This window comes from Mustela lutreola, chromosome 16 (genome assembly GCF_030435805.1).
Source record: "Mustela lutreola isolate mMusLut2 chromosome 16, mMusLut2.pri, whole genome shotgun sequence".
NCBI classification, from domain to species: Eukaryota; Metazoa; Chordata; class Mammalia; order Carnivora; family Mustelidae; genus Mustela; species Mustela lutreola.
The window spans coordinates 11,391,858-11,622,033 of record NC_081305.1 but is presented as its reverse complement, the minus strand read 5'-3'; the positions used below and the strand labels follow the sequence as shown (position 1 = coordinate 11,622,033).

General features: G+C 45.4%; 4 protein-coding genes across 18 annotated transcripts; all 4 read right to left on the bottom strand.

Moving 5' to 3' along the window:
- Nucleotides 1–30,369: 30,369 nt before the first annotated feature.
- CFDP1 (craniofacial development protein 1) lies at nt 30,370–155,915 on the bottom strand. Its single transcript, XM_059151872.1, has 7 exons — nt 155,700–155,915; nt 145,711–145,828; nt 144,006–144,225; nt 143,558–143,685; nt 131,894–132,013; nt 40,099–40,257; nt 30,370–30,679 (listed from the first exon to the last, which is right to left on the bottom strand). Exons 1-7 carry the CDS (start codon nt 155,761–155,763, stop codon nt 30,589–30,591), a joined length of 900 nt encoding a protein of 299 aa, XP_059007855.1. The 5' UTR covers nt 155,764–155,915; the 3' UTR covers nt 30,370–30,588.
- Nucleotides 155,916–160,946: 5,031 nt separating this feature from the next.
- Nucleotides 160,947–182,173, bottom strand: TMEM170A (transmembrane protein 170A). Of its 9 annotated transcripts, XM_059151876.1 has the most exons (4): nt 182,100–182,173; nt 181,877–182,023; nt 168,631–168,801; nt 160,947–164,812 (listed from the first exon to the last, which is right to left on the bottom strand). In XM_059151876.1, the coding sequence occupies exons 2-4, from the start codon at nt 182,007–182,009 to the stop codon at nt 164,682–164,684; spliced, it is 435 nt and encodes a 144-aa protein (XP_059007859.1). In that variant the 5' UTR covers nt 182,010–182,023; nt 182,100–182,173; the 3' UTR covers nt 160,947–164,681. The 9 variants fall into 9 exon arrangements, with proteins under 9 accessions (XP_059007859.1, XP_059007858.1, XP_059007860.1 ...); XM_059151875.1 differs by having other exon boundaries at nt 181,877–182,164; XM_059151877.1 differs by having other exon boundaries at nt 168,700–168,801; nt 181,877–182,164.
- Nucleotides 182,174–185,123: 2,950 nt separating this feature from the next.
- Nucleotides 185,124–201,186, bottom strand: CHST6 (carbohydrate sulfotransferase 6). 3 transcript variants are annotated; one of them, XM_059151871.1, is made up of 5 exons: nt 200,417–201,186; nt 192,165–192,310; nt 191,932–192,005; nt 191,425–191,573; nt 185,124–191,086 (listed from the first exon to the last, which is right to left on the bottom strand). In XM_059151871.1, exon 5 carries the CDS (start codon nt 191,068–191,070, stop codon nt 189,889–189,891), a length of 1,182 nt encoding a protein of 393 aa, XP_059007854.1. In that variant the 5' UTR covers nt 191,071–191,086; nt 191,425–191,573; nt 191,932–192,005; nt 192,165–192,310; nt 200,417–201,186; the 3' UTR covers nt 185,124–189,888. The 3 variants fall into 3 exon arrangements, with proteins under 3 accessions (XP_059007854.1, XP_059007853.1, XP_059007852.1); XM_059151870.1 differs by lacking the exon at nt 192,165–192,310; XM_059151869.1 differs by lacking the exons at nt 191,425–191,573; nt 192,165–192,310 and having other exon boundaries at nt 200,417–201,184.
- Nucleotides 201,187–203,317: 2,131 nt separating this feature from the next.
- Nucleotides 203,318–225,351, bottom strand: TMEM231 (transmembrane protein 231). Of its 5 annotated transcripts, none has more exons than XM_059152621.1 (7): nt 225,071–225,350; nt 224,799–224,968; nt 211,785–211,913; nt 211,313–211,456; nt 208,045–208,126; nt 205,623–205,728; nt 204,463–205,249 (listed from the first exon to the last, which is right to left on the bottom strand). In XM_059152621.1, the coding sequence occupies exons 1-7, from the start codon at nt 225,207–225,209 to the stop codon at nt 205,069–205,071; spliced, it is 951 nt and encodes a 316-aa protein (XP_059008604.1). In that variant the 5' UTR covers nt 225,210–225,350; the 3' UTR covers nt 204,463–205,068. The 5 variants fall into 5 exon arrangements, 4 of the variants coding, with proteins under 4 accessions (XP_059008600.1, XP_059008604.1, XP_059008602.1 ...); XM_059152620.1 differs by having other exon boundaries at nt 205,113–205,238; nt 205,612–205,728; nt 225,071–225,344; XR_009348769.1 differs by lacking the exons at nt 205,623–205,728; nt 208,045–208,126 and adding an exon at nt 203,318–203,866 and having other exon boundaries at nt 204,010–204,606; nt 225,071–225,343.
- Between the last annotated feature and the right edge of the window lie 4,825 nt (nt 225,352–230,176).

The window sequence follows — 230,176 nt, the reverse complement described above, 5'->3', positions numbered from 1 at the left end:
GGCTGCAGAATAGTGACCGTCACCCCACACAACACAATCAGGGTATGCCAGAGTCTCTGAGCACCTCCAGGGTTGCACAATGGCCTGCAGCAAGGTCTAGGGTAGAACCAGTGCAGTGCCTTATCTCCAGGATCCTCAGCTGTCCCCCTAGACCATTGGCTGAGCTTACAGACACCATTGGGCAGCTCACAATGCCAGAGAAGCAGGGGGTCAAACCTGGCTTTGCCCTGCAGGGAACCCTCTGGCATGGCCTAGAAAATACATACAAGCCCAAGATGGACCCACAGCTGCCCCTACACCTGAAGCACCTATCTGACACCCAGGGCTCGACTGACCCAGCCCCTGGCCAGGTGTGCCGCCTCAGCCCTCTCCCATCTGTAAAAGGAAGGCATTGGGCTAAAGGCCCCTGGACAGCTTGTTCAAAATCACATTCCTTAGGGCACCTGGCTGGCTCAGTTGGTAGAGAGCATGTAACTTTTTTTTTTTTTTTAAGATTTTATTTATTTATTTGACAGAGATCACAAGTAGGTGGAGAGGCAGGCAGAGAGAGAGGGGGAAGCAGGCTCCCTGCTGAGCAGAAAGCCCGATGCGGGGCTTGAGGTTCTCCTGGGTCTCCCCTCTTGTGGACAGAGGAGGTGAGACCAGTCCTCATGGCCTGGCAGAGAACCCAGCCTGCAGGGCTCCAGGCGGGTCTCTGCAGGAGTGGGCGGGGACACAAAGGGCCTGGCCCTCAGCGGGCTGGCCCTACTCCATCCTAGCTGGCCTTGGGAGAGAGAGGAGATGGCTGGTTGGGACCAAGGGAACTGGAGACCCTCCCGACTCTGGCTCTGAATTAAAGCAGCGCTGGAGGCGGGGTCGCTGGTGTGGGCCGGCAGGCGGGGGAGGGGAACCCTGCTCAGGCAGAGGCATTTCAAAAATTTGCTCCTTTTCCACTTAAACTCCCTCCCACTCCCCAAGCCTGTGCCTCCCAGAATGGCATTTCCGCTTTGTAATCAAGGCCCTGGAATCTGTGCCCCACTGTGATGGAAGGGAGGTAACTGGAAGGGGAAAGGGATGCCCACTCCCAGGTCTGCAGGTAGATGGGAGGGGGAGGGGCATCAACTGAGCAGACTCCGGTTGGGGTGTTTGGGGAACCCTCAGTGCCAAGAAGCTCTGACAGGGATTACAACCCCCAGGACAGCCTCCATGCTGGCTCCAGACAAGGGCTCTATGACCATGTGCTCATTTCATGCCCACAGCAATTCTGCAAAACAGGCTTCATGATTAGCCCCATTTCCCTGATGAAGAGGTTGAGACCAAGTTTACGGCCCCTAGCCTCATACTATCGGCTCCCAGCCACAAAGGGATCAGAGCTGGTGACCAGAGAAGGGATGATGAGGCTGCTAAACAGGTGGAGCTCTGGGACAGGGCAGGAAGGGAACGAAAGAGGCACTAGGGCTCAGAAAGCCAAAGAAGCTGTCACACTAAGAGACCCCAAAGGACAAGCAGCACTCCCCCAAACATGGCTGAGTTCAGAACCAGAGCCCCATGCCCTCACTCCGACACGAAGGGCAGGGCACTGTGGGGGCGATGAGGTGGGGAAGGGACTGCTGGCTGGAGGCAGCCCGGCATCTCCTGCCTGCTGGCAGACTCCCAGCCCACAGGCTGGAGGGCGGATGTCACCAACCCCTCCCCAGGGGCCCAGAGCAGTGGGAAACATAGTGGGACCAGCACATGGGGGCAATGGCTCCCATGTGTCCATTAAAGTGCCCACAGGGGTGGGCGCTGCTGATGATCCCGGACCCTAAAGGGAGAGGAGAGCTCGGAACCCTGCTCCCGCTCTCTGGGCTTTTGGGGTCCTCTTCTTTGGTCAGATCCGCCGCAGGAAGAACTCTTCTTGCTTTAGGGCCAACAATGTCTGCTGCAGTGTTCGTAAGCGCAAACAAAAGGGGGGGCCTAACCTAAAGGTCCAACTGCTGGGGACTGCCTAGATGACCACGGCCTCTCCATGGAATACCGTGCGGCTAAGACGGTGGCCACATTCAAAGACCGAAATCACGCGAGAAGATGCCCGTGACGATGGGAAGTGGAAAGAGCAGGCTGAGAGGGCTTGCGCCGTGTGACTGCAAGCGGCCCCTTTCCCAGCAGCGCACAGGGTGGCTGGACGCGTCAGCTGATGGCCAGCTCCGGGAGCGGCAGCAGGAAAGGATTTCCTGAGGCCGGAGGTGAGTCCTGCCAGCCCTGGGGACAGGAAGAAATGATGTATCTGGGGGCCACAGGGCGCTGACGCCGTCCCCCTGCGCTGGGCGCTCGCACCGGCAAGCTCACAACCAGCCAGTGCGCGGAAGCCAGCTGCCCTCGGCCCCGGAAAGCCGCGCGTCCAGCTGCGTCCAGAACCCCTGCCGCACACAGGCTGGACCCCCGCACATGGGCCGGCGGAACTGCCACTCCCCAGAGCCCCAGACAGGGGACGTGCTGGGCCCAGGTCCCAGCACCAGAACTGAGCTATGACTACAGCCCGCCCACCCAGCGACTCAGGTGTGTCCCCGTGGAAAAGCACCCCAGGGGACCCCAAACAGGGCAGAGCACGTACTCCTAGGGTGAGGTGGCAGATATCTGACATGAAAGGCTTTCCCATTCTCCTGTTCTCTGAGGACAGAGTGACCAGTGGCCAGTGAGGCAGTTCATTCCTGGTGATGAGTGGGACTGGGGGAAGGTGGGTGGGGACACCAGCCTGGAGCCGAATGGCAGCCTGCCATCCTCTTCCACATCCCTGCAGGCTAGCACCCGGACACCTGGGTTCCAGGGTGAGGGCAGGGTGCCACTGCCAGGTGCAGGGACACAGCCAGTGTGAGCCGGGGGCTGACTAGCCTCCCAGCTCCGAGCTCCAGGCCTGGCTCCCAGCCACTGCAATGCCCCCGCTTCTCACAGCTGCCTCCCCTCCTGCTCTGGCTCCTTCAAGGAGGGAACTGGAAGGAACGCAATACTCCTCTAATTCTTTTACCAATGCTTTTCTAATTTGAAAATTAAAGAGCAGCAGAGGCACCTGCAGGGCAGTACCTGCTTGGGAGAGGGGCTCTGTTCACAGCAGGCCCCAGGCTGGAGCTGCTGAACGTGGCTAGGCCCCGGAGCACTTCCCAGAGGCTTCCTGCCACACCCAGAGCACGGACTCCCAATGGCCTAAGTCCCCTTTCTCCTCTGCACCCCTTCTCTCTCATCTTCCTCTGAGACCACCTCTCCCGACAGGATCCCCCTGGGTGCAGGCAAGCAGGTGGAGGCTTGGACCAAGAACCAGGCCCCCCAGGTGAGTAAGGAGATTAGGGCCTGGGTGCACCTGCCCTCTCTGCTGGGGCCAGAACACTACTGCCTGCACCCGCACTGCCCCCCCCCAAACACTACCTGGGAGAGGAATGCGGAAGAGTCTGCAGGAGAAATGGGGGCAGCGGAGAGAGGAGCAAGGTCCTGGCTGGAAGTGGGGGACGAAGACAAGTCCCTGTCCCCAGCGAAAAAGCCTAGCTGCTGGTGGCTGCCCAGGCTTGGCTGACAGCCTGAGCCGGCGGGGACAAGGGTGCGGTCAAGAAGCCACCCCAGCTAGCCATCTGCTCTCGCCTCTCCCCATAGCAACCAGCTCCAGCACATCAGGGCAGTTGGAGGGGGATGACTTCTAATGCCATCTGCCAACCCCCCCAGGCCTACTTCCGCAGGAACACAGGTGCCCACACCCACAGGGACCCAGGAGGGGCAGAACAATGTGGCCCAGCCACTTGGCTGGTGGGCAGGGGAAGACGCGAGGGGGCAGTGGAGTGACAGAAGGGGACTCTGGGGGCAGCTCCGGCAGGCAGGCACCGGGAAGGTGCTGCTGCTGCTCCCTCCCTGGACAGTACTGTTGGGGCATTCCCACCCACCCTGCTCCACTCCAGTCCACAGAGAAAGGCTCCGTGGACCCCAGGACATGCACCCACAAGGGCAGGGGCCAAGACTGTAAACGGCTCCAGCTGGCGTGGGATTCGCAGCCATTCCTTCACCTTTCCGAGCCTTGGCTGGTGCCTGTGTTCAGAGTAACGACACCAGCCCATCACCAGGCTAGGAGACTGCCGTGGATCAAGGCACCCTGGTGTCAGCAGCCCAGACAGGCACCTGCCCGTCACACAGCAGCCCCTCTGTGGCTGGCACAGGGCGGTGGGCGGGGGCTCCCTGCGCCACTCCGCTAAGCCCTCCCAACTCTCCCAGCCTCCGCTCAGGTGCCCTGAGCTTCCCTAAGTCCCTGAACCACAAGTGGAATAAAATTTCCTCGGACACCCTTGGACAAAACCTTCCTGTGATGCCCCACTGCCCCCACCTGGACCAGCCAAGGCTGGGGGCGTTGGCCGTCCGGGGAGGGGCCGGTTACGGGGTCTCTCACTGCCCACGTGAGAGTGTGCCGGGGATGCCTTCAGCACCCGTCACTATCAGCATAGAGCTGCAGTGAAATAGGGTCCCTGGCCTGGGGGAGGCAGGGGTCGGGGGAGACAGACAGACACACACACACACACACACACACACACACGGGAATGCCTATGGGGACAGAGCCCTGGAGGGGACTGCAGCGGACCCCAGGGGCTAGGTTATACAAGGTGCTGGGGAAGGGTCCTCTTTGAGAAGGTGGCATTTAACAGATGTGCGAATCTTCTACCAGGCTCATTATGCAGAAAAAATAACAGTAAAGATTAGTAAAAATAGCACAGGCTCATCAACGCCCTCTGTGTGAAGTGCTCTGGACGCAGGGAGCAGTTCTCAAGCAGCCCCTCCCCCATTCCTTGAGTAGGGGGGTGTCCGCCACCCTGGGGCTCCCCAGAGTTGAAGCAGAGCAGCCCTGAGTGTCTGCCCAGTGCGGTGTCTCGGAACGAAGAGCAACGAGCCCAGGAATCTGTCTGGACCTGAGAGGGTGGAGGGACAGGGCAGCTCAGGTAAGGCTCCAACCTTTCCCCCTCCTGCTCTCCTAGAGGCGTCTCCCTGCCCGGACCACTGGAATGGACTGGATGAACACAGGGGGCTCCAAAACCTAAGACACTTCACCTCCGGGACAACCTAGGAAGAGGGAACACAAACCCCAGATACCTGGACAGGGCTGAACAAAAAGGTGTGGGGTCACACCACTTCCTGAACCAGATGGAACTTTGGGGGACACAGGATCTGGAAGTGCAGACAACTCTCTAGGCACACGTGCTTGGATATCGGGTTTTATAAAATACTGAAATGGAGTATTACGCCAACGGCCATGCCAGTGTCCCAGTACCTAAAAATACCCAGCATACAAAAACCAGAGGCAGATATCCATCAGCAAGAGGAGGGCTAAGTACATAATTTCATATTCATAAATGGAACACTACTCAACACAGCAGAGAGGAAAGAGCTCCCGGTACACACTGCACGGATCAAAACAAGCAGACCTCAAAGAGCACATTGCTATATGCTTCCGCTTACAGAAAATTCGAGAACAGGGGTGCCTGGGTGGCTCCACTGGTGGAGCGTCTGACTCTAGGTTTCCAGCTCAGGTCATGATTTCAGGCTCTGTGTTCAGCAGAGGGTCTGCTTGGGATTCTCTACCATGCATGTGCTAGTATGTTCTAAGATAAATAAATAAATCTTTAAAAAAAAAAAAAGAAAGAAAAAAGAAAGCTCAAGAACAAGCTAAACTAAGCCACAGTATACAAAATCAGAACACAGGTCACCTTACAGAGGGCTGGGGACAAGTGACTATAAAAGGGACACTTTCAAACTTTCTGAGATGATGGAGATGTTCATTACCCTGATTTGACTGACGGTTACATGGGATCTGCATTAGTCAAAACTCATCTAACATCTGTCCATTTCAATATACATAAAATATTCTTTAATAAAAAGAGTCTCACTGGTAAAAATTAAACAAAACACAGAGGAAAAAATACATGGAATCAGGAATACCAAAAATAGGTATTGCAATTCTAAACCCACCGTGTTACCCTTTTTGCCCTGTTAGGGAACTTAAAGTTATGTATGTCTATCTTCCCCATACATTACATAGTTCTGGATCTTTTGACCATCCCAGACTATTTGTGTCTTTCACTATAATCTACTTCAAATCCTTCTTGGAACTTGGAGAGTTTTAAATAATAAATTTAGATTACTGAAAAGCCCCTTCAGGCTCTAATCTCCTTTAGAGAAGGGATTAATTTTAGAGCTGCAACTTGTGACCATCCATCCGACCAGAGCAGGCATCCAACACCACCTCTACCACAGTCCCCAACCTATCTCAGCCATTTTTCTTTCTCTTGAAGGGGCGGAGAAAATGGCCCAGCAAATAGTGACGGAGAGTAAACCAAAGAAAACAATGGGGTTGGACCAGGATGCAATCAGAGCAGGCAGCTGTGACAAAGCCCGAGTCAAAGGCTGGGGAGGTGACAGTGACCCAGTGGTGAAGGTGACACAGTGGCATGCTGGGGGGTGGGGGGAGGGGCAGGAGCCCAGGCACCCCTGATCAGGGAGCACAGCCTCATGCCTCAATGTGGGAAGTGGGGGCTCGGTGAGTGTTGCTCTTATGGCCCACTTGGCTCACTCCCAGGCTTAAGCCCCCCGAATGTGCCTCCTTCCTGAGCAAGTCCCTTCCTGAGCAGGCGGCCCCAGATCACACCTGAGGACAGACTGCAGGGCCCCAGGCTTCTACTGCCTGCTGGTCTGTACCCACTCCTGGTGGCATCCAGCACAGGGCGTGCCCACCTGGCCTGGGGCCCGGCGGGCCAGCTGGTGGCCATAACAGGGGTCACTGTGTGTCAGTGGGATGAAGACAAGTACCTGGCTACCCAAAGCCCAAGAGGCAGGGGTCCTGTAGGTAAGGGAAGCAGGTGAGGGTCTAGGGTCACCCCATGCCAAGGCCTTGGCAGGAAACACACCAAGCAGCCAGCAGCGCAGAACAAAGATCATAACCTCAACCAAAGGAATTGCTATGACTTATTAGCCTCTTACTAAAAGCTTTCTGCAACCCTTGCCAAGTTCTCACCAAACTCCATGAGTTAGTGTGGTTAAGCTCCCCATAATACAGACGTGGAGACAGGCTCAGAGGGCTTCAGTAAGAGCTCAAGGTGTAGACAAGCCAGCACGATTCATTCTGGAGCCCTTGCCCTCCACCCACCCTAAGTACCCCCCGTCCTGAAGCAGCTTCTCTGGGAACCCTCATTCGGTCCCCAGCCAGGCCTCCAGGACAGCAGCAGAGGCGCCCGGCTCTCTGTACAGGGCCGGGCTGAATGCCCGCGGGGCTCCCCGTACCCCACTGCCTGCTCTGCAGGTAGTCAGGGCCCGCTAGGGCAACGGGGCAGACATAGGCGAGCCAAGCAGGCCTGAGTCTGACCTCGAGGAAGCCTGCAGCCTGGGGAGGGAGCCTGACAGCAACCAGATAACTCCAACAATAAACACGAAATCACAGGTGTGAGTCCCAGAGGGCTTTGCAGAATGCTGCCCTCTGCCTGAGCACTTCAGGGTGAGCAGAAGATCAGGAGTGACCTGGTGAGCAAGGCAGTGGCCGGAGATCACTTCCTACAGAGGGAGAGCCAGGCAGAACCATAGTCAGGTAGGAGGAGGGGCAAGCCAGGTGCTCTGGAGACTGACCAGAGGACTTTGGTCTAAGACCTGGCCTCCTCCTCTGTCCTCTTCTAAGCCCAGTCCATCAGGCCTCAGCTGTCCACAGCCTGGAGCAGTGAACCCAGCGCAGAGCCTCCCAGCTTCCTGGCCAGCTCTCCCATCACGGCGCCGGCAGGCATGGAACCAGCGACCCCTGGTTCCTGGGATCGATGGTGGATCAACCAGGTGCCACACCTGGTCCATTGATCTCCACCAACTGCAGCAGGGACCTCACGGGGCTAGATCCACCCTGCCGCAGAACTCGCACTGCTTGGGGCCAGCTGCCTGGCCTCTCCGAGTCTCAGCTGCCTTTTCTCCCCAGGGTACCGAAGGGGTTACACAAACTCATACTTGAAAAGCCACAAGCAGAGGGTCAGGCTCTTAGCAGTCTTGGCCTCTGCGGACAGCTCACCAGGCCGCAGCCCCCACAATTAGAGAGGCCATGCAGGGCGATGCTCACTTTCCGACTCTGCGTCCTGGCAGACCCGGCTCCCACCCCGACGTCGTCTCTCAGTGGCCACAAAACCCTGGCGAGACACAGGTCCTCCTCGACCCTGTGAGGCCTAGAGCCCAGCTCCTGGCACGCACATCAATGCCTTCACTTCTTGAAAGGACCCGTTGGCAACCAGTAAAGGAGCAGAAGGAAAGATAGTATTAATTTAAAAAAAAGAAAAGAAAAAGTAATAAGATTAAGTTAAATGAATAAATAAAATATAAAGGAGCAGAGAGGTTAGCATGGTCGTGTCCATTTCACAGACGGGAAAGGAGCGGCAGGAACAGACATCAGGGGACTTATCCACAAGCTGGAAGCTGGGCTCTTGCCTCACAGTGCCAGGGCAGGCAGCACCTTGTCGCTCCTACACATAAATCATGCCAATGCCCACCAGGGTTCTCGGGGGGTGGCACAGCAGTTTGCCTTTCAAATGCTTCCTGCCTGATCAGAGGGAAGAGACAGGCCTGGGGTGCCAGATGGCCAAGCCCAAGAAGAAGGCCAATGTCAGGGAGCAGCGAGGAAGTAAATCTCCAGGTGCTATGTGGGCACTTCCCTCAGCTCAGGGAAGAGGAAGGAGCAACTGAGCAGGGATGCAGGGTGCCCCCGTGTGCCCTCCCACCTCTGGGCTCCAGAACCCATGTGGGTCAAATATCAGAGTGAGACCAGCTAATCCCTGCCCAAGTCCCTGCTCTAAGAGGAAGTCACTCCTGGCTCAACCTGGCCCATCCCAACCTTTTCTCTCCCTGCCACCACCTCCCATTCCATTCTGAAGCATCTCATAATTTATATGGGCCAAAGTGCCTACGTCAGCCCCATCCAGGAAAAGACTGCCCAAATGAATGGGTGTGCTTAAAACCCAAACACATCCGTGAGGACCACACGGGCAGTCACCATTCTGGCTTAAGGAGGCGGCTTCGCCTGGAAGCCTCCAAGGGGCCGCCAAGCACATGAAAGCCAAGCACAAGCACATGAAAGCAATTTTCAGAACATTTCACGGCAGGTCCAAAAATGAATCTCTCCTCCCGCCCCACCAGCTTATACCCTGTCCAAGGTCCCAGGAGAGGGCCAGGGTACTCTGACAGCCCAGCCACTAGGGGCAGATGGTGAGACCCCCATCCGCCCCCTGCAGAACCACCAGGGGCTGCGGCACTAGGCGGGAATGAGCCGAGTGACTTAGAGCTGCCAGTGGTGGGGATGGACTGGGCAGACCACAGCTTCAGGTCTATACAGCAGGTGTCCACAGCAGAGGGCCTAAGTCAGACCCCACCCCCTGCCACACCTCTCCCTCTACAGAGGGGGCCACTGAGGTACAGAGCCCAGGACGGTTGCCCAGAGTCCTGTAAAGCAAGGGGTCTGGCTGCCATCCTGGACTCTGCGTCCAGATTATGACTGTGGACGCAGACCTCCCAAATGAAACCATTCCAGCTTGTGATGTGGCCTGAGTCACATCCCCTGTTCACTATTGCCCTAGAGCCCCAGGCCCTCAAGCAGGCTCAGATGGTCCAGTTCCCCTCCAGCCAGTGCCCACAGGGTCACAGCCGGGCCAGAAAAGATCCAGAGCTTTGCAGGACAGCGGAGCAGGAAGGAAAGGGGCCTGACAGGCATTTTCTGTCTTCTTTCTTTCTTTTTAAAGATGAGGCAGTTATACTCTGAACCAGAGCAGGTGTTGGGGGATTCGGGGGCGGGGCAGGAGGTGGCGTTCACCTCAGCACAGTCTGGGAGACTTACTTTTTTCATCTGTAACTCTGCATTAGCGCTCTGGGGGCGGCAGGAGCTGGGGGTCTCTGGTTCCATAATACCAGTGCTTTGCACTTACACAGCTCCTCCGCTCTCTACGTCCTGCAGGATGGTTGGCTAAGAGGCCACTACCCTGCCAGGAAGCCGCTCCTGTCTGCCTCACTCTAAAAGTGGGGTCCACAGTGAGGAGCAGTCTCAAAAAGGAGGTCAGGTGGGCAGGCGCAACGGACCACTGCGCCTTCCTGTCAGAGGGAAGAGATCTGAAGTCAGCAGAAACAATGGCTGAAAGCCACCGCTCTCCAGCCTGCAGGTGGCGCCCCTTCCGGGGAGGATCCAGGACTTGGGCCCCTACCTCAGTCTGTCCATCTGTAAAGCGGGCGGGGGTCTGCACCTGAGGCCTGCTGACTGTGGGTGGCCACGACCACTTGACACCCTCAGGAGGCGGCACCAAAGCCTCCAGATGCAGGCCTATGCCCGGAGCCATGATGGCCTGGGAACCGGCCAAGCCCGCCTGGCTGGGCCAGAAAGAGGGGGTGACAGGGGAGAGGAGAAGCCCCCTTGGCTAGGAGGAAGGTCTGGTCCCAGCACCCAGAGAAAAATTTCTTGGGAAAGTGAGTGCATCAGCCTTTCTGGGGGCAGGCACAGATCCGCACTCCGACCACAGTCCTGGGGGGCGGGCTGTCCCGGGAGAGATAAAGAGCCGGCCCCAGGCCTGACCATCCCGGGGGACGTCCCTGGAGCACACCAGGGCAGCTATCCCGGGTGGTTTCCTGTGGGCAGCACAGACCTCCCCCCCTTCACCCGGCCCAGTCGTCCTGGAGGGGAGTTCCCGGCGAGAGACACAGACCTCTCCCCACTAGGCCTGGCCATCCTGGTGGGGGAAGGGGTTCTGCGGGACAGCACGAACTCCGGCCTGGCCCAGCCGTCCCAGGGGTTTCACCGGGCCAACAAAGGACCCCGCGAAGCCGGCCGTCCTGGGGGGGCTCCCGGAGGGAACAGCACGGAGCCCAGACGGAGCCGGCACCTGGGAGATGGAAAGAAAGGCAGAGGCAGAGAGACCGGCTTGGGGGAAACGCCCCCACGCTAACTCCCATGCCCGGCCCGGGAAGGCCCCAGGTGGGGTGACCCCCGCCCTAATGCCCGGAGCCCCCGCGGCATTAGGCCTGCAGCGGGCGGCGCGAGGTCTCAGGCCCGGCCGGGAGCAGCAGACCCGGGGTCCCGGCCGGCGGTCGGTACTCACCGGCACGGACATCTTGGCCGCCGCTCCCGGGGCCCGGGCGGGCAGCGGCGCCGGCAGGCTGGGGGCTCCGGTCCGCCGCGCCGCTCAGAGCCCCCCGCGCGGGGTCCCGCTGCTCTCGGGGTTCCCCGCGGGCTCCTGCGCGCTCCCGGCGGCCGGACTGTCCGGCGGCTTCGGCCCGCCCCGCGCATGCGCCGTCTCGCGCCGCCCCTCCCCCTCCCGTCTCCTCCCTGGGGGCCGCGTTAAAGGCGAGGACCCCGGACCGCGGCATTTTTCTGTCGGCCCAACGCGGCGAGGAGGCTCGGTCTCCGCCCCTCACCCAACCTTCATGGACCACCTCGAGTCGCGCCGTCTCCTGCTCTCCCACCCGGTTCTGGAGACCAGAGCCCCCACCCCCCACGTTGGCCAACCCAGGATGCTGGGCGCCTGCCCTGCGGTCTGGCGGGGCTCCCAGTCCCTGTGCCTGAAGGCGATTGCAGGTCAGCCTCGCAGGGCTCCTAGAAACCGTCCCCGCTGCTCCCGCTGAGAGCCCAGAGACCCGGGCACCCCCACGCCGCGCTGCCCAGACCTCCTCCGCCCGCTGTGTCCTCCCCCTCTGCCCCTCCCTCGGTGGTGGGGAGCTCCTGACTGCCTGGGAACAGCCTAGCGCATTGTCGGGTCATCTGACAAATAGAGCTGACGGATAGAGCTGGACTGGCTTTTAGGGAGGATCCTGCCTCCCCATAACCCCCACTCAAGGGCCACCCACCGTCAGGCCACCCAGGGCCAAGGGCTAGCCCTCAGACGCTGGAAGACGGGCCTTAGCGGCCCCAGCCTTTCCTCTCCAAGGTTAAGCATCCCCAATTTCTTCAGCTGTTCCACATCTGCCATGGTGTGCACTGATAGTGGCTGTAACTGTGCGCCCTGATTTCCCACGCCCTGCCAGGTGGGCCTTGCTGTTCTCATGTTACATCTAATAAACGGAGGCTCTGAAATCCCTCAGCTACCAGAAGGCAGAACCAGGAGTCTGACCACTTGGGTCCACTACTTAAGGTATACAGCCCATCCCTGTTCCCTGGTGACCCTTCCTGGGCAAAGCTGCACCCAGAGAAAGGGCTGTTACCGCCCAGAAAGAATGAGTGAGCGTGTACACCAAGGAGGAAAGGTAGAGCGGGCTCCATGAGGCGGGCTGGCCACAGATGTACTTCATGGTAGGACCTGGGGGACAGTGCTCAAGCTCTCAAAGAGGTCTGTGGGAGCAAGTGCCCAGGACTACAGGCTCTTCTGTCCACCAGGTGTGCAGTGCCAAGAGTCATTGAACAGAGGGACAAAGTCCGGGGGAGAAGAGCTTCCTCAGATCGGGCCCCAGGTCCCCAGGCCTCAAAACCCCCCAATGGCAGATCATCTGTTGGGGTTTAGGAGGCTTTCCAGCCTTCTTCCCCCAAGAGGTGGGGCTGCCTTCATCTTTCTCTAGGATGCTCCTAGGAAAGTCCTAACAGCAGGCCCCAGCAATGAGAGGGGTACTAGATGTGCAAGAACGGAGGGAAATCGAAGCCTGCTATGAAGCCCAAGTCCCGATTCTAGGACTGATGAGCTGGGGTCCCTTCCTGCTCCACCTAAGCAGGGTTGTCCGCCCCTTGAAGCAGGCGTTGTCAAGTATGTGCCTCAGTTTCCCCAGCCCTGGTACTTGGTAAGACATTGCTGGAGGGAGCAGGCAGGGCCACTGCAAACAGAGGGGATTCTGGGCCGACAGCTGCCACCTCCTCAAAGGGCGCTCTGTGTGTGTGTCTGGCAGGCAGCCCTGCCCGTGCCCACCCGACCGCATCCAGCTGGCACTGGGGCTCCTGAGCTGGGAGCAGCAGCTCAGCCTGGCGCCTGGGCTCCCAGCCACATGCGCTCGCTGTCTCAGAGGCCCCCACTGCCACCCTGGCCCCTCCCTCCCTGAGCCCAGGCTGCTCCTTCCTTCTCTCCAGCTTTGGCTGGCTTCTTTTCACCCACTGTTTCTGTGTTCTTTCCCATCAGCCCCTTCTCTAGGAGCCCAGGCCAGAACGGGGTGCACAGTGGGGAAAGACCCTCTCCACACCTCTGAGTATAGGGAAATGGAAATCCGGGGGAGGGGTGGAGCAGGGGTCATGACCTCCAAACTGTCTAGCCCCTGCCTCAATCTGGTCCCCGCCAATGGCTTACAGCTGCTTGTTCGGGGACGGTGTCACTAACTCATCCCTTAGCACGGGAAGAGGGATCTCTGGCCAGAGCCGCACTTATTCCAAGGCAGGGATCCAGCACTCTGGGAAGGGGGTTGACCCCTCCCACCCCGACTGCATTCGCCCATTCCCCAGCAGGCAAATGATCCCAGCATGACTCAGTCCCACGGAAGGCAGGCTCTGGAGGCCTCACAACTAGCAATTCACACCAGAAGGAACAGCTGGAGTGCCTGACCAGTTGCCAGCACCCCAAGAGGATCCTTGAGGGCCAACCAGGGCCCCAGGGAGACAACGGTTACTGTTGTTCCTGGCGCTGGGAGGGAAGGGAATTTGGACCCGGCCACAGAGTAAATCTGGACAGCGGAAAGCTTCATACTCAGGTGACTGGACACCAAGGCCCCGCGTCTAGAAGGCCGAGGCCTGGGAGGTGGCTCCTTCTCCCCACCCCCACGCAGGTAACCAGGGACTTCTCTAACAGAGGGACTCCAGGCCCAGGAGAGCACAGTGAGCCTTTTGGGGCACTTGTGGTTCCCCTGTGATAGTCCTACATTAGCACTGTGCTTTTTGTCTTCATTTATGAACTGACATCAATACACCCTCATTAGCTAATATTTAATGTAATAGTTTACACTGTTCAGACTGCCTTAGCTCCGCCCACCCCGTCCTTGTCCGTTTCCTGTTCCCAGATCCCATCAGGAATCCCACATTACATTCAGCTGTCATGTCGCCTTAGGCTCCAATGGGCTGTGGCCATTTCTCAGACTTTCCTTGCTTTGGATGACCCTGCCAGTCTTGATGAGTACTGGTCAGGGATTTTGTGGAATGTCCCTCGACTGGGATTTTCCTGGTGTTTTTTTCTTATGGTTAGACTGGGGTTACGGATTTTTGGGAAGACCTCTGAAGTAAAAAATCATTCTCGCCACGTCATATCAAGGATGGATACTGTCAACGGGACAACTTCCTATGGTTAGTCGGCCTTGATCATGCGGCTGACACAGCATCTGTCCGGTTTTCTAGTCTGTTCTCTTTGGAAGGAATGAGGATTTATGCTCCATCTCCTGAGCACAGAGTATCTACATAAAAACGTTGGGAAGTCTTCCGTGGGAAATGTCTCTTTTCTTCTTCTTCTTCTTTTTTTAAAGATTTTATTTATTTATTTGACAGACGGAGACCACAAGTAGGCAGAGAGGCAGGCAGAGAGAGAGGAGGAAGCAGGCTTCCCACCGAGCAGAGAGCCAGATGCGGGGCTTGATTCCAGAACCCTGGGATCATGACCTGAGCTAAAGGCAGAGGCTTTAACCCACTGAGCCACCCAGGCGCCCCGGAAATGTCTCTCTTCATTTATTTATTTGCTTTTATCAGTATGAACTCATGGATATTCATTTTATACCTTGGGTTATAATCCAATACTACCTTATTTTCTTTGCATGTATTGATCTTGCTTGGGCAATATGGAGTTTTTTCAGTTGGTGCATCAGATTTTCTCAGGAGAATCTAGAAACCCATTTTGTTTTTTTAAAATCGTTGGATTTTGAAACGTTGACTGAGTGAGCCAAACAGAATGCTTTCATAGGCCAACCCTAGGCAGCTGGTGGCTCTGGTGTTAGAGTACCTGCCTGGTTTGAGTCCAGCTCTCCTGCTTGCTCCTGAATCATTTTGGGCAGGTGCATGAGTTCATCTGTCTGGGGCTCTGTTTTCCTCATCTGTGAAATGGGAGGATGATACTTCCTGGGTGGTTGAGAGGATTCAGTTGAATGACTCAGGGAAAGTTTGGGGCTCTGGAGCTGGCACAGAGCCCTTGCTTTATAAACGGCAGGGACCATCATTGCCACATGCACGAGCCAGGCAGCTTCCTATGGAGAGCAAGATCTGGGCTTGTTTGAAGGAGACCTAGAAGAAGCCTTTAGGGTTGGGGGTGGCCAAGGGGACCCCGTGAGCTCTGGAGTGGATGAGAACAGGGACTACCACCCAAGCCTGGTTTTCAACTTAAAAGTTGATTTCTACTACTCTGTATTAACACCACATTGATGGGGGGGGGGGTGTACCCAGACTAGATGTCCTTACTTACTCTAAAGTGTGAATGATTACCTCTCCCAGGGATGGCAAGTCAGCCTGGCACAGAAAGTGATGCTCAGCTTAGTGAAGTGTGTGGGGAACCCACCGGTCCACCAGGTGAGACCTTGGCGGTCTGTCTTGGCATCACTTCAGACTTATCCTGTGACCTTAAACAAGTGCAGTTTCCAGTATCCTTGAGGGTAATTCCACAGTCTCCTAGAGGGTGGGCCCTAAGGGCTAGGGAAGGGCACTTCCTTGTGTCTCCCCCATCATAGAACCTTCGGTATGCTCTGCCTGAGAAGCTTCTAGTTAGGAGAGGGCATTAATGTTTAGGTCACCAGATGGCTGCATACACAGGGAGACCATTGTGCCCCTGACAAGGTGTCTTTGGGACCTGATGGCAGGAGGGAGATAGACGTATTAGTTTCTTATTGATGCTGCAACAAGTTCCTACACACTCAGTGGCTTAACAGTATGAACTTAGTATCCTATAGTTCTGGAGGTTGAAAGTCCAAAATGGCTGGCGGGGCTACCTTTCTTCTGGAGGCTCTAGGAGAGGACAGCTTCTCTTGACTTTTTCAGCTTCTAGAGACTGCCTGCATCCCTTGGCTTGGGGCACCTCATCACTCCAACCTCTGCATCTCTCCTCCCACCTTCTCGGCCTTTGGCCCTCCTGACTTCTTATAAGAACCTTGTGACTTCCGTGGGGCCCATTCAAGTAATCCAGGACAACCTCTCCATCTCCAGATCCTTAATTGAATCAGAGCTCCAAAGCACCCTTTGCCTTGTAATGTAACCTAACATAGTCTCCAGGGTTTCAGATGTGTACGGGAGGACCCCTGACCCCCCCAAAATGCTCCCCATCTGAGCCCCATAGCTTGAATCCTGGTGATGGCTGAGTGTGGCCAGAGCAGGAACCTTCTTATTCAGCTCAAGTGGCATCTCTTGCTGGAGGTAGGAAAAGCGATAAATGACCTATGGCTTCCGCATACCATCTGGCAAGACAAGGCAAAGAAGCCCAACAGGCAGGGACCCTTTGACCCTGAAATTCCAGAAATTTATCTTTAAAAATGCACTCATGAGTAGCCAAAGATATACATGACAAGGCTGTCACTGGCAGCTCTCCTTATTAGCAGGAAAACATGGGAACAACTTACATAGTCAATACTGGGCTCTACTTAAATAAATTGTGTAATATTTACGTGATAGAATTCCATCCTGGCCATCACCACCAATGACAGAGAGTGACATGGAAATATGTTTACTATAGACTCTTAAGTGAAGAAAAATAGAATTCCAAATAAGTATGGTCAGATCCTATTTTCATAAAAATTCACATATTAATATTTATGTCATATATTTGCATTGGGGAAAATGGTAGGATAGATAACATAGTTATCAGCCGTGGTTATCTTGGGGTGGGGTCAGATTTTGGTCACTATGTGTAATATTTAGAGAGGGCCTATTGGGAGCTCAGACTATGCTGGTTAATAAGCAGGGTTTTGTCTGTCTTCGTGGATTAGAATTTCACAGGAGACTGTTTTCAGAGAAGGGAATGGGGTTTTGTTGAAACTAAAATTATTTTCTCTGTTTTCCAATTTTTTTTTTTAAGATTTTATTTATTTATTTGACAGACGGAGATCACAAGTAGGCAGAGAAGCAGGCAGAGAGAGAGGAGGAAGCAGGCTCCCTGCTGAGCAGAGAGCCCAATGAGGGGCTGGATCCCAGGACCCTGGGATCATGACCCGAGCCGATGGCAGAGGCTTTAACCCACTGAGCCACCCAGGCACCCCTCAGCTTTTTTTTTTTTTTTTTAAAGTTTATTTATTTAAGTAAACTCTACAACCAACGTCATGCTCGAACTCATGGCCCTGAGATCAAGAGTCACATGCTCTTCTCACTGAGCCAGCTGGGTGCGCCCCATTTTAACTATTTTTAAGTGTACGATTCATGTCTAGAACTTTCTCATCATCCCACACAGAAAATGTCTCATCAAACCAAAACTCCCCTTCTCCCCCTTCCCAGCCCCTGGCAGCCACCATTCCACCTTCTGTCTCTAAGAAATTGCCTGTTCTTGGGTGATTTTTTTTTTTTTAAAGACAGGTTTGTGAGGGGGAAACGCAACTGCCAAGTCCTAGGAAAGGCAAGCCACCGTGGACGGGTTCCCATAGACACTTTGGGGCCTGACACCCAGGAGATCCAAGCGAACAGCCAACAGAGTGGAGGCCCTGCGGTCAGTCCCCTGCGGATCCCACTGCCCAATCGCTTCCCCCTCCCCAGCCCCCAGCAGGCAGGAGGCCAAGGGAAAGGGACTGGCCAGGGCTCCGAGAACCAGACAGCTGAGCTGGGTGGAACCACAGGCTCCCACCTCGGCTAGCTCCGAGGGCCCTGGCCGTTGGCCTCCTGGTTTTCTAGGATGTTTGTAAACACCAGAGACCAGAGCCCCTTCCAGGAACAGGCCTGCGTTCTCAGTGACTGTGACAAGTGGAATTTCACTGTCCGCTGGAAACAATCCCCAGGGCATTGTGTTTCTGAATCCAGGGATGAAGCCACCCGCCTGAATAGAATGCATTCTCTAAATCAGTAAGGATCCCCAAAGAGCTGTCGCCACATTGAGGTCACGGCGTGAGTCCCCAGAGCAGCCGTTCGGTTCTCAGTGAGGCAGCCATGCCGGCCCTCACACCCCCATCAGCTGTTCTGCTGCCTGGAGACCAAGGGTCTGCCACAGGGGCGCTGGGAAAGTCTCCCTGCTCCCTGGGACTGAGTGGACCCTTGTGGAAACAGGACGGAACTCACGGTAGGGAGTGAGATCTGCACTTTGGCAAGAAGCTGGCCTCCCTGTCACCTTTGGCCTCTGGGGGCAGGACAGGACCCGGGTTCTGGCCCTGCCTTATGAACTTCAGCATGGTACTTACGCTCTAAGCATGTTTTCATCCCCTCTGTCCAATGGGGCTTAATAAAGCAGCAAAGCGGCCCCCAGCTCCAGGGAGCCCCCTCCCTATTCCATTCTATGTGAAAACTCCCCCCCCACCCCCCCGCCGCCAAGAACTGCACAGTTCATGGCCCTGGCTCACACGTCCTGGAAGGACTGGGTCTACGGCAGACAAGGGCTGCGGTGGTACCCAATGGGGAGATACCCATTAGCTGCTGCGTGGGATTCGGAATCAGTGACTTGCCTCTCCACCCACCAGCTGGCCTCTCCTGGCCAGGAGCTTTCTACTTCTGCTCCCCCGAGGCGGGAGGGGCCCCGCCCATCCTGATGGGGCTAAAAGGGGAGGCTAATAAAGTGGTGGAGGCTGGCCCAAGTCCTGGCCTCGAGGGTAACCTCTGGCAAGTTCTTTGCACAAGGCCTTGGGCTCAGTGTATGATGGGAACAATGTCTGGTGGAATGTTCTAGAAAGAAAAGGCTGCATATCACTAGGATGACAGACCTTCCCAGTGGAACGGAGTGATGCTTACTGCGGGGCATCCCAACAATGCCAGGCTAAGACCTGGAGACCCAGATAGAGGAGTGGAATTGGGCTCTGCCCTCCTGGCCTGCCAGAGATGGTAGGGGCTTCCTGGAGGAGGCAGCTCTCAAACAGGACCATGAAGGATGAGCAAGAGTTCAGGGGGCCTGTGTGGACAGCAAAACCGGTGTGGAAAGGGGCTCCCCTCCAGGGTCCAAAAGCCTGAGACCCACCTCTTCCTGGGGAGAGACAACCAAGGTTTCCAAAAGCAGACCCTTAGTGGGGAGGCCTGCATTCAAAGCACCACGGAGCTAGGTCCTAACCCAGATTTACTAAGAAAGCCCATGTAAGGAGGACCAGAGTCTTCCTTTCATCAGGGTAAGAGAGGGAAAACCTCCCTTGGTGAGCCCAGGCAGGATCCCCTCTTACTCTCTGGCCTCTGGGCACATGGATTTATGCTGCTGAATAACCCAGGCCGCAGGGAGACGAGGGAACAAGAGCACAGCAACCCCTGGGCCAGCTGGCAGCCGGAGGGCACCTCATGGCCATGACTCAGCTTGGAGAGAAGCCAGGGCAGCTGCCCGAGAGCTCTGTGCGTTGTGGGGTATTGTTTTTGCTGCCAGCATCTCAGGCTCTTGAAAAGGATCTGCCTTTGGGTTGATTTAATTTAACTTAATAAATATATTTTAGAGACAGCGAGAGAGAGTGGGGGGGGGTGGGGGCAGAGAGAGAGGGAGAGAGAGAATCTCAAGAAGATTCCCCGTGGTGCAGGGAGCCTGACGTGGGGCTCGATCCTATGACCCTGAGATCGCGATCTGAACCAAAACCGAGAGCCAGATGTCCAATTAAATGAGACATCCAGGTGCTTCGTGGGTTGGTTTTAAATGGTTTCCTTCCAGATAATCCGTGTAGCCAATCTCCAAGGAAGGAGCCTTCAGCAGCCCTGAGGCCTGGGGTAGCCTAAGCCCAGCTCCTCCCAGGGAGCCTGGAGCCTTGCCGTAGTTGGCAATGAACCAGTTTGCCATCAGCATGCACAGAAGCCCAGGCGTGCTCTGGGTATCCTGCTGCCCCAGCCTCGCGGGCTGCCTCTTGTCCCACTGAGTGGGACAATTGCCATAGCCCCAGTCTGTACTGCTTTATACTTGCCAGGAAGCACCCCCATCTCACAGAGCAAAAGTGAGGCTGCATGAGGCAGCCAAAGCTAAATAAGAAACAATGGTGCCAGGACTGATGGCTGGGGTGTGGTCCCAACTCAAGGTCAACGTCAAGGTGGTAGACCTGGAGAGCACAATAAAGAGGCTGAGACGAGAAAGGGCAAGCCATTGGAAGGAGGGGGAGGGACACCTGGCTGGTTCCATCAGTAGAGCGCCAGACTCTCGATCTCAGGTTTGTGGGTTCGAGCCCCACATTGGGTATGGACATTACTTAAAAATAAAATCTTAAAAAAATCAAAGAGGAGAAGGCTTAGTTTGGGAAGATAAAGACAGAGAGGGATTGAGAATGGAGATTGAGCAGTTGGGAATAATACTTTAAGGCAAATTCAGACTTGCTCACTAGACCTCAGAACCACCGGGCAAGTGTGAAAGAAGGGTAGTGAAGCCCCCCTCTTTTTTTTTTTTTCTTCTTTTTTTTTTTTAAAGCAAGGTCTACACCCAACATAGGGCTTGAACTCATGACCCTGAGATCAAGAGGCACACATTCTATGGACTGCACCAGCCAGGCACCCCTTGAAGGCCTATCTCTTAACTGCATAAAACTCATCTGCTCCGGAGCACCTGGGTGGCTCAGTCATTTAAGCCTCTGCCTTCAGCTCAGGTCATGATCTCAGGATCCTGGGATCGAGCCCAGGTCAGGTTCCCTGCTCAGTGCGGAGTCTGCTTTTCCTTCTTCCTACTTGTGTTCTCTCTCTCATGTTCTAATATGTAAAATTAAAGAAAAAAAAAAAAAAACTCATCTGCCCTGAGAGGTAAAGCTAACTGGATTCAAAAAACGTTGAGAGCAACTCACAGATGAACGCACCACAAAACTAGGTTTGTGATGAATCAGGTCCTGGGGCATATTCCTGCTGCATTTGTCGGGTTCTTCAGAGAAGCAGAAGCAACAGGAGACAGGGAGGCTGCCAAGTCCCATGGCTGGCCATTCGTGGGCTAGAGACCCCAGGGAGCCAGCGCTGGGGGAGCTGATGGTGTATGTCCAGGCCAAGCTGGAGGCTCCTGGAACCAGGAGCACTGGTGGATGGGAGAAAGATGTCTGAGCTCAGGGAGAGAGCAAATTTGCCTTTCTCCACCTTTTGTTCTATCCAGACCCTCAATGGATTTGATGATGTCCACCCACACTGGTGACAAGGGTCTTTACTGAGTCTACCTATTCAAATGCTAATCTCTTCCAGAAAAAGTCCTTACAGACATGTTCTACCACTTATCTTGGCATCCCTTAGCCCAGTCAAGTTGGTACATAAAATTAACCATCATGCCTGCCTCGTTCAAGTGCCCCTTCCAGAGATGGGGTTGGTACAAAAGAACATTGGGCACTTAGGCGTGGTCTAGTTCAGTCTCCTCCATGGACGGCCATTCTCCTCCTAGTTCTGGCCACATCTTACCCAGAGCACTGAGCTCCATGCTCAGAGACAGGCAAACAGAACTACTTGGCTGAATCTTGTCTTCTCAGTTGGCTGAGCGTCGGAATCTCGAGTTTGGCTCAGGTCATGATCTCGGGGTCCTGAGATAAGAGCCCCTCACTGGGCCCCATGCTTAGTGCATAGTCTGCGTGTTCCTCTCCCTCTGCTCCTCCCCCAACTCGCACCGCACTGTCTCTCTCTCTCCCAAATAAATAAATAAAATCTTAAAAAAAAAAAGGTTTGACTCAATGGGGAAATGCTCATGGCATTTACTATAGGATACACAACGGCACCAGTGCAGTCCAATATAGTTTTATGATGATGGAAGCGTTGGGTGCCCGCACTATCAACAATTGTAGCCACTAGTCACGATTGATTACTGAGCACTTGACATCTTTGGTCTGTGTGAGAAACTGAATTTTGAGTTCTTTTCTTTTTCCTTTTGGATTTTGAAGGCTAATGAATTTAAAATTTAAATTGAGGGGCACCTGGCTGGCTCAGTCGGTAGACCATGTGACTCCTGATCTCGGGGTTGTGAGTTCAAGCCCTACTTTGGGCATGGAGTCTACTAAAAAATAATTTTTTTTTTTTCTGAAATATGCACACGTGGTCAGTAGCTTCTGTGTTGAGCTGCCTGGGGATGTGTACAATTCCAACTGCCTTAAGAAAAGTTCTGTAAAAATATGGGGAAAAGCCTGAAAGTATCCCAAAATGTAGCAGTTTTCTTTGTTGATAAGATGATGAAAGATTTTAAATCCTGTTTGATTTTTCTGCTTCCAAATTTTCCAACAGTGAGTGGTTTCTTTCTGTGATCAGAGGAAGGGAGAAGAGGGAGAGAAGCCTGGAGCAGGCCAAGCCCACGCTGGCAGGAAGGCTGCAGTGCGGGCTGGGCTGGCGGGAGCCGGCCCATCCTCCTCGCACGGGGCTTGTTTTGACAGGAGCGTTGTGCCTCCGGTGGCTTGGGGCTTCTCCAAGCTGCAAGGCAACCTAGCTGACACACTGTAAAGCCCATTTAGAGGGTGTGAGCACGTGTGTGTGTATGTGTATGGGGGCCCCCAATCTGTTGCCAGCTTGCAGCGCGGTGTTCCCTCTTCAGCTGTTTGCTGGGATTTGGGTGGATTTTGTCGTCTGCTTTGCTCGCTTGCTTTCCCTGGAGACTTCCTTCAGCTGCTTTTCCCAGTGACGGCTAACTTTAAGGGGCTTCCTGCTAAGCTCTCTATGGGGGCCTCCGAAGACTGCTCGAAGTCGGAGAAAGTTCCTGCGGGTGCCGGGCGTACTCATTACGGTTTGCTGATGCATCAGGAATTTAGGAGGCTGAATTATTTGAAGTGGCAAGACTAAAGGAAGATGGAATTTTCCTAAACACATAGCTGGAGGCTTTATTATTTTTAATAAGCAGGGAGGCGATGCACAGGGGTTCTCCAACTTGAGCGGGTCAGCGTCACCCAGCTGCCTGTGGGAGATGAGATTCCTAGTGTTCGCTGCCCACTCTTGGATTGTTTAATCCTTCCCCTTTGCTTTACAGATACAGAAATGCGAGGAAGGGGAGGCAAGAGGCCAAGCCATGTATGGAAGCAGGTCACTCTGCGATGAGGGTGTCTCCCTAGACCGCGCCTGGGGTAGATGACTGGGAATGGGTAGAATCCCCTCCATGTCTCAGGACTCCAACCTCAAATTCAAAGGTCCCATAATGGAGCTCAACAGCAGAGCGTAACGGAATCGTGGGGTCTGGCTTGAGACAGGAGTAAAGACAGGGTAATCTTGATGAGGCAACTGAGACCCAGAGGGTCGCCCCTGCCCCAGATGGCCGTTCTCTGGGCCCCAGAGCTTGCAGACTTAAAATGTCTTCTGACTGTCAGTCCTGGGGCCTCCAACACAGATGGGCTTGGGTTATACTGCGAAGCTGTTGGGTGGGAGAGGGAGGGCTGACGAGAGCAGAGCAGCTGGGCAGCGACCCTCCACACTCTGAAGACTGGCCACCGCTCCCTCTGAGGGGGCACCCACCGCAGCCCCATGTCACAGCTGTGGCCCAAGGGCTGGGAACAGCTCAGAACACTGGGCCGAATTTGAAGACGGGCAGCTCCATAACTTCTACTAGAAAACCCACATACTGTGATTCATTTTGGTGCCTTCAAATTTGAAGCTCGTTTTTCTGGGTCAGGGACCATTTATCTGCATCTAACATGTCGAGGCTCGCCGCATCTTTCCAACATATGGCCTGTGTGTGTCCTGTCTCTCCGCGTCTGTCAAGGCCATGTGGGCAAGGGGAAGGCTGACTCGGCAGTGCTGGAACCATGGGCTATGCTGGGAGGGGGCACTTGGCCTCGCATGGGCTCATCAGCTTCCCAGCCTCCCATCCTGGTTTTCAAAGAAAGAGAAGTTGGGGGGCACCTGGTAGTTTACCTGAGGGAGTCCCTCATCTCCTAGGGAAACGTTCCAGGGGCCGTTTGGAAGATCATTCTGGAATGCCTGCTAGCCCAGGATGGGACACAGTGAAAACCCCCTGACACCTAGCAAGCTCATCGCCACGGCAACCCCGCATCCCTGTGCTGCCCACCCCTCGGACACCTCTCTGTGGGATGGATAGGGGAAGTCTAAACGGGAGGTTGTCTTTCTTTTTTAAAAAATTATCTTGAAATACTTCAGAAAATAAAGGCATAATGAATAACGTAAGAAAAATCCATGTCCTCACCTCCCAATTTAAAATATAAAACCACATCTGTTAACAAAGCTCCTTTTCTTTCTCTGATCATAGAACCTTCCCTATCCCGTGAGAGGTAATGGCTATACTGAGTTTAGTGTCGATCACCCATTCATTATATATAATTACACTTATATACATGTTATATATATGTAATTATATACACTTCTTATATTCTGAACCAAGGTATATTATCTTTTGCAAGTTAAAACATTTTTTTTTTTTGAGGTGGGAGTCACATAACATAAAATCAACCATCTCAAAGTGTAAAATTCAGTGGTATTTAGTGCACTGGCAGTGTGAGGCAACCATCACCTCCATGTTCGTGTTTTTGAACTTGAATAACGGGCGTCACACGTTAGGACTGATGCCGCCGGCTTTTCGCCGCGGTGCTGCTTCCGAGGCTCATCTGTGCTGACGTGCGGCCCTCCTCACTCGACCCACTGCTGTCCTGTGTCGCCGCGCCATGTGACTGCTTCCCGACCGATCCCTTCTCCTGATGGCTACTGGGTAGACTCCAGGTTGTAATGATCACCACGGGGCCTGCCTCCTTGTGCTGCTTCTCCAGGATGTCAACCCAGGAGTAAAGCGGCGCTGTCAGGGGCTGACAGCAGTCCCAGATTAGACATCGCTGAAGTGCTCCTCAAAGTGCTAATTTATGTTCACAGAAGCCTGGCTGTCTTGGGGAGCTGGGGGCCGGGTGCACAATGTAATTAGAGTAACCTAACACTTGGAGAGTGTGCTGCGTTTAATAAGACGCCGTGAGGGAGGCTCTCAGCAGCCTCCTGAACAAGGTGTCTGAGACTCAGAGGGACTCGGCCCCAGATCCCAGCACAGGGTTAGGACTGAAGGTCAGAGGCAGGACAACCTGGGACGGTGCTGTCTCCCCCCCGCCCCCTTGTACCTTACTTCAGCATGGGTCACAGTGGACCCCGTCAGCTTTCTGAGGTGACAACACAACGAACGCCGGCTGGCAGTCCACAGAGAGGAGACCCTCAAAGGATCTCGGTAGTGTGGGCCATTCCAGGCTGCAGGGAAGCAGGCCGGACTCTCCTGGACTCGCACATTCCGTTTTCCTTGTGGTGGTCGACGTGCTTGTGCCCGAAGGTCGCAGCTGATAGTATTTTGGGGTCTAAGTTGCCCTAGGAGGGCACAAAAAAAAGACAAGACTTTACAGAGAAGTCGGAGGGAGGAAGCGTGAGCACACCCAGGGAAGGAGGTACAGTGGGAGAGGCAGTTAGGATTCCTGGACTGTCCAAGGAACTGTCAACAGGGCACGGGCCCGTCCTGCCCGCACTCCCTGAAACCAGGCGGCCTCCCAGGAGAGCAACCCTGTGTACCTCGCTTAGCACAGAAACCTGGTTCTGGAGCAGAGCTTAAGCCTGAAGTGACACTTGAGCAGAGGCCTGTCTGGACAAGGCTTCGGGGTGTCTCCGTTGCAGAGAGTGGCTGGGCCGCTGCCCCAGGGCGGGGGCAGAGTTGGAAGCTGAAGGGGTATGCCCACACCTCTGGGGTCCTTCTGCCACGAACTTTCGGCACTGGGAGCGCCAGCGGCCACTCCCCCAGTGCAAGCACCTCCCCGTCTTTGGTTCTTCCGGCCCCTGCACTCAGGTCTGTGGGTCTGGAGCCAGAAGGCGGTGAAAGGCAGTTTCGCTTGGCCTGCCCGGCCCCCATCTGACCCTCCAGTCACGAGATGTAGGTGTGATCACCGGTGGTTTCGCAGTCTGACCTCAGGCAAGTTTCCTCTTGTGAAAAATGAGGAGGATCTGACAGATGGCCTGCACGGAAGCAGCTGGTGGTGGGACCTCTCTACCACTTGTCCGCCAGGGCTCCCAGCCCAGGTCCCCCGCATCCGCTCCCACGGCGCTCAGCTCACGCACGATTCAGCTCGCCACGCCGTCTCTTCTTCCCTAGAGACCTTAGGGCGCACTCCTAATTGGAGCACCATGTTTCTTAGGAAATAGGTGAGCAGAAAAGCATAAGGAAGCTTATTCTTTGACCTTATGCTGTTCTGGAGCAGTTTTTTCACCATTGGGAAGGCATCATCAGATGCCCTAGAAACCTGACACACCCATCTGAGGCAAGGAGAAGACAAAGACTGAAGGCAGAGCAGGGCCAGGAAACAACCTTCAGGGATTCTCCACAGGCCACGGCACAGCCAGGAGGTGTCCTTGGGCCGTCCCCCTGCCGTTCACACCAGGCCATGGTCCCAAGGCCCATGGTGCCCTGCCCAACTGCCTCTTAGCGCTGACTCGGTCTTTCCACTTCCCTACCCCAGGGCAGAGGGAAATTGTTTCCTTCGGAGTAAGGCAGAAGACTTTTCCCTAAATATGGATGTGAAGAGCTAGATACAACATTATCCACTTGTTCTTAAAAGCTGTGGGCCAGGTAGTGCCTGGGTGGCTCGGTCGTTAAGCATCTGCCTTTGGCTCAGGTCATATCCCAGGGTGCTGGGATCGAGCCCCCTGTCGGGCTCCCCGCTCAGCCGGCAGGCTGCTTCTCCCTCTCCTTCTGCCTATCCCCACCCCCACCCCGTCCCCTGCTCGTGCTCTCTCTCTCAAGTAAATAAATAAAATCTTTTAAAAATTAAAAAAAACCCAACAACAAAAAATAAAAAATACTGTGGGCTAGATGATGTCTGCCACGGTTCAATCAGGACAGATAGAAAAGAGGATTCTGGATTGAACATGGTTAACACCTCTGTCAGCCCCACTACCCCGCTGGTCTCAGGGGGCCCACCAGAAAAGGTCAGGCATTCACTGAGGCAGCTCTCAGGCCTTGGCTAGCAAGGTAGGTAGAGGCAGGGACAGGTAGCCACGCTGGCCATGAAGGCAGGTGCCACAAGGGCATGGACGGGGCTTAGGCAGGAGCAGAGCCGACGAAGAGGAAGGCCCAAGGGTGGTCACAGGAGACCTGAGGCCACTCCACTCTGCAGCCAGAGTGCCCGGCATGCTGTGCGAGGTCAGGCAGGGCTGGGAAGACTCCCGTCTCCTGGGGCCTGGTTTCCACTTAGGAGAAACAGCCATTCATGCCCCCGCCCCAGCACCAGTCTCGCCGGCCGGGTTCTGTCGCTGGGGACTGAGCCCCAACAGCAAGCAAACATAGGGCGCAGAGGGGTCCAGGAGATGGGACAACATGTAATCTGCAAAGACCAGGCTCCGAGTTGTTAAAACAAGCCCAGGATCTGGGCAGGCGGGGAGTGTTCCCGCCACTACATTCCTGGCCACGGTCAGACCCGCAGGGTGGGAGCGGGGCTCTGGAAGGCCGCCCATCCTGCCCTGGAACAGCTGGGCACTTCTTAGTCCTTTCCTATACACAGCTCCGTTCTCTCTCTGGCACAATTGAAAAACAAAACCAGAAACAGTTCATTATTAAAAACTCAAATCCAAAGAGAAGTACAGAGAATAGTGTAGGACGGGCTGTCTTCCTCACTCAGATTCAACCACCACCAACACATGGCCCATCACTTCTCATCTCTGAGCCCACCCACTCCTTGGTGACAATTTTAAGGACTAAATGGAGAAATGCCTGTTGGTTTATTATGAAGAATTGAGTGTTCTGGGTACCACTGTTTGGCTGACTTATCACCGATCACCTAATTCCACCCCCATCTTCCACAACAGGCTCCAGCCTCTGCTCCTGCTGGGGCAGGGGGCAGTCGGATGATCCAGCGTCGGCCGGTGAGACACATACCACAGCCGGCTTCGAAGCTGCTTTTAAAAGTCTCATTGCAGGCTGACACACGTGGGCACACACAGACACACCTGCGCCTGTATCAGCCACAGGAAGCGATTTCATCAATACGATGAACTTAGCTCAACACAAGTGACTTTTTTTTTTTTTTTAAGATTTTATTTTTAAGCCATCTCTACACCCAGCCTGGGGCTTGAACTTAGAACCCCGAGATCAAGAGTCACACCCTCTACCAACTGAGCCACCCAGACGCCCCAATGCAGGTGGCTTTTCAGGAGGCTCTATGGAGATGAAGAGAGAAGCAGCTTGAGTCAAGGCAAATGCAACTGTTTTAACTGAGAATGTCTGGGAACACGGAAGCAAGGTGCACAAAGCTCGCAGAAAGGGCATCTGTGACAAGAATGGGGTAAGAAAGGCGCCTGGGTGGCTCAGTGGGTTGAGCCTCTGCCTTAGGCTGAGGTCATGATCTCAAGGTCCTAGGATAGAGCTCTGCATCGGGCTCTCTGCTCAGCAAGGAGCCTGCTTCCCTCCACCCCCGCCTGCCTCTCCGTGTACTTGTGATCTCTCTCTCTCTCTCCATCAAATAAATAAATAAATTCTTAAAAAAAAAAAAAAAGAAGAATGGAGTAAATAGCTGCATATTCCTTGACAAGCGGCTGGATTCTGCCAAAAGGGGTGAGGCTGGAGGGGCTTTCTGCTTCACTGGCCACTTGGAGTTTATTTTCCACTTAGTGGAAGACACATGGTTCCAGGGTGTCAGGAAGGCCTGCACGTGGCTTTGGAGAATAAAGAGTGGGCTTCTCTCAACTTGCTTACGGTGCTTGCTGTTTTGTTATACAAGAACCCCACTGCTTCTGCTTGCGGCAGCCTGCCCAGTCTACAGGGAGGGGTCAGTGGGGCCCTGATGAGCCCAGAGCCTCCCGCAGTCTGATGGCTGGTGGTGGCCACGCAGGACTGGGGAGTGGGGGGGCTTTCTAAAAGACGCGGATGTGTAAAAAGTCACCGAGCGGAGATCAGATGTGTGCAGCAAACCTGCTGGGAAAAGACCCACTAAGTCGAGCCGGCAGAAAGGAACAAACATTGTGCGGCTGTCAACTTCATCTAATGCAGGGCCCAGCAGGGACGCCTGTGTGAGGGTCAGCTCGCGGACAGAAACTTAGGAGCAAACACTTTACTGTGCTCCCTGACTCGTCCGCCTTCTCGCTCCGCACCTTGGAGCACAGCAAGAATAGCAAACCCACCGCGCCAAGAACCCAGGGTGCTCTTGCAGCTGCTCTCCTAATCTCGGTGGCTTCAAAGGCGTGAAGATTTGCTAAGGAACTAAAACCCTAACTTGCGATGGGCTCAGCGCCGTTTATTTGTGGAGATTCCAGATCATTTCTCAACCCCGACAAGGCACGAGCTCTCGCACTGCTGCTGCGGCCTGGCAGCTGAGATGAAGAATTGCGGGAGGGAGCGCGGGCTGGAGGCCTCAGGACCCGGAAGGTGAGGGGCAGTGAGCAGAGGACGATGCCTGGAGGAGGCCACGCGGCCGGACTGGCGTCTCAGTCTGGGCTGTGGCTTCTGCGGGTCTGGATGTCCCTGCCCTGACCAGAGTGCTGCCTTGTCTTCCCTTGCAGGACTTCCCCGTTACTCCTGTATCCGGCACAGGACTGTAACCGAGGCCTCACAGCCACCTGTTCTGATGCTGGCCTGAAGGGCTCTCTGGCCACTTCAAAAATCCTTCATTGGAGTGGATGTAAACAGACAATGTGTTCCACTGCAGCCAGTAAACTACCTTGCTGAGTAGTAAGGTCCATGGCCCCCTAACTAAGTAGTGTTGAGGATGAGGGCTTGGTTGCCATGAGCTTCTGACCATGTATCCAAGGACTGGATGGGGGAACCCCAGGTATCTCATTAGCTCATCTCAACCTTACTATGAGGTAGTGGTGTTCCTCGTACCATGTGCAGACTAGAAAACACAGGCTCAGAAAGCCCAGCTGGGTCAAGGTCACAAGGCTGGTACGTGTGCAGGCAGGGACTCGCTCCCAGTCTTCGGAACACTACCTTCCCCTAAACCTGTCCATGTTACTCAGGACACCCTGATAAACATACCCCAAAAGCAAACTGTGGGGGTTACTACTTTATTACTATTAAGTTTGGAATTTAAATTTTCCTAAGGAGTATACAAAAGTCTTCTGCAGTCTTCTTTGACAAAAGAATTATTGAGGTGGGGGCACATCTTAAACTGACTTGAAACTTTGGGAAGAGGAAACAAATGTCTCTAATTCAGCAATAATACATGCTTATTTTCAGCCTAACCTTACACTTGTAGGTGGGAATCCCGTTCAGAGAGGGGAAGAGGGCAGAAGAGAAGCAGCCGCGGATCAAGAACAAACTGCCAGGGACTTGGTATTCCTCCCACCCTCGGGAGCCTCCCTCCCTTGGTCTCTGGGGCAAGGCTGACTCCAGAACAGGCCCCAGAAATCCACCTAGGGTGACCGGCTCTCCTCCCGGGGGCCAGAGCAGGCAGGCTGGGCCGTGTAGGCCTGGCTGGTGGCCTTCGCGGGAGAACGAAGGGAAGGCCGGTGCTGTCCTCATCTTCACCAGCCTATCGCAGGACCAAATTTATTTTTATTTTTTTCAAGGACAAACTTTTAAAAGTAAAATGGATGAAACCACATGAGGTCAAGATACAAAGACAGAAATTCAACGTAGAAAAAAGACCTTGCTGGGAAACAGTTGGATGAGAAACACCGGAAACATTTCACAGACGCACCAGAAGCTCACATTGTAAACAGGATTAAGCTGCTATTGGTTTCCCGCATTAACATCAGGGTTTCATTTTGCTCAGCCGGAGATCTCGCTCGATTTCAAACTGCCTGTGGTCCACTCGGTCTAGAAAAGCCTTCCGTTCAATGTACCTAAAGAAAATATAAGAAGTTTGTGAGCAGACTTCTGTAGGAGAAAACAGTCTCCCCTTCACTGTCCGGCCCCCAGGTATCCCCTTGACCGGTGGGCTCCCCAAGTTAGAGCAAATGCAAACAGATGACCACAGCTGGTGCCCGGAATGACCACCCACAACTCGCCCAGGAACATCCAAACCACTCGCATTTGGTCTAAACAACGATGCTTCTGGCTCCGAGGTCACTGCAAGTAAAATGGGAAAGAGAAAGCAACCACCTGTCTGGGGGTTCGGCGGCAGGAACACGCGGTAGTTTTGTAACAAGGTTTTAGGTACAGAAGAACACAGGCTGAGTCAAGCGTGGACTCCGTGGGGGCCTCTGTTACCCATCAGCTGGGCCACGCTGGTCAAGGGCTCAACATCTCTCAGCCTCATTTTTCTCAAGAGTAGAAGAGCGAGGCCGTGTTTCTTGGTCCCGGTGGTGGGCTGAGATGGTCGGGGAGAGGAAATACACATCCTGCCTATCTACGGTAGGCAGGAGCCAAACCGAGAAACGGAGCATCTGACAATGGAAGAAACAGGGCTTTGTAGGAACGGCTTTCTGGGGCTGTCTTGACGCTCTGGTGGGCACATAAAGCGCTCACTTTAAAGGGATTCCACTGCCTTCAGTGCTCTCCTTCCTTCCCCTGCTCCTCTCCAGTGTCCTCTGCCCACTTGGGTCCAGAAGAGGCCTCCGCTAAGTTTCTCTAGGGGAATGAGAGCCAGAGCGGCCACCCAGAGTCCACCTACAGGGGCCCCTTAAAAGGCCTGTGCTCGGCATCCGGGGCCAGGTTCAGCAGACACGGCTTCCTCAGGTCCTCCCCGGCGGGATGGGAAGGAAGGAGGCGCAGGGCAGAAGCGGGCAGAGGAGCAGCGGCTGGCAGCTTAATGAGACACAGCTGCATTTTAATGTACCTTCTTGCCACAAAGTGGGCCGTGCTCTGCCCGGCGCGGCGGTTGGGGGGTCTCTTCTGCTAATTAATCTATTGAGAGAGCAAAACTGCCATTGAAAATAGCAGACATAATTGAATCTCTGCACTCATTTTTCTTTTGTTACACTGTGTAAAATGTGCATCTGTCATTACAAGGTCATTATGTTTACGGCGAGAATGTTAGCAGGCTCAGGAGCCTGTATTCCTTGGCTGGGTTCGGGGCCTGCTTGCCCTCCTGGGCTGCCCTGCGAGCTGTGGCCCATCCCCACAACTTCCCGCAGAGGCGGAGGTGGCTCTGAGTTCAAACCCTGACTGCCACTGGCCAGCTGTGGGACACTGCAAAAACCACATAACTCTGCCAATTCTGTTTCCTAATCTGCCAAGAGAAGAAAAGAAAACGAATCACCATCCACACACCGGAGGGCTGCTGTGTGCACTGAATGACACTGTCCACTGTCGGGAGCAGATGCTCCAGAAAACGGCAGCTAATGCTGTCACTGTCGTTTGGGAAGCCAGCTTCTGCCAGGGTCCTGAGGACAACAGATCCCCGAGGGGAGCAGCCAGGTCTCTTGATGGGTATTATCAGCGACCAGGTCAGGGATCAGGAATAAGCTGGTGTGTCCACACCGCCAATCAGAGGCCAGAATGGCTGGAAACAAACAGTAGGACCTGCTCCTGGCTTTGATGTAAGCCCTCAGATGTATGTCATTGATTTAGCCATCAGATTTAGCCACTGAAACACAGGACGCCTGGCTAAATGGAAATTTCAAGTTCCCCAGCAGACAGGAAAGCCACAGACACCATGGACCCCCTTTTGATAAAGAGAGAAGGCAAGGCGGGCTGCGGCGGGGAAGCAGACAGCTGACAACTCGCTTGCCTTCCACGCATCACCAAGGGGGCCGTGATTCTCCAGAGGGGGCTGTTAACCAAAATGGACCGAAGGGCTCGGCCACACTATAACCACCGTCCTCCCCCACCGTGGTTCCCCAGCCCTGGGTGAAGGTCGAGATGGGAATCAGTACTTTGATAGCCCTAACTGCCCCTTGAAGTTCAGCAGGAAAGAAAGGGGTGCACCCTGGCTAGAGAGGAATTTAGGACGTGTTTTAAGAGAATCACTACCCAGCGCTATTTGTCAGAGTGCGTGGAGGGAAGAAAGAGGAAGTATGCGGCTTTGAGCATTTATGGTCCTTCTTCTTGATTGTCCTCGAAGGAGGAAGTGAGACTTCAATGGGGATCTCACCGAGTATGAATGACGGCCTGGCCGGTTCCTGGAGCGGTGCCAGGTCCAGCCGACTTGGGAGACTCTCAAGACTGAAGCCAGGCTGGGGGCTACGCAGGCAGGTGCAGGCAGAGCTCAGGTTAAGGGGAGGATTCAGGCAGCCAGGAGGGGCACGTGTGCAGAACACAAGTGAATTCTCGAGGGCGACCCAGACAAAGGCCATCAAGGCGGGCCTGGCGACTTCATCTCCCCATTCAGAGCCATGTGCAGCTGCTAACAGCAATCGGCCAAGAGCTGCCCAGGAACCAAACTTCTATCGGACATGGACCACCCTCTTCCCTGTCTCCCCCTACCACCGGCCGAGACAGGAAAGGTGCTGAGGATGAGAGCGGCTCTGATATTTACTATTTGTTTGCATTGGGCAAGATACATAATTTCCGTGCCTTATTTTTCTTCTCTGTCAAACAGGAATAAAAATGATAGTACCCCGAGGACAGTGCAGTGAGCCTGTGGGAAGGGCTCTGTAAACAATAAAGAACAGCTGAGACTGAGGGTTCTCGCTTCCCATTTCTGACCTGACAGCATCACTACCAAGCCTCACACCGCGGGACAGCTGCAACAGGGGCCAGGAGACAAAGGGTTTGTGGGACAGGCCGCCTCCTCCAAGGTGGCCCAGGTAGATGGCCTACTTAAATCGTGCTTCAGGAGGTTTTCAGGCACCCTAGTGGGTTACAGAGCCAGAACACAAGCATCAGCTGATGAGAGCAGGGGTACCTTTCTGGCCTGGGCCTGGCACTCCTGGGGACCCAGCCTGATTGGGCCCAGTACACTGGGGAGCTGGGGGCTGTGTGTGGGGGACATCATCCCTTCCTGCCACTACTGCTCTATGTGGCCCATTTACGAGGAAGTGGCTCTTTACTTTCATTAATCAAACATGCTAATAGCACCAAAACCTAAGGGACTTTCTAACTTTTCCTTTCAGAACCAGGTTAGATACAACAGGTTCTGGCATCTTTTGATCTTCCGACCCAAATTACTTTTCTGATACCAACTGTTTGAGATCCAGGCCAACAAGGAGGGAGAGTATGTGACCTGGAAACCTCTTGAGGCCCAAAGTAGAAGAATGGTGACTTTAACGAAGTTTCTCCCCTGCTTTCCTCCCATTTCACCAGACGCTGGTGCTGAGAGCATGACTCCTGGGGTCATGGAGGGAGACTGGAGAAAAAACGATTTTCTCTGGGCTCTCCTTCATGCCTCTCCACATCACAAACACACCTGGTTTCCAAACATCTTGCTCCCTGACCTTCAGCTGACCTTCCCTGACCTTCAATTTGCTTGCCAGCGGCAGCCAAGCCCAGGCCTGCATTCCGCTTAGGCACTGTGCCACGCAGGCCTGCTGGCCTCTGGCTCAGCTGGCCGTGCCCGCTGCGGGGAAGCTGTGTGGTCAGGGATGGGGCTGGAGGCAGCAAGTGCTAAACGCTGCTCCCGAAATGCTGGGCTGGCCGGAGGGGCTGGGGCTCAGGGCAAGAGCAGCGGCTCTTTGCTGGGTAGATGACTGACCGTCTTGGGTACGGGTATTTTAAACAACTCTCCTGCCTGGAAAGGATGCCTGGGCAGAGACACTCTGATGGAGCGATTGTACCCCCCTCTCTGGAGGGGCTGATTCTTATCTCACTGGGTTCCATAACAAAGTCATGACCGTCTGGGGGCCACTGGGTCAGCATCTAGACAGTGAGATGGCTCAGTACCTGCTCTGTGCGGGGTCCTCCTCTGGGTGCTGGTGGAGGCTCACTGCATACGAAATAGGAGATGACGACACACTCCAACACAGTGATATGACTGACGGCTCCTGCGGGGGGGTGGTATTCCAGAGTGGTATCCAAGTCAAACCCTGAGTGACAAGAGTGTGCCACCATGGAGAAGGAGCTGGAGGAGCCCTAGAGAGGCTGAGCCATCATAAGCAGGGCAGAACGGGGCATGAGGTGGGTGGGGAAAGCTCTGGAAGGGCCTAGGATGCTAGGGGAAGGAGCTGAACACTGACTGCTAGGGCTGCTGGGGGCCTCCAGCAGGGAACAGAGGAAAAGTAGTTTGCATTAAAAAAATCCTACTAGCTACTGTGGGGGAGCAGGAAGGGAAGGGGATGGACAGACAGAAGGAGGGAGCACGACAGATGTCTATGGCCTGTACTAGAGTCATGGCAGTGGGGCTGGTTGGAGAGCATGGACTAAAGTATTTTACGATACAACTGTCTACTGGCTTTGCAGCATGTGAACTGAAAGAGGAAAGCAAGCATGACTCTTAGGTTTTTAACAGCTGGGGGATGGTAATGGTGTCATTTTCTGAGAAGTCTGAGGAAAGAGAGTTCATGGAAAGAAGGGCAAGTATTTGGTTTTGCAGGCTAAGTTTGCTGTGTGTCTCGGACATCGAATGGAGATGTCAACCCAACAGTTGGTATGAGAGTCTGGAGCTCAGTGGAACGACTGCGCAGGGGAGAGCTTTTCTGGGACTCATCAGCAGAATGCAGCACCTAAGCCACGGAACTAGTGAGCTCTGCAGGGCGGGGGTGGTCTGCAGGGAATGCAAGGACAGACGGCTGCCCAGAGCTCAGCCCTGGGACTTCCCAAGTTTAAAAGCCCAGGGAAGGAAGAGGGACTAGCCAGGGAGGCTGGAAGGACATGCCCCCAAGCCATATTTGTCACCTCTGTGGAAAGCATTCCTGAAGGGTTGACAGGAAGGCATCGTGAGGGAATTTAAAGGAATAAGGCACCAGCTTCCCATCTGCAGTGACGCCCCGACAGTGTGGTCAGGAAGGGCAGATGGGAGAGAGAAGAGTGAGCAGAGGACTCCTGGTATTTATACACACACCAGACAACTCCTGTTCTCATTTAATTCTCCTCATAAACTTGAGAGGTGTAGCCTACTGAAGAGCTTCTGCTTTACAGACGAAGACATGGGCTACAGCACACGGCAGATTGGTAGCAGAGCCAGGATTTAAATTCCACTGCAGTTTTCTTTTTTTTAGATTAATCTGAGAGAGACAGAGAGAGAGATGGAGCACACGAGCGAGTTGGGGTGGGGAGGGGCAGAAGGAGAGAAAGTCTCTAGCAGACTCCCCACGGAGTGAAGAGCCCAATACAGGGCTTGATCTCACACCCTGAGATTGTGACCTGAGCTGAAATCAAGAGTCGGACACCTGACCAACTGCACCACCCAGGCGCCCCAGTGTCAATTCAGTTTTGCCATAAAATGTACCACACAGGGGCGCCTGGGTGGCTCAGTGGGTTAAGGCCTCTGCCTTCAGCCCAGGTCATGATCTCAGGGTCCGGGGATTGAGCCCCACATCGGGCTCTCTGCTCAGTGCAGAGCCTGCTTCTCTCTCTCTCTGCCTACTTGTGTTCTCTGTCAAATAAATAAATAAAATCTTTTTTTTTTTTTTTTTTTAAAGATTTTATTTATTTATTTGACAGAAAGAGATTACAAGCAGGGAGAGAGAGGGGAGGAAGCAGGCTCCCTGCTGAGCAGAGAGCCCGATGCGGGCCTCGATCCCAGGACCCTGAGATCATGACCTGAGCCGAAGGCAGCGGCTTAACCCACTGAGCCACCCAGGCGCCCTAAAATCTTAAAAAAAAAAAAAAAAAAATGGGGACGCCTGGGTGGCTCAGTTGGTTAAGCAGCTGCCTTCGGCTCAGGTCATGATCCCAGCGTCCTGGGATCGAGTCCCACATCGGGCTCCTTGCTCAGCAGGGAGCCTGCTTCTCCCTCTGCCTGCCACTCTGTCTGCCTGTGCTCGCTCTCTCTCCCTCTCTCTCTCTGATAAATAAATAAAATCTTAAAAAAAAAATGTAACACACAGATTAAAGTGAATAAAATGGGGAAGGCAAACGCCCCGTCACAAAGCAAGTGCTCACGTGGCCATCGGCAGATGAAGAAACGGAATGCAGGAAGCCCGGAGGAGGCCCCTGCCTAACTCTCCCACCGATGCCAGCCCTGCCAGGTGCGAACTTGCTTGCATTTGAAGGCTCTGTGCTCTCAACGTCATGGCCTAGCTGTGCCTGATTCTGAACTTGACATAAATAGACTTATACTGTGAATTCTTCTGTGACTTTCTTTCACAAAGTGAGTCAACAGATGCACTACTTTTGCCTGTTTTAGACCTTTCTATAAATGAGATCATGCTGTGTGAACTCGGCGTTACCCTGTTATTGAAATTTATTTGTCGTTCCAATTGCTAAAGAGTATCCCCATCTATAAACTGTTAAAAACCTGAGGCCCAAAATGGTGTCACGTAGGTTAAAATCCCGTCAGTCGACCCAGACTTAATACCTAACTTCACTGCAACTTCAACCCTCCAGGAATGTAACCTTTCACCGGTCAGTCAGGAATTTTCTGGTCAGCACCGATAAGGTTATATGTCACATGGGCCTTCCTCCTCCAAAGAAAGGTGAGGTAATCTGCCTACTAAAACCCTTTTGTCCCCAGATGGAGGTGACCACACCTGAAATAATCCTTCTTTCTATTTATGACTTCCTTGTCCTGCCTTCAACAGCCTTTCCCTTTCTGCAGCCCTCTGGCACTCCCCTCTACCTGGTAGATGCTTGTGTGTGTATTTCAAGATGGCAAAACTGCCTTTAAAATACCTGGATGATGATAACCCAACACTGACCAACACGCTTCAAATTCTATCCGGTCCTTACAAAGGGAAAGATGTGTTAGCACTGACTGAATTGGAGTTAGTACCAAAACATAAAAAGCATGATACAAGCTTTTACTCTCAATCCAAACTTATTTTACTCAGGACTGTGTAACAGGAATATTTTTACCACCCTTTATGACTTGAATTCTTGTATAAGAGATCAATTTAATTTGGGTACTTGTGAAAAGGTCTTATAGACAGCAGAATTCAATCAACACTCATAGGGAGTTCTGCTGAGATGGTACCAAGTATGACTTCCCCACTTCTTGGTTTCTTGGCTTCAGCAAAGAGGACTTTTACTCTAGGGGATGCCCTTGGGACTCTCTACATACTCTCTCAGAGTATCCCCTCTCTGGTAGTGCCTTTGCTGTGGCTGCCATTTGTGTAAGAGAATTCGGGGGCCTGACTTGCCTCTGCCCAGACAGACCTTACAGGTTTGGTTTTTGTCCTTCCTTTCCTTCAACACTGTGGCACTCACTGGGCACACTTCTCCGGAGAAATCTTCTTGCCTTCTTGACATTCCGGGTTTGGAACTTGGCTCTCTAGTTATGTATGTGTTGGAAAGGCTCAGCCGGCAGCTCTTGCTCTCATCGCTAGAATTTCGAAGCTACAGTCTAGTGATTCTCAGCCCTGGCTGTGCATCAGAAGCACCCGAGGAGTGAGTTAAAGATACAAGTCTCTGTGACTCTCAATTCAGCAGCTCTAGGTAGGAGTGGCCTTGTCACCCCAACTCTGAAACCAGCCCCCCAGGACGATTCTCCTGCTAAGCCGAGGTAAGAGCCCGAGCTACACCCTGTTCCCTGGAGGGTTGGACCCCTTTAATCTTCTTGCAAAAGCCAGGAAAGGCAAGTGAGTGGAGGTGTGGGGGTGGGCACTAGAGGGAAGGTGAGAAGAGCCCAAGGCAGAGCAAAGAAGTCATCAGATCTACACTGGAAAAACACAATCAGATGGGTCGAATCGTCTGGTGCGGGTAAGAATCTCAGAAAAGGTGGGGAAAGCAGGGCACTTAAAAGCTGTTAGTAGTTCCTGAACCCAGTTACGTGATTTTCCATTGCCTGAAAAGTCCTCATCATTGGGCAGATGTCCTTTTAATCTTGTTTTCTCTTCCAGTCTACGTATTATAGCTCTGCTTATCTTCAACAGCACCACTCCCTACTTTTATAAGACCTCTATCAACCTGAGCAGAAAGAACATTGTCCGACCCATATAATCAATACTCAGAGGACCAATAAAGCGTCATACACACTAAGGTCCCTGCTGCCTAAGATCATCGGGCAAACGTGGAGAAGAGGAACGAGCTGTGAGCAACCAGAGCAGAGTCAAAGATGAAGAGGTCTGGGGTAGACCTCAGAGCCCTTCTCTAGTAACAGCAGCTCCTGTCTGTGTTTTGTCCTAGGCCTTCGTCAGAGGACTCTGGCACTTCTGCCTCTGCCCTGTGGCATTCCATCTTTGACACACTGATTCAGAAGTCTGATGGTGAACCAAGTCCATAAAGTCATTTAACAGAAAAAATTTTTAAACATACTGATCAGCTTCTAAGTTCATTCAAATAACCTCGAAGCCAAAGTTAGAAACATGAGCCAGAAAATAAACCCTCACCTGTCTGCATTATAACTTAGCTGACATAGAGCCAAATGACTACCACTTAATGTAGGCAAAGCATGTTATGTGCTCCATGTGCATTACAAGTATGCGTCATACACGTGCTACACACGTTATCAGGAGAGCCTCACACTCACCCCCAGTGCAGTATCATTACCCCAATTCGCAGGCAAAGGAGCTGAGCTTCAGAAATGCTCTGTGTGCTGCAGGGAGAGCCCGTCCCGGCGAGGGGCTGGGGCAGGGAGGACCCAGACTGACAGCCACATGACACTTTCCACTGTTAGCAGAAGGGAGTGATGACCTCAAGCCACAGACCCTGTTCTGCAGTAACTTTGCTTCTTAGCTCCTCCTGAGGTTCCTAAGTGCTCACTAAACACTGCCTCTCTCGATATTCTGGACTACAGAGAGTATCGACAGCCTCTTCGTATTCCGAAGTGAAGAGGAGGGGTGCAATCGACAGCCAGGGGCCGTGGGAGGGCTGGCAGGTCATGCAGGTTGGAGCCCCAGCCTGGGCCACAATGACACGGACAGGAACAACCTGCAGTAAGACGACAACATCCAGGCACTCTGTTGGCTCTGCTCTGGAAGCCCGGGGCCGGTCTGGCTTCTCAGAAGACCGAATCACTCTGATCAGGCCAAGGCTGATAGGGCGAGCCAGATGTGAACATGTGACAAACGAGGTGACTGACAGTGCATGGGAGCTGCCCGTCATTCGGCGAGCTCGGCTCGGCAAATATGATCGGCCCGAGAGCGAGGCTGTTCCCATACCGCAGCCGCAGGGCTCTTTCCTCACCCAGAGCACGGCCCCACGTTAAAACAGAGCTTTGCCGACAAACTGACAAAATTCGCTTCGCCACGAGGAGTGCATGCTTATTTAAACTGGGTGGCCTGTCTACAATCGACTACTTCAGATTTTTTGAGTGTTTAGAGCAGTAGAATCTACTAGTTCTTACCCCTCCTTCCCTCGATTGTGGATGGCTAGCTCCTCGCCAATGCCCTCTTCCTCCTTGAAGCTCTCCCAGTCCAGTTTGGACTTCTCTAGGGTGCTCATCTTCTGCTTCTTGGCTCCGATTTTCCCCAAAAGGCTGCTCATGCCACTTGATCTTTTTAACCTGGAGAAAGTGAAGAAAATGAAATGTGTACCACGTTAGAACTATCAAACTCTTAATTCACGTCTTTTACTGGTTGGCACGGGGTCCCCTAGATTCGGGCTATTTATCTTAATGGAAACCATTTCTGTATGTAGGGCACTTCCTGTCTGCTGTGGAGAACACTCTAGGTAGACCGGAATTCGGATGCACTTTTCCTGCCCACCAACTCTGACCGCTCCAAGGACCCAGGGAAAGGAAACCCTGCAGCCCTCTGTATGCTCTGCAGGACAGGTCTGTGCTCGCAGGCAGGGAGAAGCACAGCATGAGTCAGACACGACTGTGGAATCACATGCCTACGTTCATATTCCAGCTCTAACTGTGTGACTTCAGGCTACTGAACCGCATCTCCTCTGGCTTCCTATCACCTACCAAGTGAACAGTGACTCAGAGGGCTGCAGTGTATTTTCTTTCTTTCTTTCTTTTTTTTTTTTTTTTTTTTTTAAGATTTTATTTATTTATTTGACAGAGATCACAAGCAGGCAGAGAGGCAGGCAGAGAGAGAGAGGGGGAAGCAGGCTCTCCGCTGAGCAGAGAGCCCGATGTGGGGCTCAATCCCAGGACCCTGAGATCACGACCTGAGCCAAAGGCAGAAGCTTAACCCACTGAGCCACCCAGGCGCGCCTGCAGTGTATTTTCTATGTCAAGTGCTTTACGACAGCACCTGGCACGGAGTAAAGGTGTAATAAGTGCCAGCCACCCTGAGTCAGTCATCATCCCTGCCCTCAAACCCCAGGGAATGCTTGTAAGAGAAAGAGAAACAGATCCCAACACTGATGGGCAAAAAGTCACAGTATCTCAAAAGGACTGTTAAGGTCAGTTTCCTTTCCACTCCTGTGAGTCAGAACCCTGGGTTTTCCCAGGAGGTGGAGAACATTCCTCACCCTGAAACGAGGGAATATACAGCCTGTTTTCCCCTTGTTAGTGACACGATCATTGACTATGGGAGAAACTCCACATGCCCAAGTTCAAATCTTGGCAGGTCACATGTTTCCAGTCATTGTTAAATGCAGGAAGAAAATAAGGAAAACAGAATGTACCTAGTTAGTAAGAAGGTGGTATTAGGGGAAAGAACTATGGAAGGGACATGGTCCTTGGTTTCTTTAGGAAACTAAAATTTGTCGTATGCCACTATGCAGGAAAGTTTGGAAGTGACTTCCTGTTTTCCTGGGAAGTAAGAGAATCAAACGTGTACAACTGTGAGCTTAGCATCACAAGGCCTTCTGATAACATCAATAGTAATACATTTCACTAGCCTACGATGCTAATTCTCCAGGTGCTTTATTCACGATTTTCTCATCGTCCTCTCACAATGGCCTATGAAGGAGGACCGCTGAGCTCTGGACAGCGGGAAGAGCCTTTGAGGGGATCTAGTGTCCCGCTACCCCTTCTGGACCCCACCTCCCTGCAGCACAGGGCCAGTGAAGGACGCCCCATTCCTGCCTCTGAGTGAGCCAACAGGCCAGTGTCCACACTGAATACACGACTCTTGGGACTGAACCATGACCCTCCACACCCTCGTCCTAATCATGCTGGTCAGGAGGATGTCTGCTCCTGTTGTGGGCATTTCCCACCACAGGTTGATAGATTCACGCCGACTCAGAACAGGCTGGGCACAACAAAGGTCAAGCCAATAGAAAACGCGGAACCAGGACAAAGCAAGGTCTTTCTGACTCCCAGCCCGGTGCCCTGTGCCGTCTCACGACGAAGCTAGAACTCCTCGGAGATATTTGCTCACAGCTATTTTACCTTCCGGTTTGCTTAACAATCTTCCACACGGCTCTCTATGAGCTTTCAGTTCACATCTTCTAAAAATTCGTTTCTAGATAACTCACTCCCCACACCAATCTCTCATCTAAGCATACGCGCACATGCACACACGCACATGCACACAGGCTGTATTTACCAGGAGCAGAGCACGAGAGCTGACAGGGAAACTCATGATGTGTCCCCTGCTCTCCCTGCTACAGCCTCTCGCCCGGAGAACTGCAGTCTCCCCACTGGTCTTCCTGACTTCTCTTCTGTCCCACACTCACTCACCTGCTCACCCTCACATCCCTTCCACATACTGTCATTAGGGTGATTTTTCTAGAACAGAAACCTTATCGTGTCTTTCTGCTTCAACGTGTCTTCCCTGACTCCTTATTTGCTCTTACAATGAAGACTACGCCCCTTCCCTTGTGAAGTTCTTCCTGATCTTCCCTCGCCACATCTACGCTCGCCATCTAAGCGTCAACCGTACAGTCCTGAACCTACAGTTCATCTCCCATTCATCTCGTCTTATCTCAGCATAGAGGCCATGTCCTCCAGGAAGCCTCCTGGGATCCTGCCCCAATCTCTGGATGAGATGCCCCGCGGTGGTGTTGCTAGTGCACTCAGTCCTTCTCCCATTATGGCACCAATCCCTCCCTTAGCAGAAGCTCAAGGACTCAGATTCCAGCTGCCGCCATACTGGCCAATTCTGTGCAAGTTCAGAGTCAGTGCCAACAAGATGCACCAAAAGCACACACCTTGAGGCTTTCCTCTGCTGCCTGCAGGGGCTCCTCTGACCCTGCCTAACGTCAGAAGCACTGCCTGGGCAGGTGATGGGAATTCATGGCACTGGAGGACCCTCATGGAGAACAGGGGCTGTGGCTACAGAGCCCAGCCTCCTGTCCTCACTCAGGCAATTCTAAGGGGACCTCTGAATGCTTCTCAGAAGTTCTGGTTGCAAGGAACCCTTGCAGTCCTGGAAACACACTCTCATATTGGCTTTCCCTCCTTCCCAAACTCACTCCCTCTACACCTCCTCATGCCTACTTCCCAAGGACAGTTCCCAGTGAAAGACCTACACTAACAGGCTTACCTAAGATTCTGCTCTGAAGGGAATCGAACAAGATGCTTTAGGAGCAACACTGTTTTCCTGTGCGTGCCCTCTCTCTCTGAGGGCACATAAGCTCTGGGTCCCCAAATCTCTCTACAGCACATGGACTGAGTTGCACAACAGCAGGAACTCAATAATGTCACTCAGATCACGTAAACAAGCAGAGGCAGAGAATCAGATTTCTGTAGTTTAAATGAAAGGTGTTCAGAACACTTTTAAATTGGGGGATCCTAAGGGGTATAATTTCTATTTCCATTCATTCACCAATCAGCTCATAACAATCTAGAATTTCTGCTTTTACCTGGGCAAGCCTTGGGCTCTGTACACCATTGCCGAATCTTAGCCTATAGCTCTGATGGTATTCCCAAATTACACCACCTTTCTGACAAAGCACTTCGAGAAGCCTAAGAAAATGATCTTTTGCTGCAAAGCAGTGAAGACAGCTCCAGAAAAGTAAAAAGCCATACACCCCCATTGCCTTGTTCACCGCTAAACATCAGCAAATTGTCACCAGTGCTCAGATGCTTTAAGGGAAGGCTTCCAGGTCTGCCTTCACTGGCTCAAGAACGTGGTTTGTGATTTCCTAATCTGACAGTCTCAAAAGCAAAATTACCTGTCTTGTTTGTATTTGAGGCTAAATCAAAGTGAATGACACATTCACAGCAGTAGCCAAAACATGTACAGGCTCATCATGACTGAGAGCCCATTTTTCCTGGAACCTGGCACGTGGGGTCCCTGCAGGCTTTCACTCAGCACCCCCTTCACATGGGGCTCCCGTGGCACAATCCTGGCATCACTCCATCACAGCTTTCTGGACAGCACATTTATCATGACTTCGGCCCTATCTCTGCCGTGAAGGTTCATCTATCGGGCATACAGGAAAGCTGGGGCAGGCAAGAAAGCCTCAGCTTCTGGGCAAGGGCTGCCAGCTCTCTTGGCTGGAAAACAGCACGGCCGAGAGCACTGCAGTGCTGCCCAGAGCTGCCAGAGAGGAGGGAGGCCATCAGCACCAGCCTCCCCCAGGCCTCTGGCAGCTGTGGAGACGGGGAGGTCAGAATTCCAGGGGAGACCGTTCTGCTGTCAGCAGGAACTGGTGCATTTTGAGGCACCACCACAGCAGAAGCCCAGTTTTCTCTATTTTCTGGATCCTAAGCTACGAGGGCAAAGTACGACCGGAGTGTAGGCTTTGATAGACCATTCCCAGCCCCCAGTCAAGGATTTTCTGGTCTTGGGTCTAAAGTGTGGTGTGCTGTGCCACAGAAGCTCACAGTATCTCATTCAGGAGACTCTTCATCCACCTGTTACAAGGCAAAGTACAAAGAAACGTACCATCCACTTGCCCACTGGCAGATTCCACCCATAATGTTATACTCAGACATGGCCAGCACTTTGCTGCCTAGTTTCCAATGTAACAGTGACATTTCAACCACCTCTTCCTGAAGGTCACAGTCCTCTACTGACCCAAGACTATGCCTGTCCAAGCAGCATGGGCTCTGCCCGCCTCTGCTCTAAGCAGCAGGCTTTCATGCCACAAGAGCATGGCTGAGGGCAGTCGGCACGCTGGTGAAAAGAGGCTCCAACTAACACTTCTGCTTCTTTTTTTTTTTTTTTTTTAAGATTTTATTTATTTGAAAGAGAGAGAGAGAGAAGGAGCAGGTGGAAGGACAGAAGGTGAAGCAGGCTCTCTGCTGAACAAGGAGCCCGATGCGGGACTGGATCCCAGGATCATGGCCTGAGCCTGGGATCATGGCTTGAGCCGAAGGCAGACACTTAACCGACTGAGCTACCTGGGTGCGCCAAGCCCTTCTTTCTAACGCATTGTGTCTAGTCATCCCTTAATAAGCAATTATCGTCAGTTCCCTTTCCACAGCACCCAGCCCAATGTTCTATGCTGATGCTAGACATGAATGAAGACCTCACACATGAAGATTCAGGACTCAAAAAAGTGAAGGGACAGAAAAAGGCAAAATAAAGTCATCTTTTTCCTTTCTGAATTCAAGGTTTACGGTGATAGTTTGTTAAAACTTCTCCTACTCCTCTTTAGCACCAGAAATGTAAGTTTAACAAAACTCACTGCAACCAAGTGATAAACTCTATCCTGTGGAGTCTGCCAGAAAGATATTATAGTAACTTGCTGTCTTTGTTCCAGCCCCATAAGCGTGGACTTAGATTCACTCAACCGATTTGTTGTGTAGCCACCATCAAGACGCTCTGGACCCTGCTGTTCATTTACAAGAGGGGCTGGGGGCACCTGGGTGGCTCAGTCCTTGATCGTCTGCCTTAAGCTCAGGTCATGATCCCAGGATCCTGGGATCAAGCCCCGCATTGGGCTCCCTGCTCAGTGGGAAGCCTGCTTCTCCCTCTCCCATTCCCCCTGTTTGTGTTCCCTCTCTCACTGTGTCTCTCTCTGTCAAATAAATAATAAAAATAAAATCTTAAAAAAAAAAAAAGGTGCTGGAAAGGAGCCGGGAAAAGTACGTAAGTGGAAAAAGAGGAGGAAGACAGGACACTGCAATTGTCTACCAAGGAAAAGGGGCGCATCTTTCCCCAAGGTCTTTAAAAAATTGGCCTCAGGCACCCAGCCGGCCACAGAACAGAATTTTAGGTTTGGGAGTGAGTTTAGAGTCCGTCATTCATTGTACTCCTCCAACAGATTACTGAGAAATGACTGTATCCCAGACATTGTGCTTGGAACTGGGGACACACACATATATAAGGCATGATCTCCGGCTTGGAGGCGACGATGTAGTAGAGGAGACTGTCATATGGACAAATTATAACCGCAGACTGTGAGGGCACAAAAGAGGGACCACCTGAGAGGCTGTTTAATTCAACCTCCATATATCAGAGATGAGTCAACTAAGATCCAAGAAGGTTAAGAAACCTGCCCGAGTTCCCACGGGGAGATGTGGGATTAGTACTCAGTGCTTTTGACCTCCAGCCTGTCCTTTCCACTTGGCTGATGCTGGAGCTGGGGACAACCAGCCTCTGGGGGCCGTTCCGCACTAGAATGTCTATGATTGCTAATTTGGCGGGGGCGGCATTCTCACTTCCCGTTGTGCTGCTCCCTGTACACAGCGCCCGTGTCTTACTCATTGCCGCCTGACTCACAGTGTGGCACGAAGCCTTGCTATACTACATGTTCAGTGAACTGAATCGCTGTGATTTGACAATGGGCTTATCCAAATGAGTTCTTTTTTTTTTTCGTAACAAAGAGTCAATGCTGCACTTAAACAGACAAGCCAGAAAAGGTAGTGCAGAAGTGGACCAGCAAGGATAGGGTCAACACACGTACAAGGAAGCGCTACTGACCTTTACTTAGAACTTCAGCACACAGAGCCTGGCTCCACTATGCCTTCTGTCTCGTAACTTGCATAACCACTAAAATGCAAATTATTTGGAACAAAGATTCTTTGGCACAGATACTCAGTTTCCTTAGTATTTGTCATCTGTTTACAAGGCAGGAGTGGATTTTTTTGGTAACTCACACATGGACTATTTTCCAGAGCTGTACAATGGGTCTGGAACTGGCATGCTACTCCCTGAGAAACGGGAAGAAAGTTTGCATTGATGATTCTTCGGTCGAGTGGTCTGCTTGGAACCACTGTTCTCTCTTAGACCTTCTTTGGACTTAGCTGAAATCTGTAGGAATGAAAAGCAAAGCCCGATTCCCTGGGCCAGTTTCATGCCTCACCTGTGCAAATCTCTAAGCAGTCGCCCCAAAGCCCAAGACCAGAGCACTCAGGGAAACGGCCTGGAAGCCAGCAGTACAACAGCGAGAACGTTTAAAGTTGCGTTCACTTCCCAATACTGTGCTGGCAGTATTCTATGGGACACTGAGCTCAGGAAAGTAGAAAATACTAACTTGGACAAGAAGTTACAAAAGATTTTAAACATTTTGTGGCTAGAAAATTGTCAGTACTCTTGAATCTATTATTAACGTTGATACAGTACCAGCCCTTCCTTCCCCACCGAAGTGGCATCTCTCAGCAAAAGGGGACATAAAGGCCAGCAAATGGTAGCAGCTTCAGTGTTTACACAAATAGCAAGGATCTGACACTCAATTCTATTGCTCTTAACACCAGTCCAAGAATGAAGTATATTTAAGTCTGTCTGATTTTTTTTTTCTTAATTTTACTTATTTGACAGAGAGAGCGAGAGATATAAGCAGGCAGAGCAGCAGAGGGAGAGGGAGAAGCAGGGTCCCCACTCAGCAGGGAGCCTGATGTGGGGCTCGATCCCAGGGCCCTGGGATCATGACCCGAGCCAAAGGCAGTTGCCTAACCAACTGAGTCACCCAGGTGCCCCAAGTCTGTCCGATTTGATTTCAGCTGTGCCACATCTTTAAAACAGGTCTCTGAAACAAACCCGGTTATTTTGGTGGCAAAGTCCTGGATTTTCATCTCTTCTGAAACAATGTATTATAGAAAGTGCTTTCCAGCTCCTGTTTCCTTGTCTGTGGAGCACAGAGGCGGCTTGTGCCCTGCTCTGGCCTCTCAGCTAATGCTGGAAGGCCAATCACTCCAGCTGACGTGGTTCTCCTGACATGGACAGCTCTTCCTGGAGAGGACGCACCATCCCTTCAGTCAGCCATGAAGTGTTCTCCTCTACCTGCACCGTCTCCTGCTCGCTCTTGTAATCAAGGCCATTCACCTTGAGACAAGTAACTGGGGTTAGGGGCTCTGTAGTGACAATGAAAAGGACTTTTTTTCTGGGGCAAGCTTTTTTCTTCCTGGGATCTGCTGGGCACTGTTTATTAGTATCACACGCCAAGAGAAAGTTAATGTTCCTTTTCTCTGTGAAGAACAGTCCTCTACTGGTCTATTGTGCCACTGAAACCAGCCAGCTCGGTGAGCTTGGGACTCTTGCCACGAAGGGCCATTTTTTTTTTTAAATTGTTGTTTGTTTTTATTAATCTGCCTAGTGCAGACCTTTCAAAGAAGGTCAAGGTTAGACGACTGTTCAGGAGGAACAGGTCCTTCCCTCCCGGCCACCCTTCCTTGATGCCCAGTTCCTTGGAGAACTGCAGTGCTCAGTTCACAGGTAAGACGCAGAGAGAAACCTATTGGGAAACCCACAAGGTCTTGTACTGCAGCTGGGTGACGGGAGCTTGAGTGTGAGCGACCATCCCACCATGGCTTCTGAGGGGTGGGCGATGGCAGTTCTCAGCACAACTCTGGTGTGGTCTGGCGGAAACTCCCAACTTTCCAGTCTGAAAAATGTCACACTGACAGAAAACTTGAAAGCAGAGAACAACTATTATCTGAATGCCCTTTGCTTAGATTCGCTCATTATCAACATTTTGTCACATTTGCTTTCTCTCTCCCCCTCCCCTGCTTTCTCAATTTAAATGTTCTTTTTTGGAGGTGTGAGACCACTTTTAAGTTGCAGACATCATGCCACTTCAACACGACACCTCACACTGCATGCAAGGCTGTGACACCAATACAAAGGTGCCGTCCAAAGTCCCTGCTCACATTCCCCTCACTGCCTCTCCAGATGGCCTTGACAGTCATCCCGTGCCTCCTTCCAGGCACTACATCTGATGTCTCCTTAGCCCCCTTTACATTTTAATCTAGCACAGTCTCCTGCCTTGTCTTCTGTTTGATTTCTGGTCTTTGATGCCACTGCCAGTTTCTGGAGTCCAAGTTGGCAGTCTTTTTTTTTTTTTTTTTAAAGATTTTATTTATTTGACAGACGGAGATCACAAGTAGGCAGAGAGGCAGTCAGAGAGAGAGAGAGGAAGGGAAGCAGGTGCCCCACTGAGCAGAGAGATCCATGTGGGGCTCGATCCCAGGACCCTGGGATCATGACCTGAGCCGAAGACAGAGGCTTTAACCCACTGAGCCACCCAGGCGCCCCCAGGTTGGCAGTCTTATGGAATATTGCTCTGTTAGGGTTTGTCTGTTTCTTATGCCAAGTAGGCAGGAAGGGGAGGCTGGGGACTGCTTACTGCACCACCACCCAGTGATGGGTGCAGTGGGTCCACCCTGGAATCTGATGTTCCCTGTGGTCCACTGGGACAGGTGGGGACTGCCGGAGCCCTCACTTGTAAAGAATTCTCTCCCTTCTGCAACAAATCTGTAATTAACATGTAACACATAGGATAGTATTCTCAGGATGTTCAGGAAGTTCTGACTGCTACTTAATTCTGGTACCTCACTCTATAAACGCCCTGGCAATGTCTCAGGACAGACTGAGGTGGAAAAAGTGAAGGATCCTATCTGAAGGAGAAATATTTGGGAAATCTCAAAGGGATCGGGAAAGTCTCTGAAAAGTGGAAGAGCAGTAGCTAGAGAAAAGGCCAAGGGTTACAGGATCGTCAGCAGAGTCCTAAACTGGACAGGCCAATGGTGAGTACAGAGATCTCTGGCCAATATGGAGGCATTCACTTAGGTACCCGGATACTCTTCGTAAGGGTCTGGGGACCTGCTATGCCTAAGGGTTAAGTGGCAGAGTCAGTGGCAAACAACAACAACAACAAAACCCAATACCTTCTGGCTGGCCCACCAGACCTCTAGGAAACGATACTCCTGAATTTCCTTTCTCCTTTGTTCCACCCCCTGTGGTCTCATCTCACTCCCCATGGAGGAGATAACGCCACACCCCTTCCTGCCTCTGCTCCGGCAACTTCCTTCCTTACACTATTCCCGTGGTGGGGGTCACGGCAGAGCCAGGAAGGGCCTCCATCATTTTTAGCAGCTGGGGAGTGAAGAAGGCCTGCCTTTCCAAGGTGGAAACCTTTAGTTTAATGGGAATGGGGACGATGCCGGGGAGGGGGATGTTCTCCCCTGAGGTGCAAACTGCTGTTGCTTTCATTTGTATGATTGGGCACAGCTGGGAAGAATAATTTATTGACCAACACAAATAGACCAGTTACAGTTCTGAGGCAGGATTTTAAAGGAATTATTAAATACAGCTTCTAAGGGAGCCCATAGTGACATTTTTCTTTAGGCAGTTGAGCCTGGGAGCTCAAGTGAGGAGGGCACAGGTGTTTTCCAGATCCTGGCTCTACACGGGCTCCCAGCCAACAGCAGCCAGAGGCAAAGAAAAGAAGCAGAAGCAGGACCTGGCTGCTAGCAGTCAATGCCCTCTCCGAAGGACAGCCTTGGTGGCTTTCTCTTGTGACAGTGCTAAGCCACTGTGGGTCTGCGGACCACCTGCCTGGTCTGAGGGCAGGAGCCACACTCAGCCGGATCGCTCCCATCAGGAAACATAGTTGAGCAAACGCCACATCTCTCAAACCAGCCACCGTGAGAAGCAAAGCACAGGGCATCGAAGATAAATGTTGCCTCAATAATGGCTTGTTTGGCTAATTGCTGATTAGGGACTTGGCATGCTTTCCCAAACCGCAGCATTCTGCCACTGCTTTGACTTTCAGCTTTTTTTCCCTCCCCGGCAGGTCTCTATCTCCTCAGGAAAATGGCAGGATGTCAACATAAAAGAAATGTTAAATTCCTGGGCACCTCCCAGATGGAGATCAGGTTAAAGACTCAGGATGTGGGGGTGTCCTCAGAGCAGAAATATTCCTTTTGTTTTACATCACGGGGACTTCATGGAATATGAGTCACGCCTGCGCTCCTCTCACAGACATAGCTAGGCACACGACCACATGGCTTTCAATGAAACTCGTACGCGCTGGCTACCATACGTCTTGCGAAATGACTCCCCCTCCATTCCAAACTTCCCACGGCTCCTGAAGAAGTCTGCTACATTCCAAATGTGAAGATATGGAAGTTGGACACAGCTGGGATTCCTGACACCTCAAAGTTCTGTCTGGAGGGGAGTACGCTTTATGGTCCTTTCACTTGCTGAGGCTGAAGTGATAAGAAAGGTCATTTCTCAGCGTTTGCACTCCTGCTTGGGGCCCTGACTCCAGATTTCTCTCACAGTGGTGTCTGCAACATTCCTGGCTCACTCTGTAGCCAGGGTACCTTCTGGAGCCTCCCAGAAGCTGCAATCCTGTGAACCTCAATGGGCAACTCCAAGAGGCTTAGACTCCAACCTCCCCACCTCCCTGGGGCTGCTCCCACCGGTCCTCAAAAAGCATCAGCAACCAGCATCAGCAGCTTCCCTGTCACGGCACGCTCTCAGTCTAGGGCTTAGAGGAGTCCTTGGGAAGCAATTACCTGCACACGGCGATCAAAAGAATGGGGCTGTTTCAGCCCGAGCCCAGGATGTCACTTTGCTAAGGCAGAGCAGCGGATTTCAACAAAGAGAAACGTCTGTTCCCACGGAGTTTGGTAGAGAAAGCAGAAAACTTTCTTTATACTGTACGCAGGAAATGGTTTTCATAGAAGCAAACCACAGCTGGGCAATCTGTACAACCACAACATAGTTTCTCTTTAATAAATGGAAGATTTTACCCATTGCATCACTAACCACCAAAAAGAATTCCCACCCTCCATCTCTCAGGCAAGAGAAAGCATAAGTCATCTCTCTTTCCTTTATCTGCCAGCCAAGGGTTGCTAGAGCAGCTTTTTCATTCAGAAATGAGGCTTGTTCTACAAGGTTCTGTGACCCAACCCTACTGATGAGTGATACATGAACCCTGAACAAATTCAGTTTCTTCGTGTTCTGGGGTCCCCTCACAGCATGTGCCAAATGACCATGATCCACCATGGGTCAATGGCCAACAGGTCTGAAAAAGGCGATTTAGCAACTGCTGGCTGAGAGATGAGGGTCTGCTAAAACAGGGCTGGCCAACCTGCATTAAGAGATTTCTGAGGAAATCAGAACAAGACTACAGCTCTGACCTGTAGCTCCTTGCCCCCAAGTCAGCAGAGCAGTCTGTGAGAGTCTGCACCCCTCTCCTGGGATGACGGGTGGAGGGGTGTGGGGATGGACAGGGGCTTCATGATGCCCTTTCTGTCCCTGTGAGGCTCGGCTGCTCGTTCAGCAGACTGCGTGCGTTCTCACCGCCTAGATGAAGAAAGGAGGCTTGGCCCTAGGAAACACGGACACTCTCATCTGAAGGCTACAGCTCAAACAAAAACAAGCAAGGACACCGAAACGGAACCCCAAAACTACCCAGCCGTACTGGGGAAGAGGTCTCCTTGAAGAGTGAAGATAATGGAGCCAATAAGCCAAATACAGAAGCTACTAAATTTACTAGGATTTTCAGAGTGCTGGAAAATCTGATGACCAATCACTTCTCATTCTCAGCTAATACTTTTAAAAACCACTTTACTGAGATATAATTCACGTACTAAAGAATTTACCCGTTTAAGTAAGAAAGTTGGTGGGCCTTAGTATATTCAGTTATGCAGCCATTACCACAACCTAATTTTAGAACATTCTGTCATGCCCTTAAAAAAAACCCTCATACCCATCAGCAGTCATCCCCATGTCCCCAGGCTTAGGCAACCACGAATCTACTTTCTCTATCGATTTGCCTATTCTTTCAACTAATACTTTTTTTTTTTTTTTAGGATTTTTATTTATCTTATTTGATAGAGACTACAAGTAGGCAGAGAGGCAGGCAGAGAGAGAGAGAGGAGGAAGCAGGCTCCCCGCTGAGCAGAGAGCCCGATGCGGGGCTCGATCCCAGGACCCTGAGATCATGACCTGAGCTGAAGGCAGAGGCTTTAACCCACTGAGCCACCCAGGCGCCCCTCAACTAATACTCTTTAAAACAAGATTTATTGGGGCGCCTGGGTGGCTCAGTGGGTTGGGCCGCTGCCTTCGGCTCAGGTCGTGATCTCGGGGTCCTGGGGTCGAGTCCCGCGTCGGGCTCTCTGCTCAGCAGGGAGCCTGCTTCCCCTCTCTCTCTCTGTCTGCCTCTCCGTCTACTTGTGATTTCTCTCTATCAAATAAATAAAATCTTTAAAAAAAAAAAAAAAAAAAAAAAAAAAAAAAAAAAAAAAAACAAGATTTATTTATTTATTCGAGGGTGGGGAGGGGTGGGGGGAGAGGGAGAGAGAGAATCTCAAGCAGGCCCTGAGCTGAGTACACAGCCTGATGTAGGACTCTATCTCGCGACCCTGAGATCATGACCTGAGCCGAAACCAGGAGTCAGACGCTCAACTGATGGCACCATCCAGGCGCCCCTCCTCAACTCTTACTTCTAAATTCTAGGTTTAAGACTATCTTAAAGCATTCAGGAGCAACATGTTTCTCAGTCTGTACTTACTACATCTTCCTACAGGAAATGCACTGAAACTCCCAATCCGTCCCTTATGTTGACGGTCACACAGAAATTCTATGGCGGCGGGGGGGTGGGCAGGAAAATCAGAAATCTAGACTTGAGATGAGAACACCGGCGTATCTGAGCACTGCCTGGATGGCCAAGGCCCACACATCACCAGCGCCAGTCTGGATCTGTTTATAAAATGGTGGGGCATGTTGGCTTGGCACTTGGTGCAGAAACCTGCCTTTACCACTTAATTTTTGTTGTTTTTAAATCCCAGGCGAGTTAATTTCTCTGAGCCGTAACTAACCAATTAGTAAAATGAGGATAATAATAACTGCCTTGATGCATGACGATTACATGAGATCGTCATCAAGTCACCCCTTGTTCACTGGGCGCCTTGCGTGTGCCAGACTGCTGGCCGCTGGAGAGAGAGACATAGGCTTCTTGGGTTTATTTGATTCTCTCACGCAAGACAGATATATAAGCAGCTAATTACATTAGGAGAAAACTGCTGCTTAGTGCACTAGGAGCGTGAAGGCTGTGGAGGGGAGATGGGGGTGTCTGAAAGACGAGATGGAATCTGCCAGGGGGACAAGCTGGGACAGAGAAATCCAGCAGATTTAAAGAACGCCTGCAGTGCACGTGAAAGCGCTTAGCACAGCACCTGGCACAGAGCAGATAATCAGGATTTCCTGTTATCCCCACTCTTAACTCTCGTAAGTCCTGGAAAAGATGCTCTAAAATCCAGAAAGAAATTATAATCTTGCTGCTGCTAGAGAAAAATCAGTGGGTCTGGTGCTTGAGTTGCTTGCTCTTTTTCTGAGGCTAATTCATCTGCGGCAGCAAGGAGATTTCAAATTTTGGTTTCTTCCCCCACCCCCAAACTTTTCATCTTGAAAAATCTCACACCAAAGAAAAGCTGATCTTCTTAATCTAGAGCTGTCCCCCGGCCTGTAGAACAGTCTCCAGTTTGGACCTGCCTGGTTGGTAACCTCCGCTTCTTCGAAGGCACCTGGGAGTTCTCGGGCACTGAAGCCCAGACGGCTCTTCTCCGTCTACACCCACTTCCTTAGCGACCTCATCCAGGCCCAAGGCTTACATACCGGTTCTAGGCCTCTACCCGTGGTGTCTTTCTTACCCTCGGCCCAGCCCTCTGTCCCGAACTCCCACCTGCTACACCCTCCCGCGCGGGGGACCTCGCCTGCAGCAGCCTGTCACATCCTGGTGGCCGTGCTTACCTGTCAGCCCTCCTCCTCTCCTGGGACTACCCCCACCATCCCACCTCAGGCACGGGCCACCGTGTAAGGCCTTCGAACCCCGCCGCCTCCAGCAGCCCTCAATACCCCCTTTCCAGACAGTGTCTTGGTTACTTCCTCACCGCTGTCCAGTCTCGGCTCACCCGACTGTCCTAGCCCACTCTTCAGCCTCACCCCACACTCCTGGATCCTCTCCCTGCCTCAGATTTCCCTTCCCGCCCTAACACTTAGCATTTTCTGACACAGCGTGTCGTTTGTTGTCATGTGTACTGTCTAGCTCCGTGCTGGAACGGAGTCTCCACAAAGCTGGAACCAACGTGTGTTTTGTTCACTGAGAGAACCCGAGCACCCGGCACAGCGCCAACGCACACGGCAGGCACCTGATATTTGTTAAAAGAACGTATGAATATTAAGAAAACATAGCAACTTCACACATTACAAATAGTTTCCAATAATGATACCTACTACAGTAACAGTTCTCTGTGCTGGCTAACCTCAGAGCTGCTGCCCGCCCTTGGCTAGGTTTTCTATGGAACCTAGGACTTCAGAGGCAGCCCAGGAAAAGCATTTGTTCACTGCGACAGATGGCAGACCCTGAATGGCTGTCAGGAGCTTGGAATTTGTCCTAGGCTGGCCTCAGCGCCACCCGAGAGCCTGTAGAATGTTCAATGATCTCGTCATCAACTGCAATCTGGGCTACCGGGGCTGAGATGCCTCTTTTTTTTTTTTTTTTTTTTAAAGATTTTACTAATTTATCTGGTAGAGAGACAGAGAGGGAGATTGAGCAGGGGGAGGGGCAGAGAGAGAAGCAGGCTCCCCCGCTGAGCAAAGAGTCTGACTAGGGTCTTGATCCCAGAATCCCAGGATCATGAACTGAGCTTAACTAACTGAGCCACTAGGGTGACCCTAGGATACCTTAACTGAAACACAAATAGGGGCAGAATTAAGGGAAATGCTGACGAATCTTTTGCCTCCCCCTTTTTTGATCTCCATGATAACAGAATTTACAAAGAAAACAAAAGAACACAAAAGTGGTATTTGGGGGCGCCTGGGTGGCACAGTGGGTTAAGCCTCTGCCTTCAGCTCAGGTCATGATCTCAGGGTCCTGAGATTGAGCTGCGCATCTGGGAGGGGGGGGGGTGTCTCTGCTCAGCGGGGAGCCTGCTTCCCCCCCCCTCTCTGCCTACTTGCGATCTCTCTCTCTGTCAAATAAATAAGTAAAATGTAAAAAAGTGGTATTTGGATTTATTTTCTATGAAAATGCAGTTCTGGAACAATGAGGTCAGGAGACCTGATCTGTTGTGTGTGGCAAATGAGTTTTTCCCTTTGCCATTGGCTACCTTGAACAGGGGGCTTTTGTTTGGTTGGTTTTAGAGGACTAGTTTTAAAGTCATTCACAGCACTATGTTATGAGCCAGAAGCAATGTCTGAGTCCAGCTTTGAAGCTAAAACCAACTCTGAATAGAATTGCAGCAACAAGCTAACTCAATACTCAGCCAACTGAACTTCTTGTCAGAATCTGCCAGAAAGAATTAGCCAGGTGTACAGAGTTGCTACAGGCAGCAAACTGAGTTGCAGAAAAGATGAGCACTCCCTCCAGCTGTCACACCAACCATGTCAAGGTAAGAGAATTACGCAGATACTAATTTTCTCTCTTGCTCAGTGAGAATCTGAGCTGGTAGACAGAATGTAAGAGGTAAGACTGTGACAAGAAGCTAGAAAATGATGCAAAAAGGAATTGGTTCTTCTCACTGCTGGGGGTCTTGGTACTTGGCCAGAATCCCAGGGATAAAAAGATTTCTAAAAACTTCCAAAGGGACCAGGGTGGTGGGGGTGGGGGTGGGGGTGGGGAGTGGCAGGGGGCGGGAAATTAGGTCATAGACAAATATTCAAGAAGTCCAAATGGCTTCAGACTTCTAGAAGCCTAGCAGAGCACTGTCTTCACAATTTTATTTATTTATTTATCTATTTATTTTTAGAGATTTTATTTATTTATTTGACAGAGAGAGACACAGAGAGAAAGGGAACACAAGCTAAGGGGAGTGGGAGACAGAGAAGCAGGCTTCCCGCTTAGCAGGGAGCCTGATGCAGTGGGGCTTGATCCCAGGACCCTGGGATCCTGACCTGAGCCAAAGATAGACGCTTAATGACTGAGCCACCCAGGCACCATATCCTCACAATTTTAAAGACAAATGATTTTCCACCTGCAACATTATACCTAGGAAAACCAGTAATAAAATGTGAAGTTAGCACAAAGTCATTTTCAGAAATGCAAAGTCTCAAAAATATATCCCCCATAAACCAATTCCTCAGGATGTTACTGGACGATGAGCTCTATCAAAATGGGAGAATAAACGTAGAAAGGACAAGGGATCTGAGAAACAGAGCAGCTATGCAAAGAGGGAAAAAACAGCTGGACAGAAAGCCAAGAGAACAAAGAGCCCTGACTTGAGAGAAGGGTGGAAGGATCCAGAAGGGATGGGGGGGGGGGTGCGGAAATGCCAAATTTTCTGACATAGTCAAAAACAGTACTGAGAGGGATTTTATAGCCCCTTTGAAAGAGTTTGAAAAAAAACTGTGACAGGGACATAGAAAGCAAATATATATATATATGAAGGGAAATATAACGTTAGTCCACATCCAGCTCAGCAGTTAACAACACTACAGTGACAACAGTGTCGTTCACCTGGGAGAGCGGAAGGAGGACTTGTGTTGAGGGGCAGAGTGGTACAAGAGGTTATTCCTCTTCTTCCCAAAAAGGGGCTGCTGCTTCTTAAAAACCAGTTAATAAATAATGTCTAAAATTGATATACCAAGAAATAATAGTGCACTAAACACATTAGTTTAAAATATGAGCCAAAAAACAGCAGAACTAGCTGTAGGAGTTTAAAGCAGTTGCCTCTGGAAAGCAGGACCCAGGACTGTCAGGAGACTGAACAGTGTATCTGACTTTGCAAACTGTGCACCTGTATGACCTTGACTGGATACCTTATCTGGGTTCATACATCTTCGTGTTCCTTGGGCAGAAGAGGAGAGAGAGGGATTTTTCTGTGCAGCCATCAGTCTGGCAGGATTAGGCTCGCAGCCCTCCTGATTGGCAATGTGTCCTCTCTGACCTCCGCTGCTCTTGTCATTTAACACGTTGCTTACTGTTTATCCTTAATAAAGATTTTCTACATGTACAATCCTTCCCATAACACTGAAGTACCTGAATTGAGCTGTATTTGACAGTGTTCTCTGCATGGGTCACTTGTTCCTTTAATTAATGTATTTACTCATTCAAAATGTCTTAACACTCCTGCCATATGCTAGAAGACACAGTGATGGCAGCCACACAAAGACAAGGACAGCCTCATTAGGGTTCTGATGGAGCTACAGCCCCTGAGGACACCTGACACTTTTCAGGGACAAAATCCTCTCCCTATTCCTCCCTGAAACACGGTGTAACAGTATAACATTTTTCAGTGTTTCTCAGTACCGTCTGAGAATCCCCTGTGGGTATTTTAAAAACACAAACTCCAGGGTCCACCCTCCTGAATCACCACCTCTAGGCACAGGGCCCTGGAAGCTGTATTATACACGGAGCATACGATGATTTGAGAGCCATTATTTTAGAGAAAGTTCCTGATGCCTCCCACTGAAGCCCATTACCATTTAAGTAACTATCCAAACATTATAGTTTGAAGAGAAACTGAATGGGCTGTCTAAAAATTTGGGTAAGGCTGTGTACTCAATTTGGGTCAGCCAGACCATGTCACTGAGCAGTCACAAGGCTAGTTTTCCAAAATAATGATAGATATGTAGATTGAGGATTTTTTTAAATCTTTTTTTTTTTTTAAGATTTTATTTATTTATCTGACAGACATAGATCACAAGTAGGCAGAAAGGCAGGCAGAGAGAGAGAAAGGAAAGCAAGCTCCCTGCTGAGCAGAGAGCCCGATGTGGGGCTCCATCCCAGGACTCTGGGATCATGACCTGAGCTGAAGGCAGAGGCTTTAACCCACTGAGCCACCCAGGCGCCTAAGGACTTTTTTTTTTTTTTTTTTTAAGATTTTATTTGCCAGAGAGAGAGAGAGAGAGAGAACACACAAGCAGGCAGAGAGGCAGGCAGAGGCAGCGAGAGAAGCAGTCTCCCTGACGAGCAAAAAGCCCGATGCGGGACTCGATCCCAGGACCCTTGGGATCATGACCTGAGCCAAAGGCAGCGGCTCAACCAATTGAGCCACCCAGGCATCCCAGGATTTTTTTTTTTTAAGAAAAGATTTTTATTAATTTGAAAGAGTGCACACAAGCTGGGGGAGGAGCAGAGGGAGAGGAAAGGCAGAGAATCCCAAGCATACTCTGCACTCAGCTCGATACAGGGCTCAATCCCATGACCCTAAGATCATGACCTGAACCGAAACCAAGAGCTGGACACTTGACCGACTGAGCCACCCAGGTGCCCCTAGATTTAGGATTAAGGTGAGGCCAGGAAGAGGGTCTTTCTGTCTTCTACATCTGGTTCTGAACTCACTGGGCAGAATCAGACCACTGAAACGACCTGTTGTCCAAGGAGTTCCCTGCTGAAATGATGAAAGAGATGAAAGTTAGAACATTTTTCCAACACTTAACAGAAAAGGTTTTCTAGAATCACATTTATTTCTCAGTAGATTCTGTATACTGTTAACTAGAACATGAAGAAAATAAAACTGTTTATAGCTCTCATAAGATGAGAATACCCCCCATTTTATTAACAGTCAAGCTTCACTGTCCATCCCCAAGTACACGGAGTCCGAGTAGTACAATTTTGCTATTATTCTGAAGACTGTTTCTCAGGCAGACAAGCCAGCCCTTATGATGACAAAATGAAGCACATTCCAGTTATTGAAAGCTGGAAAAAAACACACAAAGTGGCCTTATTCACCAGGGCTACTTCAAGGGGGCAATGGCACTCATTCCACAGCTACTAGGGATGGGCTCCTCTGCCGTCAGGCACTGTCCCACCTGCTATGTGGGCAATCGGACACGGAGGGCCACAGACTTAGAAGAAGAAAATCAAACTCCACAGTGCCTCAAACTTGCCCCCCGACACCACAAAGGCGACCAAATGCAGTCAGTGCCTCCACCTGCCCCCACCCTGTGCTCAAGCATTCCTGCACTGACCGCAAGGGAGAAGGAAGAGAGGCCCCTCTGGCTGTCACTTCGCTCTTTCCCAGCAGCACTCACCTGCCCCATTTCTTGGCACTGAAATTTACTACAGTGAAATGCACAGATTAAGAGTACATTTTGTCCTCCAGTTTAGTAAATGTATACCTCTGCATAACTCATGCCCCTAGTCAAAATACAGAATATTTCTATCATTCCAGAAAGCTCCTTCTCAGTCAATTCCCATCCCCCATTTTGACTTCTATCTTCATAGATCAGTTTTGCCTTGTTTTGACCTTATTCTTTATTTTTTTGCGTCTGGCACTTTCACAGAGCACGTTTCTGAGGTGCAGCCACGCCGTGGGTATCAGTCCTCTCTGTCGGTGCCAGTGGTTCCTTGGTTTGCCGGCACTTGGTTTAGCCATTCCCCTGTCAAGAGGCACCAGTTTCCAGTTTTGTGCTACCATGAATAAAACATTCTTGTACAGGATTTTTTGTAGACATGACGTTTTAATTTTCGGATGAATACCTCAAAGTAGAACGGTGTGTCACAGAGTAGGTATATGTTAAACTTAACGAACCTCTAACTACATGGCCAAAATGATTAACCCCCACGGTTTAGGTTCCCACTGGCAACGCGTCAACAGTCAACACTTCCGGGTGCTCCATATCCTCACCAGCACACACTGATCTCGGTCCTTTTCATTTTAGCCATTTCAGGGGGTCTGAGCGGAGCTCTACTATGGTCTGAATTTGCAGTCGCCTGATCCTGATGACTAATGCTGACGAACATTTTTTTTCATGTTCTTATATCTGTAATCTTTTGTGAAATGTCTGTTAATTTTTTCCCATTAAAAAACTGGTCTTTTTTATTGTCATAGTTATTTTAAGTATATGTATATCAGATCTATAATGTGCAAATATTTTCTTTCATTCTGCAACTTGCCAGTCCACTTAATGGTATCTCTAGATGATCAGGGGGTGGGGGGAGCGCTATTGGGTCAACATAAAAGGGAAAAAAGCGGTGATGTCCCAGATTTAAAGAAACAAGGTGATCAGCATTTCTTCTTTAGGAAATGCAAACTCATATTCATCCCTTGGTCTAAGATCAAGCTAAGTTTCAGAAGAGACAATCTCTGACGGCCGCCTTTCAGAAAGATGCTGGGGCTGCGGAGCCAAGGTAAATTACAGGAAATGGCTAAGAGGGAACGTGCCTCTATCAAATGAGAATTAGAGAGGGAAGTCCTGAAATGCCACCAAGACAGTCATCAAACCAGAAAGTTTTTGTTTTTGTTTTAAATATGGGGAGGGAAGTGAAAAAAGCAAGGCGAGGAAGTCTTGAAAGCCTTCATACCACATTCTGGTTATAATACGGCCCATTCCTTTTTTTTGCTCTCTCCACAAGCTGATTAAAAAATAAGGAAGGAAGTTGTGGTGGTGGGAGCAAGGCCGTACAACCGCGCAGCTTCTGGACTGCACTCAAATTCATCTGCTGTGTGGGCCGCCCCCACCCTGGAGCAGTCACTCCTTCACATTTTCTACTTCAGTGACCGAGACACAGAGAGACCAATTTAACCGTGAGAAGCCGTGAGCATTATTAATCATTAATGCTCTGCACGAGCCTCCAGGGCACAGAGGTGTTCCAGTATTAGTTACTCCTGATCATCCGGAAAGACCAGCAAGCATCACCACCCCGCCCCACGGCCTCCCACTGATCCCCGACTTGCTGCCTCCTTACAGCACCTGACCTACTTGCAGCTGCTGCAAACTTTGCTTTCCCCCCCTCCTGTAATTAATCAATCCAAACAAAACTCTTTGAAACAAATGAAACAGGTGAAAAGGAACAGGAAAGAGGATAATAATAAGGATAAATTGCTGCAGCAATCCCATCTGTCTAGACCATTCTGCCAGCCTGGAAAGCTCTGGAGAACACCGCAGAACACCGCAGCCGGGTCCGGTGCTGCAGAAGCCTAGAGCGGGAGGCGGTGCAGGGGGTGGCGGAGGTTCCCATCAGAAGGGGGGAAAGGGTGGGATCTTTTGGACTCTGCCTGGGAGATAATCAAAACAAGGCGACGAAAGAAATGAAAGGTGGGACACTCCCCACACAGTGTAAATCTTACCAAACTGAAAGAAGTCTGGAGATCAAGAAAAAAGCCTCTTCTCCAAGTCGATTGATGGGCTAACATACATACATACATTGAGAAATGGCTCAGGTGCCCCTAAAATTAGTCTCCTAGTGGGGACAGATCATGGATTCGACTAATTCAGTGATCCTTCTGAAGCCAGTCATCTATTGTGTTGGCCTTGCCATCTTATAAATGCTGTAATCTTCCCTCTGGTCAGGTTTCAAAGACCCCGGATCTCTTGATTCACAATGAAATGTTTGCACTACTAGAACATGAAGTTCCTATTTACCAGAAGTCTTGATAGGGACTCTTTGCCACTGGTGGGGGAGGTGGGTAGACTTAGCCCTTTGCTCGGATCATGCAGGTGGTCAAAATCCAAAATGATCAAAAAGGGACCCAGTGAATAGAACATCTTATCAGTCCCCTAGCCATCAATTCTTTTTTCTGAGGCAACCATGGTTACTGGTTTCTTGTGTCCTTCCAGAGCTGTCCTCTGCATATGCGAACACAGACAATTCACAGACGACTCCTCAGTAGTAGCTGTAGTAGAAGCTGCTTTTGTAGCTTTGTAGATAGAACTTAACTTCCTACCTGATCTTTTGTGGCAAATCTCCATATATTTAGTTTCTGGCTCTGGAAATAAAGCTCTGCAAATTAGATTTTAAAAATCCTGTTTCCTCCTTCCAGAGCCATTTCATGCGTTTCCAAACCACACAGGTAGTTGTATGTATTTTCTCTCCCTTCTTAATACAACGCCTGTATGCTCCCTACACTATTCCACTCCTTGCTTTTTTCACTTACTTATATATTTCAGAGATTATGACCTTTAAGTACATAAAGCACATCCTCATTCCTTTGTTCTACTGTCTGGAAGTACCGTAACTCACCTGGCAGTCACTCCTGACAGACAGTCAATGACTATCTTTTGCCACTACAAACACAGAGAGCCACATGTCTTAGTTAAAACAGACTTCCCCATTAAGGTGGGGGATATGCGTTTTTTTTTTTTAAAGATTTATTTATTTAGAGAGAGAGCAATGGTCACCAGGTTTTCCTGCTCCTTGTCCCTCCTTACCATTAACGCCTACTAATCTGGCCAGCTACTTCCCTGCGACTGCTTGCTTACACGCACGCGTCCTCCCTCTCTGTCAGGTAACTTTAATAACCACAGATGATCCAAACCTGGCCTCCCAATTTTTAACTTTCTCAGAGACAAGTAACTTTCTTCTTCTTCTTCTTCTTCTTCTTCTTCTTCTTCTTTAAATATTGATTTATTTGGGGCACCTGGGTGACTCAGTCGTTAAGCGTCTGCCTTTGGCTCGGGTTCAGATCCCAGGGTCCTGGGATTGAGCCCCACATCAGGCTCCGTGCTAGGCGGGAAGCCTGCTTCTCCCTCTCCCACTCCCCCTGCTTGTGTTCCCTCTCTCAGTGTGTCTCTCTCTGTCAAATAAATAAATAAAATCTAAAAGAAAAAAAGACTGATTTATTTGGTGGGGAGGGGCAGAGGGAGAAACAGAATCCCAAGCAGAGGCTCTGCTGTGCTAGGCTAGGAGTCAGACATGGGGCTCAATCCCACAACCCTTAGACCACGGCCTGAGCCAAAAACCAAGAAGAGTCAGATGCTCAACCAAGTGAGCCACTCAGACACCCACCACCCCCAAGTAACTTTTTCTTTAGCTCAACTCAGCCACCTATCTCCATGGACATTCTCTGGTACCAATAAACTCCCCACAAACTTATTTCAAAGGTTCTACTCTCTGATTATTTCCTCTTAACGTTTGTAGTTTGAATACATTTGTACTTCCACTAACCTCAATGGCAAATCCAGGAAGGAAGAGGAAAGGGAATTTGGAAGCAGTGACAGGGTGTAGGGAAGACATGAATTTCACCTTCAGGTCTTGGGGAATGTGAAGTGCAGGAGAAAAAACCCAGCTTCTGCCTGGAGACAAAAACAGCCTTCTGTAGAGGCTGCTCTACAGGACCACTGGGCCCAGTTTCCCATGAAGGCAGAAGATCAGGGAATCATTCATCAAAGAAATTTGAAACTACAGGGGTTTGGAGTGTGTAACCCCAAGACACGCCACTCTGGCATTGATTATTTTGAATTAAGGGAACTTGAGAAACAGCCAATGCAAGAAGGACACTCTGACCCTTCTCCACCCTCCTAAAAGCAGAAGATAAATTTCCCACGTGAAAGGGACCTTCACTGTGTCAGAAGGGTAGAGGGCATCCTTATCACCAGAGATGGGAGAATTCAGGGCTAAGAAGGTCATAAATATAAACCTTTACTTTACCAGCTTACTACCCCCAGCCCAAACTCTTTGTCTTGTCAATGCTTTACAAATTTGTTTCTTTGTTTAAAGAGTATAAAAGCTTCCTGCTTTGGTCACTTTGTTGAGTCTCATATTTTTATGGGGTTCCCAAACATACAAACTAAAAATTTTCTCCTGTTAATCTTTGTGTCACTTTAATTATTTGTTCTGCTGGAAAAAATTTTCCACTCCTATAAAACTAAAGAGACATCACTCAATCCTAAAGTGCACAGGGGTATCAGAAGACAGGGAGGGGAGGCATGGGGACCGGTACCTCCAGATTGTGTGTAATCTGGAGGGCTGGACTTCTGGTGACAACCACAAAGGATGTCAAAGCACTCGACAGTAGGGGACCTCTGGTGTCTGCTTTTGTCTCTCTATAGATACCACTACCGTCAAGGGCATGGAGCTGCTCGAGTTCTAGGTTATTCTAGATGACTGTCTTAACGTGTTCTCTGGGGTTTCCTCCCCCTCCACATCAATGCTTCTTCGGTTTCCCTTTTTCATTTTTCTGGATAGTATCTCTCTTGCAATTCTATAAAACAGGCATCATAAGTGGGACACTGAGTTTCTGGGGCGCCTGGTGGCTCAGTCAGTTAAGCATCTGACTTCAGCTCAGGTCATGATCCCGGAGTCCTGGGATTGAGCCTCATGTCCGGCTCCCTGCTCAATGGGGAGTTTGCTTTCCCACTCCCTCTGCTGCTATCCCCCCACCTGTGCTCTTTGTCAAATAAATAAAATCTTTAAAAAAATAAAAGAAAAGAAATTCATGTTCTGTATACCTGAAAAAGCTCATTTGCCTGTAATTCCCAAGGGATAGCTTTCCTGGGTATGGACTCTTGGGCTCTACATTATTTTCTCAGAACCATGAATACATTTTTTTTTAAGAAAAAAAAAATTGTTTTTTAAATATTTTATTTGTTTATTTGACAGCTAGAGAGAGAGCACAAGTAAGCAGAGTGGCAGGGAGAGGGGCAGAGAGAGAAGCAGGCTCTCTGCTGAGAGCCTGACGCGGGGCTCGATCCCAGGAACCCCAGAATCATGACCCGAGCCGAAGGCCACCTCTTAACCAACTGAGCCACCCGGGCGCCCCAAGAAAAAAATTTTTTTAAAGATTGATTTATTTATTTTATTTTATTTTTTTTATTTTTAAAGATTTTATTTATTTATTTGACAGAGAGAGATCACAAGTAGGCAGAGAAGCAGGAAGAGAGAGAGAGAGGAGGAAGCCGACTCCCTGCAGAGCAGAGAGCCCGATGCGGGACTCGATCCCAGAACCCTGAGATCATGACCTGAGCCGAAGGCAGCGGCTCAACCCACCGAGCCACCCAGGTGCCCGATTTATTTATTTTAGAGACAGCACAAAAGTGGGGAGAGGAGCAAAGGAAGAGAGGGAGAGAGAAGCAAAGGTTCTCTGCCAAGCTCAATCCCAATACCCTGAGATAATGACTGGAGCCAAAGCCAAGAGCCAAGCGCTTCATGGACTGAGTGAGCCACCCAGGCACCCCAGAACCATGACTATGTTTGTTGGGTCATCATTTTCTTGCACCAAATGTTGCCAATAAGACACTGATGCCAACTTGATTCTTGCTTCTTTTTAGACTGGGCTGTTTGCTCTCTCTCTGGGATTTTTCCTTATCTTTCCTGTTCTGAGACATCTGTTACATGTGTTTTTAAAAAACAAAACTCAACAGATTAAATTTTAAAGATCTAATCTGCTTTATTAATCAATTCATGAATCAGCATCCATTCTAGCAAGGGGAGGGGAGCTCCCAGAAGTTGCACAAAATGGGCGCTATTTATAAGGAAGCGGGGCAGCAACTGACTGGCAAAATAAAAGGACTGTTGAGGGTGGATTCCCTTCTCTGAGGTTTTACGAGATCAGCTTACCTTCCTTTGAGGGATGGAGAGTGAGAACATGCAGACTACTTCGCAGGTGCCAACCAGAAAATTCCAGATTAATTGTGGTAAAATTCCACTCCAAGTGAGGCTGAGTCTGCACTTCAGTCTGCAGGGGACTTACCTTGAGCCTGGAGTTTTGTTTTAAGATTTTATTTATTTATTTGACAGAGATCACAAGTAGGCAGAGAGAGAGGAAGGGAAGCAGGCTCCCCAGTGATCAGGGAGCCCCATGCGGGCTCGATCCCAGGACCCTGAGATCATGACCTGAGCCAAAGGCAGAGGCTTTAACCCACTGAGCCTGCCAGGCGCCCCTGGAGTTCCTTTGTTAACAGTGTAAAATGTGTCTTCTCACACTGATAAATTCAAAGTGGGCACTCTGGTGAACCCTTCCATTCTAAGGATTCTTGCTTTTCTTCTGTTTGGGAAATTTTTTTTCATTATTTCTTTGCTTGTGTTCCCCTCCATTTTCTCTTCTCTCAGAACTCTCTGGATAAATCCTGGAACCTCTGAAAGGACCCATTATTGTACTTGCTATTCTTGTCACTCTCTTTTTGTTATTTTGTATTCTAGGAGAATTCTTTGGCTCCTTCCTCTTGTTCTCGAATTTCCTTTAGTTGTATACCCATTCTACTATGCAGCCCCTTTAAGAAGGTTCTAGCCAAACAACAACATTTTATTTCCAAGATCAAGGAAATAAACTTCATTCTCTCCCATAAGAGCTTGTTCTTATTTCACGAATGCAATATTCTCTTTTTATCCTCTTCAGGGTATAAACATACTATCCTGAAAGTCTCCTTCTTTATATGGTGTCTAGTTGGCTCAGTCAGTTAAGCATCTGACTCTTGGTTTCAGCTCAGGTCATGATCTCAGGTGGTGAGAATGAACCCTGAGGCAGGCTCTGTGCTTAGTGTGGAGTCGGCTTGGGATTCCCTGTCTCTCTCTCTCTCTAGCTGCCCTTCCCTTGCTCTCTCTCAAATAAATAAATATTTTTAAAAGTCTCCTTAATGTTCTATTTACTTGGACCCTCCCCTGTTAGCTTCTCAATTCCTTGAGCTTGGAGCTTCTCTTTTATGACTGATGTTGGTTTTCCTCTGATGTTGGGTGACTCTGAGCTATGCACTTGCTCTGATGTCTCAGATCCCCAGTAGGTAAACCTATTCACCACGGCCCATATCCGGTAATCACAGGGAGGGATGGGACACACAGTGCTTTTAGACTCGGATTTCTAGGGGCACCTGGGTGGCTCAGTCATTTAAGCATCTGCCTTTAGCCCAGGTCATGATCCCAGGGTCCTGGGATGGAGTTCCACATCAGGCTCCTTGCTCAGTGGGGAGCCTGCTTCTCCCTGTCTCTGCCACTGCTCCCCTTACTTATGCCCTCTCTGTCTCAAATAAGTAAATAAAATCTTTTTTTTTTTTTTTAGATTTTATTTATTTATTTACTTGACAGAGATCACAAGTAGCAGAGAGCAGGCAGAGAGAGAGAGAGAGAGAGAGAGAGGGAAACAGGCTCCTTGCTGAGCAGAGCCAGATGCGGGGCTCGATCCCAGGACCCTGAGATCATGACCTGAGCCAAAGGCAGAGGCTTAACCCAATGAGTCACCCAGGTGTCCCTAAGTAAATAAAATCTTTAAAAAAAAAAAAAAAAAGACTGATTTCTACTTTACTATGACTCCATCTGCCTTCTATCCTTCAGGAGTTCCTCAAATTTCTAGACTACTCAGGACATTCTTTTTTCCAGCACCGTCAAAGACTATCTTTCTGATATATTTAGGGATTTGGGGTACATGTATGGTGGCATGTATTCAGTTTATCATCTTGAGACATTTTAGCAGTGGCCATATAATACTCACCTGTTCTAAATACAAGCCATTAATACTAGGTACAGGTCTTATAGCAGAATACTATAAGATTACTATAATACTGTAAGATTCTACTAGTCTCAAAATGGGCATATGTCTGAGGTGTCTTTAAGATAACGGACCCCCCCTTTTTTTTCAGTGTCCACCAAACAAAGCCTCTTGTTACTTTTTATGATTTTCCAGTTACTGGTTTTGAGATGCCTCAACAGACAAACTCTTCTGGTTAATGAAATAGGAATTAGAAGTTAATAAACATTTTTTTTTCTCCTTCTATTTTTTAAATAAACATTTTCTAAACCAAATGTAACATCAGCTTTAGGAGCAGGGCTGTCATGAATCATTTCCCCTGTATCTAATCAACTGATAAAATCACATTTCTAGAATTGCAAAGCTGAGAAATGACCCTGGGACAGAGATATCCACAACAACCCTGGGGCCCCCTGGGGCTCCCTCTGAATCATGGAACATTACCAACAACCAATCACTAAAAGAAAAAACAATTTGGGAGAAGAAGTAATTTCTAGGACTTGTCCAAGATAACCCCGATTTAAAGGAGACTGTTCTTTCTCTAGTAAACTGAAGAGAGGATATGCCTCCCGAAATAAATGCCAGGTTAGTCATGTTTGCTTAGAGAAGTTAAAATTTCTCTTTCCTACACTGAAATAGTCACATAAAACTCAAATACCTATCTCACTCAATTCAAAGCTGTTTCTCATCAGAGTAACGCGTAGGGAAATTCTTCAATAAAATGTCATTGCCTTGGGGGTAAAAAGCAACATAACAGATAGAAGATTGTTTTTTTTAAGGTTCTGCAAAAAAAGAAAATATTTTTAAAATGAGATTCCTGCCTGCAAGTGAAGTTAATGATGAAATATAGAAACGAAGCAACAGAAGCCATAGGTAGGCTCCCAGCTTCTCTACCACAGGGGTTCTCTAATCCCCAACTGCTCCTCATTTGCTAAATAAGAAAGAGTTAACTCATAAATTAGAGGAATGTTGTTTCAGCTCCACAGAAAGCTTTTAAGAACAGGGTCAATGCAAGGACTAGATTCTTCATTAACTCATTAACAAGACAGGTCACCCGGCCTCAGGGTTCATTTATCAGCAGGAAGACCTCAGCTGGTAATGGCTAGTTGTTTCCTGCACATCTCAAAATTCAGAATGGAGAAGCAGACTCCATTGTGAGTCCGCTTCCTGACTTGGAAGGAAGGAAAATATTTTCATGAGGACTATTCTTTTCTCAGGCTGGTGTTACACTTGACCAAAGGCCCAATGGGCAATCGTGGGGCTTCTACTCCTGGGGCCGTTCTAATGCTTTCTGTTCCTAGTTAATTATGGTCTAATGATATAATGTGTAACCTCAATGGGTTTTACTGACAAGGCACTACTTTTTAAATGAATTTTTAATGTAAATGGTAATAGCTGTAAATGAGGCAGGTTTCACTAGTGACTGCCCTTCTGCCTGTACCACATACTAGCAGCTTCCATTCTCCTTGATGGCCACTGTTCTTGACTGTGACCTACTGTTCAGAGTCCAGAATGGATTCAAAGCTATCAACAACCCTATGGTTTTTTTTTTTAAGAGGGGACTTTTTTTTTTTTTTAAGATTTTATTTATTTATTTGACAGACAGAGATCACAAGTAGGCAGAGAGAAAGGCAGAGAGAGGAGGAAGCAGGATCCCCACCGAGCAGAGAGCCCAATGCAGGGCTCGATCCCAGACCCCGAGATCATGACCTGAGCCGAAGGCAGAGGCTTAACCCACTGAGCCACCTAGGTGCCCCAACCCTATGGTTTTGCTATAATATTCAGAAAGGCTTTGTTTTGGGGCACCTGGGTGGCTCAGTGGGTTAAATCCTCTCCCTTCAGCTCGGGTCATGATCCTGGATCGAGCCCACATCAGGCTCTCTGCTCAGTGGGGCGCCTGCTTCTTCCTCTCTCTCTGCCTGCCTCTCTGCCTACTTGTGATCTCTGTCTGTCAAATAAATAAATAAAATCTTAAAAAAAAAAAAAAAAAAAAAAAAAAAGAAAGGCTTTGTTTTGTACTGCTGAGCCTGGCATCTACCTTGAGGAGGAAAACCCATGAAAGATCATGCAATCGTCACACAGGCAAAAGACTGGCAATTTCTTTTCAAAATAAGCAACTGGCTGGATTAGCAGAGAGCTTAAAGCAAAACTCCAAAGTAAAACCTCTCAGTGGGGGAATTATAAATTGCACTCCTATGTATTTGACACCACTCCAGCTGTTAAACCCTGGGAAGGCTTCTGGCCTTACTGCTAACAGCAGGTTTCAGCATGGTAAGAGGAAAAAAGACCTGATGTCCCCCCTTCACAGCCCTGAACCAGCGATGCTGACACAGCTTCCATCGCGCCAAGAAAAGGAAAGGCAGCCACAGCATTTCTGAGGAGGTAGAGAGTCTGTGTTTTCTTGCCACTTCTCACTTTTGCAACCATTTCTAAGACTCCCTTTCTGTGCTCAATTTAGGCAGTGTGCTGTCAGTGGAGCGAGCGGGCTGCGAGATGGAGAGGCCTGGCTTTGGACTCTGCTCTGGTCCTCAGCCTCTCCGTGCTCCTTGCCCGTGCTCTCTTTCACTTCTAAAACCCTAGTGGCACTTTCTTAATTCCCCATACATGTATAGAGCACGTTTTCCAAGCTAAACACTTCTAATCTGCACCTCTGGTGCCTGAATGTCACAGGGAAACACCAAGGATGTTTCCAAATGCTCTCAAGCAAGGGGCTTTAGAATCCTCTGATGACACCATAGTTTACTTTTTACTGTAAGATGGAGAGACCAGTGCTACTTTTCTAATTATTTCATTGGGGAAAATGTCCGATTTATTGCTTAGAACAACTGCTACTCACATGCTGGCACTTCTATTTTCACTGGTCCCCCAGCTCCAGGAAGAACAAGTCAGCAGGACGACAAGCACGTACGAGCACAAAACTCTGCTGTCTCTACTTCACAGCAGCTTTGGTGAAAGAGGAGTGTTTTCTTTACCAGCTGACTCATTAACAGAAATATCATAAAAATGTGTTTAATTAGAATAAGAGGGGCAGGTAGTAAGACCACACTGTTGACTCATCACTTCCCATCCTCAGTGGACGCCAGAGTCCAACCCAGGGACAGTTCAGACCGACTCATACAGCAGCAAACCTGCTGGCTAGCTGCACACAAGAGCAGTATAAGAATCCTTTCTCTAGGCTCTTACTTGGGAGAGAAAAAAAAAAAAAAAACACTTTGAGGTTAGTGGCTGGGTTAGGAGTCAGGAATCCTTACCCTGCGTTTGCGAGAACTCTTAGCTCAGTAATTCTCAATCTTAGGCAATTTTGTCTCCAGGAACATTTGGCAACAACTGGAGGCATTTTTGGTTGTCCCAACTTGGAGAAGAAAGAGGTATGATGGGCAGCATCCCCAGGTTTGTCCACTGGGTGCGCATCATACCTCTTTCTTCTCCAAGTTGGGACAACCAAAAATGCCTCCTGTTGTTGCCAAATGTTCCTGGGGACAAAATCGCCCAAGACTGAGAATTACTGAGCTCCTCACAAGAAGGCAGGATCCGGGCCAAACATCCAGGGTGCAGTCCTTGAGGAGCCCCGCCCTTGGTGAACCGGCACCCTGCGTCCAATGGCAGCAACCCTGCAGAGCGGCTACAATGAGCATAGCAGCCTACTCCATTTAGCACTCTGAGCTCCTTGGAAGAAAAGCAGATTTAAGGTCAGATTCAAGAGTGAACAGGCTCCCTGAGCACCAACTTCTGGTTGCTCTTGGGTAAGACGGAGACGAGCCTGTTTCTTGGGAAAATGGAAAAAAAAAAAAAAAATCTCTGGGCTAAATGTAAAGATTTTATTGCACGACACTAAGCATTTCTAAATAGCATCAGCAAAAACCCTCCACATTTCAGCTGGTTAGAGAACAAAATGCTGGAGGCACGCAACACCCGGGTTTCTTGGCACACGCACGGCTTCTCTCTGGCCTCATGGCAGCTCCTTGGTTGAGGAATCCACCTGTGAGCAACTCTCCAGAGGCCTGGGAAGAGCCTGGCTAGGACTCCCTCACATTAATGTGCTGACTCCATTTTTCTCCAGCAAAAAGGGTGCGGGTCCATACCATGGCGATGAGAAACAATCACTAATGGAACCCGTTCCAAGATGGAAAGGAATTTGAGAGAAAATATACGTCTATGACAAAACAGTTGGGAATTCCCACAGTCCTAAGGGGAGCATGAGGCCCCAGAGCACGAGACGGAAGCCTGGGAGGGATTTCATGACCTTATCACTAACCCAACTATTTTAAGAGCTTCTAAACAGACACCAAGCACAGGATGCCTGGGTGGCTCATTCAGTTAAGCATCAGCCTTTGGCTCAGGTCGTGACCCCAGGGTCCTGGGATCCAGTCCCGCATCAGGCTCCCTGCTCAGGGGGGAGCCTGCTTCCCCCTTTGCCTGCCGCCTTCCCTGCTTGTGCTCCCTCTCTCTCTCACTGTGACAAATAAATAAAATCGTAAAAATACAAAACAAAACAAAAACAAGCACTAAGTTTTGGAATTACCTTCGTTAGTAAACTAAGTAGAAAGAACCCTCAAAGGTGGCCTGATGAGCTAAAAATGATCAATCTCCTAATACTGACGAACCCTACTCCTTCCTGTCATACCACTGTACATCAGTCAATGCAAGATTAGCTCCTGCAAGGCTGATCTCCTAAGGAGTCAAAGGAAAGGGAATAATTCAGCAGATGACTGGATAGCTGAGTGGACTGCGTAATGAGCATGCGATTTTTATGCAGAATTTTAAAAAGGCATTTGTTTAATTACGAGAACATTTTAAGAATCCCTAGTAAGAAGCAGTTTCTCCCTTATCTCCAAATTAGATTTTAGAGCTCTTACTGGGTGCAATTATGGTAAGACAATGGGCTTTAATAAGCAACAGTTACTTAAAACCCAATGGATCAATTGCTTGGCTGCTGGAAGCAACTAACCAACCTCTAGAAGCCACACGCAAACTCTGAACCCAATGGGAAGCTTGCCCTGTCAGCACACACGAAGCTCTAGGGGCCCATACATACTTCTTTCATCGCTACATACAAACGTAAGAAGGAATCGGGGTAATAACTGCACAACAGTATGAATGTACTAAATATCACTGAACGTATGCTGTAAATTAATTTTATGTTTTGTGAATTGCACCTAAGTAAGAAAACAAAGGAATCAGGAGTTGAATCAGTTTAAGTGCTTCAGAAAACAAAGTCACCAGGGCACCTGGGCAGCTCAGTTAACATCTGCCTTTGGTTCAGTCTGCCTTCAGCTCAGGTCATGATCTCAGGGTTCTAGGACTGAGCACCCCATGAAGCTCCCTGCTCAGCAGGCGGTCTGCTTCTCCCTCTTCTTCTGTCTCCTTCCCCCTGCTCATGCTCCTGCTTTCTCTCTCTCTCTCAAATAAATAAATAAATAAATATAATTTTTTAAAAAACCTTGCTTTAAAAAAAAAAAGAAAGAAAACAAAATCATGAGAAGTAGGCCCATTCAACAAGAACCTATAAAATAATGGTAAAATTCATGACCAAACAATTCTATTATAAAAGCTCATGTTCAGATGTTCTATAGAAGTGTATTCACAGGGCCTCTAGGTGGCTCAGTCCATTAAGCCTCTCCCTTTGGCTGAGGTCATGATCCCAGGGTCCCAGGAGCCCTGCTCAGTGGAGTCTGCATCTCCTTCTGCCTCCTCCCCGCACTGCTCATGCTCTTTCTCTCAAATAAACAAAATTAAAAGAAAAAGAAGGCGTATTCATGTAAGAAAAGAAAAAAAAAATGGAAAGCTGAATGAAAGACTACTAAAAAAATTTTTTTAGAATGAGAATAATAACCTTTAAGAACAACACAGAAGTGATACCTTTTAGGAAAAATTTCCCCAGAACATGTGCGAGAATGTGGTTAAAAGGAGTTTAAGATCATTTGTTTTCCTGTCATGACTGGTTTGAGGTATGCAACGTGGAAGTTGGAATATAAGGAATGTAACTGAGTAAACCTTAATATCTTGAGAAATGTTGATTCTTCTTCTTCTTCTTTTTTTAAGATTTTATTTATTTATTTGACAGAGAGAGATCACAAGTAGGCAGAGAGGCAGGCAGAGAGAGAGGAGGAAGCAGGCTCCCCAGGGAGCAGAGAGCCCAATGTGGGGCTCGATCCCAGGACCCTGGGATCATGACCTGAGCCGAAGGCAGAGGCTTTAACCCACTGAGCCACCCAGGCGCCCCTGATTAATTAATTTTTAAAATCTTTAAAGAAGAATAATTGGCAGAAAGCCACACAAACAGGGAGAGGGGCAGAGGGAGAAGGAGAGAGATAATCTCAAGCAGACTTTGCGCTAAGGGCAGAGCCTAACGTGGAGCTCAATCTAACGACTGAGATTATCACCTGAAATCAAGAGTTGGATGCTTAACCAACTGAGCTACTCCCGAGTGCCCCAAGAAATGCTGATCTTTCTAAGACCTGTGTTAATTTGGTCCTAAGTTAGTCCCAGCTGCCACAAAGCCGCCCTGGTCTTGGGGTAGTATCTGTATTTTCAGGCTGCACTAGGGAATAATCAAGGTCTTCTTTAGATGAGGTCTGGAAGCTTCCAGAGTTCTAATGAAGGAGAAATCTGCATGTTCATTAAGAGAAAAATAAAAGAGGGACACCCAAGTAGCTCAGTCAGTTGAGTCTGCCTTTGGCTTGGGTCATTATCCCAGGGTCCTGGGATCGAGTTCTGCCTCCTGCTCCAACTCAGCAGGGAGCCTGTGTCTATCTCGCCTGGCTCCCCTGTTCCTGTTCTCTCTCTCCCTGTGTCAAATGAATAAATACAATCTTAAAACAAAACAAAACACATAAAAGAGAAAATGAAAGAACTGGATGGTAGTGTGAACAGCATGAAGTGAAGGTTCAAATGTAAACATATAGTGTCCAACTACACTGCCCATGAGGACGCTCCTTGCTTACACTCTGCGGGGCACAGAGCATGCTTACTCGTCTAGTGTGAACAGAAAGGAGGTGAGACTATGTCCTAGATTCCCACATAAAAGCTCCTGGTGAAATGGAAATGAAATAGCCCAAGGGCCAGGAATGTTAATTTGCCGAAGTTCTACTTGTGATGTCTCTCTCAAATAAACGTATAAATAATCTTAAAAAAAAAAAAGGTGGAATCTGAGCTTGGATCTTGAACACAGAAAGGACATTAGTAAGGAAACTGGTGAAATTTTAAATATCAAGTCTACATTTTAGTGAACAGTGCTGTAGCAATGTTTATTTCTTCGTTTTGATAAAAGTACCAGGGTTACGAAGATGTTTTAACACCAGAGAAAGTTGGATGAAGGGCTCATGCAACTCTTTGTACTATCTTTACAACTCTTCAGTAAATTCAAAATTATTTCAAAATAAATTAAAAAATAATAACAAAAATAAATGAATTTAAGTCCAAAGTCTAAAATTTCTTGGCGTCTGCATTGACAGTCATTGTCTTGTCTTGAATGGGAAAGAAATGCTGATTTAGCATGAAAAAATGGAAAACCCCAGTAAACTGTGTTTCTTTTTGGTTTACCTTGAACCAAACTAAGAGGTAGTAATTTATTACAAGCTCTTTTTTTGATGGAGACCTGTTTGCGCATCATAAAATGCACTCCATTTTAAGGTGCACACCTCAGTGGTTATTAGTATAGTAACAAACTTGTATAACCATCACTAGAACATTTCCGTCCGGCTTCCTCTTGCCAACCCCTCCCCCAATAACTATCAGCAGCCAGCTGCCCTATTCCTTACCTTCTCAGCCCCCGACAACTATTAATCTACTTTCTCTGTATGGATTTGCTTACTCTGGATACTCCACGTAAATGGAATCACAATATATGTGGCCTTCTGGCTTCTTTCACTGAGCGTAAGGTTTCCGAGGTTAACCTATGGTGTAGCATGAAATCAGTACCTCATTTTTTGTGGCCAAATGACATTCCACCATATGGATTTTATACCACATTTTATTTTTCCATTCACCAACTGACAGACATCTGGATTGCTTCTACCCTTGGGCTATTGCAAATAATGCTACTAACGTACATTGTGTGGACAAGAGATATCCACTTGTCCCAGTACTGTCTGTTGAAAAGATGACACCACGCCAACTCCATTTAATCGTCTCGGCATCACGGTCAAAAGTTAACTGACCAGGGCATGTGGCTGGCTTAGCTGGCTAAGTGTCTGCCTTCAGTTGGGATCAAGCTCCACATCAGGCTCTCTACTCAGCGGGGGAGCCTACTTTTCCCTCTGCCTGCCGCTCCCTCTGCTTGTGCTCTTTCTGGAAAATAAATAAAACCTTAAAAAAAAATTAACTGACCACAGGGGTTCTTGGGTGGCTCAGTGGGTTGAGCATCAGATTCTTGGTTTTGGCTCAGGTTATAATCTCATCAGCCTGCATCAGGCTCCATACTCAGCAGGGAGTCTGCTTTGATTCTCTCTCCTTCTCCCTTTGTTCCACGCTCCACTCACGGTCCCCCAATCAAATAAATCACCTTAAAAAAAATTCAGAAAAAATTAACTGACCATAAATGTGAGGGTATGTATGTATAGTAGCCCCCCTTATCTGTGGAGGGTGCCTGAAAGCAAAGATAGTCTAGAACCCTATATATATTATAGTAACTAATAACAGTCATAGGAGTGTGGTGTCTCTCTCTCTCTCAAAATACCTTATTATACTGTATTTCTTTACTCTTCTCGTGATGACGTAGATGACAAAACACCTACATGATGGGAAGAAGTGAGGTGAATGATAGAGGCATCATGACAACACCAGACTACTACTGACCTTCTGACCGCACATCAGAAAGATCATCTACTTCTTGACCACGACTGACCACAGGAAATCAAAACCCTGGAAAGTGAAACCATGAATAAGAAGGCACTACCATATTTCTGAACTCTCAATTCAACTCCACTGGCTCTGTGTTTTCTTATGCTGTACCACACTGTCCTCATTGTAGCTTTGCAGTAAGTTCTGAAGTCTGAAAATGTGAATCCTCCAACTTTGCTCTTCTTTTTCAAAACTGTTTTGGCTATTCTGAGTCCCTTAAGTTCCCATACGATTTTTTTTAAAAAAAGATTTTATTTATTTTTCAGAAAGAGAGAGACAGAGAGAGCACACAAGCAGAAGGACTGGCAGGCAAAAGGAAAAGCAGGCTCCCCACTGAGCAAGGAGCCGGATGTGGGACCCAATCCCAAGACCCTGGGACCATGGCCTCAGCCAAAGGTAGAAACTTAAATGACTGAGCCACCCATGTGTCCTTGATTTTATTTTATTTTTTATTTTTTTTTTAAAGATTTTATTTATTTATTTGACAGAGAGAGATCACAAGTAGGCAGAGAGGCAGGCAGAGAGAGAGGAGGAAGCAGGCTCCCTGCTGAGCAGAGAGCCCGATGCGGGACTCGATCCCAGGACCCTGAGATCATGACCTGAGCCGAAGGCAGCGGCTTAATCCACTGAGCCACCCAGGCGCCCCCTTTGATTTTATTTTTTAAAGAACATACATATAGGGGCGCCTGGGTGGTTCAGTGGGTTAAAGCCTCTGCCTTTGGCTCAGGTCATGATCCCAGGGTCCTGGGACTGAGTCCCGCATTGGGCTCTCTGCTCAGCGGGGAGCCTGTATCCCCCCTGCCCCGCCCCCGCCTGCCTTTCTGCCTACTTGTGATCTCTGTCAAATAAATAGATGAAATATTTTTTTTAAAAAAAGTATGTATATAATCTCTATACCCAACATGGGGCTCAAACTCACAACCCAGAGATCAACAGTCATGTTTCCAACTGGACCAGGCAGGTGCCCCTCCGTATGATTTTAGAATCAGCTTATCAATTTCTACAAAGAAACCAGCTGGGATTCTGATAGGAACTGCACTGAATCTGTACATCAATTTTGGGAGTAATGCCGTTTACCACATTAAGTCTTCCAACCCATGAACATGGATGCCTTTCCATTTATTTCCATTTCTTTCTTTTTTCTTTTTTTAAGATTTTATTTATTTATTTGACAGAGATCACAAGTAGGCAGAGAGGCAGACAGAGAGAGGAGGAAGCAGGCTCCACGCTGAGCAGAGAGCCCGATGCAGGGCTCGATCCCAGGACCCTGGGATCATGACCTGAGCCGAAGGCAGAGGCTTTAACCCACTGAGCCACCCAGGCGCCCCCATTTATTTACATTTCTAATATCTTTTGCAGTACATTAGAGATTTCAATGTACAAGTCTTAAAGATCTTCTATTGAATTTATTCCCAAGTATATTATTCTTAATGCTTCTAGAGTAGAATTATCTTAATTTCATCTTTGGATTGTTCATTACTACTTTATAAAAACACAACTGATTTTTGTATAATCGATGAGGAGAACAAAAGCGAAAGAAATGTAGAAAAAAATTCAGTCTCTTTACAACTTCCAGCCCACTGACAAGCTCTTGAGACAGGCAGGGTGACCTTCCTCTACAAGCTTAACTGCCTCAATGTTAATACTTTGCTGGAGGTGAAGGCAACCTTAGCTTGACATTAGCCTGACCTCCAGGATGCTCTAAGTCTTCTTTAACATCTAAAACTCCCTTTGGAAACTTCCTTTATCTCCCTCCCCCACCTCAAGATATATGTTAGCAATCATCCTTCAAACATATGGCCTGGTGATATTCATCTGAAAGGTCTCATGAATCAATCCTAACAGCAGCTAGCTCCTCCTCAAGGTCCTGAAAGCCTTGCTTCCAAATTCCTTAGAGACACATGCTCTCTCCCTAACTCCCTTGCAACTTAAAAGTATATGATTAGTCACTCCTCAAAATCCCAGCTCTTTCTGCTTAATAAAACCACTTTTTGTACTGAAAACATCTCAAGAATCCTTTCTTGATAGTTTGCTGCCGGACCTCAACATTCCCCATCATAACAATCTTGTATCCTGCCTTGCTGAACTTATCAATTCTCAGTTGTGGTTTTTGTTTTGTTTTTTTTTTTCGGAGGATTACTTAGACATTTCTATATGTAAGAGCAGGTCATCTGTGAACAGAGTTTAACTTCTCCCTTTCCAATTTTGGTGACTGTTATTTCGTTTTCTTATGTAATTGCTATGACTAAAACCTCTAGCACAATGCTGAATAGGAAGGTGTGAGGGGACGTCCTTGCCTTGTTCCTATCTTGGGAAAGCATTCAGTGTTTCATGATTAAGTAAGATGCTAGCTGTGAGTTGGTTTTTCAAAAACTGACCTGATCAGTCTGAGGAAGTTCTCTTCTATTCCCAGCATGCTGAGTGTACTTCATTCTTTTTTTTTTTTTAAACAACTGTATAATATTCGACTTCCAGTGTATGGATGTGGTATAATGAGAAATAAATTTGGTCTTTGTCCTCAGTTCCTGGCCAGAGCTCTTAAAAACCTCAGAATTTCCTGCTCATAGGAGTGTCTTTTGTTCTTCATACTAAAAGCCCCTTTTGATCACACAGGGAGTTTAATGCTAATGAAGTGACTTAAGGTGGAGCCCCTAGACAGAGCCCTCAGGATGGAGCTGGGCACCAGAAAGACCAAATGACTAGAGCGTTGAAACTTTTAGTCCAACCACTGGCCTTAGGAAAGGGGAATGGAGCTGAGATTAGGCTCCATAAAAACCCAAAAGTGCAGATGTGATGTGATGCACTTCTAGGTTAGTAAACACATCCAGGTGTTGGGAGGGTGGGGTCTGTGCAGACAGCCTGAAAGCTCTGTATGCACACTCCCTAACACCTACGCATATCTTTCATCTAGCTGTTCTGGACTTGTATCCTTTATGATAAACTGATAGTGAAGTGCCTTCCTGAGTTCTGTGAGCCATTCTAGTTGATGATAAAATCTTAGGAGGGGATTGTGATTGTTAATTTACAGATAACTGGTCAAAAGTAGGGATGGCCCAGGACTTGTGACTGGTGTCTCAAGTGGGGAGTAAGCAGTCTTGCGGGGCTAAGCTCTTGTAGACTTAGTGGGTAGATGCCATCTCCAAGTAGTATCAGAATTGAATTGTTGAACCTTCAGTTGATGTCTGGAGAATCAGAGAAATAGCTATTCGTATTGGAAAACCCTCCAGAAAGAAATGGACATTTTTATCCATTCTTCAGTGGACAGACATTGGGCTGTTTCTAGTTTTTGACTACTGTGAATAATGTTGTTATGAACATTTGTGTAAAAGTTTTTGTGTGGACATATGTTTTCATTTTTCTTAGATATGTACCTAGGAGTAGAGTTTTTGGATCATATGGAAAATCCATGTTTAACTATTTGAGGAATGGCCAAATTTTTTCTAAAGCAGTTACACTATTTTACACCCTACCAGCAATTTTTCTATACCCTCATCAACACTTGCTATTTCCATTTTTTTCTTATTTTTTAATTTTTTTAAGTAGGCTCCATGCCTAGAATGGAGCCCAGTGCAGTGCCCTGAACCATGACACTGAGATCAAAACCTGAGCTGAGATCAAGAGTAGGGGGCTTAATCAAGTGAGCTACCCAGGTGTCCCACCATCTTCTTGATTATAACCATCCTAGTGGGTATAAAGTGGTACCTCACTGTGGTTTGATTTGCATTTCCCTAATGAATAATTATTTATTGCAATCTCCTTTTAATTACATATTATTTAAAATTATTGCAGACATTTAATTGGATACAATCTAAGTAAGGATAGCTTTAAATCACATTGAAATTCTAGCCAGAAACCACAAAAACACATCAGCATAAGATTATTCATTTCAGGACTCTTTATAATAGCCAAAGATTAGAAACAACCCACATGTTTACCAAAGAAAGCTAACTGAATCAACTCTGGTACATTTATACAATGAAATAGTTTGCATGTTAAAAGAAATGAATGCAGAAACTCGAAGTATTACTATCAAGTGATCTGTAGAATATATTACTAAGTAGAAAAAAGCAAGGCAAAGAAAACTATATATAGTATACCATTGTTAATCTAAGAGGGGATAAATGTAACTTTTTTTTAAAAGGTTAAAACCATGAAGAAAAGGTTACATATGGTCTAGAGAATAGGTAGAGGGAACACAGAAGCTAAACTAATTTGAAAATGTGTCTATAAACTTTGCATAAGTACAAAATAAAATTTACGTAAAAACAAAAGCAATCCCTAAAAATAAAAAATAAAAGAATGAGGGTGCCTAAGTGGCTCAGTCGGTTAAGCGTCCGACTCTGGTTTTGGCTGAGCTCATGATACCAGCGTTGTGAGATTGAGTCCCACATGGGCTCCGAGCTCAGTGTGGAGTCGGCTTGGGATTCTCTCTCCCTCTGCACCTCCCCCACTTAAAAAAAGAAAACAAAACAAATGAACCTAATATGCATCTAGTTGGTGGCATTACTGTAAAAAGAAAAAGCATTCCAAGAGAGCTTAGAATTTTACTCTGCATTTCTAGTGACATATACCCTGAGGACAAGAGGAACTGCAAAAACAGAACAACTCAACTCAATCCATTTGTACCAAGCATGCTCTGTGATGGTAGTGTTGGTAAAGTCGTTCTGAGACTTTCACTGCCTATTGAAATAAAGCAAATAGTATTTATGTGATATCCTATCATCCCTCTTGTTTGATCTCGGTTTAAGAAGGTAGAAGTTTTAGATGTTAAGGTAACTCAGGAGTCCTAAATTTGAGGAACCAACATACTGTTTTCCAGAATTGCTGAATCACTATACTGTACATCTGAAACTAACATAATACTATACATTATACCAGAATAAAAAGAAAAAGACCTAAATTTGACTTGGAAGTAGTAGCATTGTTAGTGTAGGGAAATCAAAATAAAATTCTTTGCTTTGTGTATTGAAAAGTCCTTTTGTCAATGACCTCCTTCCTCAGCAGCAAACAGCAACCCCTTATCCCTAGTGTGTTGAAATAATGTTTCACACTAAAAGGCACCAGGACTCCTATGCTAGTAGCAGACACCAGGTCTTGGGCAGGACATGTACAAAATGGGCCTGGGATATTCTGACACACCAGATAACATGGAAGCGAGGGTCACTATCAACAGGACTTATGAACTTACTTGAAGATGTACTTACTGACCAAATGAAATGACGTGAGGATCAGTAATAAGGACTGCAGTGGACTGAACCAGCATCAAATGTTTAACTTTCTGAGTTCAAAATAAGAAACACTACTTGGCTACTACTGAAGTGTGTGAGTGAACCAACTCATTTCGAAAACAGGTAAATAAAAACAAAGAATCAAGCATTTATCCTGTCTTTCCTACATGAATTGGGAACCAAATAGAGGTTTATACTTATGGAATTATTACAGCTAATAATCGAAGAAGAAATGACAGAATTAGACTGTCCCTGACACAGACTGAATGTTTGTGTCTCCCCAAAATTCACACCCAAATCTAATCACAATGTGATGATGGTATCCGGAAGTGGGGCCTTTGGGTGGTGTATAGGATATGAGGGTTGAATTACTATGCTGAAAAAAGAAATCCTAGAAAACGGCCTAGCTCCGTCTGCCATGTAAGGACAGTGAAAGGCCAAGGACCAGGAAGCAGGCTCTCACCAGACATCCATCTTCATCCTGAGCTTTCTAGCCCCCAGAACTGTGTGAAATAAATCTCTGTTATTTATAAACCACTCAGTCTCTAGTAATCTATTACTTCAGCTTGAAGAGACTAAGATAGTCACCATTTTGTACCACAGAGGGGTACAAAAGGATCAAGGATCAATAGCTACGAACATCACAAAAAGAGAAAAATAGGAATTATGTTTCCTATATAGCACTTGGATACAGTTTTGAAAATAAAAATTATATATGTAATTGGAGCTTAATCAAATCTTTAGATATACATATCAACTTATAGGAAACAGACCAAAGGAACATGGTAAACTCTATTATGGGGATGTAACCAGCAAAATCCAGGATGTAGGAAACTCTACAGGACAAACAACCTACTTTCTTCATCAAATACATTTCAAGGGGCGCCTGGGTGGCTCAGTGGGTTAAACCTCTGCCTTCGGCTCAGGTCATGATCTCAGGGTCCTGGGATCAAGCTCCGCATGGGGCTCTCTGCTCAGCAGGGAGCCTGCTTCCCCGCTCTCTCTCTGCCTGCCTCTCTGCCTACTTGTGATCTCTCTCTCTGTCAAATAAATAAATAGATAGATAAATTTCAAATAAAAATAAAGGAGATGGAACAGAAATTTTAAGATTAAAAGGAACCAATAAGATATACCAACCAACTGGGGTACCTGGGTGGCTCAGTGGGTTAAGCCTCTGCTTTTGGCTCAGGTCATGATCTCAGGGTCCTGGGATCGAGCCCCAAGCTGGGCTCTCTGCTCACTGGGGAGCCTGCTTCCCCCTCTCTCTCTGCCTGCCTCTCTGCCTACTTGTGATTTCTCTCATCAAATAAATAAATAAAATCTTAAAAAAAAAAAAAAAAAAAAGATATACCAACCAACTGCCAAGCCTGGGTCTTACTGAATCCTGATTCAAAGGAACTAGAGAAAAATCACCAAATCCAAGACAAATCAGACAATTAAACAATGACTGGATATTTGACAATATCAAAAAACCATGCTTTTTCAAGCGTGATATGGTAACTGTGGTTATGTTTACAAAGAAGAAATTATAGGTAAATATTTTTCTTTTAGAGATAAGTATTAAAATATTTATAAGTAAAATTATGCCCTGGGATTTGGTTCAAAATAATATGGTGGGGTTAGGTAGAAGTATAGATGAAATAAGACTGGGCACTAATGCTTAATTACTGGTGGGAAAAAAAAGAAAAAAATGAGTAGGTCATGGCACTAGAGAAATAACAGTAATAAAAGAATCCTTATCAAAGTTTTTAAACCACTTTTTTTCTATTTTAAAGCTTTTAATCATTTTACTGAATCATAATTCTATGCCTCTCTCTGGGAACAGAAGAGACTATTAGTAATTGAAGTAGAATGCTTATACTCTCTGCTGTAATTACTTTTTGTGTTTAAAAGAAGAATTTCCACAGAAACTACCATAAAATCCATTCTAAGAACCTTAAGTATACAATCATGTCTCCAATGAAATAGTTGTTTATGTGATACCAATATTATAAAAGATTTTTTAAAAAGATTTTATTTGACAGAGATCATAGGCAGAGAGGCAGGCGGGGGGGGGGGTGGGGACACAGGCTCCCCGCAGAGCAGAGAGCCCAAAATGGGGCTTGAAAAAAAAAAAAAAGATATACCAACCAACTGCCAAGCCTGGGTCAACCCCGAGACCATGACCTGAGCCAAAGGCAGAGGCCTTAACCCACTGAGCCACCCACGCACCCCATAAAAGATTTTTTTTTTAAGATTTATTTATTTATTTATTTGACAGAGAGATCACAAGTAGGCAGAGAGAGAGAGAGAGAGAAGCAGGCTCCCTGCTGAGCAGAGAGCCCGACGCGGGACTCGATCCCAGGACCCTGAGATCATGACCTGAGCCGAAGGCAGCGGCTCAACCCACTGAGCCACCCAGGCACCCAAGATTTTTTTTACTGTAAGATAAAGCAAAGGTTAACAGAAAAATAAGCTTGCTTGCTTTAATGAGCTAACTGGTTTTCACTGGGAGTATACTTAAGTACAAGAAAAGTTAAATGTGAATCACAACCTTCATGTAATTCCTGTTTCTCAAGGAATATTTAAAGTCCAGACAGCATGAAAGCCATTCATTTAGAAAACTGATGGGGTAAATGTCCAAAGGGAAAATTATCACTTACAGCAGGGATGACAAATATCTAGCAACCATATCTTTGCTTCCTGGCTTCCCTTTCCTTTGGAATAGCATCATAAGGGGTATCTGGGTGGTTCAGCTGGTTAAACATCCAACTCTTGATTTTGGCTCAGGTCATGATCTCAGGATCCTGAAATTGAGTCCTGAGTCAGGCTCTGTGCTGGTTGTGGAGCTGGCTTAGGATTATCTCTCTCTCTCTCTGGTCCCTACCCCAGCTCTTTCTCTCAAAAGAATTAAATTAAATTAAATTTAAAAATTTTTTTAAAATGAAGAAGGAAAGAAAGAAAGATAAAGCATCATAAGACAGTGGAAGGATTTTGAGCTTTGTAGTCAGACAAACCTGGGTGTGAGTCTGGATTCTGTCTCTTACTACTTTGAGAAAATGAACAAATATATCTAAAACTGTTATCTATAAAATTTAGTAACTATTACCATCATTCTCTCCTGAGACTGGCTGAAGAACAGAGGGCCAAGCCATTACTGCCACCACTACCTGAAGGGTAGGAGAATATCCAGCAGGGCTGGGGGAAAGAAGATACTGGCCCACAAAGAAATATTGGACTACCTGCCTTCAGGATCCACGCCTATGTGGGAAGTCTTATGTGAAAGCCCGCAGTGTCTGTGAGGAAGGAGCATACAGGGATGTGCACGAGCCAAGTGATTATTCTTTTTTTTAAATGAGCTTTCTATTTTATTTTTATTATTATTTAAGTTAGCTTTACACCCAGTGTGGGGCTTGAACTCACAACCCTGCGATCAAGTCACATGCCCTACTGACTGAGCCAGCCAGGCACCTCTAGTCAAAAAATTCTTTTTTTCATTTATTTATTTATTTGAGAGACAGAAAGCACAAGCAAGCGAGACAAGCAAGGGGAGGGGCAGAGGAAGAGGGAGAAGCAGACGCCCTGCTGAGCAGGAAGCCCGATGCAGTGCGATGTGGGGTTTGATCGCAGGACGCTGGGATCATGACCTGAGCCGAAATCAAGAGTTGGACGCCTAACCAACTGAGCCACCCAATGTCCCCAAGTGATTCTTTATGTGGGCCAGGGATGACTGCTTCACATCAACAATTAAGAATGATTTGTGTTAGCTGTAGAGATATTTCCCTTTCCACTAGAATTTGAGTCCTTTTGAGGACAGAGACTTTTTTCTTTCTTCTCTGTATCCCTAGCACAACACTTTGCCAAAGAACTCTTTACTGCCAGGCAAAGGAAGAAGGAAGAGAAGGAGGGAGGGAGGGAGGAAGACAATTTTTACTTAAGAACGAAGCAGCGGGGCACCTGGGTGGCTCACTTGATTAAGCATCTGCCTTCAGCTCAGGTCATGATCTCAATGTCCTGGGATCCAGCCCCACATGGGGCTCTCTGCTCAGCGGGGAGCTTCTCCCTCTGCCCATCCCCCTGCTTTCTCTGTCAAATAAATAAATAAAATCTTAAAAAGAAAGGAAGAAGCAGCAGTTTGCTGGGAGCTTGCCACCAGCACTGCATTTGCCAACCTGGGAGGAGGAAGCGGAGGTTCAGGGAGGTCACACAGGAGGACATGGCCAGGTGATGCAAAACCCTGGTCTGCCTAGCTGTAAGCCTCACAGATGCGAAGATGCTGAAAAATCTATGACACATCTCCAGGGAAGGTGTCCTCAAGAGGAGATAAAAAATCATGGTGGGAGGCGCCGGGGTGGCTCAGTGGGTTAAGCCGCTGCCTTCGGCTCAGGTCATGATCTCAGGGTCCTGGGATTGAGTCCCGCATCGGGCTCTCTGCTCAGCAGGGAGCCTGCTTCCTCCTCTCTCTCTCTGCCTGCCTCTCTGCCTACTTGTGATCTCTCTGTGTCAAATAAATAAATAAAATCTTAAAAAAAAAAATCATGGTGGCCTCGGAGGTTTATTAGTTCGGAAAAATGCACTGTGGTTAGGCAAGACATTCACATCTAGGGAAAATGGGTGAAGGGTATACGGCACACTGTTTTATCTTTGCAACTCTTTTATAAATCTAAAATTATTTATGTTCTTAAATATGGTAGGGCAAAGGCAGAAAGTGCAGTTTAAAAATTAGCTGCCTGGGATGCCTGGATGGCTCAGTCATTAAGTGTCTGCCTTCAGCTCAGGTCAGGATTCCAGGGTCCTGGGACTGAACCCCACATCCGGCTTCCTGCTCAGCAGGGAGCCTTTTTCTCCTTCTCCCCCTGCTTGTGCTCTTTCTGTCAAGTAAATAAATAAATAAATAAATAAAATCTTAAAAAATAAGTAAATACAAATTTGCTACCTAAATGCGAGGGCGTATTCTGGATTGGATCTTGGAACAGCAAAAGGTCACTCGGGGAAAAACTGGAATGAAGTCTAGAGTTTGGTTAACAGTTCTGTCTCACTGTCAATCTCTTAATTTTAGCAAATGTTCCTGGTCATGTAAGATGTTAACTTTAGGAGAAGCTGGGTGAAAAGTATATGGGAACTCCAATCATTTTAACAACTTTTCTGAAATAACATTCTATTCAGATTATTCAATAAAAAATAATTCTAGGGGCGCCTGGGTTAAGCCTCTGCCTTCAGCTCAGGTCATGATCCCAGGGTCCTGGGATCAAGCCCCACATCGTAGCATCGTCAGGCTCTCTGCTCAGCAGGGAGCCTGCTTCCCTTCCTCTCTCTCTGCCTGCCTCTCTGTCTACTTGTGATACCTGTCTGTCAAATAAACAAAAAAAAATCTTTAAAAAAAAAATTCTAAAATAACTTTTTCTTCAAAGTAAGCTCCAAGCCCAATGTGGGGCTTGAACTCATGTCCCTGAGATCAAGAGTCTCATGTTCTACCAAATCAGCCAGCCTAGGTACTCCTAAAAAAACTTTATTTTTATAAAAAAGAACAAAGAGTAAAAATTAAGTAAAATAAATATTTTGTATACCATATTTAAAATACAATTACATTTGTAATTAAATAAATATAATTTTATTTTAAAATGAGGTTAATTTATTAACCCTTAATTCTTAAATAGGTGTCTAATACTGTTTTACAAAATGGGAAGTAAGCCACCCCTCTGCTCAGTGTGATGATCTCTAGGAAAAGCATCTGTGCAACTGAGTTGCAAGCTAAATAACCTGCTTTTCCCAGATAAACTACGGTTATTGATACTTGGGCATTTGGGAGACATTTCCTCATTTCTGAAAAATGAACAAAGTCTGTCACTTCAAGGAGAAGAACGACTGCAGCCAATGATAAATTCTGAGCTTTTAAATTTTGGAAACCTTCAATCTACCACTGTGAGCTGGACAGCTCCTCAGTCCTTAAAGACTTTCTGATGAGACTGGCAGTATATTAACAAATGTGGCTTATTAATGAAATTAGCCAATATTAGATCTATATAACCCAGTAAGCTAGCATTTTCCAAATGACTAATGCATGGTGTTATAAATCATGTATACTGATACAAAAAAAATTCATTCAAAGTACAATTGCTAAAGACTTTGATGTAATAATTCAAAAACTTTATGATGTGGTCCCAGATCCTGTTTTGCACCAAACTTTAAGAAACTATCAGCATTAGGGACACCTGGGTGACATAGTTGGTTAGGAGTCTAACTCTTGGTTTCGGCTCAGGTTGTGATCTCAGGGTCGTGAGATCGAGCCCTACACTGAGCTCCGCACTCAGTGTGGGGTAGGCTTGAGAGTCTCTCTCCCTCTGCCCCTCCCCCTCCCCCTGCACATGCTCTCTCAAACAAATAAATCAATCTTTAAAAAGAAAGAAAGAAAGAAAGAAAGAAAGAAAGAAAACAAGAGAAAAGAAAAGAAAGAAACTACTACCATTCATATTTTGGTGTAGTATCACAGAGTGATGTCCAAAATTATATAAACAACTACTAGGATACTCCTTCCTCTCCAACTCCATAAATGTGTGAGGCTAGATTTTTTTCATATAATTCAATCAAAATAATGTATCAAAATAGACTGAACAGAGAAGCCGACCTGAGATCCAGCTATCTTAAGCTTGACACTACAAAGATAAAATCACAATATGGCAACCCCTCTTAACTAGTTTTGCTTCCCATGGTTTCAGTTACCGGCAGCTAATCACAGTCCAGCAGCAGATTACCCTCCTCCTGCCCCACAGCGAGGCCAACAGCAGTCTGACACCACATCACAACGCCTACATCATTCCACTCACTTCCTCTCATCGCATAGGCATTTTATCATCTCACATCATCACAGGAAGAAGGGAGGAACAGTACAGTAAGATATTCTGGGAGAGAAACCACATTCACATAACTTTCACTATAGTGTATTGTAGTAATTGTTCTATTACTAGTTATTGTTGTTAATCTCTTACTGGGCCTAATTAATAAACTAAACTTCACCACAGGGATGTATGTATAGGACAAAACACAGTATGTAGAAGGTTTGGTACTATTATCTGGGGCTTCAGGTATCACTGGCTGTCTTGGAATGTAACCTCCACAGATAAATGGGATTACTGTACTACTCTCCCCACTAATTTTTTCTGGGAGGAAAATACAGTTATTTACATTATATTAACATGTAATAGGCTTATTATTATTATTTCAAAGTGAATTAATAAATATTTTAAACTGCTCTGTTTTAGATCCCACATCATCTGTTTTGACTCTTATTGCAGGTAAGTGAAAGATTCTGTTTAATTTCTAGATTCTATCTTGCAATAATTATATCTTTGTTATCCAAAAAAAAAGTTCTCAGTTTTAATTTCTTACACTATAACCAACAGTTATGACCCACTCAATAATTGAACAGGGTTGCAAAGAGGTCCTGGTAACAAAATGTTTAAGGATAGTTGATGTAGGGTCATGTGCACACAAGCTTCATTTCTGCAACAGGGGAAAAAAAAGGTCAGATTCTTACTAACAGTGGCTCCAAAATAGCAAAGCTCTGCAGAGGCTGATATGCAGTGAAGTGGATTAAGTTCTGACTTTAGTTAGTTTGTACCCTGATTTTTTTACTCTTAGAGAGAGAGAAAAAAAAAAAGATGAAACCACAAAATCACTGAAACCTTACGCCCTGGGTTTGGCAAACCATTAAGCCAGCCCTCCGAGACTCCTGCCTCTGTGGCCTATAGGCAGCTTCCCAGACTATCGCCACCTCCACCCATTGCTAATGTTGGCTCACTTTCTATCTGATTTTCCCATTTCCTTCTCCAGGGATAAGAGCCCAAAACAAAAATGGAGACGCAGGACCATGAAAAATAACTGGTTTTGGGGCGCACCTGGCTGGCTCATGTGACACTTAATCTCGGGGTCCCGAGTTCAAGCCCCACATTGGGCATGGAGCCTACTTAAACACAAAAACAAAACACCTGGTTTGAATTCAGAACAACTAACCATCTCTGGCCCCAAATGGATGTGCTTTGCTGTCGACTGGACCAAAATCAGTTTCTCTGAGTGCTAGTGTTTCTTCCATAAGTACCATCTAAAGTTTTCCATGTTTTGTTTACTGTGCTAGCAAACCAACATCACATACGCATTGCTAATGGCTACTCTCCAAAGAAAACTGAAAACAATCTCCTGAGAGACAACTAGTTTCTACTTGGCTAAATCTTGTATACTTTCTACCTTTTCAAACGTTCATCTCCCAACACAGCTTGGAATACCTGTTTTGTGACTTACCCACACATGCCTTCTTATCACATCAGATGAAGGATGGCTTCTGGAAGGTTGTCGTTTCAGAAACTAAACACACAGGTCCCTATACCACAATACAGCTTTATTTCATAGACTTGGGGACTGTGGGGTGTAAGGCAGGGAAGAGCCAGAGGCGTCTCTGAAGAGAATAATGCATGTTATCAGTCTCAACCCCTGACTGTGTGTTAAGTCAGACAAGCTGGATGGTGAATAAAGTTCCTTGGAGCCAGAGTGGTGGGATAAATTCTAAATCCTGGCATTAGATGAATAAGAGAAGCCTGAGGGAAAACAGAACTAAAAAACTTTCTATGGTACTGGCAGATAAAGTAGAAATCATTTTTCTTTTAAGATCAATTTACACATTTAGAATTATATCCACCTACTAATTCTACCAGAAATGTGAGCAAATTAGGTTGTGTGTAAGTGGGGCCCATGTAATTCTTATCAGTTACCATGGTGTCACCAAGGCCTCAAGGCTACTGGATTATCCTGTCTATTAAGGTTTAAATTGGTTTGATCTGTCATCTTGTATCTAGGGAAAACATGCATCCTCCCACTCTCTTCGGATATTCTTAGGATCTTTCATTTATTAGTTGCTTCTCTCTTCAATTCTTTTGGTTGTATGGATTTCATAACCTGCACTGTCACTCATCTTTAGCACACACTGTCCATAAACATGGCATTCTATCTGCTGGGGCCCCATGATGGATACCAACTCAGATTCTGCCACCGATGCAAAGGTGCAGGCCATTTCAAACCTTTACAGAAGGTTTCGGGATGGGGAGGTACCAGGAGAGTTTGGGTGTGAAGGAAGGGTGTGAAATCTCAACACAGCACAGTAAATGACTTCTGTAATAGATAATCAGCCATCTATCTTTTCTGGAGTCTGTGGGAACTTCATCAGCTATCTGTTCCCCTGAAGGTCCTGAATGGTTAAGAACTCTCTGAAGTTTTATGTCAAATTTATGTATGTGCATATATGTAATTTTTCTAGGAGGCAGGTCCATAATTTTTATCTGATTTTCAAAGGCCTCGGAGAAGCAAGAAAGGTTAAGACCTACTTTATATTTAGATGAACACCAAAGCACACTCTAATAACAAGATGAAATCACTGTCTCTCTACCAGATAATCTAATCAGTAATAGGGAAGAGGGATATGCAAATTAAAATTATAAGACATATCATTTCACACCTCTGAGACTGGCAACACTGAGTCTGCCAAGGACTAGAGAAACAGAACTCTCACTTGCTGCTAGACTGAGTAACCATGTTGAAAAACAAATCGTAGGGATGCCTGGGTAGCTCAGTCAGTTAAGCTTCTGCCATTGCTCAGGCTGTGTTCTACGGTCCTAGGATCGAGTCCTGTATCAGCTCCTTGCTCAGTGGGAAGCTTGCTTCTCCCTCTGCCTGTTGCTCCCATTGCTTGTACTCGCTCTCTCTCTGACAAATAAATAAATAATATCTTTAGAAAAGGAAAACAAATTTCCCTAATCTTTTTTTAAGTAGATTTTATTTTTAAGTAATCTATCCACCCACTGTGAGCCTCAAACCTACAACTCAGAGATCAAAAGTCGCTTGCTCTACCAACTGAGCCAGCCAGGCACCCCTAAATCACCATAATCTTCCTCGGTTAACATTTAAATATATTCTATCCTTAGCAAATTCATTCTTAGAGAAATTTTTCAAACTGATTTTTGTATTCCAATGGACCCCTAGTCAATTTAGTGGGTCACAAAACCAGTATTTTATTTTAATGAAAGAGAAGAGAATAGAATGTTATATTTTTACCTCACTACAAACAAGTATTGCATTTTACCTTATTATACATTAATAAAATTTTTTCTCTAAATAGCATGTGCATGTGCACTGGGGTCATAATGAAAATGATTTCTTAATATGGGCTCACTTTCCAGAACAGTGACCTGGGCAAGCTTTTATGTAGGTACAGGAGGAAACATGTATGGGAATATTCACAAAAATATTTTTCCAAAAGCAAAAAACTGGAAACAATGTAAAAAAAAAAAAAAAAAAAAGTAAGACTGTGGCATACTCATACAATGGAACATAATAAAGCAGCAAATATGAATGAACCAATGCTAATGTGTCAACACCAATCTCTCAAAATAATGTTGAATGAAAAAAGTGAGGGAAAAATATATATCATAAGACAGCATTTATTTCAAGTTTAAAGACAAGGAAAACTAAATAATGATTGTCTAGGGGTACTCATACAAGTGATAAAAATTATAAGGAAAAGTAAGAGAATAACAAAAACATAAATTAAGATGGTGGTTACTCACCTCTCTAGGATGGAAAGGGGATGCAATACAGGAGGGTTCACAGGGAACTTTCTGGTTGAGTAATGGACTCTTTTTTAAGCTGGGAGGAAGTGTGAGGGTGTGTGTTCTGTGTGTATCTCTTATATGTACGTTACACATATTTTTTTTTTTGTAAGTAGAAGTATCTTGTAATGAACAGGAAAACAAAGCTGTCACTAAAATCAGTTTAATGACAACAGCTTTCAAGCACTTTTGCTGATCACCAACACTCATGAGCTCCCTTGAGTCCAGATTTGACCTCTAATATTACTCCCCACTAAAAGGAATAAGGACTCCTAGACTTGGAGGTGACACCAAGGCTTGGGGCAAGAAAACAATTAAGACTGTTCTGGCACCTTCTAGCACTGCCAGAAAGCAAGAATACCTAAGTCAGTCTGACTTGGACAAAGGGAAAGGACAGAACAAAGTGGTCAGCTTAAAGACAAAGCCATTAGACTACGACAACTACAGCATAAAAAAAACAACAACAAACAAAACAAAACAAAACAACAACAACAAAAAACCCATGGCTAAGTGAAACAAACTAACTTTGTAAAAATAATTTAGCATCACAAATGGGATGTCCGGAGGTTCTAAAATGGGTTTTTGATTATGACAAGAAAATAGCAGCTCTCTTTTCCTCCAACTCAGTGATGCCAAAAGGGAGCATAAGATAAAGACAAAAACAGCAGATACAGTAACAACTTTTCTCTAGCAGATTAAAATCCCCTCCCTCCTACTTTTCTATTAGCTGCAAAAAATCAAGATGATTGGAAATTAGCACCAGTTTACCCCCAAGCCAGAGCGTAATAAGTTGTATATTTTATCTGTTAAGTGTTTATCTTGTTTAGTGTTTAGAAGAACAAGCCACATTAAATTTTAATTAATGTTTAATATTTAAACATTAATTTTCAGTAAACAAATTAAATATTAAACCACAGAAATGATATAGGCAAAATGTTTAAAAGTTGGATATAAGGGGCGCCTGGGTGGCGCAGTTAGTTAGGCATCCGACTCGTGGTTTCAGCTCACGTCACGATTGCAGGGTCGTGAGATCGAGCCCCTTGTCGGGCTCTGCATTGAGTGGGGAGTCTGCTTGGGATTGTCTCTCTCCCTCTGCCTCTCCCCACTCATGTGCGATCTCTCTCTCAAATAATTAAACCTTTAAAAAAAGTTGTATATAAAACTTTTTAAAAAGCAATAATAAACAGCAGTTCATTGTCTACATGGTCTCTAGTCTCTAGTCTCAATTCAATTTCTTGAATGTTAAGAGAAATTTCTGACTTTCAAACACACCCCCCATTCCCCAATTGTCTTCCTATAATCAACCATTTGTTAATTCAACAACTATTTATTGAGTGCCTATTTTTTAACATACCCTGTTCTAAGTGCTGCTGCTACAGAGGTAAGTAAACAAAGGCTGGCTTCCACGGCCTTGGGGCTTATGAGCTCATCATATAAATATGGCCCTGTATACATTAATATTACCCAACCACAGCAGTGAAATTCTGGGTTTCAGTCACAGATTCAAGTCCCCATAAATGCCTCCTAGAATGATAATGGCTGTCAGTGTTATACAGGTTGCTGCTTTGGGACGAGAGGTATAGCAGGAACTATAATTCTCATTTCAAAACACGATCTTAGGTCTGATATTACAAAAAACTTAGGAAAAGAATAATGATATGAAAAGCTCAAAGAATGAAAATAACATTTACAATACACAACAGAACTGCCAAGGCACCTGTACCCTCCATAAATACGCTGCAGAAAATAACTGAACACACGGCCACGTTCTCTACTTGTCTGGTTTCTTTCTGAATTTCTCATGTTTGTTCCTTTTTGGTTCCCTTGGTTTCCTTGTATTTGTTTTCAGAACTTTTGTTATTTCTTTGCTCTCTTCCTTCTCCTATTCTGCAGCGTGTCGCTTACAGCAGAGGCTGGAAGTGTGGCCTAAGAAAAACAAGTCAAAGAGCCTGTCTTGACCAAAAATTCCCATACTTTCAGGAAGTTATTTTGTAAGATGAAGAAAGCTCAGAAAAAACCAAAGTATTCAATGAAGTTCTTCTTTCCCAGAGGGCTTTTCCTAGCATCGGACACTCGCATGTTCCTACAGTGCCTGACCTCTACAGATTAGGGGATGACAGGCACACAGGACAGTCCTGGTCACTACTGGCTTGTCCTGTTCCCACTTGTCTGCCCTGCAGGCCTCAAGGCGTAAGTGGCCTTCATGCCAGAAGCCACATCTACCCGCAGACCGAGGTGGAGCAGCTGGGCCAGGGTGCAGCCCCGGCAGTGCTGATGTCAACACTGTGTTGAAAGACCAGCAAAGGAGAACTTAAAATACAGCACACCGCTCTTTTAAAGACTCAAACTCCTGTCTTGCTTCCAGACAAGGCAATCCTATTGGCTGGATTCTCCGGGACAGTCCCAACTTGTTAACTTTATACTCTTTAAGTATTAACTTATTTAATATTAACATTTATTAACATTCAACTTATTTCTTATACCACTGTAATACCCACCTGGTATATAAAGCTGCAAATTAAAAAATCAGGTGGCACCATAATGGAGCTCATCTCCATCTACAGCACACACTGGGAGCTGCAGTACCTTCCACAAGAGCCCTCTGGGCTCTTCACAGCTATGCTTACAAGCAAACATATAGTTCAGTTTACAAGAAGGGAAAGAAGTACTTCACTGTAAGACTATAGTTCACCGTGGGCCCCACTAACGGCTGTAAACCTTCCACTCTGTGGGATGTTTTAAAGAGAGAAGACACTAACTCTTTTTTTTAAACCATGGTGTTACATGGCACCAGAGGCAAGGGCAGGGGCAGATCTTGTGGCAATGGAGGGTCTTGGAACCATACAAGCAAACGGCTGGCTCCACGATCCGGCTGTTTGCCTCTAATGACCTCTTGGTGAATGAGCGGAAAAACCTGAATGCACAAACCACCACAATGAAACCGATGAAACATCTGGCCAGCTTCATCCAGACCCAAAATGTTGTTGCTGTTCTTTAAGTAGACTCCCATCCAGCAAAGAGCCCAATGTGGGGACTGAACTCACGACCCCAAGGGTAAGACCTGCGCTGAGATCAAGAGCTGGACCTTTAACCAAGTGAGACACCTGGGCATCCCAGGCACAAAATGTTTTGTCTAATGCTCTTTACCCTGACACTAGAGTCAGGTTTGGTACAAATCCAAATGGGATTTTTTTTTCCTTCTTTCTTTTTAAAGATTTTTAAAAATTTATTTGACAGACAGAGATCACAAGTAGACAGAGAGCCTGATACGGGGCTCAATCCCAGGACCCTGGGATCACGACCTGAGCTGAAGACAGAGGCCACCCAGGTGCCCTGGTTTTTTTTTTTTTTTTTTTTTTTCAAGTTTATTTAGAGAACAGTATAACAAAAGGATGAGAAGGAAATCTTTAAAACAGCGAGATGACTTCATGTACAAAAGTCTGAACACAAATGAACCATTTTGTGGCTCCCTCTTCTGACATATGTCCTGCCTTATAACCTGCTTATTAATACTTATTGTTCATCTCGCACAACTGGGAAACTGGAAAATGCAGGAAGCTTTTCACCCATGCAAAGCTGGTGTTTGGGCAGGATATCTTCTTCTGGCAACTGCCCAGAACTGCTCAGCACTGACACATGGGGAACTCATGTGAGCTCCCCAAAGATCCCCACTCATGCATTTAATAACTATGCCCAGATGAACTATTATGAGCCAAGTGCAAGACTGAGAATGGTATGCCAATTCAGGGAGCTCACGGTCTAGCAGGGCAGAACAGAGGTGAAAAAATAAAGTTGACCTGAGTGCCACAGAAGACTCAGAGAGGACGACAGGTGGAGCCAAGGAGACTGGAGAGGTCATCTCCTGAGGCTCTTTCGTATATGTTTTAAGTTTTCCATAACAAAAATATTTTTTTTAAAAAAAGGACTCTGAGATGGGACGTCTGGGTGGCTCAGTGGGTTAAGCCTTTTCCTTCGGCTAAGGTCATGGTCTCAGGGTCCTGGGATCGAGCCCCACAACAGGCTCCCTGCTTAGCAGGGAGCCTGCTTCTCTCTCCCTCTCTTTCTGCCTGCCTCTCTACCTACTTGTGATCTCTCTCTGTCAAATAAATAAAATTTAAAAAATAAATAAATAAAAAAGGACTCTGAGATCTCGATGTTTCACTGGCATCAGCACTTTCATTTTTCAATAATTTAAACAAAGTAAGAGTTAAATGTAACAAAATATCCCAGTACTTCCACTATCCCGTCTTGCTTTATGAAGACCAAGACACTTACGTAGCCAATGAGCTAATGTATCACATTTAAGGTTTGGATAAAAATAGGTAGATCAGAAACAGAAGTTTTATATATATATATATATATATATATATATATATATATATGTAATGCAAATAAACATGTGTTGCTCAAAAGTCAAAAGTAAATATAGTTCTCCTTTATAAAGTAAAATGAGACTGATTTCATTAGACACAGAGAACTTTTTTTTAATTGGAATAATAATAACAATAATAAAAGAAGCTTAAGGCACATACGGCTATTACAGGCTTGGGCGGAGGTGGGCTTGTGCTTTACTCTATACATTTAGACTCACAGCTTTGCAGTGAATAGCCTACTTTTCTGCGATAATCCAAACACATACTATTGCTAGAGACATATGACCCCATGCTTGTTTCCCTGATTTCATTAGGCACAGAGAACTTTTTTAAAATTGGAATAATAATAATAATAAAAGAAGCTTAAGGCCCATACGGCTATTACAGGCTTAGGCAGAGGTGGGCTTGTGCTTTACTCTATACATTTAGACTCACAGCTTTGCAGTGAGTAGCCTACTTTTCTGCGATAATCCAAACACATACTATTGCTAGAGACATATGACCCCATGGCTTGTTTCCCCTAATGAAACTGGAAAAGCAATGACTGCAAACTGTCCATCAGACACAAAGGGGATTAGGAGGGGGAAATAGAACCAGTCTGTTCTCTAGGCAAAGGCAATCTATTCTCTATTATTCAGTCTCAAGAACTGGTTAAGGAGCCAGATCAGAATTTCGAAACTGGCCTGCTTTTGTTTGACCCCCACAATGTTTTTTTAAAAACAGGGGAAAAAATTCACACACAAACTCACATAAAATCCAGATCCCCAACATCTCTCGAGAAACGGTAAGATCTGGTAACATTTCATGAGGCAACAACTGATTGGTAGATATTGGGAGTTTGAGACTTCTGTCCTAGACTGATAAAAAGACAGACACATTGTTCTTGTGTCAATCAGGCAGAATTAATGCAACGGTAATAAAGGTGGTGATGGTGGGACTGTGTGTATGTGTGTGGGGGGGGTGTTCCTCTTAAAATTTTATTATTATTTTTTTAATTTTAAGTACAATCTACTCCCTAATGTGGGCTCAAAGTCATGACCCCAAGTTCAAGAGTCACTTGCTTTACTGACTGAGCCAGCCAGGTGTCCCCCCTTACAATTTTTAAAACTCTCTTTTTAATGCTATATATCCTGGCACTCAGACATGGCCATCATATATTTTGGGAGGCTTCATATATCATATATATCTTTAATATAAGGGTTATAGCCAACACTTCCTTAGGAGTCTTTAATTGGCATTAGACTCAAAAGAAACAGTCCATAAATCTTACTAGACAACATTAAAGATCAGTCTGCAGAAATCAACTCATTTGCAAAAGTACCTGCCCACAACAGAATTCAAGACAGGACCTGCTTTAGTTTATTTGTTTGTTCATTTATTAAGTATGTCCTATATATGAGCAAATACTGTGGCAAGTATAGAAAAAGGCACATTTTAGGACGGTAAAAACAAAGAGCTAAATATTCACATGGGCTTCACTGTAGTGCTACACAAGGTTTTTCAACCTGGGAACTGTCATTTCAAACTGGACAATTCTTTCTGGGGCGGGGGACTCTGTCCTGTTTAATACCGCAGGAAGTTTAGCAGCATCTCTGGCTTCTAGTCCCTGGATGCCAGTACTGGCCTTGCTTTTCCTGCACCCAGTCCTGCTTATGATATCTGCAGACACTGCCAATGTTCCCTGGGACATGCTACAAATTCAAACATTTTAAATAGTGTCACCAGAAACACATACAACTTCATAATTAGTGACATCTTTCACTGTATATATACACATATATAAACATATATATGTAAAATGACCAAATATTAGCTAATTAATGATCTAAGTAAATGAAAATGAGGACCTAAAAAAATAGTGATACCAAAGCAAACTAAGAAACTTAAAGATTTCTAGAAACTCAAATGAATTTTCTAAAGGTTAACATCTTCCTAAATCCTATGGTTAAGCTTCCTCTATAGCTGAGAAGTTCTTATTCTGCTAACTCGGGCTCTTTTCTGGATACACGTTTATATATTCCAATACATTCAAACATTAATATAGCCTAACATTCACGGGAAGAACCAGTTTCTGAGTCTCCCCACTCAGAAGTTTCTTTATACATTAGGATAAGCAGAGGAAAGCACAGTCAGTGAAGTTCCAGCCGGAGAGCATTGTCCTCTAATTCAAAGATTTCACTAGAGCATTCTCTTCCAATTCAAAGAGTTCACTGGAAGGAAAAGGTTGTAAATACAGGTTAGAACTAAACAGGTTTTTCATCAGTTTTAAGTTTCACCTCTTTGTTAACTCTGCCTCCTATTTTTCCAGATCATTTTATAATGTCCTTGTCCAAATATTCACTAGTAAATGAAGATCAACCTTTTTATTTAAGAAAGGGTCAAAGGGACCAAAAACTAATATTTATTGAGTCCTTCCGTGCCAGCGACTGTATCTCATTTCATCTCAAAACAGCTCTATGAGGTAGGAATTATGATCCCTATTTTACAGCTTAAAGAACTATGTAAAGCTAGGGTCTGAACCAGGCAGGACCGTCCAAGTCAAAAGCACATATAATTATACTCTACCTACTTCCAAAGAAGGAGCCAAGAGTAACATTAGTGAGAGCATTCTCTTCCCTTTACTATAAAATCCCAGAGGCTCAAAATAATGGTTATAATAAGAAGGGTCTTAATCCAAGGAGTCTAATGAAGAGCCAAGAATCTCTACAGAAATACAAATAATGTGTAAGGTTTCCATATCTGTTCACAAGTAACAATACCAGGCAGAAGGAACACACCCACGATTTCAAGACTCCAGCTGGAAGTGCTGAGTCAATAAAATTTCAGCTTCTGTCGAAGGGTCCAGATCAGTGGGACTTTCCCAGTTCTCTAGGAAGCAATATATAGTCGCCTGCAAAAATGGTTCCAAATCCCAATCAGGACTACACAGTGTTTAAAAACTCAAGACCAGGCACAGAGTACCAGTATCTTCCTCATGAAAGAATCAACACAAAACCCAAGAGAGGTTAAGGTATGCCTTAACCCAAGGGTTTCATGTCTAGAAGTCAGTCTACTTTTTCAATTTCTCGCAAAGTTCATTCAACTTTTTCTTCCAGGTTTTGTTTCATGAAAAAAGTTAAAGCCACCACTTTAATTTTTTTTAGAGTTTTTATTTATTTATTTGACAGAGAGAGAGAGAGAGCAAGCAAGAGAGGGAATACAAGCAGGGGGAGTGGCAGAGGAAGAAGCAGGCTTCCCACTGAGCAGGGAGCCCAATGTGGGGCTTGATCCCAGGACCCTGGGACCACGACCTGAGCCGAAGCCAGACACTTAACTACTGAGCCACCCAGGTGCCCCAAGCCACCACTTTTTTTTTTTTTTTACACGAGAGTGTTAACTTTTCCTTCTTGCCCCTGTCTCCCACATTTTTAAAAGCGGGCGCGCACACACACGTGTGCATACATACACTCACATACACACTTCCAATGCCTGGATGAATCCTAAATAAACCAGAACACATTCGTCAGGGAGAGGAAAATAAAAGCCTCACCAAGAAAACATTTTAGGTCCAAAATTCTAAAGGCAAACTGTTAACTAATTGTAAAGGGGAATTCATTTTATCAACTGTAACATAAAGAAAAAAGTTCATGACTCATTGTTTTAAAGGAATTCCCAGGCATGGAATCGGATCACAGGCTGAATTTACAGTTTAGGAACTGAAACAACTCTAGTCTGGGGATAAAACAGGGATGATGCACCGGACACAGTTCTGCTGGAGCAGCTGCTTCCATCTGTCCACTTTCCTCCCTTCCTCTCAAAACTACTTCAAGGTCTGGATTTATCAGCTCCATGTGCTAACTGAAAAGAAGGCATATTTCCCAGGCCATCTAATTTATGGAAATTAGATGATGACCCATTTCAGCACTCACAAACAGATGTTAAATTGGCCAAAGTACATTTAAATAATCTCATCCCATTCATTCCTGCTAATGCTCACAGATTTTTCTTTTTTGGATCTTTCTTCCCACAAAATGACTGGTCATACATTGTTTTATAAATATTAGGAAGGTTGCTTTACTCTGAAAAAAAAAAAAAAGAAAGAAAGAAAGAAAAGAATTGGAAAAGAAGGAAGCTTTCCGAAAGAATTTCCATATGGCAGGCATTAAAAACTCCCCTAGGTGGGGCACCCTGGTGGCTCAGTCTGTTGAATGTCTAAGTCTTGGTCTTGGCTTGGGTCATGGTCTTATGGGTCACAGGACTAAGCCCAGAGTTGGACTCCACACTCAGTGGGGAGTCTGCCCAAGATCCTCTTCCTCTGCCACTCCCCCCCACTTCTTCTTGTGCTCCCTCTCTCTCTTTCTCAAATAAATAATCTCAAAAATGAAATAAAACAAACAAACAGAAAAAAACCCACACTCCCCTAAGCTGTTGGCTGAGCTTCCACTCTTGGTGGAAGACCAAGAGTGGAAGGTCAGGTCATGATCTCAGGGTCAGGAGATCGAGCCCCACACTAGGCTCCAATCTTGGCATGGAGTCTGCATGGGATTCTCTCTCTCTCTCTCCCTCTGCCCCTCTCACTTGTGCACTCTCTCTAAAATAAATAAATAAATATTTAAAACAACAACACACACACACTCACACACACACACACAAACAAACAACAACAACCACCCAAAAAATTCCCCTAAGCTGGGAACGCTGGGTTCTTTTCCTTTGTGACCCTCTAAACTCACAGAACAAGAGAGGCACAGTCTGAACTCCAGCAGGAGAAATACACTATATTGTATTTTTCCCCTTAAGATTGTTCAAAACAGAGAGAGAGATTCTTTAGAGAGAACAATCTTTAGCTACGAAGTTATTCTGTCCTTTACAAGGGAAGCCCTGACCTCCCCTCTACAATTCACCCACCCTAGCAGGAACCACCATTTCTATTTAGGAAGAAAATTCTATTAAGTTTTATCACCTTTCTAAATACGAAGCTGTCTCTACAAACATATTTTTTATCAGAGAGCAAAAAGGTAAATAATCTAAATGTCTTTATAGGGAACTGGCTCTATAAGATATAGAACATTCAAAACAGAACACTATGCAGCCATTAATGAGAGTATCAGATAAATCTACACACACTAACATGAAATGGTGTAGTGAATGCATGCATTTTATATTTTTAAGCAGAAATGACAAATTTCAGGAAAATAGGCTTAGAGGATACTATTTATGTAAATAAAAACAATTTTATATGTGGGAGAAAATATCCCATACACAGATACCTATACACAGATACTAAATACTCAGGGAAAGGTCTAGAACAGAGCTGTCCAACCGAAATATAATGAGAACCACAAATGGGAGTCACATACAGAATTTAAAACTAGAAAAAGCACATTAAAGATTGTAAGGTAAAATGAATTTTAATCATCGATTCTATTTAACCAACATGTTACCACCTTACTAGAGTAAACAGACATAAAAACTACTGAGCTAGTCTGCTTATGATTTTCTTACTAAGTCTTTAAAACTTAGTGTATTTTACACTCAGAAGGCATGGGAACCTGGACCCCCCACATCTCAGGTGCTCAGCAGCTACACGTGGCTGTGGATACTGTACTGGACAAAGAAGCCCAAGAGAGAGAAATGTCGCACTATTAACGTCCATTTCATCTTCTTCATCTTTTAGCATTATTTGATTTTCTTAAATAGCCAGGTATTACACCTTCATGACACTTTAAAAAAAAAATACTTTATTTATTTATTTGACAGAGAGAGAGATCACAAGCAGGCAGAACAACAGGCAGAGAGAGAAAGGGGGAAGCAGGCTCCCTGCTGAGCAGAGAGCCTGATGTGGGGCTCGATCCCAGGGCCCTGAGATCATGACCCGAGCCAAAGGCAGATGCTTACCCCACTGAGCCACCCAGGCACCCCACTTCATGACACTTCTAAAAAACCCTGAAGTGTCCATATATAAAAATTAATCCAACATAGCACAAATCTAAACTTTAGCCATGAACCATAAGGGTTTTTTTAAAAAAAAAGAGACAAAGTTTCTCAGCCTTAAGATAGGCAGATTTCTTATGACACAAAAAGCACAAACCATAAAAGGAAAAAACATAAACTGAACTTCACCAAAATTTTAAATTTCTGCTCATCAAAACACACCAGAAAAAGGTAAACAGGCAAGACAAAGACTGGGAAAAATACTCATAACATTTATATCTGACAATGTACCTATATCTAGAATATATAAAGAACTTCTACAAATCAACAACAGAATGATGACCAACCCAATACAAAGTGAGCCTGGAAGAGACACTTCACAGAAGAAGAGAGAAAAATGGTCTATCAGCACACAAAAGGATGTCATCAGCGTTAGTCTTCAGAACAATGCAATCTAAAACCACAAGAGATAGCATTTCACATCCACTAAAATAACAACACCAAATGTGGGCAAGGAAATGGACCAAGTGGAATCCTCATACACTGGCTGCAGGGACATAAAATCGTACAATCATCCAGGAGAACTGTCTGGCAGTTTGTTATAATATTAAAAAACACATTTGGGGCGCCTGGGTGGCTTAGCTGGTTGAGAGATTATCTTCAGCTCAGGTCATGATCCTAGAGTCCTAGGATCGAGTCCCGCATCAGGCTCCCTGCTCAGCAGGGAGTCTGCTTCTCCAGCTGATCTCTCTCTCTCTCATTCTCTCTCTCTCTCAAATGAATAAATAAAACCTTAAAAAAATATTAGAAACACATATACCCTGTGCTGTAAAAATCCCATTCCTAGTATCTACTTACCCAAGAGAAATAAAAACATATTAAAAGACCCGGAAACAACCCAAACGTCCATCACTAGGATGGATGGATAAACTGGTATATTCTCATACTATGGAAATAAAAATGAATGAACTACTGATAGACACAACAACACAGATGAGTCCCAGAATCACTATGCTGAGTGCAAGAAGATAGGCACAAAAGAGTTATACAACAGATGATTTGATTTATATTAAGTTCTGGTACAAGCAAACCTAATCCATCATAATAAAAATGAGCGGCTGCCTGAGGCCGAGGGTGTTGAGGGGGTGGGGAAAAAGAATCAACTGGAAGGCACATGATGGAACTTTCTGGGGTGATGGACTCACACTAGGTCTTATTCTGGGTAGTGGCTACATGGATGTATACAACTGTCAGAATTCACTGACCTGAACATTGAAGGCCGCTGTGAAAACTAAGCTATCTCCTGCCACGAGGGTCACGTGCTACCAGGAACACAAAGGGACTACCTAATGGACACTATTTGAGACATCTTTTGAATAGATGAAGACAGAAAATAATGAAGCAGGGAATATGGAGAACTACCACTAAAATGCTCTCCATCATTTTTTCCACTATACTGATGTGAGTCATCACAAATGTCTTCAACGTACTTTCCTATAGTTTTGTAATTTATAAGTGAGTTGAAGGAATACTAATTGCAACTAAAATGAACTTTATCTTTCTGAAATTTTGCTTTATTTATATCTCACCCCTTCTTGAATATTTTTAGTGAATGTCCGTTTAACAAGGCATCTAGCTGAAATTACAGCAACAACAAAGAAAGGGGGGGTTAGGGAGGAGAGGAAGGAAGGAAGCGGGGGAGGGAAGAAAGAAAGAAGGAAAGAGTGGCAGAGAAGATAAGAAATGAAGTATGAGAGAAGATCTAGAAGGGACTTCCCATGTTCAAGTGCAACCTAGTCAATTTAGTTTCAAAGGAGGAAAAACATGAAGCCACTAACTGTGTTCATAAAGGAAAGTCAGGGAAGTCACTTAAAAAATCCAACAGTTTATTTCTCCACTGCCCCTCCCCACAGGTTCACTCAGTTCTATTTTTTTTTTTTTACAGTAAAAGCCATAAGAAAATCCCCCAAAGCAACAAAGAGACAGCACCCCAAATTGCCTTAGCAATAGGAAAACATGCCAAGTAGCAGAATATTTAGCTCACATCCCCGCCACATCTCCTACATCTATCGCATCTACTCCACACAGGAAAATTTTACTAATAGTCACCGGTCACAGCTTGAACACTTTGATAACAGGACACCTTCTAGTTCAGAATCCCTCAGACACATTTTAACCTGGTACCTATGCTAAATGGGAGAAAACAACTGAAAAGGTTATCCGTAAGGAAACCCAAAGTTAAGTGCAGGAAAGGCTGAGAGAATGCCATGTGCTTCCTGACTGGGAAACAAGGCTTCCAGGCACACATCAAAGCTTTTGCTCACTCCGACAGGAATGTGCACTGCGAAATGCACTGCTGTAACAACAGTTCTACCAAAGGACAAGTCAACCTGAAATAAAGGAAATAGTAGGAGTTGCAAAATAAGTCTTCTGGAATGAGTAAGGAACTTCCCACATGTCTGTGCTTGAACTACAGTATGATTAAGCTGAAATAAAATGTCATTCCAATCATAAAATAGATATTACAGTCTGTTTCCGAGGTCAATTACTTGCCGAACAGCTGCGGAACCAAAAGCACTCCCCTTTTAAGATGAAGACTGGTAGAACAGATATAACCAAAAAGGTAAGAATGAACTCTCCATAGATCAAAAGTCTACCCAAGGCTTTTAAAAACTGGTGATCATTAATAAAAGCTATTCATTTATTCATTCGACAAATGCCTATTAATTATTTACCATGTATCAGATTGGACATATAAAAGAAAAGATACAAGGTCTATGCCCTCAAGTTCTCAGCTCAGTGGTAGAGACTAATATGTAAACTGAATGAGTACAGTAACTGCTAAAATAAAGACTTTTAACAAATGCAGCTCAAGAGGGGTACTGAGATTTTTAGATGAAGACACAGAAACTGACTCTCACTAACTTAGACAGAAAAGGAGTTTATTTAAAAGACACTGAGGGGGGGCGCCTAGGTGGCATAGTCAGTTGAGCATCTGACTCTTGGTTTCAGCTCAGGTCATGATCTCAGGGTCATGAGATCAAGGCCCACACTGGGGTCTGTGCTTTGTACTTAATCTGCTTGGGTTTCTCTCTCCTTCTCCCTTTGGCCTCTCCTCTCCTCTTTCTCTCTTCCCCTTCACCCTAAATAATAAAAGCTTTATTTATTTATTTTAGATTTTGTTTATTTATTTGATGGAGAAAGATCACAAGTAGGCAGAGAGGCAGGCAGAGAGAAAGGAGGAAGCAGACTCCCAACTTGAGCAGAGGGCCCAATGTGGGACTCAATTCCAGGACCCCGAGATCATGACCTGAGCTGAAGGCAGAGGCCCAACCCACTGAGCCAGCCAGGTGCCCATAATAAAAGCTTTTAAAAAATATATTGATGGGCGGCTCAGTGGGTTAAGCCACTGCCTTCAGCTCAGGTCATGATCTCAGGGTCATGGGATCGAGCCCCGCATTGGGCTCTTTGCTTAGCGAGGAGCCTGCTTCTCTCTCTCTGCTTGCCTCTCTACCTACTTGTGATCTCTCTCTGTCAATAAAATAAATAAAATATTTAAAAAAAAAAGATATTGAGAGGAAAAGAAGGAATATTGGGCCTTACAGGTGTCCTCAGAATATATACCAAGACAGATCATAAAACTAATGTCAACAAATTTAAAAGTTTGAAATCATGAAGAGTATGCTCTCCAACCAATGCAAATATATGCAAATGCAATACATAAAGCAAGCAGAAGGAAATAATAATGAGCAGAAGTCAATGAAATCAGAGAAAAGCCAATATATACAAAAACTAACTCAAAATGAAACTGAGCTAGTTCTTTAAAAAGCAGTAAAACTGAAAATTTTCTAGCAAGACTGACACAAAAAGAGAAGACACAAATTACTGATATCAGGAATGAAATGAGTCATCACTACAAACCTTACAGACATCAAAAGGATCATAAGAGAATGCTATAGAATCTTACTCACATAAATAATACAGATAAAACGGGCCAATTCCTCAAAAACACAAACTACCATAACACATCCATTCTGAAATAGATTATCTGATGAGCCCTGTAACTATTAAGGAAAGAGAATTTATAATTAAAAAAACTATCAAAAAGGAAATATCCAGGTGGTTTCCAGATGGTTTCATTGGAGAATCTATTAATTTATACAATCTCTTCCAGAAAACTGAAGAGAAGGGATACCAAAATGATACAAAGATAGTACAGAAACAAAACAAAGGAAGAAAGAAAACTAATACCAACATCTCTCATAAAAAAATATACACTTGGGACGCCTGGGTGGCTCAATTGGTTGAGCAGCTGCCTTCAGCTCAGGTCATGATCCCAGCGTCCTGGGATCGAGTCCCACATCGGGCTCCTTGCTGAGCAGGGAGCCTGCTTCTCCCTCTGCCTCTGCCTGCCATTCTGTCTGCCTGTGCTCGCTCTCTCCCCCTCTCTCTCTCTCTCTGATAAATAAATAAAATCTTAAAAAATATATATAGGGGTGCCTGGGTGGCTCGGTGGGTTAAAGCCTCTGCCTTGGGCTCAGGTCATGATCCCAGGGTCCTGGGATCAAGCCCTGCATCGGGCTCTCTGCTCAGCGGGGAGCCTGCTTCTCCCTCTCTCTCTGCCTGCTTCTCTGCCTACTTGTGATCTCTGTCAAATTAATAAAAATAAAAATCTTTAAAAAATATATATATATATATACACTTAAAATATTCACAAACAGAACTCAACAATAATAAAAAGAATTACACAACATGACCAAGTGGGTTTTACTCCAGGGATAAAAGGCTAGTTCACTATTTGAAAATTAATCAATGTTTACTGGTTTGAGAATAGACATAGAGATCAAAGGATAGAGCTGAGAGTCAAAAAATAAGCCTAATTAAAATCAAATGATTTTTAACAAAGTTATCAAATTCAATGGGGGAAATAATATACTCTTTTTCAAATATGGCACTGGGACAACTGGATATCCACATGCAAAGAAGGAAGGTAAACCTTCTATATCACACTATATACAAAAATTAACTAAAAATGATCAAAGACCTAAATGTAAGCACTTAAAATAAAAAATTCTTGAAACAAAACATAAAGGTTAAATGGATCATAGGTTAGACAATAATTTCTTAGATATGCCACCAAAATCACAAGTGACCAAAAAAAAAAGATCCACTAGATTTCATCAAAATAAAAAATGTGTCCTGCAAAGGACATGATCAAGTCAAAAGATAACCCACATGAGAATATTTACAAATCATCTATGTGATAAGAATCTGTATTTAGAATATACAAAGAACTCTTATGACTCAGTAATAAAAAGACAAATAACCCAATTAAAAATGGGGAAAGGATGTGAAAATAGATACTTCTCCAAAGATGATATACAAAAGGCTAATAAGCACACAAAAAGATCATCAACATCATAAGCCACCAGGGGTATGCAAATCAAAACCATAGTGAGATAGCACTTCATACCTCCTAAAATGGCTATGATCAAAAAGAGGGATAATGACAAATGTTGATGAGAATGTGGAGAAACTATAACCCTAATACACTGCTTGTAGGACTGTAACAGTACAGCCACTGTCTGTCACTTCCTCAGTTGAAAAGTTACCATATGATCAAGCAATCCTACTTCTACCCATCCAAAAGAAATGAAAAAGGTTTCACAGTAAAACTTATATAGAAATGTTCACAGCATAACAGCCAAAAAGTGGAAACAACTTGAATCCCCATCAACTGAAAAATGGATATCCATAGAATGGACTATTATTTGACAATAAAAAGAAATCAAGTACAGAGGCACTTGGGTGCTACAGTAGGTTAAGCATCTGACTCCTGGTCTCCCTTCAGGACATGATCTCAGGGTCGTGAGATTGAGCCCAGCATCAGGCTATGCTTAGTGCGGAGTCCATTTGAGATTCTCTCTCTCTCTGCCCCTCCCCTCTATATGCATGCGCTCTCTTTCTCTAAAATAAATAAATTAAAAAAAGAAAAAAGAAAAAATAGTGAAATATACTACGACATGGATGAACCTCGTAAATATTATGTTAACTGAAAGAAGAGACACACAAAGCCACACACTGTATAGTCCATTTACATGAAATATCCAGAGAGAAAGACTAGAAGTTGCCTAGGCTGGGAGTGGGAGGAGTGGAAAGAAATGAAAGCGAGACACCTAAATGGGAGAGTGATAGCTAACAGGTGCAGTATTTCTTTTTAGGGTGATGAAAATGATCTGAAATTAACTATGGTAATGTTTGCCAAACTCTGTGAATATATAAAAACCAATGAATTGTACATTTTAAATGGGTGAATTGTAGAATCATCTCAACCAAGCTTATAAAAAAGATTGTAACAGGAGCTCCAGTAGCGCAATCGGTTAGCGTGCGGTACTTATTAAAAAGATCATTAAAAAGTTATAAAAAATAAATCAATGTAATTCATCATATTAATAGGCTAAAGGGAAAAAAATCACATGACTATCAATCTACACAGAAAAAGCACTTGACAAAATTTAATACCTATTCACAATAAAAACTCTTGAAATTAAGAACAGAGGAGAATTTACTCAACTTGATTAAAAAGCACCTACAAAAAACCTGAAGCTGATCAAGAGACTGAATGCTTCTCCCTAAGTTGGGAACAGGGCAACGATGTCCACTCTCACTGTTTTTATTCACAACGGTGCCAGAAGTCTGGCAAAAGTAAAAAGCAATAATGATTACCTATGTAGAAAATCCCAAAGAATGTATTAAAAGCTCTTAGTAAAAATATGTAAGTTCAGCAAGGATGCAAGATAAAAATCAATTATATTTCTATATACTAGCAGTGAACCAGCAGCCACTGAAATTTTACAGTACTACTTATAATCACTGAAAAGAAAAATAGTACATAGATGTCTAACAAAACATGTACAGGACTTGTAGGCTGAAAACTACAAAATGCTGATAAATGAAAGAAAATATAAATGAATGGAAGGATACGGACATACCATGTTTATGGGCTGGAAGACTCAACATAGCAGAGATATCATTTCCCCTCTGATTGATACATAGGTCTGTATTAGTCGGCTTGGGCTGTCATGACACAGTACCATACCCTAGGTAGCTTAAACAACAGAAATTTATTTTCTCACAACTCTGAAAGCTAGAAGTCCAAGATCCAGGTGTCTGGTGAGACCTCTCTTTCTGGCTTACAGATAGCTGTATTCTTGCTTTGTTTTCACATAGCCTCTTTTCTACGCTCACTTATGAGAGATCTCTGATGTCTCTTTCTTTTCTTTTCTTTTCTTTTTTTTAAAAGATTTTATTATTTATTTGAGAGAGAGAAAGCGCGCGCGCACATGAGCAGGAAGGGCAGAGAGAAAGGGAGAATCTCAAGCAGACTCCACACCAAGCACAGAGCATGACGCGGGGCTTGATCTCATGACCCTGAGGATCACAACCTGAGATGAAACTAAGAGTCAGACACTTTACCAACTGTGCCACTCAGGTGCCCCTCTTCCTCTTTTCATTCAGACACCAGTCCTAATAAATTAAGACCTTACCCTTACGACCTCATTTAATGCTAAGTACCTCCTTAAGGCCCTATCTCAAAATATACTCACATTTGGAGATTAAAGCTTCAACCCATGAATCTGGGAAAGGACAGGCATTTCACACTTGATCTCAGCCAAAAGGCCGAGAAGCATGGGACAGGCAATTCAGTCCATGACAAAGCTTAACTCAATTCCTACCAAATTCGCAGGATTTCTTTTTTTTTTTTTAAAGATTTTATTTATTTATTTGATAGAGAGAGATCACAAGTAGGCAGAAAGGCAGGCAGAGAGGAAGAGAGGAGGAAGCAGGCTCGCCGCTGAGCAGAAAGCCCGATGCAGGGCTCAATCCCAGGACCCTGAGATCATGACCAGAGCTGAAGGCAGAGGCTTTAACCCACTGACCCACCCAGGCGCCCCAAATTCGCAGGATTTCTGAAGATAGAGACAAAATTATTCTAAAATATATATATATGAAAAGGCAGGGGTGCCTAAGTGGCTCAGTCGGTTGAGTGTGCAACTCTTGGTTTCAGCTCAGGTCATGGTCTCAGGGTCGTGAGATCAGGCCCCATGACAGGCTCTGCACTCAAAGCAGGGTCTACTTGTCCCTCTCCGTTCCTCTCTCCACCTCCCCTAACTTTCATGCCGTATGTGTGCTCTCTCAAATAAAATCTGAAAAAAAATTAAAATATATATGGAAAGGCAAAGGAAATAGAATATTAATTTTGAAAAGAATAAAGTGGGAGGAATCAGTCCACCAGATTTTAAGACTTATTATATAGGTTAGTAATCATGGCTGTGTCGTACTGGCAGAAGGATAAATACATGTAAAGAACAGAGTACAGAAATGAGCCACATAAATATGCCAAACGTTTTTTTATAAAAGTGCAAAAGCAATTCAATGACAAAGGTGCAAAAACAATTCAAAGATGGTCTTTTCAACAAATGGTGCTGGAAAATGGACAGACAGCATAGGCAAAAAAAAAGATTGATCTTGACCTAAACATCCTAACTTATGTAAAAATTAACCCCAAAACACATCATGGGTTTAAATGTTAAACATGAAATTATAAAATTTTACAATTTATAAAAATATTTACATTATATATATGTATATATACACATTTATATAATTTGTAAAATTAACTATATATTATTTATAAAATAATATGTACAATTATTATAAATATAATTTGTAAAATTATAAAAAATTTTAAAATTTGCTTTTACAAAAAAGCAAAGGAGAAAATCTGGGATCTAGGACTAGGGAAAGAATTCTTAGACTTGACACCAAAAGTGCAATTCATAAGTGGAAAAAATGAAAAACTGGACTTCATCAAAATTAAAAATATTTGCTCTGTAAAGAAGACAAGCTGCACACTGGACAAAAGTATTTGCAAACAATATATCTAATAAAGGACTAATATCTAGAATACATAGAGAACTCTTAAAATTCAAGAGTAAAGGGGCGCCTGGGTGGCTCAGTAGGTTAAAGCCTTTGTCTTCTGCTCAGGTCATGATCCCAGGGTCCTGGGAACGAGCCCCGCATCGGGCTCTCTGCTCAGCAGGGAGCCCCTTCCCGCCCCTCTCTCTCTGCTTGTGATCTCTCTCTGTCAAATAAATAAATAAAATCTTAAAAAAAAAATTCAAAAATAAAAACCTAAATAATACAATTAGGAAGTGGGCAAAAGACATGAATCAACATTTCACCAAAGATCCATAGGTGGCAAAAGAATACTTGAAAAGATCTTTAAGACCATTAGCCATTAGGTCAATGTAAATTAAAATCATAATGAAACATCAATATATACCTATCAGAATGGCTAAAATGACAAATTGGTGACAACACTACATGTTGATGAGTATATGGAGAAACTGGATCTCTTACACACTGCTGGTGGAAATGTAAAATGGTACAGCCTTTCTGCAAAGGTTTGGCAGTTTCTTACAAAAACTAAACATGAGGGTGCCTAGCTGGCTCAGTTGGCAGAGTATGCAACTCTTGATCCTGGGGTCTGAGTTTGAGCCCACATGTGGTGTGGAGTTTACTTAAAATTAAAAATTAAAAACAAAAAGCAAAAAAACTAAACATGCAACCACCATATGACCCAGCAACTGCACCCCTCTCCAAGCATTTATCTCTGAGAAATGAAATTTAAAAAGGGCTACCAGAAATATCCACACCCTTTCCGCCCCCCCCCCGCCACCAAAATCTGTGAATTAGTTACCATATACAGCAAAAGGGATGTGATTAAGAGAACAGACCTTGGGATGGGGGAGATTTATCCTAGGTTATCTGTGTCAGCCCAACCTAATCATAGGAATCCTTAAAAGCAGAGGACCTTTCCCAGCTGGGTCAGAGAGATGAGATGAATGGAAGGAGGAGTCAAGATCATAGCTTGAGAGGGAAATCAACCAAGTTGTTGGTGGCTTTGAAAACAGAAGAAAGGGGGCATGAACCAAGAATGGGAATGGTCTCTAGAAGGTGGGAAGGGTCCACAGCTGACAAGATCTCAAGAAAATGAGAATCTAAGTTCTACATTCACAAGAAACACAAACCTGCTTTGATTTTCTTTCTTTTTTTTTTTTTTAAAGATTTATTTATTTATTTGACAGGCAGAGATCACAAGTAGGCAGAGAGGCAGACAGAGAGAGAGGAGGAAGCAGGCTCTCTGCTCAGCAGACGCGGGGCTCGATCTCAAGACCCTGAGACCATGACCTGAGCTGAAGGCAGAGGCTTAACCCACTGAGCCACCCAGGCGCCCCCTGCTTTGATTTTCTTACAGTGAGACCCATCTTGGACTTCTGTCTACAAAATTAAAAAAGAGAACAAGTTTCTGCTGTGTAAGCAGTTAAATTTGTGATAATTTGTCATAGTAGCAATAGAAAATTTATGTTAACAAAAAAAACCTGTGCATGAATATTTACAGCACTTCATCTGTAATAGCCCTAAAACTGGAAACCCAGATGTCCTTCATTGGAAGAACATGAAACAATCATTCACAGCACAGAATCCTCGTCAACAATAAAAATAAATGAACTACTGATATACACACAACCTGGATGAATCTGCAGAGGGAAAAAGACCAATTTCAAAAGGTTTTATACTGTATGCTTTCATTCTTAAAATGACAAAATTACACAAATGAAGAACAAATTACCAGTTACCAGAGGGGCAGCAGGAAAAATGGATGTGGTTATCAAAGCAACATGAAGGATCTTAGTGGTCTGGAAATCTTTTAAAGATTTTTTTATTTCAGAGAAATAAAGAGCTTGCACATGCATGCATGCAAGTTGGGCGGAAAGGCAGACAGAATCTTTAAGCAGACTCCCTGCTGAGTGCAAAGCCCCACATGGGGGCTACACCTCAGGACCCATGAGATCATCAGCTGAGAGCTGGATGCTTAACCAAGTGAGCCACCCACACACCCCGCCCAGAAATGTTTTCTATCTTGACTGTATTGATGTCATTATTCTGGTTGTGATATTATAAGATGTTACCATAAGGGGAAACTGGGTCAAGTGTTCAAGAAATCTCCCTGTATTATTTTAACAACTGTATATAAATCTACAATCTCTCAAAATAAATGCCTTAATAACAATAATTAAAAGCTATTGGATCAGGCACCCGGGTGGCTCAGTGGGTTAAGTGTCTGCCTTTGGCAGGATCCCTGCTCCACAGGGAGTCTGCTTCTCCCTCCGCCCCTCCTCCCAGTCATTATCTCAATCTCTCTCCCTCTCTCTCAAATAATAAATAAATAAGATTAAAAAAAAAAAAAAGTATTGGGTTACTCACAAAATCTGGGAGGACTCAAAAAGCACATTCAGAGGCCAGAAACAAGGGCTCCCAATCACACCACAGACTACACTGGCGAAGACACAGCCATCAGGGTTGCTATGCATACGCTGCAGCTGGTACCCGCAAGAGGGGTACCCCCAAGAGGGCCCGAGATTTGCAGTGCTCCTTGCCTCTGCCTCACCAGCCCTGGATTCACACCTTGGGCAGATGTCTGATTCATGAAGCCCAAGTTCCTAACTAAAAGAAGCAAAGGAGGGTGGGAAATCAAGGGGTTTTAATAGCTTCTTGCCTCCCACAAAGAGTGGCATATACAAGTTCGAGGGGGTCAGAAACTAGACAGACAAAAAGGTCCACAATAATGAAGGATAATGATTTTCAAAATGGTAAGATGGGGCTGAAAGGGGGGTTACAAATAAATTGATACAGATATAAGAGAATTTCACACAAGAAAATTCATGGATGCTTTAGAGATGATATCAGAAAGTTATTTCCAGATACTTCATTTCAAAATAAAGAATAAGGAAACCCAACAAATAGAATAATTCAAATAGCTCAAAAGAAAAAAAGAGCCTTGAACAATTAAGAGATGCAGCATTTTGGGGCGCCTGGGTGGCTCAGTGGGTTAAGCCACTGCCTTCGGCTCAGGTCATGATCTCAGAGTCCTGGGATCGAGTCCCGCATCGGGCTCTCTGCTCAGCAGAGAGCCTGCTTCCCTCTCTCTCTCTGCCTGCCTCTCCATCTACTTGTGATTTCTCTCTGTCAAATAAATAAATAAAATATTAAAAAAAAAAAAAAAAAAAAGAGATGCAGCATTTTAATGAGGAAAATTAGCAGGTCTTGGGTAGGAGAAGCAACAGCTTCTCCGACAGCTTCTCTTTCTAATATGAAATACTAGGTATCAGAAATATGAGATGTATTTTTTTTTAAAGATTTTATTTATATATTTATTTATTTGACAGAGAGAAATCACAAGTAGATGGAGAGGCAGACAGAGAGAGACAGAGGGAAGCAGGCTCCCCGCTGAGCAGAGAGCCCGATGCGGGACTCGATCCCAGCACCCTGAGATCATGACCTGAGCCAAAGGCAGCGGCTTAAACCACTGAGCCACCCAGGCGCCCCTATGAGATGTATTTTTAAAGGTAGTGGCTATTTCCTCTTAAGCTCAGAGTCATCAACATGTTTCCTTTAAGTCATTTCAAATCAAAATTGTGCTAGTGGCAGGGAAACGTGGAAACAATCAATGTAGGGTATTAGCCCTTAAAGAGCTCACAACGAACTTCTTAGTTCACACAAAATGGATGTTTAATATAACCCAAACGTTTTCCAGATAAAGACCTAGAAATGCCAGATAAAATATACCCCAAATTATTTCAGATGCAAAAATATACCCCAAATTATTTCAGATGCATAGCTAAACTGACAAGAGAGAAAGGGAAACCCCAAGAGCCAGGATCAGAGAAGGAAGTGCAAACCCCAGCAGAAACACATGAGCAGACACAGTGACTACAGGGCTGCACATGGGGAGGGGGAGAAGTTTCAATAACTTCCACCGGGATTTTGTTATACCCACATAACAGGACTGGTCTTGGGCTCACAGAAGGTGGAGAATTAGAACTAAAAGCCTAGGGATGCCTGGGTGGCTCAGTTGGTTAGCCGGCTGCCTTCGGCTCTGGTCATGATCCCAGGGTCCCGGGACTGAGTCTCGCATCGGGCTCCCTACTCGGCCAGGAGCCTGCTTCTCTGTCTCCCTCTGCCTACTGCTCCTCCTGCTTGTGCGTGCTCGCTCTCTCTCTCTCTCTCTCTGTCAAATAAATAAATAAATAAATAAAATCTTAAAAAAAGAACTAAAACCCTAAATAAAGTGGAACTCTATGCCTGCTCAGGGAAAGGACAGATCAGGAAGAATTCACCTAACAGCCTGGGGAGCAAACAAGAAAGCCTCTCAGCCTGGGCTGTAGGGAGAGGGGAAAAGTATCTTCTGAGAACTGAAACCCTGAGTCTAGAGTAACACAGATTTGAGGGTCACAATTCTAATTTCAATTGTAATATGTGAGTGTTCCAGGAGCTCCAAAGCAAAAAATTAACAATAAAAATTAGCCCAAGCCAGGGTGTCTCGAAGACACAACTTCCCCCCTACTTTTGAGAAATACAACTCATCCCAGGCCATAGGATATCACCTCATAGACAAAACATTGCTAAAGATGAATAAAAATTACTAAATACAAAAGAAAATAATCCACGGGAAAAAGGCCAACATAAAATAAAGTTAACTTTAGAACCCCAAGAACTTCTCATAAAAGATCTATCAGGGGCGCCTGGGTGGCTCAGTGGGTTCACTGAGCCTCTGCCTTCGGCTCAGGGCATGATCCCAGGGTCCTGGGATGGAGCCCCGAGTCGGACTCTCTGCTCAGCGGGGAGCCTGCTTCCCTTCCTCTCTCTCTGCCTGCCTCTCTGCTTACTTGTGATCTCTGTCTGTCAAATAAATAAATAAAATTAAAAAAAAAAAAAGAAAGACCTATCAGACAGGAACTATAAATAAGTATACAGATAAAATGATTACAAATATAAAAGAAAGCCTCAAAATCAAGATCCTATGGAAAAAGAACAAGCAGATTTGAAAACAAACCAAACAGGGGTGTCTGGGTGGCTCAGTTGGTTGGGCATCTGCCTTTGGCTCAGGTCATGATCCCAGAGTTCTGGGACAGAGCCCCATGTCAGCTCCCTGCTTGGCGGGGGGCGGGGAGTCTCCTTCTCCCTCTGCCCCTCACTCTACCTGTGCTCTCTCAAATAAATAAAATTTTAAAAATTTTTTTTAAAAAAAATCCCCAGAATTAAAAAAAAAAAATCAAGTGCTCAGCCACTGAATTAAACCCAATGGACAGATTAAAAGAGATCAGACACAGCTGAAGAAAAAGCAAAGCCCTGGAAAAGAGAAGTAACTGAAGGCCACTCAGACAAATAATGAGATTAGAAATACCAAAGAGAAGTGGAATAACATGGAAGACAGACTGCGAAGATCTGACATACACCTAACAGGAGTTGTAGAAGAAGACTGGCAGAATGCCAAAGAGGCAATATTCAAAAGACAAAGCTTGAGAATTTTTCAGAACTTTCAAAAGCCATGAAACTACACTGTATTAAAACTGCAGAAACCCAAAGTCAAGAGAAGAGCTTAAAAGAGCCTCTACTCTTCGTAGGGCACAAATAAGAAGGAATAAAATAACTATACCTCATGGTCAAACATTTAAGGGACTGTTAGTGGAAAAGAACTACAACGAGGGTATGTTATCAGGGAAGAGTGTATGAGGGCAGAGATGGGGCTTGAAAAACAAGCAGGATTCCAACCGATGGGGAGAGATGAGGGCATGTAAGGGAGAGGAGAGAACAGCTGAATAAAGCTGAGGGAGGAGAAGATGGGTAAAGGGAAGGACTCCTCTCTGGTTGTCAAAGTAATTCAGAACAAGGTATGGTTGGCCACAGCTACAGTACAGTGTTCACTAACATCAGGCTACTAAAGAACGTGAACGTAACTGTACATGGGTATCAAACTTTTGAGCAAGTGTCATAATCTAAACTGAATCTCTGCCAAATTATCCCACCAGTGGCATGCAGGGTGGAAGCAGGAAGAGGGACTGCAGCCTTTAAGTAAACTTAGGAAATGATTACAATAGTCCAAACCTTGAGAAAATATTCAAACCACACAGAGACAGATGCTTAAGATCCAGAAAAAAGGCAAATGGGAATGAGATGAAATACAGAGAGAAAGAGGAGAGACAAGGGAGCAAAAAGAATAGAAATGAGTATTTGCGGGGCGCCTGGGTGACTCAGTGGGTTAAGCTGCTGCCTTCGGCTCAGGTCAGGATCTCAGGGTCCTGGGATTGAGTCCCACATTGGGCACTCTGATCAGCAGGGAGCCTGCTTCCTCCTTTCTCTCTCTGCCTGCCTCTATGCCTACTTGTGATCTCAATCTGTCAAATAAATAAATAAAATCTTTAAAAAAAAAAAAAAAGAAAAGAAATGAGCACTTGCGGACATTGTGAATGTAGAATTAAAAGCTCTGAATGGATTGGGCAGTTGGGGAGGCAAGGAAAAGAAAGGGAAATAACCAAACACGCCCTGAGTGACTGGGGGAACGATGGGGCACATTTTTTCCTCCAGAGACAGGCAGGCAGTTTGGCCCAGCAGATGACCACGCTGGACTGGAAAGAAGCCTTTAATTCTAGTCCACGCCCTCTCCCTTGGACAAGCTACTTAACTTCACAGGCTCCATTTGTTCAGCTCTGTAAAATTGGGGGACTCAGAGAAAATGAGTCAAATGTTGGACCAGTGTACATGTGTCAAGGAAATCCAAAATAAACTTCTAGTAAGCAATAAGAAATACGGGTCTGGAGCTCAGGAGAAAGGCAGTATGGAAGGGCAGAGCACAGAATCGCCAACATCAAAGAGGCGGGTAAAGCTTTAAAGTAGAGGAACAGTATTATTAAAAGCACAAAGAGAAGACGTCTGTGAACCTTGAGAAAACCTTAAACAAATACGGTAAAGGTGGCAGCAGAAAGCTCAGAGGCGTACCAGTCTTATCAGGAAGGAGTGGCCCGAGACAGTGTATCATAGGGAGAAAGGACTTGTGTTTCATTTTCCATTGCCAACCAATTTCGTCAGCAACTGATAAAATAGAAGGAAAATAAACGTCTTTATCACAGACCCTCCCTACCATGGCTAAGAAACATCAATGCTTTGCTTTCATTATGGTGTCAACCAAACTCCTACCTCAAAGGGGTTTAAAAAAAAAAAATACAACTCCAATTTCATAAAGACAGATACTTTAAAATCTAGCCCTTCATGTAGCTGGAATTCTTCCTGGCTGGTTCTTACACAATACTGTCAAACACACAGCTGACCGAAGTTATAGACCAATGGGAAAGCTGGCTTTACCACATCAAGACTGAGAAATTGAGGTTCAGACTGGTCCAACCAAAGCTAAATCGAAATGACTTTCTGAAATGGCATAAAAAACTCAGAATTGCTTCAACCACAGCACAACACAGAAACATGGCTGGAAAGCAGACATGATGCTTGTGGTTAAAGTTCTAAACGGAATTTCTCAAATCTTTTTTTAAAGCTCGCAGCCAGTAGACAAGAGACCAAGATCAATCGTGTTTTGCACATGGTTATCCTTGGATCTGATTCTCATTTCTGGTCCAAACAAGTCATGCTCCATCTGACTGGAGAGAAAACTCTCCTCCTTTGGTTTCTCCCTCCTACAGCTCACCATCTATCTCACAAGCAACTGGGCTAAAAGATCCCAGTTTAAAGCAGAAGCCAAGGCGACACATGGATTTTTCCCATTCATTCTCAAATTAGCAACGACTGAAATTGTTGTACCACATTTCAAATTCAAGAAGTGGCTAATAATCAAAAGCCTGTGACTTTTTTTACGGTCTTATACATCCAGAATTATTAGATCTAAAGATTAATGCTTGTTCAGAATCTTCCATTTTCTCAATGACACAGAAATATTAGCCTTGTTTAGAAGTTTTAAGTGAGTTCAGTTTAAATTTATCATCGGTTCCCTCGGGTAGCCGTTCTGGCAAGGATCCAGGGCTAAGCAAATGAATACAGGAAGTGCTGGACTTAAGATCGGACTCATATTCAACCCCTGACCAAAATAATTAGAACACATCTGCCTGGCCTCTCCCATAAGAAAAATTCCCTGATCCAAATTAAAATATTTACCTAATATGAATCTTTCTGTGTGATCACAACCTTCCATGAAATGGCAGCAAGATGCCTATATGAAAACCTGATCAGAAAACATGAATCACTGACTGCTATGCTTAGGATAAGTAACATTCTTCACTGACTTTAAATAAAACATTTGGGAATACTAACTTCAAACATTAAGGACTTAAGAAAGCAAGAGCACAGAGCACTTTAATAGACCAGTAATACTTAGGTCCTAAATTGGCTCACAATTTCTCTCAGTGTTTATAAAACTCAGATTTTTATAACTGAACTCTCAGATGACTGAGAATTGGCTAACTGTGAAGACTGGACATAGTATGGAGACTACCTATGGGCAATACTCAAATCTTAACTGACATTTGGCCAATATACAGAAATACAGCATTAGGCTGTCTTGAAAAAAATGAAACCAGGAGGCTGTAAAAAATCCAGTTAATGTCTCGACTATGGTGAAAGCCCTGACAGATGGGAGTCATGGTGTGGGGAAAGGGCCCTCTCACCTAATACCAGAGCCACTTCATTCAGATGGGTATTGCCTATTTGGCAAGCATCTGGTAGGATTTAAGGTGCATCTACCTGATGACCCAGCAACCATGTTGTTTAAAAGTCAACTGTGTCAGCCTCTGGGGTTGGGAAAAAAGAACAGGCAGGTGGCAAGGAAATTTCATTGCTCTTTTATGAAAAAATTTAAGTGGTGGAACTCATTTTTACTTTCTTATTTGTAATAAAAAAAGCAAACAATGATTAAAAACTTTTGCAAGGGAGCCTGGGTGGCTCAGCTGGTTGAGTGACTGCCTTCAGCTCAGGTCATGATCCGGGAGTCCCAGGACCGAGTCCTGGGATCCAGTCCTATGTCAGGCTCCCAGCTCCACGGGGAGCCTGCTTCTGCCGCTGACCTTCTCTTCTCTCATGCTGTCTCAGTCTCTCTCTTGCAAATAAATAAAATCTTAAAAAAAAAAAAGCTTTTGCCTTTCTAAGAAAAAATGAGGGAAGAAAAACCATCTTTCATTTTCTAAGCACAATGGTAGAGTTGAAAACAAAACAAATTTTAATTTAGGAAAAATGTAGAAAACAATGTAGTATACAGAAATCTCATGCCAAAAGACTAATCTAATTAGGCAAAGAAAACTGTTTAGCACTCATATATCAAAGCTCCAAGCTCCTTGTACCCTGCCAAAGTAGTATCTTTTCTGGGGGGGTTCTGCCCTCTAGTGTACACTGAAAGAATGCACATGAAACGAACTCAAGGAATCAGCATTTTTATTAGGTAACCAAAATAGTTCCCCTTCATTCCTAGAGCATCACAATTCTCTCCTTAAAGAAAGGTTTCCACAACTTTGTTTCCAAGTCAATTTCCAATTACCACGCTAAGCTCTGTGAACACCAAAACTCCAGCCATTCTTCCTATTCTTCCCACACTCCCAGCAAAGCACCCCATGTACTTTCCTGACTTGAATTTCACACCAAGAGAAAACTGGTACAACCAAGAGTACCGTATTGTAGCAAAACAAAATTTTTTGAAAGGTTTTATTCATTTATTTGAGGAGAGAGACACAGCGAGAGGAAACACAAGCAGAGGGAGTGAGAGAGGGAGAAGCAGGCTTCCCGCAGAGCAGGGAGCCAGATGTGGGGCTCGATCCCAGGACCCTGGGATCATGACCTGAGCCGAAGGCAAAGACTTAACCACTGAGCCACCTAGGCGCCCCTATAGCAAAATGAAGTTTTAGAAGTTTGTAACACATATAGCCACCCCGTTCTTAAAACTCAGATTTTTGAAACTTGCAACTATAACTCAATGATAAGAGCAAAAGGAAGAAAGCTGCTCTGTGTAATAAGGTACAAATCCTCTAAGGATTTTCTAAAAACACTAGACTCTGTCCCACTGTGGGCAACCTTGAAAACCACTAGGGACGCTTCCTACGTTCACAGTATCTGCTGTAGGTACTCAATCCAAACCGAGAGAGGTTACCCCAATCCTGGTGACCACAAAGGAAAAATTTTCTTGCCTTGAAAGCTTTTCTATGTTTGAGATCTCATTTAGATGCTCACATTGGCTGGCATTTCACCATTTGACCCAACTGGTCAAATCTTCAACCACCCTCCCCAACCCCAAAAAAAAAAAAAAAGGAAAGAAAAAAAAAGTATTATTAATCTCTCCATTTGTAATTATTCTCATTGCTAGCTTAGCCTGGAACAGTATCTTCAAATCAAAAATGTGAATGAGATAACCTTTAATAAACTCAAAATATTCCAACTATTCATGGGGAAATCTTTAGGGAATTAATTTAATTTCAACTTCAAACTCATTTACTCTGTACCTGCAAAACCTACAAAGGTATATTTAAAAAGCAAGTTAAGAATAAGTTAAAACTGGGGGCGCCTGGGTGGCTCAGTGGGTTAAAGCCTCTGCCTTCAGCTCAGGTCATGATCCCAGGGTCTTGGGATCGAGCCCCGCGTCGGGCTCTCTGCTCAGCGGGGAGCCTGCTTCCTCCTCTCTCTCTCTCTCTGCCTGCCTCTCTGCCTACTTGTGATCTCTGTCTGTCAAATAAAAATAAAATAAAATCTTAAAAAAAAAAAAAAAAAAAAAGAATAAGTTAAAACTGGGGCACCCGGGTGGCTCAGTGGGTTGAGTGTCTGCCTTCGAATCAGATCATGATCCCAGGGTCCTGGGATGGAATCACATGGGTCTCCTTGCTCAGCCGGCAGCCTGCTTCTCCCTCTCCCACTCCCCTGCTTGTGTTCTCTCGCGCTGTCAAATAAATAAATGAAGTCTTTAAAAAAAAAAGGATGAGCTAAAACTGAATGACGCTAAATAATTAGCATCCACTGAGGAACATAAAGGTGAAAGTCCAGTGCATGTTTTCTTGCCCCATTACAAAACACATGACACTGGAGTGCCAAGTAAAATAAAAGCAAGACCACCAACACTGTCAGAATCAATCATTTCAACGGTCATAGCAGGTCCTTAAAAAATCATCTTGGGGCACCTGGGTGGCACAGCTGGTTAAGCATCAGACTCTTGGTTTTGGCTGAGGTCATGATCTCAGGGTTGTGAGGTTGAGTCCCGCAGGGGACTCTGCATTCAGAGGGGAGTCTGCTTGAGATTCTCTCTCTCTCTCTCCCCCTCTGTCCCTCTCATTCATGCTTCCTCGCTCTCTCTCAATAAATAAATCTTAAAGAAAAAAAAGAAAGTAGTATCTTCTCAAAAGCTATTCTCCTACCCTAGAACAAATGACCACTGGAAGAAATGCACTGAGCCCAACTGGGCAAGGATTATCTCCCAACCTGGCTCTCCTGGCAACACCCTCATATAAGCTGCATACAGTGTAGGACTCAGACCTCAGCAGAAGCCAATTACCACCCAGAAGCTACAATAACCATTACTGCTCTTACCCCCGGCTGACTGATCACATCTTGTCCACAGCTTCACTGTTGCTTGCTGACAGATTATCAATGTACAAACATACCTGCAACACATTTTTTAAAATGTGCTACACCTTCAATTTCATGAGAGAGTTATGGGACTGAAATCCAATACAGGAGACCTGAATTAGCTGTGGTTATTAATGGGGGGAAAGCCTACAAAGGAAAAGGGAGGAAACATTCATCTCATTTCCATAAAAAAAAAAACCAAAAAATTCAAAATAGCTTTCAAAGAGCCCCTCATCAGTTATAAAGCTGAAGAGATACTTCTTACCTAAAAAGACCAATTAGGTGGGAAGAAAAAACAGTTGTATGACACAGTGGCTGAGAGCTCAGCCTTTGTCTCAAATGGATGTGGACTGGAATCCTGCCTCCACCATCAACTAGAGAAACTCTACAAGCCAATGGTGCCTCCCTAAGCCTCTGTGTCTGGTCTGTGAAATGGGTACCAAATTAGCACTTACCTCTTAAAAGTATTTATGTAAATACAATAAAATAATACATGTGAAACACAGCACTGTGCCTTAAATTTGGAAATCCGTCAATAGGAGCTATTTATCCTTTTGAGGAAAGGTAAAAAACACTTAACATACAGTGTCAGAAGATAGTATGTCTAATATTTAATCTAAAGGACAAACTGGTGCCAAAATGAAACTGATCTGGTCATTGAAGGGAAACATGTCAACCCAGTGTTGAAAACACCTGACTACAGCAGGAACCCAGCAGGTAACAGGAAGAAAGCAGAAGCTGAATCTGAGCCAGGAAAGGGCAAACCCCACACACTCTGCTCCAGCTCACTGTGCTGTAAGGGAAGACGGAGGGCATGGCACAACTTCTCGTTTCTAAAGAAAAGCCAGTAATCCAGATTTTTATGTGAGTTTCCTGGTTTTTAAATACCAGCCAAATAAAAACATCCAAGGACAGGCTCGGTCCATGGATTGCCAGTTTGTGAATGCCTGCCCTGGAGTGGATTCTCAAACCAGAAACTGAAGAAAAGCCCAGTGGTTATATAGCTGAGGCACTCCAGCTCCCGAAAACAGTGTCTCTCTAAGGGGATTTTGGAAAAGAAAATTCGTCCCCGTACAAACTGTCCTGAGCAAATGCAGAGATTTAGTATTCCTGAACTCCACCCACTAAGTACCAGTGTGGCCTCCTCAAGTCTTGTGACAACCAAAATATCTCACCACACATTTCTGAACACCTCCTACTGACAGCACCACAACCACTAAGAACAACAAAGTTAAATCCGAAAGTTAGTGGTAAGGTCAAGAACATCTATTTACAAACAGCAATAAAATAAGAACAGGGCCGGCCCTGAGTCAACCAAACTAAAATCCCAAATTATCATCCAACAGGAAATCTCACTAAGTAGAAAGCTTAAACCTTGTTGCGGGAGCAAATCAAAAGGCCTAAATCACTCTTCCTACTTCTAGAATTAATTAAGAAGGAAGGAAACTGCCTTACCTTTTTTCTAGCCATTGCTTTAATAATGTTACTGAACATCACAGTTTTCCATCCATCTTTTTTCCTATAGCTGGAGCTTACATACAGAACTGTACATGGTTCAGAGAAATCACAGTGGAAGAAATCTAGGCAACCCAAGGCACCAACCCTTCATACCATTCCTGGATTTTTCTCTTATGGCTCATTCTCCTACTCAAGAGCGTGTCCAAGTTACCGTATGACCGAGCAATTCCACACCCAGGTACATACCCAAGTGAAATAAAAACATACGTCCACATGAAAACCTGCACATGAATGTTCAGAGACACATTATTTTTAATAGCAAGGAAGTGGAAACAATTCTGTGTCTATCAATGAATGAATAGGTAAACAAAATGTGGCATAGTCATACGATGGAGTACTACTTGGCCATAAAAAGGTATGCAGTTCAGAAACATGAATAAATCTTGAAAACATTATGTATGCTAAATCAAAGAAGCCAGACAGAAAAGGGCAAATATTGTATGACCCCAATTCCAATTATAAAATGTCCAAACAGGCAAACTTAAGACACGAAGTTTGGTGGCTGCCTGAGCGCATAGGAGATAGGTAGGGATGGAGAGAGACTGCATTTCTTTTTTGGGGTGATGGAAATTATTGTGGTTGCATAGCTTTACAAACACGAAACTATGCAAATATGCTAAAAACCAATGAACTGTGCATTTTAAATTGGTGAATAAATAAAAATAGCTTAATAAAGCTGTTCCTAAAAAGAAAAAAAAAGCACAACCAATTTTAAATCATTAAATTGACTAATACCATTTGTTCTCTTAAAGACTACATAATATCACAGGTCACCTGCTGAAATACCCACTTTCTTCCAATCATCTCAGTTATTATAATAATTACCAATATGGAGGCTCCTGGGACTCAGTGGGTTAAGCTTGTGCCTTCGGCTCAGGTCATGATCCCAGGGTCCTGGGATCGAGCCCCGCATCGGGCTCTCTGCTCAGCAGGGAGCCTGCTTTCACTCTCTCTCTCTCCTGCCTCTCTGCCTACTTGTGAACTCTGTCAAGTAAAATCTTCTAAAAAAAAAATTAGAAATGCTTCCACCTAATATTGTGGCTATGCCTAATTCCTGCTACTTTAAGTGACATGCATGATGCTCTCAATCAGAAGACTGCATGTTGAAAAATGCAAAATCTTAAAAGCTAGTAAGGTCTTATTAACTCCTGTCCAAGGAGGCTGGGAGGGACGAGGTACCTGCTCAGGAGGCAGGAAGAATGCTGCACTGATGAAAGGCTCCACTGAGCACAGACAAGGCACAGAAACAGACAGGGGCTACTGTCTTCACAGGTCTCTAGTCTGGGTCTTCTACCTTCAGCAGGACACTGCGCAGAATTCTGAATTTTCTTTTTTCTTTTTTTTTTTTTTAAAGATTTTATTTATTTATTTGACAGGCAGAGATTACAAGTAGGCTGAGAGGAAGGCAGAGAGAGAAGGAGGAAGCAGGCTCCCTGCTGAGAAGAAAGCCCGATGCGGGGCTCGATCCCAGGACCCTGGGATCATGACCTGAGCTGAAGGCAGAGGCTTTAACCCACTGAGCTACCCAGGCGCCCCAGAATTCTGAATTTTCTATATGGGAGGAAAACGTTGCTAACCTGACACCACACACGATGTTGTGTGGAGACTCAACGATAAGGTCTTTGTTTTTTTTCGCTCTCTTTTGTCAAAAGACCGAGACGACAAGAAAAAAACCACATGGAAAAATGATGTTTTTCATTCTTCAATGTTTTGCTGCTTCAGGTCATTCCCAATCTATAAGGTGGCAACTAAACAGTAAGCCCTTAGTGTAACAAGTCGATGCCTTTGGCTAGGATTATCAACTTTAACAAGTCTAAGAGCAGCCTCCTGCTGGAATAGGTGAGTAATGTGGGGTGAAGGCTGATTTAGCCGAATGCCCGCGAAAGCTGGGTTCCAACGGCCATCAGTGCTGGAGTGAGGACTGCGGCAGGGGGCTGCCAGGGCTGCGGGACGGGTGGAGGGCAAGAAATGGATCCCGTGGATGAATGGGTTAGAGCCACGGGACTGCAGGAATACAGACTCACCAAGCTGAGTATACTGTGCTTTCTACAGTCAAATGTGGAGCACGCTTCTTATCCTCTGTGATTCCTGCCTCTAATTAAAACTGGGTGTTTGGTTTACTTCATTCCCAAAGCATAAACCTTGGCTTTTTATAGCCCAAGCAGTGTGCTATTTTAAACATGTAGAGGAAATGCATTTTCAGTTACAAACATTTGCTCCTGTGAATCTGTTCTTATTTGCTAGCAAAGAATGTGGGACAGGATGTTTTACCCTCCTGCTCTGGTCTTCCTGTATTGCTTACATCTGTTTAGAGAGAAGAAAAATAAACAAATAAAGTGTTTCTGCTGGACAATTTCTATAAACTGAAGCAACTTCAAAAATGAAAATGAAAAACATCTGTGGAAAAGTATTATAATAATTTTATTTTAATAAATTGGATTATTTCTATAGATTTTTCCCTGAAAAGACCTCCCACACCAGGCATGTGCAGGCTGCAGCATATACTACTATCTGCACTGATAAATGTGCCCACTTGGACACCCCAGACCAGATGCATTCCTCTTGACCCTGTTTTCTTCCACACACAACTACAACTTGGAGAAACTTTCTGAGATGCATTTCAGAAAAATGATCATGCCAACTTTAAAGGTCACCTTCTGGATTTATCCAGAAATTTTCATGTACAACTCTGAGCACTTTTTTTACTCAGTTAGACATATCCTTGTACTCTGTTACATTTCACTACTGCACCTTTGAAGAAACAGGGGTACCTGGGGGGCTCAGCTGGTTAGGTGCCCAACTCTTGGTTTGAGCTCATTCAGATCATGACCTGAGGGTCATGAGATAGAGTTCCATGTTGGGCTCCACGCAAGGCTACAGCCTGCTTAAGAGTCTCTCTTTCTCTCTCCCTTCACACCCCCCACCCCTGCACTCAAATAGATAAATAAATAAAATCTTTAGAAGAAATTGATCTCAATCAAGAAAGTGACTTAGTGAAATTTCACTTGACCCTTTTATAAGGGAGTTAGCAGTCCACTCATCTACTGAAAGGTATTTTACCGGTTGGTGCCTCTAAATTCCATCTGTCCTTCTGCTCCCTGTCCCAGATGGGGTCCTGTATGAAGAGTTGGAGAAAGACACTCTTCATCAAACTTTGGTCAGGCTCCTTTGAGCCGTCTTCTCAACTAGGCCTCAATCTTGGCCTCCATCCTTGCTGGGTGTGCATTTTAACAATTTAGCCCAATTTTAGCAAGAATCCTGCTAGCTCAGTTTTGAGAGAATGCTCCACTCTTCATATCTGATCAGCCTGGATATCTGATTAAGTTCCTCATTCCCCACCCTCAACGTGTAAGTACATACTCAGCCTGCCTTCGGTTAGGATCCCGTTAAGTCTGTTTAGCAAAAATCTCCCTACCCCTGGGGTCTCTCAGTAATGTTCCATCCTCAGACACCTTCCTACTGCCCTCATTCTGCTCCCTGGCCATAAACCCCCAGCTGTCTTTGCTGTACAGAGAGCTGAGCCCCATCCCTCTCCCTTATTGTGACAGTCCTGCCACCTACCTCAATAATCCCAATTATGTCCTCCTTACCATTTTAATAAGCGTCAGAATGGAGTGTCCTGGCAAGAGATGGAAGAGGAGGAGGAATGGGAGATCTGGGTAGTAATGCCCCTGGCTTCCCCCTGCAGAGTCCTTTGCTCATGTGAGGGGCTCAGTTCCTGTCAGGAGGCCCTCCCTGTCTTCAGTGCCAAAACTGTCCCCCTCTTGCCCCTTCAGGTCTAGGGAAAGTAATGCAGCCCCATCTTACTGGTCCCAAGTACACCACACTATCCTATCTCTGGTTTTTCATCACTTTGTGAGTTATTACATTCTCTTCAAAGTATCCCAATTTGAGGATGCCATCTGTTTCCTGCTGGGTCTCCCTAATACAGATATCATCTCAGCAATTTATCCTTCAGAATTATTGGCTCTTTCTAAGAAAGGAAGGCATGGATCCAGAAAACAGTGAGGCTTCACCGTGTGACTTAGTGACTGAGGCAAGCTGACCTTGTTAAGCTAACACTTCTCCCTCCTCTACTTATCATCATCATTATAGCAACAGAATGTTTTCTGAAACACACATGGTTTCCAAGCAGAATCTCTAAGCATCAAAAGGGGATTATCTAAAGAAATATCCAAGGAGGCAAAAAGTAAAAACTGTGCTAGTTGAAATGAACTATGCTTGAACCCTAAGGTACAAGCAACTTTGCCTTTATTTCTATGTGGTACTCAATCCAGAGTTAGCTTTTACAGTAAAACTTTTAATAGATGTCAGAGACCCTGTTTAATAATACCACATATATGTTTAATAATACCACATATAATACCACCAAGTAAAAAACTTGGGTTAAGTTTTTTCAAAAGATGATCTGTCAAATTCAGACTGTAGTAGATTATGAAATCAGTTCAGTGGCCCATGACATTTTTTTTAAAAAATCATACATAGTCCACACTATTATGTAAAATAGAAAATCAGAATTCATCATGTGGGGGCACCGGGGTGGCTCAGTGGGTTAAAGCCTCTGCCTTCGGCTCCGGTCATGATCCCACTGGGATCGAGCCCCACATCGGGCTGTCTGCTCAGCAGGGAGCCTGCTTCCTTCTCTCTCTCATGGCCTGCCTCTCAGCCTACTTGTAATTTCTATCTGTCAAATAAATAAATAAAATCTTAAAAAAAAAGAATTCATCATGTGTAACAAAGGTAAATATTTCACCAGGTTTTCTTTCACTTTTTTACATCTATTGTTATGAGCGTACTAGGGCATCCTATAAAATGCAATCCTTACTGTGAGTCAATCAAGTCTGAAAGCTACTGGTCTGAAGAGAATCCCTTTCAAACAATTTAACAATTACAAGGCAAAAAACAGGCTGCTTCAGCCTACAGCCTCACATTTTTTTATCTCAACCCTCACTAAAGATAGTTTGTCACTCAGTATAAAAACTTTATGAAATAATACTTATGAAATAGTATAATATGCTATTTTTTAAGAGATTTTATTTATTTATTTGACATAGAGAGAGAGGGCGTGCACAGGCAGGCAGAGCAGTAGACAGAGGCAGAGGGAGAAGCAGGGTCCCCGTGGAGCAGGAAGCCTGATGCAGGGCTGGATCCCAGGACCTTGGGACCATGACTTGAGCTGAAGGCAGACGCTTAACCAATGAAGCCATCCAGACACAACCCCCCCCCCCTCCATTTTATTTCTTTTAAATGATGGTTGTAAACCACAGCCTGAAAACTGCTGGCCTAGAATCTGAGGAGGGCCAGTGTGAAGAGCCCTGTTCACTTCACTCCATTCCTCCCATGGCTGCTCTCTTTGGTGTTTACATCGTTTCCACCATGGAAGCAAGCTCTCAAATCTCTTTCTTTCTTACGTTTCTATGTAACCACTACGTGCTTCTTGCTTCTGCCACCAACTCGCTCCAGTGAGAGCGAAAGCCTTGGGGTAAGGAGCAATGAAGAGCATATGGGAGGTGTGGACAGGGCCTGGCCATGGACTTGCATTCACCATCACGGCACACGCTGAGCCGCATCTTACCGCAAGCAACTGCCGCCCACAGCCTGAGGACTGAGGGCATGTGGATGCAGTCCTGAGCCAGTGACAGATGGGAGCTGCAGAACTACCCCAGCATCCTTGCCCTTGCCGTGTTCTTCACCACCTCTGCAAGATACTAGAAGAACGAGGGAGCACCAGCCGCTACTGGCAGTAACCTGCCAGAATCCACATCCTACCCAGCTTCCCTCCCAGCCTGTCCACCTCCCTGCTGGAGCTTCCTGGAGGCGGCTCCCACACGAATGACCTGTACCCAAACCTGTCTCAGGGTCTGCTCTGGGTAAACACAACCTAGATGAGGACACAAGCTTACACAGCACTGTGTGGAGCCAGCGTTACAAAGATGAGAAAGGCCTGTGCTAGGAAAGCTCATAACCTGATAGAAAAACCTAGGATTTTTTTTTTTTTTTTAAAGATTTTATTTATTTATTTGACAGAGGGAGATCACAAGTAGGCAGAGAGGCAGGCAGAGAGAAAGAGAGGGAAGCAGGCTCCCTGCTGAGCAGAGAGCCCGATGCGGAACTCGATCCCAGGACCCTGGGATCATGACCTGAGCCGAAGGCAGCGGCTTAACCCACTGAGCCACCCAGGCGCCCCTAGGATTTTTTTTTTAGTAAAACAACAACAACAAACCCAAGATTTTACTGTTCGTAGCAATGAGATAAATACATATGTTCAGGGAGGGAAGGAAGAAGTGACAAGCTATGTGACTGAGGGCCAGAGAAGCGCCTGGAGGTGACATGTTCCTCCCCAAACCCTCAAGAAGACAGCCCTCCCCACAGGAGTCAGCGGCTGGCAGGTGCCGCCAATGGGCCACAGTCCTCGCTCACGTCCCTGCAGGCTCGTGCCCTGGCTGATCGTATTTACTGTGATGCTTTACATCTTACGTACAGGTTATAAAGAAGGGAATTTTTAATTTTCCCCAATGGAAAAAAGTTCTAGTCTTCAGCTAAAAATAACTCAAGTAATATGGAAAATACGAAGAAAGAAAAACTATTACATTCCCAGCAGTGTGTCAATAGAATTACTTGCAAATCAGCTCTGACCTTCCAATGTTCCTTTGAGGTCCTTGGGGGATGGGACTGAGGGCTCAACCCCAATCTCCACTAGAAGTTCTAATAAACCGGTCACATTTTCATTCAAAAATTATTTTTAAATGTAAAATCTCCTACACATTCGGCTCTGTGATCAATGCTGTAAATCAGAACTTTCTTCAAGCTGGAATCAAACGAGAAACCTAAGGCTCATTTTTCATTGCACCTTCCATTTTGGCAAACATTCCAGCAAAGGCAAACGAAAGCACATCCTGCCAGCTACAGTTCCAGCAGGCGCTTGTACCAAGAACGGCTTCTGCTGCACGCCAGGCACCCCCGAGCCCGAGACCAGAACACTCACCCAGACCCGGCAGGGAGTGACGGCAGCGCTGCAGCGACAGGAGCCGGTGGCTTCTCCTTCTCGTTTTGCTTGAAGAAAGATTTGGCTTCTTTAGATGTAGCATCCACTTCCTTAGTCACCCTGTGCCAAGGAGGGAAACGTCAAGTTTTTAAGAAGAGTAAGATGAGAAACAAACTCTAAGGAAAGGGGTAAGTAACAACAAGGAAAACACCCAGTGGGCCTCCAGTGAGTTCTGGCTGCTGAGGTTTCTGATTCAAGTCCACTACCACAGTGCTAAATAAAGGCATCTTCCCTCACTGAAGAACAACAACGTATGTACTTGATCTCCCTCAAATTGCCTCCGTTTCTTCTGTCAGCTTGCCACACACACACCAGTGGTCACTGCTGAATCACGGCTCCTGTGGGCTGCGGATGGCAAGGCTGAGAAGGTTCTCCCACTGCCCCTCACATGCGGATTAGGACTCACAGTTAAAGGACTGGGGAGCAATGGGGAGGTGGAATCTCTGGGAGGAAAACACTAGCATTATTTTGAGAAGAAGAGTAACAATATAAACAACTGGAAATATTCTGCAGAATGCTCCTGTTTCACAGCTAAAATAACCCAAAGATGGAAGAAAATGCCTTCGAGCTGGCTAACCAACACTCATGTGGGAGTGGAAAAAAATACAGGATGGAGAATCCTGTCCAAGTTCAAATCTGGAAAAATGGTCTTCAGTAAAACTGAGTCCTGGGACGCCTGGGTGGCTCAGATGATTAAGTGTCTGCCTTCCGCTCAGGTCATGATCCCAGGTCGTGGGATCAAGTCCTGCATCAGGCTCCCTGATTGGTGGAGAGTCTGCTTCTCCCTTTCCCTCTGCTTCTCGCCCTACCTGATCTGTCAAATAAATAAATAAAATCTTTAAAAAAAAAAAAAAAAGGTTAAAAAAAAAAACCCAACAACAAAACTGAGTCCTAAAGGTTCAGACAATGCCTGAGATTTCAACTAAAGAGAGAACAAGTGTTTAATGCCTGCTTAGTCTTGCCAAGTCAACAAAAACATCTGAAGAATTTTGTTTAAGTTCCAGTCTATCTGCAGGAGGGTCCAAGATTAAGGTCACTGTACTATGAGCGGTCAGCCAAGGTCCTCCGGAATAAACTGGTCAAGAACAACTGCAGGTGAATCAGATAAACTCCATCTTCGCAGGATGTAAGTCTCTGTCTCTTCTCTCCTTCCAACCAGGCTTCTGGGGAGCAGAAGCAATTATTCTTCACACCTACACTATGTCACCTATCAAGTGGCACAGAATAAGAGTCTGAGAGTTCTGTATTGAGAACCTTCACTAGGAAACACTGGCAAGTTTATCTTGAGCGATGACTTAAAACACCACCACCTTTTGTTACTCCCATATCCATGGTCTTACAATGGTCAGTATTATTCAGAGGATCAAATGGAAATTGCTGAACCTCTAAAATCTGGTCTCACTCTTTCCCGGGCTTAATTTGTGTGTCTTTCTACTCTCCCCAATGACCTTCTCAGTAATGAGAGCCAAGAGTAAAAAATAAGAGGGAGAATATACACCACAGATTAGACCATCACTCCGCAAATACATACTCCTTCCCTTGAACCACAAAGAAACTTGTCTAACTTACTGATGTTGAGCTTAGGTACATGTTTCAATGGTCAATGAGATGGGAGCTGATCTGGCAGGAAAAGCAGCTTTAATGCTGGCGCTGTTTCACCTGCCCCTTCAGTTCCTCCCCTTTGCCTCTTAAGAATACGCCTCAAATACCAGCAGGTCCAAGACGGCCGAAGGACACACACTGAAGATCTGAATCCAGCAAGCAGCCTGGAGCAAAACGCAGACTGGCTGAACCCCAGACACCCGGAAACACACGGACAGCAAACAAATGCTTACTGCTGTATCCCAGAGGTTTGGAATGGCTTGTCGCATAGCATTTCTGTAGCAATGGCAGACACATTTACCTTCCATGAACAAAAAATCAGAAATCTAAGGGGCTAAGTTACTAAGATCAGTAGGAGTGGCACTGCATAACTTCGGAGACCTGCTGATAAAAAGTGACACAGCTCTCACCACCTGCTCCCTCCAGAGTGCAACTCTGACACACGAAGCCTGGCTACTCCGGATCCACCATGCTACACAGAACACCTGGGAAGGCCACAGAGAAAGAGATGCCCGAGGAGCCTGTTCCAGTCCAGGCCCGAGAGGTGGGAGCAAGAAAGCCTTCAAGGTGGCTCCACACCCAGCTACTAACTCCAGCTGCATAAGAGACCCCAAGCAAGAGCTGCTGGAGCCCAGCTACCCTCCACAACTATGGAAAATGACAAGAACACAATTGTTTAAAGCCACTACATTCTGGAGCAATTCCCTTCACAGATGACCAGAATAAATCCACATCCAAACATAAAGCTTAAGGCAGAGTCCTAGTCTACTGGACTAGAAAGAGGTACTTTAAATCTCCTCGCCCTAGGTGGAGTCTGGGGCAGACCTGAGATGGCTCATGAAAAACAAGTGGACGCCTGCACTTAGAAATGACAGTTTGAACACAGACTTTATTCTCTACTCCTTACTAAAACCCTACAAAATAGTGGTAAATAAATTTACAAAGGCAAAACCACATAAGGATATGGAGAAGAGATATAACAGAGAAAATATGCCAATCGAGTTCTCTGAAGGTAAAAAGTAAACAGACAAGTAGAAATTGGCTTTGGTTTTTGTTTTCTCTAATCTAAGTCTGTAGCCATATGGAATGGCCAATAAGCCAATCTATACCACAGTATTCTACAAAGGCTCAGTAAATTGAGATACCAGGAACCTTTGAAGGGAGAGGAAATGAGCAGGGCTAAAAATCAGTTGAAAGTTAATCTTGGGAGCAACTAAGTCCAGATCACCTTCTCCAACCTCATACCATAGGCTACTGTCCCCCACCCAACCCAGCAAACTCATTACTCCTTGGAGAAAATAAAAACCTCGGAAATTCGAAACTCACAGGGCAGGGCTGAAGTCTCATTCTGAAAACAAGGTAATTAAATGAAAATCTATTTATTCACTCTTCCTTTTTGCACAACAACCTCAAAAGCTATGTGTTCCAGATGGCTGAGTTAGTTACGAGATGGAGTGCTACCCAACCTGTGTAGGACTTTGCATCAGTAAGAAATAAATAGGCAGAGCTGACCCTCGAACAATGTGGGGTTTAGGGGCACCAACTCCCCGCACAGTTGAAAATCTGCGTTTAAGTTTAGACTTCCCCAAAACTTAACTACTAGTAGCCTATTGCTGATAGAAAACCTTACTGGTAACATAAACAAATGATTTAACACATATTTTGCATATGTATTTTACACTGTATTCTTACAATAAAGGTAAAGAAAAAATACTGAGAAAATCATAGAAGAGAAAATGGATTTACAGTACAGCAAAAAAATCCGTATACAAGTGGACCCATGTAGTTCAAACCCATGTTGTTCAAGGGTCAACAGTATTGTGTTATGCTACTGAGTTTCTGGGTTTGTTGCCACAGCGTGGCCTAGCATAACTTTACTATTGTATCTATTTATTGGGAATTTCAGAAGAAGAGAAAATACAGAAGAGGTTGTCAACAAAAAAAATTTCCTAGAAGGATAACTTCTCACAAAAAGAGCCACAGAATACGTGACGTGGCAAGTTTTAAGATTCATTGTAGTATCACTGTAAAATGTTAGACTATTCATGATAAGAGAAGATAAAGATCAAGTGGGTCAAGGTATAAGGAAAGTAAAAGAAGCCTTTATGCATCTTCTGTTTGGTTTATCTATTTTACCGCAGGACTGACAACGCTCCTGCAGCAGCCAAGCAGAGCAATTCGGTGAACATTTTCTAAAAAGCACCCGAGAGGGCGCCTGGGTGGCTCAGTGGGCTAAGCTGCGGCTCAGGTCATGATCCCAGGGTCCTGGGATCGAGCTCCGCATCGAGTTCTCTGCTCAGCAGGGAGCCTGCTTCCTCCTCTCTCTCTCTCTCTCTGTCTGCCTCTCTGCCTACTTGTGATCTCTGTCAAATAAATAAATGAAATCTTTAAAAAAAAAAAAAAAAAAAGCACCCGAGATCCAGGCATTGCATTGTGTGTCGATTTTAGAAATAAAAATATATGCACAGTCTCTGCCCTTCAGGGGCTCGGGGTCCATGAGGACAGCAAACCATGAAATAAGTTATGACAACACGATATATAGTAATTACCACAAAGAAGGCATGAAATGAGTACAGCCTATGGGAGTATCCCTGTTAACTTCTCAATGCCAAAGTCCTATCCACAGTCACAAAGAAATGACATCTATAAACTGCTGTTTCTCTCAGGGACCTTGGGAATCAATATAAAGTAACACAAGCAGACTTTTAGTCTTCATTAATATATGACTGGAAGAATTCCATTTTGAACAAGCAATAAGAAGAGATTCAGCTCTCAAAATATCTTCAAGGAGGAGAACAGTTCAGTAACAGACCACTTCTAATAGATAAGAGGGAACCCTGATAGGAAAGACCCACTATTAGCAATAGTTAGTTCAAGTGTTATCAGCAGAAATGTCATTTTAACTTCATTTCACTTACTTAGAACTTCCTGAAAACTCTTTATTTAGGCAGAAACTTTCCATGACTGGCCTCTTCCGAAAGGCGATTCACTCAGGAAAGTCTGAGCCAACTGGCTCAGCTGGTTATCAGAAGGGTAAAAAATACTATTTTTCCTCATTCCCAAAGGTTAACAAGCTACATGTTTTTCAGAAGGAAAAAAAAAATAAAACCAAAAAGATAAAAATTCAAAGCTTAACAATTAAAACATAATTAGAAAAAACTAAAAGACTAATTTTGTGCCAACACTACCTTATGCTTGTACTTACAAATTCAGATGGGGATTACAAGAGTAGGCTTATGAAAACATGTGTTGGTGCACCTGGGTGGCTCAGTGGGTTAAGCCTCGGCCTTTGGCTCAGGTCATGATCTTAGGGTCCTGAGATCAAGCCCTCCTCCATCAGGCTCTCTGCTCAGCAGGGAGCCTGCTTCCCCCCCCCCTCTGCCTACTTGTGATCTCTCTCTATCAAATAGATAAATAAATCTTTTAAAAAAAGAAAAAAGAAAAATCCTGCCAGCATGCCAATTAACAGGGTTTTATTTTCTTTTTCTTTCTTTCTTTTTTTTTTTTTTTTAAAGATTTTTATTTATTTAATTGAGAGAGAGAGAGATCACAAGTAGGCAGAGAGGCAGACAGAGAGAGAGGGGGAAGAAGGCTCTCTGCTGAGCAAGAGAGCCTGATGTGGGGCTCGATCCCAGGACCCCAGGATCATGACCTGAGCCGAAAGCAGAGACTTAACCCACTGATCCACCCAGGCGCCCCTACAGGGTTTTATTTTCTTTAGGAGGAAGAATTTATAGAGAACATTTGTTTATTGTGTTATTTATCTCAGTAATGTATGTTTTCTAAAGTAATAAGCTCGTATTTCTTTTGAATATAAAATATATATGTGTGAGAATATGTATATTTGTAGGGGGAAAAAAGGTGCTTCCCTGAGTGTAGTTCTTTGGGTTGCTTTTTTTTTATAGACATGGTGCTGCCCAATTCTGACAAACGACAGAAATAGCAGGCTCGTAAACACCCATCCAGTACTTAAAATTACCATCCACTTGTTTTATAAAATGAAATATGAAATTTGTGCCATTAATATAAATATTAATACAGCCACAAAATTTATTTATCAGGAAATTTAATGATTTCTTCTAACAGATATTCACTAGCTTTTCTCACTCTCTCTGTTGGGCTGATGGTAAAATTGTAATAAATCTTTCTTGGGTATCCTATATGACATATGGGAAGTAATACAAGCCAAGAAAGATTTCTAAAAACTTTAAATATGTATTTCTAATGGCATATCACACACTTCCTGCATTATTTTGTAGGATTTCCAAACTATTAAAGGCTTCCTGTCAGTGTTCTGCTACCCCCTACTGGACAACTAAATAGTTTCAGTGTGATTTCTGGCAGCAAAATAACATTACTAATTCACATCACCAGGAATTACCTAATGGATCCCCAAAATGATCGATTATCAGAGAAATGGTGTCTTTGCGATGGAGAATTCTGAAAGGTATTGCCTAAGTGGTCTAACTTATCACCACCAATATTGAGTGTTACTGATGTCATGTACTGGGGAAGACCAAACATCAACAACGTATTTGTCTAGGTGACTAATCTTAAGTTAGTCATATGGAAACTACGCAAAATTCTAAACTGAGGACCATCCTACAAAACAAATGGGCTCCTAAAAACATACAGCTAACCCCTGAAAAAGCAGCAGTTAGGGGCACTGCCATCTGTCCACCCCACAGTTGAAAATCTATGTATAACTTTAACTCTCCCAAAACTTAACTAGTAATAGCCTACTGTTACCGATAACATAAACTGTCAAATAACACATTTTGTTTATGTACTACAAGCTATATTCTTATAATACAGTAAGCTATATGAAAGAAAATGTGATTAAGAATATTGTAAGAAAAATACATTTATGGTACTGCATTGTATCGAAAAAATATCTACATTTAAGTGCACTTGTGCAGTTCAAACCGGTGTTGTTCAAGGGTTAACTGTGTATGTCAGTGTCATGAAATACTTAAAATGAAAGGCTTTAGAAAGGAACTTAACAAGAAAAGACTAAAAAGACTAAATGCGAGAGTGTAATTTTACACTGGATGTTGGACTGAACAAGTAAAACAAGTTATATAAAGAATAGTACTGAAATAACTTAAAAATTTTGAATAGAATCACAACTAGAACTACTTAAAATATGGGCTACAAAACTAGTTGTTACTGGTCCAAAACAAGATGGGTACAGAAAATTTAAGTTAGTATTTGCAAATTTGTTTAGCAATTTGACAATGTCACGACAGTCAAGACATGAAGGTGGACTCACTGTGTTAACCAGAACATAGACCAATTTGGGTACTGTCAAACTGGCCAGCTGGTCACATGTGACATAGCATATTAGTCATGTGCAGTGAGACATAATGCATATGATAGTTTAGGGTTATTTTATCAAAACCCAAAAATGTGATAAAATGCAATGATTTTTTTAAAATATAATCATTATTTTTATAGATTATTTTTACAATCACTTTAGTTGTTAACCAAGTGTGACTTTTTAAATTCATATTAACCGTTAACCAAGTATGACTTTTTAACTTTACAGTTTAAACTAAGTTAAAGAAAGTAAAATTGGTATTATTTTCTTATTCCTAATGTACTGATAGCAAAAAGAGCCTCATTGTATATTTCTATAAAGAAAACACATCTTCTGGGCGCCTGGGTGGCTCAGTGGGTTAAGCCGCTGCCTTCGGCTCAGGTCATGATCTCAGGGTCCTGGGATCGAGTTCCGCATCGGGCTCTCTGCTCAGCGGGAGCCCGCTTCCCTCTCTCTCTCTGCCTGCCTCTCCGTCTACTTGTGATTTCTCTCTGTCAAATAAATAAAATCTAAAAAAAAAAAAAAAAAAAAAGAAAACACATCTTCTGAATGCAACAGCAGTGGCAAACCATGTGATGATACTGAGAAGTAATTCCAAAGAAACAAAAGCCAACTGAACTCAAACTGCTTTTACTTCATGAGCCCTCACAGAGTTTGCTTGTTGACCATTCAGTGCTAAAATCATAGTGAGTCAGTGAGTTCTTTGCAAATGTTTTTGCTAATGGAGCAAGGAATTCATCAAAACTTCAGTGGCATTTACATACAAAACACAAAGAAATTCTAAATCAAAAGACTTCTTTGAAGGAAGGAGTACTGATCTAAAAAGCCAACAGAAAGAGATGTAAGATTCCAAAAATTAATGTTAGTGTATTGTAGTCTTCTGAGAAAGAAGCATTTTTGGTTGCTAACTAAAAAGAATAAGCCACTGCCAAGATATTAGTAAAAGACTCTATCAATGATGTCTGCTTGGAAAGCTAGGAGAATATGTAACAAAGAAGGTGATTCAAGTGCAGTATTCCAGGGATGCCCCAGCTTGAAGTCCTCAGAATCTGGCTTACGACAGTAAGAGCAATAATCAGATTAGCAGAATGTTTTCTCAATGTGATTAAAGAATGCCAGGTTATTATTAACATAAAAATTAACATATGTGTGATTTAAACATGACAGTGATATGAAGGATTCTTTTATTGATTTCTGGCTGACAGACATAATTGACACCGATCTCTAAAACAAAACTAGAATTACATTGTCAACAAATGTAATCTGAAGTTTAAGTGTATGCAAGAGTATGTTCTAACAGCACAGGTGCAAGACAGAAAAACAGATTAGATTAAGGAGCCAGCGCTAGAACATAGAATTAAGACACTGCTTACCGAGGAAAAATCTTGCTGCCAAAACAAACAACCCCACTGTTCCTAGTACAGTAATAAAAACTGTAAATTATGTAAGACTAATGCATTACATTTTTCAATGACTGTCTCTATTGTGTGACAAGCTGAAAGCTGATCATAAACGTACACACGTTACTTTGCATGCTGAGGTACCACGGTTATGTAAGGGGAAAATGCTAAGAATGATGAGCTTTCAAATAAACTTAGTGTCTTTATTTTTTTTACTTTTTTTTTTTTTTTAAGATTTTATTTATTTATTTGCCAGAGAGAGAAATCACAAGCAGGCGGGGCAGGGGGGTGGTGAGCAGACTCCCCACTGAGCAGAGAGCCCGATGCGGGGCTCCAACCCAGGACCCTGAGATCACGACCTGAGCCGAAGGCAGAGGCTTAACCCACTGAGCCATCCAGGCACCCCAACTTAGTGTCTTTAAAAAAAAAAAAAAAACCAGTTGGGTTTCCAATTTTAAAGGTCTTAATTAAACAGTAAAACTTGGTTTATTTGTCTGATCTTGGTATTTTTAATAATCTTAAGAGTACTTTCATGCAATAAAATATTTCAACATGTTCTTTAGTAGTAAATAAATTACCAGGGTAAAAATGAAAGCTAGAAGGCTGGAGAAACAGAGCTTCTACAGATAAACATGTTTCAGTGAGAGGCACCTAGGTGGCTCAGTGGGTTAAGCCTCTGCCTTTGGCTCAGGTCATGATCAGGGTCCTGGGATGGAACCCTGCATCCGGCTATCTGCTTAGCAGGGAGCCTGCTCCACCCTCTCTCTCTCTGCCTGCCTCTCTGCCTACTTGTGATCTCTCTATCTCTCTGTCAAATAAATAAATAAAATCTTAAAAAAAAAAATGTTTCAGTGAATGTTTTGAATTCCACTTCCTATCACAAGACTATCTACACACAGGGGAATGCTTGCATACAGAATTCCTTATTTCCACTGAACTCTAACTTAATTACAACTTGACAGAATAAACTGATGAAACTGGCTACTGATGAAGTATTGAAGATGAACTTTGAAAATACAGTATCACTGACTTCATTTTATATAAAAGTAAAAATAAAAATCCTGAACTTACTGAAACAGCTTAAAAATCTTTATTTCTGTCTTCATGAAAATATCTCTGTGAGATGGGTTTATGACAAATGTTATTTAAAAAAAAGAAAAGAAAAGAAAACCAACACAGAAATAATTTCCATGTACAGTACCCTCCAGTAGTACTGTCATGTACCCAACTAGAAGCAGTAAATTAACAAGAAAGAAAGGAGTTATTTCGTCACATTAAAAACCAAATACAGGGGCACCTGGGTGGCTCAGTGGGTTAAAGCCTCTGCCTTCGGCTCAGGTCATGGTCCCAGGGTCCTGGGATAGAGCCCCAAGTGGGGCTCTCTGCTCTGCAGGGAGCCTGCTTCCTCCCCTCTCTCTCTGCCTGCCTCTCTGCCTACTTGTGATCTCTCTCTCTCTCTCTCTGTCAAATGAATAAAATCTTTAAAAAAAACAAACAAACAAAAACTAAATATACACAGCATTTATTCAAAGTGTGCATCTAGATGTTAAGTATTGAGAATTGATTTTTTTTTTAAAGATTTCATTTATTTATCTGACAGAGAGACAGAGATCACAAGTAGGCAAAGAGGCAGGCAGAGAGAGAGGGGAAGGCAGGCTCCCTGTCAAGCAGAGAGCCCGATGGGGGGCTCGACCCCAGGACCCTGAGATCATGACCGGAGCTGAAGGTAGTGGCCTAACCCACTGAGCCACCCAGGCACCTGGAGAATTGATATTTTATTCTTAGTCTGTTTCAATTATAGAACGTAAAGGTATAAATATAACAGTGATTTCCTATACTAATTATTTATACTCACGCTCTCGGTAAACAGCATGTGTAACTATACAAATCTTTTCCTATTCCTATTTGATGATCATTTTGACTGTTTTATTGAAATGTCAGTTAATGTCTATTGAATCTCATTGTTAAAAATCTGAGCTTGTATTTTCTACAACTTTTCAATTTAGTTTTCTAGCTATTCCTTTTTATTGTGTCTTACAAAAGTATTGGTCTGCAACAGGTTGAAATTTTAAAATCAGCCTCCTTCACCACAGATGTACATTATACATCTGTGGTGATTACACATATAATCTACATTAATGTGAAATTTATACATATAATCTACATTAATGTGAAATTTACTAGATGTGACAGCTGCATTGTATCATAAAGGAGAATGCCCTTTGTTCTTAGGGAACTGCTAACATATTTAAGAGTGAAGTGTCATGATGTCTACAAGCAATTCTCAAATGGTTCAGGCAAGACAAAAAGAGAAATACAGACCTAGACGGAGAAAGAGGCAATCAGTAATGTGTATAATAAGTATATGGGTGATCACTGTAAAACTAACTCTGGCAACATTTCTGGGTATATTTCAGAAGAAAAACTTGGGGAGAAAAAAATTAAAAAATAAAGTTTTGCTCCATAACCTTTATAAAACTAATAATGTCAAATTCTTTACACCAACATTTGTATTAGATGAAATAACTGAATAGATACTATTTTTAAAATATAACTTTGGATGCAAATTCTATTTTCAGAGAGCATACAGGTCTACTTAATTACTGCCAAGGAAAATAAATGTGACCACCTATAAAATTACTGACTGGTACCTTAGCTGTTCTCATTTAGCTCTAAATTATAGATCTGCTGTTTTCAAGTAATAAAAGTTAAATAAACAGGGAAAAGGAAATTCTAGGTATGTGGCTCTCAGCTAGAAAAGCCAGGAGGTTATTAGGATTCTACCATTTTTTTAAAGTGGTAACAAACCTATAAATCAATTTAAAAAATAGTATCAAGATCAGGAAATCATACAGGAACTGAATTTCTCTCCTAGTATTTTCAATTTTTACCTGATTTCAGGTGCCTCAGTGGGGCTCAGATTTCACAGGTAAGAAAAGTAATAAAGGGAAAAATGACTCAGCCAAAGTCACAAATCATGACAACAAGAGGAACCGAACATTTAACTCTTATATTTTCTTGTTTCTGTTCGGCTAAATACTTCATGATACCCACAAGTACACCATCATATGTGAAAGGACCTTTCCTCCCATGGTCCCTGATAACTCATGAAGCCACCGTTCTCCTGGAGTGAAAGAGAGAGCGCTTCCCAAATATTACGAGGATACGGTGCAATGAGGACAGATGTCCAACATCATTTAATACGATGTGGTTTTGTTTTTAATTTAAATTTTTTTTAATTTTGAAAAGAACTAGTTCTGAAGTTTGTGAAGGTAACCTTACCTGACTTCTTCACCAGCAAAATCAAACACCTTAGTGATTTTAACTTTTTCAGCTTCTTTCGGTTTCTCAAGCTCCTCAACTCTGACCAACGATTTACTTGAACTTGTCTCTTCAGTATTCTCTCCTCTCTACAAAATAGGTAAGAAATGCAATCAGTTTCACATAAAGATGAAACGTAAGAGAACCTTTCCACCATTCTATTACGGCTATTCTTAAATGTTTCATCTCTAAATAGTTTAAGACCTATCAGAAATTTATTTGATTAAAAAGGCTTATTTTTTCTACAATAGGGAATGCTTTGCTTTTCACATGCAAGAGTTATTATCAAAACGGATCTGGTTTGATTTCTGCTGTAAGCACTGAATCTCATTTTGGAAATAAAAACATCTATCTGGGGAACGTAGGGTACTTCTGGGGAAGCTTACATCTCATTCAGTTATCAACTTACCTTAACTTGTGTACTTGTGGGCCCTTTAGGTTTGGGTCCCACATCATTGAGGAAGCTGGCCCACAGCTCGTCTTCCTTCTTCCTCCTTGCAGCCTCCGAGCCCAGGCCTTCTTCCTGCTCTGCAGCTGCATCTCCCTCCTCACTGCTACTTTCCTCCGACTCCTCGTGGGCATCCTCCTCTTCTTCGTCTTCTAATGAGAGGCCACCTTGTTTTCTCTTCCTAATCACCAATGGTCACAAGAAAAAGGAGAGACAAGACAGATCAAGCAAAATGATTTCAGTTATCCCTTCCTCAATTCCAAACATAACTCTGCAAACCTGAGAAAACTTTAAAATCCGGGGACTACTGATTAACACCCACCCTAGGGGGAAGCAAGGCGGGTAAGCTGAGATTCTGTGGAAGAAAACAAGAACTGAGCTCTCACAGTTAGCAATTTCCCCCAAACACTTAGAATCAAAATGCAGTGTTCTACTTCCAAGTTAGGATCAGCTATTTTCACCAAGAAAACGCCCAAAAATCACCTCACTGAATCTGTCCAGAAAGTGTGTTCCAAGAATATATACCCCAATTGGAGAAGACTTCTAATAACGAAAGCCTTAAATTTATTTGCAGTTTCTTCCTAGAGTTCTCAGGGAAGAGGGGTGGGAAACCCATCTTTTTCTCCCATTTTCTGAAAATTTGACAGCTGGACTACAGAAAAACTCAAGGACAAAAGAACTGGGCCCAAGACCTAAAAGAGTAAATTGTTTCTTAGTCTATTTTGATTTCAAGTGAATCATCTAATACCTGAAATTCTTTTTTTTCCTTTTTTATAAACTATAACCTGTTTTTTGGCTTCAATGACCAGAAAGAAACACTAATCAAGGAGAGGTAACAGATTTCTATGGAAGCTTTTCATATCTGAGCAAAATAACCTGTCAGAATTTTCATAATTGCGGAGGGGGGGGGCTGTAATTCAGTACCAGGCCTGTGGAAGGTAATTTGCTAATCTTTATGAAAAATTTTTTTACTACAGATTAACTCCGGAAAATAATTCTACTTCTACAAATCTGATTTACAGATGTACTTGTACCTGTATACAAAGCCGTAACAAAGAATATTCACTGCAGTCTTGTTTGTGGTAGTAAAGACAGGTATAATCTCAATGGTCCTCAGTAAGGGAATACTTACAAAATGCAAGGTGGACCCATATAATGTAACATTATGCAGTCACTAGAAAGAGTAAGGTACAGCTAAATGTACTGGCACAGTACACATCTCCAAGATGCAAAACAACGAAAATGAGAAAATGAGAAACTGTAAATAGAGGATGCCACTCTTTGTTCTGGAGGGGTTTTTTGTTTGTTTTTTTAAGGAGTAGGAAATACATGCCTACCCACACACACAAGCTGTCTCTGACAACATAGTTCTTCTGAGGCAAAGAAAGCAACAAGGATACACCGAGGGTACCCATTTTTGCAGTAATTGAGTTTTTAATTTTTACCAAGTATACGTGATACCTATTGATTTTTTTTTTAATTAAAACTCAAAAACTTTTAAAGCTTCCCCGAGACTGAGAATTTAATCCTAAGATGTCAACAAACGTTTCCCTTGAATAGACAAAGGTAAGAAGCCCCTGTAGGAAGAACTCATGAGACCAATCCCAGCCATCTGGATACTGTAACAGTAGCCCCTGACTTCTAAGGGCCTTGAGGGCAGAATCACCTGGCCGGAATGCTCTGGGCCTTTCTTTTTTTCCCTTTGGTTTCCTGTGTCTGCTCTTCACCATCCACTTCATCTTCCTTCACTAATTCATTTACATCATCTTCACTATACTCTCCACCTGCAATCACATAATAGAGTGGTCAGACATATGGGAATAAAGGTTTTCACATCAAGACAAAACATTTTCTTTCATTAAAAATCAAGTCTAGTACTTTCCTCTATTCTCTAAAATATCATTTTCTTAAGGAAGTCTTCCCATCCCTGAAGACTAGGCTAAGGTCCCCTATTCTAGGCTTCCGTGACAGGCCAAATTATCCTTCATAAATGTACCCACTTATATTTAATGTTTGCAATTTTTGCTATGCTCTACATACCACGAGGACATGGATCTTGTTTAAGTATGTGCTGAATGAATGAATAGAAACTGCAACTGTACAACTAAACTGTTCAAAGAAATTAACGTTCCCACTGTATCTTGGATATCTTTCAAAAGTAATCAAAAGAGACCTTGACAAAAAAGAGGCCTAAAGACTTCCAGTTAGACACAGCAGAAAGAACAAACGTGTCTAGTTCCCATCTTCAAAAACTAACAGTCAGGGGTCCCCAACAAGAGGGGGTCACCTGGACGACCAGGAAAAGCACACCCTGTGGACACCAGTCAATAAATCCCGTCCACATGAAGATTCAACTGGATTTTTTCTATTTTACTTCATGTAGCCTTTTATTTGAAGTATAACATCCACACTGAAGAACACACAAGTCTACTGTACTGCTCAATGAAATTACACAAAGTGAACACACTTGTATAACCAGGCCCAGCTCAAGAACCAGAACATGAACCAGCATCCCAGAAGGCCCCTCAGCATCCCTGGAATGCCCCGTTCCAGGCATCAGCCACTCACCCATCCAAGAGCCATCCTAACTCCAAATACCAGAGATCAGCTTTGCCTCTCTTTGACCCTTAAACAAACAGAAGTCTACAAAATGCACACTCAAGTGTCTGGATTTTTTCACTCAACAATCTCTGTTGGTCACCCATACTGTTTGTTGTAGCTCTAGTTTATTCACTCCCATTCCGAAACAGTGTGTCATTGCGTGACACTGTGTGTTTATCCATTCTTCTGCTGATGAACAATAAGGCTGTTTCCAGTGTGGGGCTATTACAAATAGTACTGTTTTGAATATTCCTGTACATCCAATCAGCTTCTAAATATTTCACTCACAATCAATCAAGGGCCACCAAACACTTGAGGAAAGCCTCCAAAATGAAAGGCAAGACTGAAAACAAAAAAGGAATTCAGGAGAAACAGAACTTTAAAAAACCCAACAAAACCCTTTCTAATTCTGGTACCTATGTGGCTCAGTGGGCTAAGCTTCTGCCTTCAGCTCGGGTTATGATCTCGGGGTCCTAGGACTGAGCCCAGAGTCAGGCTCTCTGCTCGAGCAGGGACCCTGCTTCCCCCAACCCCTCTGCCTGCCTCTCTGCCTACTTGTGATCTCTCTCTCCCTGTCAAATAAATAAATAAATAAAAATCTTCTAAAAAAAACAAAAAACCTTTATAATTAATATCCTCAAAGCGGATCCCTGGGTGGTCCAGTTGGTTAAGGGTCTGTCTTCAGCTCAGGTCAAGATCCCAGCATCCTGGGATCAAGTACAGCATTGAGCAACCTGCTCAGCGGGGAGCCTGCTTCTTCCTCTCTCTGCCTGCCTCTCTGCCTACTTGAGATCTCCCTGTCTAATGAATAAATTAATTAAATTTTTAACGAAAAACCTTAAATTTTAAAAAAATTTCTTGAAAAGTACAAATATGATGGCAGAGATTTTTAAAAAGAACAAAGCTGATAAGAAGGAGCCAGTCATGTGAAAATACTCAGAATACACATTCAAGGCTGAATACCACACACCAAGTGGTAAGTGAAAGTGTTTCCTGAACAAAGGACTGAGTTCCAGGCTAAGATGGCAGTCTGAAGACATAAATGTCATTCCACTTCCCCTGAAACCCCAGTAAAATCATTACAGCAAAAAGACTTAAAAAGCACAAACCTACAAGCTAAGTAGAAACGTAGCTGCATTGTACTAGTTTATATTTGCAAAAAGCAACACAGGAAGGATAAACAAAATACTAACGAAAATAGATACTTTATAAGGGTCAGGGTCAAACAAAGTGGGATAGTCAGGGGTAGAAGCAAGAATTCTCTGTGTTTATCTTTCTGAAGAATTTTGAAAAGCCCTTAAATTAAGAACAGTTTAAATAAACAAATACTTGAATAAATGTTTGAAGCAATAACAAAACTGACAAGGGAAGGTTTTATTCCAAAGACTTCAGAAACAGTATTTTGACTATACACCCTTAGCAAGACGCACTGTAATGACAAAACAAACAAACAAATAAAAAATCCTATTGTGTAGTAATATTGATTTTGTTTTTTCTTTTTAATTTTATTTACTCATTTGAAAGAGAGAAAGAGCATGGTGGGGGGGCAGAGGGAAAGAGAAGCAGACTACTCCCCACTGAACAGGAAGCCCAATGATTAGGGCTCCATCCCAGGACCCTGAGATCATGACTTGAGGGGAAGGCAGATGCTTACCCGGCTGAGCCACCCAGGCACCGAATGTTGGTATTTTGAAACTATTTCCTTTATATAATAGGCTAAAGCAAGTAAGTATTATGTTTATGTCAGGGATCCAGATCTTCAAAGCAAGAGAAATAACCCACGATTATAAAAATCAAAGAAATCTGATGAATATTCAAATGTTAAAACTGAACTAAAATATCAATGTGAGAGGCGCCTGGCTGGCTCAGTAGGTGGAGCAGGCAACTCCTGACCTCAGGGTTGTAAATTCAAGCAACATGCTGCATGTAAAGATTACTTAAAATTCAAATCTTTAAGAAAAAAAAAGTATCAATATGAACTCTCTTTTTAAGATAAATATTTTCTAGTTCTGTTCACTGAAATGGCATAGAAACAATGTCACTTTGGTAGCAATGGGCATCTGTTCAGAGTCCAGATTATATACCTTGATATGATTCACGATGAAAAGGGCTCCCAGCTAATTTCAGGTCTGAGGGAAGGAAAGCATAAGGTGAAACTGGGACATCTTGCTCTGTCAGAAAGCAAGGAAGCTATTTAAGAATAAAGGGTCATATTAAAAGGATATAGATCCAGCCGGAAAGAACTCCTAGTGGCCAAAAGTGATGACTTGGGCATTAAAAGGAGTAACTGTTAGTAGACTAAAACACACTGAATCAATAAAATCTGTAAATCCTTTATGTTGTTCTTTAAAAAAGACAAAAAATACATTGTACAGGGGTGCCTGGATGGCTCAGTTTGTTAAGTATCTACCTTTTTCTCGGGTCATGATCCCAGGGGTTCTGGGATTGAGCCCCGTGTTTGGCTCCCTGCTCGGCAGAGTCTACTTCTCCCTTTCTCTCTGCCCATCCCACAGCTTGTACATGCGTGCGCGCTCTCTCTCTCTCAAATAAATAAGTAATTTAAAAAAACATTTTAATAAGGTTTTTTACTTATCTGACAGAGGGAGATAACAAGTAGGCAGAGAGGCAGGCAGAGAGAGAGAGGAGGAAGCAGGCTCCCTGCTGAGCAGAGAGCCCAATCCCAGGACCCTGGGATCATGACTTGAGCAAGGGCAGAGGCTTTAACCCGCTAAGCCACCCAGGCGCCCCAATTTAAAAATCTTTAAAAAATAAGTTTATACTGGGGCGCCTGGGTGGCTCAGTGGGTTAAAGCCTCTGCCTTCGGCTCAGGTTATGATCCCAGAGTCCTGGGATGGAGCCCTGCATCAGCAGGGAGCCTGCTTCCCCCTTTCTGTCTCTGCCTGCCTCTCTGCTACTTGTGATCTGTCAAATAAATAAGTAAAATCTTTTTAAAAAAATTTTAAAAACTAGTTTATACTACTTAAAGCTACTATTAAAATTATTCCCTCGTTTGAAAGTTAATAATTAAAGAAGATGAATCAAATATTTATCCTGTCCCAACTGAAGAGAGAAAGCAATACTTTACAGAAGAATATCAACTAATAAATGTAGAAAAACCAAAGAATTAGAAAAATATCACTTTTCACACTGTAATGATAGTAATTTAGGCAAGAATTATTGAAATGGCCTCAAAAAATGAAGTTTTAACCATTAAGTATATTACAACACAAAATACTTCAGTTCCAAGGGAAAAAACAATTACACAATAGAGGGGTCAGGCTCTCATCCCCTGAATCCAGTGGTCATAACCATGGGAACCAACCTGGGATTGTAGATCTTTCAATGTTAGACATTATGAAACACACAGTCATCTATAAGTTATTCTAGCCAAAAATATTTCATCTGAATCTACGAAGCATCTAGATCTAACTTCCAAAATTTTCAGAGCTTCAGAATTGCAGAAAATTCAAAGGACAAAGGAATAACCTAAAATACCCAGGAGGGAGCGGTAAGGCAAATCCGGAAGGTGAGACATTCTGCACCGGAAGGTGAGACATTCTGCAGGACATACTGCCTGATCTCTTAAGCAAATCAGTGTCATCACAGAGCATGCTAGATTAAAACACATTTAAAAGATGGGACAACTAGATGATATGGTAGCCCTGAATCTCACTGTGATTTGGATAAACAAGCTACAGTTTATTTTGGGTCAAGTGGGAAAATCTGAATAAAATCTGTATACAGGATGAGTCCAAAGTTTACTGAAATGAACAGGGAGAGACTGCTCACTGAAAAGAGCAGGTTATAAAGTAACATGAAAAAGTATGATTTCAAATTGGGGTTAAAATACAAATATCTATACCTGGGTGTAGAAAAGATCAGAGTTCACTATAGGATTCTCTAAAGGATTAATATTGATAATTCATTGGATTATCCGTGGGAATGCAATGATTCTGTTTTTTTATGCTTAACTGTCCAAATCTTCTCATTTTCTACAAAGGGGATTTCCACATTTCTACAAATGGGATTATCCGTGGGAATGCAATGATTCTGTATTTTTATGCTTAACTGTCTGAATCTTCTCATTTTCTACAAAGCTCACACACTACATATAAGGTTATTTTTCCCCCAAAAAATGGGTAAATATTGCAAACAGTTCAGCCAAGGAGAAAAATATGGCTCTGATCTTACATATGTAAAAAATGCTTAAATCCACTGATAAGAGATAAGCAAATTTTAAATGATACGTATGCACAAAATGATCAAATTGCATGCAGTTACTATGACCAAAAAAAAAAAAAGAGAGAGAGAAAGAAGAAGAAGAAGAAGAATAACATCCCTGTAGATAAAAAAGGAACACAATGAACATATCTTGTCCAAAGACCCAGAGCTTCTAATCACCTTTTTAGTCCCCCATGGTTAAACATGAGCCAAACAACTACAAGTTACTAAAAATCTGAGAAAGTATCTAATAAAATGAAAATACACAGAGTGACTAAAAAATCACCATGGAGAAATAGTTCCTCATATTATGAGGCTAGTATTATCTGATACTAAACAAGACAAGGAAATTACAACTACAGATAAACATCCCTCAAAAACAGATACAAAAATTCTCAACAAATTACGAGCAAACAAAATTCAGCAATGTACAAAAAGGCTGTATTTATTTATTTGGGGGGTAGTGCGGGCAAGCAGTAGTAGGAGCAGAGGGGGGCGGAGGGGGAGCGAGAGGGGGAGAGAATCTCAAGCAGACTCCATGCTAACTGTGCAGCTCCATTCAGGGCTGGATCTCACAACCCTGAGATCATGACCTAAGCTGAAATCAAGAGTTGGACACTTAACCAACTAAGCCACCCAGGCACCCCACAATGTATAAAAAGAATAATACATCATGATCCAACAAGTTTTATCCCAAAACCAAAAGGCTGTTCAAAATTTATAAATCAATTTTTAATTTTTTATCAAAATTTAAAAATCCCAAACACTGTAATTCACTATATTAACACGAAGAAAAATCACACATAATCCTACCAACAGATGGAAGAAAAGCATTTGACAAAATTAGCCTCTCAGCAAATCAGGAGTAGAGAGAACTTCTTTAACCTGATAAAATGCCTCCATGAGGAACAGTATACACACACTGCCAGGGTTCAAATCCCAGCTCAGCTACTCTGTAGCTGAATGATTTTGTGCCATTTGCTTAAATTCTCTGTGCCTCAATTTCTTTGTCTGCAAAACGGGAAGAAGAGCACATACTCAGTAGTGTTACATGAGTGAGCTAGTAATGTGTTAGTCATTGTAATGGACTTAAAACATGCAGACACAAAAGGCATCTGTAACCCATAGTTAATATGGGTTTCACTAAATAGTGAAACACTGATAATCTCCTCTACAATTGGGAACAAGACAAGGATGTCTGCTCTCACCACATTCAACATCATACTGGAAGTCTTATCAAGATCAGTAAAGCAAACAAAAGAAACAAAAGGCATACCTATTGGAAAAGAAGAAATGAAACTGCTTTTTTTTTCCCCCAAGACTTTATTTATTTATTTGACAGACAGAGATCACAAGTAGGCAGGGGGGGGCAGGCTCCCTGCTGAGCAGAGAGTCTGATGTGGGGCTCGATCCCAGGACCCTGAGATCATGACCTGAGCCAAAGGCAGAGGCTTTAACCCACTGAGCCACCCAGGTGCCCCAAAACTGTTTCTATTCAGATATCATGGTCTATGTTTTATTTGGGGGCGGGCCTTGCAACTGTTAATTTTGGTGATGGTCACTCAACTCTGGTATTTATCAAAACTGATAGAACAGTACACTGAAAAGAAGAAATTCTACTATACATAAGCTAAACATCAAAAAATTTAAATTAGTATCAGTACCCACAGAGCAATAAGATACTTCACTATGAAATGAGAACATGAGCTATAAAAAATGACTAGGGAAGAAAAAAGTTATTCAAATTTAAAAATATGAAAGGAGGAAAAAATACAAGAGTTTAAGATAACTGAGAATTCTTCCACTGAGTGGAAAAAAAGTTAAGAGTTAGAAAAAAAAAAAAAGAGTTAGAAAATATGGGGCACCTGGGTGGGCTCAGTCATTAAGCATCTACCTTCAGCTCAGGTCATGATTCTAGGGTCCTTGGGATTGAGGCCCGCCCGCATCTGGCGCTCTGCTCAGCAGGAACCCTGTTTCTCCCTCTCCTACTCCCCCTGCATGTGTTCCCTCTCTCTGTCTCTCTGTCAAATAAATAAACAAAATCTTAAAAAAAAAAAAAAAAAAGAGAGAGAGAGAAAATAGGAGATAAAATTAGAGGGCCAGTCCAGAAGATCTAAAATAAGAGTCAGTATCTGAATAATGTTTCCAGAAAAATAACAGAAAACGAAGAAAGGAAATTACCCCCCCCCCAAAAATTCCAGAAGCCAAGAACTATGGATGAAAACTGACTTACCACAGTACATCATTGTGAAATATCAGAAAAAACAGGAATAAAGAGAAGATTCTATCAACTTCCAAACACAAACAGGTCTTATATAAATGAACAGAAATCAGCAAAACAGACTTCTTAATTGAAACACTGGAAGCTAGCAAGTAATAAAACAACACCCTTAACATTCTGATGGAAAGCTATCATTACCATTACCATATCATTATAAAGCCTAGAATAATTATTACAAAACACAGAATTCTATAGCAGACAAAGTATCAGGTATGCCCTGGGGTCACATAATTACTTTTAGAAATACTATTTTGACACCTTGAATGTCTATTATACATCTTCTATCCTCAAGTACTTGATAATTTATTCTCATTTTGGTGGAACATACCAAGAAAAAAAAGATAACACAAGATCCAAGAAATGGAATCCAACAGAAAAGGGAGATAAATGAACACCCAGAGTGGTGATGGGGACAGAAGATCCTAGGTTTAAAAGCGATAAAACCGGGACGCCTGGGTGGCTCAGTTGGTTAAGCGGCTGCATTCGGTTCAGGTCATGGTCCCAGCATCCTGGGATGGAGTCCCACATCTGCCTCCTTGTTCAGCAGGGAGCCTGCTTCTCTCACTGCCTCTGTCTCCCTGTGCTCACTCTCTCTCTCACAAATAAATAAAATCTTTAAAAAATAAATAAAATTTTAAAAAGTGATAAAACCAAGGCAAATCAGAGGTCAGAATGCAAAGGTGGACTTCAAGATGAAAAGTAAATGATTCTTTAATCAACCTGATTGCCTTGGGAGACGATTTATAAAATTCTGAGAGTTTAGGGTCAAATTATCATTAAGGTCATGGACAACTACGCAACAGCAAAATGACAATTATTAATTCGACACAGTAGAGTAGGAAAGCAATCAGAGTATACACCACATGGTTCAGACCTGAATGTGGTGTTCAGTTATTACAAAAAAGTAAACGGGGACTACTGGTCTCACCAAGATTGGGGCATAGGAACTATAGTAGGCTGGGGAGTTGGGGAGGGCCTGAAGGTGGAAGGGTGTGTGTGTTAGGAATGATCTGGATGACCTAGGAGGGTATTAAAATAAGACCTATCAAGCATGGGTTAAGTCAACACAAAACGAAAATAGATTAAAAAGTGGATAAAAAAAGCAGATAAAAAAGATTAAAAACTGGAAAGCAGCTTCTCCTCAGGAGGAATGAACAGAGATGCAGAGTGATGGGAACTGTTAGTTTTCAAATAAAGGCTTTTGAGCCTTCTTTTAAAAAAAAGATTAATTTATTTTAGAGATGGAAGGAGGGGCAGAATCTTAAGCAGGCTCCACCCCTACCAGGGAACCCAACCTTGGTTCAATCTCACCACCCTGAGATCACCACCTGAGCCAAAATCAAGAGTCCCACCCTCAACAGACTAAGCCACCCAGGCGCCCCTGACTATGTTTAAGTATAGGTATGCACAACTTTGATTAAAGTGAAAACTAGTTTACAAGGCGCTTGGGTGGCTCAGGTGGTTAAGCGACTGCCTTCGGCTCAGGTCATGATCCTGGAGTCCCAGGATGGAGTCCCACATCGGGCTCCCTGCTGGGCAGGGAGTCCGCTTCTCCCACTGACCTCTTTCCTCTCATGCTCTTTCATTCTCTCCCAAATAAATTAATAAAATCTTTAAAACAAACGAAAACTAGTTTTCAAATAACCACTTTGGCCATGACCCTAAGACCAATGCTGATGTACAGGAATGGAAACGTAATCGGGGAAACCAGTTGGGAAGCGAGGGCTAATCCTCTTGAAGAATAATGGCAGTTCAGTTAACAGTGAGATTGGCGAGGAAGCGGTCAGAAACCCATTTCCCACGCAGACACAAGAGAACTTACTGACTGCTTGAACCAGAAGACAGAAAGGAAGGATGAATGATGGGTTTGGGGTTTTTTTTCTCCCTGACCGACTGTGTCGATAGATACTTTAAATGACATGGAAATGTGGGGAAGGCGTAGGTTTGAGTGACAAGATTTATTCTGGGCCCCTTTAGTTTCTATCAGTTTATACCAAAGAGAGAGAGAGAGACCTGAAAAAAGAGAAACAGGTATATGTCGCAAAGAGACAAAATGCACCATCAGACGAACTTTCCAATAACCATGCGAGGGCAAAAAGTGGAGCGATCTTCGACGCGGTGCTAGCCAGCAAGTCCCTCGGGACGGACGGTCTGCCGATCACGCCCAACGCTCCCACGGCCTCGCAGTAGACCGGAGCGCCGTGCAGTCGGTCCGCTTACCGACCGACGCCGACTGCATCCCCAGCGGCGGGCCGCGTTCACGTGCGGGTTCCCGTGCGCCGAGAGGGGGCGGCGGCCCGAGGCAGGCCCCGGGCGGCGGCGGCGCGAGATTCCCCCGCGCACACGTCTCGGCCCGCGGCGACCGCGCGGACGGAGCAGGCGAGCGAGGAAACGGGGCTTGCGCGGCACGGTCGCTCGAGACCCGTGCGGCCGGGGCGGCCGGGGCCACCGGGGCCACCGGGGCCACCGGGCCACGCGCGGCCGGCCAAGCGCGCCTCACGTGAAGCGCGGGGCGGAGCAAACCTCCTCTCGCCTCCGGCCGAATCGCTCACCCGACGGCACGTAGTCTTCGTCCTCCTCTGAGGTAGAGAAGTCTTCAGAGTCGAACTCCTCCATGTCGCTGCCGCGCGGGGCGGGCGGAGCCACAAGGACTTCAGCAGCTGTCCCGAACGGCAAAGCTCTAGGGAGAGACCCTAGAGCTTCAGCGGGGGCGGGGGCGGCGGGGGTGGGCTCCCCCCAACCCCGCAACGTGTGCGCATGCGCAGAGAGTGCTACGTAGTCCAAACGCGACATTTCCGGGGCCAATGCCTCGTGCTTGACGGTACTGTAGTGGTTGACAGAGCACGGGCTCTGCGCTGCAGCGATGCATGCTGGAACTTGTAGTCTTGTAGTATTCAGCACCGTCCCGTCGCTCTGATTTAATAAATGCGCTTAAACAGGATTACGTGTCTTTGGGCACAGGTTGGTATTTTCGAATTCGCTTACTTGCTTAAACTTATGGTAACCCCCAAATCAATATTCGTCGTGCTCTCTGGGATTATTCGCGGACATGTGCAGACGGTGAAGCTCTTGATTCCACCGCCGCTGCGATGCACTGAGGTTGCACCAAGCAGATACAAGGTGCTTTCTTGCTTCATCTCTCCTGCTGTAAATAATTGTCCTTTTCGCAGTCTATTTAGGGGCACATTTTGTGCTTTTGGGTGGTGATTTCACTGTTTAAAATGACCCCCAAGCGTAGTGGTGAAGCCCTGCCTAGCGCTCCTAAGCCCAAGAAGGCTGTGATGTGCCTTATGGAGAAAATACGCGTGTTAGATAAGCTTCGTTCAGGCATGAGCTGTAGTGCTGTTGGCCGTGAGTTCAATGTTAATGAATCAACAATCCGCTACATCAAGAAAAAGGAAAAGGATATTCGCCGATCTGTGCCTGAGGCTGCCCCATAAAGTACTAAAATAACGTCTATAGTGCATGAGGAAGCAATGGAGAAGATGGAAAAGCGGCTAAGTTTATGGATTCATGAGGTGACAACTGATTTAAAAAAAAAAAAAAAAAGGTGTGGTAGACAGCATTGTCGTGAGGCTGAAAGCCAAAGAAATTTATGGTCCTGTTACCCAGGGCCAGAAACATGTTAAACCTTCCTCCGCTAGCGCTGGCTGGCTTGCCGGTTTCAAACGGCGGTATGGTGTGAACAATGGGAAACTTGCAGGGGAGGCAAGTTCTGCAGATGAGGAGGCTGCGGAAGAATTTAAGAAATACTTGGTGAGTGTTATACAAGAGAAAGGATATGTGGAAGAGCAGATTTTCAACGCTGATGAGACTGGCTTATTTTACAAGGACTTTGGCAAAAGAACCTATGTAACTCAAATGGCCTGCAAAGCCCCTGGCTTTAAACCATTCCAAGACTATGCAACCTTGCTGTTGTGCGCCAAGCCAAGAGCGACTTCAAGTGCAAACCCCTGATGGTATACAGAGCCCAGAACCCACCAGCACGGACAGGGAAAAGCGTGAACCATATGCTGGTCCACTGGAGGTGGAACAGAAAAGCATGGATGACATCTGATTGGTTCCACAACTGCTTCATACCGGAAGTTGAATGCTATCTCCAGGGCAGAAATCTTGCCTTCAAGGTTTTATTAATTTTGAATAATGCCCCAGTACATTGCTGTGAAAAACTCAAAAACGCCCACCCCAACATAGAAGTTCTTTTCATGCCCCCAAACACTACGTCTCTCATCCAACCCCTGGACCAGGGTATAATAAAAGCTTTCAAGGCACACTATACCAGGGAGCTTTATAGGCTCTCAAGTCCAACATGGAGACTACCATGTTGGGCTATTGGAAGTCAGTCACTCTACACAACGTTATTGATTATGTTGGGACAGCCTGGGACAGCATCAAACAAGTTACTATCAATAGCTGTTGGAAAAATGTTTGGCCAGACTGTGTGCAAGATTTGGAAAGCTTCGAAGGTGTTACAGAAAATATAAAGGACAGTGTCAAAAACATAATGCATATCACATGGCAAATAAGTGGGGAGGGCTTTGATGACATGAAGGAGGAAGATGTGGAGGAAATTCTGGCAGAGAAGGCAGTAGAACCCACCAATGAAGACCTGGACGAGTTGACAAAACAAGGCATTGGAGTCAGCAATGATGAGGATGGCGATGAAAGCCAGACCCTCTTACAGTGACTAAAATATCAGAATAGAATTCTTCCTTGGAAAGAATTTTCAGTGACATGGAAGAGTGTGACCCTATGCTTGATCACAGCCTCAAATTTAAGCACTTCACCTCCATGGCATTTGCCCCTTATGCCAAGATGCTTAAAGATCTGAGGCAAAAAGCAAAGCAGACAAGGCTGACCCAACTTTTCGAGCCGGTTTGCGGGGGAAAGTTGCCAACTCCAAGAAGTCATGAGAGACATATGCCTGATGTTGAACTGCCAAATGTGGACATGCTGCCCTCTTCCTCTTCCGCAGAATAAATTCCACCTACTTCTTCCTTGGTTTTCGCGGGGCAACCAAGGTTTAACCACACTGTGTGCTGCCACCATCACACATTCCGCTGTTCAGTCAACAGTAAGATTCTAGTTAACTTTTTCATGAAATGTCTGATTTTTTTTCAGGACTCTGTTTGCATTACTGTGCGGTATACGGTATGTGGTCACAGTTCTCTGTGTTTATGTGAATATTGTATGTCATACCATGTGTTTACTACATCACGGCATGTGTGCATATGATTGGGAAAAGAGTTAATATAGTCCCAGTATTGTGGAGGACATTCCACAGAAGTGCTGTAACTGAAATATTGTTTTATTATAAAAAACTATTGTAAGAAACATGTATTAAATTAAGGTGTCTTTGAACAGAAGCACACGTTAAGACAAGATTATGTATTGATGAGTTGACAGAAATGTGAACAGAGACTTGCAGGAACCCAACCCTGTATTTCCCCCAGTAGTGGTGCAGTATGTGCTGAGTGTGCACGATGACTTTAGAGACATAACCACTATCATATATCATAAACACCATATCATATCAAACCATATAACCACCACATAACCACTACCAACAGGAATCGACTGCATTCTAGAATTCAGACATCATCCACACGAATCCTTCAAGTGAGTCCATATGGAGATACAGCCGCATACCAGAGTAAAAATTTTTAAGTTATATGTACGAGGGTTTCAGTTTCTGTGCATCTTGCCAATAATCTTGTCTCTTTGATTAAAGCCATCCTAGTGGGTGAGAAACAGCATTTCATGGGGTTTTCGATTTGCACTTCCCTGTTCAATAATGATGTTAAGCATTTTTCATTCTTTTTTGGCCATGGTTTATGCTCTTTGGAGAATGTCTATCTAGATCCTTCTCCCATTTTAAAATCATGTTGTCTTTTTATGGTTGAGTCGTAAGAGTTCTTTATGTATTCTGAGTACCCGTCTCAAAAACATAGGCCTTGAAAATACTTTCTCCTGTTGTGTGCCATAAAATCATGTTGTCTTTTTATGGTTGAGTCGTAAGAGTTATGTATTCTGAGTACCCGTCTCAAAAACATAAGCCTTGAAAATACTTCCTCCTGTTGTGTGCCATCAGCCTCTTGATGGCATCCTTTGAAGCACAGAATGTTCTCATTTTGATGAAGTCCCATTTCTCCATTTTTCTCGTCCCTGGTGCTTTTGGGCTTCTAAGCCCTTGACTGACTCAAGATCACAAAATTCAACTCCCATTTTAAGTTTTATGGTTTTCGTTTGTGATGTAGGTCTATGATCCATTTCAGATCTTCCTTATAGGAAGAGAATAGAAAAATAGATGTTAGATTAGGACTCAGTATTTGGATGTTTAACATGCTCAGCCACCGGGGTCCAAGTCTGGGAAAAACGATGCACTGAGGTTCTCTAGCCAACTCTCTCCTCCAGCATCATCTCATTTCTCCCAGTCTCTTTATAGCCCACTAGCATGCCATACATTTGTTCAAATTCACTAAGTTTCTAACCACTTGAAGGATAACCAGGGTAGGAGCTGTTTTCCATTATCTCAAATAGTTTAATGAAGAGGCCAACTCCAGCTCAAAGATGTGGGTTGTTTGACACAAATAGCATTTTGTGGATTCAAATTAGTTGCAAGAGCTTAAAGATGTGTATTTCAAATAATCTATATTTCCAGGGGCGCCTGGGTGGCTCAGTTGTTAAGTGTCTGCCTTCTGCTCAGGTCATGATCCCAGGATCCTGGGATCAAGCCCTGCATCGGGCTCCCTGCTCAGTGGGGAGCCTGCTTCTCCCTCTCTCTCTGCCTACCTCTCTGCCTACTTGTGATCTCTGTCAAGTAAATAAAATCTTGAAAGAAAAAAAAATCTAGATTTCCAACTTCCCTTGAAAAACTGAAAATGTGGCTCAAAGTCCCACCAAGTAGAAATAGGCTGGAACTAAGCAGTGGTTGGCCCCTGCAGACAGGGCTCTCCAGTTGGCCAGAGTACAAATTCAATTCCCTAACTCCCTAGAAGATTCCAGGTTCATTATTATTGTTGTCTTAGCAACAGTTTATGGGGCCCACTCGACCATACTCAGCACTTTTAACCCCTCATCTTACACAGGGGTTATCACCTTTTGAAAATTGAAGATAAGTTCCTCTTGCCTTGGGTCCTGGATACACACACTCTTGGGGACTCTGGCCCCACTCTGCATGTAGGGTTCTCCTGGAGTCCTTGAAATTGTTCTTTTCCTTGTTGTGAGTAGTATTCACATAAATGTATGAATATGTAAAAAGTCATCAAGCTATACATGTGTGCACTTTAATATATATTATACCTCAATAAAAAAATAATGAGAAAGAATGGATGGGCAGTGTCCTGCCAGACATTGTATGTCTGTCTACGACTCCTGGAACCGTATGGATCATGTGTTTTGTGCCCACGATGTCAGACACCCAAATTGGACAATTTGCTGAAAATGGCAGAGCAGAAAAAGACTTCTGTGATGTCAATGAGAGTGCTCAACCGACAGACATTGTAGCTGCTCTTCATGTGAACCTACTATTGAAATAATTTTTTTCATACACTTTATCAACTCTCAGTGTGGAATCAGACAGAAAGCTTCTTGATGGCAAGATACAGACCGCAAAGTACAGTTAAGAGGACTCAAGTTCCCATGTGCATACAGTTTAATCACATCTTAGAACAAGAATTTTACCATAAATTACTAAGAAGTTGAATGTAAAAGAAATACAGGTAAACATATATTAAGTAGTAAACTATTTAAAAACCCAAAAATCAAAATAAATAAATAAATAAATAAAACCCCCAAAATCTAAGTCAGACTTTATTGCAAAAGATTAAAAAGATTTAAAAAGAACAATTCCAGTTCACAGAATTGAAGTTCTTTATTGATAAACATTTATACTAGAATTAGAAATGTCAGTAGAAAAATAAAATTTAAATAATTTTCTGTTGTACAAAGATTTGATCATTTTGACTATAGCAGTTAGTGAAATAATCTAATACAAAATTTAAGCTGATTTTAGTCACAACCAGCCTAACAGAGTGCACAAAAAAGAAATGCACGTACACAAAACTTACTGCGTGTGGCTAGCTAATGGTATGAGGGCTTCACATTCCAGGAAATGGTGTCTTAGGAAAGGTTGGTATGCACTGCAGTTTAATAAGAGCTTAATTCAAACCAGAGCAGTCAGAAAGGACACATACAATTTAAAATTTCAAAAACATAGGAATGGTTTAATTATTTGCATCAACGTTTTCTCACTAATTTAAACATTTCCTAAGAAGTAATGTTTTGCTGCAAAATTAAAAAATGAGTTAAGGGCACAAAGAGCGGCACCTGGGTGGCTGAGTAGTTAAGTGTTTGCCTTTGGCTCAGGTCACAATTCCAGGGTCCTGGGATTGAACCCCACATTGGGCTCCCTGCTAGGCGGGAAGCCTATTGTTCTCTCTCCCATTCCCCCTGCTTGTGTTCCCTCTCACTGTGTCTCTCTCTGTCAAATAAAGTCTTAAAAAAAAAAAAAAAAAGCACAAAGAGACATCCTTCTCTTGGAATGTTCATTGTACATTTGTATATAGACTTGTCTTCATGAAATGCCTTCATCCCCAAACCCCCACATTAAAGAATGAAGCTTTTATGGTTGGGAGCTGCCTCCCCTCCATAAAAAAAAACAGTGGGGGGGGGGGTAGACAGAAAAGTGAATGTCCAGCTAGGAAAGTATGGGTTGCATAGGCCCTAAGAAAGCCAGTTGTTGGCAAAAATTCTTAAAAACCATATATAGTAAATAAAATGTTCAACACATATGCCAATATTTTTCCATCTGAGTGACTGCCCCCAAATAATTGTGTATTTGAAAAATTTTTAAAAAGAAAAAAACCAGTGGGAACTAAACATATTCTTTATCATTCAAATAATTTCCCCTTAAAAACATTTCAAGCTACAAAGCTCCATGTATACAAAGGTCTATATAAATTTATTCACAGGAGAATGTTCACATACTGGGATGGATGAAATATTCAATAATTTAAAGATATATCTTATATTTAAAGTTTTTAAAAAGCATGGGTAATCAAAATATAGCAATGAAAACAAAAACACCTTTCAAAACGCATTAGAGGCACCTGGGTAGCTCAGTTGGTTAAGGGTCTGCCTTCCGCTCAGGTCATTATCCCGGGGTCCTGGGATCAAGCCCCACATCAGGCTCCCGGCTCAGGAGAGAGCCTGCTTTTCCCTCTCCCTGCCACTCTGTCTACTTATGCTATCTTCTGTCAAATAAATAAAAATATTTTTTAAAATGCAATAATTTCTGTGTCTTGGCTCTAATAACCAAATATTGAAATCATCCATCAATATGTTCAAAAATTAGTATTCAGGGGGAAGGGCCTAACAACCATTGGTCCATATGTTCCATTTGTAAAATTCTATCCAAAAGAATGTTTTAGATGTGAATCTTAATAAGAGGCATACTCCAAGAGAAATGATTAAAAATGATTTTCTGTAACAAAGGATATAATGTCCTGAATTTCTTAAACAGAAGGGCTACTTTGCAAAACCACAGCTCCTTGAACTGAAAAATTTGGAGTCTCATTTAAAGACTCAGGGGCACCCGGCTGGCTTGGTCAGGGGAGCCTGCGACACCGCATCTTGGGGTTGTGAGTTTGAGCCCCACGTTGGGAACTGAGAGAACTTAAAATCTTGGGGCACTTGAATGGCTCAGTTGGTTAAGTGTCTGCCTTAGGCTCAGATTCTGATCTCAGGGTCCTTGGATAGAGTCCCATGTCGTCATTGGGCTCCCTGCTCAATAGGGAGTCTGCTTTTCCCACTGTCTCCCCCTGCTCGTGTTGTCTCTATCTCACTCTCTCAAATAAATAAATAAATAAAATCTTAAAAAAAAAAAATCTTAAAAGACTTAACATTTGCTTGAAAGAAAGATTTCCACATTGGAGAAAAACTTGTTAGGGAATTGGTAAAAACATCTGCTGGCATTCCAAGTCTACTTTTAATTTTCTACCTAATCTGAGCATATGTCACTGTAATTTTGATCAGTGGTCTAACGGCCTCTTAGTTAAAAGAAAATGGCCAATTGATTTCTGTGATCTCTTTGTAATTCTTCCTCTTTGCCGGTCCCCCGTAAGTTGGTCCCTCTGGCAATTTTTAATCAGAAGCCAGAGGGCATATTGCTTTAAATGGAATTGATAACCTCACGGGCAGTTAGCCTTACTGTCACAATGAAAACTTTCCTTTAAAAACGTCAGATTTATTGATCAGAAACTATTCTGAACACAGAGATCAGGGACTATATTCCATTCAACACAGTTGAGGTGGTAAGGATCAAACGAGACACTTAAATTTTGCAATCCTTTCTCTTTTGAAGGTCACAGTTTTCAGGCCTTTTAATGAAAAAGAAAGTGAGGCAGTAGGAGAAAAATTAAGATAGCTAAAAATGGGTTTAAAAAACTCAATGTTTAATTCTCTAGAAAGATATATATTCTCTTGAAAGGAAACATAAAGTGGAAATTAAACTTTAGGCACTTTCTGGGAGTGACACCCAATACTGTTAAGAGTGGTGACCACACTAAGACTAAGAAATGAATAACCACCACCTCTAAGCTGCATTTCTACAATTTCAACCAAAGTCACCAAGAAAAACTTTAACAGAATGTTTAAAAAAATATTTTGGTACCTCAATGTCCAGAGAGCATCCTAACCTATCTGGCTTAAAGTTTTAAACTCAAACTATTTAATAGGGTATGTTTCCAATTAAATTAAAATCAACAGAATGAAAGTGATGGGAAAAGGGATACAGGAACTCTGGGGGGGAAATGTCTCAATTAGTTAGCTTATTTTGATAAAATGTACAAAACAACAAATGCACATCTCTTAAAATATTATTAAGTCACCAGAGGTCCAAGATAGTTATCCAGAAAATATCACATCATCTTCTTTTTCTTTCAGCAGTGCAACAGAAGCCACTACTTCTATTGCAGGATTTTTTTTTTTTTCCTGTTACATGTCAACAGATTTGTTCTCAAAGCTCTACTCAACCAAAACTTACTTGGCACTTATTGTCATGAAGATGCAGTAAAAGAAGAGTCTGCCAGATTTTAATCAAGTTAGATTAGATAAGATTTTAGTATAGTATGCTCAGAAAGAGAAACTATTTTTCATAGTTTCTCTAACATAGGCGACACTGCATTTTCTCACAGAATATTGTACATTTCAGTGTGAAGGATCAGCCCAGAAGCACTGATGACCTAGGTGGGTAAAGGTGCACCTGTAAAATGGCTTCAATTAATTTAAAAAAAAAAAACAAAGGCCCTAAGAAACTTAATTTGTTTTGGTTGAGAACAATAAGGAGTCCAGAAAGATCTTCAATTCCTGGAACTTCCAACTGAAGAAAGGGCTGAGATGTTTCATTTTTCACATACTTCTTAATCCAAGTTTCCCCCATTTGAAGAATTAAGAAAACACTACATTCCATAATGTATTCTTGCTGTGAGGAGGCTCTCAAACTTAGGTTTGGCATCATGGCCTAAGGATATATGCTACAGAGTAGCTAAAATCCGTAAGAAGGAGACCACCACTACACAAAACGTCTGCCCAGTGCCCAAGGTGAGGGCTTCAAATGGTATCATTTCCTTTCCTGCTGCTCGGTACACTCCAGCAATGGCAGCACCTGTTTAAAAAAACAGTGTTTAAAAAAAAAAAAATTAAGGTTAATATCATCAGGAAAATGCAGCATTTAAAATCCTAATGTATGCAGAATGTTCTAGACTTTTTACATTAAAATTTAAATATTATAGAAATGTTCTGTTTTCCCTATACCTTTTTGCTGCCTACTCTGGGTTTTAAGTATTCCCCCATACAACTTACAAATCACTGGTTAGTGCTTTCAGATGTTGAAAAGTGTGTCCTTAAAACTGAGTCTCCTAGATTTACTGAATAAAATAATCTGGAAATCATAACCAAAATCATGAAGATACAGCAATTTCCACATGACCTAATTACACACTCAAAAACTTCTCTTATTTGCCATGCTTAGCATTTAACAGGTACCTAAAAAAATCTTGGCAATAAATGCCAACAAAACTTCTGTGTGATACTAAGCAAGAAATATTTCAGAAGCCACAGGGAGTGGGGACTCTACCTTCTACTGTAGTCAGAGTACTCAGAGTACTGTAGTAGAGGAGGGAGCAGAGGAAGAGGAGAGGAAGACTCTACGTTTAAGAACTGTTATTAATTCGGGGCACCTGGGTGGCTCAGAAGGTTAAGCCTCTGCCTTCGGCTCAGGTCATGATCTCAGGGTCCTGGGATCAAGTCCCGCATCGGGCTCTCTGCTCAGGGGGATCCTGCTTCCCCCTGACTCTCTGCCTCTCTGCCTACTTGGGATCTCTCTGCCTCTGTCAAATAAATAAATAAAATCTTAAAAAAAAAAAAAAAAAAAAAGAATTGTTATTAATTCAAAGGGCATGAGGGGATAGATCCTAAGAGGATCCTTTCTGTTCCCCATTATCATTAATTGTTTTTATTATATTAGTCTCCACAACTTCCTAGAAACTGAGTAAACCAAACAAACACAAACACCTTAATCTCCCTAGAAACCCTCTTATAACTACAGGGACTCAGCATTACACCGAGAAAGCCAAGATTTCATTAGTTGAACAAGAAAAGAGCCAAAGTTCCCAGATGACCCTCCTCTTAAAAACTGTTCCAAGGGACGCCTGGGTGGCTTAGTTGGTTAAGCAGCCGCCTTCGGCTCAGGTCATGATCCCAGAGTCCTGGGATCGAGTCCCGCATCGGGCTCCTTGCTCCACAGGGAGCCTGCTTCTCCCTCTGACTCTGCCTGCCACTGTCTGCCTGTGCTTGCTCTCTCGCCCTCTCTCTCTGATAAATAAATAAAATCTTAAAAAAAAAAAAAAACTGTTCCAAAGAGAATCCTCTTTGGTCAGTGTGTTCATTCATGCAAACTAGTTGTTTACCTCTATGTCTAATAAGGTATGATCCCTGTTCTCATTAATGCTCAGAATCAAGCTGAGATACAGAAAGAAAGCATAAGCATGAAGCAGATTTTGAATAATGCAAGACAGTATACAACATCTCAATCAAATGTCTACACATTTTATACATGGGATATGAGAGCATATTAACATATTTTAAGAAGAAAGAGGTGCGCCTAGGTAGCTCAGTGGGTTAAGCCTCTGCCTTTGGTTCGGGTTATGATCTCAGGGTCCTGGAATCCAGCCCCACATCGGGCTCTCTGCTTAGCAGGGAGCCTGCTTTCCCTCTCTCTCTGCCTGTCTCTCTGCCTACTTGTGATTTCTCTCTCTGTAAATAAATAAATAAATAAAAAGAAGAAGAAAGAGCAAATGAACCATTTTCCATACTGGCTACCAGAAGTATCTGTGACTCTGAAAAGCCCATCTGCATGGGGTAGGCATACAGACTGTGTCACTAACATCTGTGAGGCATCTGTTACATTGGGCCGCTTCGTAATTCAGCTCCCAAAATGGTGCACTGGGTAGACAGAAGCATAAGAAAGTTGAAATGGGCCCTAAAGTCAGGTTTGGATGATGAGGCAGGGAAGCAGGCCAGGCAGAGCGACAAAATGGGAAATAGGCTCTATTCACACTGGAGTCTTGAAAATCGAATGGACATACTCATTGCATAGTTCCCAAGTGTGAGGAACTTAATATGTTAAGTTCTTCAATAAACATTTCATTTTATCATCACACAGCCTCTGAGGTGGGTGGCCTTATCCTTATTTTACTGAGGAGAAATCTGAGACAGGTCCTCGGAGCCAGGAATCCAATAAGGAAACTAGGGCAGAAGGTCTCTGAAGAGCAGCAGTAGGTGATACAGTTAAAAATACTACGTAAAGCCAGTTACAGAAACATCTTAATGCAGATGGGGGAAAACTGGCCTCCTCCTATTGTTACCACAAATGTTTCATGACCTACAGAACACACAGAAATGAGGCCACTTTGTCCCCCCAAGAAACTCAAGTCAAAGAAAGAGGGACAGTTCTGTTTAGAGCTCAAGGCTTAAATTCACAGATGCATGCACCCACACACGTTACAAATTAGTAGGAATGTTACGTTTCTAATTTTTATTTTTTAAACATTTTTTAAAGATTTTATTTCTTTATTTATTTGACAGAGAGAGAGAGAGAGAGAGAGATCACAAGTAGGCAGAGAGGCAGGCAGAGAGAGAGGGGGAAAGCAGACTCCGGCTGAGCAAAGAGCCCAATACAGGGCTCGATCCCAGGACCCTGAAATCATGACCTGAGTCGAAGGCAGAGGCTTAACTCACTGAGCCACCCAGGCGCCCCACGTTTCTAATTTTATTTTTAAAGATTTTATTTATTTATTTGACAGACAGAGATCACAAGTAGGCAGAGAGGCTGGCAGAGAGAGAAAGAAGCAGGCTCCCCGTGGAGCAGAGAGCCCGATGCGGGGCTCAATCTCAGGACCCTAGGATCATGACCCGAGCTGAAGGCAGAGGCTTTAACCCACTGAGCCACCCAGGTGCCCCCTGACGTTTCTAATTTTTAAAAACATGTATTTATGTTGACCCATACACCTAGGAAAAGCCTGAAAGCACATACCAAATTGCAAATTGCGGTTTTTCAAGTAGGGATGTGATAATGGAGTGTTTTTAGTTTTTGCTTTCTTGTAATTTTTAATTTATATAAAACAGAGATGATATTTATACTTAATCGTGCGCTTAAAAATGATTTAAATGTATTCTCATCTTTGTGACATGACCAAAAGCCAAAAAATGAAAAAAAAGTAAAAATAATTTATAATTCATTATTCCAATTCTTATTCAGAAAGTTGTGAGAGGGGACTCCTGGGTGGCTCAGTCAGTTAAACATCTGCCTTCCATTCAGGTCATGATCCCAGGACCCTGGGATCGAGTCCCGCATCGGGCTCCTGGCTCTGCATGAAGCCTGCTTCTCCCTCTGCCTGCCGCTCCCCCTGCTTGTACTTTACTCTTTCTCACTCTGACAAATAAATAAAATCTTAAAAAAAAAAAATCTGAAAAGGGGAAAAAATAACCAGAAGACAAATCAGGTATTTCTCTAAACAAGAATTCTTGTCATCAGAATTAGCCTTCCATCCTTAAGGAAACCACCCCCGAGTGAGTAGCAGTAACTCATTAGCGTTGCTTGATGACGAGAAAGAAGCAGCTGCTTCTGAAGAGATAAACAGCTTCTCTCAATGGCGACCTATCTCATAAAACCTCACCTGGCTTATCTGAAAGACAGGAGAAAACACAACATAGGAAGTCAAAGATGTTAGCCAAATAATGGGGGACGGGAGGAGGGAGGGTGTTAGAGGTCAGAAAAAAACAGTACACCAAAAAAGAGGCCCATGGTTAAAAGCCACTCTATTTTTCTCTTGAATTCACTCAGACATGTTTCCCAAGTGGGTCCTGAAATTAAGTGACTAGTCATATGAAACGTTTTGACTGGTATTTGAACGTCTAACATACTTGTCAAGATTCCAGCAGTAATTGGTCCCACGATGCCCATCAACAGGATGCTTACAGACATGAACCTACCATATTTGTGATGTCTGAGGGTGAAGAGGGCCAGTAATCCCGCAGGGACATGGAAGAAGAGAGAAGACACCAGTGCCCACAGGAACACACCATACCACATCTCTGCAGAGAAAAGCAGAGAGGTCACAAGTCATTTCCTTGTACATGGATTACCAGAGGCTACTCATTGTACCTGCTTATTTCATTTTCAAAGCCACCCAGCCACAGTGTAGGCTCATCAATCAAATATCCAAAGAGTGATGGTTCTAGAGGGATCAGCAAATTGCGGCCCACAGGCCGCCAGCAGTTTTGGGCATAAACTCTTCCTGAAAAATGGCCATGACATTCAGTTAGGTCTTGCCTTTGGCTGCTTTCAAGCGACAGGAGCAGAGCTAAAATGGCACATGGCCAGTAGAACCTGAGCTATTTATTGTGTGGCCACCTCCAGAACAAGATGGTCAACCTCTAAAATGGCCAATCATGTTAATCTTCTCAAATGAAAAAGCGATACAATTTTATTAGTTCAACAATGATTTTTCAAGACAACGCAGTATCAGGCCATCATCCTTAGAATAGCAAAGCTCTTTAAGAAATGAAATAGCTACCAGAAAATAGAAATGTCTAGCTTAGAGACAAATAGCACGTAAGTGAGGGGGCCGGATGGAGGAGCTGGTTCCTATGGAGAATGTCTAGCTAACTTTTAAGATGACTGCAATTCAGGCAACATTAAAACATTTGATAACCAACTCTTGTCTAAAAACCTATGCATGAGTCCCCTTGGGAAAGAGACAAAAGGAGCAGATACCATTCTGCCGTCATGACTTTGTGATCTGATAAACAGCGGATGAAGCAATTTCCCCCACTGAGCCCTGGCAAGCCTTTAGAATCTCAAAATAGCCCTTTAGCTACCCACATGGATACAATGAAGGTGTCGCATCACATGAAATCTGTTGTACATCCTCGCGCTAGGAGCAGGTAAGTAACAGGCAATTTCAGAGATCAGTCAGCAGCTTAAGGCAGTACTACTGACATGTGGACCATTAGCCCTTTGTCGTGGGGGACCGTCTGTGCAGTGTAGGACATGGAACAACAGCCCTGGCCTCTCGCCCTCTCCCGGTTGTGACAACCAAAAAGTATTTCCAGACAGCCAAATGTCCTGGTGGGGGAAGGAGGTGGTCGAAAATCATCCTGATTGGAATGCCTGGGTAGCTCAGTGGGTTAAAGCCCCTGCCTTCAGCTCAGGTCATGATCCCGGGGTCTTGGTATCGAGCCCCACATCGGGCTCTCTGCTCCGCGGGGAGCCTGCTTCCTCCTCTCTCTCCCTGCGTACTTGTGATCTCTGTCTGTCAAATAAATAAATAAAATCTTTAAAAAAAAATCACCCTGATTAAAAACCACTGGTCTGGGGCACCTGGGTGGCTCAGTTGTTAAGCATCTGCTTTCGGCTCAGGTCATGATCCCAGGGTCCTGGGATCAAGTCCCGCATCGGGCTCTCTGCTCAGTGGGGAGTCTGCTTCTCCCTCTCTCACTCCCCCTGTTTGTGTTCCCTCTCTTGCTGTGTCTCTGTCAAATATATAAATCAAATTTTTAAAAAACCGGGTCTGACTGAAGCAGAAGGTCTATAAAACTAAAAGCAGTTAAAACAACAAAAATTAGGGGCGCCTGACTGGCTCAGTCGGTAGAGCCTGAGACTCTTGAGTTCAGAGTCATGAGTTCAAGCCCCACAATGGGCATGGAGCCTACCTGGGCGGGGGGCAGCGGTGGTGGTGGTGGTGAGAAGCTACAAAGACAGATTTGGTCATGTTACAGTGTTTTTTTTTTTTTTTTTTTTTTTAAGATTTTTTTTTTTTTTTAATTAATTTGACAGAGAGAAATCACAAGTAGACGGAGAGGCAGCCAGAGAGAGAGAGAGAGGGAAGCAGGCTCTCTGCTCAGCAGAGAGCCCGATGCGGGACTCGATCCCAGGACTCTGAGATCATGACCTGAGCCGAAGGCAGCAGCTTAACCCACTAAGCCACCCAGGCGCCCGTTACAGTGGGTTTTGAAGGTCAGACGAAAGACTTCAATGTGAAAACCCTAGAAGCACCATTAAAGGTTCTAAGCAGTAAAAGCTGTCCCGCCATTATTTCACAGGTCCAACCTTACACTCCCAGGACGAATACAAACTAGAAAACCTTTCTGGAGGGTAATTTAGAAGCATGTATCCAAAACAGTCAAGTGTGCATTCGCTTGGCCACAGCGACCTCACTTCCAGGAATATCCCAGGAACACCACCTCCAGGAATATACATGCAGGCAGGGGTGGAGGTAGCAAGGTCCTGGCAGCGCTATCTGTAACGGCAAAGACCAGACGCCAGCTGCGTGTCTGTCAGTGCAGGGCTTGTCAAACAGATCTGGTGCACCAACATAACGTAACGTTGCACAATCACATAAAAACATAGGCTATGGGGCACGTGAGTGGCTCAGTGGGTTAAAACCTCTGTCTTCGGAAAAGGTCATGGTCCCAGGATCCTGGGATGGAGCCCACATCAGGCTCTCTGCTCAGTGGGGAGCCTGCTTCCCTTCCTCTCTCTTTGCCCGCCTCTCTGTGATCTCAGTCTGTCAAATAAATAAATAAGCTTAAAAAGAAAAAAACACGGGCTACATCTTTATATACCAAGGGGATTAAAATGCCCAACCCACCTTTGGAAGGAAAAAAAAAAAAACCAATGTGCAGAAGAGTGTATGTGGTTTTTTTTTAAGATTTTATTTATTTATTTGACAGGCAGAGATCACAAGTAGGCAGAGGGGCAGGCAAAGAGAGAAGGGTAGAAGCAGGCTCCCCACTGAGCAGAGAGCCTGATGCGGGGCTCGATCCCAGTTCCCTGGGATCATGACCTGAGCTGAAGGCAGAGGCTTTAACCCACTGAGCCTCCCAGGCGCCCCAGAAGATCCTGTTTCTGCCCTTGGAGAAAAGTCTGGACATAGGTGTATTTAATAAGTATTTATGACATGCACAGGCACTGTTCTAAATGCTTTATAAATCTTAACCCATGCAATCCTCTAACACAACTCTATGAGGCACAGATCATGAATATCCCTGGCTCCTGGATGAGGAAACCAGAGGCAGAGGGAGGGAAGGAACTTACTGGAGTCCACAGTGCTGGTGAGTCCACCAGGTCAGCAGGAGGCAGAGCCCAGTTGGAGGCCTGTTGGAGCCTGATACCCAAAGCCACGCCCTTTTCCTCTATGCCCCACAGCAAGTAACAGAAAGCAACAAAAAAGTGTTATTTCTGGGGGCGCCTGGGTGGCTCAGTCATTAAGTTTCTGCCTTTGGCACAGGTCATGATCCCGGGGTCCTGGGATGAAGCCCCACAGCAGGCTCCCTGCTCAGCTCCCCCTACCTGTGTTCCCTCTCTTGCTATCTGTCAAATAAATAAATGAAATCTTAAAAAAAAAAGGGGGGGGGACCCCTGGGTGGCTCAGTGGGTTAAGCCTCTGCCTTCGGCTCAGGTCATGATCTCAGGGTCCTGGGATCGAGTCCCGCATCAGGCTCTCTGCTCAGTGGAGAGTCGGATTCCTCCTCCTCTCTCTCTCTCTACCTGCCTCTCTGCCTACTTGTGATCTCTCTGTGTCAAATAAATAAATAAAAATCTTAAAAAAAAAAAGTGTTACTTCTGGGGAGTTGGATAGGCTAGGGAAGGGCTGATGAGCATTCACTTTTTACTTTGATTTTTTTTCCCTCTCTTTTTAGGTAGGCTCCACGCCCAGGGGGCAGGGGGGGGGGCTTGAACTCACAACCTTGAGATCAAGACCTGAGCCAAGATCAAGAGTGGTAGACTTAACTGACTGAGCCACCCAGAAGCCCCTACTTTAATTTTTTTTTAACTTTGATTTTTTTTTTTTAAGATTTTCTAGTTGTTTACTGGTTTTACAAAACTATTATAAAAAGAAACTAGAAAAAGAAAAAAAAAAGAGCCTTTGTTTCTAAAAGAGCAGTTCAGGGAGGCTGATCTGACTGGAATGAACAACTGCAGAAACAAATCAGCTTGGGGACAGTGGAGAGAGGGAAGGGGAGGACCAGGGGCTTTTCTCAAAGCTGTCTCTGAAGCTGTCCTTGAAGCCACTGTAAGAATTACTGCTGTGCATGTTTTCTTTCCAGATCAGTTTTGAATTGTTGGGGGTGGGAGATTAGGAGTGGAGGCCAAATCCCTCCACGCCACCCTTGGCAATGTCAATGATGATCGTTGTAATACAAAATCAGATGCTCAGAAATTGACTCACATCAAGTTTCAATTAATACCATATTCTATACCTAAATTAGGACACCTACCTCAAGCTTTGGATGATAGGCTCCAAATGAAAGTATCAGGCATGCCCCATCTAGGACTCAAAGTTTATTAAAAATAACAAATGACCAGGGGCGCCTGGGCAGCTCAGTAGGTTAACCATCTGTCCCTTGGTTCAGCTCACGATCCCAGGGTCTGGAGGTCAAGCCCCTCGAAGGGCTCCCTGATCAGCTCAGCTGGGAGCCTGCTTCTCCCTCTCCCGCTGCCCCAATCCACCACTCAAGCTCTCTCTCAAATTAATAAATAAAATCTTAAAAAAAAAAAAAAAAAAAAAGACCGAGGCACTTTTGCTCTGGCGAAAAGCGATATATCAGACAGCTATAAAAAGTTTCAAATCGGGCGCCTGGGTGGCTCAGTGGGTTAAGCCGCTGCCTTCGGCTCAGGTCATGATCTCAGGGTCCTGGGATCGAGTCCCGCATCGGGCTCTCTGCTCAGCAGGGAGCCTGCTTCCGTCTCTCTCTCTCTGCCTGCCTCTCCGACTACTTGTGATTTCTCTCTGTCAAATAAATAAATAAAATCTTTTAAAATTAAAAAAAAAAAAAAAAGTTTCAAATCATTCGTGAAACTTTTTTTTTTCCCCCTGCTGAACAGGATATATCCTCCGAATAATTTTTTTTTTGACTGTTTAAACTGGTCGGTTTGATGGCGTTTGGCAAATTCTGCTAAACCAAGTTAGATCATGCAATACGGAACTGTTTAGACAGTAAGATCCCAAGCTTAGAAATTAAATATGTATCATGTAAAAAATATGTGTAAAATATTTAAGTATATATACATGCACTAATTAACTACTGTCCCTCCTCAGCCAAAGCAAAAAAAGCCTCTCTCCAGTCAGAATACTGATTAGAAAAGCAGGCAGGGTTCGCAATCCCCGGGGTTTGAGCCCCATTCTCTTTGGAAATAAGCCTGTCTGCTACCACAGCCTCCTTTCCAGCCTCGGGCCAGGAGCTCCTCTTGCTTCCACAACCTAGGACACTTGCCCTATTTTATGGGCAGCAGCTCTCACAGTCCCTACTGGAGAGCAGACAGTCCAGATAGGGTCCCTCCAATAAATGTGCACCTGCCAGAGCTCTGGTGCCCACAAACCCCTCCTGCCTGGGCAGCCCCTGTTGCACCCTGGCTCAGGGAGAGCAGCCTGGTCTTCCCAGCCTAAGCCACCCCCCCAACACTGGCTGGACCCCAGGCCACAGCACGGCACCACGCTGTTCCCTTCCCTTCCAAAACAGTAAGCCCTATCTTCAGTCCCACAGTGCTTACTAGCTACTCCCCAGGTCACGCGCAGACTCTGCCCTCCCTCCCGCCACCTAGTCCGCCAAACACTGAGGGCACCAGGAACACCACTGTCCTGGAGGGGTTGCGGGGGGGTGAAAATGGGATGCAAACCTGCCTCTGAGAACTCTGAGCAGTGGCCATCCTGGCTGCTGGCTGCGACAACTGACCTGAGACCCCACCACCGACCTGGCACCATTCTCAGGTCTTGCAGGGCCCCCCCGAGTTTCAGGGGCCCCCCGAGTTTCAGAGGTGACCTGGGGAGCCAACTGGGAGGTAAGACACACCAACTTGGTAAGTTCCATGAAAGTGGGTCTGACAGGACTGAGGCCTTATTAAGAAGAGATCTCTCTCTCTCGCTCTCCCTGCCATGTGAAGACATAGCAAGAAGATGGCCCAAGAGAGCCCTCACGCCACGGCCATGCTGGCCCCTGGTCTTGGCCTCCCAGTCTCCGGGACTGTGAGAAACTAAGTCTCTGGGGTTGGTTGTTTTTTTTTTTTTTTTTTTAAGATTTTATTTATTTATTTGACAGAGATCACAAGTAGGCAGACAGGCAGGCAGAGAGGAGGAAGCAGGCTCCCTGCTGAGCAAAGAGCCCGATGCGGGACTCGATCCCAGGACCCTGAGATCATGACCTGAGCCGAAGGCAGAGGCTTAACCCACTGAGCCACCCAGGCGCCCCTAAGTTTCTGTTTTTTTAACCACGCAACCTAGGGCATTCTGTTACAGCAGCCTAAGCAGACTAAGGCACCAACACTCACTGACTCCCAATTTCCCTGCAGCACAGCTGCTGCCCCAGGAGGACTGCTAGGCCACCAACCTACTTCATTTTCCTGAAAGCTGAAAGGTCTATCAGTAAACAAGGGCTGGCCCAGCAGGTCAGCACTTCCTTGGGTTTCTGAGAAGGGGACACGCACCGCCCCCTCCTACAACCTTGAGCTGCCTCCATTAGCTACCTTAGTGCCTACATATTTTATATAGCGACTCTTAAGAGTCACATTAAGTAGCAAAAGAAAGTCTTTATTATGTTAGATGAGTAGGACACTTTATAAAACACTTTTCAGTTGGATGAGATTATTGCAGCACTCTTATTAGCAAAGGCAAACCCCAATCAATAAAACACTTAGAAGAAAACTAAGTGATTTCCTTTTAACCTACTGCACCTTAATTTGCTATCTATTTAATAGCTATTTATTGATCATCGTATAGTACTTTTCATTTCTCTGGTTCAATACGCTGTCAGAGATCTATGTCTCAGGGCGCCTGGGTGGCTCAGTTGTTAAGCAGCTGCCTTTGGCTCAGGTCATGATCCCAAGGTCCTGGGATCCAGCCCCACATGGGGCTGCCTGCTCAGTGGGAAGCCAGTTTCTCCCTCTCCCACTCCCTCTGCTTGTGTTCCTTCTCTTGCTGTGTCTATATCAAATAAACAAATAAAATCTTTTCAAAAAAATCTGTCTCTACATCTCACAGCCTTTCTTTGTTCACTGTTTCAAATCAAGTGCATTACCTTCAGCTTTCCTTACTCTGACGGCTAAAGTCCTATCACTTCCTACTGTTGAAGTATAAATCAGATAATTTATCTGTAACAAGAAAACTCTAAGGGGAAATGGGATTAAGCACTGGTGGGGGAATGGGCCCCGAAGATATCCTCGCACTCATCCCCAGAACCTGTGCATACGTAGCAGCAAAGGCATCTTGAGGGTGTGATCAGATTAGGGGTCCTGGGACAGGCGAGGGGGCTGGCTTCTCTAGGTGGGTCTGATATCATCACAAGGGTGCTCGCAGGAGGGAGGCAGGAGGGTCGGAGAGATCTGAAGATGCTACTGGGCTGGCTTTAGAGATGAGGGGAGGGGCGGTGAGCCACAGAATGCAGAAGCAACTTAGAGAAGCTAGAAAAGGGAAAGAAACCAATTCTTCCTTGAGCCTTCAAAAGGAAGGCAGCATTGCTGACTTATTTTAGATTTCTGACTTCCAGGACTCTAAGATGATAAATCTGTGCTCTTTTAAGCCACTATACCCTGCTAAGTTGTTACAGTGGCAAGGGCAGACGACTACCAGCGCTGAGTTCATTCACTCAACAATCAAGTGTTTACTGAGCTCTTCGCCCAGGTCAGCGAATCAAGACGAAACAAGACAAGACCCAAGACGCTGCCCATAAGGAGCTTACTATCTTTAAGAATGTTTTTCAGACAGACACTTCAGTTAGAGAGCTAAGCCACAGGAGACTATAGAGTCCTCTAGGTGAGTTCTAACAAAAGGGGTTGGTAATGGCGGGCCCTCTAACTTCTGCAACTGAGTCATCCAATTTCCAAGCAAGGCCTCAACACCAACCTGGCCCCAGTTAGCAGGAGTGGAGGAAGCCTAAGCCAAAGGGGGCAGGTGAGGCTCAGCACTTAGCTATCCTTTTAGCTGGCCCCACTCTACCCTATGCTCCAGGTCAAACAACCATATGAACAATCAGCTCCTCTGAAGCTGGGGTTCTAAGTAGACCACATCAGTCCTCCTGGGAACTGGAGTCCTACCTGGCCCTGCAACTCAATGCTGACCTGCCTTGGTATTAACTGTTCATGAGCCTCCATCTCTCCCCAGTGCCCACTCTGAGGACCCCCCCTTACCGAACCCCACCCACCAACCAGGAGGTGGGGTGGGTGGGGGGGTCCATCTGTTTCTCTGGGAAATAGTAAAAAATATATATATATTGGTTCCTGACACAGAGCTCCTAAAACCCTTAAACTGGTGGTGCTGGGGGGCACCTGGGGGGCTCTACCTGTTAAACATCAAGTGATGATCTCAGGGTTGGGGGATCGAGTCCCACGTCAGGCTCCATGCTCAGCAGGGAGGCCGCTCAAGATTCTCTCTCTCCTTCTGCCCTCTCCCCACTTGCATCTGTGATCTCTCTATCTAAAATAAATCTTCAGGAAAATCTTTGGTTCTAATATTTAGTCTTTGACCCAGGTTGCTGATATAGAACTAAACCCCTTGGAATTCCCAAGACCACTTTCATTCTTGTGAGGCAACTCTCGGTGGGCTCCAGGATGGAGGCTGGTCACCAGAGAGCCATGATTATAAGCATGGAAATTTCAGGCCCACCCCCCATTCTCTGGAGCAGGGAGAAGGGCTGGAAGTAGAGTTAATAATCAATCACGCGTACGTGATGAAGCCTCCATAAAACCCTGAATGCATGGCGTTCGGAGGCTTCTGGGTTTGGTGACTACACCTATGTGCTGGGAGGGTGGCACTCCCCCAACTCCACAGGGACAGAAGCTCCTTTGTTCAAAATCCCTTCTGAACTTCGCCCTACGTTATCGCTTTATCTGGTGCTCATTTGTAACCTTTAATTTCCTATGTCATAAACCAGCGATCTAGCAGGTAAACGGTTTTCCAGAGTTCTGTGAGTTGCTCTAAAAATGAACTGATCTGAGGAAGGGGGTCGTAGCTATCACCAACTACGAGCCAGCTGGTCAGAAGCACACAAGACAACCTGGACTTCTGACTGGCATCTCAAGTGGGGAAACTGATCCCTTAACCTGGGAGATCTGGTGCTAACTCCAGGGAGACAGTGTAGGAACTGAACTGAACTGCAGGGCACAGCACCCAAACGGTGTCACAGGATTGCTAGATGTAGAGAACCAATAAAACTGCTATCAGAGTACCAAAAATGGGGGAATCATGTAACAATGAAGGAAAGCAGGGAGTTAATTTCCTAGAGACCCTTCCACTCCACCCTAACAATGACAACCTGCCCACCGGGGTCACCCACTGTGGGCTGCCACCTCTCTCCTGACACACCTGCCTGACTGCTTGCTCATCCCTGGCTTCTGTGTGTGCCTGTCTGGCCTTTCTTCGCACAGTGGTCTCTTGGTCCCCAGTCTAGCTAGACCTTCTCTGTCCTGATCTGCCCTTCTCCACAAAAGCTAAAGAGGATGAGGTTTCTTGCTGGTGATAAAATATTCTCAAGTTGCTTGTGGTGATGGCTGCAAACTCTGTGGAGGCTAAAAATCTTTGAATTGTACATTTAAAAGAAAAAGTTCATCAGCTCATCCCTCCTCTGATCAAAATCCTCCAACACAACCCTCTGGAATCTGACCTCACCTGCTCTCCCCGCGTGCCTGCACTGGCCCATCCTCCTTGCTGCCCTTCTGGCTGTCTCCTAAGCAAGCTCCCGTTCCAGGGCTCTGAACCTGCTGAGCCTTTGCCCAGAATGTCCTTCTCCCAATAGCTGTGTGTCTCATTCCTCCCGTACTTTAGATTTCAGCTTCGGTGGCATCATTGTTAAGAGCTTCCTTGTGATCTTAAGGAAAACAGCATTCCACTGGGAAGCCTAGGTGGCTCAGTCAGTTGAGCCTCTGCCTTTGGCTCAGGTCACAATAGCAGAGTCCTGGGACTCTGTCCTGAATCAGGTTCCTTGCTCAGCAGGGAGCCTATTCCTTCTTCTGCCTGCCCCTCCCCCTGCTTCGGCAGGTGTGCACTCGTATTCTCTCTGACAAATAAATGAATTCTTTAAAAAACAAAAACACAGGCGCCTGGGTGGCTCAGACGTTAAGTGTCTGCCTTCGGCTCAGGTCATGATCCCAGGGTCCTGAGATCAAGTCCCATTATCAGGCTCCCTGCTTGGTGGGAAGCCTGCTTCCCCCTCTTCCACTCCCCCTGCTTGTGTTCCCTCTCTTGCTGTATCTCTTTCTGTCAAATAAATAAATAAACAAAACAAAAACAGAAATAAAACATCATTCCAACCCTGACACACAAGGGCCACTGCCTGCCCGCCGTACTGTCTTACACACCACCAGTTATTCCTTTCCATACTTTTAATTTTATTTTCTCTCTATCCCCATCAGAATGAAAGCTCCTTTATTTTGTTCCCTACCACATCCTTACTTGGTACCTAGAAAACAAAAGGCAGGCAACAGACATTGAGCAAATATTTTTTGAGTGAATGAATAAGTAACTGCTCCAATTGTGACTCATTTCTTTAACTGCTGACCCATTCTTGACTCTAGCAATGGTGCAACCGAACATAAGTAGGTTTAATTATAATATACAAACTTTTAATTGATATTCATAAAATTCATACCTTCAGAGAGTTAATGTCATTCCTGATAAAAGGAAAGCTCTGCCTTTCTTGGCAATCAGATTTACCAAAAAAATGATGACAACAACAAAAGAAATCTGAACATCCTGGAATAAGGAGGGATAGTCAGAATCTAAATGGCTAAACTGCAAATGCAGAAAAATCAATTCTAAGCTTCCTGATAGTGACGAACCACAGGGTATTTTAAAGATTTTTTTTTTTTAATTGGAGAGAGAGAGAGGGAGCCTGCTTCTCCCTCTCCCTCTGCCTACAGCTCTCCCTGCCTCTGCTCTCTCTCTTCCTGTCAAATACATAAATAAAATCTTAAAAAAAAAATAAAAGCAGTGTGTGATCCTTGATTAGATCTGGGGTTTTTTGTTAAAAAAAAAAAAGCCATAAAAGACATTATTCAGACAACTAGAAAATTCAAATAAGGCCTGTACATTAGACAATGTTATTCCTTTTTTTTTTTTTTTTTTTTTAAATTTTAAGTAGGCTCCATAACCAACACGGGGGTTGAACTCAAAACCCTGGACTGAGTCACATGCTCACCTACTGAGATAGTCAGGTGATGCCAGACACCATGATCCTATTGTTAAATTTCCTGGGTGTGATAAAGGTTTTTTGGCTATGACAGAAAGTGGACTCATTTTAAAAGATACATGCTGAAGTACTGGGCTGCAAGGTGCCATCACTTCGATAACTTCCTTTCAAATGGCTCTGCAGAAAGTAAAAATGTTACGTATAATATATATATATATATATACACACACACAATACACACAAAAATATGCATATATGTGCACAACACATACATAGTACACACAAATATGCATATTATGCAGAGATTCAAAAGAATAAAAATACTAAAAATGAGTCTAAGTAAAGGATATATGCTCATTATACTAGCACTTCCATTTGTCAGTATGTTTGAAAAATTCAAAATAAAAAGTTGGGAGGAAAATAAGGAAGCAACAACAGACTAATCTGGTCCAGTAGTCTCTCCAGACTGCATGAACACTTCATTTTTTTAAACAGTGTCTGCAGAATGCCATATATTTCTGTTGTCAATGTCAAATGTGATCTTAGTAGCTTTTGAAACAATGAGAGTTGCCAGATCATCATTTTAGGTATAGTTCTTTTTTTTTTTTTTTTAAAGATTTTATTTATTTACTTATTTGACAGAGATCACAAGTAGGCAGAGAGGCAGGCAGGCAAAGGCTGGCGGGAAGCAGGCTCCTGGCTGAGCAGAGAGCCCGACATGGGTCTGCATCCCAGGACCCTGAGATCATGACCTGAGCCGAAGGCAGAGGCTTAACCCACTGAGCCACCCAGGCGCCCCATTTTAGGTATAGCTCTAAACTAACATCTGCATCTGCACCAACACCGTTATTACCAGCTGTCCGGGGAAAATACTAGGCAGGTAAAATACACAGCAAGTCCCGGGTGTCCACTGAATGGCGCATGGCAGTCACTTGCCAGTGGATGAGAAATCACAGGTGCGTTGTTTATGACCGAAGTCAGTAATCCAATCGTCCCTCCTTTGCAGGTCTCAGGCCCAGTTCTGGAATTGTTTACCAAGTCAAGGTACCAGTCAGCTCTGCTGGGCAGCCCAACCTCACCCTTCAATCGCCACTATAGTGTCTTCTTGCCTTCAGGCAAGGTCCAACACAGAACTGTGCCCTCCCCTCAAAGCCTTTATCAGCTTCCCAAATAATTTATCTTCCTCCCATTTTTCTGAGCATGCAGAGCTTTCTACCTTGTATTATAATTACACGAGACCCAGCAGAAGCTGCCGTGGACGTTAAGAAGAGTGACTAGGAATCTGTGTCAAAGAGCTCGAACGCATAAGTGGGGAACTCGGCAACAGGTCTCGGAAAGTGATTCCTAGAAAGAGAAGCTGGCGGAGTGGGCGCATTTGGACGCAGGTGCGAGCGAACCGCAGACAACCTGGGGGTGCCGGGGGCCGGGCGAGACCAGACCCCGTCGGAGCCGCAGCGCTGCGTTCGGCCCCTCAGCCCGGCGGGGACGGTTCGGCGTCCGAGCTGCGAGAGCGCGGGAGAGCCGCGCGGCCGGGCGGACCGCAGGGGCCAGGCGCCTCGCGCCCCACACTAGGAGGGGCGACCGCTTCCGGGGCTCCTTCGAGTCCCAGTCCGACCCTGGGGCGTCGGGAAACTCCAAAAGCAAGATCAGTCCGAGTGGCCGTCGAGCTCCCTCCACTGACCAGTCCACTCCCGCCGCTCCCACCGCTCTGGCCCCCAGCGCGGAGTCGCAGTGACTGGCTCGAAGTGCCGGCGAGGAAGCGACGGGGGAAGGGCCATATTCCCCAGCTCCCCGCCGAGAGAGCGGGAACCTCCTTCCAAGAGGGAAATAACCCCGGGAAGGTGGCACCGCCGGGCGCAGAGGCCACCCGCCCGCCCGCTCGCTCGCTCGCTCGCTCGCTCGCTCGCCGGTAGGGGAAGGGGCGCCCCCCTGTCGGGCGGCGACGCCAAGACGCACAGTGCGCAAGCGCGGCACGGGGCGGGGCCGGTACCTGGGAAGGAGCAGAGAGAAGTGGAGTTGGGGCACAGGGTCCCGTTGCCCACCCGTGGCACAAGCTTCAGGCTGAGGATCTGCTGTAGGAGCCCGGCCGACCCCCCGCTGCCGCCGCTCCCCTCGTGCTCCATCCCGCCGCCATTCACTGCAGAGAGACGGAGAGAGCGTCCAAACTGCCGCCGAGGGTCGCTCGCACTCACGGACCGAGGCGCTACCCGTACCTCCGCTGCCTCAGCTTCACCCTGGAATGGGGCCCTCTTCCTCCCACTCCAGCCGCGCGGCCAAGTGACGGCCCTTCCTCCAATCACAGGGCGCCCCAGATGGCAGGGGCGGGGCGAGAGTTGTTCCCGCCCCCCGACGTTGCGCACGGCTCTCCGGTGGCACCCACGGGCTTACGCCCCCTACTGGACAAGTCTCTCCTGTCCAGGAGGGTGCGCTCTTCTCTGCTCTTCTCTGCAGCGCCACCTCCAAGAAAGTAGGGGAATTGCATACCCACCCAGACCTGACGTGCAGATTTAAAAGAGATCTGGAAGACAGTAGCAGTACCTTCAACTGTTGGAGGGGCAGCGATTTTTTTGAAAACTTAAATACTTTAAATTAAACGTTCCGTGAAAAATTCATAGTATTTTATGTAATATTAAGCATTGCGTGGAAAATTCATAGTATTTTACGTAATATTAATTCAAGAACATTAGCAAATTATTAGAGTTCCCTCTTGAAGACTTTGTTGTTGTTTTCTTAAGATTTTATTTGACAGACAGAGATCACAAGTAGGCAGAGAGGCAGGCATAGAGAGCCCGATGTGGGAATCCCAGAACCCTGAGCCAAAGGTAGAGGCTTAACCCACTGAGCCACCCAGGTGCCCCTGAAGACTTTGTTTTGAGAACTAATGTCCATGCCTCAACACTGCAACTGCAATTTTGCATCACCGAAGAAACCTATCTCAAATAGCAATAGTAAGCATAAAAAAGTCATGAAATATTTAATAATACTATCTTTTGGTACATTTCCCAGACCACCCGTATGTAAGAAGTAGAAGAAATCACTTAATTTAGGGTTATATGACAATCAATTGTGTGTCACATTAGGGAATATTATTTTGAATTTACGGTTCTATCCCCAGTCAAATTTCAAATTGAAAGGTTGAAAAAAAAGACATTTAGAGAGCTCAGGTGGTTCAGTCAGTTAAGCATCTGCTTTCCACTCAGGTCATGGTCCCAGGGTCCTGGGATAGAGTGCCGTGTCAGGCTCCCTGCTCAGTAGGGAGGCTGCTTCTCCTTCTACTTCTCCTGCTCCCCCTGCTAGTCCTCTCTGTCTGTCTTTCTCTCTGTCTCTCTCTCTCTTTCCCCCTCTCTGTCAAATAAATAAAATCTTTTTTAAAAAGACATTTATACTTGCAGGACTCAGAAAACGTATGTTTTATATGTTCTTCCTAAGAAAGTTGAGTTTGTCCTCCAGTGAAGTGAAGGAGTGATAACCAAGAAAGAGAAAGATGTGCAGTGAAAGAAATGATGGATATAACCAGGAGTGTTAGCCTGACTTCTGTGCACAAGTCCTAACAGCCACCTAACCACATTAGAACAGAAAGAAGAATGTCTTCAGGAAAAATAGTGTAATTGATTTCAAGCTATGGACAAAATGGTTAAGAAGCTCCGCTTTTTAATGACAGGGTAAAGAAGGTACCTATTTCTTCTCTTAATGTGAAAAAACTGAAAGGCAATACTAAGTCCAGGAAAAACAGAAGCCTGCAAGAAAATTATGAAGTAACCAGATCTTTTGTTTGTTTTTCAGAACTCCATCACCTGTCTCACTTATTTCACTTATAGTGAGATGCAGAACTATAAAACTTTTAGAAGAAAATGCTGAATATCATTATGACCTCATAACAGTGAAGGAGCTTTTAAAGTAGATAGAAAAAGCAAAGGTTATAAAGGAAAGACTTGATAAATTTAACTACTTTAAGGGGCACCTGGGTGGCTCAGTGGGTTAAACCGCTGCCCTTGGCTCAGGTCATGATCTCAGGGTCCTGGGATCGAGTCCCGCATCAGGCTCTCTGCTCAGCAGGGAGCCTGCTTCACTCTCACTCTCTCTGCCTGCCTCTCTGCCTACTTGTGATCTCTCTCTGTCAAATAAATAAAATCTTAAAAAAATTTTAACTACTATAAGAACTTGTGTTATTCAAGTGTTATTATAAAAGCAGCAAAAAGACAAGCCATAAACTGGGCAAAGATGTTTGCAATACATGTAACTGGCAAAGGAGTGGTATCCAGAATCTATGAAACACTCCTAAAACTCAATAAGAAAATGACAAAGAGGGGCGCCTGGGTGGCTCAGTGGGTTAAGGCCTCTGCCTTCGGCTCAGGTTATGATCCCAGGGTCCTGGGATCAAGCCTCACACTGGGCTCTCTGCTCAGCAGGGAGCCTGCTTCCTCCTCTCTCTCCACCTGCTTCTCTGCCTACTTGTGATCTCGGTCTGTCAAATAAATAAAATCTTTAAAAAAAAAAAAAAAGTAGGGACGCCTGGGTGGCTCAGTTGGTTGGACAACTGCCTTCAGCTCAGGTCATGATCCTGGAGTCCCGCATCGGACTCCCAGCTCCATGGGGAGTCTGCTTCTCTCTCTGACCTTCTCCTCATTCATGCTCTCTCTCACTATCTCTCTCTCAAGTAAATAAATAAAATCTTAAAAAAAAAAAAAAAGTAAATGACAAAGAGACAAAAGACCTGAATAAGTTACTTCATCAAAGAGAGAATATAAATTGCCAACAAAAATAAGAAAAGATCCTTAACCTCATTATTAATCAGTGAAACACAAAATGAAATCACAATGGGATAATTTATCAACCACCCAAAAACTAAAAATCTTAAAGTCTGAGAGTGTCAGTGTTTGGTGAGGATGTAGAGCAACTGGAACTGTGGAGGGCTAAAATGACAACAGCCATTCTGGAATAATGTTGGATGAAGATTCTCATGATCTAGCAAGTCACTCCAAGATGAATATCCTATAGCCTTTGTAGCAGGAGAGTCATACGAGATGGTTCCTAGTAGCATGGTAATAGCAAGCAAGTGAAAACAAGGCAGGTGTCCATCAAGACAAGAATGGGTAAACAAAAACTGTGATATAATTTTCAACAAAATACTGTTGAGTTGTAGAAATAAATGACTTAAACCTGCAAGCAACGTTAGGAGGCCCAGGAATATAAAGATGAGGAGAACATCTAAGTTGCAGAAGAAGGCCACAGTATGATTAATTTTTTTAAGGTTTATTTTTTATGTAAGTAATCTCTACACCCAGTGTGGGGCTCAAGCTCACAACCCCAAGATCAAGAGTCACATGCTCTTTCAACTGAGCCAGTCAGGTGCCCCCCACAGTGTGATTAATTTAAATCCAGTTAAAAACCTTGAAAAACTGACAATACACTAATTCAGAATACTAACATAGGCATTGATATAATAATGAAATATTTAACTGGGTACTTCTATTATTGTTTAAATATCTGACATATTATACACATATATATTATATGCATATTTGTTTGTTTGACAAAGGAGTGCCACAGAGCAACTGCGGTCTCGGACACCCTCTATCTCATTCCAAGTAAAAGCCCAAGTTCTCACCAAAGCCCACAAAGTCTTACATGATCTGACTCCCTCTCTCTTACCTTCTCACCTTCAGCAATATCCCTTTGGCCCACCATGACAGACCCACCAGCCCCTTGCTGTTCTTCCAATATACCAAATGGGTTCCCTCCTTAACGATTTTTGTATTGTCTTTTTCCTCTTCTGGGGCATTCTACCAGTAGTTATCCTTTAATTAACTGACTCACTTCCTTTAAGACTTTGCTCAAATGTCACTTTCTCAATAAGACCTACTCTGATCACCCCATTAAAAATTGCAATTCACACCCCTAAGTGAATACATTCCTAATCCCCATGATCATTCCCTGCTGGTGCACTGGTCAACACTCAATTCATAATTCATTTGTATTGAACAAATGAAAGGAGGTGCGGAGGACTGGAAGACTGAGATCACAACGGCACTAGAACTATAGGGCTAACCAGGTTCTCCAGTCATAACCCTAAGGAAGAGAACCCATGATGGGCTGAAGGACTTGCCGTTCCAAGAAAATTCAAAAGTTCAATCTGAGGTGATTGCTTCAGTCTCTGAGTGGTTGGCCAAACCCTCTCATTTGAGCAGACTCTCTCACCCTCCTGAGGCTACCAATGCTTTTACTGCAGTTTTGAAAAAAAGAATTAACTTCTTTAGAGGAGTTTTAGGTGTATAACAAAATAAAGAGGTACAGAGATGTCCCATACACCGCCCTCACCCATTCATGGCCGCATTCATGGCTATTATCAATATCACTCACCGGAGGGGTACATTTGTTACCCAGGATGAACCTACATGCACATATCATAATCACCTAAAGTCCCTAGTGTACCTTAGTGTTCGCTCTTGGTGTTGTACATTCTAGGATTGTGGACAGATTGTTAGTGACATATCCCCATCAGTATAGGAGAGTATTTTTTTTAAGATTTTTTTTTTTTATTTGACAGCGATCACAAGTAGATGGAGAGACAGGCGGTGGGGGGCGGGGGGAGCAGCAGACTCCCTGCTGAGCGGAGAGCCCGATGTGGGGCTTGATCCCAGGACCCAAGATCATGACCTGAGCTGACGGCAGAGGCTGTAACCCACTGAGCCCCCCGGGCGCCCCTCATGGCGAGTATTTCCATTGCCCCACAAACCCTCCTTCCACCCAGTCCTCCCTCCCCTCCTTGTCCCCTGGCAACCGCTCATCTTTTTACTGTCTCCATGGTTTTCCTTTTCCAGAAGGTCATATAGTTGGAATTGCACAGGATGTGACTTCTTCACATTGCTTGTTTTCCCCCCTCACTTAGTAATAGGCGTTTCAGTTTCCTCCGCGTCTTTTCGTGGCTTGATAGCTCCTATCTTTTTAGCACGGAATAATATTCCATCGGGCAGGTAAAAATCAAAGGACTGATTGATTTACCCTGCACAGGTGGTGGTGGGGGGGGGTGGTGAGTAGGAGAGGGACGGGAAGAGCATTCTTGACCCCATGCTGGATGGTATAAGTTGTTATTCCGCCTTTAGAGTCATTTGGCAGTTTCACCTTTAAAGACATGAAAGCTCTCTGATTGAGCGGTTCTCCTTTACTAGAGACACACAAACTTGACCACCTCTTGAGGGCTTCTCTCATCTCATGAGCCTAAATTTTAATTTTTTCAAGGAAACCGATTCCCAGGGGACCCATCCCTCACTCTTTCTCTGGCTCCTTTTCTTCCCCCTGTCAAGGAGTTTGATGAGCTCTTATCCACCCTTCATGCATTCAAATCAATGCTTCCTCTCCAAAGAGGCCCTCCTTACTCCCCATACTAAAGTAGGTCATCCTCTCCTCACTTCTACTGTTTCTTCTTAGAGCACAATTGACATCTACGTTTGCATGTTTATCTGTGGGACTATTTGTTCTGGGTCTGCACTCCCTGGGAGAACAAGGTTTGTGACGCCTCAGTCTCCCAGTATGTCACCAGGGTCTGAACCGGCCTGACTCACTGAACCGCCTGTCCTTGTCCTGAAATTTGATCTGGGTTCACCCCCAGGCTTGCTTAGAACCAGATATGTCAGGGAACTCACCCAGAGGCTTACCCTGAGTTCACTATACACAGAGAGTGAATTCTGGGAGCCAATCATCCCCTCTCTGGGGCTTTGGGTGTGTAGCCAGAATGGATAAATCACATAGCAAAGATCATTAATTGTTGCCATCAACACAGCCTGTAACCAGAGCAGAGGTAAATGAAAGTTGTATGATGCCATAATCAGGCTGGGTTTTGAGCTATCCCAAAAGCCTTCCTGGACCCCACAAGGGATCAGTGTCTTTCTGTTCTTGGCACCATGAACTTCTTGCTTATCCCTCTTCGCCTGAACATATTATATTGTCCAGGAACCTTCCTAGGCTGACTCCTCCAGTTGACATTACACTCCTTCCGAGCAGACTAGCAGGCTACTTTTATCCCCAGTGGCCAGCACAGGGAGGGACAGGAAGGGAAAAAGTGGCCAACAGCAGGAGCCCCAGTGCCCCAGGCCACTGCTTACCATACCCTTCAACATCCAGTCCTGGAGATGTGTGCAGCCATATACGAGCCAAATGCTGGGATGGCTCGCTCCCTCTCACCTAGAGACCCCTGTCATTACTGGGGGAAATGATCTGGCTTTCCAAGCTTCACTGCAACCCAGTTCAGTTAGAACTGTAAGCCCTGAAGTCAGAGATCTGAGTTTGAGGTGTATCCCTTATATGAAGCTATGTGGCCTGAGCCTTTCTAAGTTGCAGAGTCCCCATTGATAAATTCAGGGCTTTCTATTATTTATTTATTTATTTAGCTCTTATTTATTAGAGAGAGAGCTTGAGCAGGGCCGGGGGGAGGGACAGAGGGAGAGGGAAAAGCAGACTCCCTGCTGAGCGGGGAGCCCAGTGCCGGGCTCCATCCCAGGACTGTGGGATCATGACCTGAGCCAAAGTCAAGCACTTAACCAACTGAGCCATTCAGGTGCCCCCCCCCATACATTCAGAGTTTTAAATATCCTCCCCATGTTAATATGTTAAATATCCTCCCCATGATTGAGGTTTTATGAGGCCTAAAGTTTTTACAGCTTGACAGATCCTTAATGGAGGTGTGCTGAAGCTTCAGCTTCAAGGTCAGTATCTCTCTGCTCCCTGCAAGAAAATAAGTGGAAAACACCAGATTCCCCATTGACCACCTGCTCTGCAGCAAAAATAGGGGTCCACAATTGAGGTCCCACCAATCCAAGGCCCCACTCTTGAACTGAAAAAAAAAAGAAGCTAGCAACCTGCAGAATATCCCTCCTGGCAATTGATGGCAACAGCCCACTCCTTTCCAGAGGTAACTGACGCATGTGCTAACAACGATCAGTCCCTGCACCAACTCCATGCCCTAAAGTTTACGCACACTCAGTTCTGCATCCCAGAGGTTCTGGAAGCTTCCCCCCAGCCCTTCTTCCTTTCTCCCTCACCTTTCCCCCTTACAGCCTCCCTCGGTGCTTATCCGGTAGCTTCTCTAAGGTTCTGCACTCTGGGCCCAGACATGTCATCACCCCCTATATCCTGCGGCTGTGCCCCCAGCCATGGCTGCTTGCTCTTCCATTACACAAACGGATAGAAAAATCTGACCCTCCTTCAGGATGGAGACAGGTCTCTGCAAGCCTGACTGACCCTTTCCTTCTAAATGTAGCCTCAGAGCAAAACTCCCTCCTCCCTTCCTCCTCCTCATCATGTGACCTTGGACAAGGCCTTTCAGTTTTGCGTTTTGTTTGTCAAACTTTACAGACTGTGAAGTCTAGCATCACAAGCTTAATTATGATGTCTATTTCTGTGGGTAGGGCCATTACTGTCAGGACAAATCAAACCTTCACCCCAGGTTAACTGGAAGGCAATGGAGGCATGTAGGCTCCCAGGAGATGGGGCAGAGAGAGGCTACCGGGAGACCACGAGGTAAGAAGCATCTTGTCTGATTTCTTTCTGAAAGTACCAAGTGAATATAAACGCCAACAGCTCTGATTGAGTGTGGTGGTGGGACACGGGGGAACGAAGTCAGGAATGCGGGCCAGCTCACCACAGTGCCTCTCTCTGCTCCCAGGAAGGGCTGGGAACCCCTTCTCAGTTGCTGGATGATGCCTCCAATAGGAAAAGAGACTTGGGAAGAAAGCGCCGGAGGAGCAGCCAGGTCATCTGCGCTTATTCCCTGCACGCAGAGGAAGGGGCAGACTCAGTTTTCCATGAAGTGTGCTCCCTATGGGAACCCAGCTGCTGAGGAAGACTCAAAAGAAAATTCAGAAGCAAGAACAAACACGGAGTTCTGGGGACCCAGTCCGTTCATACTACAGAGGACTGCCAAGCTCCCGGCCCCTCCAATAAGCGGCGTGCGCCCCGCGTGCCCAGCTCCCTCCCCAGCGCCACAACTGGGGGCGTCCGCTAAGGTTAGGGGTGTGCGTCCGTGGAGGACGCCCAGCTGAAGCTGCTAGGGCCGCGCGGCAGCACCAGGTCCAGGCTGAGGTCGCGCTGCTCGCTCTCGGAGGAGACGGGCCGGTAGCCCAGCAGCTGCAGCGCGCCGGCGCACAGCTCCTGCACGCGGCGTATCTTGGCGAAGGGCAGCGCGTGGCGCCAGGCCTGGGAGACATTGACCGCGTCCCTGGACGAGGTCTTGAAGGCCTCGCGGCGCGCGCCGGGCCCGGACCCGTGCGTGATGTTGTGGATCCAGGCCTGCAGCTGCGGCGTGAGGCTCAGGCCCGCGAAGGCGTAGAGCGCGCGGATCTCTGGCAGTGGCGCCCGCGCCAGGTCCTCGAAACGCACCAGGCGGTAGCGGCCTCGCAGGAAGGGCGGCGGCTTCTGCGTGGCGGCCTCGGCGATGCGCACGTGGCTGCGGCACACCTCGCGCACCACGCGCAGGCCGGGGTCGGCCTCCACCCATGTGCCGTTGGTGCCCAGGACGATGCCGTTGTCGCGCGCCAGCGCCTTGGCGGTCTGCTCGCGCGAGCGCAGCACGGCCCGCGGGTCGCGCACCAGGTGCACGATGCGCAGGTTGAGCGCCGGGTCGTTGAGCAGCTGGTAGAGCACCTGCAGGTTGAAGAAGCGCACCTCCTTGAGCACCACGTGGCTATAGGCGCGGCAGGCCTCCTGGGCCCGGCTAAAGGGCTGCCGCGCGCACAGCGGCTTGCACACCGCCTCGCTGCTGATGGCGCCGCGCGGGAAGGCGCTGCAGGCAGGGGGCGAGCACAGCGCGCGGCTCACTGCGTACTGGAAGAGGTCCGACAGGTTGCGGCGCCACGGCAGGTAGGCGTCGAACACGTCCATGTCGCACAGGAAGACGGAGCGCACCACGTCGCGCACCGCCATGTGCAGCGCCGGTGCGCTCCCCTGCGACAGGGTGGTCCACACGTGCCACCCGGGCTCCATCAGGTAGAAGACGTCGGGGTGCTGGCTGAAGAGCTGGCCCACGAAGGACGAGCCCGAGCGCCATGAGGACAGCACCAGCACGTGCACCCGCTCTTTGCGGCTGGCTGCAGACGGTGGCCTGGGCCAGGAGACCAGGAAAAGCAGGATGCAGGTCTGCGCCAGCAGGAGCACGGTCACCGCCGTGCTGGAGACGCGCGGCAGCCACATGCCTCTAGCTGGGGGCCTTCGGGAAGAGAGGGCAGCCGTTAGGGACTCGCCCTGCCACACCCCAACGCCTTGCAGGGAGCAGACCCCTCCCTCCCCAACCCCCACTCCGACCACCCGCCAGATGGGGGCCTCCTCCCCAACCCAGACTATGGCCATCTTACTAGGGCACTCTCCGGGGAATAGGACTTTAAGACGTCTACCAAAACCTAGTCTATGCAGAGTAAAAGGCCCGTTGCAGAATGTCTTTGGAAATGTGTATTGTCCTTACTTTCTCAGTCCCTCTTCCCCTCCCCTTTCTCTCTCTCCCTCTCTTTTTCTGGCGAGGGAAATATTATTTTAAAACAGAATTCCCACCTTTTGCTTCAGAATTCTTTTTAGAGAGACAATTTTAGGTTTAGCTCCACAGCTTGATGGGTGATTGGAATCCCTCACCAGGCTCAGCCACTTTCTAGCCTGTGATCCCGGACCACACGCTGCATCTGTCTGTAACTCAGTTTACCCATCTGTAAAAAGGGGAGGAGTATTGGTATTGGAATAATGGAATGAGCGGGAGGGGGGGGGGACAGACATGTCCTAACTCCCATAACTGATAATGTGCCCCTTCTGCCCAGTGTGCTCTGGGTTGTCTGGCTTCTTTTAAACAAGCAGATGCAGCTTCTATTATTAAAAGTAAGTAAACGACATAGGGCACCCCAAATGTTGCTCTCTGCAGGGAGTCAAGTGCTACAGGACGCATGAACTGCAGAGGGAGGGAACCCTTCTGGAGCTGTGGGAATGTGCAGAAGAAAGCGGTAAAGGGCAAGGGGAAGACAGGCAGGCTCCTGGCCACCATCTGCCCTTTTCCGTGCTGAGGTTACTCACGTAGCTCACGGCTGCTGGGAGAGCCGCCCGCCTCAATCACAATCCATGGACGATGCCTGCAGATTTTTCAGGGCCTGAGAAAGCAGGAGAGACGCTGGGTCAGAGTCTCACAGGAGGAGACGTCCCTGCACAGTGGGAGGGCTTTGCATTCCCAGACGAACAGAAAGTTGCCTGCAGGTGGGAACAGAGCGGCCCAGCCCTGAGCACATTTTTTCAAGTGGCTGTGAACTGACCGCGTTTCCTGCTGGGTGGAGGAGAGAGGGCCACTGATGCCACTGAGGAGCTGGGCACATGTGACTTCACTTCTCCAAGGCTCCGTTTCCTCCTCTGCAAAATGAGGATCGTAACATCCAGCCTCTTGGGCTTTGCCATGAAGAAGCTGCTAGAACATACACATGATAGAAGGCTTGCTAGTGCCATACATGAGCCCAGGGCTACTGTGGCTGGTGCTGTGTTGGGAGAGGCAGCACCAGGGGAAGTCTCCACCTAGATAAGACACTCTGAGGTCACCCGCATCGGAAATCCCAGCATCTCCTGCGCCCACCTCTGGGCTCGTTTACTGGATCTTAAGAATATCACACTTTTCCCACAGAGTGAAAGGGACGCAGAGCCAAGCTTGTGCACCCCGAGGTCCCAGACTTCTTCCCTTCTTGCACCTGTTGCTCTTACCACAATCCCAAGGAAGAGCTGCTTTGGGAGGGAGGGGCCTGAAATATCCTACTTGCTTTCACAGCATTTGCTCCCCTCGAAGCCCCTTCCCTGCCCATATCACCTCCAGGAGAAGGCAGGTCTAAATTGTGAGCAGATCCCACTTTTCCAGAGGCTGCCGGGAGTGGACAAGGGTCACCCAGCAGCTCTGCCTCCTGAACCACAAGGGCTAGATGTGAGGATTTCACTCAATGGCTCCATTTGGTGGACATTATGGTTTCCATTTTTTACGTGAAGGATGCCAGGCTCAGACAGACAACAGGGAAAGAGGGACCCTCGACCCAGGACTTCCATCTCTAAGTTCCTGGCACTTTCTGATTACAGTCACCTGGCCTCTCCCATTTCTGGGAAATCCTGCAGAACACTGGGGACCCCGGTGTTGGGCCCAAACACAGCTGCCCTGGCCAGCCCATCCCTTTCCTGGCTAAGGAGGATCTTGACGGTAAGCTACCAGTGTGTGTGTTACCTGCCTTCCAGGGAAACCAGAGGTTTTCTTAGGTGACACACACAACACGGAACTGATATCTGATCCTATTATTGGAGTGGAGAACTAAGGAGAGGATTGATACCTGCAACCCCATGCAGAGTGCCCGAAGAGGTCCAGGTCCTACGGGAGAGTTTTCTGATAAGGAGCCTTAGGTACAGGATACCCAGTGGCAGGTCAGGAAGACACAGGATAAGTGTTTTATCTTCGTGATTGAACTGCATCCTCCCAACATTCATGGGAGGTAGAAATTACCTCCATCTGATTTATTTATTTATAAAGATTTTATTTATTTATTTGAGAGAGAGAGAGAGGAAAAGAGACAGAAGGAGAGGGAAAGGGCTGGGTGCCAAGACCTTGAGATCATGATCCGAGCTGAAGGCTGCCGCTCAGCTGGCTGAGCCACTCAGGTGCCCCACCTGTTTTAACTGAGGCAGTGAAGCTCAGAGACACGAATACTCACTGAGGACAGGGCAGAGAGATAGGAATACTTCTTGTTCTGTTTTGTTCTAGAGAGAAAGAGAGAACAGGAGCGGGCCAGGGTGGGTGGGAGCAGAGGGAGAGAATCTTAAGCAGGCTCCATAGGCTGCACAGAGTCTGACTCGGAGCTTGATCTCAACAATATGAGATCATTACCTGAGCTGAAATCAAAAGTCAAGGGCTCATCTGACAGAGCCACCCAGGAGCCCGCCCCTAGGCCAGAAGTTTAAATCCAAATGTCAGACACCCAGAGTAGAGCTCTGGGGTAGATCTCACTCCTAAGCCTTTCCCCAGTGAAGTCCCCCATCCTGGAAGGCCTAGGCCCTTCCCCTATAAATTTTTCCATTTTAAAATTCCTTCCGGGTTGGGGCACCTGGGTGGCTCAGTGGGTTAAAGCCTCTGCTTTCAGCTCAGGTCATGATCCCAGGGTCTTGGGATCAAGCCCCATATCGGGCTCTCTGCTTGGCAGGGAGCCTGCTTCCTCCTCTCTCTCTGCCTGCCTCTTTGCCTGCTTGTGGTCTCTATCTGTCAAATAAATAAATAAAATCTTTAAAAAAAAAAAATAAAAAAAAAAATAAAATAAAATTCCTTCCGGGGGGAGGGGGCGCCTGGGTGGCTCAGTGGGTTAAGCCTCTTCCTTCAGCTCAGGTCATGATCCAGGGGTCCTGGGATGGAGCCCCCCCATCAGGCTCTCTGCTCAGCGGGGAGCTTGTTTCCTCCTCTCTCTCTCTGCCTGCCTCTCTGCCTACTTGTGATCTCTCTCTGTCAAATAAATAAATAAAATCTTAAAAAAAAAAAAAAAGCGCCTGCCTTCAGCTCAGGTCATGATCTCAAGGTCCTTGGATCAAGTCCCGTATCTGGCTCCTTGCTCAGCAGGGAGCCTGCTTCTCCCTCCTGTTTGTGCTCTCTTTCTCTCTCTGACAAATAAAGTAATTCATTAATTAACAATAAAAGAGTTGGGGTCCCTGGGTGGTTCCATCGTTAAGTGCCTTCAGCTCAGGTCATAATCTCGGGCGGGGTCTGGTCCCAGAATCAAGCCCCATATGGGGCTCCCTGCTCTGCGGGAAGCCTGCTTCTCTCTCTCCCACTCCCCTTGCTTCTGTTCCCTCTCCTGCTGTGTCTCTATCAAATAAACAACTCTTCAAAAAAAATTTTTTTTTAATTAAAAAATAAATTAAAAAAAGAGTCAAGAACCCTGACTAAGACAGACAGTTAAGTGTCATGTCCGGGAATGTCACAAAGACTGAATGAGTAGATGGTATTAATAAATATTTGCCTACTTAATGTCAGACACTCTGTGATCCAGATCCCCATGTAACCCGCATTCCTTCCCGCTAAGTAGTTACTTTTTTTTTTTAAAGTAGGTTCCGGGTGGAGCCCAACACGGGGCCTGAACCCACAACCCTAAGATCAAGATCTGAGCTGTGATCTGGAGTCCGATGTGGGGCTGCCGCCCACAGTAGCTGCCACCACCACCGCCGCCACCACCACCGGCTGAGCCCCTCCAGGGCTCCCTTGCTGAGCATTTTAAAGTCCACCCAGGTGCCCTAAAGTGACGGTATCTTCTAAATATCCCTGACTGTTGGCCTGAGAGACACAGGAAGGAGCAATTGTTCTATCTGACTGGCAGATTGGGAAATATGAGCTACAAGGAGGGACAGTTTGCAGTAGGAGGGGGTGAGCCTGAGCCCCGGAACCTAGCTCTCTGGGAAATCCCCGCCTGTACCCCAGCTCTGCGTGTCCCTCACTCAGCAGCCTCTCCCAGCCCTGGCAGGGTATCTAAGGTTCCTTAGATAAGGAACTAGGTACAAATTCATGGCTCAGATTTCTCTCTGTTTGACATGGGCTGGAGGCCATCCCTGTTCAGGAATCCCAAAGATTAGAGAAAACAGATTCCAGATCAGGGATCAGTGGACTCTTGGCATCAAGGGCCACCCCTGGGGGCAAACCAGCTCTGATAGAACCCAGGGCATGTTAGGGAGAAGGCTGAAAAGGAGGGAAAGAGAAAAGAAAAAAACGAGAGGGGCACAGGGAGAGAGAGGAGGAGTAAGATGAACGTTTGTGGTGGGCTGGAAATGGAACACCAGTAAACACCATCTGTTGAGGGCTTCCTATATGAAGACTTTTCTGTCCATTTTCTGATTTAATCCTTACAACAACCCTATGATGTGGACCTGATACTCCCCCCTACTTTACAAATAAGGAAACTAGGGTGTAGAAAGATTAGGAAACTGGCCTAAAGGATCCACACACCAGCTGAGTCAGAATTTAAGTCCTAGCCTTACCACTTTAGAACTCTTAACTACATGGTATCCAGTGGAAAAACCACAAGTACTAAAGCAAACAGTGGTGTTAAAAATGCACAAATATAAAAAACCACACAGGGGCGCCTGGGTGGCTCAGTGGGTTAAAGCCTCTGCCTTCGGCTCAGGTCATGATCCCAGGGTCCTCGGATCGAGTCCCGCATCGGGCTCTCTGCTCAGCGGAGAGCCTGCTTCCTCCTCTCTCTCTCTCTGCCTGCCTCTCTGCCTACTTGTGATCTCTGCCTGTCAAATAAATAAATAAAATCTTTAAAAAAAAATAAAAAACCACACAAGTATCAAAGGACATCACCAAGAAGATGAAAAGACACCCCCAGGAGGGAGAAAATACTCACAAATCATATATATAGCAAGGGACCCAGAGAATATACAGAGCTCTTACAATTCAATAATAGAAGACAAATAACCCAACTCAAGAATGGGCAAAAGCTTTGAGTAGACCATTTTCCCAAAGATATACAAATTGCCTACAAGTGCAAGAAACGATGCTTGGCAATCCTAGTCATTAGGGAATGCCAGTCAAATTATGAGACTACATCCCATTAACTGGGGAGTTATAAGAAAAAAGGTAGATAAAAACCAGTATTAGTGAGAAGGTGGAGAAAGAAATCAGAACCCTTGTACAGTGCAGAAAATAGGTAGTTCCTCAAAAGGTTAAACATAGGGATGCAACAATGCCAATCTAAAGTACATATCCAAGGGGTGTCTGGGTGGCTCAGTCCTTTAAGCTTAAGCATCTCCCTTCCACCCAGGTCATGATCTCAAGGTCCTGGGATCCAGCACTGCATAGGGTCCCTGCACAGAGGGGAATCTGCTTCTCCTTCTCCCTCTGCCCCTCCCCCCACACACCCACACACCTGCACTCACTCTCTCAAATAAAACTTAAAAAAAAAAACAAACATAAATACATATCAAAGAAGACTGAAAACACATGCCCACACAAAATCTTTTTCATAAACTTTCATGGCAACATTATACCTAATGGCCTCAGAATGGAAATATACTAAATGTCTATCAGTCGATGAATGGGTAAACAACATGTGGTCCATCCATATGCAGTTGACACTTGAGCAATGAGGAAGTTGCAGCATCGACCTCCACATAGTCAAAAATCCACATATAACTTCTGACTCCTGGAAAATTTAGCTACTAATAACCTACCACTGACCTTAACATTAACAGTCAATTAGCACATATTTTGTGTATTATATGTAGTAAAGTAAGCTACAGAAAAGAAAATGCTATTAAGAAAATCATAGGAGGGCCCCTGGGTGGCTCAGTGGGTTAAAGCCTTGGGGCTCTCTGCTCAGCGGGGAGCCTGCTTCCTTCTCTCTCTCTGCCTGCCTCTCTGCCTACTTAAGATCTCTGTCAAATAAGATCTTTTTTTTTTTTAAAGAAAATCATAGGAGAAAATACATTTACAGTGATGTACTGTATTTATCGAAAACATTTGCATACAGGTGGATCCACACAGTTTAAACCCATGTTGTTCAAGGATCAACTGTAATTCAGTATTATCTGGCAATAAAAAGGAATGAAGTATTGATATGTACTATAACATAGAGGAACCCTGGGTTGATTAACACACCACATGAATATACTGTAAATCACTGAACTGTACACTTTAAAAGGGGGAACCTTAAGGTATTTTTTTTTAAAGATTTCATTTATTTATTTGACAGAGATCACAAGTAGGCAGAGAGGCAGGCAGAGAGAGAGGAGGAAGCAGGCTCCCAGCTGAGCAGAGAGCCTGATGAGGGGCTCAATCCCAGGACCCTGGGATCATGACCTGAGCCGAAGGCAGCGGCTTAGCCCACTGAGCCACCCAGGCGCCCCAAGGTATGTTGATTGTATCTCAATAAAGGTGTTATTAAAAAATATGCAGGGACGCCTGGGTGGCTCAGTGGGTTAAGGGTCAGCCTTTGGCTCAGGTCATGATCCCAGGGTGCCCCCCTCTCTCTGCCTGCCTCTCTGCCTACTTGTGATCTCTCTGTGTCAAATAAATAAATAAAATCTTTAAAAAAAAATAAAAAATATTATCTTTCTATGGCTAGGTTACAGGTAATTTTTTTCTTTTTAATGCTTTGCTGCATTTTCCAGGTAGTCTACAGTAGACTTGTATTACTTTGGTAATCATAAAATTGGTGACAGGAGGCACAGGTAGGACCGGCCTGCTCCAGCTTCCACTGCGGGAGGAGAAATGCCTGCAAACCCATCTCCCAGCTGACCTGAGTACCAGTTGGCCAGAGGAGGACAGGGGCATCGGCTGGAGAATTACCTCCTGAGGACGGAAAGATGTCAAGATCCTCAAGCCCACCCTGAGCCTCAAGACTGTGGCGGAAGACAGTCCTGGCCCCAAGCCCTGGCCACATCTGCTATCTCTCTGCCAGTCTGAAACAGCAGCTTCGTGGCATCAGCCGGGGGCAGGAAAGCTGGAGTCACACAGCCCAGATGCTGCTGATTGGCAGCAGACTGGCCCGCAGGGATCTATTGGGAAATGATATCAAATTATTCAGGGAAAGGAGCTTCAAGTCTCCCAAGCTCAGAGCTACCCCACAGGGCATTTCAAAGAAAATGAACAGATAACACGCAACACCTCTCCCTGGCCCTGAACTTAGGGGATCCTCTAAATGCACTTTGCACAGGACCCAATCATAGAACCTTACAGCCAGGGAGACCTGACGTCTGGGGGCTTCCACCTCTTCTCTGAAGTAACACAAGCAGGGGATGGGGGAAGGGAGTGCACATTTAGCACGCACCCCGTGTTTCCCTAGGTGTTGACTGAGCTCTCTTATTACGGGGATAATATGGAATATTCTCTGGTTTATTTTTTCAACGTTTTATTTTGACTAATTTATTATTTTTGAAAAGCAAGTCATTCTTAGAATTCAATGATATAAAAAAAGGTGGGGAGGAAGGGGCTGTTTTAGAAGAAAATGACTCAAAACAGTAGCAGCTGGATCCCGTGTGTGGACATTGTTTGGATTCTGATTCAAACAGACCAAGTGCAAGAAGGTATCTTCGAGGCAATAGGAAATTTCAACATCGGGCGCCTGGGTGGCTCAGTGGGTTAAGCCGCTGCCTTCGGCTCAGGTCATGATCTCAGGGTCCTGGGATCGAGTCCCGCATCGGGCTCTCTGCTTAGCAGGGAGTCTGCTTCCTCCTCTCTCTCTCTGCCTGCCTCTCTGCCTACTTGTAATCTCTCTCTGTCAAATAAATAAATAAAATCTTAAAAAAAAAATAGGAAATTTCAACATGGACTGAATATTAGGTGATTTTGAGAAATCATTGTCAATGCTACTGTCACCCTACACAATACTCTCATTTTTTATGCATTTCTGTACTTACCTCGCCTTACTAGACTAGAAGCAGGATTCTGTCTTATGACAAGGAGAAGGGAGAGCACAGGGGCTAATGAACCCCATTGGAGCATTTACTGTGTGATCTTGGTCAAGTCACTTAACCTCTCGGTGCCTACTGCTGTTTAATCTATAAAATGGGGGAAATTCACCTTGCTGGCTCCGGCCATAGAGCATGCAACTCTTGACCTCTGGGTCATGAGTTCAAGCTCTAGGGGGCCTAGAGCTTACTTATAAAAAAAAATAAAAATGAAATAATATCACCCAAGTCAGGGCTTGATTTTAACTCAATGAGTTACTATTGCTAAAGCACTTAGAATAATGTCTGTCATACAGCACATTTGTATTTGCTCAGAAATCCTCCAAATCCTGGGTTACAACTATTTTCTATGGATCCAAGCAATTGCCTCTTCATAAGGAACACTCAAGAACAACAGCCAGGCCTGGTTCAGGGGACCCGGCACCCTAGGAACAGAATGTGGCAATCCCAGGCAGGGGCAGAACATGGACCCACAAAACAGGCGCGAAACATGCCAAGAAGAGAGGGGTAAGTGGAACCATATAAGCCTTAACACAGCCAACGCTCGAGGAGCCACACACACCATTCCCATTAGCTCGGGTACTTGGCACACTCACGCACTCTCGGCCTCGGGGCAGCCAAGTCCTTGCTGCCCTTGAGGCCTCAGTTTTCCCACCCTCCTGCCTCCGGCTCAGGATGGGGAGAGAAAAGAGGGTGAACTGATCCCGGGGCACCTATGCTGAGACCAAGAGACCTTTCTCGTTGCTTAAGAGCCAGCAGCGAAACAAGCCAGACTCCCATTCAGGTGCTTATGGTTCTAAATTGGCTCACCAAGTTGCTTTTCCTCAAGAGTGCCGTGGGGCAAAGCTTTCTAGATTAATACCATGCCCTTGGAAACTCATGTTTCCAGAGTCTAGGGATCCCCAGCAGGGATCTCAGGTGAGCTGAAGCCGCAGGAAGACACTTGCCCACCAGCGCCAGAGGCTACCGCGTCCTTCCCCTGTTCGGATAGAAACACCACTCTCGGCTCTTCTCCCCAGACCCGACTCCCCGGCTACGAGCTCCGTGCCCCTGACTGCGGGCATCCCGTGCGGAGGGGGACCAACCAACGTACCCCAAAGCTGGCGCCCCTGCCCGGGCTGGCGCGGCGGGGGAGGCGGGCGCCCCACTCCCGAGGCTCCGCAGAGGCTCCCTGACGTCTCCTCTTCCAAGTTGCAGTCCGCAACCGGCCGTGTCTTCCCTGGGCGAGTCCGCAGGGGCTGACGTGCTCCGTAGGCTCTCAAGGCTAGGAAGGCGCCCCCCGGTGACGCCGGGGGAAGGCTCCGAGAGGCACCGGCGCGGATCCGCAGACACCGAGAGAGTGGAGGCACCTGGAGACCTAAGGCGGAGGGAACCTGGAAACAGGGCGGGAGTGTCCTGGAGAAGGAGAGGCGTCTTAAGAACGGGATGGAAGTGTGGGGGGCGCAGTCGTGCGGCCACGGCCAGACACAGACTCGGGCACCCCTGCTCCGGAGGGCCCCCAACCCCGCGCCGGAGCCCTGCGCTGCGCGTTCGGCCGCTCCGCGCCGCCGGCCGCAGAAGAGCGCACACAATGAGCCGCTTTCAGACGTGGCTGCGGTCCCGGAGCCGGCGGGCGGGAGCCGGGGCGGGAGGGGCGGAAGGAAGGAAGGAGTCGGTTGGCCCCCGGGTCTTGCTACCCTCCCCACCTCGGGGGAGGGGCGGAGGCCCAGGGGCGGGCGCGGGAGGACCCGGGGAGGGCGGGCACAGGTGGGCCCGGGGGCCGCGGGAGGATGTCGAAGGGCGCTCGCGCTCACCTCTCATGCGACTATGTGACCGAGAAAGTTGCCTCCTGCTCCGCTCCCAGAGAAGGAAGCTCCCGGGGGGCACAAAGGCCCTTGCGAGGAAAATCGATTTTTTTTTTTTAAAGATTGTATTTATTTATTTGACAGAGAGAGATCACAAGTAAGCAGAGAGGCAGGCAAAGAGGGGTGGGGGTGGGGGTGGTAGCAGGCTCTCTGCTGAGCAGAGAGCCCGATGCGAGGATCGATTCCAAGACCCTGAGATCATAACCTGAGCAGAGGTTTAACCCACTGAACCACCCAGGCGCCCCAAGGGAAATTGAATCTTACTTAATCTTGCCCCTCCTCGCGCTCAGTGGCATCCTCGCAGGGAGGTGACTTAGAATCCGAGCCGCTTCCCAAGCCCCCAGCCTCAGACCTAAGTCAAATGCATCTCAATGCCCAGCGGACACACGCGTGGCCTCCCCAAGCAGTAGCCGAGGGAGAGGAGCCCAGGCGCCAGGAGCCGAGAAACACTGAGGGGCTGGGCCCAGAGCTGGCTGTCCCCCTCCCTGTTCTAGTCTCAATCCAGAGGCCCAGGATTGATAGCAGGTCCGGATAAATACAGGACATGTTTCCATAAGTACAGCAGTCCACCCCCTCCCTTCCCCGCCCAGATAACAACAGAGTGCAGGAATCTGAAAAAGAGAATTCTGACCTCTTGTAATCTGTGGTGAGATCTAAGAGAAGTCCCTGCTGCTGGGAGTATAAATCAGTGCATTCTTTCCAGGATGTGGTTTGGCAAGATGAATTTAAATCCTTAAGAACAGCCATAAGCTTTTTGAATTAGCAATTCCTTTCTAGGATTTCTCTCTCTCTCTCTTTTTTTTTTAAAGTAGGCTCCACGCCCAGCATGGGGCCCAACAGGGGTCTTGAACTTAGCACCCTGAGATCAAGACCTGAGCTGAGATCAAGAATCAGATGCTTAACTGACTGAGCCACCCAGGTGCCCCCTAGGATCCATCTTAAGGAAATAACTGGCAATAAGGATTTATACTCAGAGTTCATGTAAGTGTTGTTTATGATAGAGAAAAATTAGAAACAGTACCAAAGATTGAAAAGACATGTACCAGAATGCCAATAGGACATCTAAGGACATCTTATTTCCTTTAGGTTACTATAATTATATATTTTCCCCAACAGGGATTTAGAATTGGTCTAATTGGCATTTAGAATCTGGTCAGAAAGAAATAAGACATCTTTTTTTTTTTTTTTTTTAAAGATTTTATTTGACAGAGAGACACAGCAGAAGAGGAAACACAAGCAAGGGGAGTTGGAGAGGGAGAAGCAGGCTTCCTGCTGAGCAGGGAGCCCCATGCAGGTCTTGATCCCAGGACCCTGAGATTGTGACTTGAGCAGAAGGCAGATGCTTAACTACTGAGCTACCCTGGCACCCCAGAAACAAAACATCTTAAAGAGCATGAACATGATGGGGTACCTGGGTAGCTCAGTCAATTGAGCATCTGCTTTAGGCTCAGGTCATGATCCTGGGGTCCTGGGGTAGAGCCTTTGGGGAGCGGGGGGGGGGGGTAGTCCCTGCTCAGTGGGGAGTCTACTTCTCCCTCTTCCTCTGAACCTCTCCTGCCCCTGTGCTCTCTCTCAATGAATAAATAAAAAATCCTTAAAAATTTTTTAAAAACATGAATATGAGGAGAAAGGAGTAAGACCAAGAATTGCTTTTTAGCTGATGGGACCTAAGCAGGGTCTTAGGGGCCCTACGTTATTCACACAGAAACTGGATAATCATTTTGCAAGATTAGAGATCTTCCCCATCCCAAATATTGCATAATTGTCTCAAACCCTGACTTAGCTATGAGTTACAGCTCAGTTGATAAAATCCTGTGTATTTCTCACTTTTTTCTCTCTTGCCACTACACTGTATCATTCAGGTTTTGAAGCTACCAACATCTGATCTGTAAATAATTTGATATTCACCAGACACAGTTGTAATTTTCCAGCCTGTGGTTTCCACATGCCATGTGGATTCCACCGAAAACTCACATGTACTTGGGACTGGACCAGGAGACTCTGCCAAAGAGCCAACAAAAGCTCCAAGGTCTTTGGGCAGAGCCCTGGCAAGGCAAGGCGGCCGGTGAGTAACTTGGAGAAGTGTGCACAACCTCTCCCCTCCCCACCCCCTTTCCAAACTCTTCTCCTTGAAAAAGACACACACAGCCTTCAGTTTTGAATATTTTAATTAGAAAGGTACAAAACATCATGGTTCTTTATACAAATTCTGCATTAAAATAATTTAACAAAACGCAGTGTTTATTTACATCTTTAGCTGTCTTTCCACATCTCGTTACCTTCTTGTGATTCAAACCAAAAACCGGTTTTGGCTTTTTTTTTTTTTTTTTCCATTATATCTCAAGAGAAAATCTTTAGGTATTATCAACAGCCCTAGATGTTAAAAGAAAAGGCAGAGGGACCAGTGGTAAGCTATTTTTGTGCTTGAATTCTTCAAAATATTTCTTATTTTGGTCAGCCTGAAAGACAAGGTGCTTTGGAAATGAGAACTGAACCTCCAAGGTAAACTGAGGCATACGGTGAGGAGAGTGTTCCAGCGTCGGCATAATGCATGGGTCAGAACGGGCATGTCTCCAGTGCCAATATCTTGGGATCATAAAGCAGATCCATTTGTGCTTTGCGGGCAGCTTGTCTCTGCAGGCCAAGAACGGAGCAGCAGTCTTCCTCGGGCAACAGGGGCCCATTTCAGTGGTCTCAGCCTGCAGACACCCACCAGAGCAAGAGGATGAGCCTGCTGGCCTGCCTGACACTCTGCAACTGGCCAGGCCAGAGTGGGCTGCCTGGGCGAACACTCCCTTCATCCCCTCATCGCACCTCGTGCGTCCCCCGCAAAGCCGCTCACCCGCATCGGCACCAGGTTCCTTCATCAAGGGAAATTCGAGTAGCCGGGCTTCCCGCTGGCCGTCCAAAGGAGCTCTGTGGCCGTTGGCAGTGGGAGCCAATACCAACAACAGCTCCTCTGTCACCCACGTCCTCTTCAAGAAGGGGGAGGGCTGTCCAGGACGAAGAGTGGCAAGTGTCCAGGCTGTTGGAGGAGGGCCAGAGAGAAGGCGACTGTGGTTCTCATCCTTACTTCCTCCGCTGTTGCTGCGGGGGTTGTGGCCTAAACAGCGCTCTGGCTGAAGCCTGCTGTTCCAGGGGGCACAGACAGGGCGAAAGGCAGGGCAACAAGCCAGCCCCGGCAGGGCAGGGATAAAGGGCCCCGCAGCTGAGCCGATGACAGACGACTGTGTGTTAGGCCGAGGGCAGGTGGACCGTCCTCGTGTTCTGGGGTCGCCCACCCGCGCATGTGTGCGCGCACGTGCTCCCGAGCCCTCCCTTCTCGCTCCAGGTCTCCCCTTGACCGTCTCTCAGCGCTGGAAACCGAAGTTCTGAAGGGAAACTTAGAGGCGCAGGAGTGGAAAGTGCGGCCGATTTGCATCTCTCTCACAAGAGAGCCCTGAAAAGAGTAAGAAGTGGTTTACAATAGTGGGAAGAAATGTATAGCACGCTTCTCGGTTCAAAAGAGGAAAAGTCTTTGCTTGACCAGAGATGGGACTCTTTCCAAGAGCTCTGAACTGATTGTAGTTTTCTCCTGAAATTCAAGCCTAAGGCAAAAAAAAAAAAAAAAAAAAAAAAAAAAAAAAAAAAAAAAAAAAAAAACAAGCAAATTATAGCCTTTGGGAACCCTTGGATGGTTCCACAAACTAGTCCCTGATGAGGGGTGCTTACGTGCCAGGTGCTTAGAAGATATGGATTTGTGTAGAGAGAAATGAGAAAGGGCTGTCCTTTGTCTTTGACAGGAAAAGCACACACACCGCACGTGTCCACAGGCTCTTTGCAAAAGCTTCTTAAGATGGCAGTTCTCAGAAGACCACAATGAGGTAGCCAGGATCCTGCTGAGTTCTCAGAAATGGTCTTCCTATGACAAGTGCTCCTTATATACTTCTCCCTGGGGCATCCCTGTGACAGGGATTGTGGTCACCACTTGATTTTGAAACACAAATCTTTTGATTCTTTCAAACACCCAGAGGAAGATAAGCAGGATACTGACATACTGGACCCAGGCAAACTTGATTATTTCCCAGAATCCTGGTAGATATGTATAGACAGTTAAGGAGTCACAGATGGTGTTTTCTAAATGGAAGTTAAACCAAAGGTTTAGTTTAGACGGGAAATGGCAAAAATGTTTCAAATACTCTTAAGATAAAAGGGAATATGATTAAAGATTATTAAGGCATAAATATGGATGGTTTTGACTTGGAAGACTTCCCCAGAAAGAAATACGAAGAGGAAATGAGTTTTGTTTTGTTTTGTTTTCCCCTGTATGAATAGGAGACAGAGTTATTTGAGTGGGGCCACGAACTGTAGCCATTCCCAGTCGAAGGCCTCCTGCATCTGTTCCTTCTTGGGATGACGGAGGAACCCTCCCTTTTTTGAAACTGAGCTACTGTGGCTCTTTAACAGAAAGGATATGAAATGACTTCCACCGGGTATTGGATGACAGCGTTAATCACGAATGGAGCTTCGGCAGCCCTTCCCACCAGCCAGATGGGGTGGGGGCCCGTGAGGACCGTGGTTACTGTAATGCAACCCAGAGTTAATCCATGAATAAAGTAATGAGGGCTAGAAAAGTATTCTTTAACCTCTCAGGCAAATTCTGCACACCAGAACTTGTTCCAAAGGAATGACCCCAAAGAAAAGAGAACTGAATGTGCAAAGTTGTTCACAAATTATTCATTAAAATACTCGTCAAAATATTTACACTTGGGGTGCCTGGGTGGATCAGTGGGTTAAAGCCTCTGCCTTCAGCTCAGGTAGTGATCCCAGGGTCCTGGGATCGAGCCCCGAGTTGGGCTCTCTGCTCAGTGGGGAACCTGCTTCCCCCTCTCTCTGCCTGCCTCTCTGCCTACTTGTGATCTCTGTCTGTTAAATAAATAAATACAATCTTAAAAAAATAAAAAAATAAAATAATCGTCAAAATATTTATGTTAAAGGGGTGCCTGAGTGGCTCAGTCGGTTATGTCTGACTCTTGATCTCAGCTCAGGTCTTGATCTCGGGGTTGTTAAGTTCAGGCCCTGCGCATTGGGCTCTACTCTGGGCATAGAGCCTATTTAAAAAAACGAAAAATTATATTAAAAACTTGGAACTGTCAGGGTGCCTGGGTGGCTCAGTTGGTTACGTATTAAGCACTGACCCTTAGTATCGGCTTGGATCATGATCTCAGGGTCACGGGACTGAGCCAAGTGTAGACTGCGTTCAGCAGGGAGTCTGCTTCAGGATTCTATTCCTCTGCCTCTCCACTCACATGCTCTCTCTCCCTCTCTCTCTCTGATAAATAGACAAATCTTAAAAAAAAAAAAAAAATTGGAATGGTCTACAGGTTCTATAGTTGTTGAATGATGAAGTAAAGGAATACTATGCTACCACTAAAAATAACCAATTAAAACTTTGTAGCAGGGTGGGAAATATTTATATTTCAGATTACAGGGGTGCCTGGGTGGCTCAGTCAGTTAAGTATCTGCCTTCAGCTCAGGTCATGATCTCAGGTCCTGGGATTGAGTCCCATGTCCTGTTGGGCTCTCTGCTCACTAGGAGGCCTGCTTCTCTCTGTCTGCTGCTCCCCATGCTTGTGATCACTTTCCCTCTCTCTCTAATAAATAAATAAATAAATAAAATAAAAAAGGACAAAAAAATTGGATCCTAAAATATTTCTAAACTATGATAAGAGCTGAATATAGAAAAATCTGCTGTGGACAAGGACTGAAAGGACTACAGAAAGCAAAGTTGTAGATGAGTGTTTTTGTCTTAAAATAACTTTAGCCTTGGAATAATGCCACCATGCGTTACTCAAAAATCAGGACTACTGGAACTGCAGTCCCCCTATTTGCTAAGGATGTGTGTATAGCATCCCTGATGTCTGTCTGCCAAGGAACCCTTCAGATGCCTTTAGAGAAAACCTCGGGGACGCCTGGGTGGCTCAGTTGGTTAAGCAGCTGCCTTCGGCTCAGGTCATGATCCCAGCGTCCTGGGATCTAGTCCCACATCGGGCTCCTTGCTCAGCAGGGAGCCTGCTTCTCCCTCTGCCTCTGTCTGCCATTCTGTCTGCCTGTGCTCGCTCTCTCCCTCTCTCTCTGATAAATAAAATCTTTAAAAAAAAAAAAAAAAAGAAAACCTCGGACCACCAACCCGCCAAATGTGCTGAGTCAAGTACACTCGGCTGGCCTGACAGTCTTTTCTCTGTAAGGAATGGACACGCTCTGCCCTCCAGCTAGAACCTTGGGCCCTCTGTTCTACCTCCACTGCTCATGTCAGGTAAGTCACTTTCTTTAGTTCTATCTGAAAACCAAGGATAGCAATTTGTCTTTGTGTGTGGTAGTGGGGCCGACTCAATTAGGCGTTTACATTAAAAAGGAAATCTATCAAGCCAGTGGTGGGATAAATGTGGCACTTAATAAATAAATACGGGACATAAATCAGCAGTCACCTGCTGCACCATGAGACTAGTGGTAAGGTGCGGGGGTATGATATGGGTCTTCAGACCAGAAGGAAAAAGACAAGTAGGGGCAGCCTGTTCCCTCCCGTCACTGAGTGTTCACTGGTACTGACATTTTCATCATGAGAAGGGCTCCAACTCTATTTTTCTTTTTTAAGAATTTATTTTTTTGTCAGAGAGAGAGCATAAGCAGGGGGAGAGGCAGGCTCCCCATTGAGTAGGGAGCCCCATAGGGGACTTGATCCCAGGAGCCTGGGATCATGACCTGAGCCCAAGGCAGATGCTTAACCAACTGAGCCACCTAAGGTGTCCCAAGGGCTCCAATTCTGTTTTTGTCCGATGTTCCCCCTAACCTGAAAGGTCCTTGAGAAGCGGCTGAACAAACTGTACTTATGACTCACCATTCCTTTCCTGGTAAGCAGCAACAATGTGGGTGAGATCGTAGTCATAGGCAAAAGGGCTGGTCCCATTGATTACGGACACCTGGGAAATGGCAGGAGGATATGGGGTAAGCCTCCAGCCACTTCTCCACTCGTCTTTCTACCCTCCCTCCCCCCCAGGCTCATCTCACAGACCACCCTCTTGGGTTTGGTGACCTACTCTAGCATCAGGAGTCCTTTATTCAAGGATGGATAACAGGTGATCACCCCTGTCCCCCCTCCCCCCAGCCCGCCTTGCAACAATTTAAGTCATCTACATTCAGTCTCCCGGACCCTTTTAAAAAGATTGTTTACTTTCCAGCAATAGAGAGCGAGAGAGAAAGAGGCAGCATGAGTGGGAGGGGCAGAGGGAGAGGAAGATAGAAAGTCAAGTGGACGATTAGCTGAGTGCAGAGTCCACCAAAGGGCTCAATCTCATGACCTGAGCCAAAATCAAGAGTTGGATGCTTGGGGCGCCTGGGTGGCACAGTGGGTTAAGCCGCTGCCTTCGGCTCAGGTCATGATCTCAGGGTCCTGGGATCGAGTCCCGCATCGGGCTCTCTGCTCAGCAGGGAGCCTGCTTCCTTCTCTCTCTCTCTCTGCCTGCCTCTCAGTGTACTTGTGATTTCTCTCTGTCAAATAAATAAACAAAATCTTTAAAAAAAAAAAAAAAAAAAAAGAGTTGGATGCTTGATCAATTATGCCACCAAGGTGCCCCCGAGTCTTCCGTTTTACAGGGATGGAAAAGGGGTCAATATCCACCTTTAACGGGCTTTAGTTACTTATAAAACACCCCGCCGCCCCATTCCAAGGGGAGCAATAATTCTTTTAATTTTTTAAGGAGTCCGTATTTTCATCTCTGTTGTCTTTCTTGCTCTTCCTTGGACACTCCGTAATTTATCTCTCTCTCTCTTTTTTAAAGATTTTGAGAGAAGGGGCGCCTGGGTGGCTCAGTGGGTTAAAGCCTTTGTCTTCAGCTCACATCATGATCCCAGGGTCCTGGGATCAAACCCCACATCGGGCTCTCTGCTCTGCGGGGAGCCTGCTTCCTCCTCTCTCTCTCTCTCTCTGCCTGCCTCTCTGCCTACTTGTGATCTCTGTCTGTCAAGTAAATAAATAAAATCTTAAAAAAAAAAATAAAAAGATTTTGGGAGAAGACTCCCCAGTGAGCAGGGACCCTGATTTAGGGCTTGATCCCAGGACTCTGGGATCATGACCTGAGCCGAAGGCAGATGCTTAACTGGCTGAGCCACACAGGCACCCCTGTAATTTCTCTTTTTTAAATATAGAGATGAAAATAGGATAAAGGGCAAATAATAAGCATATAATCCTTTGAAGAAGTAAACTATCTCCTGCCTTGTAATATTACATTCATGTTGATATAATCAATATCTAAATCTTCAAATAAAAAGTTTTTATCTGGGGCACCTGGGGGGCTCGGTTGGTTGAGTGTCTATCTTCAGCTCAGGTCATGATCCCAGGGTACTGGGATCGGGCCCCTTGTTCAGCAGAGCCCTCTCCCTCTGCCTGCCACTCCCCGCTTGTGCTCGCGCTCTCTCTCTCTCTCTCTCTTGCGCTATCTCTGTTTCTCTGTCAAATAAATAAATAAAATCTTTTAAAAAAAAGTTTTTATCTTATAGTCCCCCTCCTTTTTATGTAAACCTATATTGAGGGGAGCCTGGGTGGCTCAGTCAGTTAAGCATCTGCCTTTGGCTCAGGTGTTGATCTGGATGTCCTAGGATCAAGGTCAAGCTCCTTGCTTATTGGGAAGTTTGCTTCTCCCTCTGCCTGCCACTCCCCCTGCTTGTGCTCTTGCTCACTCACTCTCAAATAAATAGAATCTTTAAAAAAACCCCTTTACATTGACTATAGGTAGACAGACCATAAATCCGTTTATCTGGAGCAGTCCTGGTTCATGCCTGTAGTAACTGATAAGATCACTCTTTCATTTTCAAAAGTAGCCTGGCCCAACTTGCACAGGCTCCCTTGTGATAAAAGAAAGATCAGTAATGAGTGACCATATGTGTAAGATCCAGTCCTGGACAATTTATGGCTCTGTTACTTTCAAGTGGCAGGACTTTGGGAAAATTAATTAAGCGCTGTCTGCCTCAGTTTCCTGATGTGTAAAAACGAGAGTTCATTCTTTGAACAAATCTGAGTGCTTCCAATGTGCCAGGCCCTGTTTTAGGCTCCGGGGTGACAGTGGAGAAGATGTCTGTGCTTTTAGCGCTGGGGAGACAGGAGGCGAACACACCAAAACCCGATCTTTACTATTTCCGGTGGACTAAGGAAAATCAGTCAAGGTGAGGGGTGACGGGCAGGGAGGAGAAAGGTCTTTAGAAAGAGAAGTCCGAGAAGGACTGAGCTCGGGCATATTTGGACAGGGACCCGAATGGAGTGGGAGAGCAAGCTACGTGGATATGTGGCAGGAGGAAAAACTGGGGGACAGGAGCTGCTCCGTGGGACTGAGGAACAGTGAAAGGGCCGGTTTGGCTGGAAAGGAGCCCCGGGGGACCATGACAGGACAAGCGGCTGGACAGCTGGGAAAGGACAGAAGCAGGATCCCCGGAGGCGGCTGCCGCTTAGCAAACAGCGGTTAGTTGTGACTTCCCCAGTGTTTTACATGAACTGGGAAAGGCCACTTGGCATAAGCCACGTGTGCGCACATGCGCACCTGCAAAGCAAAAATACTTCAGTTCTTAGGGACGCCTGGGTGGCTCAGGTGGTTGAGTGGCTGCCTTCGGCTCAGGTCATGATCCCAGCGTCCTGGGATCAAGTCCCACATCGGGCTCCTTGCTCGGCAGGGAGCCTGCTTCTCCCTCTGCCTCTGCCTGCCTCTCTGTCTGCCTGTGCTCGCTTGCTCTCTCTCCCTCTATCCCTGACAAATAAATAAATAAAATCTTTAAAAAAAAAAAATACTCCAGTTCTTAAAGGCATGTTTCTGGTCTCTTTTTAGATGCAAATACCAGTGTATCTGGCCCTCTATCCCTGACAAATAAATAAATAAAATCTTTAAAAAAAAAAAATACTCCGGTTCTTAAAGGCATGTTTCTGGTCTCTTTTTAGATGCAAATACCAGTGTATCTGGCCTTGTATTTTGAAAGAACTCAAGGAAAGAACTCTGCAGAAATCCTCTTCTGGGTCACCCCCAGAGAAGTGCTATTTCCCACTTTCACGCCTCCCTCTTTAAAGAACCTGATAAGCAGTAACACAGAGAAACCAAAGCGACCACAGCGCGGAGCTTCCTTACGTTGTATCTCACGTCCAGGCCGCCGCAGCTTAGGGGCTGCTTCTGCTGCAGCCTCAGGTCCCCGTGCACATACAGCTGCGAGCCTGGAACCGCGAAGGAGGACTGCAGAAACACCATGCTCTGCATCACGAACGTGGACATCCTCTGAAATCATCAGAGGGAGAGACAGTTTTGGGGGATCGGAAGGTTCTGGGCCCTGGGCATCCCAGTCTGGGGTGGCAGCGTCCCAGCCCCTCCACCACCTGCTTGGCCATGCGGGAAGCTATCCGCCCAGAACCCTGCGAGCTGTGGATAGCCCACACACACCAGCACGGCCCCCATGAGAAACGTGCGATTTGCCTCAATTAAATCCCGCACAACACTTCGGAAGAGAGCCTTCGGCAGCAGACAGAGGCCTAGAAATCAGACAGAGGGCTCAGTTCTATGAAGGCACAAAAGGGCAGGGATGGGCTTCCCGGAGGAATGGACTCACGTGCAACTGGTAGGAGAAAGTCAGGATGAGCTGCACACCGAGAACCTGCTCCGTGGACTGCAGGGGAAGCTCCAGCTTAAAATGTAACATGTCCATTTTCCCATCCTGGTTCCTGTCTTCTTCTCGAGTCTAGGAAACCCAAAGACAGCCAGTGGCCCTGGTCCTGAGTAAGTCCGGGAAGAATCCGGATGCCTGCCTTAACAGAGGGACCCACTGTTCTGCTACACACGGGAGTTAGCTCCCTCGCCGGAAGTAAACAGGAAGAATAAATAGGTATAAGGAGATCAAGAGCAGGGAAGGAGACCCGAGGTGCTGGCCCCGGGCTTCACACTCCTGCTTCTCAAATGTTTAAGCGCCACACTGAACAGGAACTTGAAGTGGCAAGAACAACATCTGGATGTCTGGATGGCATTTTTTTTTTTTTTTTAGTTTTTTTCCTTGAATCTTTTTTGTTTTGTTGCTGGTGTTTTATTTTCTTCTTTAGAAACACATCTGAGGGGCACCTGGGTGGCTCAGTGGGTTAAGCCGCTGCCTTCGGCTGGGGTCATGATCTCAGGGTCCTGGGATCGAGTCCCGCATTGGGCTCTCTGCTCAGCGGGGAGCCTGCTTCCTCCTCTCTCTCTCTGCCTGCCTCTCCGACTACTTGTGATTTCTCTCTGTCAAATAAATAAATAAAATCTTTAAAAAAAAAAAAAGAAAGAAAGAAAAAGAAACATCTGAGTTTGTACGGAATATTTAAATAGCACATTAGTACTGACTTCTACTTCTCCAGGAGTCCATTTTTTTTTTTTTTTTTAAAATAGAAAAGAAACAGATTCTAATCATCATGCATTCATTCCCCAAACAGACTCAGGAGAAAAACACCAAACTCTATCTATACTTTCTTCGGCCACAAGTGTCTTTGCTTCAGACTATCGATAGTGGAACTCCTCATCACTGATGTCGGGGCTTGAAAGCCTTGTGCAACTTTTAGTACCAATCGATACAGTGAAAAAGGAAGCTAAATCAAATCAGCAAGTCATTAAAACTACAGACAGTTTATAAATTATGGATACAAAAGGAAGGAAAACTGAGATCTAAGGAGGGAAAGAGACAAAGGACAGCCCATAGAAAACACCAGAATCTAGTCTCACCACCCATAGTCTGACCATCAGGAAGATGGCACTGAAATGTGATCACTGGGGACATGATTCTTTGGGACAGCCCTGGATCTTGTTGCTACAACTGATCCTTTCCCGCTGTAGGTTCCCAGAAGGATTCTGCTCTGGCAGATCAACATTCCCAATGGCATGCTCCAGGAACAGATTCGTTTTGCTTTCCACTGTTATTATGATGCAAGGAAGAGATTCTTTGTTCTTTTTCAGGCTCCTAAGGGTGGTTGATTAAGATGGAGCTCAGTTTTCAGGACCTTTCAATCATGTCCTTCCTTCAGACAATAATGTCCTTATCCTAGGCCTTGTTCTAGAGAAATGTACCCTTTTTCTTCTGTTGGATTCTGTTTTCTCTGTCCTGTTCCATCAGCTTCACAGGTGTAGGGGAGGGATATTGTTACCAGGGTTGACGGTCAAGTTACTGAGGCAATTATGTATTAGCAATTATGAGTAGGACAGAAAAGAGGCTGCCTTGTCTTCCTGTGAATTTTCTTCAGTTGGAAACACTTGTAAGACAAAGTCAGATTCACTCTCTGTAGTGGACCCATACCTTCTGGATCTTTAGGGCTGGACAGGAAGACAAAGATCAAATGTCTCAACTTGCAAGACAGCATAGAGGGTGCGGGGCCGGGGGTGGGGATTGACAGAAGAATCAGACCTCAACACAGTGTGGGAGGGAGAGAAATACATTTGTTCATTTGATCTTTACAATAAATCCTGACGTAAGCGAAGCAAAGATTATACTCACTGTACAGATGAGAAAATTGAGGTTCAGGGAGATTGAGGGATTTTTTTGGGTGTGGCTAGTAATGGTAAAGATTTGAAACCATGTCTGTGACTCCAAATTGGGTCCTCTTTCTAGAACTAAAATGTCCAGACTTAAAAAACGCTCAAGGAGAAAATTGTGGGTAAGATAAATCTTTTTGCAAAAAGCCAGCATCAAAGTTTGAAAGCAAGTCAGTGTGGTGTTTATGCAACATATTCACTCCACATTCACACGGGACAGGGATCTACCACAGCAGCATAATTAGTGTCTGCTTGTTAAGTTCACTTATTAGTCTGTCAAGTATTTTTTAGGGGCCTACTATGTGCCAGGCACTGTCAAGGGCTTGAAATACAGTGGCAAACGAAGTACATAAACTCTGTACCCTAATGGGGTTTACATTCCCAGCCAGGGAGGCAGAAAATAAATCCATAAACAAATAAATGTGATAAATGCCACAAAGGGAAACGAGGCAGACTTCAATTAAAGGAAAGGGAGGATCTCACAGCCATTTTTTTCAGGAAATACTCAGGAAGATCTGACTGTGGGTAGCCGGAAAGAAGTGAGGTGAAGAGGAACAGAAACATCTAGAGGCAGGGTGATCCCCGCTGACAACGTCCACCTGCTCTGCGAAGTGGGTCAGCGCTTACCGGAGCAGTGCGGGCAGTGAGGAGGAGGGAGGTGGAAGCCAGGGCCCAGGTAGTCCTGGGGGGAGGGACGATGCTAATGCTGCATCCCCACAAATGCCCATTACAAGGTCCCGCTCTCATCCCCACAGGGCTGGCGAGGTGCGCCACATTCCTATGCCAGTGCTCGGACCAAGGATGAAATCCACCTTTTGATTCCATTTAGTTCAAATCAGGCTTAACGCATGTGCAAGTTACAAAGGGAGGCACTCCGAGAGCTAATACTTCTTTAACACAACTTCAAGTTTAGTATCTAAAACCCAGTGGGTATGTTTGGCGAAGGGAATTCATCAATTATATCAGCACCTAATTTTTATAAGGCATTTGTGCCATGGGAGCTCTGTGCCTAAAGCTGGAGAAGAAAGGGAAGAGGCTGGTGTTATCTCAAGGAGCTGGGCCAGACCTCAGAAGCCTGGAAAAAGAACCCACTAGAGGGAACAGTAAGGTTGCTCCTTCCTGTTTGCACCCCCCCCCCCCATGGTTCTTCACTCTGGTTAGAGTCTTTCTCCCACTGCCAGAAGGCTCATCATGCCTCCTACAGGAAGAACCTCACAGAGAGCCAGTGAGCAAAGGAGAATGTGGTTTTCAGCAACAGCATGACCATCACAAAGCGGCACCCAGGAGGGTGGCTTGGGGCAGGCATAAGACTCACTAACCCTAACACCAACTTAACAGTCACTGTAAATCTGGGGTGCCTGGGTGGCTCACCTGGTTAGTGTCTGCCTTCAGGTAAGGTCCTGATTCCAGGGTCTGGGATCGAGCCCCACACTGGGCTCTCTGCTCAGCAGAGAGTCTGCTTCTCCCTTGCCCTCTGGCTCCTGGCTCCTGCTCTAGCTCTCACTTTCTCTATCTCAAAATAATAAAAATCAGTAGTTAAAAAAAAAAAAAAAGAAAAAAAGTTCCATGCTATACTGAGCCAGCCAGGTGCCTCAAGGTTAACGTCTTAGTTTATACCAGTGTCTGTTTTACCATATACTTGTCATCAATGGGTGTTTCATTTTTTTTCTTTTAATGTTGAAAATACTCTTTGGCACCAGTCTTTGGGTCTCCAACAAAGTAGGGACCAACACTTCAGGGCTCCTAGACTCATCAAATCCTTGCTGCCTGTGTTTCAATGAATCTAAGATACCATCAATTATAAAATGCACCATTACTTTAGATACCAGCAAAAAAGCAAAACTACTTCTAGTTAAACTATGACGCAATGCTTTCTAATTACTGAGAACATTTCTTTTACAATTATTAAAAGCTTTTAGACTCTAGGCATACTTATATCAGATATCATAGTTATGCACATAAAAATATAAGGAAAATAAATGGCCCTAGGGACTCCTAAAACTTCTTTACATTCTGATTCTTTTGCATCATTTTGTGACTCAATGATAACCATCCTTTTCTATGTAATTTTGTCCTTTGTGCCATCGAGCATATTGGAGATACAACATTAAAAAAAAAATCCATAAATGGAACTAAATCCATTGGTCTGGGCTCTTAAGCAGGCTTTAGGGGCACCTGGGTGGCTCCGTCAGTTAAGCATCCAACTCTTGATTTTGGCTCAGGTCATGATCTCAGGGTTGTGAGATCGAGCCCCACACTGGGCTCCATGCTCTGTATGGAGTCTGCTTGAGATTTTCTCTCCCCTTCTGCCCCTCGTCTCGCTCCCACTCTATAAATCAATCAATCAGTCTTTTAAAAAGGTATGTAGATCTGGCCTATATTTAAGTGCCTCTTAAACCTTCCCTGACCTGCTCAACATTTGGTTCTCAGGGTTAAAATATTATTATTGTTTCTAATGTTTTCTTTCAAGATGTTGATGTCAGTTCTCCAAGTTTTGATGCTGACACATCTGATGTTTGCACATGTGTAGGCAATAAGGATTAAACCAAGCCTGTCTACTGGCAGCAGCAATATTTTTTAAGATTCTATTTACTTGAGTGAGAGAGAGGGAGCACGAGCGCATGAGCAGGGTTTGGGGGAGAGGCAAAGGGAGAGGGAGAAGCAGATTCGCTGCTGAGCAGGGAACCCCAATGTGGGACTCGATCCCAGGGTCCTGAGAACATGACGTGAGCCCAAGGCAGATGCTTAACCATCTGAGTCACCTGGGCGTCCCACAGCGGCAATTTTAAGATACCACAGAGAGGACACATTCTGATCTCAGAGATGTGAAAACTGTATCTCAGATACAACAATGCTCTCCACTCACCTCCCTGCACTGCCCATAGCCTTCAGCCCCCACAGTCTCTGGGCCCACACATGCCTTAAAGAGCTCAGTCAGGCTTGAAAGGAGCGGTCACCCTGTGGTTTTTCCTTCTGTCCTTAACCACAATAGCAACAACAAGAAACTTGGATTTACAAAGTGTTCAAAGCACAGGGACTTTAGAGATGCTGTCCAAGGTGAGCTGACCGAAGCAGAAGCAAGGCCATTTCTGGCTTCTGAGGCATTTTCCCAAGTTAGTAACCACAGAACCATCCCCCAGCATTTGGTCAAAACTTGACCTAAAACCACTGCTTCTCTGATCTTCTGCACAGTTTCTCAGACAGGCTGTGGTTAGGCTAGCTTTACCTTGAGAGTTGGTGGGGAAAAAGAAGTACTTTGTTGCAATAAGGGCTAAGAATATATGCTATAGATGGGCACAAGGGTGGCTCAATACGTTAAGCGACTGCCTTCAGCTAGGGTTGTGATCCCGGAATTCCGGGATTGAGCACAGCATCGGGCTCCCAGCTCGGCCAGGAGTCTGCTTCTCCCTCTGACCTTCTCCCCTCTCATGCTCTCTCTCTCTCTCTCTCAAATAAATGAATAAATAAAATCTTAAAATAAAAGAATACATGATATAGAATGACAAACCCTTGTGTTGCAGTCTTGACTGTTTGGTTAAGAACTAAGCAAAAGAGGTCACTTCTCTGAGTCTTAGTTTCTTTACCTGTAAAACAAGGATATAGCCTCTGTATCACATGGTTACTATGAGGATTAAAGAGGTAGAGATGCCTGGGTGGCTCAGCTGGTTAATCAACTGCCTTTCATTCAGATCATGGTCTCAGGGTCCTGGGATGGAGACCCACATCGGGCTCTCTGCTCAGCGGGGGGCTTGCTTCCCTTCTCTCTCTGCCTGCTTGTGGTTTCTGTCTGTCAAATAAATAAAATCTTAAAAAAAAAAAAAAGGTAATGTATGTAAAAAAAAAAATTAAGAGTTAACACTTAGTGATTGTCACGGGCCAAGTACTATGTAAAGGACTTTAAACATATTATCTAATGATGAAATGCTAAGTGTATGCCTGAAACATAGTAAATCAACAGTAATTTTTATTACTATGGCTCATAAGTATATCACCAGGGGATTGCCCACCTGCTTTAAAACAAAACTGAGACATAATTCATGTACCATAAAATTACCTAAAATACAGAGTTTGGTAGATTTTAGGATATTCATGAAGTTGTGAAACTATCACCCCTACCTAATTGCAATTTCTTTTTTTTTTTTTTTTAAAGATTTTATTTATTTATCAGAGGGAGAGAGGGGGAGAGAGCGAGCACAGGCAGACAGAATGGCAGGCAGAGGCAGAGGGAGGAGCAGGCTCCCCGCCGAGCAAGGAGCCAGATGCAGGACTCGATTGATCCCAGGACGCCGGGATCATGACCTGAGCTGAAGGCAGCTGCTTAACCAACTGAGCCACCCAGGCGTCCCCCTAATTGCAATTTCAAAATGTCTTCATCATCCAAGAAAGAAACCCTCTTCCTATTAGTAGTCATTACCTGTCTCTCCTGACCGTCAATTCCCCAAGCCCCTGGAACCCCTAGTTTCTGTCTCTGCAGATTTGACTTTTTTTTTTTTTTTTTAAAGATTTTATTTATTTGACACACAGAGATCACAAGTAGGCAGAGGGGCAGGCAGAAAGGAAGGGAGGCAGGCTCCCTGCCCAGCAGAGAGCCCGATGTGGGGCTCAATCCCAGGACCCTGGGATCATGACCTGAGCGAAAGGCAGAGGCTTTAACCCACTGAGCCACCCAGGTGCCCCAGATTTGACTCTTCTGAACATTCCATATAAAATCCATCAGATGCTGTCCTATTTCATGGCTGGATCCTCTCTTAGCCTGTTCTGAAGGCTCATCCATGCTGTAGAATGTTTCACGACTCCATTCCTTTTGGTGGCTGAGTAACAAACATTCCATTATATGGCTAGAACCCATTTCGTTTATGCATTCATTTGTTGACGAATATTTGGATTGTTCCTATTTTTTTGCTTCTGTGAACATTTGTGCCTGAGTTTTTGTGCAGACATAACTCTTCAGTTCTCTTGGGTACGCATATACCTAGTAATTCTATGTTTTACTTTTTCAGGAACTGCAAACTATTTTCCAAAGTTGCCATGTCATTTTATATATTTACCTGCTTTTGAATTTGGGGATTTTTTTTTTTTTTTGCTTTGTTTTTGCCTTACTTGTGCCCTTTCTCAATTTCCTTTGAAAAATTATTGTCATTATGGGGCATCTGGATGGCACAGTAGGTTGAGCGTTCCACTCTTGGTTTCGGGTCAGGTCATGATCTCAGGGTCTCAAGATCAAGCCCTGCATGGGGCTCTGCTTGAGATTCTCCCTCTCCCTCTGCCCTTCCCCCTGCTCACCTGCTTTCTCTCTCTAAAATAAATAAATCTTTAAAAATTGTCATTATAATGTAAAAATGTTGAATGTGTATCACATTTTCATGATATAAAATTTAAAAGGTACAGAAGGATATATAGTAAAAAAAAAAAAGCTTCTCTCCCATCCTAACCTCAGCCACTTAGTTCTTTGCCCAGAGAAATCAGTGCTGTCTTTTGAATCCTTCCAGAGAGAGTAAGAGCATTCATGTATGTATATGCATACACACCCATACATATATCCTTTGTTATGTTTTCTATTATTTTTATGTGAATGGAAGCATATTATATACAATTTTTGTTTTTTCTACTTTTCAATTTATTTTGGAGGTGATTCCACATCAATATATAGAGATCTGCTTCATTTAAAAAAAAGAGCTATGCAACATTCCACTGCGTAAATGTACCACAATTTCTCTGATGAGTCTTCTTCTTCTTTTTTTTTTTTTAAGGTTTTATTTATTTATTTGACAGACAGGGATCACAAGGAGGCAGAGAGGCAGGCACAGAGAGAGGAAGGGAAGCAGGCTCCCTGCTGTTCAGAGAACCCGAGGCGGGGCTCAATCCCAGGGATCGTGGGGGATCATGACCCGAGCCGAAGGCAGAGGCTTTAACCCACTGGAGCCACCCAGGCACCCCTCTGATGAATCTTCTATTACTACATTGGTTTATTTACCTTATTACAATGCTGCACGATGTGACTATTTTTTTTTTTAAGATTTTATTTATTTATTTGACAGACAGAGATCACAAGTAGGCAGAGAGGCAGGCAGAGAGAGAGAGAAAGGGAAGCAGGCTCCCTGTGGAGCAGAGAGCCCGATGTAGGGCTTGATCCCAGGACGCTGAGATCATGACCTGAGCTGAAGGCAGCGGCTTAACCCAATGAGCCACCCAGGCGCCCCACGATGTGACTTTTTATGTATGTCATCTCACCTATTTGCACAAACCCCAAAGTACCTTACTAGAAGTGGAAGCAGGCACAGGCATCTGTAAGTCTGACAAATATGGACAAATATTGGGCTCAGTCAGTTAAGCTTCTGCCTTCAGCTCAGTGGGTGACCTTGGAGTCCTGGGATTGAGTCCCTCATTGGGCTCTCTGCTCAGTGGGAAGTCTGCCTCTCCCTCTGCCTGCCATTCCCCCTGCTGTGGTCTCTCTCCCTCTCTCTTTCAAATAAATACATAAAATCTTAAAAAAATATATGGATAAACATTCCTTCAAAGATGTGCATCAATATACAGCCCCACCAGTGATACACACAAATGCTCACAAGTTTCCCGACATCTTGGTCACAGTGTGGTCAAACTTCAATTTTTGCCTATTTGATAGATTAAAATCATTTCTCTAATCATAACTGCGACTTCCTAAGAGTCACATGTGCTTCTTTTTCTTTGAACTGTTTACATTCTTTGCCCATTTTTCTATTAGATGGTTAGTCTTTTATTTATAAAGCTACAGGCACTTTATGTTAGGAAAATGAACTTTTTACAAGTGATACAAATGATAAACCTTTTTTTCTAGTTCTATTTGTGCTTTGATTTTTTTTTTTTTTAAAGATTTTTTATTTATTTATTTGACAGAGAGAGATCACAAGTAGGCATAGAGGCAGGCAGAGAGAGAGAGGAGGAAGCAGGCTCCCCACTGAGCAGAGAGCCTGATGCGGGACTCGATCCCAGGACCCTGAGATCATGACCTGAGCCGAAGGCAGCGGCTTAAGCCACTGAGCCACCCAGGCGCCCCCTATTTGTGCTTTGATTAAGCTTATGGTTTTACCATGCCAATAATTTTTTAAAAGACTTTATTTATTTATTTTTAAAATTTTTTTAAAAAAGATTTTATTTATTTGACACTCAGAGATCACAAGTAGGCAGAGAGGCAGGCAGAGAGAGAGGAGGAAGCAGGCTCCCTGCTGAGCAGAGAGCCTGATGCGGGGCTCCATCCCAGGACCCTGAGACCATGACCTGAGCCGAAGGCAGAGGCTTTAACCCACTGAACCACTCAGGCGCCCCGTATTTATTTATTTGAATGAAAGAGATAGAGGGAGGGACAGAGCAAGAAGCAGACTCCCCTCTGAGCAGGGAGCCTGATGCAGGGCTGGATCCCACCATCCTGAGATCATGACTTGGGCCAAAATCAGATGCTTAACTGACTGAGCCACCCAAGGGCCCCTATTCCATATTTTAAATTGAATCTTGACCTATCTGGACATGAATTCTGGTGTACAATCTGAGCACTGGCTCCATCTTAAGTTTTTCCAGATGGCTTCCCAGTCTCCCCTACATCATTTTATTACATAAGTCATCTTTCACCACTGATTTAAAATGCCACCTTCATCTGTTAGATGGTTAGTCTTTTATTTATAAAAGCCTTTTTATTTATAAAGCCTCATCATATTTGAGTCCTTTTCTATACTTTTTGCACAAGTTCCCCAAGTCACACTGCTTTATATATTATGGCTTTAAGGTATAATTTAATATCTTGGAGAGCTAGTCTCCTCTTACCCTTCTCTTTTTTCCTAGAATTTTTCTTTCTTTTTCCATATGGCTGTCTGTCCCTGCATACTGTCATGTTTTCACTGAGAATGCATTACAATTATAGATCAACCAAGGGAGAAGAGGCATCTTTATGATGTTGAATTTTCCGGTCTAAAAATATGACAGATATTACCATTTTTTAATCTCCTTTGTGTCAGTCATCAATCTATTTAAAGTTTTACTCACATAGTTCTTGCACATTTCTTTTATTTATTTAAAATTTATTTATTTACTTACTTACTTACTTAAAGTAGGCTTCTTGCCCAGCCTGGAGCCCAATACTGGGCTTGAACTCACAACCCTGAGATCAAGACCTGAGCTGAGATCAAGAGGTGGATGCTTAATTGACTGAGCCCCCGAGGAACCCACACTTAAAAAATAAAATAAAATAAAAAAAATTTTTTTTAAAGTATACATTTCATGTTAAGCCTATTCCTAATGAGTTTATATTTTGGGGCTGCTGTTGAGATCTGTACTTCTACTATATCTTCTAGTTCATTTATTTGTATCTCATGATTTCAAACTATTCTCAAACCCAAGAGCTCAGCTAGGACGAAAGCAAATCATTTACTAAAAAATACTTATAGACAGGGCGCCTGGGTGGCTCAGTTGTTACGTGTGTATCTTCAGCTCAGGTCATGATCCCAGGGTCCTGTGACCCAGGCCTGCATCAGGCTCCCTGCTCAGAGGGAAGCCTGCGTCTCCCTCTCTCAACATCCCCTGCTGTGTTCCCTCCCTTGCTGTGCCTCTCTCTGTCAAATAATAAATAAAATCTTAAAAAAAAAAAAACCTTGTAGGGCACCTGGGTGGCTCAGTGGGTTAAGCTTCTGCCTTAGGCTCAGGTCATGATCTCAGGTTCCTGGGATCGAGCCCCACATCAGGCTCTCTGCTCCACAGGAAGCCTGTTTCCCCCCCTCTCTCTGCCTGCCTCTCTGCCTGCTTGTGATCTGTTTGTCAAATAAATAAATAAAAATCTTAAAAAAAACCCCAAACAAACAAACTTATATAGACACTGCCCTAGAATGGAGGGGGAACAAGACGAAGAAAAAGGAGCTTTGGTTTTGCATTTTAGAGTGTAAAATTACTCAGTATTATAAGGATTAATAATTCTGGGCACCATAAGAATAGTGGCAGTCTTGCTTTCATGGATCAAAAATACACACACACACACACAGGAGAAACAGGGGGAACAAGGGTGGTGCTTTCAAGGTCACCGAGATAAGAGCCTCTCTAACCAGCCATCCAACTGGAGAGTCAATCTGCTGTGTTGGATGAACACATGAAAAGAAAAATATGAATGAAACCTAATGCTTCATGATTAAGTTTTCACGATTATTTCTTACACTTAAGTAAGCAGAGAGTATGACGGAGAGGAATACACAAATGTAAGGAAAACAAAAAACTTCTATGAAAAACAGGTAATGTTAACCTAAAGTAAGACTAACAAGGGGTTCCCGGGGGGCCCGGGAGTCGGCTGAGTGTCGGACTCTTGATTTCCACTCAGGTCATTATCTCAGAGTTATGGGAACAGCACTGCCTCTTCCAGCACAGAGCCTGCTTAAGAGTTTCTCTCTCGGGGCGCCTGGGTGGCTCAGTTGGTTGGACGACTGCTTTCAGCTCAGGTCATGATCCTGGAGTCCCAGGATCCAGTCCCACATCAGGCTCCCAGCTCCATGTGCAGTCTGCTTCTCCCTCTGACCTTCTCCTTGCTCATGCTCTCTCTCACTGTCTCTCTCTCAAATAAATAAATAAAATCTTAAAAAAAAAAAATAACCTGTGCACTGGCAATTCTGGATTTCTCAGTTTCAGGCATCCTCTACTGACTTCCCATGTGAAAAGATGAAGTTTTAGTTTTCTTCCCTCCACCGCCCCCCATTGAGTTAAACTCTCATTTTGGTTAGTTAATCAATATTCAGTGTTCATGTACTTATGACTACGTGAATCCTATTCCTTTCTTCCTTTTCCTTACTTTTTATTTCTCTGAATTTAATAATTATTTGCTTGCTCGGTTTTCTATTTACAGGTACAATTTCAAAAAAACAGCTTGCATTCCAATTCCTCACCATTGGCTGTTTAAAGGTCTAAGATTGATTCAAAATCTTGTTCACTGCAGTATCCTAAATAGTGAAAAAGTAGAAGTCCATCAAATATCCACCAACGGAGAACTGGCTAAATCCAATAGGTTTTCCCTATCATGAAAATTTTATGCAGATCTTAAAAAGAGTAAGTTTGGCTAACAAATGTACATGTTCCAAAGTCAGCCTTTAATTTTACATTATGATGTATACCTGTAACTCCTTAATATTTTACAATGGGAATGCATTTTTATAATCAGAAAAAATATGAATTATATTTTGTTTGTAGTTATTCATATGATCAATCAGATGTAAAAAGTTTTGTGGGCTTTTTTTTTTTTCCATTTTATTTGGCTGCTGGAAAATAGTCTGATTTTTTTTTTTTTTTTCCCAGCTACACAAGTTGCCTTGTAGGCCAATCATCTCTGAGATGTGCAGAGATTCAACTTTGGAAGAAGAAAAAATAGAATTTTCCTACTTCTAAGGGAAAATGTTTTCAGAAAATGAGCAGAAAGGGAATGACTGTAAAGTTAGTACTCACTCATCCTGAACCAAATACTAAATTAAAGACAGGAAAATGCTTCCTTTTCATCCTGGACAACTGCAAGCTGGGGCCCGCATCTAGTCCTACAAGCCAGGGAGGCGCAACAGGGACCCCCTGCACATTCTGGGTAGGTCGCTTAGCCAATCAGCTCCCCGGCTTCCACGTGTCAGGTCTGCATAAAAATGCATCCCCTTACCGGTGGTCCCCGCTGCGAGGCACAACTGCAGCCACACATTAGGTTAATGCCTAAGCAAGCGCTCGACCTTCGTGACTCAAAGAAACTTTCGCGAACACCCACCCATCAGGCCAGGCCCACGGAAATGGCGGGGTGGGGGGGCAGAGACAGGCTCTCCCCCAGCTTCCGTAGGACACGTGCTCACGGCAGTGGCTAACATTCCTGGCGCTGTGGACTGCTTGGAGAAGTCGAATGAAACGAGAGAGTCACTTCCCGGGAAATTAAACGTATGCTCAGGCCAACGCGCCTGTGTACACAACCTCCGTGGGTTCACAAACCCTTAAGACCCAACCTGGGCTTCCCTTGGCCGGGGCCGTTCATCCTCTCCCCGCCACCCCCGGCCACCCCCGCCCAGCCCCGGTGGGTCTACAGGCCCGGACAGGAACCACGCACCGAAACCAGCGGGACGCGCAGGTGATCCCCCTGCAGCCGGTTGAAGGCGGGGAACGTGCTCCAGGCCAGGAACCCGCCGCACTCCGGTCCCAGTAAGGCCACGAGCAGCACCTGGTGCTGGAAGCGCACGGTCGGCTGCTCCTCGTAACTGCTCCGCTTCAGCCAAAACCCTGCGGTAGAGAGGGCGGTGGGGAGGAGGTCATGGAGGCGGCCGCGGGCGCAGCAGGCCCTGGGGAGCTAGCTGAGCGCGCCACGGCCGCGAGCAGGCTCACCGTGGCTCCGGAAGGCCACCAGCAGTGGCGGGATGTACGTGAGCGCGGCGGCCAGCAGCAGGAACAGAGCGGCCTTGGAGCAGAGCCCCGCGCGGTAGCCGCGCTCCACCGGGTGAGAGAAGAGCTCGTAGAGCGCCATGAACGCCGCGCGGATTCCGGCCGCTTGCCTGGGACCCCTACGCCGTCCCACAGGAAGGACCAAGTTTGGCTTCTCCTGGTTGCCATAGCCTTGGTCTCCACGGCAACCGACGGAGCCGGGAAAAGAACCAATAGGAAGGGCGCGGGGCCTTGGCAGGGGTGGGGTCAAGCGGGGGCGGCGCTCCGCTGGTGGGAGTTAAGTTTCCGAAGGCTGAATGGGATTAAGGAGTGTCCGGGCTCAGAATTGTGGCCATTTCCTGGGTTAACGTTTGTGTAAAATAAGATTTCCATAAAAATTGACTTAAAATGCTTACCTTTTTATGTGTCATCTTTTAATCCGCAATGTGGTTCGTACTTAAATCCAACCCGTCACAGCACACTCTCCATTGTAGGAAAACCCAAAACAGGCGTGGCTGTGCTCCTGGACCTGGCCTGGGCTAAGACCAAACCCCGGTCCCTTTGCCCCCAACTTTCCTGTCGCTTCCACTACCCGCCATAGCAGGACAGACACAGAAACAGGGCACAAATCCCCAGCTCTTCGAGGATAATTACTACATGGCTCTCTCTGCTGAATTTCATCACTTTATACTGGGTACAAACTTGGCTGCCGGTTTTAGAAGCTGTGGCCCCCTCTCAAAGATGACAGTGGCTTATCACCTAATTGAAAGCTTCCACTTTCACCTCCAACCAGTATTTTGAACATGGCAGAAGGATTTTTTTTTTTTTTCTTTATCATTGTCAACAGCCAAGTTCTTTATCAGAAGGTCCTGAAGGATCACATTACAGTGCCAAACGATAGTGTGAGGTTTGTGGTCTGAGCGCAGTCCAGGAGGTGATGCCTCTATTTTGAAGGCAACCTAGAAATGGCTTTTAGATGAAAAATACAGCTGAGAGCCTTACAACACAGATGCTTGAGGGGCCAAGACCTGATCATTTGGAAAAATATCCAGAGTCCTCACCACAGTTCAAGATGACAAATAATATCAGCCAGAAGATTTTGTCATTTTGGGTCCAGTACTACTCATTCTTGCTTTAAAGCTTTTCTGGGGTGGGAACACAGCTCCTAAATACAGTAATTGTTAGGCTTAAATCTATATTATTATTCTGACATTGTACTGCATCTGTGATTTAAGTGAATGACTTTCATTTATTGAAAAACTGTTAAGGGGTGCCTGGGTGGCTCAGTGGGTTAAAGCCTCTGCCTTCGGCCCACGTCATGATCCCAGGGTCCTGGGATTGAGCCCCGCATCCAGCTCTCTGCTCAGTGGGGGGCCTGCTTTCTCCTGACTACTTGTGATCTGTTTGTCAAATAAATAAATAAGTCTTAAAAAAAAAAAAAAGAAAAACTGTTAAAACCATATGATTTCACTCATATGTGGAACTTAAGGAAACAAATTAACAAAGGGAAAAAAGAGACAAACCAGAAAAATGCTATATATTACTATATAGAACATATATAGAACAAACAGATGGTTACCAGAGGGCGGGTGGTTGGGGGGATGGGTGAAATAGGTGAAGGGGATTAAGAGTGGACTTTTCTTGATGAGCACTAATATATGGAATTGTTGAATCACTCTATTGTACATCTGAAACTAATTAATGCTATGTTAACTACACTGTAATGAAAATATATAAATAACCATTAAAATAAGATTCTGGAATAGATGGTTCTAGCGTCACCTCCTGAGGGTAGCTCTACACTGAGGAAGGAGGTATTTTCCTTCAGAGTTCCTTCTTTGAGCACAAGGAAACACATACTGTGGCTAGTGTCAGCTTAGTCACTGCTGAGACACAGGGTGGTGATTGCTAAGAATTTAGGTGTGTGAAGTGCCTTCCCTGAGATGCCACGAGCTTTGCAAGAGTATTTAGTAACAATGGATACTAAGATTTACTCTTTGCTTCTGTGGTTTGAAGAAGCTAGTCTTTGTGGGTTTGATTCTTTAAGATGGAATATTAATTTTTAAAAATGCTAAAGATCTGTGTATATTGTGTCATTTTCATATATTCATAACTGAGAACTGACTTCTCAGTTTTCATTTCCATAATTTTCTCATGTTCCATACTTTTTAAAAAGATCTATTTATTTTAGAGAGAAAGAAAGAGAGCCTGTGAGCATGGGGAGAGGCAGAGAGAGAGAGAGAGAGAGAGACACGGAGAAAAGCAGACTCCCTGCTGAGCACGGAACCTGATCCCACGATGCTGACATCATGACTTGAGCTGAAAGGGAATCAGGCAATTAACCGACTGAGCCAACCAGGCACCTCTTAATACAATTTTCTTTTAAGGGCAAAGAGAGTTGTTCTCTTAAAACTACACAATTTGATCATGTTCTACTCCTCTCTAGAAGCTCCCTTTCAGGGTTATCTTCAGATTAGAATGTCTGAAAGTATGCATCAAGGCTTTCCAGCATTAATCTAGCTTACTTACCATTCCCTCTCCCAAACCCACCCTTTGTTTCTATCTATTAAGGGAAGTTTATCCTTTGGAAATTGTACCCTTCTCTCTGAAGCATAAGATTCACATTCTCAGGGCACCTGGGTGGCTCAGTGGGTTAAAGCCTCTGCCTTCGGCTCAGGTCATGGTCCCAGCATCCTGGGATCAAGCCCCACATCAGGCTCTCTGCTCAGCAGGGAGCCTGCTTCCCTTCCTCTCTCTGCCTGCCTCTCTACCTACTTGTGATCTCTGTCTATCAAATAAATAAATAAAATCTTTAAAAAAAAAAAGATTCACATTCTCTGTGAAGTCTTTCTTGATAAACCTCATTTAGTTTGGTGTCAGCCCCTCACTGTCCTAACCGCCCCTCAGCATCCATGTTTACAGACCTCTCCAGCATTTGAAATTTATTCTGCATGTTTTATGAGTCTGTTAATATGTAATTGTATACTTTCATTAACCTATTTTTTTTTTCTTCTGACTCACCTTTTCAACTAGCCACCCCCTCAAGGAAGGCATTTGGTATCTTTTGAGCCTTTAATAAGCTACATATAATGACCCCATAGGTAAAGAGGAGCATGCATATCATCAGGGCAGATCAGGGAAGCCAGTTAGAATGGTGAACTGGAAAAAGACATCAAGAAAGTAGGTAAGGATAGAAGACAGAAAGATACTGCCCTGTATTGAGACCATCTGGTTACATGCTTATAAGTGGGTAACTGACAGGATCTTTCCCCTGAGGAGTATACTAAGGTCTTCCAGCAGCAAGGTGGTATACACATGCCTTGGATTAGGATACAATGACCAGTTCTTTAAAAGGAAGCAGTGGTCTTCAGCCCAATTTCAAACACCTCCACTGATTCACTGACTGTCCAATTGTGAACATCTACCTTGATTCCCCAGTGTTTAATTCTATTTGCAAAATAGGTATTTTCAATTTTTTCACTCACTTTCTAACTGATCTCATCCAGCTCAATAGCTTTAAATACTTCTCTCTTGAATTTGAGACTCATAGACCTATTCACTTACACCATGTCTTCATTTGATGTGTCTCTTGGGCATCTTAGACTTAATATAGCCAAAACCAAACCTTGATTCTCACCCCCTCAAGCTGCCTCCACCCTATTTCAGTAAATGGCAATTTCATCCTTCCAAAAACCCTGACTTTGACTTGTACCTCACACTTCATTTCCAATCTATCATCAATTCTGTTGCTCTACCTTCAAAATATATCTAGAATACAACTATTTCCCACCAACCCCCCACACACTATCTTGGTCTAGGCCTACATTATCTCCCACCCAGATTATCACAACAGTTTCTTAACTGTTCCCCTGGCTTCCATTCTCAACTCCTTATAGCCTGTCTATAAAGAAGCTAGCCTGCTCACTTCAAAAGGAAAGCCATGCCATGTCACACCTTTACTTAAAATCCTCCACTGACTTCTCATTCTAAATAAGAACCAATGTTCCTCATATGGAATTCAAAGCTCACTAGTTTTATTATACATCGCTTTGATCTCATCTTCTAACACACTCCCCCTTGTTTATTCAGCTCCAGCCACAAAGGGCTCCTTCCTGTCCCTGTCAACCACTTTACCTAATTAGCATTCTATCCCACCATCACTCGTCACCAATCCTGCTTTATTTTCTAAAGAGCACCCACCATTACATAACATATTTATTTTTCATCTTGTTCCACCAGAATGCAAACTCCGTGACAGCAGAGGTGTTGTCTGTTCTGTTCATTGCTTTCCCCCAATACCTAGAACAGTGCTCCTCTATGTAGCAGTAATGATTTCTAGGTATGAAATTCAAAGGATTTTTCACTTCATTGGAGACAAGCAAGCAAACAAAAACCTATTTTGGTTGCTCAGACGATCTTAAAATAACCAAAATACTTCTAGAATGAAGCTAGATTCCACAGCATCTATCAGGAATTACAACTGTAGGAAATGATGAATGACAATGTTCAAATATGCAAGCCTTTCAGATGCATCAGAATCACAAGAACATGGCAAGAATCACGTGCCCAATTAAATGAATATTCTTGGTACATATTCACCAGCTTGTAAACAGATGTTGACCCTGAGTAGACTGTCCTGATGACTCTGCTAGGAAGAAAGGAGTGACATCACTGGAGAACCTCAAGGCATATGCTCAGGCAGGTGACACACACGCACACACCGCCTAGGCTGTCATTGCTGAAATCCATGCTGACTGCCAAAGAAACCTGTCTTATGACCAACTCTCAGGGGAATTCTCTCAGCCTGACGATCACCTCTACCTCCTCTGCAGTTAAGGTTATGGGGTCTCTTTGTGATCAGGGCTATGTTACGCTCCTCAAATGCATATTTGTGATACCTTTTCTTGTTTAGTCAAATACTTATTCATGAAAAAAGGAAGGAAAGAGAATTTGTTTAAATTCAGTTTCTAGGTCCAAGGCAACCTATTACGGCTGTCTCCAATACTGAACCCCCGCTTGTCATCAGTACTTCTCTCCACAGTCCCCTCAAGTTACTCTCTGTATTGTGCC

Excerpts from the sequence above, each read along its gene's own strand:
- CFDP1 (XM_059151872.1), bottom strand. The coding sequence starts at position 155,763 with ATGGAGGAGTTCGACTCTGAAGACTTCTCTACCTCAGAGGAGGACGAA. Across the intron at positions 144,226-145,710 it reads GCCCAGAGCATTCCGGCCAG|GAAGAGAAAACAAGGTGGCC; the intron begins GTGATTCTGCCC and ends ATTGGTGATTAG. Across the intron at positions 30,680-40,098 it reads CACAATCGAGGGAAGGAGGG|GTACATTGAACGGAAGGCTT; the intron begins GTAAGAACTAGT and ends TATTTTCTTTAG.
- TMEM170A (XM_059151876.1), bottom strand. The coding sequence starts at position 182,009 with ATGGAGCACGAGGGGAGCGGCGGCAGCGGGGGGTCGGCCGGGCTCCTA. Across the intron at positions 168,802-181,876 it reads TTCTCTCTGCTCCTTCCCAG|AGATGTGGTATGGTGTGTTC; the intron begins GTACCGGCCCCG and ends TTTTCTCTGCAG. Across the intron at positions 164,813-168,630 it reads TACTGCTGGAATCTTGACAA|GTGCTGCCATTGCTGGAGTG; the intron begins GTATGTTAGACG and ends TTTTTTAAACAG.
- CHST6 (XM_059151871.1), bottom strand. The coding sequence starts at position 191,070 with ATGTGGCTGCCGCGCGTCTCCAGCACGGCGGTGACCGTGCTCCTGCTG.
- TMEM231 (XM_059152621.1), bottom strand. The coding sequence starts at position 225,209 with ATGGCGCTCTACGAGCTCTTCTCTCACCCGGTGGAGCGCGGCTACCGC. Across the intron at positions 211,914-224,798 it reads TGCGCGTCCCGCTGGTTTCG|ACTCGAGAAGAAGACAGGAA; the intron begins GTGCGTGGTTCC and ends TGGGTTTCCTAG. Across the intron at positions 205,250-205,622 it reads TACCCGGTGGAAGTCATTTC|ATATCTACCAGGATTCTGGG; the intron begins ATATCCTTTCTG and ends AACTGTCTATAC.